The 288,358-nt window shown below is 44.0% G+C and overlaps 2 protein-coding genes across 2 annotated transcripts; both read left to right on the plus strand.

Moving 5' to 3' along the window:
- Positions 1 to 2,988: 2,988 nt before the first annotated feature.
- LOC126332375 (uncharacterized) lies at positions 2,989 to 215,466 on the plus strand. Its single transcript, XM_049996577.1, has 6 exons — positions 2,989 to 3,045; positions 5,856 to 5,971; positions 6,158 to 6,452; positions 155,268 to 155,376; positions 192,003 to 192,159; positions 215,000 to 215,466. Exons 1-6 carry the CDS (start codon positions 2,989 to 2,991, stop codon positions 215,010 to 215,012), a joined length of 747 nt encoding a protein of 248 aa, XP_049852534.1. The 3' UTR covers positions 215,013 to 215,466.
- Positions 215,467 to 226,303: 10,837 nt separating this feature from the next.
- On the plus strand, positions 226,304 to 227,967 carry LOC126332389 (proline-rich protein 36-like). Its single transcript, XM_049996583.1, has 2 exons — positions 226,304 to 226,838; positions 227,327 to 227,967. Exons 1-2 carry the CDS (start codon positions 226,304 to 226,306, stop codon positions 227,965 to 227,967), a joined length of 1,176 nt encoding a protein of 391 aa, XP_049852540.1.
- The last annotated feature ends 60,391 nt before the right edge of the window (positions 227,968 to 288,358 follow it).

The following is a 288,358-nucleotide window of genomic DNA, read 5'->3' on the forward strand; positions in this document are numbered from 1 at the left end:
TTAAACTTTCATACAGTGTACCTGGTGCGTCACACGAGGCAGCATCATTGGGTAGAGTCCGCGCTTATGTTTTAACAGGTTTCACAGGGATGTTTATGGCGTTACATCTCACATCGTCTAAGTAAATTTGTAGGAGACCTATTGACCATACTAACACAAAAATCTGGGCAAGGAGGCTATGCAAACTGACCGCTGCATCATCCTCTCCTGATAGCTTTAAGTATGTCAGCAGAGGTACGGAGACGGGACAGTACAACACTCCCTCAAACATTACTATCAGCTGTTCAAAAGTGCATGTGGTACTACTTCTTCGCGTAGCTCCTCAGTTGTCAGTTATTCACACTGGAATGAGTGGACAGTGTTCTGGATGATGATGATGATGTTTGGTTTGTGAGGCACACAACGGCACGGTTATCAGCGCCCGTACAAATTTCCAACCTTTGCTCAGTCCAAACTCGCCACTTTCGCGAATGATGATGAAATGATGCTGACAACACCAACACCCAGTCATCTCGAGGTAGGTGAAAATCCCTCACCCCACAGTTCTGAAAATGCCACCGAGGAAATAAACGCCCAGTCATCTCGAGGCAGGTGAAAATCCCTCATCCCACAGTTCTGGAAATGCCACCGAGGAAATAGGACTCAAACATATATCACTCTCAATGCTGTCATACTGACCACTTTTGTGGAGGCAAACGCAGGCCACATTCTGCACTCCTGCACTCTGCACTTCTGCTTCATTCTGCATTGTAAATGAGTATAGAATCTGCTGGTGACAGTAGTATCATCGGCGAGGAATGATTCCAAAATGGCAATCACTGATTGATACATAGCCACACATTGAATTGGCGCCATTTTTTGATGTACTATATTGTTTTTTACAGTAGTGGTTTGGAAGTCGTTGGTACTGCCATGCTGTAGTTAGCAAACTGTTTTCGTTAAGACAGGTACGTCACGCTAGCTAAAGTTTAATCTATATAGTTACGTTACATGTAAAAACCACGATTACCTGACAAATATGGTCACAGTAATTTAATTGTTCCTGTGCTGCCATAAGTAATCCTGTTCTTGTGACATAGTGATACGTGGCACTGCTGCACGTGTACTGCTCCTAGCGCTGCAATGCAGTGCTCTATCTAATGCAGGGACCATCTGCTGTAAGGGTTGCAGTAACTGAAGTGCACTTCTGCTGCCACTCGCAGCCCACATACTGTGCCAGATGGTACTTTAGTGCTGTGTGTGTGTCCTACTACTTCTGGTATCATAGGCTGCAGCGGCTCAGTTAACTACCTTAGGCCATACATAAGTCTACGACACTTCTGCTCTCACAAGTGTGAAATGTCAGTGGACGCTACAGGATAAAGGAACTACTAAACGGGGATGGAAAGGTGCAGGCCATTTATCACAAGTCGTTTGTTACTTCACAAGAGTCCAATAATATTTTATAGCATAGATAAATCTTATAATTCAGCTGCCTGGCAAAAAACACATTTCGTCTGAATTCTCTTATTACACCTTATCACCATAAACATTTTTCAAACATACATTAAAAATGGAAACTCTTCAATTCGTATTTACAGATAAACAACACACAAATAGGTTCAAAATAAATAAATAGAAAAATGAATTTTTTATACCAGTTGCCAAGATTGAAAACATATATCATCAACCAGAGATTTTTTCTGAATTCTCTTACTGCACCTTACCACTATAAATATAGATTCTTCAAGCATACATTAAAAATACGAACTCTTCAATTCAGATTTACATGTAAACAGCACACAAATAGGTTCAATATAAATAAATTTTTTGTATCAGTGGCCAAAGTGAATGACGTAATTCTGAAAACGCACTTGCTCAATCAGGGAAGGATCTTGGGAATACTCAAGACACTGACGTGAAAAATAATAAAATAACATTTAACAATTGAGCACTACATCACTATTAAAACTATTACGTACAAAAACCGCAGAAGGGGCAGGTACGACAGTCATGGTCTCAGTAAGGTTGTTTAGAATAACAACACTCAAAGAAATACTATGGTAATCACATTTGGAACAATAAATATTAATTTTCGTGGGAAGACAAAATCTCACCAGAGTTATAAGACACAATTTCCCAAAAGAGCCAATATTCACTGGCCACAAGCGTCTGATTACCACCGCCGTAAGAACCTTTATAATCGTTCCATCACTCAGGGAAGGAACAACTTCCAGTACAAATCAGTTTCGACCTCAGTGTCAGTAACACACGACACGGCCTGGAAGACGTGACAGTTAATTTCAGGCACAGCTGACAAATAAGCAGACATTGAAGAATTTGTATTTAAACTAAGTTATGAGACATACAAATGTGGCGCTCAGTTTCAAACAGAGGCACCAAACGATAAATTCAATTCTTCAGACAGAGTGATGGACAACGATAGGCAATCCAGCTTAGCGGGAGCATCTTGAACACGGCAGCACATGCGGCAATCAAGTAACGAGTACCTTACTCCTAAGGACAGAGCAGATGGTATAAAAAATGAACACCACTCCAACACCCATACCAGCGACTACACCTCCTTAATGCAGGGTAAGTTGGTTGCATCGACATTCGGCCCAAGTATTGCCGGCCAACACAACTCCAGCGACGCCCGGCCGCTTAAACAACCGTGCGCCCCATAAGCTCCGTTAACAGCCCACCATACGTCACACGTGGCTGCTATCTCTCTGACGCCCTGACTGCGACCGAATGACCACCCAAGAGGTCAATAAGTTGCCCAAGGAACTGTAACCAAGACTCAACTAACATGCCGCCGAAGCACCACCTGGCGACTGACTACACAGAGACGGATGGCTCCAGTAAGGCAAAGACGTAAAACAGCTTCACAGCTCCGGCATATATGCCATACAGGTCATAGGACAGTGCTGCTGAAATGATTCAGTGTACTGTGTGACTACCTCCAGTTTCAGTTACTACATAGAACTGTCGCGCTGCCTACTCAACATGTTGGACACCTGCCTCAGGCTGCTGCAACTGAATAACACCTGTGTTGCTCATGCCGTACTGCTCAGAGTACCATACACTGTGCTGACACTGCGCTGCATCACTCTGTTGCATATCGGATCATCCCGCTGTAACTAAAATCTCCTATACAGTGTGAATAGCTGGACTGCACTGCTGCACATGTCACACTCCACATACTAGCTCCATGTGCTGTGCAGCTGCTGTAATGCTGTCACAGGCGGAGTAGCACCAGGCATCATGTCACGTGCTGCAGAAATCGAAGTGTTAGGTCTACCACATGCTTTGTTGACACCATACTGCCTGATGTGCTACTCTGCTACTTGAGACTGATGTATCTGAACGTCACCCCTGTTACTGCAGTTGCGGCGAAGCGGGGTTTTGTCGTCGTCTCTCGTTCGTTCTGTCTCACCTTAATTGTCCACCTACCTCAGTACGGCTTCACTCTGCAGTAGTGGCAGTAGGCCGTGTAAAGCAGCGTTGATGAAACCACGACCTAACACCTACTACACAGTGGATGCGTAATTTAAGTTGCAGATCAGTTCCAATAAGTTCATTTTAACCAATTTCGGGTGGTGGGGAAAATGCAGTTTTCCTGTAGTAAGCCTTCGGAACTTCTAGTAAATTGGTTTTTATTCTTATAGAAGCTATCAAGTCCAAATCTACTTTTATAACTGCTCTTTCATTTCAAGTACGAAGCTTGGCGAGCGACTCTCTCTATGGTCGCAGGTTCGAATCCTGCCTCGGGCATGGATGTGTGTGATATCATTAGGCTAGTTAGGTTTAAGTAGTTCTAAGTTCTAGGGGACTGATGACCTCGGAAGTTGAGGCCCATAGTGCTCAGAGACATTTGAACCATTTTTGAATCTCTCTATGCCACCCCATTCTCTGCCTACCTAACTTTCTGCGCGCAGGAACAGCTTAGTTCTAATTGGCCAATAGTCTTAATGACCAATCAGAATGATCCTTTTAGAGCACTCTCGCGGCAAATCTTTCCTGAGCCAATCGCTAATCAGAAAAATCATTTACTTCATTCCAGTGCCTATTTCTAATATAATGTTTAATAAAATAGACCGAAATACAAAATGATCTTTAAATTAATTTTAAAACTTATTCCACTTCGGACTTCTATTCTGACTGCTTTCTTACAAAAGCAAGCACTCATCGACGTAAGTCATCACCTTCGTGGTTAAAACACCATTTTCCCACTGTTAAATATCATAAGCTTTTCGTAAAATAGTATTAAGTTTTTTTCGTATGTCCCACAGACCCTCTCTCATTCATTCCCATGTATTTACACAACAAAGTAATAAGCAGATAATAATTTTGAATGATTTTTACACTACGAAATTGCAGCATAATTAAAGTTTTGAAAAGATAAATTCCAGTTAAGTGATTTTGTAAATTGAGAACTCGGATTATGACTTTACATGATAATAAAAAACAAACTGCTGTTGTTCCTAACTGAGTTTTGAAACATAAGTGTCGGGTTTTTGCACATTTAAGTAATTTATTAAATCTCCAGAAATGTTGTTGTTGTGGTCTTCAGTGCTGAGACTGGTTTGATGCAGCTCTCCATACTACTCTATCCTGTACAAGCTTAGAGTATTCATCTCTTGGTCTCCTATGATTTTTACCCTCCACGCTGCCCTCCAGTTCTAAATTGGTGATCCCTAGATGCCTCAGAACATGTCCTACCAACCAATCGCTTCTTCTAGTCAAGTTGTGCCACAAACTCCTCTTCTCCCCAATTCTATCCAATACCTTCTCATTAGTTATGTGATTTTTCCCATCTAATCTTCAGCATTCTTCTGTAGCACCACATTTCGAAAGCTTCTATTCTCTTCTTATCCAAACTATTTATCGTCCACGTTTCAATTCCATACATGGCTATACTCCATACAAATACTTTCAGAAACGACTTCCTGCCACTTCAATCAATACTCGATGTTAACAAATCTCTGTTCTTCAGAAACGCTTTCCTTGCCATTGGCAGTCTACATTTTATATCCTCTCTAATTCGACCATCATCAGTCTTTTTGCTACCCAAACAGCAAAATTGATCTATTACTTTAAGTGTCTCATTTCGTAAAGCAATTCCCTCAGCATCACCCTATTTAATTCGACTACATTCCAATATACTCGTTTTTGTTTTTGATGATGTTCATCTTATATCCTCCTTTCAAGACACTGTCCATTGCGTTCAACTGCTCTTCGAAGTCCGTTGCTGCCTCTGACAGTACTATAAGAGATAAAAATCTGAAATTTTAACAGACTCTTTTACTTAATAACAAACGATGGTATACCAAGTTTGAGCAAAATCGGATGATAATTACTATAGTTTATTTATATTCGTAGAGGGTATGAATTTACGTTCCTATTGGATGTCACTGGAGACCGCTCTCATGGCCGACAGCGTCAGCTGCGGTGTCAGTCATAGCGGAAAGGAAATCCTTGCAGCCACTGTGATACACGGCTGCGTGCTATATTGTACTGAGCCGGCCATGGTGGCCGAGCGGTTCTAGGCGGTACAGTCTGGAACCGCGCGACCGCTACGGTCGCAAGTTCGAATCCTGCCTCGTGCATGGATGTGTGTGATGTCCTTAGGTTAGTTAGGTTTAAGTAGTTCTAAGTTCTAGGGGACTGATGACCTCAGATGTTAAGTCCCATAGTGCTCAGACCCATTTGAACCATTTATACCGTAGTGAGTGTTATCCCGTAATAACTTGCTATGTTACATATTGGAGCTAGCATCTTGCCAGTCTTCAGTGCTGTGTGTGCCCTATTATTCATGATAGCGCACGCTGAATAATTCTAAACTGGGTGAATGTACTACATTGCTGATTCAGATTGAAGTAATAAATAGCATCCCTGCTGCCAATGGTGAAGTAGCGGCCCAGGCACAGTGCCACATCCTGTTTGCACTGCTCCATGCTGTGATGAGGTTGCACTGGCTCAATGTGCAGTAAGACCTGTCCCAGACCACTGTAACTAAGCACAACACCTGCTGTGTTATGAGAGGTGGAGAAGTGGCCGACGTGCTGTGACATATGGCGCTGTTGCATATGCGGTACTGCTCACGCTACCACATGCTGTAACGATGCTGCCCTGTCTGTTCAGACTGAACACCGTTTCTTCTGTGTCGGCACAGGTGGGGCGGCGGCCACGCGGCGCTGGTGCGCATGTCTCACTGCTGGCGCTGCCGCGGGCTCCATAGGCGCGTCCGCCCCTGCGCCGGGCTCTGCCTGAACGTGCTGCGCGGCTGCCTGACGCAGCGCGCCGCCGAGCTGGACCTGCCGTGGAACGGCTACGTCGAGGCGGCCGAGAGGCTGCTCGCCGCCGTCCAGGGCCGCGCCGCCCTCGACGACGTGCTGTGCGCGCTCGACGCACGCATCGCTGAGGCGGCCGCGGCCGCCGTCGAGCGGAGCGCCACTCTGCAGCCACAGGTGCGCTGTCATTTGTCCTTTTCATATTGCTGTTGCATTAATCACGTACAAGCAGTGCCTAACACTTACAAGGATTGTATATTATGGTGTGCGTACTGTAAGAGCTGCGGTACACACACCATCAGAGTATCAGACTTGCGCTCTAACGAAGTAGGCGAGTGTCAGCAATATGTCTCGTGGTCTTACCGTGGCGTGTTTATCTTCTACCGTTAGGTCAGACGATAAAAATGCCACTTGGACGCTTAGAGTAGCACATTGACAGTGACCAACTTTAAACAGAACTTGATTAATTTTCACACATATTTATTAAAATAATAACAAACATAGACATTACATAACTTGATCCTGGATGCTGTTTACAATTCACAATCTGAAGTTCCTTTGGGCTTGGTAAGTTAATCTTATTCTCACATAAATCTGATACTTGACAAAGTGTCTATACATTTCTCTTCATGGCTATGTACAGGAATATGATAATCTTATTAGGCGCAGACTGAAACTTGACTACAGACTGGTACAGACTGATGTAGACTGGTGCAGACCAATGCAGACTGACTAATCGGAGGTCTGTACACTCGTTATAATACCTCGCGCGTTCAGATATCACGGCGCGAGTGTGATCCGCGAGCAGTAAAACTTCTACGTTATCAGCAATCTCATTGGCTGCTTTACGTATTAATACGCGGATCGGCGGAAGCAGAATTTGGTCCGTCTCTAAGTGCGTCCGTCTCTAGTGCGGAGACGGACGAGCGCTGCTCCTGCGCTGTTGTGTTTAATGGGGCGCGCTCTAGTGGGAAAGTTGTGTACGAGCTGACTACGCGGAACTATGTACACAACACATATGCAATATAATAAAGCAAGAAACTCTCAAGGATGATCAGAGTAGTTTCCTTTTTCAGAAGAACTGATGATACAACTTATGTGGCGCGCTGGGTAGCCGAGCGGTTGCAGGCGCTTTGCCACTGTTCGCGCAGCTCCGCGGCGCCCCCCCCCCCCCCCCACCCCCTACCGCCGGAGGTTCGAGTCCTCGAACGGGAATGTGTGTGTGTGTGTGTGTGTGTGTGTGTTGTCAGCGAAAGTTAGTTTTAAGTTGGATTAAGTATTGTGTAAGCCTAGGGATCGATGACCTCAGCAGTTTCGTCCCATAGGAACTTACCACAAATTTCCAAATTTTATCAGTTAGGTCGACAAAAGATCACGATTAATGTATTCTCTTTAGCCTATTTCCGCCAAGTCTTGTCTGCACGCTGTCAAATAAGATAACAGTCAACAGAAACCGGCGAGGATCAAGAGGTTAGTCGTGAAAATACTGTTCACAGAAATGGACTCGTCATATTGACAGGAATGTGAGGTGATGTCTCGCAGGAGACATTAAAAATGGCCCAAGCCCCGCGGATTTTCATACTATGTTTTCTTCTGGGAACTTCTGACAGTCAACTCAGTCTCAGAGTCTATTCAGGGAAGTTTACACAATGATTCGATGCTTGTAGTCCTTTCACCGAGCTTGATATAGGTATGTTATAAATGTAGTGTTGACACGCCCTGCTAAACCCACAGCACAGGACAAGTAGTAGGAATTGTGGAAGGGGGCCAGAATGAGCGGCTGTCAATTACACTCCACACATAACACTTTCTTTAGTTGTCCAAAGATTACAGGGCAACTTCTAAGCTTGACTATCGACAGAAAACGTCTTTAATTCACAAACGGCTGGAAGCCCATGAGTTAAATACAACTGCTATAAATATTTCTTTTGAGACAGAAGGCTCTATGCTTTAACCTTAAATAGTATTTAATGCCAAGGTATGTAAGGCTCTGAGCACTATGGGACTCAACTGCTGTGGTCATCACTCCCCTAGAACTTAGAACTACTTAAACCTAACTAACCTAAGGACATCACACACATCCATGCCCGAGGCAGGAGTCGAACCTGCGACCGTAGCGGTCGCGCGGTTCCAGACTGAAGCGCCCAGGTACGACTCCTGCTTCGGGCATAGATGTGTATGATGTTCTGAGGTTAGTTAGGTTGACGTATTTCTAAGTTCTAGGGGACTGATGACCTCAGATGTTAATTACCACGCTTTCCACGCCCGGGTTCCCGGGTTCGATTCCCGGCGGGGTGAGGGATTTTCTCTGCCTCGTGTTGACTGGGTGTTGTGTAATGTCCTTAGGTTAGTTAGGTTTAAGTAGTTCTACGTTCTAGGGGACTGATGACCATAGATGTTAAGTCCCATAGTGCTCAGAGCCATTTGACCCATTTGTTAATTCCCTTAGTGTTCAGAGCCATTTGAACCATTTTTTTAAATTTCATCTCTCAAAGCTACCCATTCTTCCTCTACTGTATTTCTTTCCCCCATTCTTGTCAATCGTTCCCTAATGGTCGCCCTGAAACTCTCTACAACCTCTGGTTCTGTCAGTTTATCCAGGTCCCATTTCCTCAAATTCCCACATTTTTGCAGTTTCCCCAGTTTTAATCTACGGTTCATAACTAATAGATTGTGGTCAGAGTCCACATCTGCCCCTGGAAATTTCTTAGACATTTAGGAACCAGCTTTTCAATTGTGTCTTGCCATTATGTAATCTATCTGAAATCTTCCAGTATCTCCAGGTTTCTTCCATGTATACAGCCTTCTTTCATGATTCTTTAACCAAGTGTTAGCTATAATTAAGTTATGCAAAATTCTACCAGACGGCTTCCTCTTTCATTACTTACCCCTATTCCATATTCACCTACTACGTTTCCTTCTATTGCTTTTCCTACGATCGAATTCCAGTCACCCATGACTATTAAATTTTCATCTCCATTCACTATGTGAATAATTTCTTTATGCCATCAGACATCTCTTCGTCATCTGCAGAGCTAGTTGTCATATAAACTTGTACTACTGTGGTGGGCGTGGGCTTTGTATCTATCTTGGTCACAATAATGCGTTCACTCTGCTGTTTGTAGTAGCTTACCCACATTCCTATTTTTTTATTCATCATTAAACCTACTCCTTTCATTACCCCTATTTGATTTTGTATTTATAACCCTGTGGTCACCTGGCCAGAAGTCTTGTTCCTCATGCCACAAAACATCACCTATTCCCATTATATCTAACTTTAATCTGTTTCCCTTTTTAAGTTTTCTAACCTACCTGCTCCGACACGTAGAACGCCAGTTTTCTACCTCCTGATAACAATGTCCTGCTGAGTTGTCGCCGCTCGAATGGGGGACTTTTTTACCTCCGGAATATTTTACCCAAGAGGACGCCATCTTCATTTAACCATACAGTAAAGCTGCATATCCTCGGGAAAAATTACGGCTGTAGTTTACCCTGGCTTTCGGCCGTTCGCAGTACCGCAACAGCAAAGCCGTTTGGTTGGTGTTACAGGGCCAGATCAGTCAATCATAGTGACTGTTGCCCCTGCAACTACTGAAAAGGCTGCTGCCCCTCTTCAGGAACCACACGTTTGTCTGGCCTCTCAACAGATACCCCACCGTTACACCTACGTTAGGGCTATCTGTATCGCTGAGGCACGCAAACCTCCCCACCAATGGCAAGGTTCATTGTTCATGGGGGGGGGGGGGGGGGGGGGGTAATACTTGATAACTAAGATCCTCAAAACTTAAGGTGGCTGAAGGCTGATGCTTTAAAACAATACAATAAATTTTCAACAAGGAGAAGGTCCAATTTAGAAAAACTTACGTTCAAAATGGCTGAAGTCCTTTGATTTTAAAAACACAATTACAAACATACAAATTCCAACCATGGGCTGTGAGTCATCACAAAAAAAAGTTAAACGCCAACTAGAAAGGCAGATAGGCAACAGCGCTCAGATGTTTCCAGGGGGCTCGGTCTACCCTTGAAATCTTAACGTTCGCTTAGGTGAGACAAGAAGTCGGCCCCAACTATACTCGATCCGCCGGCAACACAACCAAGAGACAGTCAGGGACCCACCACGGACAAGACGACTTCTTAACCACCGACCATTAAACGAGAATTCCAAATCCAAAACGTTACAGAGATAGCCCCCCACAACCGAAAATACATTAAGCTGTCAAAAACTACACACCATGTTGGACAGCGACAATACATAAGGAAAGAACACTTCCTGAATTTACGTCAGCGACCAGGGCAGGTAACCGGAGCACTAACGGCCACAAGGCGTAAAATTCCGCTGGTGCAGTTGAATTTCAAACCGACAAATGTAGTTAATTCCACCAGATGGAGGTTAAATTTTCACCGACTCGAACACATGCTGTTGCTCCTAGGAATACCGCCAACAGCAAACCACCAACCAAGGAAGGGTACAACGTGAACACACGTAGCTTCGGCAATTAAATCACCACTCAACTTTAATGTCCTGGGTCGGTGAGCCACGAACCGCGTAGAACTCGGAACAGCCCCCAACTGCTCCGACACTGCATAGACACAGCCAGCGGGCCCAGCCGACTGCGCTGCGCGGAGACTTGTTTGCTGACCCGCTCCAACAGACCAAATGGATGCAAACCGCCAAGCCTGAACTATAAACACCAGATTGAAGATGGTATACGGTGCAAATATCGATACACACCACTGCTGCCACACGTAGAAAGAGGAAGAACCGCAGCATAACCACAATAACCGCAGGAAACCAAACGCAGAGTAACATCCAAGTTTTAAAGCAAAGCATAAGCTGGGGCCAGCACGGCTCAAGTGTCTTTGTAGCCATGAAATAGAATTTAATCTTTAGAATGAGTGACTCAGATATGAGCTGGACAATCGGGTGTTCGGGAAAACGGGAAACACCGGGCCCACAAATCAACAGGTTATTATTTCATGCAAATAACAATTTAATTATAAGTTAAAATGTAACTTAATATCAAAGAAATAAATACTGCAATTTAAATCTTAAGGCCACTTTTTAAATGAAATGTAACGTACTTTAGTAATAATAAAAATAATAAAAGCTGAGATGAAATTTGCAATTTAAATCTTAAGGCCACAGTTTGGAGAAATATGACTACAAGGTCATTCTTTTCAGACTGCTGCAATCAAACGAAGCCACACTTAACTCTTTGCCATCCGCACGTCTCATACAAATTTATTCGCATGGCCCCGGCAGCGCTAATTTGGATTACTTGGCTTGTCGGCGGCCGCTTCTCACCTTTCCGTTGATGACAAGCTTGGAACACACTGACTTTTGCGCGCTTTAATTTTCCCGGAAATCCTCTATTTTGCCGTATAGTTCCACAAACACGAATTTTCTTTTCAAGTAACTTCTCTGCAACTTGAGGTGATGCCACATTTCATCAGAAGATGTCAATAGTTCCATCACTGTTTTTGCTAAACGCTGTCTAGCGCTGGAATATTTCTTAAATGATGAAATGTATCCCGTACTCGATTCAGACAGCATCCAAATGAGTATGCCGTATGTCGTAGTTTTCGATGGACTGTAGACTTTAAAATTTAACCGTCCACGCCACGGTATCATTCCTTCGTTGAATGAGATGTTTTACTTAGTTTCAACTTTTTCGAAAAATAATCAATTACGAATTGCACCTTGAAAACCGGTCGGCATTATCCGGTTTAGTGTTATTGGAAAAATGTAAAAAGCATAATATTTGTCTTAATCGGTTGCAGGACATAGTTTTGCGAAATATCGATGTGTCTGTGAACCGATTCGTTGACCAATAATAATCGATCATTGTTTTTTTTTTTTTTTACAATTCCCGTAAGGATAGCAAGTCCAAACCATTTTCTGTGTTCGGGTCCCGTAACGTCGACAAATTTGGCATTTTTTAATCCAATTTCCTTCCATTGCAATTTTGACTGTAGTACTTGTTGGTTTCGTTGCTGATATATTCAAATAGATCGTTGCCAAAATGTAATTCTACGATATGCTCGACGCTCTGTCTCTGGGAAACATGTTTGTACCCAGAGATCCTTCAAATTTATTATTAGTCCTCAGTAAATCAGTATGACCACACTGCACTGTCTTCTTCGTAGCGTTCGCCAAATTCTTCTTGCAAGTATTTCACCATCTTCCGATAATTCTGCTTTGCCTTTTTTTTTATCCAATGTCTTCTTCCTAATCGGCCAAAGTCGTCCGGAACATCAGACAAGACGTCCGCTCACACATCGTAAATCATCGTATCGTCTCTTTCGTCTGCCGTAATGAAAGGGCACAAGTACTTATACAAATAATACACTTGTTGATGTGTGTAACTTATTGTTACCTAAACAATACATCAACAGAATGCTAAAGATACTAAAGTGCTGTCGCCGGCCACTGCGCGATACTGCTCTCGCGACACCACTGTAGTGTTGCCGGCACTGACCAATAGTATGCAGTCGACACCGCTGTGTCTTCTTCGTAGCGTTCGCCAAATTCTTCTTGCAAGTATTTCACCATCTTCCGATGATTCTGCTTTGCCTTTTTTTTATATCCAATGTCTTCTTCCTAATCGGCCAAAGTCGCCCGGAACATCAGACAAGACGTCCGCTCACACATCGTAAATCATCGTATCGTCTCTTTCGTCTGTCATAATGAAAGGGCACAAGTACTTATACAAATAAAACACTTGTTGATGTGTGTAACTTATTGTTACCTAAACAATACATCAACAGAATGCTAAAGATACTAAAGTTCTGTCGCCGGCCACTGCGCGATACTGCTCTCGCGACACCACTGTAGTGTTGCCGGCACTGACCAATAGTATGCAGTCGACACCGCTGTGGCGTCGCAGGCTGTTTACCGCTATTTCGCGCACGACAGCACTGTGGTCTCGCAGTCTCGTGAAGGCGGAAAGCCTCGCTCGCGGGGTGGAATCTGAGCTAACTATTTGTAGTATCGTTCCCAGAACCGGTCGCAGTCCTCTGGTTTGGAGCCGAGTGAAAGGCTTAAACCAGAGGCTCAGACGATTCTGCGGAGATGTGGGTTCCAAATTTCTCGAACTCCGCTTCGGGTGGAGATATATAGGGTCCCCCTGAAGAGGGAAAGCGGCTACAACTGTAGCGGAATATGTGTGGAGTGCACAGTGCCTTTCTTAGGTTAGAGAATTCCCTTCCTAGGCCTGACAAGACGCCTCCTGAGACGCGACAAGGTAGCAGTAGGCAAAACGCAACACGGAATGACAATATTAATGTGGTAATAGTAAACTGCAGGAGCGTCTATAGAAAGGTCCCAGAACTGCTCTCATTAATAAACGGTCACAATGCCCACATAGTAATAAGGACGGAAAGTTGGCAGAAACCAGATGTAAACTGTAATGAAATTCTAAACTCAGATTGGAATGTATACCACAGAGGCAGGCTGGACAGTGAAGGGGGAGACGTGTTTATAGCGATAAGAAGTGCAATAGTATCGAAGGAAATTGACGGAGATCAGAAATGTGAAATAATTTGGATGAAGGTGACGGTTAAAGCAGGCTCAAGCACGGTTATTGGATGTCTCTATAGGTCCCCCGGCTCAGCAGCTGTTGTGGCTGAGCACCTGAAGGAAAAATTTGAAAATATTTCGAGTAGTTTTCCCGACCATATTATAGTTTTGGGTGGAGATATGAATTTACCAGATATAGACTGGCAGACTCGAACGTTTATAACGGGTGGCAGGAACAATGAATACAGTGAAATTTTTTAAGTGCATTTTCTGAAAACTACCTTGAGCAGTTAAACAGAGAAACGACTCGTGGCGATAAGATATTAGACCTTCCGGTGACAAACAGACACGAACTATTTGAAACAGTTATCGCAGCACAGGGAACCAGCGATCATAAAACGGTTACAGCATCGGTGATTTCAGCAGTAAATAGAAATATTAAAGAAAAGGTAGGAAGATTTTTCTGTTTAGCAGAAGTGACAAAAAGCAGATTTCAGAGTACTTGACGGCTCAACACAAAAGTTTTGTGTCAAGTACAGATAGTGCTGAGGATCATTGGACAAAGTTCAAAAGCATCGTACAATATGCATTAGATGAGTATGTGCCAATAGAGATTGTAAGGGATGGAAAAGAGCCACCGTGGCACAACAATCGAGTTAGAAAACTGCTACGGAAGCAAGGGGAAATTCACTGCAAACATAAACATAGCCAAAGCATTGCAGACAAGCAAAAATTACGCGAAGCGAAATGTAGTGTGAGGAGGGCTATGCGAGAGGCATTCAACGAATTCGAAAGTGAAGTTCTGTGTACTGACTTGGCAGAAAAGCCTAAGAAAATTTTGGTCTCATGTCAAAGCGATAGGTGGATCAAAACAAAATGTCCTGACACTCTGTGACCAAAATGGTACTGAAACAGAGGATAACAGACTAAAGACCGAAATACTAAAAGTCTTTTTCCGTCTGGAACCGAGCGACAGCTACGGTCGCAGGTTCGAATCCTACCTCGGGCATGGATGTGTGTGATGTCCTTAGGTTAGTTAGGTTTAATTACTTATACGTTCTAGGTGACTGATGACCTCAGAAGTTAAGTCGCTTAGTGATCAGAGCCATTTGAACCATTTTTTTCTCTTTTTCCAAAGCTGTTTCACAGACGAAGACTGCACTGTAGTTCCTTCTCTAGATTCTCCCACAGATGACAAAATCGCTCCAAAGACAAAAGGCCGCTGGACCTGATGGGATACCAGTTCGATTTTACACAGAGTACGGGAAGGAACGTGCCCCCTTCTTGCAGCGGTGTACCGTAGGAAATCTAGAAGAGCGTAGCGTTTCAAACGATTGGAAAAGGGTACAGAAGGTCATACCCGTTTTCAAGAAAGGACGACGAACAGATGTGCAGAAGTATAGACCTATATCTCTAACGTCGATCAGTTGTAGAATTTTGGAACACGTTTATGTTCGAGTATAATGACTTTTCTGGAGACTAGAAACCTACTCTGTAGGAAACAGCATGGGTTTCGGAAAAGGCGATCGTGTGAAACCCAGCTCGCGCTATTCGTCCACGAGACTCAAGGGGCCATAGACACGGGTACCCAGGTAGATGTAATGTTTCTTGACTTCCGCAAGGCCTTTGATACAGTTCCAAACAGTCGTTTAATGAACAAAGTAAGAGCATATGGACTATCAGACCAATTGTGTGATTGGATTGAAGAGTTCCTAGAAAACAGAAAGCAGCATGTCATTCTCAATGGAGAGAAGTCTTCCGAAGTAAGACTGATTTCAGGGGAGTGTCGTAGTGCTATTCACAACACATATAAATGACCTTATGGATAACACCGGAAGTTCAATGAGGCTTTTTGCGGATGATGCTGTAGTGTATCGAGAGGTTGTAACAATGGAAAATTGTACTGAAATGCAGGAGGATCTGCAATGAATTGACACATCGTGCAGGGAATGGCAATTGTATCTCAATGTAGAGAATTGTAATGTGCTGCGAATACATAGAAAGAAAGATCCTTTATCATTTAGCTAAAATATAGCAATTGGAAGCAGTTAATTCCATAAATTATCTGGGAGTACGCATTAGGAGTGATTTAAAATGGAATGATCATATAAAGTTGATCGTCGGTAAAGCAGTTGCCAGACTGAGATCATTGGAAGAATCCTAAGGAAATGCAGTCCGAAAACAAAGGAAGTGGGTTATAGTACACTTGTTAGCCCACTGCTTGAATACTGCTCATCGGTGTGGGATCCGTACCAGATAGGGTTGATAGAAGAGATAGAGAAGATCCAACGGAGAGAAGCGCGCTTCGTTACACGATTATTTAGTAATGGCGAAAGCGCTACGCAGATGATAAACTCCATTAGAAGACTTTTCAGGACGCTCAGTAGTTCGGTACGGGCTTTTGTTGAAGTTTCGAGAACATACCTTCACCGAGGAGTCAAGCAGTATATTGCTCCCTCCTACGTATATTTCGCGAAGAGACCATGAGGATAAAACCAGAGAGATTAGAGCCCACACAGAGGCGTACCGACAATCTTTCTCTCCACGAACAATACCAGACTGGAATAGAAGAGAGAACCGATAGTGGTACTCAAGGTATCCTCCGCCACTCACCGTCAGGTGCCTTGCGGAGTATTGATGTAGACGTAAAAGTAAGAAGGATATCAAAAGCAGACTAGCAATGTCAAAAGGGGAACTCCTGGCCAATTCAAGTCTACTAGCTTCAAACATAGGCCTTAATTTGAGGAAGAAATTTCTGAGAACATACACTCCTAGAAATTGAAATAAGAACACCGTGAATTCATTGTCCCAGGAAGGGGAAACTTTATTGACACATTCCTGGGGTCAGATACATCGCATGATCACACTGACAGAACCACAGGCACAAAGACACAGGCAACAGAGCATGCACAATGTCGGCACTAGTACAGCAATGCAAGCTGCTATTCTCCCATGGAGACGATCGTAGAGATGCTGGATGTAGTCCTGTGGAACGGCTTGCAATGCCATTTCCACCTGGCGCCTCAGTTGGACCAGCGTTCGTGCTGGACGTGCAGACAGCGTGAGACGACGCTTCATCCAGTCCCAAACATGCTCAATGGGGGACAGATCCGGAGATCTTGCTGGCCAGGGTAGTTGACTTACACATTCTAGAGCACGTTGGGTGGCACGGGATACATGCGGACGTGCATTATCCTGTTGGAACAGCAAGTCCCCTTGCCGGTCTAGGAATGGTAGAACGATGGGTTCGATGACGGTTTGGATGTACCGTGGACTATTCAGTGTCCCCTCGACGATCACCAGAGGTGTACGGCCAGTGTAGGAGATCGCTCCCCACACCATGATGCCGGGTGTTGGCCCTGTGTGCCTCGGTCATATGCAGTCCTGATTGTGGCGCTCACATGCACGGCGCCAAACACGCATACGACCATCATTGGCACCAAGGCAGAAGCGACTCTCATCGCTGAAGACGACACGTCTCCATTCGTCCCTCCATTCACGCCTGTCGCGACACCACTGGAGGCGGGCTGCACGATGTTGGGGCGTGAGCGGAAGACGGCCTAACGGTGTGCGGGACCGTAGCCCAGCTTCATGGAGACGGTTGCGAATGGTCCTCGCCGATTCCCCAGGAGCAACAGTGTCCCTAATTTGCTGGGAAGTGGCGGTGCGGTCCCCTACGGCACTGCGTAGGATCCTACGGTCTTGGCGTGCATCCGTGCGCCGCTGCGGTCCGGTCCCAGGTCGACGGGCACGTGCACCTTCCGCCGACCACTGGCGACAACATCGATGTACTGTGGAGACCTCACGCCCCACGTGTTGAGCGATTCGGTGGTAAGTCCACCCGGCCTCCCGCATGCCCACTATATGCCCTCGCTCAAAGTCCGTCAACTGCACATACGGTTCACGTCCACGCTGTCGCGGCATGCTACCAGTGTTAAAGACTGCGATGGAGCTCCGTATGCGACGGCAAACTGGCTGACACTGACGGCGGCGGTGCACAAATGCTGCGCAGCTAGCGCCATTCGACGGCCAACACCGCGGTTCCTGGTGTGTCCGCTGTGCCGTGCGTGTGATCATTGCTTGTACAGCCCTTTCGCAGTGTCCGGAGCAAGTATGGTGGGTCTGACGCACCGGTGTCAATGTGTTCTTTTTTCCATTTCCAGCAGTGTACGTATGGAGTACGACACTGTATGGTAGTGAAACATGGATTGTGGGTAAACCGGAATAGGAGAGAATCGAAGCATTTGAGATGTGGTGCTACAGCTGACTGTTGAAAACTAGGTGGAATGAGGAGGTTTTGCGCAGAATCGCAGAGGAAAGGAATACGTGGGAAACACTGACAATGAGAAGGCACAGGATGATACGACATCTGTTAAGATATAAGGGCATGACTTCCATGGTACCAGAGGGAGATGCAGATGGCAAAAACTGTTGAGGAAGACAGCGATTGGAATACATCCAGTGTGGTGTGCGCACTGTAAGACCTTCAGTACACACGCCATCAGATTATTTGACGTGTCGCTCTAACAAAGTAGGCGAGTGTCAGCAATATGTCCCGTGGTCTTATCGTACAGTGTTTATCTTCTGCCGTTACGTCAGACGATAGTAATGCCACTTGCACGATTAGAGTAGCAGATTGACGGTGACCAATTTTAAACAGAACTTGATTAATTTTCACACACATTTATTAAAGTAATAACAAGCATTAAAATTACTTAACTTGGTTCTGGATGCTATTCACAACTGACAGTCTGAAGTTCGTTTTGTCTTGGTACATTAATCTTATTCTCACATATATCTCTGATACCTGACAATAGTGTCTATCCATTATCTTCATGCCTATGTACAGGAATATGGTAATCTTAATAGGCGCAGACTGAAACTTGACTATAGACTGGTACAGACAAATGTAGAGCTCGTACAGACTAATGCAGACTGGTACAGACCGGTGCAGACAAATGTAGACTGACTAATCGGGGGTCTGTACACTCGTTATAATACCTCGTGCGTTCATGTATCACTGTGCGAGTGTGATCCGTGAAGAGAAAAGGTTCTATGTTAGCAGCAATCTCATTGGCTGCGTCACATACTAATACGCGGATCGGCGGAAGCAGAATTTGGTCTGTCTCTATGGCAGCGCCATCTCGTAGTGTAGAGACGGACGAGCGCTGCGCCCTCGCTGTTGTGCTTAGGGGGGCGCGCTCTAGTGGGAAAGTTGTGTACGCTCTGATTACGTGGAACTATGTACACAACACGCAGAAAATAATTGATGACGCAGGTTTCAAGTGCTTCTCTGATATGAAGAGGTTGGCACAGGAGAGGAATTTGAAGCATGCCACATCAAACCAGTCAGAACACCAATGACTCCCAAAAAACCAAAAAAGTCGAAATTATAAAAATATAAAACATAAAAGGATAAGCCCTAACTCGAACAATAAAGGAAAATAAAGAGTATGAGGAAACTGTAAATCCTAAATATAACTCATAATAAAGCTGATCTAGCAACTAAAATATAAAAAAGTACATAAACACTAGCGTGTAGTGGAGTCAGTACAAGAAGTTCCCTGGTAGCGTGGCGTTGACGGTTGCAAGTGAACAAGAATAGCCGTTTGTGTAACTTAACAACTCTGTGGCGTTGCCAACACAGGCGTTTACAAAATCGCGTTACGTGACTGGTTGAGGAACGTGCATGAAGCTGCGACACTCAGCCCGCTGCAACTATCAGGAACCAATTTAGGCTGACTCTGCTGCACCAGTTCCCTGTCGCTAACGTCACGGAAGCACCCCATGGGCTCCCTACCATTGGCCAGTTTTCATGCGACCATTCGTTGGTTTTAAGCCTGTCTTTTGGTTTGAGACACACTAACACATTTAGATTCAATTTTTCTTAATCTAGGACGAATTTTTATGTCTATTCCATTTAGATTTAAGCAACACACAATAAAATAAAGGTTTGCATTCTAACTTCACACTACAGTGTCTTCACAGGGGACACTTCCGCCATTTAGGTTCGTCCACGTGGCCTCGCCTGTAGCAGACATTTCCACGACCATATTGGGGAATGAAAACTTTGCCGAAATTTCGGGCGACTTGTGGCAGAGTATTACACAGTATTGCTCTTGTCTTCGACTATACTTTACCAGGCATACATACATTTGTAACAGTTTCACATTTTTATCGATGTTTCTTGTTTTTGTACATGTAAACTGGTTACCTATTCTTAACTTTCGTGTGTGTCTGTATGGCAACGTGAACCTGAACAACGCAAATCGTGTGCTTACGTCAACACTATTTAAAAGTGTTGCAAAATCCATTTAAAATGGTATAGATGTACTGCAATTAATTTACACTGAAAATAATTAGACTACGTGAAACTGTACTTAAATAGGCTATCCTGAGAAATTGTGTACTGTACAGTGCAGTGAACAGTGCTACAATGCGTGACGTCACAGTGCTTATGTTACAGTTCCAACACACAAAACTATCAGAATAAAGATTCTACATAAAATTACAAACCACACTCTGAAAGAATAACTATCCAAAATACTTCTGTGAAAATTTCGTGGAAATTTATGTTCCCGAAGTGACTAAATAAAATGGTACACACACGCATTTATGACACTGCACTGTAAGTAAAAGATTGTCTGAGAAAGTAAATGAGATCTGAAGTAAACTTTACTGAACTGAACCTGATAATAATTTTCAAAGGCAAATATTGAATGTGAACATATTTACTGCTTCCTGACTGGTATTAAACTGCACCTAATAAATTTTGATGACTTAGCTAGTGGTAACGACAACTCGGTACCACTCGACAGTGGTGAACATTAAAGCGGTTTGAGCCGCCATGTCATGGATTGTGCGGCCGCTCCCGCCGGAGGTTCGAGTCCTCCCTCGAGCATGAGTGCATGTGTGTGTTGTTCTTAGCATAAGTTAGTTTAAAGTAGTGTGTAAGGGACCGATGACCACAGCAGTTTGGTCCCTTAGGAATTCACACATATTTGAATTTTTTTTTCAATATTAAAATACAGCGCAGCGGCAAACCAACGAAAGAAAAAACTTCACAAGTGCAATGTATGGAGAAGCAACTATGCTATGCACATCGTGCTTTATGTTTTGAGCAACTGTATTCCTTTAAATGCAGTGCTTTTACAAACAACTACAACATTAAACTTTCGTCAGGAGACTGTGAAAGAAGCTCAACTTACTAAGAGAAAATAGCCTAGCATTCAAAATTGTGTTATGAATCTCATTCCTTAAGAATTACAACCATCTTAACAAAAATCACTTAAGACTCTGCCACAAAAAAGGGCCAATAAAATAGTAAACGAATGTAGAATTTATGACTCTGAGTCCAAGTTACGTGAGCAGATAATTTTGTTTAATCCTGTCTCGGTAATAAAACTAACAGACCAGAACCAATAAAAAACATGCAAAAAAATTTGCCTTTCTCCAACTCGCCTTAAATTACGCGCGAGCAAGCATTGCTGCGACAACCATACGTCAGTACCATCACACTTCTCAAATCAGTCTTCACAAAATCATGTTTCCAAAAAGCAACATCCTCCGCATTTTCATCTCTGTGTTTTGCTAGTTGTTTCCAGGCCGCTAAACTCTCTCACTTACTTCTCACTGAATGATATACTGGCAACGAAAAAAGCTACTGACACTCAAAGATCACATTGCTTGTACTCAGAACCTCTGTGCCGTAACATATCGACTACTGAAGACTTCTCGTTGAAAATATCCCGTGTACAAATATGAAGTATGACACATCGAATAAAAAGAGAGCTCAAGTCATTTTCATTTCCCGTACCAGTTAGTCACGTTAAATACTCCAGAAGAAATGGACAAACTGAGTGATAACCGCCAAGTACTTAAATCCAACTTGAAAGGTTCCCTCGTGGCACATTCCCATTGTGTACAGGAGTTCACAGAAATGGCTGAGAACGTCTCTCTGCAGTGAGTTTTTTCTTCGTATACTCTCTCTCGATCATCGGCATTTTATAAGCTGACTCGTCCATAACGAAGGAGCTGTGACTCCCACAGTCCCACGGAACCCGGCACATAAACAAATAAGATGAATGAATGTATAGTGATCGCTAAGCCATAGTTTTCCTCCCCCTATTCGCTTGCGCTATGTTTACAGTTCAGCAATTCACAGTCTATATTTACAATCCGCGTTCCACGGTACGGTGAGTGGTGGAGGGTGTCTCGTACCAGTACTTGTCGTTTCCCCTCCTGTTGACTCGCAAACAGAGCGAGGGAAAAACGACTGCCTGTACACCTCCCTGTCTTCGTGATCCTTACGCGCGATGTATGTTGACGACAGTAGAATCGTTCTGCAGTCACCTTCAAATGCCGGCTCTCTAAATTTTCTCAATAGCGCTTCTCGAAAATGAAACATCCCCTTAGAAAAATTAATGAATTACTGTGCTGATAAACCCCTTACGTTATTTGATTTTCAAACAGCTGAGCAAAACTGAACGTACTCAGACATTTCTCTCTTTAGTTATTCTGATCATCACTAAAGTGACACAAATATTTTTAGCGCAACGCAGTTTGACTTTCCATAATCCCTACAAAAGAAAGGCCCTGACTATCTCTAACCTATACCTTTCATTAACCGCTTACCTCACAAAAATCTTCGTTACTAGAACTACTGCAATACAGCTAGCGCCAATACTGCCAGCTAAATAAAGGATTCTAACTACTGAAGGCAATAACTACTGATAGGCACAGTTAGCAAATGAAAGATTTTTATAGAGAACTAACAATGTATTTACCTTAATAGTTTTCAAAAGTCATTATATATATATATCAATTCACGGCATCCAGTCTTACAAATTTCGTTTTTATGACGGAACGGACACATGTCCAGATCGTCCACTATCAGAACTCCGCCATCTCTCTCCCCACATCCACCACTGCTGGCGACTCACCTCAACAGGTTCACATCCAACTGCCCAACACAACAATAGCGAATATTCCAACAATGCCAACCAGCCACAGACTGCACACAGCACAGCCAGTGATTTTCATACAGAGCGCTACGTGGCGTTACCAACATAAAAACCTAAACAGCCAACTTACAAAAAGAACGTCGCCTTCCCTCCAGGGATTCCCACCTGAGTTCCCGAAGCATCTCCGCATCACTTAACGCGTTGCTCGAACCTACCGGTAACAAATCTAGTCGCCCGCCTCTCAATTGCTTCGATGTCCTCCTGCAATCCGACCTGGTACGCATCCCAAACACTGGAACAGTACTCAAGAGCAGGTTGCACAACCGTCCTATATGCGGTCTCCCTTACAAGTGAACCACTCTTTCCTAAAATTCTCCCAACGAACCGAAATGGACCATTTGCCTTCCTATCACAGTTTTCACGTACTCGTTCCACATCATATCTCTTTGCAACCTTATAGCCAGACGTTTCAACGACTTGAGTACGTCAAGCAGAACACTAGTAATAATATATCCGATAATTAAAGGTCTGTTCTGCCCGCTCATTTGCATTAACAAACATTTTTCCAGATTTAGAGCTAGCTGCCATTCATCAACCAACTGGAAATTTTGCCTAGATCGTCTTGTATCTTCCTACAGTCACTCAACTTCGAGAAATTACCGCACACCACGGCATCGTCAGCAAACAACCGCAGATTGCTGCTGCCCCCCCCCCCCCCCCCCCCTCCCCACCATCAGGCCGACAAATCATTTACGTATACAGAGAACAACAGCGGTCCTACCACACTTCCCTGGGACATTCCTAAGTCGTCGAACCACCCACATATCTGTGAACTTATTCAATAGGCTCATACCTCCCTCAACAGCCTTCAATGGGTCACCGTGTCAAATGATTTACGGAAATATAGAAATATGGAATCTGCCTCTTGCCCTTCATCTACCTCAGAGTATCATGTGAGAGGAGGGCAAGCTGAGTTTCGCACGAGCAATGCTTTCTAAAACCATGCTGATCCCTGGGCATAAGGTTCTTAGTCTCATGATTATCTTGTTACATTCGAACTGAGAATATGTTCAAGGATTCTGCAGCAAACAGAAATTAAGGGTATTGGTCTGTAACTTGGCGGGACCGTACTTATATCTTTCTTTTATACTGGGGTCATCTGCTCTTTTTTCCAATTATATCTATAAGTGTCCCACAATACTGTAATGAGTAGGAAGGAGCAAATACCATTCTTACTGAGAGAGAGAGAGAGAGAGAGAGAGAGCGAAACATGTATTGCTACAAAGAATCTGCATGTCGGGATACGGGTTCCTCTACAGGCTGTTACAATAGGCATGAAGTTTAGTAAACTTTTTTCGTGAAAGTGACAGAGAGACGGGATTCCGCAGTCACAGATCGTTGCTTCGCCTGGACGGCGGGACGCGGCTGTGATCTCTGCGGCTGCTCTATCTATCACGGCCGCCGCAGTTGGCCCGCTGCGCACTCGCGCGTGGAAAAGGACAAAAGAGGGCAGAATTAGGGAACAAACGAGCCATTGTTCCAGATTTAAAACAGCTCGTCCCTTCAAATAACATAAATTCAGTGTTCGGCATTGTGGGAGCGGCGCGGCACGGAGAGAGAGAGAGAGAGAGAGAGAGAGAGAGAGAGAGAGAGAGAGAGCTATGTGCGTGCGCGGGGTGGAGGGGCGGTAGTGGGGCAGGGGAATGCGACAGTGCACTAGGAATCTCGTCGTAAATAGGAATGGCCGGACACAAAAGAGTGGCGCCCTGGGTTCCGTGCGTCCTTCCCTCGCGTTGCCACGCCCTCTGCCGGCGACCGTCTTTTCTGTACGTTTCGCGGCTGACGTTAAGCAATCCTTCGTATTATGGATCTCAGCTTTGCTACATTTCGTAAATTAAAATCCACAAATCTTTATTCACTAAACTGTTATACCAGTGTTTATAAGTTTGTTCTGCAGTTTTCTTTATTATTGCTTTCGTTACAATTAATTAATTTGATCCACATAAATGCTTTGTTATTTCTCTATTCTTGATTCATTGGACTTGCAGTGCGATTTTCCCCTCTCAGCTTCGAAAATAAAGGTATTTATTTCTTCAAAATAAAATTGAGTCGTCGATTGCACAACGCGGTTACCTTATAGTACTTTATCGGTTTCGCAGATTAATCTGTCATCTTCGGAAGTCTACAAAATTTAAGAAAACACGAATCATCAGAACGCGGCCTTACGTGTATGTAAGGTACAAGAAACGTATTGAGTACACCGATAAGCAGACATCAAAATCAAGGAAGCATAATGATATTAAAATGTGTATGCCATTATTATAACTAAAGAATTAAGCTGGTGTGCATAAAAATGTAGGTAAGGCATATAATAAAGAAGTTATACAGTAGATAAAAAGGCTCAAGCGCTCATGAAGTGTCAGTACGGAGTTTACGTTAAGAGGTCCTACTCAAAGGCTGGTATAGAACCTTATTTATTAAAGGTTGATGGTATAGCGCCTGCCCACTCCACTTTCCACTACCCTGGAGACTTTTAGAAGCACCAGTTGAATCAACTGAACGCAAATTCGGTGTCAGCGAATGGAGAACGTAGAGGGTCACAATTATTGAACTATATGAAATAAAATCCTCATACCTCCTGAACAGTTTGCGTTAGGATATTCAACCTGCACTGTTGGCGGCGGGGCATCATAGGAATTAGTGTAGTTTGGTTTAAATAGTTCTAAGTTCTATGGGACTCATGACCACAGCTGTTGAGTCCCATAGTGCTCAGAGCCATTTGAACCATTTTTTGCAAAAACTTTCTGCTTTCGCTATTTAGTGGGAGATGTTATCGACAAAATGTTTCTAAAAGGCCTGAAATTGTTTCTGAAGTTTATTGGAAGCCGTTAAGTGCTCACGTTCCCAAATACCAGTTGATTATAATCTGAGTAACTTATTCTCCGCTGGACCCACAGTTTGTACAAAGCCATAATGTGACAATTTCTTTACAATTGCTTATTTCTTATTGATAACATACGTTCACCACAAGCTTGTTCCGTTATGTGTCATGATGTAATGACGTCCATAAATCACCTTGCAACGTAAGTTCTTTTATGTACCAATTATGATTTGCCTCTCTGCGCGCCGTTTGCTAGGCAGCTTTATGACATATACGAGGTTTGATTAAAAAAATTTTCTACGCTCATTTTTTACTTATTGTGCATGGTCTTCTTCGAAATACTCTTCTTCGCAATTGACACACCGCTCCCAAAGCGATTTGCACTTCCGGAAGCAGTCTTGGTACGCGTCTTGCTGGATCGAGCGAAGCCCAGCCTGAAAATTTCCTTTTATCTCGTCTCCCCTTTCAATGGGGTATTCAACTTTGGGAATACAATAAAGTCCACAGGAGCCAGGTCTGTAGAGAACGAATGGTGCGTCAACACAGTGGTTCCGTTTTTTGTACAACAGTCACGCACCAAGAAGTGTGAATGAATCCCTTGGCATGAATCCATGACGCTCTAATCCTTCAAAGTGAAAGAAAACTCTCAGCATTGCTTTGACTTAATCTGACGAACTCTTGGTTTCAACATCGTAACCATAGACGCACGTCTCATCACCAGTTATGGTTCTCTTAACGAAAATCTAATTCTAATTTGTGCGATCCAAAATCTTTTCACAGCTTCGAAGTGAAGGTCTTTCTGACCTTGACTTATGAGCCGTGGGACGAAGCTGTGTCAGGATTTCATGACATGATCCAGCTCAAATATTACATTCTTCTACAATCTCTCGGACAGCCAGCCTTCGATTGACATGCACAATTTCGTTGACATTCCTGGCATGAGCGTAGTCGGTAGACGTCAAAGAGGGTCCTGAACGAGGGTCCTTTAACTTCCATCCGGCCATTTTAACCAGTGTGAACCAGTCGTGACACTGAGTACTGCTTAAGCACTCATCATCGTAGGCTTCTCGCATCATTTAGTGTGTGTCTGTAAATGTTGCCCTGAGTTTCACGCAAAGTTTACAGCAGACGCGTTGCTCCACTAACTGTGCCATCTCGAAACCCGCAAACTGTGCGACAACGTTCTACTCAATACAGCACTGAACAATAACTAACAGACATGAAACAATGAAACTCCCAGCAGTTACATATTAAACACAGGCTGGTGCAAGAATGCCCCGCGCATTTCGCCAATGGGGAGAAATTATGAATGTTCCGGATATTTTTGAACAGACCTCGTACACTATTTCTCATTATAATATTTGATTTGTTGTGTTAAAGTCCGCCTCTATAGCTCAGTGGTATGCGGAGGATCTGGGTTCGATTTCTGGTACTGCCAGTGAAGTTTCCTCAATGGGAGAACTGGCGACGGGTGGACTCAGTCTCGTGATGCCAACTGAGGGGTGACCTGACCTGATAGTAGCTCCTCCAAGGTGAAGAAAACCGTCAAGACCGTAAGCATGTAATAGTAGTTGTGGGGAAGGCGGATAGTCGTCTTCGGTTCACTGGTAGAATTTTGGGAAGATGTGGTTCATTTGTAAAGGAGACCGCTTATAAAACACTAATACGACCTATTCTTGAGTAGTGTTCTAGCGTTTGGGATCCCTATCAGGTCGGATTGGAGGGCATAGAAGCAATTCAGAAGCGGGGTGCTAGATTTGTTACTGGTAGATTTCATCATCATGCGAGTGTTACGGATATGCTTCAGGAACTCGGGTGGGAGTCTCTAGAGGAAAGGAGGCATTCTTTTCGTGAATAGCTACTGAGGAAATTTAGAGAACCAGCATTTGAGGCTGACGGCAGTTCAGTTTTACTGCCGGCAACTTACATTTCGCGGAGAGACTACAAAGATAAGATAAGAGAGAGTAGGCCTTCTACAAAGGCATATAGGCAGTCATTTTTCCCTCGTTCTGTTTGGGAGTGGAACAGGGAGATAAGATGCTAGTTGTGGTACGAGGTACCCACCGCCACGCACCGTATGGTCGATTGCGGAGTATGTATGTAGATGTAGATGTAGAGAGCGGCGCGCTGGCCCCACGCTCCTCTGTACCGCATACAAATAAGGCCACTGACAGAATGTCATCGATTCGCCCTTGTAGGCCAGAAAGCAGAGCATAACGAGGAAAATTTACTCGCAGTGTCTTTGTCTCACACGTGTTGCCTTACGCTAGGGTGCGCTAGGGTGCTGATACAATGACTTGTGGACAAAAGCGTTCCTGAAAATGGCTCGCCTGCCCAGAGACCCCGCCTGAATCCAATGAAACATCTTCGTGTGGAGTCAGAACTTTGACTGTGCTCTAGATCCCAGCGTCCAACATCACTACCTCCACCGGTTTCGGCACTCGAGGGAGAACAGGCTGCCATGGGCAGACATTCAGACACCTCACTGAAAGTGTTCCCAGCAAAGTTTAAGCCGTCATAAAAGCGAAAGGTGGACGCACACCATATTAATGCTCTAACTGAAGGGAAGTCGTCGAGTAAGACAGAAGTGATTTCTGGCAATGCCCATGGTAGTGTTATAGGCCCACTGCTGTTCCTTGTCTGTATAAACTGTTGTGGTTGGCAGGAGTGCCAACACCGTGTTACTAGAGGGGGCCGATGGGCACGCGTTTTAGCTCACGCAGGCTGGCGTGTGGTCTGGAACAGGACAAGGAAATTAGAATTTAGAAACTACGGACGTAGCTGGTGGAATACTTAACTTTAATCCATTAATGACGAACGTCGCTCTTGATGGTACATGATCACAATATCAATAGTAACTGGTAATGGCGCCTTGCTAGGTCGTAGCAAATAACGTAGCTGAAGGCGATGCTAACTATCGTCTCGGCACATAAGAGCGTATATTATCAGTGAACCATCGGTAGCAAAGTCGGCTGTACAACTGGGGCGAGTGCTAGGAAGTCTCTCTAGACCTGCCGTGTGGCGGCGCTCGGTCTGCAATCACTGATAGTGGCGACACGCGGGTCCGACTTATACTACCGGACCGCGGTCGATTTAAAGGCTACCACCTAGCAAGTGTGGTGTCTGGCGGTGACACCACATTCCTCCCCCGTAAATCGGCGTACGGTTGTGGCATAAGGCTTCCGCCCGTCGTGGGGAGGGCCCCATGTTGACGTATGCGACGAGGTGTGGAGCCTAACAACAGGCGAGGCTGTGCCCCCCCCCCCCCCCACCCTGCTCATATGGTTCAAATGGCTCTGAACACTATAGGACTTAACATCTGTGGTCATCAGTCCCCTAGAACTTAGAACTACTTAAACCTAACTAACCTAAGGACATCACACACAACCATGCCCGAGGCAGGATTCGAACCTGCGACCATAGCGGCGGCGCGGCTCTGAACTGAGCGCCTAGAACCGTTAGACCACCGCGGCCGGCATGCACCCTGCCATTCGGACCGCGGAGAGCTAGGAAACACCTGAAAACCTGCTCTAGGGTGCAGGACAACATGCGGTGTATGCGCCCGTAGAGAGATTGGAGGGACCGAAGGGTCGACCTCCATCGGGCCGGGGCACCCGACGGGCGAAGACGACATATGGTCCGGAGCGGGCAAGAGTTCCATGTCGGAGGACAACTGGTCACGGGAAGCGATCTGCGGCGCGTGACCCAGGGAGGCGCCGGCGGTTGTACCGACGCGTCCACTGCGGGCGTCGCAAGCGGGAGAACTTGCGGCGGCGGCGCGTCGCCATGGGGCAAAATGGAAGGCAGCGTTGGTAACACCAGAGGCTGAGGCGAGCCAGTAGATGGGTCCCCGGGGCGCCGACCGGACGGCACCGTGGCAGATAGCAGACGGCGAGCGGCAGATCCCGTGCGACGACAGAGGCGCAGCTGGTTGAGATGCCGGCGCACCTCACCAGAGGCTCCCAAAATCAGATACATAGTGCGTCCGAGGCAGCGAAGAATGCGCCCTTCGAGCCAACGCCGTGAACCTCGGTAGTGGCGATAGCAGACAACGTCGCCTGGAGCAAAAGCAGGTGTCTGACGCTGCACAGGAACCTGATGCGGCGGATGTAGCAAAGACATCCAGGTTCGATGATGACGACCATGGAGCAACTCAGCCGGTGAGCGACCATCTCGGGGCTGAAAGCGATACGAGGACAAAAAGAGCAATAACACGTCCTCCCGAGAATGCGTCTCTTTCAACTTCTACATCTGTGACTTGAAAGTCCTGACCAATCTTTCAGCGGCACCGTTTGACTGTGGCGAGAACGGCGCGGACATCAAATGTTGAATACCATTGGCCTTGCAGAATGACTGAAATTCTGCGGACATGAATTGTGGGCCATTGTCGGAAACAATAGTCTGTGAAAGACCTTCAATGCAAAAGATAGCGGATAACGTTTGGATGGTGGCAGATGACGTCGTGGAAGACATCCGGACAACAAAAAGAAAATTACTGAATGAATCTACCACAACCAACCATTGAGCATTCCAGAATGGACAAGCAATATCGATGTGTAAGCGTTGCCAGGGGGAAGTGGCTCTTGGCCATGTAAAGAATTTCCGCGGTGGTGCTGATTGTTGCTCGGCACACACCATGCAAGAAGAGCACATATTCGCAATCGCGGCATCGATTCCGAACCAAGTACAGTGCTGACGAGCAACTTGTTTCGTTCTCACTATACCCCAATGTCCCTGGTGGAGAGGCTGTAAGACAGATGACTGTAACGAACGTGGTACCACGACCCTGGACTGATCATTATCAGAACGCAACAGCAAAACACCACGTCGTATAAAAAGTCTCTCCTTGTGAGCAAAAAATCGGCGAACAAACGGGTCCCCGATCTGTGACTTTGACAAGGGCCATTGCGTAGCAACAAAACGCAGAACGGGAGCAAGGACAAGGGACCGATACAAGATATCGTAGCGGTACATCGAGAGGAAAATAGACCAGCGAATGAATTTCTGCGCTGTAAGTGGAGGTACAGGCTTGGTCGGATGAAAAAGCGATGTCAACGGTTTGTGGTCTGTAATTAAGGTAAAGTGACGACCATACAAGAAATCATGAATCTTTCTAACACCAAATACGAGAGCCAATGCTTGTTTTTCGATCTGTGAATAATTTCTTTGCGCAGACGAGAGCAATTTGGACGCAAAGGCAATAGGGCGATCGTGCGATCCATCTTTGTGCGCAAGCACAGCACCGATCCCGAAATCCGATGCATCCACCATCAACAAAAGGGGCTTCTGGGTATCGAATGGCGTAAGGCAAGTATTGGAAAGCAACGCCGATTTCAACTGGCAAAAGGCGCATTCGCATTCCGTCGTCCAGACGAACGGAACACCCTTACGGCGTAAGCGATGAAGCGGAGCTGAAATCGAAGGGCATGCAGAACTTAGCGGTTATAATACGTAATTTTTCCCAGCACACTCTGTAGCTGCTTCAAATTCTGCGGCGAAGGCAAGTCTTGTATGGCATGGAGGTGCATTGGACTAGGATGTATGCCTTGGGCATTGAGTACATGTACTAAGTATGGCAAGTTACGAGCAAAAAACACACATTTGTCCTTCCGCAAGCGAAGACCATTTTGTCGCAAGACCTGAATTAATGTTCTGAGATTGGCCAAATGTTCTTCTTCCGTCTTTACGGAGATCACAATATCGTCCAGAAAATTTGCTGCAGTAGGGACCGACGCACAAAAAGTTTGTAGATATTACTGAAACAATGTAGGGGCGGATGCACACCCGAATGGCAGTCGTTTGAATCGATACAAACCAAGATACGTGTTAACCACCAAAACGCGCTGGGATTCTTCGTCCACCGGTATTTGCAAGTACGCATCTGCGAGGTCCAACTTCGAAAAATATTTACACGGGCACAGTTTGTCAAAAAGATGTTCCGGGCGGGGTCAAGGAAAAGTTGCAATCACTAGTTGTGGATTCGCTGTTGCCTTGAAGTCCACACAAAGTCTCAACTTTCCGGAATGTTTTGGCAAAATTACTAAGGCTTATGCCCAGAGAGAAGCCTGCACACGTTCAATTACACCCTGTGATTCCAAATCGTGCAATGTTTTTGCGACCTCATCACGCAATGCGTGGGGAACATTGCGCGCTCTGAAAAATTTCGGTTGCTCGTTTACTTTCAGTTCCAAATGCGCATTATAGTTCTTAGCGCAACCGAGGCCCGGTGCAAAAATGTCTGCAAATTCTTCACATAGACGAGAAACACTGTCGGAAGGCACCGTCTGGTTCACTGATAGGACCTGATTTACTATAGACAAGTTAAACAACTGAAATAAACCGAAACAAGTTAAGTGCAGAAGAAGAACGAAGGGCGTAAAATGACACAAGTTTTGTTTCTCCTTTGTATGTTGCAAGAAGGCTGCACTGTCCTAACACAGGGATATGTAGAACGGAATAGCTAGTTAACTTGCGGCACGCAACGGAGGTGTGCCCAGCAGTTTGTAAGTGTCTTGATTGATCAGTGAAACTGCAGCTCCTGTGTCGAACTGGAATGGTATCACTTTTCCGTTAATGACGACAAAGGCGACTGTCTCGTGCAATGTGAACTGACACTGGTTCATAATCACTTGCGACTTGACGGGAGTTCCGGCGATGTCGACGCACACTATTTTTGGGACGAACACAGTCACTGTTAGAGAGAGTGCCACTGGGCGGAGTGGAATGAACTACATGAATTTCCACGGGCGAAGTTTCGCGAGCCTGAGTATCCATGGTTCGATTCTAATTCCGGCGCGAAGCTTAGGGCCTGGAACGGTTTAGAGTTTCCGAGCTGAGTTTTTCTGGCAAACACTCTGAACATGTCCTTTTTTATTACTATAAAATCAAATAGCTTGGCGTGACGGGCAATTCTCACGCGAATGTTTAGTAGCACACCGCGGGCATGATCTGATCACTGCATTTGCTTGCCGGCGCGGGACACGTGGCTGAGAGCCTGGCGGCAGCGGCGCGGCCGGGCGCGAGGGCTGTTTACTGCTCCGTGCAGCTCGCCCGGCGGGCCGGTTAACCTGAGACACTGCTGGCGAAGTTTCAAATGATTCCTGAGCAAATTCAAGGGTGTCCTGCCGATCCAATATGTCCATCACTTGTTGAAGGGAGGCAGTTACTAGTTTCAAAATCTGTTCCCTTATACGAACATCAGAAACGTTCTGTGCAATTGCATCACGCACTATAGTATCTGAATATGGGAGTCCACATTGATACTCAAAAGCACAATCCATAGTAAGGCCTTGCAAGGTTGCAACCCACTCCCGATTAGTCTGACCTGCCGTACGTTTTGTACGATAGAAGGTATACCTTTTCGCAACTTCATTGACTGATTCTTTGAAATATGCATCTAATGCAGACAAAATTTCTTCGTAGGACAGAGTTGCTACGTCGCGTGGGGGAAATAATTTGACTACCACACGGTACGTTTATACCTCGACAGATGAAAGGAGAAAAGGCTGCCGCTCGTTACCTTGAATTCTGTAGGCGGCGAGATGGAATCCAAATTGGCGTGACCACTCCCTCCAGCATCAAAAGATCGAAAAGTGGGTGCGTTAGCGGTGAAGCGGCTGCTGCCGCATCGTTTTGCATCGCACGTTGACCCTGGACGATCTGTCCAAGGGCATCCAGTAAGGCCTGCGTTTGCTGATTCTGTAAGCGATAAAATTCGGACAGAACATCTGGAGATTGTGGCGAAGCCATTAAACAAGTAAATCAGGGCAGTATATATAAGAACTCGGTTTTTCCTCATCGCCAATGTTGTGGTTGGCAGGAGAGCCAACACCGTGTTACTAGAGGAGGCCGATAGGCACGCGTTTTAGCTCACGCAGGCTGGCGTGAGGTCTGGAACATGCAAGGGAATTAGAATTGAGAAACTACGGACGTAGCTGGTGGAATACTTAACTTTAATCCATTAATGACGAACGTCGCTCTTGATGGTACATGATCACAATATCAATAGTAACTGATAATGGCGCCTTGCTAGGTCGTAGCAAATAACGTAGCTGAAGGCTATGCTAACTATCGTCTCGGCACATGAGGGCGTATTTTGTCAGTGAACCATCGGTAGCATAGTCGGCTGTACAACTGGGGCGAGTGCTAGGAAGTCTCTCTAGACCTGCCGTGTGGCGGCGCTCGGTCTGCAATCACTGATAGTGGCGACACGCGGGTCCGACGTATACTACCGGACCGCGGTCGATTTAAAGGCTACCACCTAGCAAGTGTGGTGTCTGGCGGTGACACCACATTCCTCCCCCGTAAATCGGCGTACGGTTGTGGCATAAGGCTTCCGCCCGTCGTGGGGAGGGCCCCATGTTGACGTATGCGACGAGGTGTGGAGCCTAACAACAGGCGAGGCTGTGCCCCCCCCCCCCCCCCCCCCACCCTGCTCATATGGTTCAAATGGCTCTGAACACTATAGGACTTAACATCTGTGGTCATCAGTCCCCTAGAACTTAGAACTACTTAAACCTAACTAACCTAAGGACATCACACACAACCATGCCCGAGGCAGGATTCGAACCTGCGACCATAGCGGCGGCGCGGCTCTGAACTGAGCGCCTAGAACCGCTAGACCACCGCGGCCGGCATGCACCCTGCCATTCGGACCGCGGAGAGCTAGGAAACACCTGAAAACCTGCTCTAGGGTGCAGGACAACATGCGGTGTATGCGCCCGTAGAGAGATTGGAGGGACCGAAGGGTCGACCTCCATCGGGCCGGGGCACCCGACGGGCGAAGACGACATATGGTCCGGAGCGGGCAAGAGTTCCATGTCGGAGGACAACTGGTCACGGGAAGCGATCTGCGGCGCGTGACCCAGGGAGGCGCCGGCGGTTGTACCGACGCGTCCACTGCGGGCGTCGCAAGCGGGAGAACATGCGGCGGCGGCGCGTCGCCATGGGGCAAAATGGAAGGCAGCGTTGGTAACACCAGAGGCTGAGGCGAGCCAGTAGATGGGTCCCCGGGGCGCCGACCGGACGGCACCGTGGCAGATAGCAGACGGCGAGCGGCAGATCCCGTGCGACGACAGAGGCGCAGCTGGTTGAGATGCCGGCGCACCTCACCAGAGGCTCCCAAAATCAGATACATAGTGCGTCCGAGGCAGCGAAGAATGCGCCCTTCGAGCCAACGCCGTGAACCTCGGTAGTGGCGATAGCAGACAACGTCGCCTGGAGCAAAAGCAGGTGTCTGACGCTGCACAGGAACCTGATGCGGCGGATGTAGCAAAGACATCCAGGTTCGATGATGACGACCATGGAGCAACTCAGCCGGTGAGCGACCATCTCGGGGCTGAAAGCGATACGAGGACAAAAAGAGCAATAACACGTCCTCCCGAGAATGCGTCTCTTTCAACTTCTACATCTGTGACTTGAAAGTCCTGACCAATCTTTCAGCGGCACCGTTTGACTGTGGCGAGAACGGCGCGGACATCAAATGTTGAATACCATTGGCCTTGCAGAATGACTGAAATTCTGCGGACATGAATTGTGGGCCATTGTCGGAAACAATAGTCTGTGAAAGACCTTCAATGCAAAAGATAGCGGATAACGTTTGGATGGTGGCAGATGACGTCGTGGAAGACATCCGGACAACAAAAAGAAAATTACTGAATGAATCTACCACAACCAACCATTGAGCATTCCAGAATGGACAAGCAATATCGATGTGTAAGCGTTGCCAGGGGGAAGTGGCTCTTGGCCATGTAAAGAATTTCCGCGGTGGTGCTGATTGTTGCTCGGCACACACCATGCAAGAAGAGCACATATTCGCAATCGCGGCATCGATTCCGAACCAAGTACAGTGCTGACGAGCAACTTGTTTCGTTCTCACTATACCCCAATGTCCCTGGTGGAGAGGCTGTAAGACAGATGACTGTAACGAACGTGGTACCACGACCCTGGACTGATCATTATCAGAACGCAACAGCAAAACACCACGTCGTATAAAAAGTCTCTCCTTGTGAGCAAAAAATCGGCGAACAAACGGGTCCCCGATCTGTGACTTTGACAAGGGCCATTGCGTAGCAACAAAACGCAGAACGGGAGCAAGGACAAGGGACCGATACAAGATATCGTAGCGGTACATCGAGAGGAAAATAGACCAGCGAATGAATTTCTGCGCTGTAAGTGGAGGTACAGGCTTGGTCGGATGAAAAAGCGATGTCAACGGTTTGTGGTCTGTAATTAAGGTAAAGTGACGACCATACAAGAAATCATGAATCTTTCTAACACCAAATACGAGAGCCAATGCTTGTTTTTCGATCTGTGAATAATTTCTTTGCGCAGACGAGAGCAATTTGGACGCAAAGGCAATAGGGCGATCGTGCGATCCATCTTTGTGCGCAAGCACAGCACCGATCCCGAAATCCGATGCATCCACCATCAACAAAAGGGGCTTCTGGGTATCGAATGGCGTAAGGCAAGTATTGGAAAGCAACGCCGATTTCAACTGGCAAAAGGCGCATTCGCATTCCGTCGTCCAGACGAACGGAACACCCTTACGGCGTAAGCGATGAAGCGGAGCTGAAATCGAAGGGCATGCAGAACTTAGCGGTTATAATACGTAATTTTTCCCAGCACACTCTGTAGCTGCTTCAAATTCTGCGGCGAAGGCAAGTCTTGTATGGCATGGAGGTGCATTGGACTAGGATGTATGCCTTGGGCATTGAGTACATGTACTAAGTATGGCAAGTTACGAGCAAAAAACACACATTTGTCCTTCCGCAAGCGAAGACCATTTTGTCGCAAGACCTGAATTAATGTTCTGAGATTGGCCAAATGTTCTTCTTCCGTCTTTACGGAGATCACAATATCGTCCAGAAAATTTGCTGCAGTAGGGACCGACGCACAAAAAGTTTGTAGATATTACTGAAACAATGTAGGGGCGGATGCACACCCGAATGGCAGTCGTTTGAATCGATACAAACCAAGATACGTGTTAACCACCAAAACGCGCTGGGATTCTTCGTCCACCGGTATTTGCAAGTACGCATCTGCGAGGTCCAACTTCGAAAAATATTTACACGGGCACAGTTTGTCAAAAAGATGTTCCGGGCGGGGTCAAGGAAAAGTTGCAATCACTAGTTGTGGATTCGCTGTTGCCTTGAAGTCCACACAAAGTCTCAACTTTCCGGAATGTTTTGGCAAAATTACTAAGGCTTATGCCCAGAGAGAAGCCTGCACACGTTCAATTACACCCTGTGATTCCAAATCGTGCAATGTTTTTGCGACCTCATCACGCAATGCGTGGGGAACATTGCGCGCTCTGAAAAATTTCGGTTGCTCGTTTACTTTCAGTTCCAAATGCGCATTATAGTTCTTAGCGCAACCGAGGCCCGGTGCAAAAATGTCTGCAAATTCTTCACATAGACGAGAAACACTGTCGGAAGGCACCGTCTGGTTCACTGATAGGACCTGATTTACTATAGACAAGTTAAACAACTGAAATAAACCGAAACAAGTTAAGTGCAGAAGAAGAACGAAGGGCGTAAAATGACACAAGTTTTGTTTCTCCTTTGTATGTTGCAAGAAGGCTGCACTGTCCTAACACAGGGATATGTAGAACGGAATAGCTAGTTAACTTGCGGCACGCAACGGAGGTGTGCCCAGCAGTTTGTAAGTGTCTTGATTGATCAGTGAAACTGCAGCTCCTGTGTCGAACTGGAATGGTATCACTTTTCCGTTAATGACGACAAAGGCGACTGTCTCGTGCAATGTGAACTGACACTGGTTCATAATCACTTGCGACTTGACGGGAGTTCCGGCGATGTCGACGCACACTATTTTTGGGACGAACACAGTCACTGTTAGAGAGAGTGCCACTGGGCGGAGTGGAATGAACTACATGAATTTCCACGGGCGAAGTTTCGCGAGCCTGAGTATCCATGGTTCGATTCTAATTCCGGCGCGAAGCTTAGGGCCTGGAACGGTTTAGAGTTTCCGAGCTGAGTTTTTCTGGCAAACACTCTGAACATGTCCTTTTTTATTACTATAAAATCAAATAGCTTGGCGTGACGGGCAATTCTCACGCGAATGTTTAGTAGCACACCGCGGGCATGATCTGATCACTGCATTTGCTTGCCGGCGCGGGACACGTGGCTGAGAGCCTGGCGGCAGCGGCGCGGCCGGGCGCGAGGGCTGTTTACTGCTCCGTGCAGCTCGCCCGGCGGGCCGGTTAACCTGAGACACTGCTGGCGAAGTTTCAAATGATTCCTGAGCAAATTCAAGGGTGTCCTGCCGATCCAATATGTCCATCACTTGTTGAAGGGAGGCAGTTACTAGTTTCAAAATCTGTTCCCTTATACGAACATCAGAAACGTTCTGTGCAATTGCATCACGCACTATAGTATCTGAATATGGGAGTCCACATTGATACTCAAAAGCACAATCCATAGTAAGGCCTTGCAAGGTTGCAACCCACTCCCGATTAGTCTGACCTGCCGTACGTTTTGTACGATAGAAGGTATACCTTTTCGCAACTTCATTGACTGATTCTTTGAAATATGCATCTAATGCAGACAAAATTTCTTCGTAGGACAGAGTTGCTACGTCGCGTGGGGGAAATAATTTGACTACCACACGGTACGTTTATACCTCGACAGATGAAAGGAGAAAAGGCTGCCGCTCGTTACCTTGAATTCTGTAGGCGGCGAGATGGAATCCAAATTGGCGTGACCACTCCCTCCAGCATCAAAAGATCGAAAAGTGGGTGCGTTAGCGGTGAAGCGGCTGCTGCCGCATCGTTTTGCATCGCACGTTGACCCTGGACGATCTGTCCAAGGGCATCCAGTAAGGCCTGCGTTTGCTGATTCTGTAAGCGATAAAATTCGGACAGAACATCTGGAGATTGTGGCGAAGCCATTAAACAAGTAAATCAGGGCAGTATATATAAGAACTCGGTTTTTCCTCATCGCCAATGTTGTGGTTGGCAGGAGAGCCAACACCGTGTTACTAGAGGAGGCCGATAGGCACGCGTTTTAGCTCACGCAGGCTGGCGTGAGGTCTGGAACATGCAAGGGAATTAGAATTGAGAAACTACGGACGTAGCTGGTGGAATACTTAACTTTAATCCATTAATGACGAACGTCGCTCTTGATGGTACATGATCACAATATCAATAGTAACTGATAATGGCGCCTTGCTAGGTCGTAGCAAATAACGTAGCTGAAGGCTATGCTAACTATCGTCTCGGCACATGAGGGCGTATTTTGTCAGTGAACCATCGGTAGCATAGTCGGCTGTACAACTGGGGCGAGTGCTAGGAAGTCTCTCTAGACCTGCCGTGTGGCGGCGCTCGGTCTGCAATCACTGATAGTGGCGACACGCGGGTCCGACGTATACTACCGGACCGCGGTCGATTTAAAGGCTACCACCTAGCAAGTGTGGTGTCTGGCGGTGACACCACATAAACGATTTAGGAGACAATCTGAGAAGCCGTCTGAGGTTTTTTGCAGATGATTAAGTCGTTTATGGTTTGTTAAAATCGTCAGAACAAAACAGATTGCTAAACGTATTAGAAAAGGTATCTGTATGGTGCGAAAATTGGCAATTCACCCTAAGTAATGAAAAGTATTAGGTCCTACTTGTGATTGATAAAAGGAGTCTATTAAACTTCGGCTACACGATAACTCAATCGCATATAAAGGCCTTAATTTAACTAATACCTTGGAATTACGACTGCAAACAACTTAAATTGGAAAGAACAGATAGAAAATATCGTGGGAAAGGCAAACCAAAGACTGCCTTTCATTGGCAGGACACTTAGAAAATGTAACAGATCTATTAACGGGACTGCCAACACTACCCTTGGCCTTCCTCGTTTGGAGTACTGCTGAGCGGTGTGGGATCCTTACCATATAGGATTAGCGGAGTACATGGAGAATGTTCAAAGAAGAGCGGCACGTTTTGTGTTATCGAGAAATAGGGGAGAGAGTGTCAAGGATACAATACACGATTTGGGGTGGGCACCGTTAACACAAAGGCGTTTCTCATTGCGGCAGGCTCTTCTAACGAAATTTCATTCACCAGATCTCTCCTCCGAATGCGAAAACATTTTGTTAACGCCGACCTATATAGAGAGAAACGATCATCGCAATAAAATAAGGGGAATCAGAGCTCGCAACGAAAGATATGGATGTTCGTTTTTGCGGCGCGCTATTCGAGAGTGAAGTAACAGAGAATTATTGTGAAGGTGGTTCGATGAACTCTGTTCCAGGCACTTCAGTGTGGTTTGCGGAGCATGCATTTAGATATACATGTAGATATATAAGTGTCCAGAAAACTTTTCTTCGGATAATGTACAACCGCTATTCTCCGAGTCACTTCCCACATCGGAATGGTGGGGTGTTTCACTCCAATTCCCATCCTTCGTGTGTTTAACTGAACAGTGACAGGGTATCAGCAAAGGCAAGGAAAAAGAGGAAGGGAACGGAGCTCCTGATTTTAGAAACGATGGGAGTATCAAGTTGTATTTGATAACAGAGTTAAACATTTTCAGACATTCTGCACCAGCAGAATGTGCTTGTATGCAAAAGTGTTTTCTAAATTGAAACTGTATGTCAAACCTGACTCATTTATCCATAATTAATCCTCACAGCGTCAATTTCGCTAGTACCTACCTTCCTTCGTTCGGAGGACCATTTCTGTATCCTTCTGTTTGATTTTTGTTCGTGTGAGAATTAGCGTCGCTGAGAAATGCTTTAATCATAATCTAGGCTTTGTTTCTAGGACGAATGTTTCACTCTACAACGACGTGTACACTCTTTTCAAACTTTCTGACAGACAATCTGTGTGCTGACCGCGATGTGAACCCAGCAAACCTCTCACCAGCTGAGCAATCCAGGCCCAACTCACGAACCGCCCTCACAATTTTAATTCTGCCAACGTATTCCTCCTACTTCACAAGCTCCACAGAAAGTACAGACGTCGGACTTTTGTACACTAGTGGCCAGGGCACCAACTTTACACATTAATTCCCTTTGTTTTATATGCGCAGCGGGAGGACGTTTGTGGGTAAGAATTCTGTTTCCATGACCGCAGCTCGTGGTCGTGCGGTAGCGTTCTCGCTTCCCACGCCCGGGTTCCCGGGTTCGATTCCCGGCGGGGTCAGGGATTTTCTCTACCTCGTGATGACTGGGTGTTGTGTGCTGTCCTTAGGTTAGTTAGGTTTAAGTAGTTCTACGTTCTAGGGGACTGATGACCATAGTGCTCAGAGCCATTTGAACCATTTGTTCCCACCGCCATTCGCGGCAATACTCGGCTTGACAGTAAAATCTTCCGTGCTGTTAAGCTGCGTCGTCTTCTCCTTCAGACTTCCTCAGTGCTCGGAATTTCGATCCCTGGACTGCGATTTTCAGATCCCACAGACGCGACTGCCGTTTTGCGTCCGCCTGCAGTCGAATAGCGAACGCCTCGATTTCCTCTTTCCGTAAGTTCGCTGAACAATAACATCCGTGTTGATTCCGCTACCTTTCGGCTGGCGGCGCTTAGGTACCGCATTCCACCGTCGCGCAGACAGATCAGTCAGTTTTGCAAATAGTCAGTGCGCTGTGTGTGAGCGGTGGAGGTTGATGTAACGACAAGTGAAAAGGGCAAGTTACTGTTAGTGACATACTGTTCAAACTTTTGTTTCCATAAGCCGCTCGTCGATGGCGTTGATAGATACAAGTGTACGGTTTGCTGTTAAATCACAGTCGTGAAAAGGGATGACACGTGTGTATTAAACCGGCAGAGAGTCGATAATATCGTGAAGAGAAAGGCTGAAAACAATTTGTGCTAGCGCCCCTCTAAACTTAGATGCCTCGAGTTAGCTAATGATGATATTGACAAAAATATTAATGCCACTCGATTATAGACAGTTCCGAAGTTATCTAGCAAATTAGAGAATCCGTGAAGCACCCGTGAGAAATGTTTCCACAAATAAAGGAAAGAAAATATTTTATTTGTGAATAATCCTCAAAGAATATTATGGATTTCTCATGATAAAACAATTTGTATTTTCTGAAAGCGCGAAAGCTTTTTTTTTTACAAACTGGGCCTTTAAGAGTTGCCCTTAGCTTTTCCACCAAATGTGTACAAATCATGGGCTAAATGAAAACGATTATTTCGCATCGTTTTTTTTAATTCCAAACAGGAAAAAAATACATCTAAGGAAGATTTGTCCTTAGTTTCAAATAACACCAATACCCACTTTATGTATGTTGATTTTGAGATGATAATTCACCAGGCAATTACTACGTTTAGCCCCAAACCAATATAAGCGGCTGTAGATTTCATCTCGGGCATATAAGTTATTTTAAATCAAAATAATCTAAATCAGAATACTGTTGAAAACTTTTTTGGACTGTCTCTCCTGCCCCATGATCAAACTGAAGATTGCTTACTCCAAGACCTAATGTCCCGCAAACCTATCAATGAACATCTGGATGACTTTTTTTGAATATTGGCATCATACAGATATTCTTGCAGGTAGCGACTTTCCAGCCTTTATGTGGGTCGACTTTAGTAGTAGTTCTCAGTGGACTACTAACTGCTCTGAGGAATTCCACGCTGAAATGGATGCTCAATTTTACTCTTTCCAGGCCAATATACTCCATCGGTGAGACATTAAACAGTCGCTCAGACTCAGACTTACGTTAAAACGAGACGCGAGAAGAAAACTACTCCCAAAAACGTGTGGGACAAAAAACATCGTATCAATACCTTCAAACATGTTCTCTCCCACCTATTTAATTTTGTTACTTATGATTGATAACTGCAACTTTGCTTGTAGTGTACTTACATTACGATAATATCATAAAGCCAAACATTTTTAACTATACATACTGTATCTAGACAGTCTGAGACGTGGCGCAAATCGTCAGGTCGCCCCACGCCCACATCTTTGGAACGTGGGCCGGGAGGCTTGCGAAGCCACGAGATATAGACATGCCATGAGATGGGTGACGTCAGCTTTGTCAAGGAGTGGTGGTAGTGAGGCGTTTGCAAACAACAGTTCTGAATTGGGCGTGTGTGCTGCATCCTATAGTTTGTTGCCGATTTGTCTTCTGAGCACGCGGGGCGTGTTTCCAAAGAGGTTGTAGGGACCAAAGATCTGAAACTTCGGGCTGATGCTAGAACAGAAACATCTATCCTAACCATAGCGACAGACAGCAAATATTGAATAGTGATATGGTTGAGGAATCCGATTCTGAGATCTGTAAAGAAAACGCTTCAGCGTTTGTTGTTGATAATTCTTCCGGGTTATGTGGCCGTGGTCCATGAAATTCTTCTATTCCTAACGTTTCGTCCAATACTACGTTGGACATCTTCAGAGGTATGGCTGGTCCTGTCGACTCTGAAGATGTCCAACGTAGTATTGGACGCAACATTAGGAATAGAAGAATTCCATGGACCAAGCCCACATAACCCGGAAGAATTATCAACAACAGTACCATCTGGTCGTGAAAGCCTTCATTGTATGCTTCAGCGTTTGTATACGTCAGCCGCGTTAGGCAGAGATCAACAGAAGTCACACTTTGTAAAAGTAAATTATTTTACAGACAAAATTCATGAAAATATTGTTTGGCTACTCCATGGTGTACTGAAGAAGATTGTCCAGCCGAAATTGGTATTACCACAGCAAAATTTACGCGCGTTTCGACTGTAACAAACTGTATTATTTTTCATTTGTTTCAAAGTTCCTAACTGTCTCATACAGATTTTGAGTTAAAAACATGCCAGTGTACTGCCGCAACGAAATGGACAATTTTGATGTGCTTTTAGGTACTAACGAACTTGCCTCAGGCATGGATGTGTGTGATGTACTTAGGTTAGTTAGGTTTATTAGTTCTACGTTATGGGGGACTGATGACCTTAAAAGTTAAGTCCCATAGTGCTCAGAGCTATTTGAACAATTTTTTTTTTACTAACGAACTTTCTTCGATGTCCTAGACATCTCTATCAAAAGACAAATAGAGACAGTACTATTAATTTCGGAATAATAATTTTGAAATGAGACTTTTTCGAAATTAACATATTGTTATCTTACTCCATCCCTAAAATATTAATGTTGAGATAATAGCTGTTGTGAAAGATGAATGGATACTGTTCGTGTAGGAAACAACTGATAACGATTTGGAAGAGTATACGTACGGTATGCAAGAGAAAATCTTCGAAAGGTTTTTAACTGGAGTGATTTTGGACTGATACGTAGACAAAAGAGTTGTCAAACTGTGATTTCATTTCATTTAACTGCGCTGGACCGAAAACGTGCAGGTTTTTGCGGAATAACTGGCTAAAGAATACTAGACAAAGAGCAATACCACAATAGAGACGTGCTGTTCTTTGATCTTTACCTTCTTTGTCTGCCTCTTCAGGTGGATTGTGCTACGTTTCCATGAAAGCGGGTAGGAACTGGAACTCGCTAACTCAGCAGAAAAAGTTTCGTTGACGATTAAACGTCAGTTACTGAAAGTATTATTTATTTTCTTTTCCCGTTACTACTTGCATCAAAGGACAACGTAATTGACCGTTACCTGAAGTCCGTTCGTGTTTCGGACAGCTTTTTCGCGAAAAGTACTCGTACCAGGCGCTTGTGTAACAAGTCTTTAACTATGTAAGTGCATGTTCTCATCTCCAATCGTAATTGTATTTTATTTTGTTTGGCTTTCGGAGTGTAATGGCCGATTAGCTAGATAAAAGGTACTAAACACACATTGATTGATGACGTTGTATCAGAATATATATATATATATATATATATATATATATATATATATATATATATATATATAAGTTTAAAATTGTGTGTGTGTGTGTTTTTTTTAAATGGCTCTGAGCACTATGGGACTTAACTGCTGAGGTCATCAGTCCTACACACATCCAAGCCGGAGCCAGGATTCGAACCTGCGGCCGTAGCGGTCGCACGGTTCCACACTGTAGCGCCTAGAACCTCTCGGCCACCCCGCCCCTCTGTGTTTTTCAGTCTGTTGTTGATTGACGTATAATTAAAGTATCGAACAATAGTTTTGGTTAATTTAAAGGATAAGATAGAGGAACGATATAAGAATATTAACGACTGCTAATGGTGTTGTGGAAGAAATATCCACTGGGGTGACGAAAGTTGTGGGATAAAGATATGCACATATACAGATGGTTACAGTATCGCTTACAAAACCTATAAAAGGGCAGTGCATTGGCGGAGCTATCATTTGTACTCAGGAGATTCACATGAAAATGGTTCCGACGTGATTATGGCCGTACGACGGAACTTAACAGACTTTGAACGCGGAATGGTGTTTTCATAGGACATGCAGTTTCGAAAATAATCAGATTTCAATATTTTGCACATGGTAGGCGTTAGCTCTCACCACGGATAAAAACTGTGGCCGACGGCCTTCACCTAACGACCGAAAGCAGCGGCGTTTGCGTAGTGGTGTCAGTATTAACAGACAAGCAGCACTGCGTGAAGTAACCGACGCCGTACGTCTCCATTAGGACAATGCAGCGAAATTCAGCATTTATGGTCTATGGGAGTACATGACCGACGCGATTCCCTTTGCTAACAGCACGACATCGCCTGCAGCGCCTCTCCTGGGCTCGTGACCATATCGAATGGAGCCCAAACGATTGGAAAATCGTAGCCTAGTGAGATGAGTCCCGGTAAAAGCTGATGGTTGGGTTCTAGTTTGGGGCAGACCCCTCAAAGCCACGGACCCAAGTCGTCAAAAAGGCACTGCGCAAGCTGGTGGTGGCTCCATAACGGTGTGGGCCGTGCTTACGTGGAACTGACTGGGACCTGTGGTCAAATGGTTCATATGGACATCACATACATCTATGCCCGAGGCAGGATTCGAACCTGCGACCGTAGTGGGCTCGGCTCCAGACTGTAGCGCCCAGAACCGTACGGCCACTCCGGCCGGCACCTGTGCTCAAAATGTGCCGATAATTGACTTGAACGGTTATGTTAAGGTACTTGGACCCCATTAGCAGCCGTCCATGGACTTCATGTTCCCAAACAACGATTTAATTATTATGGATGGCACTGCTTCATGTCGCCGAGCCACAACTGTTCGCAATTGTGATGAGCATTCTGGAAAATTCGAGCGAATGATTAAGCCACCCGGATCGCCAGAAATGAGTCTTATCGAATATTTACGGGACATAATGGAGAGGTCAGTTCGCGCATAAAATCCTGCAGCGGCATCATTTTCGGAATTATGGACGGCTATTGAGGCAGCATGGCTCCAGATAGTTTCAGTTGACTGCTGACGACTCGTTCAGTCCACGCCACGTGGAGCTGCTGCACTACTCCAGGCAAAAGGAGGTCCGACACGATATCAGGTAGTGTCACGTGACTTTTGTCACCTCGGTGTGGGTGTACAAACACACGGCCGTAACAACTTGCAAAACGTCTTAAAAAGGCATTTCACCGCGAGTGATTCTGAACTGATATGTAACAAAAGAGAAGTGTTTTAGAGGGTAGAGAGGGTAGAGCGACTACGATAATTGTTCTAGCACAACACATCTGCGAAATAGAACGAAAAGGTGTAGGAACAATATCGATGTAAATGTTTGATGCTACAGTTGATCGTACATATAAAATACGTATTAGCATGGACCGACTTACGATTGTACGTACTTGATCAACTTGTTGGCACTGTGTCATTACGGCTGGACGCGACATTCATTTGGTCTACATGCCACAAGAATTCCTCGGACAGTTTGTGTGCAGGTTAGACATTTTGTCCACAAAAATCATACCGTGCCACCTACTTCATGTTTGGAATACATTTGTGGCTGCCGTGCCATTTCACTACTATATTGTGGTGCACATGTTTTCAGTACTGCAAGAGAGCTGACTCTGTAAGAAACCCACAACACCCACTCTCTTGTGGCCGCCACTCATGATGGACAATTAGAGTGGAATCTTATAGTGGAACGACAAGTGCGACTAACTTTTTGAAGTCTCGTCGTATCATTCATTGAGTGACTGAGATACGTTCCAGTCCTCTTGCCATTGTTGAAAAGCATTCATAGTGATCAGACGGTGCAATTCAGAGGGTGAAAGTAATGGTCGATATATGTTTAGAATTTTGTGGTTTCTTGGAAAAGAATATCTTCTTCTTCATCATGAGTGATACGACTTTGAGATCTTACCCACAGGAATTGAATCGTCTGATTTTTGAATTTCACGCTGGATGTGCTGTCAAATGATAGCTTGTTTTGCAAATTCCACTTCTTATGCCTTAGGGGTTATAAGACTGACTTCGAATCAGACAGAATGAGGACCTTGGAAATCTGAGGGAACTTACATATTTTAATACATATAGTAAGACAACAGTTTCCACAGAAAAATAATCTAAGTTTCTTTCTGCAACTGAAACATTTTGAAGACATGCATTGGTATAAAAAGAAAAGCACAGCCCATATTTTATCCCTCCGAGAATTCGAAGCCATTGGAATACATGTGTAAAAAAAAAATAAAATAAAAAAATAAACGATAATTCGTAGTTTGCTTGCTACAGTACATTGCGTCAGAAATGTGGATTTGATATTAGTTATGAGTTGTTTAAACGTACACGTACTCCTTGGGAGACTAATTATGCATATCTCCAAACGCAGTGCCGTAGGCGAGGGATGTTTCCTGTATTCTTCGCAGAACCACATCAGTACAGTAATGGAGTATTCTGAATCCATCGGGTAATTCTTAAGGTCTTGGAGAGTACCAGCCACAAGTGTGTGTGTGTGTGTGTGTGTGTGTGTGTGTGTGTGTGTTTGTGTGTAAGGTGAGGGGGGTGCCCTCGTCTACACCTTTAATGAGTCGAGTGAATATGTGAATACCGCGTTGCTAACTGTGTGTTGGTGAGTTGCAATGATACAAATGGTTCAAATGGCTCCGAGCACTATGGGACTTAACCTCTGAGGTTCAAATGGCTCTGATCACTATGCGACTTAGCTTTTGAGGTCATCAGTCCTCTAGAACTTAGAACTACTTAAACCTAACTAACCTAAGGACATCACACACATCCATGCCCGAGGCAGGATTCGAACCCGCCACGGTAGCGCGGTTCCAGACTGTAGCACCTAGAACCGCTCGGCCATCTCGGCCGGCTGCAATGATACCTTAGAACTTCAAGGCGCTGTAGGGGACGCCAAGGAGAACGGAGTGATCACAGAAACCCATACCTGGAAATCTCATCTGATGACACTACAGTGCATCTAAACCACTTCTCTCCTGCATTTTGGTACGGCACTGCTTGTGAAGGTTTCAAATCCCGATCCAATACAAAAGTCTTACTTTTCGTATACAATCATCACATTACACACTACGCTCATAGTAACAGAATTCATTCTAAGGAGAAACCGAATGAGTTTGTACTGTTTTAAAGAGAGTGACTGAAGGCTTTAAGTTCTATCCTGCCTTCCTGATTTAGGTTATCTGTTGTTTCCCCAAATAGTTCAGCCAAGCACCGTAATGGTTTCTACTGAAAGATCGCGGTTGATAACCAATTTCATTCTTGTCACAATGGACTCGTAAGTAGGTACGTGCCTTTATCTCTAAATTGGATTGTTTTCAGAATGAAATTTTCACTCTGCTGTGGAGTTAGCGCTGATTTTGAAACTTGAACTTGGGTTGAAAACTTCCTGGCAGATGAAAACTGTGTGCCCGAACGAGACTCGAACTCGGGACCTTTGCCTTTCGCGGGCAAGTGCTCTACCATCTGAGCTACCGAAGCAGGACTCACGCCCAGTACTCACAGCTGTACTTCTGCCAGTATCTCGTCTGGCACATGTGAAATATCCTTGTAAATGAGAAAACAACCGGGGAATTCGCTTTTCAAGTATTATCGTAGCAAGTGTTCGATCTCATTTTCAAGATTATGCCTGCCGTACGGCTACCAGCTCTCTTACAACATCAAAGGTAGACATGTCTGCATGTTCGCTACAGCTCACGGTAGGCTGAATGATGTTACGACGCGTGCACTCCATACGAATGCTGGCGGCAAGTACTTTGGAAAACATCATGTTACTGTTTTTTATTCGTAACAGGAAGTACTATAGTGGTAGTGGCTTTCTCTTTAATTTTGTTTTGTGGTACCTTGGGATTCCTTTCATTTTATTTTAATTTTCACGAGTGCTTATACTTTTTTCTTACTTGCGTATTTGAGATAAAATTCTGCAAGACCCAGTGGCGTAAAGGGCAGTAAATGCTATGTAGGCGGCGAAAGAACTTTCTCTCCCTCTAGCAGCAGATCGCTCGAAAAGCGAATAGTTCGAAACGAATGGAAAACGACGCAGGTAACAAAACCAAAGAAGTTACTTGCATCTCACGTATCACAAACAGTACACATTTCAGACCTAATTCAGACCGCAACGTACGTATTTTCAGATGTGTTTACTTCCACGACGTTATCATGCACAATGGCCAGCCTACGTTCCGCTGGCGCTAGATTGTTACTTACGTATCAGGTAGGAGTTGCTGCGCTGGCTGTTGTGTTTGCAGGCAAGCAGCCGAGGCGGGCCGACCCAGAAGAGGTAGCGCTGCAGCTTGTTGATCTGATAAAACGCTGCGTTCGCGTGCCGACCGAGCCGTTATCTGCGGAATATACTGCTAAACGGCTGGCGACATCCCTCCTCTGCCGTTGTCATTCGTGACACTGAGCTTAATTTTGACGTTGAAGTCATTAGTACCGGCCAACAGCCCTGATCCACTTTTTCTGAAATAAAAAAATACATAAAATTTAAGTAGTGAAGAAGCGATTCGTAAAGTAATTAAATAGTGTAGATGAAATGCATCAGGGACAAATACGGCTCAGAACTCTATCTAAAATTTCGCTTGCTGTAGCATTTCTAAATCGATTAACACGAACTGAAGGGTAAAAAACGGAGGAGCTGGGAGGGAAAGGGCTAGATCCGTGGTTGCTAAACTTAGAAGTTTTTAAATCCTCCCATGAGATACCAAAAAAAGTTGGACAGAAATAAGAACTTACTTTCTTTTTAAAAAAAATTGCGATTGTTTATGGCCTGTAAACTTATACGTCTAGTATATATGAAATGAAATTGAATTAAATATTATTTCCAAGACTATCACATAATGTTTCAATCTTCTAAAAGTGCAATTTTGATTAATTCACCACCTTCGTATGGTTTCTTATTCTGTGCAATAATTTTTGAAGCTTGGAATTACGCCTCAGTTGCTACATTATTCTTGTACAGTACTTTTAAAAAGTTGATTGTTGAGCCGCAAGTTTGGATTGTACCCTTGACGCAGAATACAGTGGGAAATCCTTTCCAATCAAATGGTTCAAATGGCTCTGAGCACTATGGGACTAAACATCTGTGGTCATCAGTCCCTAGAACTTAGAACTACTACCTAACGACATCACACACATCCATGCCCGAGGCAGGATTCGAACCTGCGACCGTAGCGGTCGCGTGGTTCCAGACTGAAGCGCCTAGAACCGCACGGCCACACAGGCCGGCTCCTTTTCAATCCCTGAGTGAAGGCGGGTTTGTAGAGACGTTCAATATTCCCTTTCTTCCCAACTGATACACTTGAATGACACACTAAACAAACACATCTGTCGTTCACCTGTGACAACTTTTTTGCTTTTTGCTTGAACACGCCATCATTAAAGAAAAAGGAAGCTTAGTATTAATGTTTAAATCAAACAATCCACGTTAGCAAATATCTTATATCCGCACGAAAAATATAACGTGCACGAGTGTGCAATGAGGTACGAGGCTGACACTGTAGTGTTCTTGATTGAAAATGGCAGTTGCGTGCGAGAAACAAGCAGTTGTTCCCATGAGCGCCGTCAAAGCTCAGTGGAACAATCAACATTGGCCAACCTGAGCGGTACCGGGGTCTACTGAAAAGGTCCCCGCGAGCTTCTAGGGGCTCGCGATCGACTGTTTGCCAGAGGAACAACCATACTTTTTATATCAAAAAAACTAGCACCGGAAAACTAAAACTTACACAAATTTATGGATGTAAAGGTTCATAATTGAGGCAATGAATGGTCACATGTCAAAATGACACCAGGAACTTAAAACAACGTGATTAAAGCAGGAAAAATACGTCAGGAGCCTGTCCCTGTCCTCTGGCAACAAGGCTGCACACTGCGTATCAGCTTGGGAATATGCCCCACTAAATGGTAACAGGAATACAGAAATACAAGTCGCTGGGGAATGAAATAAATAGGAAGTGCAGGGAAGCTAAGACGAAATGGCTGCAGGAAAAATGTGAAGACATCCAAAAAGATATGATTGTCGGAAGGACAGACTCAGCATACAGGAAAGTCAAAACAACCTTTGGTGACATTAAAAGCAACGGTGGTAACATTAAGAGTGCAACGGGAATTCCACTATTAAATGCAGAGGAGAGAGCAGATAGGTGGAAAGATTACATTGAAAGCCTCTATGAGGGTGAAGATTTGTCTGATGTGATAGAAGAAGAAACAGGAGTCGATTTAGAAGAGATAGGTGATCCAGTATTAGAATCGGAATTTAAAAGAGCTTTGGAGGACTTACGGTCAAATAAGGCAGAAGGGATAGATAACATTCCATCAGAATTTCTAAAATCATTAGGGGAAGTGGCAACAAAACGACTATTCACTTTGGTGTGTAGAATATATGAGTCTGGCGACATACCATCTGACTTTCGGAAAAGCATCATCCACACAATTCCGAACACGGCAAGAGCTGACAAGTGCGAGAATTATCGCACAATCAGCTTCACAGCTCATGCATCGAAGCTGCTTACAAGAATAATATACAGAAGAATGGAAAAGAAAATTGAGAATGCGCTAGGTGACGATCAGTTTGGCTTTAGGAAAAGTAAAGGCACTAGAGAGGCAATTGTGACGTTACGCCTAATAATGGAAGCAAGGATTTGTCGACCTGGAAAAAGCGTTCGACATTATAAAATGGTGCAAGCTGTTCGAGGTACTGAAAAAAGTAGGGGTATGCTATAGGGAGAGACGGGTCATATACAATATAGAACAGCGAGAAACATAACATCAGGATTGATGGTCACGAAGTCAATGAAGTTAAGGAATTCTGCTACCTAGGCAGTAAAATAACCAATGACGGACGGAGCAAGGAGGACATCAAAAGCAGACTGGCTTGACAAAAAAGGCATTTCTGGCCAAGAGAAGTCTACTAATATCAAATACCGGCCTTAATTTGAGGAAGAAATTTCTGAGGATGTACGTCTGGAGTACAGCATTGTATGGTAGTGAAACATGGACTGTGGGAAAACCGGAACAGAAGAGAATCGAATCATTTGAGATGTGGTGCTATAGCCGAATGTTGAAAATTAGGTGGACTGATAAGGTAAGGAATGAGGAGGTTCTACGCAGAATCGGAGAGGAAAGGAATATGTGGAAAACACTGATAAGGAGAAGGGACAGGATGATAGGACATCTGCTAAAACATGAGGGAATGACTTCCATGGTACTAGAGGGAGCTGTAGAGGGCAAAAACTGTAGAGGAAGACAGAGATTGGAATACATCCAGCAAATAATTGAGGACGTAGGTTGCAAGTGCTACTCTGAGATGAAGAGGTTAGCACAGGAAAGGAATTCATGGAGGGCCGCATCAAACCAGTCAGTAGACTGATGACTAAAAAAAAAAATGGTAACACTCGCAGACAATCTCATTCAACACTAGTAATAAACCAGTTACAGAATAAACGGCATGAAATCAAACAATTTCATAAACAAAGTTAATGGAGATTATATATAAACCGATAATCTATACTAATATAAATGCAGAAGTGTGTTTGTTCTAATGGTTCTAATGGCTCTGAGCACTATGGGACTTAACTTCGGAGGTCATCAGTCCCCTAGAACTTAGAACTACTTAAACCTAACTAACCTAAGGACATCACACACATCCATCCCCGAGGCAGGATTCGAACCTGCGAACTTAGCGGTCTCTTGGATCCAGACTGTAGCGCCTAGAACCGCTCGAGCACTCCGGCCGGCGAAGTGTGTTTGTCTCTTACCTTTCCACGGCTGAATCATTGACCCGATTTAATGAAATTTTGCTGTGTAGATAGTTTGAACACTGAGGAAGAACACTGTTGCTTTAGAAAGCTTGTAGTACAAGATTTGAAAGAATATTACGCGCATTAGAAAAAAAAATATTACTCCTTGAAAAAGCTGTTCACTATTTGCAACTTTATAATTCATGTCAAAATGCTTTTGTTGGTTTATATGTTCTACGTAATACGAATCAAAGTAATGAATACAATGGTTCACAGCCCGCAATCTGTTTAATCCATACTACTTACTGGTATTACAATAACGTCCAGAAAAAAAAAAAATAGAACACTTTTAACGGCTAGAGATAAGTCGTTCATATTCACAGTACATGTACATTAGTATCTTCTGCAGAAATGATTAGGATTTCAGTCACCTCGGTTCAGCGTGCGTCCTATTGCCTAGCAGACTCAAGTCTGCAACACTTTCGCCATCATGGATGGCGATAGAGGCAGCATGGCTCAGTACATCCGCAGGGGACTTCCAGCGATTTGACTTGACAGCACGTCGAGTTGTTGCACTACGTCAGGTGAAAGGAGGTTCGACACTAGGTTACGAGATATTCAGTGACTTCCGTTTCATCACTGTATAAAGCGAATAAATATGCACCTCCTGCGGAAAATCGCCATTCCAACAGACTTCCCGCACTCGGCAGTTTTTCTGGAAAGAAATGTCAAATACGTATAGTTAATTAGAGTTGTTCATACCACGATAATCAAGGGCAGAGGTTCAAAATTATCAGAGAGAATTAAATGGGTGATACGCAGTACTGGTCCACTCTCCAGGCAAGTACACTACTAGCCATTAGAATTGCTACACGAGGAAGATATCCAGATAACAAACGGGTATTGATTGGACAAATATATTATACTAGAACTGACATGTGATTACATTTACACGCAGTTTGGGTGCATAGATCCTGAGAAATCAATACCCAGAACAACCACCTCTGGCCTTGGGCAATGAGTCAGAGATTGGATGGCGTGTACAGGTACAGCTGCCCATGCAGCTTCAACAGGAAACCACAGTTCATCATGGATAGTGACTGGCATATTGCGACGAGCCAGTTGCTCGGCCACCATTGAGCAGACGTTTTCAGTTGGTGAGAGATCCGGAGAATGTGCTGGCCAGGGTAGCAGTCGAACATTATCTGTACCCAGAAAGGGCCGTACAGGGCCTGCAACGTGCAGTCGTGCATTATCCTGCTGAAATGTAGGGTTTCGCAGGGATCGAATGAAGGGTAGAGCCACGGGTCGTAACACATCTGAAATGTAACATCCACGGTTCAAAGTTCCGTCAATGTGAACAAGAGGTGACCGAGAGGTAACCAATGGCACCCCATACCATCACGCCGGGTGATACGCCAGTATGGCGATGGCGAATATATGCTTCCAATTTGCGTTCACCGCGATGTCGCCAAACACGGATGCGACCATCATGATGCTGTAAACAGAACCTGGATTCATCCGAAAAAATGACGTTTCCAATCGTGCACCCAGGTTCGTCGTTAAGTAGACCATCGCAGGCGCTCCTGTCTTGGATGCAGCGTCTAGGGTAACCGCAGCCAAGGTCTCCGAGATGATAGTCCATGCTGCTGCAAACGTCGTTGAACTGCTGGTGCAAATGGTTGTAGTCTTGCAAACGTCCCCATCTGTTGACTCAGGGATCGAGACGTGGCTGTACGATCCGTTACAGCCATGGGAATAAGATGCCTGTCATCTCGACTGCTAGTGATACGAGGCCGTTGGGATCCAGCATGGCGTTCTGTATTACCCTTGTGGACCCAGCGATTTCATATTCTGCTAACAGTCATTTGATCTAGACCAACGCGAGCAGCGATGTCACGATACGATAAATCGCAATCGCGATAGGCTACAATCCGACCTTTATGAAAGTGGGAAACGTGATGGTAAGCATTTCTCCTCCTTACAAGAGGCATAACAACAACGTTTCACCAGGCAAAGCCGGTCACCTGCTGTTTGTTATGAGAAATCGGTTGGAAAGTTCCCTCAGGTCAGCACGTTGTCGGTGTGAATGCTCTGAAAAGCTTTGCACATCACAGCATCTTCTTCCAGTCGGTTAAATTTCGTGTCTGTAGCACGTCGTCTTCTTGGTGTAGGAATTTTAATGGCCAGTAGTGTACTCCTGTGTCGCTGCAGACAGTCTAGTACTAATAAAGACTGCGTTGTAGGTTTTACTCTTACCAGTACACGACGCAAGCCTCGTATGGAACGCTGGAAGTGTGTAGAGTCCTCAGCACAGACGAAATATTTGTGCGACGCTCTGGCTGGTTGAGCTCTAACGGAGCGCGCTTCGAGGTTGTCACAGAGTGGCCTGGTCCCTGCGACCCTCTCGTTCCCGCCGCCTCCCTGCTGCTGCCCCTGCGTGCCTAATGCGATTACCGACCCCGGCTTACACGGCCTCAGCCGGGGCCGCTGCCGCATCTGGCGGCCGGCCACACGAGCGCACTCCGGACGAGTAGCCTCTCATCTGCTGCTGCTGCTGCTGCCGCTGCCGCTGTGCTCGGTATCTACAGACGCAAGTGGCGCAAAGGCACGCACTGAGAAACACTGTACCCGGGGCACCGCCAGCGACACAAAGTGGTACAGCTTTTCCCGCTGCCACTGTCCTGCTTAACACGACGTGAAATACTCTTCAGTTTTCTAAGCCTTTTTTCATCTCTTGGCACCAAGGACTGAATTAATTATTATAAGTATATTGTATTTAACTTTGTTAGGCAGCATTGACCATACGACCAGTAACAACTCCAACAGCACAGACCTAATATAACCAATCACTTTAAGTGAGGTGACGAAAGAAACGTATTATCATGAATAGTAAAACAGTGTCAGTACTTTGATTTTCTTCTTGTGATTGCATGCAACCGGTAACAAGAATCATCAGTGCTGATTCGGCAGGGAACGGAGGGCGTCTACATCACTTTCAACGTGAGGTGTTTGAGAAAGTGCACGTACGTTGTTGATACCTGAGAAGTCCGTCTTTTAGGTTTTCTGGAACTCTCACACTTGCACCCTGTTACCGACTTACCAACACCTGTCTCAGAAGTTACTCGTTGGTGTTTCCGCAGAAAACGTTGTAGATAAGGCAACGACAGCTATGACTAGTCATCTTGGGTATCAATAACAGCTTTAGCTGTATTTTAGTCCTTTATTACTGGATCATTATCAGTTTCGTGACACCTTCAGCTGAAGATGTGACAAAAACAGTAGAGAGCAAAAGTTCGGAACCTTTTTATCCAATATTCGTTTTCCTTCACAACAAGACTCCAGTAAAAAGCGATACTTCATAGAATAAAACAGTCGGATTCCATTATAGTGGATGGGTCATAAACAAATCGTACCATAGTGGTCCATTTGTAAGGGAAAAATAAATAAAAACTATCAATACCTAATTTTGGACCAGAATGAAAAACCAAGAAGTGATTGCCCCAAAATGTGGGTTTTAGTGCCACGAAACCGGTAATGATTCCATAATAAAGGACGAAATACAGCTGAAGCGGTTATTAATGCCCCAAATCATTGCTGTTTCGTTCGCAGTAACAGTGGCCACTTGCGCAGTTACCAATAGCAGTCACAAAATAACCGGAAGGGTCTCCTAGAACACTTTATACACTGTAGTTTCCGCAACATTGTCAGGTTACTGTTTGTGTCACATACATCATATGTTCAATATAAAGCCAGTGGATGGTTCAAAGATCCTTCTAAATATACACTCTGAGACAAAAAACGACTCACGACGAAGGAGTCATCGGAATGAGACGAAAATCGGTAGCTGAGATGCAGATGTACAGACAAAGTAAAGATTACAGTTTCAGAAAAACTCGATAATTTATTCAAGAAAAAGAGCTTTACAAATTCAGGAAGTCATCAACACGTTGGCCCACGTCCCGTCCTTACACAAACGGCTATTCGACTTGGAGTTGTTGGATGTCAAAAAAATGGCTCTGAGCACTATGGGACTCAACTGCTGTGGTTATTAGTCCCCTAGAACTTAGAACTACTTAAACCTAACTAACCTAAGGACATCACACACATCCATGCCCGAGGCAGGATTCGAACCTGCGACCGTAGCAATCGCACGGTTCCGGACTGCGCGCCTAGAACCGCGAGACCACCGCGGCCGGCAGTTGTTGGATGTCCTCCTGAAGGATGTAGTGCCGGATTTTGTCCAATTGGCGCATTAGATCGTGAAAATTCCAACCCGTGACGATCCTTATGTTCGCAGTTGGGAGAGATCAGGCGAACTTCCTGGTCAAAGTTGGGCAAGCGCGAAGACAAGTAATCGATATTCTCGCCGTGTTTGGTCAGGCATTACCTTGCTCAAATGTAAGCCAAGGATGGCTTGCCATGAAAGACAACAAAACGGGGCGTAGAATATCGCTGTGCTCTAAAGGAACCGTGGGTGACAACCAAAGGGTTCCTGCTATGAAAAGAACTGACACACCAGACCATCACTCCTGGTTATCGGGTTGTATGGCGGGCAATAGTTGAGTTGTGGACACGTCTTCGGCTTGAAGTGTCATATACTGGAGTGGAGTTGTCTTCAGTCGTGAATCCCGCTTCGAACTGAGCCTAGATTGCCAGTGAAGACATATCTGGAGACGAACGGACTGACTGGCGTCCGCCTTGCGCCCGGATGGCCAGGAGTGATGGTCTGAGGTACCATCTCTTTTCATAGCAGGATCACTTGGTAGCCATCGGCGATTCCGCAACAGCACGGCGATACATCGACGATATTCTGTGTCCTGTTTTGTTGTCTTTCATGGCAACCCATCCTAGGTTTACATGTCAGCAAGATACTGCCTGCCCGCACACGGCGGGTGCTCTCTGGTGCTTGTGTTCGTGCTTGCCAAACCCTGCCTCGGCCAGCAACGTCGTTGGATCTCTCCCCGACTGAGAACGTTTGTATCATTATGAGCAGGGCCCTCCAACAAGCTCGGGAGTTTACCATCTAAAGCACCAGACGGACGGAATTTCGCACGGTATCTCTCAGGAAGACATCCAACAACTCTGTCAGTCAATGCTTGCTCGAGGCTTAGATATGGACCAATGCATAATTGATTCCCACAATTTATCAAGCTCTTTTTCTTGAATTAACCATCCACTTTTTCTGAAATTGTAATAATTTGTTTGTACATGTGCGTCGTATCTATCTATTTTCGTCACAGTTGGATAACTTCTTCTTAGTGCGTCATTTTTCTCGAATGTTAAGTGTGGGAAATAAATTTAACATTATGGTGAATTAGCATCCATTACTATTTACTTAAGTCTAAACAGTAAGTGACAACTTGTAAGACGACTTCATTTAACTTCCCAATATTGCGGTACTGGTCCGCAGAAACTATCACAAAATCCATTTAATGTGTTATGACAGAAAGTTCTATCTTACAGGACATTCTAAAATGTCATGAAGGAAGATCGGCCACTACATTCTTAGTTAACAGAATATAAATTGCAAAGTCAATCTTTCGCCACATATACGAATAACATAGCGGATAACGTGATAAGGCTTTTAGCAGATGACGCTGTTGTGTGCAACAAAGTCGCAACGGTAGGAAACTGTAACGATGTGCAGGAAGGGAGGCGTGCGCATGATCGACGCCTGGCAGATACACAACAAACTGAAAGTGATGTGGTTGGCAGGAGAGCCATCACAGGGTTACTAAAGGAGGCCGAAATGCACGCGTTTTAGCTCACAAAGGCTGGCGTGAGGTCTGGAATATGACAAGGGAATTAGAGTTGATAAAAACGGACGTAGCTGGTGGAATACTTAACTTTAATCCATTAATGACGAACGTCGCTCTTGACATTACATGATTCACAGTATCAATAGAAACTGATAATGGCGCCTTGCTAGGTCGTAGCAAATAACGTAGCTGAAGGCTATGCTAACTATCGTCTCGGCAAATGAGAGCGTAGAAGTCAGTGAACCATCGGTAGCAAAGTCGGCTGTACAACTGGGGCGAGTGCTAGGAAGTCTCTCTAGACCTGCCGTGTGGCGGCGCTCGGTCTGCAATCACTGATAGTGGCGACACGCGGGTCCGACGTATAGTAATGGACCGCGGCCGATTTAAAGGCTACCACCTAGCAAGTGTGGTGTCTGGCGGTGACACCACAGAAAGTCTATAGGTTTGTATCGAATGCTTGTTCAATATTATGAAATAAATGAAAAAGTTGTAAAGTATATTATGGAACACTACAAATATTGTGCAGCGTGTGGCCATTACTGAGCAGTACTCTGCCACTTGCTTACAAGATTCATTTTCGTTCATAAAACTTTCAGAGGCCCCATATTTCGTTTTGGTATCTTTTATTATTATTACACTAGTTGGGAAATGTGCAAAAAATTAAGAAATTAAATAGGTTCCAATGACTCATGTAGGTGAACTGTCTCTTTGCTAGTATTTAAAATCAATTTTACCTTGTTTATATATATATATATATATATATATATATATATATATATATATATATATATATATATATATATGAAATTTTCTTCTTTTATTTACCAGTGTATAAGTAAGAGTGATTTTTTTTTCATTATTGGAGCATAAAGTGTTGGGTTGTATTCGGTTCTGCGAGGATAAAGACAAAGGGTTTACTGATATTCCTCAGCCTTTTAAAAATGTCATTAAGTTAATTCGCGAGGAACAACATATTCCTATTTGAACTGCATATTAATTTTATTCTTTTCTGGCAGTCACTAGTCAAAGAGTTCCTTTAACTTATTGGGTAATTTTTCCTTATTTAACTTATGTAAGCCCTTTTTCTTACAGTTTCTTATATACGTTTTACTACATTAGTTTTTTATATCGCGATGTGTGCTAGATGGTTACCAAATTTCACATTTTTCTTTACAATGTTCTTTGTATTCTGTTATTAAAATTCTTTCGTATGTAGTTAGTTTAGCTGCGATTTTATTGTCTTTGATTTTTATTGGTACATTAGAGATTCTTCACTTCATAAATTAACTCCCTCAGTGTCACTATTTATTTTTCTTCAGCTCTAGGTTTTTTTGCTTCTTATTTTGGAGAAAATTCTTTTCTATATTGCTGAGGTTGAATCTGTATATAAGACACAGAACAGCGAAAACTTTTACTAGGTTTAGGTAACATCAATGTGAATGAAAACGAAAGGACGAGAAAGCTAATGCGTGTTAATTACTGGTCAGTACATGCAAAGAAAGGTATCGAACATCTCTGAGGGAAGTTCTTATAAGGAAATTCTAATGCGACGGTTGTCCGTAAATTAAGGTCTCCAATGCTTTTTCACCTAGTAAACATCATTTTCTTGCAAAACCAATTACAGATTTTGAAAGACTGGACTGCTAGCTATTTTTCAACGTAGCCTCGTCACGATAGATGCACTTTTGGATACACTCCGAAAGCTTTTTCATACCCTCGTCGTACCAGTCTCACGCCGACTCGTGCAGGAAGAAATGGATGCCTTCTGCTCTTCGTTGCTTGAGAATATTATTTCCCGCCGTCAGTGGCAGCCAAATCAGGGCTGTGTGGAGGATGGTCAATGATTTTGCACCCAAATTTGCCAATGAGGTCTGTCGTTGGGTGGGTGACGTAAGGGCGGGCGTTGTCATGGTGCAAAGGAACTCCCTTTGTCAGCCGGCACTTGCTTTTGTTCTGTATAGCCCGCCGTAGCTTTGTTAGTGTCCCGCAGTCCCCTGCCACGTTAATTGCTGTACCTCTTCCCAGGTAGTCGGCCAGCAGAACGCATTTCCTCTTCCAGAGTATCGGATCCTTCACCTCACCCCTCGGCGGCGTTTGCTTGAATTTCCTCACATTTGGAGAACCGAAATTGTTCCTTAAGCTCTGGCGTGAAGTAGTGGACCAGAGTCTAATTCACGGTTGCAACTGAATCCACCCTCTTCCCCGTAACGGAGCAGAAAATTGCGTGCACTTTCCACAGAATCTTTTACGAAATTCCAGTCACCAACTTTCTCTTCCGAATGCGAAAATATTTTGCTGACGCCGACTTCTATAGGGAGGAACGATAACCAAGATAAAATCAGGGAAATCAGAGCTCATAGGCAAACGTATAGGTGTTCATTCTACCCGCGCGCTATACGAGATTGGAATAACAGACAACTGTGAAGGTGGTTCGATAAACCCTCTGTCAAGTTCTTAAATGTAATTTGCAGAGTATCCATGTAGATGTAGATGTAGATGTGCTTCTTTTTGTGTTCATCAGTGAGCATCCGGTGACACCCACCTGGCGCACGCCTTGTGGTACTTCAAACTGTCCGCGAAACCTTGTCGTAGGAAGTCTTAAAGACGTCCTCTGTCAGTTCGCCAATCTCTCGCACAGTCACACGCCGGTCCGGAATCAAAACTTCTTCAGCTTCCGTCACTGTCTCGTTCGAAACTGATGGACCCCTGTGGCCGGCCTTGTCGTGCTCATTTGCCCAGCCATCTGCCAACTCCCCACACCATTTACGCACTTGTTTCACGTCTGTATACTTTTCTCCATACACACTTGTTAACTCGCGATGGATTTCAGTTGGAGTCGACCCCTTAAACCGCAGAAACTTTATCACAGAACGCAATTCACACTTGGTGGAAGCGTTGATCTTTCCCTTCCATGGGAAGCCGCCATCCGGATGGTTTCCGGCACACGCAGCCGTTTACGGATCGCAGCAGTGCTGAGCCAGGGGTGCCTCCAAACGGCGCCCAGAGACATTGCTCAGACGCTGGCCGAGCATTTTGCTCAAACTACTGCCAATGCAAGCCAGGATTCCGGGTTTTGTCGCTACCGTGCAAGTGTAGAGAGGAAAAAGTTGTACATCAGGTCCAACGGTTCTGAGGCCTACAACTTCCCTTTCTTTGTGTGGGAGCTAGAATCGGCTCTGGCTGAGGCTGCTGACACTGCATCCGGTCACGACAACATCCGGTGTTGCATGCTTCGTCATTTTCCAGCAGCGTCCCTGGAAATCCTCCTCGACTGTTTTAATCTAATATGGCAGGCAGGTAACTTCTCCAACTCGTGGAGGGAGGCAATTCTGATCCCTTTGCTCAAACCAGGAAAGGACCGCGCGTGTCCAAGTAGTAATCGGAGTATAGCTCTAACGAGCTGTATAGCAAATACCCTGGAACAGATGGTTAACCGTCGTCTGGTCTGGCTTTTGGAGACCAGGCAACTTCTTAGCCGCTCTCAGTGTGGATTCCGTAAATATCGGTCCACGGTTGATAAGCTGGCCCTCCTAGAGGCGGTTATTCAGCAGGCTTTCCACCATCAGCATCACTGTATCGTCATATTCTTTGATAACAGTAAGGCATATGATACTACTTGGAGACTGTATTCTTGCACAACTGCATGAATGGTTCTTTCGTGGGCACCTCCCCATTTTCATTCGGTCTTTGCTGTCTCAGTGGATTTTTCGGACCCAAGTTGGTAACACACAGTCTGGTCGGTTTGAACTGGAGAATGGTGTCCCTCAGAGCAGTGTTTTAAGTGTTACCCTTTTTGCCATAGCCATCAACAGTATAACGTCTACAGTGAGGAGTCCAGAACAGTGCTTCTTATACGTGAGCGACTTTGCTGTTTTCTGTTCCTGTGAACCGTCAGTTGCAGCTAACAGTGCGGCGGTTAGAGGAGTGGGCTGCAAAGAGGGGTTTTCAGTTTTCTGCCGAAAAGTCTATTTGTGTTCATTTTAATCGTTCTCGTCGACCTTTTAACCATCCGGCGGCAGCTCCTACTGGTGCGCCAGGCTTGTAAGTTTCTCGCAGCTCCAACCCCGCCTGCTCACCATATAGTTCCTCATCCGCCTCCGGACCGTCTTTTCCCCCACCATCCCCAGACTACGTTGCCGTTTGGAATCCGTGTGCAATGTGTGCTACAGTCCCTCGGTGTGGAGTCTGTACACCCCAAATCCACGGTTTTAACCACCTGCCACCCTGTTTACTGGAGAGTCCCAGTGTGATTTTAGGTCTGGTGCGGTACAGGAGAGATAGCACTCCTGCTTCCGTTTTTCATGGGGTCTTTTCTGCCGTTTTATCTGATCACCACGACCATGTAGCTGTTTCTACGGATGGGTCTAAGCAGGGTGACTCTGTTGGTTGCTATGTAGTCTTCCTGGATCGTGTCCTCGTCAGACTGACTCCCGAATTTACCACCTTTGACGCAGAATTGTATGCCATCTTGCGGGCACTGGAGAAGATGAGACTTTGTCCCAGTGTTGGATTTCTCGTCTGTTCAGATTCTTTGAGCGCCCTTTACTATCCCCATCGTTTGTACCCAGAAGATAAGGGAACCCAGACTATCCACGGCGCCCTCCTTCAACTACATCGATTGGGGAAGGAGGTGTCATTTTGCTGGAAACCAGGGCATGCGGGAATTCTGAGGAATTGAAGGACTGATCAAGAAGCCAAGGAGGCGTGTCGTGACGGTCAGGTCTTTTAGTGTGCCATCCCACTGCATGCCCTCACCTCACTGTTGAGGTATAAAGTCCTGTGTCGTTGGGAACATGAGTGGCTAGAAGTGAACGACAACAAACCCCATGTGATCAAGCCCATAACTCGTTCCAGCCACGTCGACGGGACGAGGTCATTCTTACTCGTCTTCGCATCGGCTACAGCTATGAGGCATGGATTTTTACTCTGGCTAGACGACCCTCCGATGTGTTGTGCTTGTGTCGTGCAGATCACGGTACACCACGTTTTATTGGACTGCATTTTATTTGCTGACAAGCGGACTGCAGCGGATTTGCCGGCGGATCTGCAGTCTATTTTATGCAATGCTCAAACGAATGTAGTTCGGATTTTGAAGTTCTGAGAATTGTCCCACATTTTAACAAGATTTCGGGGAGATGTTTTTAACGTGTCAACGGGGTGGGTGGCTCATCCAAATTTTTTCGTAAGTGGTCAGCCAGTTTCATTTCCCTGTGCTGTTCTTGTATCTCTTTTATGGTTTTTTTCCCCTTTTTTACTTTCTTGATTGACCCTTGGTTTTAGTGCACTAGAGAATACCGGTGCGGTAGTCATTGTGCGGTCGTTTCGTGTGCATGCGTGTACGACAGTTTTCATTCTTATCCGCATTCGTTTGTTTTCATTGATGTCAGAGCGCTAGTAACCTCGCCGTTGGGCGCCCGTGAGATCCCAAACCACACACACACACACACACACACACACACACACACACACACACACACACACTCCATCATTAACGGCTGTCTCGCCAAGAATGAGCGCCTCAGAGAGAAGGGGACTGGCAACAGTAGTGGAGAGGTTTGGGAAGCAAAGAACACGGTGTTGTTGTCAGATTTAAGCTAGCTCGGTCCTGCCCGACCGGAGATCGTTGGAGACCTTACTTTACGGACAGCCCTCGTGTACGCGAATTTTTGACACTCTTTTGCTAATTTTCCTTCTATTGTTTTTTTCCGAGAGTAATGTAAAGAAACTATGAAACAGCATCAACCACTTGAGCGTCAAACCTTTCGAAACGCAGTAAATGATACTCCATTTTAGTGTAGTTCAGTAACAGTGTATAATACCGATCCTCTAGGGGCCACTTCAGCCGGTGAGCCCTGGCAGTGCAGCTACCGGCCCCTGTGGGCCAGACACTCTCTCTCTCTCCTGGCCGCCCTGCTGCGGTGGCACTCGTCGGCTGCGGCTGTGCCCCGGCGTGCTATAGACACAGGCCCGGTGGCTGCGGTGCCCCTCCAGAGGAGGGCGTGTTAAGCGCGACCTGCGCACAAAGGCGCCGGCCGCCCTGTCCGCCTCTAACGCGATCGTTTTGTCTGCGCCCACGTCCGGCGAACAATCTCTTTGGGTGCAGCGCGACTCGACACGGCTTCTATCCACAGCAGGGCCCGACAGACGTTCCCAGCGACCACTACAGCTCTCGGCGTGTCCGCTAAACGAGGCCGCACTGTACAGCGATCCTCCGTACACACACAAACTGACTCACTGACAGAGTTCGGCTTTCCGCAAACGTTCGTTGTCTGTACACACAAAGCGCGTTTCAAAAAGATTCACCCGTTTTCAACAAGATTATATTTTCAACATGAATGAAGATAGGAACTTTCCAAAGAATCCTGATACAAAGATATATCATTTAGATGACAATCAGTTTGGCTTTTCGTAAGGTAAACTATACCATTAATAAGGCACGTCTGCAAAATACTGACACGAATTCTTTACAGACGAGTGGAGAAACTGGTGGAAGCCGGCCTCGGGGAAGATCAGTTTGGATTCCGTAGAAAAGTCGGAAAACGTGAGGCAATACTGACCCTACGACTAATATTAGAAGCTAGGTTAAGTAAAGGTAAACCTACGTTTCTAGCATGTGTAGAATTAGAGAAAGCTTTTGACAATGTTGACTGGAATACTATCTTTCATACTCTAAAAGTAGCAGCTGTAAAATACAGGGAGCGAAAGGCTATTTACAATTTATACAGAAACCAGATGGCACTTGTAAGAGTTGAGGGGCATGAAAGGGAAGCAGTGGTCGAGAAATGAGTGAGACAGGGCTGTAGCCGATCCCAGATGTTATTCAATCTGTATATTGAGCAAGCAGTAAAGGAAAGAAAACAAAAGATTGGAGTAGGTATTAAAATCCATGGAGAACAAATAAAAACTCTGAGGTTCGCTGATGACATTGTAATTCTGTCAGAGACAGCAGAGGACTTGGAAGAGCAGTTGAACGGAATTGACAGTGTCTTGAAATGAGGATATAAGATGAACATCAACAAAAGCAAAAAGAGGATAATGGAATGTAGTCGAATTTAAGTCAGGTGATTCTGAGGATATTAGATTAGAAAATCGGACGCTTAAAGTAGTAAATGAGTTTTGCTATTTGAGCAGCAAAATAACTCACTATGGTCGAAATAGAGAGGATATAAAATGTAGACTGGCAATGGCAAGGAAAGCGTTTCTGAAGAAGAGAAATTTGTTAACATCGAGTATAGATTTAAGTCTCAGGAAGTCATTTCTGAAAGTATTTGTATGGACTGTAGCCATGGAAGAAAGTCAAACGTGGACGATAAATAGTTTAGACAAGAAGTGCTACAGGAGGATGCTGAAGATTAGATGGGTAGATCACATAACTAATCAGGAGGTATTGAACAGTATTGGGGAGAAGAGAAATTTGTGGCGCAACCTGAATAGAAAAGGGATCGGTTGGTAGGACATATTTTGAGGCATCAGGGGATCACCAATTTAGTATAGGAGGTCAGCGTGGAGGGTAAAAATGGTAGAGGGAGATCAAGACATGAATACACTAAACAGATTCAGAAGGATGTAGGTTGCAGTAGGTACTGGGAGATGAAGAAGCTTGCACAGCGTAGAGTACCATGGAGAGCTTCATCAAACCTGTCTCTGGGCTGAAGACCACGATAACAACAAGGTAAAGGCACCAGACAGGCAGTTTTGACCAAATGCTTGGTAATAGTAACAAGACTAAGGAAAATCTAGAGACGCTCATAGGATTTGTGGACAATGTAAAGTGGGCCAAGATCTTTCAAAAATTCTGAGAAAAAAAGTGTTACCTATGGGGGAAGACGTATGTACAATATGTACAAGAACAAAAAGGTATAAAATAAGAATCGAAGACCAAGAATGAAATCCACAGTTTAAAAAAGGGTGTAAGACAGTCTTCCTCCTCTATTGTTTAATCTGTACATCGACAGAGCAGTGACGAAAATACAAGAATGATTCAAGAACAGAATTAAAATTGATGGTGAAGGGATGTGAATGATAAGGTCCGCTGATGACTTTGCTATCATCAGTAAAAGTGTGGAACAACTGTTGAAAGGAATGTACAGTAATGGTACAGGATATGGACTGAGGGCAACCGCGCGGCCTCTCCCGGCGGAGGTTCGAGTTCTCCCTCGGACATGGGTGTGTGTGTTGTTCTTAGCATAGGTTAGTTTAAGTTAGTTTACGTAGTGTGTAAGTCTAGGGACCGATGACCTCTGCAGTTTGGTCCCTTAAGAACTCACGTACATTTGAAAATTTTTTAGGGTAACCAGAAGAATTACTAGGAGTAGCACAAATCAGGCTAACCATAAAGCTAAAATCCTAGGGTTTATTTTCAGCATTAAAGTTTCCACAAAAATAAACAGGAAGTGAACAATAAATGAATAATGTATTGTCAACTGTTGTTAACAACTGGCTGGTCGAAGTGGCCGTGCGGTTCTAGGCACTACAGTCTGCAGCGGTGTACCGTAGGTCTCTAGAAGAGCGAAGCGTTCCAAAGGATTGGAAAAGGGCACAGGTCATCCCCGTTCTCAAGAAGGGACGTCGAACAGATGTGCAGAACTATAGACCTATATCTCTAACGTCGATCAGTTGTAGAATTTTGGAACACGTATTATGTTCGAGTATAATGTCTTTTCTGGAGACTAGAAATCTACTCTGTAGGAATCAGCATGGGTTTCGAAAAAGACGATCGTGTGAAACCCAGCTCGCGCTATTCGTCCACGAGACTCAGAGGGCCTTAGACACGGGTTCACAGGTAGATGCCGTGTTTCTTGACTTCCGCAAGGCGTTTGACACAGTTCCCCATAGTCGTTTAATGAACAAAGTAAGAGCATACGGACTATCAGATCAATTGTGTGATTGGATTGAGGAGTTCCTAGATAACAGAACGCAGCACGTCATTCTCAATGGAGAGAAGTCTTCCGAAGTAAGAGTGATTTCAGGTGTGCCGCAGGGGAGTGTCATAGGACCGTTGCTATTCACAATATACATAAATGACCTGGTGGATGACATCGGAAGTTCACTGAGGCTTTTTGCAGATGATGCTGTGGTGTATCGAGAGGTTGCAACAATGGAAAATTGTACTGAAATGCAGGAGGATCTGCAGCGAATTGACGCATGGTGCACGGAATGGCAATTGAATCTCAATGTAGCGAAGTGTAATGTGATGCGAATACATAGAAAGATATGTCCCTTATCATTTAGCTACAAAATAGCAGGTCAGCAACTGGAAGCAGTTAATTCCATAAATTATCTGGGAGTACGCATTAGGAGTGATTTAAAATGGAATGATCATATAAAGTTGATCGTCGGTAAAGCAGATGCCAGACTGAGATTCATTGGAAGAATCCTAAGGAAATGCAATCCGACAACAAAGGAAGTAGGTTACAGTACGCTTGTTCGCCCAATGCTTGAATACTGCTCAGCAGTGTGGGATCCGCACCAGGTAGGGTTGATAGAAGAGATAGAGAAGATCCAACGGAGAGCAGCGCGCTTCGTTACAGGATCATTTAGTAATTGCGAAAGCGTTACGGAGATGATAGATAAACTCCAGTGGAAGACTCTGCAGGAGAGACGCTCAGTAGCTCGGTACGGGCTTTTGTTGAAGTTTCGAGAACATACCTTCACCGAAGAGTCAAGCAGTATATTGCTCCCTCCTACGTATATCTCGCGAAGAGACCATGAGGATAAAATCAGAGAGATTAGAGCCCACACAGAAGCATACCGACAATCCTTCTTTCCACGTACAATACGAGACTGGAATAGAAGGGAGAACCGATAGAGGTACTCAGGGTACCCTCCGCCACACACCGTCAGGTGGCTTGCGGAGTACGGATGTAGATGTAGATGTAGACCGCTACAGTCGCAGGTTCACATCCTGCCTCGGGCATGGATGTGTGTGATGTCCTTACGTTAGTTGGGTTTAATTAGTTCTAAGTTCTAGCCGACTGATGACCTCAGAAGTTAAGTCGCATAGTGCTCAGAGCCATTTGAACAATTTTTGAGGAGGAGGAGGAGTAAAGGGTAAAGGAGGACATGGAGTGAAGGAAGAGGAGATGGACATATAAACAAAAACTTTTTCCGTCGGTCAACAAGCTGTTCACCTTCTCGGCGGTAGAAGTCAAGTTTTCAAGTCCACGTTATTACTGAGCGAAACAGTAGGCAACGCATTCGAGAAAGATCAGAACAGATGGAAATCCGAAAGCGCCAAGTTGGAACAGTCTGGTGGATGTGTCAGCATGTCCGAGTCAAGCGTTTCAGTGGTTTCCTTGGGGATGTGAGGGTGTTGTCATATTGTAGAAGACGCCATGTCGCCGATCAGGTCGTTGTTCCTGGATAGTGTTATTGAGTCGATGCGTTTGTTGAATGTAAAGTTACGCATTCACGGTTTGGTTCCGTTCAAGCAATTCGTGCTCGATCATACACATCTTTGAAGTCGAAATTGCCGTCTTTTAATCGATTAACCAATTCTGAATCGTCCTAAGTGGCAATGCTTCTTCGTCATACGCTTCCCAAATCTCTTGGCACCTCGATTAAACGCAAAAAGCAGAAAGCATCGAAAAAGTGTCAACCTACACTCCATTTTAATGACCTGGAAAAGAACAGAAAGCATACCACCATCAGAAACAAAACACGCTGTTTTATACAGCACTTAATTCTGTACTGAATAACATAAAACGCAATGCCATAACATTTTATTCCTCACGCAATTTTTTCGCATAAAAAAGCAGAGAGACTTATGGGCCATCCCAATAGCTGAAGTTAGGGAACTCTGGTTCCTTGGAAGCAAAATACGTATGACGAACTAACCAAGGAGGACAAAAAAGTAAAATAGCAAAGTTGGAGAGGGTATTCGTGGCCAAAAGCAGTCTGTTAGTTTGAGCCATGGTCATTATTTAAGGAAGAACTTTCTGGGAATGTACCTGTGCTACACATCCTTGTGTGGAAGTGAATCATGGACTGTTGTGATACCGGAACCGAAGAGAATCTAAGCGTCTGTGTACTACAGAGGGCTCATGTGGGCTGATAAGGAATGAGGAGGTTCTCTGGAGTATAGGTGAGTAGTGGAATATGTGGAGAACACTGACTAGAAAAAGGGACAGGGTGATAGGACATACTTTAAAGCATCAGCTTCCGAACCGTAGAGAGTAAAAACTGCAGGGTAAGACAGAGAATCGAATATACCAAACAAATAATTGAGGACGTTGGGTGTAAATGCTACTTTCGCATCAAACCAGTCAGAGGACAGACGAAAAAAAAATTACATGAATACCCACATACACTTGTCGTACTTTCTGCAACTTCGCTTTGGACCAAAATTTTCCTTTACCGATCATAGATATTCAATGTTTTTTCCACCAGCTGTACAACAAATGGCCTTAGAGTGTCACACTACTTCTAGCATTCTGGAGTTGTTATATTTCATTGGTGGCCAGTGATGAAGTACTGATGTGCTACAGCACGCTGTAAATAACACTTTAAAATTATGCCAATGCGAACTGGAAAGAGCACTAAAATTACGCTATTTGATTTCAAATGCGAACGAAATGGACGAAAACATGTTTTGCAGTTCTCTCGATGCAGTAACTAGAAACCACAGTGTCGGGTACCGAAATGATTTCAGCTGTGCTATGATCCAGAGAAGAGAGACAGCTGTCTTTGTGCGACTGCACAAGCTCTGTGTGACGTCATACCTGCCGGTACTAACTGTGCTACAATCCTCACAGTGCCACTGAAATAACACAGGTCTAGCAATATCTCCACCACACCACCTGAGCTCTAACCAAGCGACTAATGAAAAGTCAGAACTGGGAGGCCAAACGATAAGCGCTGTGTTTCACCCATGTATAGATTTTTATAGTGAATGCCGTTTTTGGCGCATAGAAGTTTTATCACAAACACGTACGATTTCTTACAATTAAGTGTCAGTTAATGATGCTTCAGCAATGTAAGCCTTCAGGAGATATTAACATGCATAATAATGCTGTTAAGTATTGTTAAATATTGCGTGTCTTCAGCGTGGACGTGAGGTTAGGAGACGTAGGGTTACAGAACAGAAAGAAGTAGTTTTACATTGTGTTGTATGAAATTATCACTTTTTCTCATCCTTCACGTTCGTAACAGATTCTGGGAGCAGCAACGGCATTTCTATTCTTCCTTGTCACATATATTTGACCGTTTCATCTGAAAATGTTGAGAATCCAGAGTCTGTGGCTAGACAGAATAATTGAGAAGAATATGGTAGCCTACGTTGGCAGTTTGAGCTACAAAGTTATAGATACTCATAAATTCGGAGGCAGAAAACAACGATGTATGAGTTCTACTTTTTATTTAATACGTTTTTTGTGCACTTCTTTTCTGTTTATTTTTTTAGTAGTGTACCACACTGGCTAAATTTTGCATGCAGCGTCAGTGTTGTATTTATTGTTATTGCTATGAAGCGTCACAATTCGTCCCAAGTTGTTGGAAGGTGAGGCATACAGACAGCGTCCTTCACAACACAAAAATTACGACATACGGTGAGATCAGGCAACATTAGAGATAAATGGTGCAATGAGGATCTGTCCACCCCTTTATGCTGTGAGGCAGTGAAGAGTCGCATCTCAACGAAAATCACGCGAGCAGTGATTTCACGTCAGAGCAGCACTTGCAACGTACGTCCTCAGTTATTTGCTGGACGTATTCCGACCTCTGTCTTCCTATACTGTTTTTACAATGTACAGCTCGCTCTAGTACAATGGAAGCTATTCCCTGATAGTTTCGCAGATGTCCTATCACCGTGTCCCTTCTTCGTTTCAGTGTTTTGCACAGATTCTTCTCCTCTCCGATTCTGCGCACCACCTTCTCATTCCTTACTCTATCAGTGTACCTAATTTTCAACGTTCGTCAAATGCTTCGATTCTCTTCGGTTCCGGTTTTCTCACAGTTCACGTTTCACTAACATACTATACTGTCCTCCAGGCATACATTCTCAAAAAATTTATCCTCAATCAAATTAGGTGCTATGGTTGATACTAGTAGACTTCTCTTGGCCAGGGAGTCCCTTTCTGCCAGTCCGTCCGTCACTGGTTATTTTGCTGCCTAGGAAGTAATATTCCTTAACGTCACTTACGTCGGGAGCATCAATTCTGATGTTAAGTTTCCGCTGTTCTCGTTTCTGCTACTTCTCTTTATTTTCGTCTTTTTCGATTTACTCTCAATCTATATTCAGTGCTCATTAGACTATTCATTCGATTCAGCAGAACTAGTAATTGTTCATCACTTTCACTGAGGATAGATATATCATCAACAAATCGTATCTTTGATATCCTTTCAGTTTGAATTTTAACTCCACTCCTAAAGCTTCCTTTTATTTCTCTCATTGCTTCTTCGTCTTGTCGATGAATAGTAGGGCGAAAGACTGCATCCCTGAATGAAATTTTCAATGTACATCAGAGGGTGCGCTGATATGAAACTTCCTGGCAGATTAAAACTGTTTGCCGGACTGAGACTCGAACTCGGGACCTTTGCCTTTCGCGGGCAAGTACACTTGCACGCGGAAGGCTGAGTTCCCGACTTCGAGTCTCGGTCCCGCACACAGTTTTAATCTGCCAGGAAGTGACTACATCTCTTTCTTACGTCATTTTTAATCTGAGCACTTCGTTTTTGGTCTTCCATTTTTACTATTCGCTCTTGGCGCATGTACGTGTTGTGTATTTCCAGTCTATCCAAGTATTTTACCCCTAAGTGCCTCAGAACGTCTAACATCTTATATCATTTTGCACTGTCGAGCGCTTTTTGCAGGTCAACAAATCCAAAGAACGTGTCTTGATTTTTCTTCAGTCTTGCTTCCAATTTTATCCGCAACGTCACAACAACCTCTCTGGTGCCTTTATCTTTCCTTAAATACAAACTGACTGTCATCTAACACATCCTCAGTTTTCTTTTCTATTCTCTTGTATATTATTCTTGTCAACAACTTGGATTCGTGATTATGCAATAATTCTTACACTCGTAGGCTCTTTCAATCTTCGGAATTGTGTGAACGATGTTTTTCTGAAAGTCACGTGATATATCATCAGACTTGTACATTCTACACAACAACGTAAATAGTAATTTTGTTGCCAATTCCACCAATGCTTTTAGAAATTCTGATTGAATGTTATCTGTCCCTTCTGCCTTATTCGATCTCAAATCTTCAAAAGTTCCTTTAAATTGTGATTCTAATACTGGATAACCTGTCTCTTCTAAATCGACTCCTGATTCTTATTCTATCCCGTCATCTATCCCATAGAGAGACTTTCAATGTGCTATTTTAACATATCCGCTCACTCCTTTCCATTTATAAGTGGAATTCCCATTGCGCTCTTAATGTTACCATACTACCCTTGCTTTTAATTTCACCGAAGATAGGCCTTCCTGTATGGGGAGTCGGCCCTTCTATTAATTTATTTTTCGATTTCTTCACATTTTTCATGCATCCATTTCATCTTAGCTTCCCTACAAATCCTATTCATTTCATTTTTCAGCGATATGTATTTGTATTCCTGAATTTCCCCTGAACATTTTTGTACTTCCTTGTTTCTTCTTTGTACCTACGTTTCTTTTCCAACTTCTGTGATTGCCTTGATTGAGTTGTCCATTCCTCTTCAGCTGGACTGACTACTGAGCTATTCGTCACTGTAGTACCTATAGCCCCAGAGACCTTGAAGCGTATCTCTTCATTACTTAGTACTTCCGCATCCAATTTCTTTGCTTAATGATTCTTCCTGACTAATCTATTAACCTTCAGCCTACTCACCATCACTACTAAATTGTTTCATGATTCTATATCTGCTCCTGGGTACGCCTTACAATTCCGTATCTGATTTCCGAAGCTCTGTCTGACCATGATATAATGTACCTGAAATCTTCCCGTATCTCCCGGCCTTAACAAATATACTTCCTCCTCTAGGGATTCTTGAACAGAGTATTTGCTACAACTAGCTGAAATTTATAATAGAAGTCAAATTATTCACTATTATCATCCGAATGTTATTGCAGAACTAAATACTCTTTCACGTCTCACATTCCAAGTACCAAGCCCATATTCCCATGTAATCCTTTCTTCTGCTCCTTTCCCTACCACCACATTCCAATCCCCCATGACTATTAGATTTTCGTCTCCCTTCCCTACTGAATTACCCGTTCGATATCCTCACATACTTTCTGCACCTCTTCATACTCAGCATGCAACGTCGGAATGTATACCTCAACCATCGTTGTCGTTGTTGGTTTGCTGTCGATTCTGATGAGAAAAACAGTATCAGCGAACTGTTCTCAGTAACACACACTCTGCACCACCTTCCCATTCATAACGAATCCTACTCCTGTTATACCATTTTCTGCTGCTGTTACTATTACCCTATACTCATCTGACCGGTAATCCTCCTTTCCATTTCACTTAGCTGTACCTAGATTGAGCTTTAGCATTTATTGTTTCAGATTTTCTAGCTTTGCTACCATGTTGAAATTTCTGATATTCTATGCTTCGACTCGTGGGACCTTATTCTTTCGTTGGTTACTCGATATTTTTCTCATGGTCACCTTCCCCTTGGCAGACCCCTGCCGTAGTGCGGAATGGGGGACTATTTCGTAATCTTTTGCTAATGGAGAGATGATCACGACACTTTTCAATTACAGATCAAATGACCTGTGGATACAGTTTATGTGTCTTTGATGCAGTGTTTCCCACTGCCCTCTGCGTCCTCATACCGTTCAACATTGCTGATTCTTCCCCCTTTAGGGACAGTTTCCCAGCCCAGTGACGAGAGAGTGCCCTGGACCGCTGTCCACTCCTCCGCCCTCCATGACGAGGGGGTCCAAGTCCTCTCTCACAGCCATGAAGTGGTCTTTCTTTTTTTTTTTTTACCGTGCTTAAAATTGCTCGCATTAAAATGTGTCAGCCCTTAGCTGTAATGAATATGAGATTAAGTTTTGCCTGTTGAGCACTTACAACGGCTGCAGTGAGTAAGGAGACTGCACAGTTTGGCGGCAGTGAGAATTACTACGATGTCTATAAAGTTGCAATGCTATGTTGAGCTTCGACTCACTACTGGTTAGTACACTTCTTGGTGACTGTCTTTTCTGTTTTGGCTCTGCCAAGTAGAGTAAATTAAAAGCAGTAGCTTTATAGTGGCATGACGAACTTGTACTGTGTCTGTCAACCGAAAAATAAACAACGTAACGATTGTGTCTGAACATGAGCAACTCTGTGATACCCGTCACATAACCTTGTTACTGCAATGTGTAATTTATATCATAGCAGCATATTATCTGCTCTCATGCATGCATAAAGCAGCAACATTATGTGGCAGAGAGAGTCCCCTTCTTACGTTCCTCCTGAACATGGAAACAAAATTCTCTTTCTGCTTCCTTCACACCTCACTTTCCACTGAAGTTGAACCATAACTTAGCACCGACATCTTATATCGGCTTCTGTTAGTATCTACAGAGTGGGACGATGGAGCTTGAGATCACGAAAACGAAAAATCAAAAGAAAAAGAACATAGTTCAAACCTGATAGTGATTACCAAAAACTAGAACGCTTTTATGGCTTCAGAATTCAGAACGTCTCAGAGTTTAATCTGTAGTGATGTAACAGCAGTGTACACATAGGCATTGCGTGCTCTCAAATAAAATGGTGAAAGGATGTGAGGTGTTGGCCCTCAAGTACGCATCCACAGACTCAACATTGCAGTATTAAAAGTTTCGGCTGGTTTCGTTGTCTAGAGGCTGGGATGCGTAGTTTCTGCTTTACATGTCAAATACTGCTGAGTCTACCGTATACAATATGAATATACACATGAACCGAATGGTCGAAGAGTCCTATTACTCGGCAATCGCGAATGTAACGTAGAAATTTATAAATAAAAGAGTGCAATAAACAAAATCTGCAGGTACTATCTTAACGACTTTACATGATGAGTACAATAGTAGAAGTATATTTCTGCAAAACACTTATTGGTGTTGATCGTCCAGCAATTAAATAGAATGTCAGTTGAATATCAGGGAAACCATAGATTCCCACTGCACCTAATTAGTTATGAACTACTACATAGCTTGCGAGATATTCACTTCTAAACGCATACTATATCGTCACTGTAGAAACCGCGGAAATCTCACAAGTTAACAAGTCCGCATTCCGAAGTATTTATAGCTCTCGCGACCACGCGCAAACTGCTCCACACTCCAAGTCTCTCTCGCGACTGTACCTGTGACACGCCATTGTGTCCAGCACCTCTCGTGTCCTGTGCAGTGCTGCCCACAACTCCCCTCTCCTCACTACACTTCGGTAGTCGCCTGCTGTAGTAACGAGCGCTGTGTTTGGCTAGAGCACTCCCGCCATGTCTTCAAGCCAATGCACACTCACAAACAAAGAAACATATTCGAAATACTGGATTTAATTTAAATAACTTGATATTAAGTGAATATTTCTACGGCTAGACCATAAACACGCTCTAACATACATTTTTAAATACATAAACAAATTAAATAAACATATATCAAAGGAATAGAAGGTAGGCCTAATGTCTCTATGCTTTCTATAACACAGTAAATATTTAACCAATTTCTTCATGAATGGTATGTATCTGATATAAACAAAGACAGAGACGAATAAATATATTTATAAGCATGCTGCTACCGTATTTTCGTGTAACTGTGGGTTATTTATGGCCTGATGCTATCGATAGTAATCAGCCACTTTGACCTCCAATAATTCATGTACTAATCAAGTTATATGCCTATAATTTATACTAATTTAGGTTTACACTAATAGCTTTCTAAAGAGATGTCGCTCGATACAATCGGGTGAACCGTTTAGATTTTGGGAATTCGTTGCTGGATGTTACTTGTATACATTACTGGCTATTCAAATTGCTACACCAAGAGGAAATGCAGATGATAAACGGGCATTCAATGGAAAAATATATTATACTAGAACTGACATGTCATTACATTTTCAGACAATTTGGGTGCATAGATCCTGAGAAATCAGTATCCAGAACAACCACCTCTGGCCGTAAAAACGGCCTTGATACGCCTGGGCATAGAGTCAACCAGAGCTTGGATGGCGTATAAGGTACAGCTGCCCATGCAGCTTCAACACGATACCATAGTTCATCAATAGTAGTGACTGGTGTATTGTGACGAACCAGTTGCTCGGACACCATTGACCACACGTTTTCAGTTAGTGAGATATCTGGAGAATGTGCTGGTCAGGGCAGCAGTCGAACATTTTCTGTGTCCAGAAAGGCCGGTACAGGACCTGCAACATGCGGTCGTGCATTATCCTGCTGAAATGTAGGGTTTCGCAGGAATCGAATGAAGGGTAGAGTCACGGATCGTAACACATATGAAATGTATCGTCCACTGTTCAAAGTGCCGTCAATGCGAACAAGAGGTGACCGAGACGTGTAATTAATGGCACCTCATACCACAACGACGGGTGATACGCCAGTATGACGATGACGAATACACGCTTCCAATGTGCGTTCACCGCGATGTCGCCATACACGGATACGGCCATCATGATGCTGTAAACAGAACCTGGATTCATCTGAAAAAATGACGTTTTGCCATTCGTGCACCCAGGTTCCTCTTTAAGTACACCATCGCATGCGCTCCTATCAGTGATGCAGCGTCAAGGGTAACTGGAGCCATGGTCTCCGAGCTGATAGTCCATGCTGCTGCAAACGTCGTGGAACTGTTCTTGCAGATGGTTGTTGTCTTGCAAACGTCCCCATCTGTTCACTCTGGGATCGAGACGTGGCTGCACAATCCGTTACAGCCATGCGGTTAAGATGGCTGTCACCTCGACTGCAGGTGATACGAGGCCAATGGGATCCAGCACAGCGTTTCGTATTACCCTCCTGAACCCACCGATTCCATATTCTGCTAACAGTCCTTGGATCTCGATCAACACGAGCAGCAATGTCGCGATACGATAAACCACAATTGCGATAGGCTACAATCCGAGCTTTATCAAATTCCGAAAGTTGATGGTACACATTTCTCCTCCTTACACGAGACATCACAACAACGTTTCACCAGGCAACGCCGCTCAACTGCTGTGTGTGTATGAGAAATCGGTTGGATACTTTCCTCATGTCAGCACGTTGTATGAGTCGCCAACTGCCCCAACCTTGTGTGAATGCTCTGTGAAGCTAATCATTTGCATAACACAGCATCTTCTTCCAGTCAGTTGAATTTCGCGCCTGTAGCACGTCATCTCCGTGGTGTAGCAATTTTAAAGGCCAGTAGTGTAATTTATTGTCAGATACTAAACTTTAAGGTAATACAGATATTGAAAATCTGATTACACTGCCAGAATCTCCATGCATGGTAATTTTAGGTATAATGATTCCTCTGGCTACTATTAATTTCTATACAAACTGTGAAATGTCTGCCATTAAGGTTTCACAAAGTCCGCCGTCTTTGGCAGTGCCGGCATGTCTCCTTCATCGATACAGTGTCACCATTGAATTCCCAGCCACGCGGCTGGATCATACGCTCGGGCTACCCCTGAAGCTCGGATAATCTGCACCACGTGGTTGCTGCCGGACGGCGGCCCGCCTAGGGGCCCAGCACGGCCACGCCAATTCCGAACTTAAAAAATATTTTCAGGGCGCCACAACTCGCCCGTTACCTCACAGCATGCACAACAGGAAGCATTAGGGGGTCTTGCCTCCTGCTCCCTCCCCTCGAAACTGGGCTACAGAATTTTCATTCATATATTGTGGATAACAGCGAAGTCTCTGTGATATGTTTTCTGTGCCAGCTATTCAGTTTGTCTCTTATGGCATGATATGTCTCGAAACTGTACAGCTCATTTGTATAAAAAAACTGGAATCATAAAGCCCCCCCCCCAACCCACCGCCTCCTGCAAAAATTTCTGTGAGTGCTCATGAACATACCTGATACATAGGTTGAACCTATTTCCAATGGCATGGCAATATATGAAGGTGTCATTGGTCAAATACTGGGAGCGAAAGGCTATTTACAATTTGTACAGAAACCAGATGGCAGTTATGAAAGTCGAGGGACACGAAAGGGAAGCAGCGGTTGGGAAGGGAGTGAGACACGGTTGTAGCCTCTCCCTGATGTTATTCAATCTGTATATTGAGCAAGCAGTGAAGGAAAAAAAACAAAAATTTGGATTAGGTATTAAAATCCATGGAGAAGAAATAAAAACTTTAAGGTTAAGGCCGATGACAGTGTACTTCTGTCAGAGACTCCAAAGGACTTGGAAGATCAGTTGATCGGAATGGATAGTGTCTTGAAAGGAGGATATAATACGAACATCAACAAAAGCAAAACGAGGATAATCGAATGTAGTCGACTTAAATCGAGTGATCCTGCGGAATTAGATTAGGAAATGAGACACTTAAAGTAGTAATGGAATTTTGCTATTTGGGGAGCAAAATAACTGATGATGCTCGAAGTAGAGAGGATATAAAATATAGACTGGCAATGGCAACGAAAGCGTTTCTGAAGAAGAGAAATTTTTTAACATCGAGTATACATTTAAGTGTCAGGAAGTCGTTTCTGAAAGTATTTGTATGGAGTGTAGCCATGTATGGAAGTGAAACATGGACGATAAATAGTTTAGACAAAAATAGAATAGAATTCGAAATGTGGTGGTACAGAAGAATGCTGAAGATTAGGTGGGTAGATCACATAACTAATGATGAGGTATTGAATAGAATTGGGGAGAAGAGAACTTTGTGGCACAACTAGACTAGAAGAAGGGATCAGTTGGTAGGACATGTTTTGAGGCATCAAGGGATACCAATTTAGTATTTGAGGACAGCATGAAGGGTAAAAATGGTAGAGGGAGACCAAGAGATGAATACACTAAGTAGATTCAGAAGGATGTAGGTTGCAGTAGGTACTGGGAGATGAAGAAACTTGCACAGAATAGAGTAGCATGGAGAGCTGCATCAAACCAGTCTTAGGACTTACGACCACAACAACAACAACAGCAGCATATGGGGACTGTGTCCTCGGGTTACTGACCAATCACTGAGCGTATGTTTGTTTACTTGTAGGTTAAACAAAAATACGATTATAGTCTGTGGTAGTTTTAAAACATTTCGTCACAATGATAGCAAGAAGGAAGTTGCAGTACTTTGCGTGGCAATTCGTGTTGTTTGACAATAAATAAGGCTTTAGAATCATCCATTCAGTATTAAGGGTAGGGGTTAACACTTTTACGCCATAGTCTGCTTCTTTAAGACTGGAAATGTGACTGTACAAAACACAGAATGAATTTCGCAAACAAATGGAAAACGTTTCATTACTCAATTATGGAGATGTAATTATCATACCCACGAGACTTGCTGTATGGGGGAAGGGAGAAGGCACAGAGAAGTCATCCTGTAGTTTGGTATGTACCAAATACATAATGTTGCTTTTGATTCATATTTCGCTTCTGTAATACTTCTAAAGGATTGCCCATCCTTTCCTGATAGTCACACCTGCAAATTATGCCTTAAAATATACATCTTTGAGAGTAATGTCAAACTGTGTTCATCCAGAAAACAGCAAAAATTAATAACATGGCGAAGGAAACTGAAAACTACTTAAACCGGCGAAATAACGTAATTCAAGAATGCCGTCTGTATTGAAACGTCCCCTTTCAAAAATTATTACAAGACTGTGCTTAAACTGACACACAATAGTTTTTAGCGCAACGCAATCTGACTTCCAAAAATCCCTACGAAAGAATGGCCCTGACTAACATTAACCTATACGTTTCACAAATCACTTACCTCACAAAATTCTTCGTTACTCAAGCTACTGCAATACAGCGAGCGCCACTACTGCCAGCTAAATAAAAGATTCAAACTACAGAAGGCACTAACTACTGATAGGTATAGTTAGCAAATGAAAGATTTTAATAGAGAACAAACAATGTATTTACCTTAATAGTCATAATATATATATCAATTCGTGACACCAATTCTTACAAATTTCAAAACTCCGCCATCTCTCTCCCCACGTCCACCACTGCTGGCGGCTCACCACCAACTGCACAACACTACGCGCTGTTAACATCCAGCTGCCCAACACTACAATGGCAGACAACAATGTAGACCAGCCACAGACTGCACACGGCATAGCCAGTGATTTTTATACAGAGCGCTACGTGGCGGCGGCGTTACCAATAAAAAAACCTAAACAGCCTACTTACATAGCCCCCTTGCTCCCCACAAAAAAATTTACAAATTGTTTTGGGCAGTGGCCAATACAGATTTGAAATTTTTTTTTCATAATTACAATGACAAAGAAATGAAATGCACACACTTATCGATACAATGTTGGCCAAAAGCTAAAATTTTCTCACAGTCCATAAAGACAGTCCTGATCATTCATCAAAGTAAAATTGCAGTGTTTTTCTCAAAGTCTGAGTAGTAAAAGAAAATGCACACGGAAGTAGTGGATTTCCATGCAGTCTTGAAGAAGTAGTGTTGTCCTTTCAACGGAAAGACAGTGCTGACTCTTGACATGCAGACAGGTAATGGACCACAGCAGAGTCAGTCGACGTTGAAGACTATCGGTAGGTAGGTCGTCACAGAGCAGACCCACTGTAGTCCTGGTAGAAATTACTATTGGGGGGCCACCAGAGGTGCAGACCCACTGCAGTCCTTGTAGAAATAATGGTATTGGTGGGTCATCAAAGGTGTAGACCCACTGCAATCCTTGTAGAGATAGCCAGCAGCCATCTGTTTGACTGTGCAGGCGCACAATCACCATTGAAGAGTCTTGCGGATAATATAGCAAGTCCACTTGTGCACTCACAAAAATTGTTTTTGAAATGTCCTTACAACCAGCAACGCTGTTAACCAGTCCCTTACTGAATTATTAACACACGTGCAAACACTATCAGCCCCTTCTTCTCACGTATTGTCCATATACTATGACCAACAGAAATGTGTGTAGTGAAATGTAATTTACAAGTTACTTAATTTGATGAACTGGTGTCAATTACAATATTATAACATAAGAATACAATAACAAAGGTACAAAATACATCTTTAAAGAACATAACAATACATACAATATTTGCAGTAGTACAGGCTTTACAAAAGAATCGAAATAGCAAATACATCAGTGTTACAAAAATTACGACATAAGTACATACATAAAGGATCAGAATAACTTTTGAAACATCAACTTCACACATGATCATCAAAACAAAACAGAATAAATAATGTGTAAATATCTTTACAAAGTAAATAACATGTTATTAATGCAAGTTGTATTTGAGGATAACAGTATTCCTCATCATAGTGAATGTAGCTTATTATTAGAAAAATTCTGCAACATAAGTCTTATCAGGTAAACATATAAAGACAGGAAGAACATAAATACACAAGGGTACGCAAACATAGTGGGATAACACAAGGAAAGGGCATGGTTTGTTTTACTGCAGTATTTTGCAAACAAAACTTTCTTTACTTCTCGGAGATCTCCCTTTGTTCTGCATTATTTCCAAAAAGTCCTATCTATACCTGCTTCCTGTACTTTTCTCATATAACCTCTCGCTGCATTTCTTCAAATCCATCGCAACTCATTCTCTTATATAGGCTACCCCCTCTTAAGCTGACTTAAATCTACTGAGCTCAGATGCTTAACTAAGGGACGAGGCAATGCAGCGGCACAAAACAATTAATACAAACAACAATGACAAATAAATGCAAGTAAGCATAGCGAGCAGCAATAAATGTAATAATTTATATCTAAACATGACAAACCCACAAGCAGAAAAAATAGTACACTGAAGACAACAACGCAGATAAGGGAAATGTATATTCACATCTTAATGCCTGTGTAATTAAAATGGTGCACCACTACTTATTCAATGAAATAAATTACCAAGTACTTGAAAAGAAAATTTTGTATGCAGTTCCTGTGAACGGCAATGTCTTGTTGTGCTCCCTCATTTTTTTGGAAGTATATCACGAAGTTATTCTTTACTGGGTCTGTAGGCATAAAGTATTTATATTAGTACATCTATAAAATTTTACTTTAAGCAATGCTGCAGGGCAGCTAGAAACTAGATATTCAACAAAATAGGCAAAGCAAGCGTGAAACGTCATTCAGAATACTGGCAAGTGATCTTTCAAAGAACACAAATTCTGGTCATATGTAAAGGCTGTTAGTGGCACCACAATTAGTGTTCAGTCCATCATGAATGAGAAAGGAACTTAGACTGAAGGGATCAAAGCAAAAGCTGAAACGTCATTCGCTAGCCATAAGGCATTTCATAATGCAGTAAACAGTCCTCCAACTAGCAAGACAATAGACGTGAAATGTTTCTCATCATTTCATGTCAGTAAATATCATAAATTAAGAGCTCCACAGTGTAATCATATGTTTTCAAGTTTGGGCGTGTCGTATTTGCGATGCTTTCTACAAAGGAATGAATGTCAATAGCGAGGATAATGGCCTTTTTTTTACCTGTGTCTCTGAAAGGCACACACTAATGGCTTTCTTTTTGTCAGGTGGCTGTTGCGCAGCTGGATGCCCACGACGCATTATGTGCAGGTGGTCACTTAACTGTCTTGTCGAAATATTTACGACACCAGTTTCCGCTACAGTGGCAGTCTCATATAAAAAAAATTCACAGGTCAAGAATTTGCGTTACACATCAGTAGAAACAAAATCCTATTGATATAACAGTGTCCAAAAAATTTTCGTCGGCATTGTAATACATTCACGCATTTACATACATTTCATAACTCTTAAAGTACGATTCTTGGTTTCCAACAACCTTTTTCACAAACTAGGGTCCCTAACCTCTACTCATTATTTCTTACCTTATTCATCGACACTTCTTCAATACTCCATCACAACACATAAGTAGCATAATCAAATAACTCATATAGCATCAGCTTCTTGACCATAAACATACCACAATAGCAAAATACACATAGTCATCGTAATAATAACATCATAACAGATCAGTCAAATCTCAATCGTCGTAGCTTCCTCCAATAATTTCAAAACCTAAAAAAAATTCTCTCGTTATGTCAAGTGTCATCTGCCTCAAACGTACTTTAAAAATCATGATCTCATACCAAATATGTCATTCAAAGCTCCTATAGTATCACAATGGTTCTGAAAAAATATGAACAGTTCACAAAGTACAGACAAAATACAATTTCGTAAGTGTGAAGTTATCCAACTGTGTAATTCGTAAACATCTGTCACTGATGTAGTAAAATGAATGTTTGTCTCTCCCAGTTAAATGATCAGATAGCTGTGTAATTAATGTGTTAGAGAAATACCGGACCAATGTGTAAAGTTGTATAAGCAAATACCATATTACCTAGGGCTTCTTGTGCTTGCCACACACATGGTACACGATGTAGGCGTGTACCCCCCTGAGGATTAATGTAATTATATTCTCAGGTGTTACAGATTACAGCAATGGAATGAAATGTATCACGGAAAACCTTTGTATCATTGAACTTCAAATATCTTCAAAAATAAATGTTTTAAGTACAAAATTAGTCAGTCAAATACGCGTACTGTAGCACTAAACTGTGCGTTTTGTTGTAAGTTAATCTCTGTGGAAGTGTCGTAGTTATCGTCCTCCGAAAGCTAAGTTCTGCAGAAGTCAATGTACTGACCTCATGATAAACAAAAGTGAAATGCTTTGCATATAGATATCGTAGTTACTACGCTTATTGCTGTGATGAAGTAAGTACTGTACTGTAACCTATTGTTGTGCTACAGAGAAGGCTGTCTCATTGTAGCTGTACCACAGTTACTACTAAAACATGTTTTCCTTTCCAGAAGAATTCAGAAAAACTGTGCAGATATAAAACAGATACACCGCAAAAGCACAATGTAAATTATCACACATTAGTAGCGTCGTGATAAAATCGTGTAGCAGCCAAATAAACCAAATACTAAGCCATCTTTAATCGCACAGAAAGCACTTCAAATAAAGAATGTCTTTACAACTAAACTAAAATGTTGCATTGAAACCTCATTAACAGTATATATGTTCTAAGTATGCCAGCCTTATAGTTGTTACGTAATCGTGCAACTAACAAGTAAGAATGTACACGCACAATAACACTGTGATGTCTGTTCACTATAACAAAGCATTCGTAATTTCTGTTTAAATAAGTTATCTTGGTTCTTGACTGGATATTTAACTTCAAACATGGTTGCATGTTAACAGATTCTAAGTCTGACAAATTGTACTAGTAGTGTGAAGTGAAAAATTTTATGGCAAAGACAAAGTTAAAAGGCAGATTATATTTCAATAAACGGTTTTACATGTGAAATGAGGTGTAAACCTTTACTCTTCCTAGAACGCAGAGTTTCAACTTGAATGCAATTATCATGCGATATATGTCGGTAAAGAATACTAGAATTTCTCCCAAGGTTAGCGTCTATGTTATTTTTCTCTGAGCCAGCCGGCGCACGCGGTTGCCTGCGGTGCGAGTCATTGTCTGTCTCTTTGTTGGCGCGCGCCGTTATTGGGATTAGGAGACCTAACATCAACAAATTCACCTTGCCGAGAGGGCCCAGCTCTGTTTTAATCCCGCCAGTTCTGATGAAATTCCGGTCGGTCGTTATGATTATATCGTCTGTCGTCATGTCGGTAGTTTCTGTAGTTTCTTTCTTGTCGGTTAAGTGGTGGAGACTTTCTCCCTGAATAGTAACTGCGTGCTGGACCGTTGCGTCTTAAGTTATTTTGTCTCCCTTGATAATAATTATATTGGTTTCCATATTGTCTGTTTCTATGGTTGTCTCTGTTACATTCATTACTTTGGAAAAACGATCTTTCTCTGTTACTATTATTATTCCAACGGTTGTCATACGGGTGGTGTCTGTTTTGGTCACGATTTGTGTTGTGAGAATAGCCTTGTAGTGTCCAATTATTGTTTCTGTCTTCAAGGAATTGTGACGGATGTGAACTGTAGTGATTGTTTTCCTGTTTTCGCATCCCACGACTGTCTGTGTCAATTTCTAATTCTTGTAAGAGTCCCTGAAAAGCTTCAATGTCGTCTTTGCAACGCCCTGCCAAAATAATATTCCTTAAATGTTTGGGCAATTTCATTATGCAAATGCGGATGAGTTCTGAAGGGCTATATGGGTTTGAAAGATATTGATTCTTAAATTCAGATTGTTCAAAGTGTTACATCATGATGATGCTATGTTTTACTCGGTCTTGTGTAGCTTGAGACCAATATGCTGAGAGGAAGGCATGATAAAATTCTCCTTCACTGTGGCAATCGTGAATGACCGATCGCATTCTTACAGCTGGGTCATTCTCCAAGTAGCCACACATAAATTCTAATCTGTGCTCTAATGACCAGTTGGGAGGAAAAAAAATGAGAGAATTGATTGAGCCACGCTTGTGGATGAATGTCGTTGCCAGAATTCTTATATATTTTGAATATACGTGCAGTAATGAACAGCTTATAGTTAAAATCATCGTGTCGGCAAGTAGCACATCGGTCATTGTCACGTCGTGTCGGCGGTTCCATCTCAAAATTCGGTGCACCTTGCCAATTTCTTTCACAATTTCCGAAATGCCCTGTGTTATTATTTTGTGGTTTTTCCGTATTTCTAAGTCCCTCTTCCCTTGTTGGAGCGCGAGTGTCCTCTGAAATACGGAATTCTTGTATTACCTGTATCAGCTGATCTTGCACTTCCCGGATTTCTCTTTGGTGTTGTGTATTAATTTGATTCTGATCTTGTTTGAATTTCCTAATTTTTTCGCACTCTTCTGTATCATTCAGATCATCATCTACCTTTGTAGATAAGTTAGTGAACTGATCTGAAAGTTCGGCTACTTTCTCCGATTGTGAACACATTCCTCAGTGTGTTTTTCTGAACCAAGTTTCAGAGTGTCCATTTGTGTTGAAATCGAATCTACTGTGACCTTTAAGTTTTCCTGAGTTCTTGCAAGTTGCGTAACCGAATCGGTGGATGCAACTGAGACCATTTTAGCTTGCAAGGTGTCGTGATTTTCACGAACAATAGTTTGCAGTTCTTTTATGGGTGCTTCATGATTCTGTAATGCATTTTCATGCCGCGAAAAAATAGGTTGAAAATGCTCACAAATTTGTGTTTTTACGTCATTGCAGATTTTTTGGCATTTCGATTCAATGTTATGTAACTCAGTAGTTAAATCGTCACGTGTTTGTTCAAGTGTGCTCTCGAACTTCCGAAGATTTTGTTCCATTGTGTCTAACTGTTGCTGTGTTTGTCTCTGGTGTTGTTCCATTGTGTCCAACTTTTGAAGATTTTGTTCCATTCCGTCTAACTTCTGAAGCTTTTGTCCCATTTGTTGCATTAATTGTAATAACAGTGCACTGGTGTCTGAAACATATTCCTTAGTGCTATTCGGCAATGCATTTGAACCGGCAATATTCGCAGTTTCAAAAAACAGAAAATGTGTCTTGACTTATTTGAGAAAACGGTGAGGACGCAAAACCTGAATCTACAGTATTTGCAAGAATGTGTCCTCTCATTTCGGAATCCTGAGGCGAGCTGTTGCCGACTGATCGATCGATAATTGTTCCCTGTTCACTACTTGTTTCACTGTCTACACCATTGTTTGCAGCCCGCTCCATTTCCCTATGTACAATTACCAACTTACTACTTTGAACATTAGTTAATTCATTCCTCGGTGGCGCTAACACACTGCTTTCGTCTTCACTGTCATTTCTCAGTTTACTTTGGAGCCTAGTATTACGTTTTTCACACGCCATTATTGTCACAATATTTCACACGACAACACAGAAAAGCACAATTTGAAGAGCAAAAATAAGGGAACACATTAACGTAGCACTGAAAATAATACGTAGTCAATTGCAAGCGCAGCTGCGAAATACTTGGTGAACTCTACATGCATGCCACAACTGTTGTACTGAACAACAATGAAAGACTACAACTACAAAGGAGATTCTCTCTACAATTACGCGCTAGCAATAAACAAAAGCTACACTAACCACACAAACTACAAGAAAAAATCAGAAGATTCCAGTGAGGTATCCTTGGCTAAGGGTCGACATATGAAACGTCACCTTTGAAAAATTGTTACAAGACTGTGCTTAAACTGACACACAATCATTTTTAGCGCAACGCAATCTGACTTCCAAAAATCCCTACGAAAGAATGGCCATGACTAACATTAACCTATACGTTTCACAAATCACTTACCTCACAAAAATCTTCGTTACTCAAGCTACTGCAATATAGCGAGCGCCACTACTGCCAGCTAAATAAAAGATTCAAACTACGGAAGGCACTAACTACTGATAGGTATAGTTAGCAAATGAAAGATTTTAATAGAGAACAAACAATGTATTTACCTTAATAGTCATAATATATATATCAATTCGTGACACCAATTCTTACAAATTTCAAAACTCCACCATCTCTCTCCCCACGTCCACCACTGCTGGCGGCTCACCTCCAACTGCGCAATGCTACGCGCTGTTAACATTCAGCTGCCCAACACTACAATGGCAGACAACAATGCGAACCAGCCACAGACTGCACATGGCCCAGCCAGTGATTTTTATACAGAGCGCTACGTGGCGGCGGCGTTACCACTAAAAAAAACCTAAACAGCCTACTTACAGTATTTCTATTATAAGTCAAGAGTAGTAAAGCTAGTTCAGTGGAATGTTATGGAGGAAATCTCCCACAATGTTGTCATTTGCAGCTCGTGTTGTGATCTCACCACTTAGGGACCGAAATGATGGAAGGAAGTAGCAACTGCAAATTTGTGGAAAGGTCTTAAGGTACCAAACTGTTTAGACAATCGGTCCCTAAGCTGACACACTACTTACTCTAACTTAAACTAACCTACGCTATGGCCAACACACACACCCATGCAAGAGCGACGACTGAAACCTCTGGCGGGGGCAGCAGCGCGGACCGTCAGAAGACGCCCCAGACCGCGTGGCTACCCGGCTTGGTGTAAGTAAAAATGTTTCGTGAAAGCACGTTAACGCTTGGTTCATGTTCACATCTGGTACATCTGGTAGCTGTGAATACGAAATTAAATTAATGAAACAGCTCAAGGTCAACCAAATCACTGCGTAATGGCTAGCACAATGCCACTTACAATTAGTGTCACTTCGTGTAGATTGGCGAGCACGATGACAAGGGTCACGAAAGATACCGAATTCTGTCGATGACTTCTTGATTGTACTAGGGGGTATTGCCTCAAGAAACGTTGGTCGAGCTGTATGGTACGGTTACATTACGTGAATGCGGTTGGCAATGAAGTACAAGGTAAGAGGCAGCAAGGTTAGTTGACGTAAACATTACCGTATGATGCGGATCAGTTGCTTAGAGTGTGAAAGGAATGGGAAATGTACGGTATATGTACACTACTTTCCCTTAGCTAGGGACGCTTTCCGTTTTCAAATTTAAAAAGAAGAGGAAATTACGTGTGCACTGTGCCACGGCAATGACACTTTTCAATTTACAGTCAAAAAACTTCAAAATAGTAGTGTCAGTCATGGTAGTACCATAATTCGCCACAACCCAGTCACTCTCTTCAATTTGCCTGATGTGGCTAATGAAATAACCAATCCACTGAACTGCCATAATATTACCTTCAACGTTAATAGTTGTCTCGTAATAAATAAAACATTGCAGTGATGCCATTTTATGAGCGGGTCTCTTATGTTGTGGTACGCGTAGCACTGGTGGTATGCAATGGCATCTCCAATACTTCGGTTACAAGTAAACAAAGCACGTACTGTTATAAGTACAATCATTCGTTTACGTTACTTAATTTGACATGGGAAACCGACTGATGAAATGGATTTACCGCGGACAGTACGCAGAACACAGGACGGTCGGATTGTCCCCGCCCAAAACGTTCCTTCGTCATGCGCCGTCGCTTTGTCCGGGAATGAATGGTATCGTTTCGACGATAGCGATAGTTTGATCGAATCTTCTCTGTGGTTGTAAGAAAGTTCTCGTGCCGCTTTGCAACTGCTGCCAATTTGTGCAGCGCAGCATTAGTCATTCGCAGTGAACGGTTTATTGTTGTTGTTGTTACTTTGTTGGCCGTTACATTGAGTGGTATCGTGATATTGCGTCAAGAACCTGAGTTTGCTATTACAACGAGTTTGTTCTTAAATACTATAGTGTTGTCATGCAAAATCTAACTTGTGTGGCTTATAAGTCGCTGTGCTTGAAGTCAGGAAATTCCTTCAGCCTCCAAAGGTGCAGTTAAAAATCCTAAAACAACTCCAACTGCAAGAATGACGGCGTCTAGACTCTGTCCACCACCGTGGATTTCGTTCAGCGTCTGGAGCTTTTTTACAATAACCACGTGGTGAGCCTTTACGCTGATACTGCTGGACCTCCACTGTCCAATCGGCTAGATGTCCAGAGGCGTTACGCTAGTCATCTGCTCATCCGACCCATGCCCTTTTTTTCGACGCCTCCTTGGATTTAGGTCATGCAGATAGCCCTTCCTCTCTAGTACCACCGTCAATCCGCTTCCGTCAACTACACATTCACTTTCCTTCCAATTTCCTAGAACTTTCTTGACAAATGAGGGTACAACGGCACCTTGGCTTCGCCCCGGACCTGCCTTCTCTGTCAGCTTCCCAAGGATAGTACTCCCCCTATAGTTTATCGTCGGGCATTTGCTACTCTACACTCACAAATAGAGGATGCCACGTTTATTTACACCGGCAGCTACAAGACCACCTTTGGTGTCCTCAGTGCCTATATTCCTGACGACATCCTTATTAGATTTCGGCTTGCCGACCAGTGTTCGGTATTTACTGAGGAGCTTTACGCTGTTCTCCAGGCTTTCCAATACATCCGTCGCCATAAGCGGATACAGTATAGTGCACCACTGGCCATTAAAATTGCTACACCACGAAGATGACGTGCTGCAGGCGCGAAATTTAAGCGACAGGAAGAAGATGCTGTGATATGCAAATGATTAGCTTCTCAGAGCATTAACACAAGGCTGGCGACGGTGGCGACACCTACAACGTGCTGACATGAGGAAACTTCCCAACCGATTTCTCATACATATGCAGCAGTTGACCAGCGTTGCCTGCTGAAACATTGTTCTGATGCCTCGTGTAAGGAAGACAAATGCGTACCATCACGTTTCCGACTTTGATAAAGGTCGGATTGAAGTCTATCGCGATTGCGCTTTATCTTATCGCGATATTGCTTTGGTCGAGATCCAATGACTGTTAGCAGAATATGGAATCTGTAGGTTCAGGAGGGTAATACGGAACACCGTGCTGGATCCCAACGGCCTCGTATCACTAGCAGCCAAGATGAAAGGCATCTTATCCGCATGGCTGTAACGGATCGTGCAGCCACATCTCGATCCCTGTGTCAACAGATGTGGACGTTTGCAAGGCAACAACCATCTGCACGAACAGTTCGACGACGTTTGCAGCAGCATGTACTATCAGCTGAGACCATGGCCTGCGATTGTGTACTCGACGATCAACCTGGTTGGACGAATGGCAAAAAGTCATTTTTTCGGATGAATCAAGGTTCTGTTTACGGCATCATGATGGTCGCATCCGTGTTTGACGACATCGCGGTGAGCGCACATTGGAAGCGTGTATTCGTCATCGACATACTGGCGTGATGGTATGGGGTGCCATTGGTTACACGTCTCGGTCACCTCTAGTTCGCACTGACGGCACTTTGATCTGTGGATGTTACGTTTGAGATGTGTTACGACCCGTGACTCTACCCTTCGTTCAATCCCTGCGAAAGCCTACATTTCAGCGCGATAAAGCACGACCGCATGTTGCAGGTCCTGGACGGGCCTTTCTGGATACAGAAAATGTTCGACTGCTGCCCTGGCCAGCACATACTCCAAATGTCTCACCAATTGGAAACATGTGGCCAATGGTGGCCGAGCAACTGGCTCGTCACAGTACGCCAGTCACTACTCTTGATGAACTATGGTATTGCGTTGAAGCTGCATGGGCAGCTGTACCTTACACGCCATCCAAGCACTGGTTGACTCAATGCCCAGGCGTATCAAGGCCGTTATTATCGCCAGAGGTGGTTGTTCTGGGTACTGATTTCTCAGGATCTATGCACTCAAACTGCGTGAAAATGTAATCACATGTCAGTTCTAGTATAGTATATTTGTCCAATGAATACCCGTTTATCATCTGCATTTCCTCTTGGTGTAGCAATTTTAATAGCCAGTAGTGTATATGCTCAGTATCCCTCATCTCTCTTCTAAACCTCAAAGCGCTTTATCCCGTCCACCCTCTGGTCCACCGGATTCAGCACAGCCTCCACTTGCTCCACTTGGGAAGCATCTCTGTGACATTTCTCTGAATCCCAGAGAATGTTGATAAACGCGGAAACGAGGCAGCCGATTCAGCGGCAAAGGCTGCAGTGTCCCTCCCTCGGCCCGCTGTTCGCATCGTTTCCTTTCCCGATCTACAGAGGGTTTTATGTCGTCGTGTTGCTCTTTTATGGCACACTCATTGGTCTGCGCTTCAGGATAATAAATTACGGGACATAAAACCACTTCGCTGTCCTTGGTTCCTTTCCTCCCGCCCTCTGTCGTCAGGAGAAGGCAATTTTAAGTAGACTCCGGATGGGGCACTTTCTTTTTAACCAGCGACATCTCTTAAGTGGCGATCCTCCCCCGCTTTTTCCCCACTGGTCTCAGCCGTGGATGGTGAGACATCTTTTACTTCAGTGCCCCTGTTTCAATCCGCTACACGCCCGTTTACAGCTGTCACCTGGCATATCTTCCCTTTTAGCAGATGACACGCGCTTAAGTCCGCAGCTCCTGGTTGTGCAGTAGCGTTCTCGCTTCCCACGCCCGGGTTCCCAGGTTCGATTCCCGGCGGGGACAGCGATTTTCTCTGCCTCGTGATGACTCAGTGTTGTGTGATCTCCTTAGGTTAGTTAGGTTTAAGTAGTTCTAAGTTCTAGGGGACTGATGACCATAGATGTTAAGTCCCATAGTGCTCAGAGCCGTTTGAACACGCCCTCAGCCGACCGTGTCCTTGAGTTAATAAATGTCAGTGAGATGACATCGGTCGTTTGAAGCTCTTTTCGGGAAAAACAAGCCCTCTTGAACAGCACTTTTCTAAGACTTCCTTCCGTTTTTAGTTTACCTCCTTCTTGAGTTTCGTTCCCATCGCTGCTGATTAAAATTCCTGTTTTTATCATTCATTAAGCCACAGAATGACCATAGCTGTTTTGCGCCCTAAAACCATAGTGCATAATCGAAAAAAAGATAATGTACCAGCAAAATTAAAACAATTGCACCCTAGGTCGCGAAAACGAAGTCTTTTTGAGCTAGGTTTCTGTCACTTCTAAGAGTTTAAATGATTTATTTCTGGTGAAGACAAAGACATGTCACTTATAAAATAGCTACGAAGTGATACCGCTGTAGTCACGAAATATTAAAACATAACCCACTGAGGCCTGCACCAGATGCCGAGCTCCCGCAGCTCGACGTCAGCTAAACGTCAACCACATTGAAAATGTTTTCTGTTGTAGCATTTGACTTAAGCGGTTTAAAAATAAAAAACTTCTCTTATAGCTAGAGCATGGTCAAAAAGTACAAAAACGAGTAACTGCGCTATATTAGTGACCTCTTTACAGTACTATATTTGCAGAGCGAAATAAGTGCACTGTTGAGTTTGCAATAACAACGTTTCTTCGAAATTAGAAGACAAGCCTGTCGTTTACCTTATTGCTGGATAACGGTACTTGTTATTATTTTGCAATTCTAAAACTAGCCAGGTGTGATGTTTTTATCAACTTACTTGTTAGTATCAGTGTTTATGAAATTTGCGATTCATTTCGAGTATTTTTTATAATACTCCGATTTCCTTTAAAACCATTGAAAGATTTGCCAACTAATTCAGACTGCTTGGAACTTTGATAAAGTTTTAATAAAGAAGGCTTAGATTGAATTAAATAAATGGAAGACAATAGATTAGCATATTTACAGGGTGTTTCAAAAATGACCGGGATATTTGAAACGGCAACAAAAACTAAACGAGCACCGATAGAAATACACCATTTGTTGCAATATGCTTGGGACAACAGTACATTTTCAGGCGGACAAACTTTCGAAATTAAAGTAGTTACAATTTTCAACAACTGATGGCACTGCGGTCTGGGAAACATGGTTTATTCCTTAGAACAGAGGATTTTTCTGGTGTTGGAATTCCACCGCCTAGAACACAGTGTTGTTGCAACAAGACGAAGTTTTCAACCGAGGTTTAATGTAACCAAAGGACCGAAAAGCGATACAATAAAGGATCTCTTTGAAAAATTTCAACGGACTGGGAACGTGACGGTTGAACGTGCTGGAAAGGTAGGGCGACCACGTACGGCAACCACAGAGGGCAACGCGCAGCTAGTGCAGCAGGTGATCCAACAGCAGCCTCGGGTTTCCTTTCTCCGTGTTGCAGCTGCGGTCCAAATGACGCCAACGTCTACGTATCGTCTCATGCGCCAGAGTTTACACCTCTATCCATACAAAATTCAAACGCGGCAACCCCTCAGCGCCGCTACCACTGCTGCACGAGAGACATTCGCTAACAATATAGTGCACAGGATTGATGACGGCGATATGCCTGTGGGCAGCATTTGGTTTACTGACGAAGCTTATTTTTACCTGGACGGCTTCATCAATAAACAGAACTGGCATATATGGGGAACCGAAAGGCCCCATGTTGCAGTCCCATCGTCCCTGCATCCTCAAAAAGTACTGGTCTGGACATTCTTCGTGAATTTGTGGCGGTACAAACTGCCTTAGACGACACTGCGAACACCTCGTGGTTTATGCAAGATGGTGCCCGGCCACATCGCACGGCCGACGTCTTTAATTTCCTGAATGAATATTTCGATGATCGTGTGATTGCTTTGGGCTATCCGAAACATACAGGAGGCGGCGTGGATTGGCCTCCCTATTCGCCAGACATGAACCCCTGTCACTTCTTTCTGTGGGGACACTTGAAAGACCAGGTGTACCGCCAGAATCCAGAAACAATTGAACAGCTGAAGCAGTACATCTCATCTGCATGTGAAGCCATTCCGCCAGACACGTTGTCAAAGGTTTCGGGTAATTTCATTCAGAGACTACGCCATATTATTGCTACGCATGGTGGATATGTGGAAAATATCGTACTATAGAGTTTCCCAGACAGGAGCGCCAACTGTTGTTGACAATTGTAACTACTGTAATTTCGAAAGTTTGTCTGCCTGAAAATGTACTGTTGTCCCAAGCATATTGCAACAAGCCGTGTATTTCTATCGCTGCTCGTTTAGTTTTTATTGCCGTTTCAAATATACCGGTCATTTTTGAAACACCCTGTAGGAAGGCAACGGCGACTGACAAAATGCGTGATCATGTCACCCCAGGAAGCATAAATGGGCACACTTCAGGGCTATGATCAAGAGGATGCTAGACGGGGCGTAGAATATCTCTTATATTGGAGGCGGGTCGGTTACTGGTCTCAGTCCATTTCTCTTCAGCATGTGTCCTATCTTGCTAGCAGTTACTCCGAAGGAAGAAATGCATGTGGCTTGGCTTCTTCCACCTATGTCCTTAGTAGAGCATGAGGCGGGATTGGGACATAAGCGAAAGTAAGGGCGTAGGCTTGACGCTTGTAGGACGCGGGAGCCGTAGTTTCAAACGTGGTGCCATCCCCTCGCGCCATGTGACGTCACTCGGTCCCGCGCGAAGCCCAATGAGTAGACAGGTCGTTACACTACGGGTTACGAATGACAGTAGCCGTCTCCGGCGGGAAGCGAATAACTATTGCAGACGCATTTAATAATTCTTGATGGCGTATTTAACTGCGTTCGCGACAGAATTAAGATTTTAGTGGTTACCTTTCAATGAAATACTTATTTTCCATGGGTCCTGCACAGACCACAGCGTCCACGAAGCCAACTAGAGTGATGTCACAAGCTCGTTGCAGGGCCCGTATCTCTCTTTGGCCGCGGTTCCGCGGCGGTAAGGAGCTGTTGGGAGTTTGTCCTCCGCGCATACGTCACTGCGGCCCTCTCTGAAAGGTTCCAGACGCTGCCATTACATCTACTCGTATATAAGCAGAACACCGAGCTGGCACCGCCAGTCAGTGATTTTAGCTCCTGGTGACGGTGGCAGAGACAGCTATTGAAAGCCAGAGTGTCTTATTCGGAGTGACGCGGCTTGAACATACAGTCTACGGGGAGGACATAATACGCAATGTGCGAGTGTTAGAAAAACTGCGGAGGAAGAAATCACAACTGCTGGGTTCTTTAGGATTATTACAACTCTTCCTGAACAAGGAGGTAATTCCTTGTTTAGCTGTTGTCGAGCATTCTGATGCATTGGGTAGTATTATGAAGTATATTAATGACCGCCTTAGTGAAGCAGTGAATACGATAGACAAGGTATGGACTTGATGTTAATGCCAGAAACCTACTCGGTTGTCATCTACTTCAGGCATCAAACTGTCGTCACTCGATTACGACTGGGTAGACGTAGCAGTGTGTGAGTTTGTGCAAGACGACATCTAAGCAATGTTGGGTTCTAACGCTTAAGTAGCGGAGGTGCCGATCGAAAGTCCAGTAAGACTCACAGAACAGTCGTTAATCTTTTCAAACAAAACCTGGATGACGGCTCTACGGCAGCGCTGAGGTAATGCTATACTTCTCTCCAGCACCACGACGTCTGCTGAATATTGGATACTGTTTGTGGAATAGAGCAGTGCGTTAGTCATCTCTTGCATGACGCGGCTGATGACGTCAGACGAATAACTAGCCGTATCCTACCGAAAGCTAAGCCACCGAGAACCAATATTATGAGGGAGGAACGACATGGCAAGCTGCTAGGAAGAGAAAGAAGTTAATAAATGACTCCGGTGTGCTAGAAGAACTGACGACGAAATTAATACCACCTGCCGCCAGACCTCCGGCGCTTTATTGATTGCCGAAGATGCACAAGGATGTTACTCTGAGGCATGTAGTTAGTGCGATCAGTTCATCACCTACAGATTGGTAAAACATCTGACAGGGTTATTAGCACCCAAACTGAGACACTCGAATATCACGCTGTCAACTCGCAAACATTCGTTGGCACCCTTAGGAATATAGAGATAGGCCAGTATGTTATGTCACTTTTCACGAGAACGTCGTTACAAGACACGCTGGATTGGGTAGGATTGATTTGGTGGAGGAGTCCAAACAACGAGGTCATGGGTCACATTGAATTTGGGAAGCATGCGGTAGGAAGTCGGCCGCGCCCTTTCAAAGGAACCATCCCGGCGTTTGCCTGAAGCGATTTAGGGAAAACACGGAAAACGTAAATGAGGATGGCCGGATGCGGGATTGAACCGCCGTCCTCCGGAATGCGAGTCCAGTGTGCTAAACACTGCGCCACCTCGCTCGGTCACGCTGGATCTTTTGGCTCAACAGTTTCCATCTGAGATCATTAAGCTGTTCAGTGTTGCCTTAACTGTAACGTACTGTACGTAGATCAACGGATATTATGAGATAACAAATGGCACAGCCATAGGATCTCCACTGCATCCGGCCGCCTTACAATTCTTCATGGAACGCTTTAAGGAGCAACCTTTGTACTCTGCGATGTAGCGTACATCTTAATTCCTAGTGTACACTGACGACACCTTCTTGATGTGGCCTCCCCGCGGAAATACACTGCGTCACTGCATCGGCCACATGGACGGTGCCCATCCCAGCAATACAGGGAGGGAAAACTCCGTTACTGGATATTTCAGTTGAGCGCCCGGCAGGACGCAGGCTGATCATTCTGTGTATAGGAAATCTACGCGCACTGGCCGGTACTTGAAGGCCAGCAGTTTTCGTCACCCTGTACATAAGATAGCGAACCTGAACACGCTAGTACACAAGTCAAGGATTATCCTGACGACGACCATCTAGAGTCTTAATTTCAGTATTTTAAGTGCGTATTCAGAGCAAATGGCTACAGAAAGGGAGAAAATGTGGAACCTTTCAAGTGTCACCTGCGAAAGACGGCTCGCGAATGGGTGAAAGAGGCTAAGCCAGATGCATTTCTTCGACACCGCAGTGCAACTGCTAGCAAGATTGGATGAGTGCTAGAGAGACATGGGCTGAGACCAGAGTTCTGGGTCGCCTCCAAGATAGAAATATGCTACACTCTGTTAAAGACAACGTAGGTCTTAGAGTTCCTGTCGCGTATAGCGTTCCCTGTGAATGTGGTGGAATTTACAAAGGTCAAACTGTTCACACTGCTTCTGAGCGTTGTGCAGAGTATTGAACACTTATCAAAGAAAGGGAACTTGAGAATGCGGCCGTGGCTGAACATTGCCGAGAAAACTGGCACAAAATACAATTAGAAAAGACGAGAGTTTTCGCTGAAACACCATCGTACTGGGATTCTGTAGCGGCCGAAATTAGAACAAACAGCGACAATTTTAATACAGACCAGGGTACGCACTCAGTAGGGCATGGGGCGAGCTTTGGACCCTCAGCAAAGGCAAAGGCGTCGGCCTGACGCTTGTAGGGACGCGGGAGCCGCAGTTTCAAACGTGGCGCCATCCATTATCACGTCACTCGGTGCTGCAGCAGGACGGATTTGCTAGGAGCTGCCCAACTTGCGTTCGTATTATTCGAAGTGACAAGGCTTGTAAACTGATTTTTTATTGATGTCGGGATATGGACAGACGGAGACAATTTCATAGAATTCCGCACTCAAGTTTGCACGTAATTGCGACGTGTTTATTTTCATAATCGAGTAAAAGATCTCCCACACATAAGTTGATCGAAATGTTGCTCCACTTCCGCAAGCTCGTTATGGAGACGTGGAAACTCTAACTGAGGAAAGCAATGTAGACGTCCTGGGCAGTTTTAGAGTATTAGGATTTGTCATTAAAATGGGAATTGTCTTGTAGGTGGATACGTTACATCTGTACGTGCACAGAGAAGCATTCAGCTGAAACATCAAATGGTGTGAGACTGGCAGTGTCCTCAAAACATTTAGGAAACTATCCTCATAATTCTTTCAAAGCGACAATGAATTATTCAAATTCGCGTTTTCTTTAACGCCAATAAGCTTAGGGAACTGGATTGTGCTTACAAGACTTTGTTCCATCTACAATTAGATTTTCTTTTTAAGTGCATCCCCACCAAATCAGAAATAATTTGTTTCTCACCTTGGAATGTCTTACTGTAAACAGTCCACGTAAAATGTGAGGTCTGCAATCCAGTCCGGGTATTGTAATTTTCCTTCCTGTACAACTTTTTCCTTCTTAAATTCAACATTAGCGGGTTTTAAAACGAAACTCGTTCCATATATTCTCCTTAACTCAACCAGTTTGCTCTGTAATAATATATAAAATGTCCGTACTCTTTGTTCAATTCAATCCGTAAATATTGTAAATGGCAGTGGAATAGTTCGTACCACCAATTTCTTCACGTGCTCCGTGGCTGCAAATTTAGCGGATAAGTGTTTCTTAATGTACAGAACCATCAACCCTGACTGTCGATCGTTGTAATTTTTTGTTCCTTTATTATCTACTAAACCCTTAAATTCTTTGTGCATGATATTTTGAACAGCCCCTGGACCTGTAAACGTCCTTGATATCACCAACAAATACTGAGGGACAAACAGCGCTGACAGTGCGTCACAGCTGAATGAAGACACGAATGCCGACAGAAAAATGTGGCTCTGGCACTACCGAGGAGGACCGAGCAAAGCCGACGCAGGCCGAGACTCAGCCACACATCCGGCTGGCGAGCGTTTGGTCGGCCCTGTTTCAGATGATACAGATCGTCGCTAATGAACACTTCGCTGCTAGACAGGTCAACAAGATTTTAAGTGCCAGAGCGGTATTTGACCTCTACAGACTAAGCAGCTTCTAAGTGATAGCAGCTGTTCTCCCCTACATCAGGGGCACCAACGAGACTTCAAAGCAGAGAGTGTCATCTCGGTCGTGCGAAGTAACTGGGGAGACTGCCTCAAATCACTTACAGGCATTTGCGTCAACCTCTGTAGATGTTGGTGGTGACGTAGGATGGCCAGAGGACGCAAGATTGACAGCGCTATACATAATGGCTCTGAGCACTATCGGACTTAACATCTGAGGTCATCAGTCCCCTAGAACTTAGAACTACTTAAACCTAACTAACTTAAGGACATCACACACATCCATGCCTGAGGCAGGATTCGAACCTGCGACCGTAGCAGTCGCGCTGTTCCGAACTGAAGCGTCCAGAACCTCTCGGGCACCGCTGCAAGCGTTATCCATCATGTCGTGCACCGCCAAATGAGTGTGAAAGAAAAGAACATCCCAGATAAGGAAAAAAGGGTAAGCAGTGCAATAACAGCAATTTTACAGAATTTTTTTCACTTTCCGCTGGTTGGTGCACTATTTTGAAATTTCTTCCAGGATTACAGTTGTACAGCACACCGGAACTATAGTGCCCTTGACGCGTGTCATTTGCGGATAGTATTCTGCCCATTCTGTTAACTAGGTGAAACATTTATTATAACCGAAATCATTTTGAAATATTAACACTAGAGGCCTACATATGATACAAAACAATATTTTATTCAGACGAGATACATTTCTGAACTGTACATAACTAAGGACAGCAGCAGCACTATGTCATGCAACATGCTGCAGCTAGTTACCCTCAGCAACATGTTTCCACGTAAAAAAGTGTCCGATGATGTACAGCCACAGTCATGCAAAAATTTTTAATTAGTCAACCGCTATTTGTCTGTGTATCACTGTATTGATCTTCTGTACTATCTAGTTTCTGGCTTTTATGCCATTATCAAGTACAATGCAGAAAGTTGTTAGACCATTGTTATGTCATATTTCTTAAAGCACATGGACTTCCTTAACACATATGACATGATAATCGTCTAACAGTCTAAACAAGGCCCCGGCAGTATACAGCATTACATTACAACTACTGACGGCCTTGGGAGAGCCAGTCCTAACAAAACTCTACCATCTGGTGAGCAAGGTGTATGAGACAGGCGAAATACCCTCAGACTTCAAGAAGAATATAATAATTCCAATCCCAAAGAAAGCAGGTGTTGACAGATGTGAAAACTACTGAACAATCAGTTTAATAAATCACGGCTGCAAAATACTTACGCGAATTCTTTACAGACGAATAGAAAAACTGGTAGAAGCCCACCTCGGGGAGGATAAGTTTGAATTCCGTAGAAATATTGGAACACGTGAGGCAATACTGACCCTACGCCTTATCCTAGAATATAGATTAAGGAAAGGTAAAAATACGTCTCAAGGATTTGTAGACTTAGAGAAAGCTTTTGTCAATGTTGACTGGAATACCCTCTTTCAAATTCTGAAGGTGGCAGGGGTAAAATACAGGGAGCGAAAAGCTATTTACAATTTGTACAGAAATCAAATGACAGCTATAAGAGTCGAGGTACATGAAGGGGAATCAGTGGGTGGTAAGGGAGTGAGATAGCGTTGTAGCCTCTCCCCGAAGTTATTCAATCTGTATATTGAGCAAGCAGTAAAGGAAACAAAAGAAAAGTTCGGAGTAGGTATTAAAATCCATGGAGAAGAAATAAAAACTTTGAGGTTTGCCGATGACATTGCAATTCTGTCAGATGGCGCAAAGGACTTGGAAGAGCAGTTGAACTGAATGGACAGTGTCTTGAAAGGAGGATATAAGATGAATACCAACAAAAGCAAAACGAGGATAATGGAATGTAGTCGAAGTAAGTCAGTTGGTGCTGAGGGAATTAGATTAGGAATTGAGACACTTAAAGTAGTAAAGGAGTTTTGCTATTTGCGGAGCAAAATAACTGATGATGATCGAAGTAGAGAGGATACAAAATGTAGATTGGCAATGGCAAGGAACGCGTTTCTGAAGAAGGGAAATTTGTTAACATCGAGTATAGATTTAAGTGTCAGGAAGTCATTTCTGAAAGTATTTGTATGGAGTGTAGCCATGTATGGAAGTGAAACATGGACGATAAATAGTTTGGACAAAAAGGGAATAGAAGCTTTGGAAATGTGGTGCTACAGAAGATTAGATGGGTAGATCACATAACTAATGAGGAGGTATTGAATAGAATTGGGGGGTAGAGGAGTTTGTAGCACAACTTGACTAGAAGAAGGGATCAGTTGGTAGGACATGTTCTGGGGCATCAAGGGATCACCAGTTTTATATTGGAGGGCAGCGTGGAGGGTAAAAATCATAGAGAGAGACCAAGAGATGAATACACTAAGCAGATTCAGAAGGATGTCGGTTGCAGTAGGTGTTGGGAGATGAAGAAGTTTGCACAGGATAGAGTAGAATGGAGAGCTGCATCAAATCAGTCTCAGGATTGAAGACCACAACAATAACAACAACAACAATGGACTAACAAAAGAAATGGGTTCCCAGATCATCATTTTAGGTTGTCGGGTAGTATGGGTGGCGATAGTGAGTTTGGTAACCCACCACTGTCGTAGGCGTCCTCAGGTGCCTATAATCTGATTGACTGAGTAGAAGTATCTTCACTGATGAGTTTCTCTTCGAACTGGACCTTGATGACAAGCGAAGGCGTATCTGGACAGGTCTGGGATACGAACCTGTCTACCGCCCACCATATGGCCCGACAACCACTTTCTTAATTTACGAAAAGTATTTTGAATAGGGTATACGTGGTCGTCTCACATATGAATGGCCATTATTATGCAAAACACAAAATTACGAAAGACAATGCAACAGCAAATATTAGGTTCGTTTTTGTAAGAAACAACTTCGATGTAATAAATGCAAAAACGGGAAAACGGTATTTCAGTCAGCTTTAGGAGTTTAGTTAATATCTTCGACTGTTACTAGATGGCACAACTTGTTTCACGTCCACGTTGTGGCAACCTCGTCGTTTGAGCCTCTTAGTCTGGTGTCTCCTCCAGTGACTGTTTACCTCTTCCAGCCATTTGCGGCGTGTCCTGTGCTATAGTTTTACTGCAAGTTACCTGCTTATGACAGTTTCAATAACTCTCATTTAATGTGGTTTTAAAATTAACTTCTTAAGGAAATATTTTATGTGGCGCTTGGGTTGTTGCTCTTACATTTTTTCATCAGTTGTTACATGTGAGTACAATCTTCTTACAAATGTGTTCGGAAAAAAAACTATTTATTAGTTAGTTTTTCTCTATGTTAACATTTATTTATAATCCTTTTAAGTAACTGGAATTTCTGACGATGTCGCTGGGACAACATGTGAATACGTAGGGGTGGTTTGCTGCAGAGCTTCATGTCCAACGATGTAAGATGAACGGTGTGCTACGAAACACTTGCCCTTTCGGCAAAGACGGCACAGATCACCATCTGTCATACTTTATAGAGCAGGCAAACCTCTGAACGTTCTACGAAGAGTCGTCGACATCCAACCATTCAGCGCCTAGTGGTAGTTTCACTGTCTACCTCTTTCCGCAGATGCTCGCGACAGCAGCACGTGAACATCCAACCAACTTTGCAGTTTTCGAGATTCTTGTGCACGGGGTCACTGTAATAATAAGCTGTCCTTTGTCAAAGTCGCTTACCTCAATGGATTTTCCCATTTGCACCCTAGATCTTCGATAGGGTGATCCCTCGCCCGCTTGTGCTGCGCTTACATACTCGTACTTCTGGTACTGCGCAAGTGCTCGGAACGTCACCAGGCGTAAACCAGCGTCGCCGTATGCAGTGATCGTACTGTTTGGGCTTATCAGCGTATTAATCCTCTGTTACAAACCTGCACTAATACACTACGACAATATCATTTATTCCCGTGATAAAAAAAGAACGCTCCTGAAATTTGTGTCTTTTGTCTACATAATACACCATAACCACTGTGGGGGAAAGGATCAGAGAGCTAAGCAAGGGAACTGGACAAGATACGAGAGTTGTCCAGAAAGTAAGTTCCGATCGGTCGCGAAATGGAAACCACAGTGAAAACCAGAAATGTTTCATTACAACAGTTAGGTACACCTTCCACCTACTTCTCTGCATAGTTGCCGCTCCAACTTCGAGTTTTGCCCTAGTGTTGTATCAACTTTCCAATACCCTCGTCATAGAAAGCAGCCGCCTGGGCTCTCGGCTAGTTATCTGTACTGGTTTGCAGCTCATTGTCTGTGGAAAAATTTTGTCTTCATAGCCAGTTGCTCTTGTGAGCAGGTATGAGACTCACGGGGAGCCAATTACGGACTGTATTGTGGGTGATCAAACACTTCTCATCGGCAATGCTGCAGGAGCGTCTTCACTAACTCTGCAATGTGCGGCCGGGAATTGGCATGAAGAAAAAACTGCTCGGCAGTTGTGTTATGTAGGTGCATGACACAGGCGAAATCTCTAACCAGGCCTCATTTCGCGACCGATCTGAACTTACTTTCTGGACAACCCTAATATTTAGTGACTAAGCAAACAAACGTAAGAGGAAAATTATAAAGAGTACAGAAAATAGATTAACGACATGTTTAAAATTAAAACCAAGAAGAAACAGAAAAAGGCAAGAATTCTCTTATGTAATGAACTACATTAAGGGGTGTCGTCGAAGCAGAAAACATTTCAGAAATAAATCGGCACAGCCGAAGACAGCTTTCTTCTACGAAAAAGATGTATTATTGGAGAATAGAGGAGCAAACCCTTGAGAGCGAACGTGAGGAGGAAAGCCTTGACTCGCAGTCAAACTGACAGCACGGGAGCTCCAACGTTAGGCGGGTGATGGAGCCCCTTAGGGAAATAGCGGAAAGGTCGGGGAAGAAGGCCAGTGTTCACTCTGTCTGCTTGCCGGGGGGTCTCATCCGAGAAGTGGAGGAGGCCCTACCGGCGGCGATAGAGAGCACTGGGTGCACCCGACTGCAAATTGTTGCTCATGTTGGCACCAATGACTCCAGCCGTCTGGGTTCAAAGGTCATCCTCAGTTCGTACAGGCGGTTGGCGGAGTTGGTGAAGGCGGGGTGGAATCAGAGCTAACTATTTGTAGTATCGTTCCCAGAACCGATCGCGGTCCTCTGGTTTGGAGCCGAGTGGAAGGCTTAAACCAGAGGCTCAGACGATTCTGCGGAGAGCTGGGGTGCAAATTTCTTGACCTCCGTTATCGGGTGGAGAAATGTAGGGTCCCCCTGAATAGGTCAGGCGTGCACTACACGCCGGAAGCGGCTACGAGGGTAGCGGAGTACGTGTGGAGTGCACATGGGTTTTTTTTAGGTTAGAGAATTCCCTCCCTAGGCCCGACAAGACGCCTCCTAAGACGCGGCAAGGCAGGAGTAGGCAAAATGCAACAAGGAATAACAATATTAATGTGCTTATAGTAAACTGCAGGAGCGTCTATAGAAAGGTCCCAGAACTGCTCTCACTAATAAACGGTCACAACGCCCATATAGTACTAGGAACAGAAAGTTGGCTGAAACCAGACGTAAACAGTAATGAAATCCTAAACTCGGATTGGAATGTATACCGCAGAGATAGGCTCGACAGTGAAAGGGGAGGCGTGTTTATAGTGATAAGAAGTGCAATAGTATCGAAGGAAATTGACGGAGATTCGAATTGTGAAATGATTTGGGTGAAGGTCACGGTTAAAGAAGGCTCAGACATGGTAATTGGATGTCTCTATAGGCCCCCGGGCTCAGCAGCTGTTGTGGCTCAGCAGCTGAAGAATAATTTGGAAAATATTTCGAGTAGATTTCCCCACCATGTTATAGTTCTGGGTGGAGATTTTAATTTGCCGGATATAGACTTGGAGACTCAAACGTTCGTAACGGGTGGCAGGGACAAAGAATCCAGTGAAATATTTTTACGTGCTTTATCTGAAAACTACCTTGAGCAGTTAAACAGAAAACCGACTCGTGGCGATAACATATTAGACCTTCTGGTGACAAACAGACCCGAACTATTTGAATCAGTTAATGCAGAACTGGGAATCAGCGATCATAAAGCGGTTACTGCATCGATGATTTCAGCCGTAAATAGAAATATTAAAAAAGGTAGGAAGATTTTTCTGTTTAGCAAAAGTGACAAAAAGCAGATTTCAGAGTACTTGGCGGCTCAACACAAAAGTTTTGTCTCAAGTACAGACAGTGTTGACGATCAGTGGACCAAGTTCAAAACCATGGTACAATACGCGTTAGATGAGTATGTGCCAAGCAAGATCGTAAGAGATGGGAAAGAGCCACCGTGGTACAACAACCGAGTTAGAAAACTGCTGCGGAAGCAAAGGGAACTTCACAGCAAACATAAACATAGCCAAAGCCTTGCAGACAAACAAAAATTACGCGAAGCGGAATGCAGTGTGAGGAGGGCTATGCGAGAGGCTTTCAATGAATTCGAAAGTAACGTTCTATGTACTGACTTGGCAGAAAATCCTAAGAGATTTTGGTCCTATGTCAAAGCGGTAGGTGGATCAAAACAAAATGTCCAGACACTCTGTGACCAAAATGGTACTGAAACAGAGGATGACAGACTAAAGGCCGAATTACTAAATGTCTTCTTCCAAAGCTGTTTCACAGAGGAAGACTGCACTGTGCTTCCTTCTCTAGATTGTCGCACAGTTGACAAAATGGTAGATATCGAAGTAGACGATAGAGGGATAGAGAAACAATTAAAATCGCTCAAAAGAGGAAAGGCCGCTGGTCCTGATTTTACACAGAGTACGCAAAGGAACTTGCCCCCTTCTTGCAGCGGTGTACCGTAGGTCTCTAGAAAAGCGAAGCGTTCCAAAGGATTGGAAAAGGGCACAGGTCATCCCCGTTTTCAAGAAGGGACGTCGAACAGATGTGCAGAACTATAGACCTATATCTCTAACGTCGATCAGTTGTAGAATTTTGGAACACGTATTATGTTCGAGTGTAATGTCTTTTCTGGAGACTAGAAATCTACTGTGTAGGAATCAGCATGGGTTTCGAAAAAGACGGTCGTGTGAAACCCAGCTCGCGCTATTCGTCCACGGGACTCGGAGGGCCGTAGACACGGGTTCACAGGTGGACGCCGTGTTAAATGACTTCCGCAGGGCGTTCGATACAGTTCTCCACGGTCGTTTAGTATACAAAGTAAGAGCATATGAACTATCAGACCAATTGTATGATTGGATTGAGGAGTTCCTAGGTAACAGAACGCAGCATGTCATTCTCAATGGAGATAAGTCTTTCGATGTAAGAGTGATTTCATGTGTGCCGCAGGGGAGTGTCATAGGATCGTTGCTATTCACAATATACATAAATGACCTGGTGGATGACATCGGAAGTTCACTGAGGCTTTTTGCAGATGATGCTGTGGTGTATCGAGAGGTTGCAACAATGGAAAATTGTACTGAAATGCAGGAGGATCTGCAGCGAATTGACGCATGGTGTACGGAATGGCAATTGAATCTCAATGTAGACAAGTGTAATGTGATGCGAATACATAGAATTATAGGTCCCTTATCATTTAGCTACAAAATAGCAGGTCAGCAACTGGAAGCAGTTAATTCCATAAATTATCTGGGAGTACTCATTAGGAGTGATTTAAAATGGAATGATCATATAAAGTTGATCGTCGGTAAAGCAGATGCCAGACTGAGATTCATTGGAAGAATCCTAAGGAAATGCAATCCGACAACAAAGGAAGTAGGTTACAGTACGCTTGTTCGCCCAATGCTTGAATACTGCTCAGCAGTGTGGGATCCGCACCAGGTAGGGTTGATAGAAGAGATAGAGAAGATCCAACGGAGAGCAGCGCGCTTCGTTACAGGATCATTTAGTAATTGCGAAAGCGTTACGGAGATGATAGATAAACTCCAGTGGAAGACTCTGCAGGAGAGACGCTCAGTAGCTCGGTACGGGCTTTTGTTAAAGTTTCGAAAACATACCTTCACCGAAGAGTCAAGCAGTATATTGCTCCCTCCTACCTATATCTCGCGAAGAGACCATGAGGATAAAATCAGAGAGATTAGAGCCCACACAGAAGCATACCGACAATCCTTCTTTCCACGTACAATACGAGACTGGACTAGAAGGGAGAACCGATAGAGGTACTCAGGGTACCCTCCGCCACACACCGTCAGGTGGCCTGCGAAGTATGGATGTAGATGTAGATGTAGAACTGAATAAAAAGCAATATTTGAAATGTGTGGCATAAAAATGTTAAAAATTACTTTAATAGATATACTACGGCGAACTATTTGAAACAAATGGTGACGAAACTCATATATGAGACAACCGTTGCCACAAGAAGGGGCTGGTTAGCCGGTCATCTGCTAAAACAGCCAGACATAGTTAAATGTTCACTGTAAACAGCAACATACGGACATTGTGCAGCTCGTGGTTGTAGTTGTGAAGCACGGGCGGCAGCAACAGGGCCCATGGAAGGCCTGCAGCCGCGGCCTGCGAGGACCCCCGTGGCCGGCAGGGGGAGCAGGAGTTCAGCGGTCGATTCCCGGAGCGATCTATCAACACGAGGGAACGCACCTGCTGTGCTTACCGAATCAATACGTGCCGCTATCCACCCTGCTCTGTGCTAATCCTGCACGGAGCCTCGCACTATTTTCGGCACATGCAACTCATGCAACAACATTCGCCGAAAGAAGATAATCTGTTTTCTTTGTATTAGCTCTAATTTCTCGAGTTTTTTTTTGCCGTGGTCTTTTCGGGAGATGTATGTTGGAGGTGGTAATGTGTTGTCTGACTTTTCGCGAAAAGTGCTCTCTCGAAATTTGAATGATAAACATCTTTGTGATGCGTAATGCCTCTCTTGTAGCGTCTGCCACTGAAGGTGTTGAGCATCTCTGTAATGCTCCCGAGCCGACTAAGCGATCTCGTGCCGCTCTTAGTTGGTACTTCTCCATTTCTTCTATCAGTCCTGCCTGAGAAGACTCCCAGATTGATTAACAATACTGAAGAATCGGTCGAACAAGCGCATTATAAGCCACTTCCTTTGAGGATGAGTTATATTTATTTAAGATTTCTTCTATGAATCTGTCTGGCATCTCATTTTCCTACTATTTGTTTTTTGTTCTTATTCCACTTACGGTCGATCTGGATAGTTCCTCCTGTATATTTTACGGTAGACGCTGTTTCCAGGAATTTGTCATCAATAGTGTGGCTGTACAGCAGTGGATTTCTTTTGCTATGTATACACAATAAGTTAAGTGTTTTTGCGTTCAGGCTCAATTGCTAAAACCTGCACCATTCTCAGTCCGCTGGAGGTCGTTCTGCAAATCGATAGTGTGTAATGGCGTTGCTACTTTCTTATAGATAGCCACATCACCTGTGAACAGTCTTAAGTAGCTTATGAGGCTTGCTACTAAATCACTTATATACATTGTAATCAGTAATGAACCTATCACACTTCCATGGGGTACTCCGGAAATTTCCTCTTCATTTGTCGATTTTGTTTCGTTAAGAGCGACGAGTTGACTCCGTAATCTCGTTTCTTTCTTTTTTTTCTTTTCTGAAATCAAGGAACACGGCACCCACCTTGGCGGCGTTATCCACAGCGCAATGGATCTCATGGAGGAACAGACCGTGCTGAGTTGTTTTCCAAGATTCCTGTTTGTGGAGTGGATTTTTTTAACACGATGCAAGCTCGAGAAATTAGAGCTAATACAAAGGCTTAGCGACAATTATTCTTCCCACGCGTAATTCGGGAGTGCAACAGGGGAGGAGGAATCAGTCAGTGGTAACAGAAGTACCTCCGACACGTACTGCTGGGTGGCTTGCGGAGTATGATGCACGATGTAGATGTAGATATCGATGCATCAATGAATCAACATCTAACCATAAAGAATATATTGGTAACACTAAACCTCGTTTTCAACATACACACGCCGAATAAAAATTGATCGGCCCAGAATATGTGTCACGCTAATCCCGTATAACACCCCGTCTGTCCTTTGAAATGGGATCAACAGGCCGAAGAAGAGAGTCCACAAGATTCTTCAGGTATACCGCATGAGGCTGAAGCCACTAACTGGTGATTAGATCCTGTAAAATTATCAGATTCTGGAGATTTTTAATTGCCACATTCCATCAGCTGTTTTAAATAGCAAGAGAAAATTTTATGCGATTAAGATCGGGAAATTTAGCATACCTGACGAGGTTCGATTCGTGTTCCTTAGCGTTCGTCAATCCGGCCCAGTGAACACGGCTGATGCCCTCTTGGAACATGGAAGCGTCTATAGTACATTCATTATGAAGATGTAGAAGAAAAGACTGGACTTAATTACCAAGAATGTTCAAATAAATACTTTACTTCGGAACCTCCACTTTCGGTCTGACTATGTAGAACTGAATGAAACGAATTTTGTCACCACTTTATTAACTAAAAGACACCATCGGTGGCAAGGTTTGTAGTTCAAACTGTAGAAGTTTTCTCGTTCTGGTTCTGCAGTCGTTCTTCTGCTTTCTGTTGGTTGGTTTGCTTGCGGGAGGGGATCAAACAGCAAAGTCATCGGTCCAGTCGGGTTAGGGAAGGATGGGGAAGGAAGTTTGCCGTGCCCTTTCACAGGAACTATCCTTACATCTGCCTGAAGCGATTTAGGGAAATCACGGAAAACTTAAATCAGGACGGCCGGACGCGGGTTTGAAGCGCCGTCCTCCCGAATGCGCGTCCAGTGTGCTAACCACTGTGGCACCTCGCTCGGTCTGCTTTTCGAATAGCACAAAGAATGTAAATATGTGTAATGGGAACTGATCGAGATAGAAAGGTTTATTCGTACATCCACGACGACCGTACCCGACTGTTCGCCATGCCGCCACGATCCAAGAATCCTGCATCGAGAACATCGAAGCAGACAACAATAACTTACGTGCGCTGAAGAGGGGTGGTACGCAACCAGTATTTTCATACCAAGCGCTATGCACAATGGCGGTCACAAGAAAAAGAAGTTCGTAAAGTTAAATACTGCATATATGTATTGAATATTGAGGGGCTGCTGATATTAATGCCAGTTAATGTTCACTCAGGATACGTGTACCTTCCAATTTCTTTCAATTATTCTTTCAATATTTCCGTTTTAATTATTTAAGCAGCAATTTTTGATCAGTTTACATTATACAGGGTGTTACAAAAAGGTACGGCCAAACTTTCAGGAAACATTCCTCACACACAAAGAAAGAAAATATGTTATGTGGACATGTGTCCGAAAACGCTTACTTTCCATGTTAGAGCTCATTTTATTATCTATCTTCAAATCACATTAATCATGGAATGGAAACACACAGCAACAGAACGTACCAGCGTGACTGCAAACACTTTGTTACAGGAAATGTTCAAAATGTCCTCCGTTAGCGAGGATACATGCATCCACCCTCCGTCGCTTGGAATCCCTGATGCGCTGATGCAGCCCTGGAGAATGGCGTATTGTATCACAGCCGTCCAAAATACGAGCACGAAGTGTCTCTACATTTGCTACCGCGGCTTTCGAATGCCCCCATAAATGAAAGTCAAGAAGGTTGAGGTCAGGAGAGCGTGGAGGCCATCGAATTGGTCCGCCTCTAACAATCCATCGGTCACACTTCGACTGAAATGTGCAGGAGCTCCATCGTGCATGAACCACATGTTGTGTCTTACTTGTAAAGGCACATGTTCTAGCAGCACAGGTAGAGTATCCCGTATGAAATCATGATAACGTGCTCCATTGAGCGTAGGTGGAAGAAAATAGGGCCCAATCAAGACATACCTGCCCAAACGTTCACAGAAAATCTGTGTTGATGACGTGATTGCACAATTGCGTGCGGATTCTCGTCAGCCCACACATGTTGATTTTGAAAATTTACAATTTATCTCGTCCATTGCAGGTGTTCTAGGTCTTCCCCAGTCGCGAGTCATAGGCTGGAATGTTCCGTGCTCCCTAAGACGCCGATCAATTGCTTCGAACGTCTTCCTGTCGGGACACCTTCGTTCTGGAAATCTGTCTCGATACAAACGTACCGCGCCACGGCCATTGCCCCGTGCTAATCCATACGTCAAATTGGCATCTGCCAACTCTGCATTTGTAAACATCGCACTGACTACAAAACCACGTTTGTGATGAACACTAACCTGTTGATGCTACGAACTGATGTGCTTGATGCTAGTACTATAATGAGTCGCATGTTCAAAAATGGCTCAAATGGCTCTGAGCACTATGGGACTCAACTGCTGTGGTCATCAGTCCCCTAGAACTTAGAACTACTTAAACCTAACTAACCTAAGGCAATCACACACATCCATGCCCGAGGCAGAATTCGTACCTGCGACCGTAGCAGTCGCACGGTTCCTGACTGCGCGCCTAGAAGCGCGAGACCACCGCGGCCCGCGAGTCGCATGTCAACACAAACATAGAAGTCAACATTACCTTCCTTCAATTGCGCCAACTGGCGGTGAATCGAGGAAGTACAGCACATACATCTTTTCAAGATATTATAACGTCAATGGTACTAACACCTAAGTTTTTAAAAGCCCTGGGCGAGGCAGAGCAGAGAGCGTACCAGCGAATTAGTTGAGTACAGTATGTTTCCTTCTTTTGAACTATTGGTGACACTATCACTAAAAAATAGATCATGAGACGAAAGAACATTGTTTAGGTAGGAGTACTGGTGTGGTGGCCACAAGACTGGGTTTGCCCTTTATTGAACATTTAACAGCTCATTAACAGCTGCGAAATTAGCCACAGACAATTTCCTCCGCTAATAAAATTCGAGAGCTAATTTCACAGCTCAAGTGTCTGGAAATTAATCGGTGGAAATTTAGGAAGAATGCGGAAAATGTGCCAGGGAACGTTAACTTCGAGAGTCACACTCGATTGCTCGCTAATTAGTAACTGGATATCTTGTGACTAGAGAGATCCACTGTGAAACGCGTCATTATAAGGCACTCTGAGCTTGTTTTCTTCAGGTGATACACGGTACGAACGTACCGAATTTTACATTCATAAACTTCGCAAACAGGAAGAGCCAGGTGTTTCCTTCATATTTATTACCTATCACTAAATCGAAAGTACTTTTTATTGGCACAGATAAATATGCAGCACACTTGAGTTTAGTGTTCCGAGATAAGCGGAAGCCATAGGGAACAAAGAAAGATGAAACTTAATCAGTTGTTAAATCACTAAAGGCATGATGAAGCTTCAAGTAATATTATAAAGTTCAGTGCACCACATTTAGTTCTGTAGCCAGTCACCTTCAGTTGCGGTCAGTTTCGAACACACTGAAATATGCGTTAGCAAAAACACTTTAAAACTTTTGTGTAGAATGGTAGAGAATAACTTGGCCAGAATTTGTGTACATCATCTCTTTCACCCCTTTTATAAAGAAATCAATGGACAAGTTAGTGGCCTATATCTCACTATACGTAATTTGCTATCAGACTCGCAGTTTGAGGCACCAACAGAGGGAAATAATTGGTCGCGGACATTAGGCTTTGTTAGACCAAGCAATAAACTGTAGCTTAAGTTGGAACATTACGGTGTTAGGGAAAGAGCTCAGCAGTAGTTCACTTATATCTGGAAAATACGAAGCAGAAGGCTGTGCTGCAGTGTCAGTAAACAGGAAAGAGGTTGTCCCTAATGGTGCCACGTAAAGTGGGTGGGGGCGGGAGGGGGTTTTCCATAGGGTTCAATACTGGATCTGTTGCTTTTCGTGATATAATTCGATGCTCAGCCATTTTACTGTCCCACGACGATCAATCAGTCAGTGAAGTCGACTGTTTCAAACTCCTAGGACTGATGATAGAAGGAAGCTTTCTGCGAAGTACCATGTTCAAGATCTTGTGCGGAAACTGAAAGATACAATCTTCACTATGCAGATTCGAACATAGATGTAATTATTTATTTACAACTTATACAAAACAAATACATGTTTTAAAATTTTACTGTCCTTCAAAATAATCATCAGTATTGTACACAACCCTTTGCAAATGTTATGGAAGTCGTAGCATATCCTTAGCAGTGCCGGTTGTGTTGATAGTTTGGGTAGAGCAGACTAGTACCTGACAAATCTCTCTACGAGTTCTAAAGTGAATGCCACGAATTACTTACTTCAGTTTAGGAATCACGTTGAAATCTCTCTCTAAGCTAGTCGCAGGCTGCATTCCAAAAATGAACAGGTTAGAGAACGAAGTGACGACACTTTCTGCAAGACCCACCCATCATTTTGTAGGACAGTGATCGGCCGTGTATGGAGTAAATTGCAACATATTTCGCCGATCGATAGGACTGGGAAGTGCTGTACTATCCACCACCCTACTCGGAGACTTCAACTTATTTAATAAACTGAAAGAAGCACTTCATGGCATTCGCTTCACAACTGTTACAGAGATTCGTTGGGAAATAGATCGCTTCTCTCGAACTCTCAACACTACTGACGATGCTGACGATATCCTACGACTTCCACATCGCTGGCATCTGGTTATACACGCTTCTGGTGACTGCTATGAATGATGGCCAAAGCTTGAAACAGGTGCCTCTTTTTTATAAGTTGTAAATTAATAGTTGTCACTTTTAAAATTCCAACCCTCGTATGAGAATGATTTACGCTGGCTCTAAGACTGAAACGTGCACGCATGTTTACTTTGGTTCCTTTTACTCTGTTATCTCGTATGGACCTTTATTTAGGGGCAACTGTTCGCCATTTTCTGGACTAAGGGTATTCTTGGTGAGGACAATCAGTCTTATCTGCAATGTCAGTTCGCGAACTTAGCGTAGGTCGTTGGTCAGGTGTTTCGGAATTCTGCCTCTGCCATTCCTGTACATACACTTGATCGCGGGATTTGTTGACAATATTGACTCATTCTCAATAAAAAAAAAGCAACATTCATTCAATGAACACTAGCCGGAAAAACGATATACACTTAGATAACACTTCCTTAATCACTGTACAGAAAAGCGTACAGTTTTATTAAGAGGTTTCAGGCTTCCAGCATAACGAAAAAAATTGAGTGATAAGCCCGAAGTATTCAACTCAAGGAAAAAAGGTTCCTATTCTGTGCAACAGTTGCTCGCAGTAGCTGATAACTTTTTAATGTAATAGATTATTTATTTGAATACTCTCACTTTTTCGTGCTTCATTAATTCTTTCTAATCAGTGCTCTGGAAACAACGTACTGACTCGTCCAACTACACTCCTGGAAATTGAAATAAGAACACAGTGAATTCATTGTCCCAGGAAGGGGAAACTTTATTGACACATTCCTGGGTCAGATACATCACAAGATCACACTGACAGAACCACAGGCACATAGATACAGGCAACAGAGCATGCACAATGTCGGCATTAGTACAGTGTATATCCACCTTTCGCAGCAATGCAGGCTGCTATTCTCCCATGGAGACGATCGTAGAGATGCTGGATGTAGTCCTGTGGAACGGCTTGCCATGCCATTTCCCGCTGGCGCCTCAGTTGGACCAGCATTCGTGCTGGACGTGCAGACCGCGTGAGACGACGCTTCATCCAGTCCCAAACATGCTCAATGGGGGACAGATCCGGAGATCTTGCTGGCCAGGGTAGTTGACTTACACCTTCTAGAGCACTTTGGGTGGCACGTGATACATGCGGACGTGCATTGTCCTGTTGGAACAGCAAGTTCCCTTGCCGGTCTAGGAATGGTAGAACGATGGGTTCGATGACGGTTTGGATGTACCGTGCACAATTCCGTGTCCCCTCGACGATCACCAGAGGTGTACGGCCAGTGTAGGAGATCGCTCCCCACACCATGATGCCGGGTGTTGGCCCTGTGTGCCTCGGTCGTATGCAGTCCTGATTGTGGCGCTCACCTGCACGGCGCCAAACACGCATACGACCATCATTGGCACCAAGGCAGAAGCGACTCTCATCGCTGAAGACGACACGTCTCCATTCGTCCCTCCATTCACGCCTGTCGCGACACCACTGGAGGCGGGCTGCACGATGTTGGGGCGTGAGCGGAAGACGGCCTAACGGTGTGCGGGACCGTAGCCCAGCTTCATGGAGACGGTTGCGAATGGTCCTCGCCGATACCCCATGAGCAACAGTGTCCCTAATTTGCTGGGAAGTGGCGGTGCGGTCCCCTACGGCACTGCGCAGGATCCTACGGTCTTGGCGTGCATCCGTGCGTTGCTGCGGTCCGGTCCCAGGTCGACGGGCACGTGCACCTTCCGCCGACCACTGGCGACAACATCGATGTACTGTGGAGACCTCACGCCCCACGTGTTGAGCAATTCGGCGGTACGTCCACCCGGCCTCCCGCATGCCCACTATACGCCCTCGCTCAAAGTCCGTCAACTGCACATACGGTTCACGTCCACGCTGTCGCGGCTTGCTACCAGTGTTAAAGACTGCGATGGAGCTCCGTATCCCACATCAAACTGGCTGACACTGACGGCGGCGGTGCACAAATGCTGCGCAGCTAGCGCCATTCGACGGCCAACACCGCGGTTCCTGGTGTGTCCGCTGTGCCGTGCGTGTGATCATTGCTTGTACAGCCCTCTCGCAGTGTCCGGAGCAAGTATGGTGGGTCTGACACACCGGTTTCAATGTGTTCTTTTTTCCATTTCCAGGAGTGTATAAAGCAGCTTTGACTCGCACACTCGGAGGGAACCTGTTAAATGAAAATACATAAAAACTTGGTATTACGCACTCTGGTGGATCTAAAACTACTTCGAAAATTACTATAATGTAGAAAGCACTCCGTACATACAAGTCTGGGAAGTCCCCCACATTTCGTAACTACAAGAAGATTTTGGATTATTGCCTCACGGGATAAGCTGTTTTTCATGTAACTGAAATTTTAAATGAAATTGCCTGATGTAGTGATACATTAAATAATGGTACTGTATTACTAATAAATAAACTGCTTAAAATTATGTATCAGCGAAATTAAACACAGCAATATTAATGCAGCACAAGTTGGTTTAATACCAGTTTGTGAGATTTATTTATATAAAAAAGTGCAGAGCTGTAACAATTTCACGAAGTGTAATCATGGAAGTCAAGGAACAATGATACAGACGTTGAATGACGCTGTGAGTGTAGGGGATGCACTACGTCCCTAATTTCATTTTTCTCGTATGTGTCACAGTTAACAAATAGAACGTGAAATAACGAGTTGAAAATGTTTACGATTGCACCGAAAAAAACTACAGAGTTCATTGACAGGCAGCACTTTGCTACGAGGTACGATAATAACAGCTGTATGTAAGCTCATCACGATACCGTCTATTTTGGCTCCATTCATCACCTCCTTCTTACCTCTATAGTGCTGATAACCTTTCTACTCGTGTGGGACTAGACAACTGAGATCAATAGTATGTGAGTAGAGCACCCCAATTTCCATAGCACTGTAACAGTGAATATTACAAGTTCGCTGAAAATAATGTAACACTTTAATATCTTCCACATTTCGCGACCCTGTCAGCAACTGTATGTATATTAATTTTAATTTTAATAAACAACAGCCTCAGTTGCACCGTTTACCTAGAATTTACCTAGGTTTCAGTCGGGATAACCCAACCTTCTTCAGAATAACAGTAACTACCGTTTGTAGACAACAGAGGCTGTTGGTTATTAAAATTAAAATTAATGTAACACTTTGTCTAGCCGGCCGATGTGGCCGAGCGGTTCTAGGCGCTAAAGTCTGGAACTCATTAGCCTAATGGGCCTAATATCAATAGCGCAACGACTGGAATTCCTTTTCAGAGCCAATTTTTTAAACGTGACCTATATAAGTAATTACATCATTATTTACTTATTTAGGCTACTCCTAATCTGGCGTTTGCTGAAAACGTTCTCAGTCTGAAAGAGGTAATTTCAGTAACGCAGACTCCTTCCAGCTGCCCCATCGACAGTCGTCTCACATACTAGTTTCGTCTGTCCGCCTTCGTTCACCCTCTCCGTATGTCCGGGCCACCTCAAAGTGCCTTTCTCAATACTCGACAACACAACTTCTTTCTCTCCACAATACTTCGTAAAATTAAATTAATATACTTTATTTGAGGTTCTATGGCTCAGTTAAACTTTGGGTGCCTTGGACGGAACTTGATATCGTACGTAACAAGTATATTATTTACTGATAAAGCTGAACTAAATATTTTCATGCAGATAACTATCTGTATACGCTATAACTGTTTGTTGGATATTTTTTACACGGTTTTCACGTCTTCGGCAATACCATTTTGACTATGTCACGATGATTTGAAAATGGGTCTTGGCCCGAAACAAGTGAATAACAGTAAAAAAAAAAAACCTTAAAATTTTTCAACTTTGGACTGGTCTTTTGTTGTAATGAGGTTTGTATGTTGCTTTTAATTTTAGGCACGATTCCAGATTCTCATCAATATGAGGTCTTCTCAGTTCACTCTTGATAGAAGTCGCGCTTGAAAATGATTGGTCTCGTGAAAAAGTACACCCGAATACGGAAATAACTAATTTTTGCAGCTAATTGTAAGTCGGAAATATTACTCCAAGCGTTAAAAATAATACCTACGCTTCCGAGCAACCTCCAAAAGATAAAAACACACCATCTAAATAAGTAAAAAAAAAAAAAAAAAAAAGAGTTCCAGTCGAATCTAAGATACCTGTTATTGCACAAGCTTCTTGCTATCATCGTCTGTTTTATTTCCGACTCAGACTTGTTGTTAAATCCCTTCGAAATGATCCCTTGTTAGTTCATTAAAATGTAATTGCCTTCTTCTGATTATGCGGTCTTCGACACACTTCATGAAAAACTGTTCCACACCCTTCAGCCGAATAGATATTCCTTCAGTTGCTTCATTTTGCACCAACTTCAACACGTTAAGGATTTTCCCATGTACATTACTTTGAAGCATTGTCCACACCACAGTTTCGAAGCGAAGAGCAAAAACAATACGAGTTTTAGCGAGAGTACCGCACGTGGTTCAAATGGTTCAAATGGATCTGAGCACTATGGGACTCAACATCTGAGGTAATCAGTCCTCTAGACTTAGAACTAATTAAACCTAAGGACATCACATACATCCATGCCCGAGGCAGGATTCGAACCTGCGACCGTAGCAGCAGCGCGGTTCCGGACTGGAGCGCCTAGAACCGTACGTGGTCTGATTGACCTACACCTGCATCTAACGCCACTTCTTCCGAACAGAGGCGCGCATGGGCCATACAGTTTCATTCGCACTCCACACGAGTCGCAGCATGTGCATTTTCTGCAAGAGTCGAACTCAGGGAGCAAAAGAGGGGTACGTGGCTCGCGAACTGCGGTTTGCCGTCCACCGGTCTATATGACTGCTTATCCAAACACGACTATCGATCTCGTGTAAGAGACAACGTTATTCATCCGATCAGCCCTCACGTTTGCATTGATCCAATGTGAAATTTAGATGATCCGATGCCTACTGCAGTTTTAAATGAGGACATCGTTGGGTCAACATAGATAAACATGTGGGTCATCTGCTACGGGGCTCTTACGTTCGACACTGTGCGGTGAACGTTGTATTCTGAAGCGACTGCGCCTTCACCAGCATTGCAGCCTGTCGCCAAAGCTGCCGCACGTCGCCTGCTGCTCTGACTTACAGAGCGGGGAAGCCTCTGATCTCTGCATTCCTTGGGCATCCGACGCACTGAAGCCTCTTATGATTTCATCGCCCTTCAGCCAGTTCCCATAGACGCTCGTGACAATCATCGGTCTTCTGACTTGTTTGACGCGGCCGCCAGGTTTTCTTCTCTTGTGCCACCACGTATTCTTCTCTTGTGTGAACCTCTTCATTTTACAAGGAAAACTCCCCGTCGGAACCTTCTTAGATTTCGTGATAAGATGGCCGAGTGGACAGCCCGTCAGAAACAGTAAAAATAAATAAAGAAACAAAATTTGGGTGCACGAGAAAGAATTGAAAGCGGGTCTCCCATTCGCAATCCCACACCGTAACCACATAACCACGAAGCCGTGACTATAGAAGTTCGCTTGATGTCACATCTTGAGCTTGAACAGTTCACTGTTTCAATTTTGCTTCTATTTTATCGCAGTTCAGTACACCTTCTTCCTGTTTTCGTGATTGATATGTGTTCAAAGTTACAAAGTGTTCGTCCGCTTGTTGACGCCTCTGTTTGCTGTGTTCACATCTGAGTCTGTATCGTGGTGTAACGTCCGTTTGCAATAGAGACGTGTAAGGGAGGGACCTCCAGACATACGCACCTCCTGTTTGTTGTACACAAGTACCATATTTTATGGCTCTTGCGTTCCATTTTGCAAGTCTTGACTCTTGAATTTCTTTGTTGTAACGTGGTTCACACCCTTTCATTTGTTGTTTTCATTTCTGTGGGAGTTCTGTGTGGCATCTCGCCTGCTCTCACACTTCATAACATATACCTGAGACGGTAATGTATTCTTAACACAGAAGGAGAACAGGCACGTCAATAACAGGATGGAATGTTCATACTTTTGTGGAAAAAATGGGACACGTGGAAGATCTGAACTCGGATCTCCTGCTTTACAGTCCAACACCGTGATCACAAAGCTACGACTCCGTGGTTCCTGCATTTCGTTCGATGGTGAACATCTTGAGACCGTTCACTGTTCCTATTTTGCTTCCATTTCCACAGTTCAGTACACCTTCTTCCTGTTTCCGTGCTTGATCTGTGTCCAGTTTTTGACGTACGATCCACTGGACCACTTTACCGCTATATCTGAGGGGGGAGGGGGGGGGGGGGTTGCGATAGAGAGTTTGCCTTGTCAGAGTACCGCTTGCTGTCTTCGTCCTCAGCTGTTGTCAGATGTACTCTAATACTCATTTGTGTCATCGTCTACATCTCTCTCCAGTACCATGGACGTTCTTCCCTAATGTCCTTACATATGTCCTGTCATCTGCCTCTTCTTCCTGTCCGTGTTTTCCATATGTCCCTTTCTTTGGCGATTCAGCAGAGAACCTCTTTCCACTTAATTTTCAACATAATTCTCTAGCACAATATCTCAGACACTTCGATTCTCTTCTTTTATGGTTTCACAGCAGCGCATGATTCACTGTGTTACAAACACTCCTTTTCAGATTAACGTCTGTGTAGTTGTAGGCGTCTCTTGTCCAAGACTGCTCTCTTTGCCTTTGCTAGTGTGTTTTTTGTGTTATTCTTCTTTCTTTATTTTGCTTCCAAGATTTCACACTTCGTCTGCTTCGTGGTCAACACTTTGATGTTAAATTTGTCACTAACTGACGTAATCCACTGATAAAGTGGAGTGTTCATGTTAGTTGTCGGCACTGAACGGAAGCAACGCACCAACAAATGACACAGTGGTTACGCGTCATCAGATCACTCTGAATGACAACGATCGAAGTGGGAGACCATTTCTTAGTGGAGCGGCGAATTCGAGAGAAGTAGAGGCCCTGCAACTTTCAGTCCGGCATATCACAGTCGGGATAGCAATAAAAAAAGTGAAATCAGTCATCGGACAAGTTTTCAGCATTTTGCACAAAATTTCAAGACGAAAAAAGTCATCGCCCGCTGTGTTCTGTGACTGCTCACATCCATTCAAAAAGACGACCAAATCCACGAAGCAATGAAAATGTTGCAGCTGCGTCAGGTGATTCTATATGGTTTCTTTAGTAGCCTCATCGCCACGTACGAGGTTAGTGCGCGCAGAATGCCGTGCCCGCTAGATGTGCAGACGGCGGGGCACGCATGGGGTGAGCCGTATGGTGGGAGGGGGATTGGTTACGGTCACGCGCTGTAGGGAAGACGCCGAACGCTGGAGCGGATGTGCCTTTCTAAACTGCTAAAGCCTGCGTTCTTATTTTCTGCAGATATTAAGTGGGGACCCTCCACTCCCACACTTGCATGGTGGCCATTCAAAAAGGTCTACTCTCATGTCTTCAAAAAAGAATTTCACCAAAAAAGCTTGTTGACCATTTGTAACTTTCAGAGCAGCATCATGAGTGGCAAATTTCGAGTGAGACCTGCATATTTTCTGGCTGACGCGTTCAAATTTGCTTCTTTTGCCACAGCACAACGGAGTTTACAGTCTCACTTGACTAACATGTAATGCAGATGCAGTTGCAAAAGAATTCAGAAAAAGCGGTTTATTAAGTTTATTACATGAGGAACTGAGGAAAGGTAAGGTCAGTAGCTTATGAAAAAGAGCATTCTCGATACACAGTAAGCGTGTAAAGTCTTCACTTATGTTGTTGCAAAACCCTCTTCGGAAAAGTCTGTAGTCAGTGAAATAACATGGTAGATAATTGAGTTTTGCATAATAACCGTATTTACAAAATACTTTCCTTTTTGTGTGGTACTATTTGCCAAAATCTCATTTTGATATCTCAAACCGTCTATGAAATATTACGAATGTTGCGGATATTTCACTCTGGGTTTACTGCTCGCGTGGCGCTGCTACATCAGATCAATTTTTTCGAGATTGGTGACAGAGACCTCCAGCCAAGACTGAAGAAAAATTCCAAGTGTTACCTAAAATTCACACGCTGCAACCTATAATGTAGCACGCACCAAACGCAAAATCGTTGCGACCTCTTGTTGTCATTAAAAACTTTTTTTAGTTTCGCGCAGCGTCTTACAGGTAAATATCACACACAATAACTGTGACCATTAACGAAATCTACATCTACATCCACATCCATGCTCCGTAAGCCACCTGACTGTGTGTGGCGGAGGGTACCCTGAGTACCTCTATCGGTTCTCTCTTCTATTCCAGTCTCGTATTGTTCGTCGAAAGGAGGATTGTCAGTATGCTTCTGTGTGGGCTCTAATCTCTCTGGTTTTATCCTCATGGTCTCTTCGCGAGATATAGGTAGGAGGGAGCAATATACTGCTTGACTCTTCGGTGAAGGTATGTTTTCGAAACTTTAACAAAAGACCGTACCGAGCTACTGAGCGTCTCTCCTGCAGAGTCTTCCACTGGAGTTTATCTATCATCTCCGTAACGCTTTCGCGATTACTAAATGATCCTGTAACGAAGCGCGCTGTTCTCCGTTGGATCTCCTCTATCTCTTCTATCAACCCTATTAGGTACGGACCCCACACTGCTGAGCAGTATTCAAGCAGTGGGCGAACAAGCGTACTGTAACCTACTTCCTTTGTTTTCGGATTGTATTTCCTTAGGATTCTTTCAATGAATCTCAGTCTGGCATCTGCTTTACCGACGATCAACTTTATATGATCATTCCATTTTAAATCACTCCTAATGCGTACTCCCAGATAATTTATGGAATTAACTGCTTCCAGATGCTGACCTGCTATTTTGTAGCTAAATGACAAGGGATCTATCTTTCTATGTATTCGCAGCACATTACACTTGTCTACATTGAGATTCAATTGCCATTCTCTGCACCATGCGTCAATTCGCTGCAGATCCTCCTGCATTTCAGTAGAATTTTCCATTGTTACAGCCTCTCGATACACCACAGCATCATTTGCAAAAAGCCTCAGTGAACTTCCGATGTCATCCACCAGGTCATTTATGTATATTGTGAATAGCAACGATCCTATGACACTCCCCTGCGGCACACATGAAATCACTCTTACATCGAAAGACTTATCTCCATTGAGAATGACATGCTGCGTTCTGTTACCTAGGAACTCCTCAATCCAATCACACAATTGGTCTGATAGTTCATATGCTCTTACTTTGTATACTAAACGACCGTGGAGAACTGTATCGAACGCCCTGCGGAAGTCATTTAACACGGCGTCCACCTGTGAACCCGTGTCTACGGCCCTCCGAGTCCCGTGGACGAATAGCGCGAGCTGGTTTTCACACGACCGTCTTTTTCGAAACCCATGCTGATTCCTACAGAGTAGATTTCTAGTCTCCAGAAAAGTCATTATACTCTAACATAATACGTGTTCCAAAATTCTACAACTGATCGACGTTAGAGATATAGTTCTGCACATCTGTTCGACGTCCCTTCTTGAAAACGGGGATGACCTGTGCCCTTGCACATGGACATGGACATGGACATGCCATCATGAGTCTGACATATAAACCTATAAGTAAAGCAAAAATGATTTTTTTTTTTTTTTACCAAATGGTTTCCGTGAAATCGTACGAGAAAGATTGCAGAGCGTGCGCCTCGACTCTGTCGTCGGCGACAGGACGAAAGATTTCAGACACTGTCAGCCTCCCCTTCCGACAAGCGAACGAACTCGCCCACAACTTTGGACGATAATTGGTCGCTGAACACCGGCCACCGTGTCCTGCGTGGGCTATACTGGTGTGTCGCTGTTACCCCGAGGCAATGGAGCAATGCGAGCAGTGGAGAAGTGCAGACGCGTGAACTGACAACGGCTGACAAAGGAGGAGACCCAGTCATCGTTGGACAAACTGATGCTAAGCGTTTTTTGGGACAGTCATGGTGCGGTGCTAACAGATTATTCTCGTAAATGGCGAGGATATTCAAGACTCACAGGACAGTACTTAGTGCTAAATTGCGCAAGGGGGTGTTTTCTGCTGCACAACGTTGTCCCAGGCCTTTCCGCACAGGACACAGTCAAATAGGCTGCTCCTCTCGACTGTCGCGTTGTGCCTTTTCCTTTTGCTTCGGATGAAGAAACCATTGCCTGGTAGACATTTCCAGAGTGAGGACGACGCGATTTTCGAGACGTAACTTTCCCTACACAGCCAAAATGGAGACTTCTCACCCCTTTGCCAAGTCACTCATCGTTACGAAAAACGTGTCGTGTTGAAGGCTAAATAGGCAGAGAGTGACTAACGCCTCATGTCATGGTCGTAGCTTGATTTTCTGGAAGTGGCACTCAAAAGTTATGATTTTAAATGGTCTTGATCGTCATAAAATATAGCTACAGCTTTATGATTACCGGTTTCCGGTGAGCAGCGACCTCCTTCAGCTATGCTTACTGACTAGTCTGTACAACACCGGCCACATTAACAGCAGAAGACTAACTGATGTGCTTGTTGTGTGCGCCAACAGTCATGCTTTGACCACTTTTTTTAATGTTAAAAAGTTATACTTGGTACCGATACTGTTGGGGCAACATTGTACTTAGGTACCATCTCTATAGTAAGCATGATTTGAAGATGGTTGCTAGTCAACTGAAACCGGTGATCATCAAGTTATAATTATATTTTATTGTTATTAGCACTATTAAAATTTATAACAAGTAATGCAGATCGCTGTGTGTCCTTCCTCCGATTGTGTCAGATAGTACTGATTATTAAGACTTTATGACCATCCACCGTCTTGTGTCACACACTGTGGGGAACACGATATCCAAATATTCGTGTAACTTGTAACAAGAATGACTCGTAATGATACACATTGTCTGGGAGAACAAACCTGATTGATTTAACGACACAAAAGTTGTGGGAACTGTAAAGCTGCTGTTGCGCGTAAAGAGAGTTTTTTAAGCGAAATTATTTTTGTCGAATACAGACTTGCTGTAATATGAGATGTTTTTAACACAGATAGTGGCGGCAGACGCAGTGATATGTGGCGAGGTGGAGTCCCTTCAGTTGCTATAATATCATTCGGTAAATACAATTTTTTCCTTATATGTTTATCTACACGTAAAGTTAATACCGTGATTACACAGAATTGTTAAATTCTTATTCACTCCGTATTTTGCTAAAATATATTACTCAATGTATAGTTTTAATACCACTAGTGATAACAATTAATTAGTATATTTTTCGATAGTTTACTTAGAGCTATATCAAACACATGATCTTCAAAATACGACCCCAGTGATAATCATTTGATAATATGTATTGAATATTTCGTCGGTTGTTGGAGGAACATAGACGTAATAATAACTTTACTACAAAGTGTTAATGTTTCACAATAATATTTATTAGTTCGTTATGAACTGGCATTCGGCTTCTTAGGTCATCGTAGGATACCTTAATGCTAAACACGTAGTCCATACAATTTTAGCGAGAATTCAGAACTGTACAGAGTCAAGTACTGCTGTTAATTTTATGTCATTTGTTGTGATGTGAATTACAGGATATGCAGTATTGTTCTGTTTCACGTCATGATCCTCGAGTAATATGTCCCGAATGTCTTCCATTTTCACGTACTTGATATTCACGGCAGCTACGTCGTCTGCTTCATAAGTACGTTTTGTGGCTGCCTGCATTGCGAGTCATTGTCTATTATCTCATTGTTGTCGTGTGTCGTTGCTGTGACTTAGAGGTCTAATTTCTACAATTTCAGCTTGCCGAGAGGGCCCTGCCCAATTTGAATCACGCCAGTTCTGATTATATTCAGGTCTGTTGTCATGACTATAGCGTCCGTCGTCTAGTCGGTAATTTCTGTTACTTCTTTCTTGTCGATTAGGTGGTGGAGAATTTCTCCTGGAATCGTAATTACGAGGTGGACTGTTGCGTCTCAAGTCATTTTTTCTCCGTTGATAATAATTATTCTGGTTCCTATACTGTCTATTTATACGGTTGTCTCTGTAATATGATCTTTATCCGTTAAGTATTGTTATTCTGCCAATGGTTGTCATATGGGTGGTGTTTGTTTTGGTCACGATTTGCGTTATAACAGTAGCCTTGTCGTGCCCGGTTATTATTTCTGTCGTCACGAAATTGTGATGGATGTGACATGGAACTGTTGTTGTTTTCCTGTTTTCGCATCATGTGATTGTCTGTGTCGATTTCCAATTCTTGCAAAAGTCCCTGAAAAGCTCCGATATCATCTTTACAACGTCCATCAAGAATAATATGTTATTTAAGAAACTATTAGTCTCGATTGCGGTAACGAAACCAACCTTTACCTAGGTTTCAGCCCAAGTAATTGAGCCTTCTTCAGAAGATAAACCTGATTCTATAATATTACGAGGGCATGGTCTAGAAATAAAACTAAAACAGCCTGAACAGGCGTAGTCACATTTTATTCAGGCTGTTTTAGTTTCATTTCTGGACCATGCCCTCTTAGACATATTATAGAACCAGGTTGTCTTCTGAAGAAGGCTCGATTACTTGGGCTGAAACCTCGGTAAATGTTGGTCTCATTACCGAAATCGAGGCTGATAGTGTCTTATATAATAGATTATCATGATTTCTGACTGGGCTGCAACGTTGAAAGTACTAAAATAATACGTCTCAACTGTCCAGGCAATTTAGTTAAGCAAATGCGAATAAGTTCTGTGGGCTGTACGGGTTTGACAAAAACTGATTCTTGTGTAACATATCTTCCCAATATTTGAAAGGGCTGGAAAATTCAGACTGTTCGAAATGCTTCATCATTATAATGCTGTATTTTACTCGATCTTGAGTAGCTTGAGACCAATATGCAGAAAGGAAAGCATAATAAAAATCTCCTTCACTGTGATAGTCGTGAATAACCGAACTCATTCTTACAGCTGGTTCATTTTCTGAATAGACACATACAAATTATAATCTACGCCCTAATGACCAATTAGTAGGAAAACAATGAAAAAACTGATGGAGCCAAGCTCGTGGATGTATGTAATTACTAAAATTCTTGAATGTTTTAAATTTACTCGTTGTGATGAAGAGCTTAAACTCATCGTGTTGCCGAGTTGTAAATCGGTCGTTGTTACGTCGTGTCGGCCATTCCATTACAAGGCTCGTCACTTTTCGGTATTTCTAAATCCCTCTTCCTGTGTCACACCGCGAGTATCCTCCGAAATATGAAGTTCTTGCATCACATGTGCCAACTGAACTTGTACTTCCCACATTTCTCTTTAGTGTTTCTTATTGATTTGTTTCTGGCTTTGCTTGAATTTCCTAATTTCCTCGTACTCCTCTGTTAATAAAGTCTACCGGTCTTGTATCATTCAAATCATCATCTACCTTCATAGATAAATTTGTTAACTGATCCGAAAGTGCTGCTACTTTTTCCGATAATGTGCTGATTTCCTCCGTGTGTTTTTCTGAGCCTAGTTTTAGAATGTCCATTTGTGTCGTAATCGTATATACTGTGTCCTTTCACTTTTCCTGATTTTTTACAAGTTGTGCAACCAAATCGGTAGATGCAAAAGAGTCATTTTAGCCTGCAAGGTGGCATGATTTTCGTGTACGATGATCTGGAGTTATTTTATGGGTGCTTCATGATTTTGTAATGTGTTTTCATGCCGCGAAAAAATAGGCTGAAAATGCACACAAATTTGTGTTTTTAAATCTTCATAAATGTTTTAATATTTCGATTCGATTTTGAGTACCCCAGCGGTTAAATCTTCACGTGTTTGTTCAAGTGCCTGTTTACTTTTGTCAATTATGTCTAAGTTTTGGAGTTGTTGCTGCGTTTGTTTCTGATTTTGTTCCATTTGTTGCTGTATTTGTTCCTGATTTAGTTCCATTTGTTCCTGTATTCGTTTCTCATTGTGTTCCATTGTGTCTAACTTTTGTTCTGTTTGATTTTTGAATTAGTTGCAGTAACAATGTACCAGTGACTGAAACATGTTCCTTTGTGTTTTTCGTCAGTGCGTTTGCACCGGCAATATTCGTATTTTGAAAAGCAGAGAGTGTTTCTTGACGTAATTGAGAAAAGCGTAATGACGAAAAACCTGAAGCTACAGTATTGTAAGATTTTGTTCTGTTATTTCAAATTACTGTGCGAACTGTTACCGATCGATCGTTCGACAATAGTCCCCTGTTCACTGATTGTTTCAATTTGTACCCCCTTTATTTACTGTCTGGTCCATGTCCCTATACACTATTACCAAATTATTGTCTTGAACGTTTGTCAGTTTGTTACTAGGTGCTGTCATTTCTCAATTTGCTTTGCAGCCTAGTTTCCAGCTTTTCACTAGCCATGATTATCACACTGTTTTGCACAATTAAAAAAAAAAAGCTTTGACAAGTACAAATAGGAAGAAACACTAAAATAGCACTGAAAATATTCATTATCTAATTAGTCGCAAAAGCGTCTGGGAGATACTTCGTGCAAATTTACATGCATGACACAACTACTTCGCTCATGACAATACAGAACAACGATAAGAAACTACAACTACAAAGGATATTCCATATACACAATTATGCGCTAGCAGTAAACAGTAACTAATTTCTAATCATGTGCAAATTATTCAAACTACAAGAGGGATCAGAAGATTCCACTGAAGTATCCTCGGCTAAGGGTTGACAGGTGACACTTCTTAGTGTTTGCTTATTTTTATCATTTCAAAGACAGACCTACAGTATTTTCCCTGATAAAGACAACTCAGACTTAACATACTCATTTATTACCCACAATATACAAGCCCAATGCAATCTGACTGCTATACATTGACAACATGGCTTCAAATAATCAACACATAAGAATGGAGCTGAATTGGAAGGAATCCTAACAGTAACCTATACTTTTCATAAGTCACTTACCTCATAGAAAATCTTCATAACACGAACTACAGCAATTACAGCAAGCAGCAACTACAGCCAGCTACATAAAAGTACTCTAACTACTGTAGGCTCTAACTACTAGGAGGCATATGGTTAGCAAAAGAAAGATTTTGTCGAAGAGCAAACCATGTGTTTAGCAGATTTTACCTTATTCATGTGACATCCAGTTCCAAAAGTCATGCAGTTGTCAATAATTCCACTACTCAAACATTACCAACTAAATCCTTGCTAATTTTACAATGTATGTCCTACCAACACTGTCTTCACGAAGGACACATGTCCAAGCCATCCGTTCGCTGGCTGCTCACTGCTAGAATGAAATTATCGCCCTACAGCGGAGCGTGCGCGGGTATTAAACTTCCTGGCAGATTAAAACTGCGTGTCGGACCGGGACTCGAACTCGGAACCTTCGGCATTCGCGGTCAAGTGCTCTGCCTACTGATCTACCCAAGCACGACTCACGCCCCGTCCACACAGCTTTAATTCCGTAGGAGACGAGATACTGGCGGAATTAAAGCTGTGAGGACGGGGCGTGAGTCGTGCTTGGGTGGCTCAGTAGGTAGAGCACTTACCGGTGAAAGGCAAAGGTCCCGACATCGAGTCTGGGTCCGGCACACAGTTTTAATCTGCCAGTAAGCTTCATATCTGCTCACTGCTAGTCCATCCAGCCACAGACTCTCTAATCGAGGACGCAGAGCGCTGTCAGCGATATTAATACAGTCTATAGTGCTGCCAACATACAAAAATATAAACAGGCTACTTGCACATGGACTGTGGGAAAACCGGAAAGGAAGAGAATAGAATTATTCGAGATGTGATATTAGAGACAAATGTTGAAAAGATTGAAGAGGTTCTCCGGAGAATCGAAGAGGAGAGAATTATTTGGATAACACCGACAAGAAGAAAGCACTGGATGAGAGGACATTTGTTAAGACATTAGGAAATATATTTACATGGTACTAGAGGGAGCTGAAGAGAGTATAAACTATAGAGAAAGGCAGAGATTGAAATACATCCAGCAAATAATTGAGTATGTAAGTTGTAAGTGCTACTCTGTGATGAAGAGGATGGCGCAAGAGAGGAGTACGTAGCGGACCACATCAAACCACTCAGAAGACTGATGAGCCAAGAGAATGAAAAAAAAAGTGATTTCTGAAGTGCTACGAAGAGTTTAGCTGACACAAGTACGGAGCTACAACGAATGTGTCGAGTAGCTCCTCGCAAGCCATACATCTCTTAGTCAAGCCTAAGCGACGCTCGAGGTGGTGGAACGAGCGACTTAACTGCATAGTGGATGAGTGGAAAGGAGAGATTTGGAGTTTTTAATCGCTCTATATCTGTGTTATGTGCCATCTTATGTAGTGCCAACAGTGACATACGGGGAATGGGGTTATACGGTGTCGACTGTTTTCGTGGTTAAGGTGCGGTCGCCTTAGTTCAGTTAAGAAAACGGGAAGGTATGAACACTTTCTACGGCATTTTGTACTGCGTACAATAGAAGAACAGTTCGGAGACGATGACTGTTTGTCTCATACACGCTACTTCATGATGATACAAAGTTCTGTGGGCAATAACATTCCTGAGATGGAATGGCGTGCCCAGAACCCAATGGATGAGTTAGAACTTCGATTTCGTTCCAGACGCCAGCGGCACAAATTCCCTGTCTGCTCTAGTTTCGGGATTTGAGTAAGAGTGGGCTGCCATTCGTCAACAGATAATCATACAACACACTGAAAGAGTCCCGAGGAGATTTGAAGCCGTAATTAGGTGGTCATACCGCTTGTTAATGTCCACTAATGGAAGTCTGGATACTTTTGATCAGATAGTGTAGGTTAGCGAGCTGTAGTGTTAAATGTAGAGAATAACACAGACAAGTTTATCATGGTGAATGTTGTTAATGATAATAAAAGCGAATGAAATGAAAAGTAGACTTGCCAATGTTATGTCGAATTATTTAATAACCATCAGGGAGATGGCGGCAGGAGGATATCTGCGAGACTTACGAGAAGCGGGAACAGGTCGGCCTGTTTTTAGCCTTTGAAAATGCGGTCACGTTTAGCATCGGACTGACGTGTCTACTCTATTCACGACGGACTGCGCTGCCCCGGTGCTGTGTGTGCGCCCCAAACTGAGCAAACTGACGACAGAGGGCGCTGCTCACAGCATTGATCCCGGCGCGCGCTGAGTGACTTATCCGCGGACGGCGTGCCGGCGTTGTGTACACGCGCGTTGATATGCGCGGCGGGTCCGCGTGATTGAGTGCCGCCGCCGCCGCCGCCGCCGCCGCCGCCTTCCTGCCGTCACCTGTTGGCGCCCTGAGGGACGCGGGGCTGTAGCACAGTGCGGTCCGAGAACTCGTAGCGGCGTGCCCGTACCCGCTGGGGACTGGTACTCCTGCAAAAAAAAAAAATGATGCTCACATTGTTACACAGATAAGAGCAGCGCTTCAGTTATTAATTGCGCTCCTAAAATAATGGATGGTGTAATGTATCTTTGCAACAGTAACTTTGAATAAAATGTTATCGGGTTTCCAACTCGTGTAGTTTTAAGCAATTGACGCGGTTGGAAACCCGAGAACATTTTATTCAATGTTATCGCTGCGAGACTTTGCATTCATACTGTAAGTAGGCTGTTTAGGTTTTATATTGGTAACGCCGCGTAGCGTTCTGTATGAAAATCACTGGCTGTGCTGTGTGCAGTCTGTGGCTGGTTTGCATTTTGTTGGCTATTGTAGTGTTGGGCAGTTGGCTGTTAACAGCGCGTGGCGTTTCGCAGTTGGAGGTGAGCCGCCAGCAGTGGTGGACGTGGGGAGTGAGATGGCGGGGTTTTGAGAGCGGATGATCTGGATAGAGACAGTAAATTTGTAAGACTGGATCTCATGAACCGATATTATGACTTTTGAACACTATTAAGGTAAATACATTGTTTGTTGTCTATCAAAATCTTTCATTTGCTGACTATGCCTATCAGTAGTTAGTGCCTTCAGTAGTTTGAATCTTTTATTTAGCTGGCAGTTGTGGCACTCGCTGTATTGCAGTAGCTTGAGAAACGAAGATTTTTGTGAGGTAAGTGATTTGTGAAAGGTATAGGTTAATGTCAGTCAGGGCCATTCCTTTGTAGAGATTATTGAAAGTCAGATTCCGATGGACTAAAAATATTGTGTGTCAGTTTAAGCACAGTCATGTGTAATTTTTCTAAGGGGACGTTACAATACAACAGTAACTTTGATTAATCACAGTGTCGCGTCCCAAGCGTGGGTTTTGCGAGGGATTGAGCGACACGGTTCGTAAACGGGAATTAGCCGGTTGACCTAATTGAGAGGGAGACTTTTGATCTGGCTAAGATGTTAAATTCCCTGGTGTGAAGGTACAAGGCTAGGATGTTGGTAGAAGTAAACTCGTATGGACGTTATAAAAGTCCTAATTTATTCATAAAGAATACAGATCACCCTAACTGCGTAGTGATTGTACCTACAGAATAGCCAAGCCCATTACAGAGACGGTGACTGACTTCCACCGTTCTGGCTGCCTGATAGAACTTTCCAGCACTTTGCTGCCCACACTAGCACCCTAAGTCAGAGTCCCGCGGTCGCTGCCTAAACGCTCATCGGCGACTATCTCCAACTGTCTGCCTGCAGCCCGCCCTCAGCCCAAGTCGGCTGCTACTCACGCTGACTACCGTCGCTGCCTAAACCCGAGAGAGAGAGAGAGAGAGAGAGATCCCCGGAGCGGCGTGCCTCCGAGTTTTGTTAGCTCTTCCCCTTCGACCCCGCCAGCGCTTGGCATGACGTAGCGTCGAGTGCAACTTTTCCTTATTAGGGATTGTTTTAGTATTAACTTCAGTACTTTTCTTCAGAAGCTGGGTGGAGGGGTAGAGGGGCCTCTCCCTATATGGTCACGCACTGCGTCCTGAGCCCTTCATTGGCTCCTCATGACGTAGTGCGGTCCCCACCTAGAGCCCTCTTTCTTTCTCTCTCCGCTCCCAGACTTCTCCCTCTAGCCAAGAGTGTTGATACTGCAAGTTATTGTTTATTAAGGGACCTGCCCAGAGCACCCTGTTTATCTTAATATCTGAGTCTGCTTCCTTGCTTATCACGCGCAGCTGCCTGGCCGCTTGGACTGCCGCCTCGGCTATCTGGCTGCGTCGTTATCTTTTGTGACCCCTCTGACACGCCTGGCGTCCCCTGTTAACTCTATCTCTGCGTATGATTTCTGGTGCATCGTCTGAGAACAACTGCATTTAGACTTGGCTTTTCTGCGGTTACAACACCTCTCCCGCCAGGGAAATTGGCGTTACTCCTCAGAGTAGCGTCAATTGTGACTCTTTTATTTTTTTTTCCATTACATGCTTTACAGATTTGTTTATTACATTAGCATCTGATATGTTATATTTTTCATTTTCATTTAGTAAAGTCAAATTCATTAAACACACAATAATACAATTACATTATACATGCCTAACATTCAGTTATGTCAAAAGCATTTGCATTAAAATCAAAAGACACTTTCATTGATACATACATTCACATTTCAATTAGAATTACATTTCAAATACAGTTACATTTCAATTACACATTTCAAATACAGTTACATTTCAATTACATATTTCAAATACAGTTATTTAACGTCTGTTTCTGAAAGCGACCGTATCACCTTGGTCTTTTCCACATCTTTCATAAATTACTATCTCTTCAGTTTCTTTATTACTGTGTCTTCTAGCTGAACTAGTCTCTGGGTATTGGTTCACTATGGTATTTCTTATACATACTTTTCCACAACAATCACTGTCTTCAAAATATTTCCATATACTTTTAAAACAGTCTTTACAACATTTACAGTTTTTACAACAGCATGTTATTATGATTAGAATAACTATTGATATGGCTACATACGTAGTTATGGAGTAATGTGTGAAGTACCTGGAGTACTTCATTTCCTCCTCTTGTCTCTCTACCATCTTCTGGACATCATCCAGTCTTTTTCCTGCGACTTTCAAGTCGTCTAACTGTGTTATTACCTGGTCCAATGGCAAATCTAATGCTAACGTTGAGACATTCCTTTTTTCCTTGTTTACCACGCAACAATCGAATTCTAGATTGATCTGCGGAACTATGTCTTTCTTCGTCACATTACTCTGAATCACTCTATCTGTTTGTATGAACACTCTAGTGCCATACCCCTCACATTTACTGTAAAAACTAATTTTTCCTACCCCTTTTATTACTAGGTCCTTTGGTGGTTCCCTTCCACACAATACTGTTAAGCCTTCTTCCTTCGGTGCTACATATAGCCATTCGTTACTGTTTGGATGAGTCCAAAGGCTCTGATTCAGTGCGACTATTTTTCGCACACAATCTTCCGGAATTTCTCTTACCGGTTGCAACAATTTGGCTTCGCACTCTTCGTGGTCGAATGTTGACAGCAAGGCGAATGCTTGTTTGCACAGTCTCCTATTTTTACTTAGCTCCTTGCATTTTAGTTCCTCCGCAGAAAGTTTCGCGTACTGCCTTTTGGATTCATCTATTAGTAAGAATTCTTTCTCTGGCTGTATGTACACATATTTACCTTTCATGTTTGGAATTTCTTTTGGTAGTGGGAGTACTCTATACAAATTGAAATTGTTATTATTTATTAATGGAATATTAATTACATATCCTAGTATGCTACCCGAGATGAAAACATCTAAATCAATTATTCTTAACAATAGATAACCTGAGGACTCCGTAAGAGGAACAGGAAACTTTATATCTTTTAGTTCTTCCCGTATTAAACTTAGGTATTTTACAATGGCATTTATCATTTGTTCGTATTCCTCTTCGATCTGACCAAACACTGCCGATAGTTGTAATACTTGCTCTGTTACTGTGGCGAAGAACGCTACACGTTTAAACCCTATATCGGTTTCCTTCACGTATTCCTTCATGAATCGTTCTAGTCTTTGCATACCTGTCTTCAGAACGTGCTCATTTGACTCTAGTGTATATACCGTCCTGTTTACTCCCGCCAATGTGGCTCTTACCACTGCCACCTGTTCCTTTGTTAGCCTCAACAACCCTTCTGAGTTTTTCTCCATAGCGTCTATTCTTTCCTTATAGTATGCTGCATCTGCTTCGTCCAACGTCCCGAACAGTATTTTACTTACCTGCCCGACGAAGTTGAATACTCCTCTCTTCCTTCTGGTCTCGTGTTTCGTTAGCTGCTGTACTAAAAGTTGCAATCCTGTGATTTTTTCCACATGATGGGTTACTTGTTGGTCTAGTACCCTGCATTCTATTAATCCTACATTTAATTGTGTTAGTGTTTCTCGGCACCTTTGTACCGCTGCCCTACCATACCTCTCAGCATTCTGAAACCTTTCTGTTATTATATCTAGATTTACGTATGTGACTATTCTCCATGTGGTACTGTATATTTCTACCTGTCCTCTATTATCGTAATATAGTCCTGATGAACTCGGAAATGGCGTCACTTGGTACTCATTTGTTGCATGCTCTGATGCAGTGATGTAGTATGCTGTTATCACTATGACGAATTTCACGACCTGCCACTTGAGTGCCATACCTGAAATTTAAAAGAATTGTTTCAGCCTGTTGGCATGTACTTTTGTTTCCTTATTTCTTTTAACTTTTATTACTACGTTAGGACCTTCCACTTTTACTACTTCAAATGGACCTCTCCATTGTGAATCTAATTTCCGAGATCTACCCCGTCTCACCGACTCATCGTGCAGTAATACTTTATCTCCTACCTTGAAGTTTTTTGGATTTTGTTTCATGTCATACTGTTCCTTACTGATTTTCTTACTTCTTATAATCGAGTCTCTGGCCACTCTGTGGGCTTCCTGCATTCTCGCTCTTAGTTTATTTACATACATTTCATAATTGTAACTTACCTGCTGTGTTTCTTGCTGCAGTACTCCTGGTATGTTAACCTTTCTTCCGTATAGTAATTCAAATGGTGTGTATCATGTGCTGCTGTGTGGTGTAGTGTTGAACACAAAAATTGCATACGGTACCCATTTGTCCCAAGAACTTTGATCTCCTGTTACAAAGTGTCTGAGATACTCTACAATAGTTCTATGACTTCTTTCTAGTGCACCATTTGATTCAGGGTGGTACGCTGTAGTATTTATACGCTTTACCTTCAACAATTTACATACACTTTTAAATACATCACTCAGAAAGTTAGACCCTTGATCTGTTAATAATACTGATGGAATTCCATACCTTAATACTACGTTTTCCACAAATGCCTCAGCTACTGTTTCGGCATCTTGTTTGTCAATTGGGATTGCTAAGGTAAATTTACTCAGATCGTCTTGGAATGTTAACATGTACCTTTTTCCTGTATTAGATACATCTAGTGGACCCACTATATCCATCGCACACTTTCCGAATACTGTTTCTGCTGTGTCTGTAATTTCTAAGGGCATCCTAGTTTTCATTTGCGTGTTTTTATTCTTTTGACACGGTGGGCATTTCCTACTGTAATTTTCAATGTCACGCTTCATTCCGCGCCACTGCTTGTATGCTTTAATTCTTTCGAGTGTCCTGTGCATTCCTTGGTGACCTCCCAAGGGATTGTCATGCATTTCCTTTAGTATATTTTCTTTTTCTTCGGGACTAATTTCCTCACCACTATCCGTTTCCTGTTCTATTTCACTCGACACTTGTGCTTGCCGCACGTTTACGGAACTTTCTTCCCCATTTGCTTTTGCTGCCGAGATCTCTGTCTCCACCTCCTGCTTCGCATCTATCTCTTCCTTCCCTTCACGCCTTATTCTACTCAGCGCATCCGCATTACTATTTAACTTTCCTGGCTTGTATATTACTTCTTAATCATACTCCTCGAGTTTCAGTCTCCACTTCAGGAGTCTCGAACTCGGATCTTTGACACTAAATATCCACGTTAGTGGCTTATGGTCTGTCACTACAGTGAACTTTCTGCCATATACATATGGTCTGAACTGTTTTACTGCGTAAACTATAGCCAACAACTCTTTTTCCGTTGTGCTATAATTTAGTTCGGCTTTGTTCAATGCTCTGGATGCATATGCGATGGGCAAGTCTTCGCCAATCTTCTTACCTTGCGATAACACTGCACCCAAGGCTGCGTTACTCGCATCCGTTGTAATGATGAACGGTTTCGTAAAGTCAGGGTACTGAAGTAACGGAGGGTTTATTAATTTCTCTTTTAGTTCTTCGAACGCATTGTTCTGACGTTCGCTCCATCGGTACTCCACTCCCTTTTTTAAGAGCTCATGGAGAGGTTTCGCAATCTTGCTGAAGTTAGCAATGAAACGGCGGTAGTAACCTATCAATCCGAGAAACCCTTTTAGTTCCTTAGTTGTCTTTGGCTGTGGGAAGAACTTCACCTTCTCCACCTTCGCCATATCTGGTGATATTCCTTTGTCAGTGATGCAATGACCTAGGAAGATTACTTCCTTCCTCAGGAATTCACACTTGTCTGGTTGCAGCTTCAAATTATGCTCTCGCAACCTGTCAAATATTTCCCGGAGCTTTTCGTTATGCTCCTGCAGGTTTTTCCCATAGCATACTATGTCGTCTAGATATACAAAGCATTTCACTCCTTGTAAACCTGCCAAGACTGTATTCATCAGTCTCTGAAAACATCCTGGGGCTCCCTTCAGTCCCATCGGCATTCGTTTGTATTCGTAATGCTGATAGTTTGAGCTAAATGCCGTTTTCTCTCTGTCCTTCTCGTCCGTCAATATTTGATGGTACCCGCTTGCGAGGTCAAGCGTCGAGAAGTACTTAGCTTGCCGTAACTGATCCAGTATCTCGGAGATATTCGGTAGTGGAAATGCATCGCCTACAGTGATATCATTTAATCGTCTGTAGTCCACTACGATTCTCCATTTCTGTTTGCCACTAGCGTCTAGCTTCTTTGGAACTAACAGTAACGGTGCGTTCCAAGCGCTCTTACTCTCGACAATTATGTCATCTCTTAGCATCTGCTCTATTTGCTCCCTTAGCACTTCCTTTTGCGCTTCCGGGATCCTGTACGGTCTAGCGTTTACTACCTTTCCCGCGTGTTCCGGTGCAATCGGTATGCTGTGCTTCACTGCGGAAGTATAGGACAGGTTGTCCCCTGGTAGATGAAATACATCTCCGTATTCCGCGCAAACCTCTGCTAGAGCGCTTTTCTCTTCAGCGTTCAAATGATCCATTCTTAATGGCCTTCGCAACACACTAGTACGACTTTCTGTCTTTCCTATGACATTAGTACAACATTTTACTTCGCGTATTTTCCCTACTTTTTCTAATTCTTCCGTCATTAACCTGACGTTTCCTAACTGCACTCTGTCTTCTGACAAGTTTAATGCACTTACTATGCATTTCCCATTTCGCACTTTTACTAACGCTTCAGGTACATGTACCCCTTGTGCAATCTCCTGCCTAGGAATAATCATTTCCTTTTCGATTCCCCTTTTTACATTTCCTTCCACCTTTAATAACATTATTTTTTCCTCTCAGGGCCCTATTTCCCCGCCTACTTCTGAATCTTGTTCGTTCTTATGTCCCTTTGGCTCTTCCTCTACTTCTAAGGGTATATCTCGCCCTTTTAGTCTCACTATTTTACCTGCATAGTCTAACTTAACTCTATGCTCTGTCAAGAAATTTCTGCCTATCAGTCCGTCGTACGGAATATCTAATCCTCTCCCGTACACGTGAAATTTTTGCCCTACTTGCTCAGAACCGTCCACACTTAAGTGTACCTGTACCGTACCTATTGTGCTGACGGCCTCACTGGTTACACCTTTTAGCCGAAGCCTTTCCGCTTCATTAATTGCAAGTGTACTATTTATCGGAATACTCGTTCTCTTGAGCAGACACAACTGTGCTCCAGTGTCTATTAGCAACTTCAAATATCTTTTTAATTCTATGCAGTATAAAACCAAAACGTCATTTTCTGTTGCACAGTCGATTACCCTAACTGAGGGTTTACCTATCGCAACAAGGCCCGACTGTGCGGCCTTGCCGCCTCTTAGTTTCCCTGCACCACTTTACCGGTTTTGCTCGATACTGGCACCCTGCCTTTTCTCCATGCGTGCCAGGGCCCTGCGTGACAATCTTTCGCGTAATGTCCCGGCCGCTTACACTTGAATCAAGCAACGTCTTTTACCCTCGTACACGGAACTCCACAGTTCCCTGGTAGATTACATTGTGGGCACCTCCACTCTCGTAACCCTCCATCAGCTTCCCTATGATTTCCTCTAAAGTCTCTTGTATCTATCGGCTGAATTTTTCTTAATCTTACCCGGCATTCCGCGTCTGTATGTCCTGGCTTGTCGTACCCGTAACAAAAATTCGTAAACTCTTTGCCCGTCATTATCCGTACTCTTCCCTCTGGCCTATTCTTTCTACACTTGCTTGCCATGTGCCCTCTCAATCCACAATTGAAACATTTCAAATCTCTAATATCTCTGGTATTCTTCACCGTTTCCTTTCCCCGGTTGAAAGTTACTCTTGGGGCTAGTCCCCGCTCTTTCATTGACAGTATTGCACTTTCTTCTTGCAATGCTAGTTCCACGGCCGCTGCTAGCGTGATTTCATCGTCTCTACTTCTTACTATCGTCTGTATTCTATCATTGCTTAACCCTTGTATAAAGCATGCTCTTCCTAGTGAATCAACCAGTTCTATTGCGCCCTTTAAGTTCTCCCTAGCCGTAACTCTGCTTACTGCTCCCCTGAAATCCCTTTGCATTTCATCTATTCGGCTTGCCCATGTCGCAATTGGCTCTCCTTGTCCCTGTCTCGATTGAAATATCTTGCACGCGTAGTAGTCAATGGTACGCTTACTCGCATAATTTTCCTCTAGAACATGTTTTACTTCCTGCCATGTCCCTTACTTGCAGCCTCGATCTGGCCTCTCCGGTTATTTTGGCTTTAACAAACTTCAGTAACGTTTCGTGTTCCTCCGGTTTCACAAGTTCAAATGCAGCGTCTACATTTTCAATAAACTCCCTAAGATCTCTCCTATTTCCTTCGAACACTTTTGGAACTATACACAAGGCTTCTTTCACTGATATCTTACCGCTACTGGAGGATGACGGAACTTCGTTAGTTTGGGCCATCTTACCAACTTAACTATGTTAGCACTTTACAATACAAGATAAAAAATTCTTAATATAATTTTATATGTACCGCTTCCCTTGTGGTGCGCCGTCTGTTCCGCTGATCCGCGTTTTCCCGCGTTGTGCCGCGCTGCTCCGCGCTGTCTCTGTGCTCTCTATGCCCGCGCTGTTCCGCGCTGCCGCGATGCGTCGGCCGCCACTCTGCTGGGCTGTGCCGACCCCGTCGCTCGCCTCGGCTGCCGCTGCTACGGCTGCTGCCGCTGCTCGGCCCGGACCCCCGGTCTCAACGCTGGCTGCTTAGGCACCTCTGTGCCTCGTCGCTCCGCGTCGTGCTGCCGCTATCCTGCGTTGCCCTGCACCCGCGAGGACTACTTCTCTGGACTCTGTCGTAGTGGGGCTACTAATGCTGAAAGTTGCGAGTCGCCACAACTTCCTGCTAATTGCCACGGTCGCTGCAGCAAAATCTACTGGATCCTATCTCCTTTTTGCCTATATGCCTTTGTGGTACCCCACATCTGACACCAAAACTTTTATTTATGTCGCGTCCCAAGCGTGGGTTTTGCGAGGGATTGAGCGACACGGTTCGTAAACGGGAATTAGCCGGTTGACCTAATTGAGAGGGAGACTTTTGATCTGGCTAAGATGTTAAATTCCCTGGTGTGAAGGTATAAGGCTAGGATGTTGGTAGAAGTAAACTCGTATGGACGTTATAAAAGTTCTAATTTATTCATAAAGAATACAGATCACCCTAACTGCGTAGTGATTGTACCTACAGAATAGCCAAGCCCATTACAGAGACGGTGACTGACTTCCACCGTTCTGGCTGCCTGATAGAACTTTCCAGCACTTTGCTGCCCACACTAGCACCCTAAGTCAGAGTCCCGCGGTCGCTGCCTAAACGCTCATCGGCGACTATCTCCAACTGTCTGCCTGCAGCCCGCCCTCAGCCCAAGTCGGCTGCTACTCACGCTGACTACCGTCGCTGCCTAAACCCGAGAGAGAGAGAGAGAGAGAGATCCCCGGAGCGGCGTGCCTCCGAGTTTTGTTAGCTCTTCCCCTTCGACCCCGCCAGCGCTTGGCATGACGTAGCGTCGAGTGCAACTTTTCCTTATTAGGGATTGTTTTAGTATTAACTTCAGTACTTTTCTTCAGAAGCTGGGTGGAGGGGTAGAGGGGCCTCTCCCTATATGGTCACGCACTGCGTCCTGAGCCCTTCATTGGCTCCTCATGACGTAGTGCGGTCCCCACCTAGAGCCCTCTTTCTTTCTCTCTCCGCTCCCAGACTTCTCCCTCTAGCCAAGAGTGTTGATACTGCAAGTTATTGTTTATTAAGGGACCTGCCCAGAGCACCCTGTTTATCTTAATATCTGAGTCTGCTTCCTTGCTTATCACGCGCAGCTGCCTGGCCGCTTGGACTGCCGCCTCGGCTATCTGGCTGCGTCGTTATCTTTTGTGACCCCTCTGACACGCCTGGCGTCCCCTGTTAACTCTATCTCTGCGTATGATTTCTGGTGTATCGTCTGAGAACAACTGCATTTAGACTTGGCTTTTCTGCGGTTACAACAACAGCCATTCTTTACTTTGAAGCCGAAACTTAACGTCATTGCACAAAATATACTCAAGCAGAAAAAAATGTACAAATGATTACAATTTCAGAAAACTGGATGATTTATTTAAGAGAAAGAGCTTCTCATATCGAGCAAATCAGTAACACGTTGGTTGACCTCTGGCCGTAATTCAAGATGTTTTTCGGTTTCGATATCTTTCTGAGGGATATCGTGCCGCATTCTGTCCAAATGGCGAGTTAGACTGTCAGAATTCTGAGCTGGTTGGAGGACACTGCCCATAATGTTCCAATCGTTCAAAAGTGGAGAAAGATCCGGTCACCAAGGTAGTATTTGCCAAGCACGGAGGCGAGCAATAGAAACTCTCGCTATGTACGGGCGGGTATTATCTTGCTAAAACTGAAGCCCATGATTACTTGCCACGAAGGGCAGCGAAACCGGGCGTAGAATACCGGCTACGTATCGGTGTGTTGTAAGGGTGCCGCTGATGACAAAATGGCTCTGAGCACTATGGGACTTAACATCTATGGTCATCAGTTCCCTAGAACTTAGAACTACTTAAACCTAACTAACCTAAGGACAGCACACAACACCCAGCCATCACGAGGCAGAGAAAATCCCTGACCCCGCCGGGAATCGAACCCGGGAACCCGTGCGTGGGAAGCGAGAACGCTGCCGCACGGCCACGAACTGCGGGCGCCACTGATGGCCATCGGTCTTGAATCTTATCGATTAGAGTAGAATTGTTTTCAGCGATGAGTTCCATTTGGAAATGAGCCTTGATGACCAGCGAAGACGAGTCTAGAGACGGTCCGAACAGTGGTGGGGTACGGACCGAGCACTGCCAGCCGTGTGGTCGACAACTGGGAGTAATGATCTGTGGTGTGATTTCTTTTCATAGCCGGTCCCCTTGGATTGTAATCTGTGGCACCATTGCTTCACAGCGGTACGTCGACTACATTCCACGCCCCGCTTTGTTCCTCTTCATGGGAAGCCATCCTGGAACAACATTTTCAGAAAGATAATGGCCGCCCGCACACGGCGAGAGCTTCTACTGCTTGCCTCCGTGCTTGCCAGACGCTATCTCGGCCGGCAAGGTTGCCGGATTGGAGCGTTATGGGCGGAGCCCTCTAACCAGCTCGGGATTTTGAGGATCTAACGCATCAATTTGACATAATTTGGCACGATATCCATCAGAACATGCAACAACCAACCGTCAACGCGAAGGCCAATAAGCGCTTGCACTGAAGAGTTTCCTCATGGGTCACTCCTTCTATTCTGTCGAGGAGTTCCTTGAAAAATTAAGCTGATTCTTGTTGTATTGTTGATTGCGTTTACTTAAACCTATGACTTGACTTTTTTCGGGTTCATAAAAAATTATTTTTATCTGTTATTAGTTTTATGTTATAATATCATATACTGACACTTTCCATGACCTTGGAGATTTGCATCTCAATTTGGTCCTACGGAACTTCATGTGCAAGTAAATAAATAAGGTAGAGGTAGCATTATGGTCCTTTTCAATAATCTCACTTTGTAAATTAGGAGTTTCAAATAAATTACGTGGGACAGGAAATTCAGCGAGAACATACAGATTGTCTACATATTCCGCGCTAGCACTTACTTAACGTAACCATTTTAGTAAAACAAAAGCACTAAAGTTTGATAACTGTACAATTAATGACCACAAGTACAATGTTCTACAAGAACTTTCAATCTGATGGTGCGGTTAAGCTGAGAGTTACTGCTATAAGCAATATCGAATGAATCACAACTAACAAACACCGAAATCACCGAGAGTCTAAATATGGTCGGCAACCTACCTTTGATCTGCTAGAAGCGTTAGATTTGTCACTACTCCTATGTTACTAATCACCACCCAGTAGCATTACAGGTGCTTTCAATAAACTCAAATCAGACGGCTGCATTGAGAAAAGAGCGGCGGAATCAGTCTAGCATCTCCGCCATAAGCCAAACTTGATGTGTAAAGTTAAAACGGAGGAGGACCCACACAAAAACACCACACGTTGCCACAAAGAAAAATGTAATACACAACGCGTAAGACCTCGACAACTGGGTCTCGTTGTTATCAAACACTTTCTGCAGCTAACTGACGCCTTCGAGTTCTGACGCGAAACCACTGTATATCTAGCGTGCTCCAATATTGTGCTAGACCCTTACTCACAAAAACTGGAAAACAACTAAGCCGTTCACACACACGCTCTGAAAAAGCACTTGCTTCCTCTTTCACTGTAGTAGAAGTTCACTTATCACTGACCATAACTCCCTTTCAACGCTTAATACCTCAGCTCTGCCCCTCAGGGACCACCAATTCCCACATGCCCTCACGAGCGCTGTCGGCTGTTCGCCGTTTTGTGAGCTACTAAAATCACTCCACGAAATTCTTTTAACAGGTAGACTTTCGGCCAGTCAGATTCCAGAGTCGAATGTAGGCATTTCTGTTAGCCATTTCGTGCTGGCACGTATAGTAATTGCTGTTATGTGCTGCATTCTGCCAACACTGAGCAGCTTCGCTTAGCAAGGGTATTAGAAAACACTACCATTCTGTGGAAGTCACTCGCCTCTGAAAGTAGCCGGGTTGGGTCAGGGGGTCAGACTCGACCATTTATCTGGATTAAGGAAAGACCGGAGAACAGACCCCGTGCCCCGGAAACCGGTAAACCGACTGTGACTTTCACAATAGCCACCATAAGTTACAGAGCATGTCTACAACGAATGGTGTATCACTTACAGCGACGTAACACACCACAAAAACAGTGGTACTAAAGAGACTGTAACTGAAGGGGAAAACAGGCGAGTCAAACGTCTTACACTGAGAGTCGATTTCAAACCTAACAGGAACTGTTCGCGTCCTTGAACGCAGCACCAGTTTCCGAGGGAACAATGCGAGGGGAACTGCGTAAATAATTATTCAGGGATGGGTATATCGCAATATGCAATTGTTCACAGACGCACATTACGATGCACGTCTTCATTGCACCGAAGTGGAATGGCGCAGCTACCGGGGAGCTTGCAGCGGTAAGGTGCTGGGAAACAAAACTTGACGTTTGTACGAGAAAGGCGTTTATTTGAAAAAAGTTCTTAGAATTACTATAAAAATTCACTTAATCCAGTTTGCTTTTTTACGAAAAGCTTGCTTGCAGCAGCAGCAGGATGAATGACTATCGTACATCAAAGAATTTTTTTTAAAAGCTCTGAAAGACTGAAAACGCTAGTTAGTGAGTAATAATAATTTAGCAAAAAGACTTCTGTATTAAAACACTATTTAAGCAAATGGGCAACAGGTTAAATCGATTAAGATATCAATAACACAATTGCAGGAATTATGTATAGGTGAGATGAAATTAGTTGTAGCCTTCGTTGCTCCTGGTTGAAACTGTATCAGACATACAATACTAAAATCTAGAAAAAAATTTTTATTAGATATATCGATGAAAAGCAGCAGTCAAGTGGGATCAAGAATCAGCCCTGATCAACTAGTGAGCCGTCATAATGTATGATTATGGGAACGAGTGAGAGCAGAACAAATTATAAGAACGATTAAGAAAATGGGGCTCCGGCCACTGCACGAACAAATGAATCAAAATACTGAAATTCAAACAAATCCACAGTACACATTCAATAATATTTTTCAGTAACTGTAAACTTCGAGCAAATGCCCTCATTACACAGAAGCTTTAGAAATGGCAATTATTGGGCAAATAGAATTTACACTTTAAATTGGAAGATAATATTTAACACTATTTCAACAAATGCTTTACAAATGTGCCAATGACTTAGAGCCCTAAAGACTCAACTGGCTCATGATAAACGAGACGACTTCATCACACCCAGCAAACATAAATGTGGCCAATAGAAACGAGTCCAATGGGCTATGAAATGTGTCTTACACTTGTTAATCACGTACGCGTCAGAAGGGAAGCGCTGCAGTCGCACGTCGTCAAAACAACCCTGTAACGACACTACCGGTACACTTCCCTTGAAAATGGGTACGCTTAATTCACTGAGCGCAAGCACGCCACAGGAGCAAAAAGATGCGCAGCAAACAAATCTATCTGCGTCCGCTGCTTCGTTCTGTTCGTAGACCCACGGACCAAACAGCAGAGGTGAACCAAGGTCGTGTTCGAACTCTGCCGTCGTGTGAGCCTATCAGTTCAAAGGCCCGCTCACAAGTCAGCGCGACGGCAAGAAATGCTTGTCCGTTTACAGTCCCACGGAACGATCATTTCTGGTTGCTCAGGAACTTGGTTCCCCAGCCAGCGGCAAGACGGACCTGACCGAGAGTTAGAGCAGCTGAGTGTTGTCACGGCCGCTGCTCGCTCGCAAGCCCTCTCGCGAGACGCCAGAAAGAGGCTGCTCAGCGACCGCCGGGGAAGGTGTGGGCTCGCGCTGTCGATGAGGCGTAGGTAGTGTGAGTGGCTCACAAACGGTACAGAAACGGAACAGTAGCTGACTGGAGACGTAGGGTATAGCGTGGTCTGAAGAGTCGCGAATTTGGCTCCGTAAATGGTAAAGTCGACGTGTGCACCGACGACATAATGTCGTGTTTAACCCTTTGTGCGTTGACGATGTGGTTCATGTTGGACGTGGTTCTCTTACGTTTTTGTAGCGGCTTAAGTACCGCGATGTCCTCACTAGCAAAATAACATGTACGAAGTGACTCTCTGGTTAGGACAGTGCACTACCATTTGCTAGGAGAAGCCTTAAAGTGGCGTCCGCCGATCAAGAATGAGGTTCTCTACTTTTTCCCTTAATCCTTCTCGTGAGACTCCTTGGAAAAGGCAACCGTCGACTTCTTGCTAAATTGAAACTTCTTGGCAGATTAAAACTGATTGCCGGACCGATACTCGAACTCGGGACCTTTCACGGGCAAGTGATCTACCATCTGAGCTACCAAGCACGACTCACGCTCCGTCCTCACAGCTTTACTTCCGCCAGTACCTCGTCTCCTGCTTTCCAAACTTCCCGTTGCTACATTACTGTTCAGGTGGAAAGTGTGCTCAACCTCTGTGGAGCTCGTCCGGAAGTAAACCCTAATGTCCGCTCCTCTTCAAAATAAGAGTTGTCACTACAGCATTTGCACTTGTAGACGGGGGGCGTTCCGAAGGTAAGTTTCGTCACTGTTTTTCACACGGGAACTTTATCCCCAAAAACAAATGCAACATAGCATCATAAACTATACATCTTTCGCTAGTTTTCGACATAGTCTCCACCAACATTGAGAAATCTTTCGTAGGATGCAGTCAGTTTCAAAAAACTACAGTGCTAAAGCTCGATGCCCTGTGATTCCAGGAATTACCCCACTGTCAGCTGCATATCAGAATAGTTTTGGAAGTGACGTCCTGAGAGTGCAGCTTTCAATGCAGGTCACAAGTCAAAGACTGATGGCGTAAGATCGGGGCTTTAGGTCCGGTGATCCAATTACTCCCATCCGAAGCGCCGAGTCCGATCCTCTGTGAGCCTTCATCTGTACGGATTTGCATTGTCGTCCAACAGCACGAGGGTGAGGGTGCCCCAGTACATCTACATCTACATTTGTACTCCGCAAGACACCCAACGGTGTGTGGCGGAGGGCACTTTACGTGCCACTGTCATTACCTCCTTTTCCTGTTCCAGACGCCTATGGTCCGCGGGAAGAACGACTGGCGGAAAGCCTCAGTGCGAGCTCGAATCTCTCTCTAATTTTACATTCTTGATCTCCTCGGGAGCTATAAGCAGGGCGAAGCAATATATTCGATACCTCATCCAGATACGCACCCTCTCGAAACCTGGAGAGCAAGCTACACCATGATGCAGAGCGCCTCTCCTGCAGAGTCTGCCACTTGACTTTGCTAAACATGTCCATAGCGCTTTCACGCTTACCAAATAACCCTGTGACGAAACGCGCCGCTCTTTTTTGGTTCTTCTCTATCTCCTCTGTCAACCCGACCTGGTACAGCACTGATTAGCAATACTCAAGTACAGGTCGAACGAGTGTTTTGTAAGCCATCTCCTTTGTTGATCATTTTCTAAGGACTCTCCCAATGAATCTCAACCTGGTACCCGACTTACCAACAATTAATTTTTTATGATCATTCCACTTCAAATCGTTCCGCACGCATACTCCCAGATATTTTACAGAAGTAACTGCCACCAGTGTTTGTTCCGCTATCATATAATCATACAATAAAGGATCCTTCTATCTATGTATTCGCAATACATTACATTTGTCTACGTTAAGGGTCAGTTGCCACTCCCTGTACTAAGTGCCTATCCGCTGCAGATCTTCCTGAATTTCGCTGCAATTTTCTAATGCTGCAACTTCTCTGTATACTACAGCATCATCCGCGAAAATCCGCATGGAACTTCCGACACTATCTACTAGGTCATTTATTTATATTGTGAAAAGCAATGGTCCCATAACACTCCCCTGTGGCACGCCAGAGGTTACTTTAACGTCTGTAGACGTCTCTCCATTGAGAACAACATGCTGTGTTCCGTTTGCTAAAAACTCTTCAATACAGCCACAAAGCTGATCTGATATTCCGTAGACTCTTACTTTATCAGGCGACAGTGCGGAACTGTATCGAACGCCTTCCGGAAATCAAGGAAAATGGCATCTACCTGGGAGCCTGTATCTAATATTTTCTGGGTCTCATGAGCAAATAAAAAGAGTGGGTTTCACACGATCGCTGTTACCGGAATCCATGTTGGTTCCTACAGAGTAGATTCTGGGTTTCTAGAAATGACATGATACGCGAGCAAAATTTCTATAATTGTACAACAGATCGATGTCAGAGATATAGGCATATAGTTTTGCGCATCTGCTCGGCGACCCTTCTTAAAAACTGGAACTACCTGTGCTCTTTTCCATTGATTTGGAACCTGAAGTTCCTCTAGACATTTGCCGTACACGGCTGATAGAAGGGGGCAAGTTCTTTCGCGTACTCGGTGTAGAATCGAAATTGGTATTCCGTCAGGTCCAGTGGACTTTCCTCTGTTGAGTGATTTCAGTTGCTTTTCTATTCCTTGGACGCTTATTTCGATGTCAGCCATTTCTCCGTTCGTGTGAGGATTTATAGAAGGAACTGCAGTGCTGTCTTCCTCTGTGAAACTGCTATGGAAAAAGGTGTTTATTGTTTCAGCTTTAGGTGTGTCATCCTCTGTTTCAATGCCATTATCAGCCCAAAGTGTCGGGATATGCTGTTTCGAACCACTTACTGATTTAACGTAAGACCAGAACTTCCTAGGATTCTCTGTCAAGGCGTGCCGCGTTGATGCTCCCTTTCCAAAAATGCAACTGGAGCGTAATACATAGAAACTCGTCCACGCAACCTGTAAATACAGTTCAAAATATTACTACTTAATAGGGAATACCAACCACCTATAGGTACAGTGACCAAAATGTAAATTAAATAGCAAACATATGTACATATTCCAGGCAACTGAAGATGTATTGCACAAAATAATGGCGAAACGCGTGTGACACTAAAATTGTGTTTTATTCAGTTGTTCTCGGATGGTCCATAAAATAAAAATTATCACTATGCCGTAATATTACAGTCAACTGAGGAAGACAGGACTACAAAAGTTGAAGTTGTCCTCGTGAGGTTCAAGTTGTAATGCAGCTCTTTGCTTGAGTGAGCGCTTCAAAACATACTACACTCAGACAAGTTGTGAGTAAAAATTCTGGCTACTAGTTTTTTTCGGAATAAAAATAATATTCACTAAAACATTTTATATCTCTGTTAATTTCAGTACTTCGTAATAAGGTTCTTAAGAACAGATAAACCACGTAAAATCTTTTCAAATGAAACATTACACACATAGATGTCACATCCACGATGAATGAGGCCAGTCCTGAAGGTGTTAAATATTCACTTCTTTTATAGCGGTAATCAGTACCCTGTAGCACTCCAACTAATTTAAATTGTCCCTGAGATACGACCACTGGATTGGAAAACGAGAACCGTAAATAGTCAGTAATACAGGATAACATACTGAATTAGAAAGGACAAAGGCACATCCAAAACCACCAGAATTTTCCAATGGAAAAAATTGATTTTATGTCATTTGTAACACCCGTGGTAAAGGGGTGGCGTTTTCGATTAGTAAATAAAACGTCCTCGGGCCCAGGTTCGAACTCCATCGTAGTCTAAATTTTGCTTCAAAATCATCAAAAATGGCCGCCGAAGACCACCGGGACAAGAAGTCACCCTCATTCTGACAACTGCCTTTACAAAGTGAGCGAAGGAGCGGCCAGAGGTTAAGAAGAGCACTCTCATCTCCGTGCGGTGGAAAACTACCCTTAAAGACAGAAGAATCAGTCATGATCAACAGCATGAGGATGCAGAAGGCAATGGAAGCCACTGTTGTATCCACCTTACGAGTTGATTGTAATTCAAAAAGTTCATGATGGTCTCTCAATTGGCAAATTCGGATCACCAGAGGGGACTTTCAAGTGGGTTGTGACAATGAGAAAAAGACAGGATAATCAACGGAAGAATAACGTTCTACCAGTAGGGTCGTGGAATGCCCTAAGTTTGAACATGGTAGGGAAGCCTGAAAATCTGGAAAGGTAAATACTAAGGTCCAGGCTAGATGTAGTGGCGGTTGGTGAAGTCAAACAGGACAAGAATTTCTGGTCAAATGATAATAGGGTAATACCAACAACAGCAGAAAATTGTATAACGGGAGCAAGGTTCGTTATGAATAGGAAGATATGGAAGAGAGTCAGTTACTGTGAATAGTTCAGTGATAGGGTTGTTCTCATCAGAATCGACAGCAAACCAACACCGACAACGGTACTTCAGGTATACACCCCGACGTCGCAAGCCAACAGAGGAAGTAATGAGAATATTGAACGCGTAATTTAGTAAGTAAAGGGGAGATGAATATCTAATAGTTTTGGGGGACTAGAAAGAATTACGGGAGAATATGGGCTTTGTAGTAGGAATGAGAGAAGAGAAAGACTAATTGAACCCTGCAATTAATTTTAGTTAGTAATAGCGAATACTCTTTTCAGGAATCACAAGAGGAAGAGGTATACTTGGGGTAGCTCGGGAGATACTGAAAGATTTCAATTAGATTACAACACGTTCAGGCAGAAAATCCGAAGTCTGATACTTGGTTGTAAGGCGTATCCAGGAGCAGATATAGACTCAGATCACAATTTAGTAGCGATGAAGAGTAGGCTGAACTTTGAGGGATTAGTTAGGAAAAACTAATGCACAAAGAAGAGGAATAAGGAAGCATTAAGGAATCAGGGGATACACTTGAAGTTCTCAGAGGCTACAGCTACTGCGATAAGGAATAGCTGTGTAGGCATTACAGTTAAAGAGGAATAGACATCTCTAAAAAGAGCAATCACAAAAGTTTGAAAGGAAACCACAGGTACCGAGAAGGAAACTGGGAAGAATCCATGGCTAACATAAGAAATAATTAAGTTATCGATGAAAGAAGGAAGTACAAAAATGTTCAGAGAAATTCAGCAATACAGAAATACAAGTCAATTAGGAATGAAATAAATAAGAAGCGTAGGGAAGCTGAGGCGAAACAGTTACAGAAAAAATATGAAGAAATTAAAAAAGAAATGATCTTCTGAAGGACTGACTCAGCACATAGAAAAATCAAAACAGCCTTCGATTAAATTAAAAGCAAGAGTGGTAGCATTAAAAATACAAGGAGAATTCCAATGTTAAATGCAGAGGAGAGATAAAATAGCTGGAAAAGTACACTGAAGATGTCTATAGGTTTCTGCGAGGGGGTAAGTCTTGTCTGGTGGCGTGATAGGCGAAGAACCAGGAGTGGACACAGAAGGGATAGAGGATCCAGTATTAGAATCAGAAAATTTAGAAAAAAACTTTGGGAGACTTAAGATCGAATAAAGCAGGAGGAGTAGACAACATTCCATTAGAATTTCTAAAATCACTGGGGGAAATGACAAGAAAACGACAACGTTCATTCCGTAGATTGCAAGAGCCAACAAGTTCCAGAATTATCGCACAGTCAGCTTAATAGCTCATGCATCCAAGTAGCTGACAAGAATAGTATACAGAAGAATGGAAAAGAAAATTGAGGATGCGTTAGATGACGACCAGTTTGGGTTTAGGAAAGGTAAAGGCATCAGGGAGGCGATTATTTAATGGAAGCAAGACTGAAGAAAAAACAAGACACGTTCATAGCATCTGTCGACGTCGAAAAAGCGTCGACAATGAAAAATCGTGCAAGTTGTTCGAAATTCTGAAAAAATAGGAGTAACTGTAGGGGAAGACAGGTAATATACAATGTGTATAAGAACCAAGAGGGAACAACAAGAGTGGGAGGCGAAGAAAAAAGTGCTCGGATTAAAAAGGGTGTAACACAGGGATGTGGATTTTTGTCCATACCGTTCAAACTATAAACCGAAGAAGTAATTAAGGAAATAAAAGGAAGTTTAAAGAGTGGAATTAAAATTCGAGGTAAAAAGATATCAATGATAAGGTTCGCTGATGAAATTGCTGTCCTCAGTGGGCCCGTAGCTCGTGGTCTTGCGGTAGCGTTCTCGCTTCCCGCGCACGGGGTCCCGTGTTCGATTCCTGGCAGGGTCAGAAATTTTTCCTGCATCGAGATGACTGGGTGTTGTTGTGTCGTCGTCGTCATCATCATTCATTCTCATTACGGTTGGAGGAAGGCAATGGCAAACTACCTCCACTAGGACCTTGCCTAGTACAGGATCTGCTGAACTGAATGAACAGCCTAACGAGTACGGAATATAACTCAGAGTAAATGAAAGAAAGACGAAAGTAATGAGAAGTAGCAGAAATGAGAACAGCGAGAAACTTAACATCAGGATTGGTGATCACGAAGTAGATGAAGTTAAGGAATTCTGCTACCTAGGCTGCAAAATAACGTATAATGAACGGAGCAAGAAGGACATAAAAAGCAGACTATCACTGGCCAAAGTGAATTCCTGGTCGAGTCTACTACTATCAAAAAAGGTCTTAATTTGAGCAACAAATTTGTGAGAATGTGCGTTTGGAGCACAGCATTGAATAGTAGCGAAACATGATTTGTGGGAAAAACAGACAAGAAGAGAATAGAAGCATTTGAGATGTGGTGTTTCCGAAGAATGTTGAAAATAATGTGGACAGCGAATCTGCGAGGAAAGGAATATGTAGAAAACTGTCAAGAAGAAGGGACAGGGTGGTAGGAAACCTGTTAAGACATGACAGAATAACTAAAGGAAACTGTGGAGGATGACAGATACTGGAAAATAATTGAGGACGTAGGTTGTACGTACTACTCTGACATGAACAGTTTGGCACATTACAGGAATTCTCAGCGGGCCGCATCAAACCAATCAGAAGGCTTACGACTAAAAACAGTGATCATCAAGTCCTCATTGTTATCAAATACTAAGACTGGCGAGCTGATATCTTCATATTCTGTGACTTCTGTCCATCTAGCAACTGCACGCTCATATAGTCGCATCTTTCCTCGCAGAAATCGAGAAGCAGCTGAGCCCTTCAGGCATGTGAGCGGGCAGCGTGCCTGTTGCCTCTTCCACTTTTCCATTGCAGAACAACTACTTCACATATACGAGATACTCTTGAAACCTGTACTCTACCCAAAAGGGCCCACGACTTCCGTCCTGCCTCCCACCTGACTTCACGAGATACAATCCCCTATATGCAGGCCTTTCGGTCAGTGAGCCTCCAGGGCAGAATGTGGACAGACACTTCAATCGTCCATAGTACTCGCTGTCAGGTATTGCATTCTACCGCACTCTCAGAAGTTTGTATCCCAAAGGGTGAAAACTCTCGTTTTTGGAAACAGTACGGTCGACACTGACCTGCAGCCACTTAGTGGGATTGAGGGAAGACCGACCTGTTATCTCCAGGTTGGAAATCACTTCCCGTCCCCTGGAAATTACAAAACTGACGCTGACATTCACAACCGTGACCAGCACTAGCCGAGGTTACAAACGTTGTATCTGATATCATGTCACACTTTAATTGTTAATATCATTCTGAATTATCACATTTCCCTTGCGTTCAATTTCTTGTGCAGAGGTTTTCCCTCTGTCCCCAGTTTCCTGGGACTCAGCGTCGTATTCTCCAAGTACTGGACGAAGGACTTCTTCCTCAGTTTCAAGTTCGCTATTGGTACCAATACACATCTTTATTTGGAGAAACTTTTCTGCCCCTCCGTGAGTCTGTTTCTCACAGCTTACTTACGGCGATTTATGCCATATTTCTTGTTGCATAGCAGAATCCTTCCACTTCTTAAATAATTTGATAGGTCACCACAACCTACTCTTTGGCTTTACTTTGTTCATGCTTAACCCTAGTCATGTGCTAAGTAGATTGGCAGTTGAATTCAGCAGTTCATCTACGACCGTAAACGTCTTCGGAAGGAGCGGGGTTCGGAAGGAGCGGCGATCGAATTCCCTTCAGTTCTTGATTTTCTCTGGTTATTTCATCTGCTGTTCCGTTTTATTGCTTTGTTTTCTAAGCTTTTTTTTCAATTATGAGTTAATATAATGCCATAAGACATTAGTGAATAGGAAAAGTAAGTTAAGTTTGACATTTTCATCTCCTACATTTGATTTTACCAGTAACACAATAGAGTTCAGTCGTTTGAATGATCTGCAACACGTGGCGATTTCAGGTTCTCACACATACAAATTTATCATAGTATCATATTTATTTATTCGCTCTAATGTATTATTTATAGTGGTGTGATCAGTTTCTTTGTAGTAGAGAACTGAATGTATTCTGCTTTTCTATGTTCACCGACAGTCCATCTGCAGAGCATCAGTTAGTAGTTTTCGATAAAATTTTATTTACACCTTCAAATGAACTTTTGACATTAGGCTTTATTTACTTATTTATTTATTTACTCTCTCCTCACAGCCACTTTCTGTTATCTCTAAAGGTAAATTAGGTCACACTACTGATATTATATTCACTTTTTATTGTACACTAAAATAAGTTCAAATGGCTCTGAGCACTATGCGACTTAACTTCTGAGGTCATCAGTCGCCTAGAACTTAGAACTAATTAAGCCTAACTGACCTAAGGACATCACACACATCCATGCCCGAGGCAGACTGTACCGCCTAGAACCGCACGGCCACTACGGTCGTCTGAATATAATAAGTACCAGACACTTTGTCAGTGAACCACAAAACTGTTTCCCGCTACATAACTATGAATATCCATCTTTACACATGTTACAGAATTTCCCTTCTTTCGTCTTTCCATTCCTAACCCATGGCTTTAAATTCTGTCGGCCTTCAGGGCTCAATCATTTTCCAGCTCCAAATAACACTTGCGTGTAAACCACGTCATCTTTCCATTTTCTCCAAAGCAATACCTACAAGAGAACTTTATTTCCATCCTTACTCCCAGCTCCATTATATGCAAAACTTCTTATCCTAAGATAAAATCAAAATACTTCGACAACACTACAAATTCTACAGAGGGAAAACCCTAACTATACAACAAATAAACACAAGAAAAAATTTCTACCACTGCAAAATTACTATTAAACCCTTAACCAATTACCCAGCAACTGATACTGCAGTCGGCACTACCATTTCTATGATTAAAATCGGTATATTTTTCTTTTTGTTCATTGATCAGAGCACACAATCTTGTAGAGCTTTATGAGACTTGATTACAATACTTTCATCTTCAGCAAAGCTAATTGTTTCTGAATCATTTATATATGATCAAAGATCATTTTTACACAGTAAGAACAAAAGCGACCCCAATATTATTCTCCAGTCTGAAGATGGTTCTTCATTGTCGCACCTGCAGATTGTGCTTCTGATAATTAAAGCAGTTTCCAATCAAGTTTTTAATCATTCTTATTTCTTGTACCCTAAGTATGTCTATTAGCTGTACCTTAACTACATACAAATTCCTTTCTCAGGTGAAGAGAGTGTGCGGACCACACATGTGGGACTATGGTGTTACGGACGAGAACACTGCACACGATGGCGTGCGGTCCAACGGCACTGCGTTCCAGCAGAGCTTGCCTGGTGAGTACGTGGCTCCATCCAGTTGTCTCAACTTTTCTCCTGCCTCAAAAATCTCAACACTCACGTTATCCCTCTAATACATGCAATACAATAGGGTGTCTCTATCAAGAGGTATTTCGCGGTGAGCGAGCGCCGTTACGATCAGTGTATAAACTTTACTGCTGTGACCCACAGCGCTTCTTAACAACGGTGTCATTTCTTTCCGAAACCTAATTGCGGTTTAACTGAGTCGTTCCGACTGCACAGATTTCTGATGTCGACGAAAAGGCAACACTTGCAGCAACATCGCAAATACAAGTAAAACGATGAGTTCAAAATTATTATTACCGCTATTATTTATTATTTCTGTTAATCGATCAATAACGCCAACATATGTCGATATTATTGTCGTCACCGCACCAGATCATAAACTTAAATTAACTTTAACTACAAAGTTACTGCACAAGCTATCCAGTTCACCCACTTTCAGTTACCAAATCAGGAAGTTTATTTATACCAGTGGCTCAACTTACAAAAATTACTGTATCCTACTACAGATAAAAATAAACAAGGACAGTTACGAAGCCACAATAATAACAGCTGTAATGAACAAATAGAGTGATAATTAAAGGATTTCAGTTTTCACTAGTGCTTCCATAAACATGGTATAGTACAACAAAAGATGTTTTTCAGAATCAGACGCCACTGTTGCTGATGTTGCCGATCAGTAAGGCAATGTTGAACGACAGCGACGATAATGACTTTGCCGGGCTCACCGATTCGCTTCTGTCTGCAGTGTACTGTTTCTTGCGAATACAGGCTGATTTACAAGTTTCCCGCCCGCTTGCGACGTCTACTCACTGTTTTTACTCGTTTACACAATTTACTGGAGAACGCTAGAGTAGGCTGCGCGTTGAGTTCTGTTACACTTCCAAAACAGTTCGTAAGACAATCTGCTCCCAATGTTACAACGCATTCCATAGCCGTGACATGACTTACATGTCTTCATAGTAATATGTTACAACTGATTGTCGCAAACACTGATACAACGAAGTGCGACTTATAGGTACTGTTTGTAAACACTCCATGTGCAACATTTTTGTATCTTCTGTACATAGTGAAGTATTACTTTTTTGTCGCGCAAATTGCGTTACATTAACTGTGAAATGAAACGTGCAGCTTTTCATCTGGAGATACATCTAACAACTGATGAAAAATAAACATTGTTAAACCAGGTTTTAGTTGCCAGTGCTGCATTAAAATTGTCAGAGAGGAAAAAGGAAAATGCGTATTGGCATTTAATACTTAGATGCCATTCTTCGTCATATGTCTGCGCTTTCCTGTAGGATCATTTACCCTCTTTTCTTATCAGAATTTAAAACTTCGCATTCTAGATCAATGAGTGGTTTTGTGTTAAAAGGTGATCTGCAAAAGTTGTATGCTCCTTTCTTAATCTCCAATTTCTTTCATGGAAGGCTATATTTTTCATAACCTGTTAATTCTATCTCCACATAAACTATATTTTTCCTGTTGTAGTTTATGTAACTGTTTCCGTGTGATAAATGAAGATAGATAGGAAACTATTAATTTTTTATGTGCCTTTTGTGTCTTCTGTTGAAATGACGTCTGCTTAAAGTCGCACGCTATTTTACTTGCCTTTGCTACACTCACTTGTGACCTGAAGATGGCCGAAGACACTGAAAGCCAGTTCGTTACCAAATAAATATAATTTTCTAGAATATCAAAAAATGTTTCCTGATTAACATTCTAAACATTACACCATAAATGGTTTTTTATGTTTCAAAAGAGAGGAAAAAATTAAATATGTAATCACCCGTCAAACGTCGTGATTCAGCACGCTCTAGTACTGTGGAAGTTAATCTGTGATGTCTTAACAGAGGTCCTGTCATGCGATCCTTTCTTCTTGTCAGTGTTTTCCATAAACTCCTTTCCTCGCCCTGTCCCCGGAGGACCTACTCATTCCTCACCCTATCAGTCCACCTAATTTTCAACATTCGTCTGTAGCACCACATCTCAAATGCTTCTATTCTCTTCTGTTCCGGTTTTCGCCCAGTATATGCTACAGTGCCATAAAATGCTGTGCTCCATACTACATTCTCAGAAATTTCTTCGTCAAATTAAGGTTCAGATGGTTCTAATGGCTCTGAGCACTACGGGACTTAACATCTGAGGTCATCAGTCCCATAGAACTTTGTGATGTCCTTAGGTTAGTTAGGTTTAAGTATTTCATACATCCATGCCCGAGGCACGATTCGAACCTGCGACCGTAGCGGTGGCGCGGTTCCTGACTGAAGCGCCTAGAACCGCTCGGCCACACCGACCGGCGTCAAATTAAGGCCTATGTTCGATACTAGTAGACTTATCTTGGCCAGGAATGCACTGTTTCCCATTGCTAGTCTCTTGATGTCGTCCTTGCTTCGTCCGTCACAGGACCGAGCGAGGTGGCGCAGTGGTTAGCACACTGGACTCGCATTCGGGAGGACGACGGTTCAATCCCGTATCCAGCCATTCTGATTTAGATTTTCCGTGATTTCCCTAAATCGCTTCAGGCAAATACCGGGATGGTTCCTCTAAAAGGGCGCGGACTATTTCCTTCCCCTTCCTTCCCTTACCCGAGCTTGAGCTCCGTCTCTAATGACCCCGTTGTCGACGGGGCGTTAAACACTAATCTCCTCCTCCTCCTCGTCCGTCACGGGTTATTTTGCTGCCTTGGTAGCAGATTTCCATGACTTCATTTTCTTCGTGATCACAAATACTGATGTTAAGTTTCTCGTTCTTGTCATTTCTGCTCCTTCGCAGTGCTTTCGTCTTTCTTCGATTTGGTCTCAATCAGTATTCTGCACTCATTAGACTGTTCATTCCATTCAGCATGTCCTGTAATTCTTGAACCTTCCTTTTCTTTCTTTTATTTGCTTAATCGATATATAAATTGAACTGGAGGGGGTAAAAGACTACATCCCTTACACCCCTTTTAAACCGAGAACTTCGTTCTTCTTGTCCCATTCTTATTGTTCTGTCTTGTATCTTGCACATACTACACATCACTCGTCTTTCCCTACAGCTTGCCCACATTTTTCTCAGAATGCGGGATGTCTTCCCTATTTTACATTGTCGAATGCTTTTTCCGTGGTGGCTAATCGTATGAACGTGATTTCATTTTTCTGGAGTCTTGCTTTCATTATCATCCGCAATGATATAACTGCCTCTCTTATGCATTTACCGTTTCCAAAGCGAAACTGATCGTCATCCATGAGATCCTGTTTTCGTTTCCAAGCTTCAGCATATTATTCTTATTAACAAAATGGATGCACGAGCTCTTAAGCTGTATGTGAGATAATGTCGCACTTGTAGGGTTTTGCAGTCTTCGGAATTGTTTGGAGGACGTTTTTCAATGTGTCTTATGGTACATCGCAAGTCTGACATTCTACACACCAACGATACTGGATCCTTTATTCCTTCCCCGTCGAGTTTTGTTTTTTCTTTCATCACGTCATCAAACAAGTCTTCCCTTCTAAGGGGTCTTCAATGTAGTCTTTCCATCTATCCGCTATCTCCTCTGTGGTTAACAGTGAAATTCCCATTGCACTGTAAATGTTACCGCCCTTGCTTTCAATTTCGCTGAAGATTGTTTTGACTTTTCTATATTGTACGTCAGTCCTTCCTACAATCATTATTTTTTTTCTTCACAATTTTCATGCAACCATTTCCTCCTATTTTCCGTACACTTCGTATTTATTTCATAACTCACTGACGTATTTCTATATTCCTGAATTTCTCCGAATATTTTTGCACCTGCTTCTTTCGTAGAACAGCAGAACTGTTTGCTCTTGGTTTTCTCGCAGTTGCCTTCCTTGTACCTATGTTTTTACTTCCACCTTCAGCTGTTGCCTTTTTAGAGATGTTCATTTCTCTTCAGCTGAATTTCCTACTGAGCTATGCATTATCGCAGTACCTGTAGTCTCTGAGAACTTACGGTGTATCTATTTACAGTGTAGTGCTTTCATATTCCATTTCTTTGCATGTTGGTTCTTCCTGAGTAGTCTCTTAAACATCAGCCTACTCTTCATCATAACTAAATTGCGTATATTAAGTAGCAGACAGTAAGGAGGCCTTAAGAAGGCTACTTGCAAGAGTGAACGGCGTCAGTTCTCCCAGTTAAATGGCTCGACAGAAGACGTGTGAACAACGGTTTTTATTTAGCAGTCTTGCACCGCCATTTTTTCCTCATATGGCCGGTTTTCGTTTTACAAATAATCCATACTGAGATCTATCCTCGAACTAATTAGCTCCACACATCTAACCAACTGACGAGTTACTTTGTGAAAAGCACACATTTGACAATGAGTTGTTTGTAAATGCGGAACCGGTCATACGCGAAAAAATGTAGGCGACTCCAGACTTGTAAAGCGGAGATGCTATTGATGAGTGCTCACGTAAAGTACCTAGCCTTGGCATCTTACCTTACTCTATATAAGGTGTATGTCCTCATTAGATTATTTCATATGGTGTTTCATAAAGCACACGTGGTGTGGAAGGTCAGTAGAATCCAGGCAGCAACTGTTTCATAGGTTCTGGTTGCCTGTCTCATTTTACTGCACACAAAGAGGTTAGTTTATGGCGCGCGTTGAAATGTAATGCGCCGGTGTGATTAATGGTCGTCTCTTTGAACAATCGCTATGAGATTAATGTGCTGCTATAAACTGTAATTTGTTTATGTCGATCAAAATCTAAACATTCATTTCTGCCCATTATGTCCTAATCTTGATGTTATCAAAGTATAACCCTCTTCCACTTATATAATTTTGGCCCTAAATATTTTGGACCTTCATATACTATATGTGTATACAAATGTAAAACTTTTGTCATTTTGAGAGCTCAAAAGCCGTAACTTACGACAAAAGAGAAAGATTTATAAAATTCACTTCAAGACAAAAAAAAAAAAAAAAAGAAAATGCACAACGAAAGAATTATTCTCATGGGGTGAAAATCGAGAAATGTGTTGTACGGGTAAAGAGAAACAAATCGTTGCATTTTCAGAAAAATTGGATGATTTATCCAGTAGAAAGAGCTGCGCAAACTGAGCAAATCAATTATGCATTGGTCCACCTCTGTCCCTTATGAAAGCAGCTATTCGGCTTGGGACCGGCTGATAGAATTTGGTGCCATATTCCTCAGGAGGGCATCCAAGAAATCTGTCTCATTGGCGAGTTAGATCGTCAAAAACCCTGAGCTAGGTGGAGGGCACCAAGCCACCACTTGCCTGGACACAACCTTGTTGGCAAGTGGGAGCTGGATGCAAGCCGGGACTCGTGACACGCCGCCGCTGATCTGGGGTCCAGTGTGGTTGTTCACAGGCCCATGCCAGTAGCTGAGCTCAGTGTAGAAGTGTCAGAATTTGTGTTCGTGGAGTCCTAGTTGAAAGAGGTTTCTCAAGTCAGGAGAGCCTCAGCCGCCATGTATGAAGAGAAGTAACGCCCGTTCGTCAAAAATTTGACGAATTCCTGTGTGGCGGTTTACGCGTGGGAATACACTGTGTCCCTGATAGTGAACATCAGCTGACCTACGCATCACGATCCGTAATGTCTGATATTCTATGACGGATTCATGCTTCGGTTGTCATGCCACATTCACAGCCGGTTAACTCGCAACGTACTGTCACGCTCAGTACACAACTGTCTGTAACAGACTGCGTAGATATCATGTCTACACTCTAACCACACCCAGCATCTAGCTGCGACGTTCGGATGTCAACAAGGCATATCACACCCTCCCTGTGACTTCAGACAATCCAACTAATATCCCCAAAGTTCACGAGTGACGTGCTTTATATTAATCAAGCAGTAAATACAATTTAGAATGGAGTTCTACTAAGTCCGAGTACCTAAAGATAAATGCGCTTTGGTTTGTTGACAGCACCAGACAGTGATCAGCTATCGTCGGAGCTGCAGCCCTTCATGGCGAGCCTAAGAAAGAGCCGCGGCTTCTACGCCAACCTAGCCGAGTCACTGTGTTCCGACGAGAGCTTCGCTGAGACCAGAGACACGGCAGACTGCTGGAACGGCCAGCGCGTCGGAGAGTAAGTACCCTCCAGAAAACTGCACGCAACCGTGTCCCACGGCAGGCTGTCGCTGGCTCTGAGAACATGGTGCCTTGTAGGCTCTCCTCCAATAGTGTGTGTGTGTGTGTGTGTGTGTGTGTGTGAGAGAGAGAGAGAGAGAGAGAGAGAGAGAGAGAGAGAGAGAGAGGGGGGGGGGGGAGGGAGAGATAGAGGGGAGGGAGAGATAGAGAGAGGGGGTGCGGGTGAGAGAGCTAGAGACGAGACAGAGACAGACAGACAGACATATAGAGCACCAACTGGAACACAAAGAAAGCTGCGGAACGTTCAATTTGGGTGTGAGAGATGCCTTCTATTGACAGAACCAGTCAGTTACTGGCAGTAATCACACTTGATAATGAGAATAAATTCTCGAAATGTGTCGTGCTCAGCATGAAGAAATTGTAACTGGTGCGACGTTTTAGTATTTAAATCGCATAGTTTTTATCATTTGCAATATCTATTACGCACACATCCGTCCATTGTCTTATACATATTTTTCTTTTAGTCACTAAGTGCACGAACTGTCGGTCCATTGCACTGTTCCGCATACTGTCTCACCACAGCAGTACCATAAACTACGATGAGACAGTATGAGGAACAGTTCAATTGACTATCGATCTGTCCACCTAGTGACCAATGGAATAATTGGTAATGGACGCATGAGTGACAGATGCTCTAACTCAGGGGTTCCCAACAAAGTTTTCTCGAGGACCCCCTCATCAAGCATGGTTGGTACCTTGTCATATCACAGTATCAAGTACCTAAAAAAGCCAGATTAAGAGTCTTTTTATACGTTTTCTATTTTTGGTACTTAGAAAAAACATTGGCATATTCATTATTGAAAATATATCAAGCTTAAAACTGCTCATGCAGGAAGCGGCCAAAACCAAAAATCTAATGTCATATGAAATATATTTAATATATCTTTTATTCTAATAGCATCTCGCGGACCCCTCTGGCATAGCTCGCGGACCTCTGGGGGTCCGCGGACCATCTGTTGGGAACCACTGCTCTAACTGATAATCATTACTTCCTTTAGACTATAAAAGCTCCCTTAACCTGAAGTAATGGTATCCGAGACTTGAAGGAAGAAGGAAGATCAGAATCGGAAGTTCCGTCGACGACGCGGGTGTTAGAGACGGAACGCAAGCTCGGATTACGAAAGGATGGGTAAGGACATCGGTCTTGTCAAAGGAACCATCTGGGAATTCGTCTTGAGCGCCTTAGGAAAATCACGGAAGCCCAAAATGTGTATGATTGGGCGGCGATTTGAACCGTCATCCCCCCTAACCAGTGTCTAGTGTGCTAACCACGGCGACACCTCCGTGACTCGAATCTGATGGCTCGTTCGAAACTTTTTGTCGATAAATAAACATACATTACTGCGGCTTTTGCTTATTTCGTGACACTGTTATTTGAAACTAAACTAAACTCCGCCCGAACAGGCCTTGGAAGGCCCAACGGTACCGATCGGCCGCCGCGTCATCCTCAGCTCACAGGCGTCACTGGATGCGGACATGGAGGGGCGTGTGGTCAGGACACCGCTCTCCCGGCCGTATGTCAGTTTACGAGGCCAGAGCCGCTACTTCCCAATCAAGTAGCTCCTCAGTTTGCTTCGCAAGGGCTGAGTCGCTTGCCAACAACGCTCGAGGGACCGGATGGTCACCCATCCAAGAAGCTAGCCCAGCCCGACAGCGCTTAACTTCGGTGATCTAACGGGAACAGCTGTTACCACTGTGGCAAGCCGTTGGCTACACTGTTGTTTGAATAATGTGAAATGTTGCTGACCTCCAGCTGCAGTATTAACAGGGCATCCAATCTAGCGTATGGATCTCGTGAAACTAACACGAGACACAGCACATATTACTGTTCCACTTCTCACATAGTCAATCAACTAAGATGAAAGTAATAACAAAATATGTTTCACAGTTTATAATTGTTTAAAGAAATTAGCTCTTCACCAAGACATGAAGGTCCAAGGGATACCTACCTCCGGCACGTCATGTGGATACGGCACGGAAGATCATGTGGTCAGTACACCACTCTCCCAGTTGTGTTGCAGACTTTCTAGACCCTGCAGCCGCTACTACTCGGTACAGTAGCTACACAGTTGGCATAATGAGCCTCAGTGCACCCTGTACTACCCCTTCCGAAGGAAAAATCCATGGCAGTACCAGGAATCGAACTCGTGTCCTCTGCATGGCAGCAATTAACACTGATCAGACAGAACATTATAACCACTTACCTAATACCCGGTATATCCACCTGAGCCGTGTTGGACCCCACTTATGCGTTGGTTTAAACCTTGACTGTTACTCTGCATTTGGTTTCCCGCGGTTCTTCCTCTTTCTACGTATGGCAGCAGCGGCGTGTATCGATATTCGCACCTTGTAATATCTTTGGTCTGGTGCACATAGTTTCCGGCTGGCCGGTGTGCGGCAGTCGGTCGGTTAGTGTGAATCAGGCAGGAAATGTCCGCGCGACACAATGGACCGGGCCCGCTGCCGGTCCCTACGGTGTGTCGGAGTGTGTGCGAGCTGTTCCGATTGCTATGAGGTTCGTGGCTCAGCGACCCAGGACATCAAAGTTGAGTCGTGATTTCATTACCGAAGCCACTCTGTTCACATTGTGCCGTTGGTTTTCATGGTTGGCTGTTGGGGTATTCCCATGAGCAACAGCGAGTGTTCGAGTTGGCAAAAGTTTGGCCACCATCCGGTGGAGTTTAACCGTATTTTGGTTATTTGAAGTCCAAGTACCCCAGCGGAATTTTCTGCCTTGTGGCCGTTAGCGTTACGGTTACCTGCCCTGGCCGCTGACGTAAAATTCAGGCAGTGTTCTTTCCTCGCCGTGTTATCGCTGTCCAACACGTGTGTGTAGTTTTGACAGCTTATATATACTTGGTTGTGGGCGGCTATCCCTTTTATGTTTTGGCACTAGAGTTCCTTTTGTACTGGCCGGGTGGAAAGCAAGTCATCTTGTGTGGAAAGCAAGTCGTCGGTGGGTCCGTTGACTGTCTCTTGGTTGGGTTGCCGGCGGATCGGGTATGGTTGGGCCGACTATCTGTCTCCCCTTAGCGAACGTTAATATTTCAAGTGCAGACCGACCCACGGAAACTTCTGAGCGCCGCTGGCTGTGCTGCCTTTTCTTATTGGTGTTTAATTGTGCATTTTAACGGCTCATAGCCGATGGTTTGAATTTGAATGCTTTTAGTTGGGTTTTAAATAATGGGCCTTCAGCCGTTTTAAAATTAAAACTTCCTTACTTGTCAAGTCTTATATTGTTTGGGCCTTAGCGTCATTTGAAATATTATTTAAGGATAAAACCTTGCACCACCTGCCTTTTGAAAATTTATTGTAGTTGTGTTTTAAATTATGGGCCTTCAGTCGTTTTAAAAGTGAAAGAGGCTGTGCTCTTAAGCCATAAGGTTGTGTGACATACTCAGTCGATAGTTCAGCTCGGAAATTTCTCTGTAATGTTTGGGTAAGTAAATAAAGTTATGTGTGTTCTAGTGCAACTGACAGCCGCTCATTTTGGCCCTCTTCCACAATTCCAACTACTTATTCTGTACTGTGGATTTAACCAGGCGGTTTCACCGCCTTTGGCACGGATAACAGCCGCGAGGCATCGTGACACGGAAGCAACGTGGCCTTGGAAGGTCGTTGGAGGAGGAGGGTACACAAGTTGTCTAATTCCCGTAAAATCCGGGCTGGGGGCTGTGGAGGTCTGACGCCAGGTTCAGTCACATTCCACAGGTGTACAATCGGGTTCAAATTTGGCGAGCTGAGTCGCCAGCACATCAGCTGGTTCTCGCCGCTGTCTTCCTCGAACCACTATCACACTCGCGGTCTTGTGACATGGCGCATTATCTTGTTGAAAAATGCCACTGCCGTCGCATAAAATTACCGTCATGTAGGGGTGTACGTGGCCATCAACCAGTCTACGATACTCCTTGGCCGTCACAGTGCCTTGCACGAGCTCCACTGGACCCGTGGATCCCCACGTGAATGGCCTGTGGAGAATAACGCAGCCGCTCTCTCACACGATGAAGATGGTGTCGGGATTAATGAGACCATGGAACTGCGCTCTTCCACTGTGCCAAAATTCAGTGCCAACGGTCACGCGCGCATTTCAGTCGTAGTTGCCGATTCCGTGGTGCTAACGTTGGCACATGCATGAGTCATCAGTTGCCGAAGCATAGCGTTTGGAGTCCACTATTTGTTGAGACACACTTATACCCTCCCCATCTTTAAAGTCTCACGTTAGTTCCGCCACAGTTCGGCGGGTGGCCTGTTACCAGTCTGCCCAGCATAACGTCCGACTTCTGTATTGAAGGGTCGCCACCCAATCCCAAGACATCTGAACGTGGTTTCGCCTTGGTTTCGCCACGTGTTGAACAGCATTCCTAGAACGCCCGACTAGTCGTTCTGCTCCCGAAATGCTCGTGCGCAGCCTCCGAGCCATCACAATCTGCCCTCGGTCAAAGTCACAAGGGAATGGTCCAATATGACTTCGCGAATCACTCACGCAGCGCCGCGTATCGGAATTATCCATAGTTCACAGACACCAATTTTAACCAACTAAAACCTGCTTTACAATGGAGCGAATGGAAGCGAACACATGCGAAAGAGCATTTGCAGAAAATTCACTATCATTCACTTGAATATAGATAGAAATGTTTGGGCTAGAGGGATCGGAAGAGAACACGAGGTAGCGAACATTGCCTATGAACGCTGTCTTCTTAATTTTTAGCTTTTGGAGCTAACATGCGGCATACTCCCCCACCCCTTGAACCATGGACCTTGTCGTTGGTGGAGAGCCTTGCGTGCCACAGCGATACAGATAGCCGTACCGTAGGTACAACCACAACGAAGGGGTATCTGTTGAGGGACGGCAGCCTTTTCAGTAGTTGCAAGGGCAACAGTCTGGATGATTGACTGATCTGGCCTTGTAACACTAACCAAAAGGGCCTTGCTGTGCTGGTAATGCAAACGGCTGAAAGCAAGGGGAAACTACAGCCGTAATTTTCCCGTGGTATGGTTATCACAACTAGCACTGCTGAAAGAAAGGATATAGTGGAGACATGGCTTAGCCACAGCCTGGGGGAAGTTTCCAGAATGAGATTTTCACTCTGCTGAGGAGTGTGCGCTGATATGAAACTTCCTGGCAGTTTCATATCAGCGCACACTCCGCTGCAGAGTGAAAATCTCATTCTGGAAACATCCCCCAGGATGTGGCTCAGCCGTGTCTCCGCAGTATCCTTTCTTTCAGGAGTGCTAGTTCTGCAAGGTTCGCAGGAGAGCTTCTGCAAAGTTTGGAAGGTAGGAGACGAGATACTGGCAGAAGTAAAGCTGTGAGTACCGGGCGTGAGTCGTGCTTCGGTAGCTCAGATGGTAGAGCACTTGGGCGCGAAAGACAAAGGTCCCGAGTTCGTGTCTCGGTCGGGCACACAGTTTTAATCTGCAAGGAAGTTTCAAGAATTTAAGTGTCTCAATTTGTATGGAAGAGTGACTTTCGTGGAGATCGTGCACTTTACACTGAATTGCATCCTATCTCTCCTTAGCACTGGTCCAAAACGTTTCTACTATGTCGGCTGCCATTTTTCCCTGGTTTCTCATTAACATTGAGGGGAGATTTATAAACAGAACACTAATTACCGTCGTCGAGCGTCATCTCAAGAGGTGACACAACTAGCGTTTCTACCACGCATGTAAGGTCTAATAGTGATGTGCTATTTTTTTTCCTAAAGCAAAAATGGTCTAGTCGAAAAGCGCGGGACCAAATCCCGTTCAGACCACAAATTTTTCACTATGATTTTAACCATTCACTTTTCACAGATGTAGGAGTGGCCACTAAAGGCATTTGGTTCGGATTCCATGTTAAACTACAGATCTCCATTTTCCGATTAGCAACTAGGGAAGGTTAGGGACACATAAGTAGGGGCAGCGACGTCGTGTTGAATAACATGCAAGAGGAAACCGGGTACACCACACAGAGTTCTCTTTTGCTCGCGCTTGTTAGCTTGTTTGCTCCGGAGGAAGCCTGGCTTAAACTATACAAACGCTTTTAGAATTACTTCATATCGACAGTTCAATTCTTGCACATGTAATTCTGATAAAAGTGGCTACCAGAGAAAATAAATTCATGGCAGTGTTTGATGTCACAGACGACTTCCATCAATGAGGACTTGTAATTTGTTGAAATGAAATGTGTCTTGCAGTACCACATTTCATAAAAATTCCTTTAGGCCATTCCTTATAATAATGTTTGAATGTTGTACATTTGCCTATCAGTGAAACAGTTCTTTGTTTGTTTTCCATGTAGTCGTCACAAAAATGCGAAGTGTCTATTGAATGACAAAAACAAACATTTTTCTTGCACCAGGCACACCGGGAAAAGGAAAAACTTATGCAGTCAGACACTTCGCAGTAACCACTAGCTTTATTTAGACAGAACTGGGATGGATTCAGAAATGGTCCCGGTCGTTATTCTGCATATTGCGCTAGATAGCCAGGCACACTTCATCAAATTCATAACGCGTTGCGAAGCGAAGAAAACTGGTAATGCACAAATAACTGGAGTTTAAGAACAGTGTTCCGCTGATAAACCCGAAATAAATGAGAGGTATAGGAAATTGTGTTGTCTGATAATTTCCTGGCGAATGCTTTCCACTGTCGAAAAAATCCTTTATCGAGTGGTTGAATCGCACTAGTAGTTCCAGGTGTAATCCACATTACATCTGAAGATTTTTCGTTGCCCTTCATAAACACAGAGGCGTCGTTATCTCCAGAGCCCAACAGAAGCAATGAATTAGTTTTGCAGCTGGTAGGCATACGTTTCGACCGAAACGTCTAAAATTTTTCTTTCACATTTTTCTAGATTCTGATACGTCGATTACAAGATGTTTGCTACTAAATAGACCCTTTTTTATTTTTGACCCTAATCGGCCTTGCGGTTCTTGAAGACAGTATACAGCTGCGGCAACAGTAAATTGTTCATGCTTATCACTAGCATTATTGTATATGAATGTGTCATTGCATTCATTGTTTGGACAACCGACTGCGTCTTTTTTTTCATCCCCAAATGATACAGCGCCGTAGGAATGCCGTTCTTTCACGAAACCTGACTTACCAGCGCTATAAACAGCCGTTGCGGGGACAACAGCAAGTTTTGTCTTTACCTCAGCTATGAGTTTCTCTGTAGCATAGTTTATCACTGGCAGCTGCTCTTCACTTTTCCGTGACGTAAACTTGGTAATTATGCGAATTTCTATTCTGTACGATTTCTTGAACCTGCATAGCCCTGTCGACGAACCCTGGAAATTAGCAATGTTCATGTCAGATGCAATTCGAAGAGCTCAGTCTCGTCGATCTTCATCTGTGAGGGTGCATAGCCTCTCAAGAGCAGTTCTAAATCTTTCGAACAGTTTTTCATTCAGATGGTTTTTGGTTTCCGTTTGGTGCAAATTTCTTACTTCATATAATTCATTCTTCCATTTGTACAGTTCACGCTCCGATTTTACGAAACAAAAACGCCACTGCGTAACTGCAAGCATATTCTCCCACCTACATTTAACCAATATTACACTGCCTTTTCCTTGTCGCTGAATGCTGTTGCAGTACGTGTAACTTTTTTAGGCTTGGAAGGTATTCTTCTTCTCCTGAACTGTTACTTGCGCAACTGACGTCCTCAGAACCACAATTCATGGAATCGTCAAACGAAATGTCGATACCAATCGAATGAATGTCAAGGAAATCAACTAACAAATGACACATATATACTCCCTCATGAGAAGCGAGTGATTTCGGCTGGGAACCACGTTCTTCATATTTCATCATTCCTAAATTGACAACGTTAAATGGATTCCATATTACTGTGAAACAGGAAGGAAAAAAAGTACTATTAGCAGGCATTCCCTTCGAAAGGACAATAAGTACTAATTCAACTTTATCTGTATTGTCAATGCTTACCAGTATTGCAAAAAGCAACTTATAATTTGTAGTAGATGTTACTTGAGTGGCTAATCCAAGAGAGTAATAACTATATACTGTAGCGTCAGAGAAACTATCAACGAATGGCAACGCGAAACGCCCTTTACAAATTATGATCGGGTTGTGTCGTGTTTCCTGTGTAGAAATGTACCGCCGACTTCGGCTGTGTGTGTGTGTGTGTGTGTGTGTGTTCTACAGCCGCCTGGCGAGCTACGAATTTGGCTATTTTTAGCTATATTTTTTTAATACTTGCAGTGTCTCTCAGCAGCTATAGTTTTCACAGTGAATTTCTTTCGTTTTACTCTTCATGTGTAAAAAATTTCAGAGTATGTTTCGACATGTTAAAATATTGAACCATTCCCTTGTCAGATTGCGCTCCTTCCCCAGTCTACACACGACAGCACGCTCACTGATACTGTATGCACCGCGCATGTGTCTTGACTAGAGGTTACTCCTCAGGAGATGACGCTGCTATCGCCTGGACGGGACTATATCGATAGGGTGTTGATGGTCTTTATGTTCTGGCTTATCACTGTATGCTGACCACTCGGCTACGGAAGCTAACTATAAATATTTAATTACGCTCGACGCCCTTAGGAGAGAAACAGGGTAACACTTAAAAAGGTAAATACGTCTGTTGCTGTTGCGTAGGCTGAGCCCTTTTACTTATTCACGAGTAGGCATTCGGTTTCATGGATCGGACCGTCCTTTGTATGAAATCTGCACGTAACGTCAACTTTACATTTGTAAATACCGCAACTTTTCAGCACCGTCATCAACAGGCGTTCGTCATTCACCTAACCTCCCACTGGTTCCTGCAGCCATTAGGCCTTCAGATATACCTGCCTGGCACCAGGTCGTCTTCTCGGCCTTTCCGTGTCTCTGACACACTAAAGAGCTTTATTGATCTATCTACCATCTATTCGCTTAGCTACATGTCTCCTCACCTTTAGTTCACTTTATCTGTCAGTAACTGTTTGTTCCTACCCAGTCTATTCCCTGATCTCCAAGTGATTCCCGAAATGCATCTTTCCATTATCCACCGCAACCCTGAGTTTTTGAATGGTTTTCACATTAAAAGTCGTGTCTCACTGTCGAAAGCCAAAACTGGAAGTACAAACTCATTACAAAATTTTCTGTTCGGGCGCATCGGAAACTTAGCATTGAAAATGATATTTAGTTTACGAAAAGCGCTGTAGACCAGTTTCACTCTTCTATTTATTTTTTGAGGTAAGGTATTTTTGGCATAACTTGACAGAAAGAAGGTTTCCTGCCAACCTATCCCTTCCGAGGAAACAAGAATTTTCGTAACGAAAAGCTGTGTGCCAAATAACTGTAAATGAATATCACGGTTTGAGTACAATATGTCAAGTGTGTGCAATGGCAGTACTCACCCAGAAGATTTGAATGGATGTGAGTTGCAGTAGTTATCTGGAGATGGAGAGGCTTCCACAGGACAGAGTATCGTGGACAGCTGTGGCAAACGAGTCTTCAGACTAAAAACCACGAGGACATTTCTTTTCCTGTCCGTCCTGTTGTTCTCTTAATCAGTGTTAAATACACAAAAGTCTTCACCCGTTTTTTTGGCATATTTGTTAATTTGTATGCTGATGTTTTCTTTTACGTGCGCTGATTATACGAAGGGCTTCCAATAAGGAATGCAACACACTTTTTGCCGACCAATTTCGGTTGCAAAAATGCGAGACATGTGGGACATCGTGAAATGTTCCGGCTTCAGCGCCCGTAGTTTCATGAAGTTCCGCTAGGTGGTGGCGCTGTACGTTGCCTTCAAAATGGAGTCTGTAACGGATGTGCCACCTAATAGAGAGATGTCATTGATTTTCTTTTTTGGTGGAAAACCAGAGCACTGCAGATATTCATGCCGTTTGCAGAACGTCTACGCAGACCTAGCACTGAACAAAAGCACGGTGAGTGGTTGGACGAGGCGTACGTCATCATAGCAAACAAGGTCATGCAAACTCGTCCGACCTCCCACGCGCTGGCCGGCCGCACACAGCTGTGGCTCCTGCAGTGCTGGAACGTGCGGACACTCTCATTCGAGGCGATCGACAGATCACAATCAAACGCCTAGCTGCGCAACTGGACGTCCCTGTTGGGACTGCTGACACACTCGTCCACCAGTTGGGGCACTAAAAGGTTTGTCATTCCTCGTCTACACTACAGCCTGGCTCTCGCACCTTCCTCCGACTTTCATCTGTTTCGTCCAATGAAGGATGCATTCCGCGGGAAACAGTACGCAGATGACGAGGTGGTCATTGATCTAGCAAGACGTTGGTTCCCACGTCGACCAGTAGGGTGGTATCGTGCGGGCGTTCTGGGAGCCAGTAAGGCGGCGTAAGGTCTTCGCACTGAACGAAGATTATGTTGATCAATAGGATTTTGTGATCACAAGCGTGGAGAATAATATGGTGCACTGGAAACCTAACCAACTGCTTTCAGAAGAGAAATGTCTCACATTACTTACTGAACAACCCTCGTACATTAACGGGGGCTCTTCATAGAAATTCTAAACTACCTTTATTATCATACTTCCTGGCAAATTAAAACTGTGCTGGACCAAAACTTGAAACGGAGATCTTTGTCTTTCGCGAGCAAGTTCTCTACCGAATGATCCATCCAGCGCGGTCGTGACACGTTCTCGAATAGTTCACTTGATATATTGCTCGTCCGCGAACAGCAAAGTTCCCAATATCGAGTCCCGGTCCGGCACATACTTTTAATCCGTCACTAAGTTTCATATTAGCAGAGTAAAAATTCATCCTTGCTCTATTACGTTCTTCAACTGGTGTATAAAGTCTATCTCCAAGAGGTGTAAACTGTACAATATTATGGGAAAAACCTATGTTCCATTAGCACGTGTTCCTTATTCTTTTTCTCATTCAAGCGATCTGATTGCTTGTATAAGGCTCCAGAAATTGGTTTTTGTGATACAGAACTTCTTTGCCTGACAGCTCTTTCAACTCAGAATTTTCCATTATTTGTGGAAGTTTAATGGAAGCTGTAGCATTTATGTTGATATTCTTTAGTACATTAACGTAGACTGAATCATCGCCTGAGCAGGTTAGTAGAATTTTCGTTGAAATTTAGTCCATTATTTGGTTTTGCTGTCACTCCAGTGGCTCTTTTATCTGCTGTTGAGAAAGTCAGTTGTCACGAGATGACGGCCTAAGAATCCTGTAAGTAGTTAGTGGTTAACTAAAAGCAGTCGCTGGGCAACGAGGCAAATGTAAATATTTAAACTTATTTTTAGGATCTGATGAAAGACGCTTTTATGAAAAACGCCAAAAGGTGATGAAAACTTTATTATACTGTAATTGGTTTCGACAGTTTGTGATATCTTGCAGTCCGCAGCTAAGGTCGTGCGATAGCGTTCTCACTTCCCGCGCCCGGGTTCCGGGGTTCGATTCCCGGCGGGGATTTTCTCCGCCTCTTGATGACTGGGTGTTGTGTGACGTCCTTAGGTTAGTTAGGTTTAAGTAGTTCTAAGTTCTAGGGGACTGATGACCATAGATGTTAAGTCTCATATACCCCCGCCGCCAAAACATTGCACTTGGCAGTTCGCTTTTTGTCTAGTTAGGTTGGCTATACTATAATAGCGATGTTGCAACAGCAGCCTCTATATACACAGCAGACGATACAGTTTTCCGTCCCGTCTCGTAAATGCAAGCGATTGAGCAATTACAATGTATATAAGAACTCGTTTTTAGTTGTACTACAATGACAGGAAGTAAACAACCGTATAATAATGCATGTTAAAGCATAACAATGCGCACCCTTTCGATAACGGAGCAAAGAAATACAAAAAACAAGCATCTGACGACTGGTACTTTAAAATCAATAATGTACAAAATAAATAATAACCGAGATTGCAATAAATAACCAATATCAGAATTTTTTCACTCACCAATTTACAGCGATAATGGCGCAATTCCATCCAGCTCGCCATCGTCACTGTTGTCCGATTCATCGCTAAAACCGTCTTCAACGTCGTCATCGGCAAGACAAATCATTAATTGTTCATGGCCACTGATAATACCTTCTATTGTCTGTGCTGCTCGTATAAGCTTCTCGACGTGCTCTACTTTTTTTCTCCATGAGGCTGCATCCACAGTCACAAGAGCTTCACGTAACAGCTTTTCCACCTCTGTTATTGTAAAGGACTTGTTGTTCCTTACATACATTTTTACGTCACACCATACTAACTCAATAGGGTTGAAATGGCAGTGATATGGTGGCAGCCTTATTACAGTATGACCCTGCTCCATGGCAATTTCGTCTACTACGTATGTAGGTGTCGTAGGCTTATTTTCTTTAACAAGAGAATATAACAGAACCTTTGTCATACCCATATCCGCTGCAATATTTCGAGCCTGTAACCACTGCACCATAACTTCTTTCCGATCATTTGTAGTTGGGGCTTTGTTCTGTATCACCGAATGATATGGAGCATTGTCCATTACAATTGTTGTAGGGACAGGAAATTGTTTTAAAAGGTTCCTGAACCACTCGTGAGTAACAGCAGTGCTCACTGCGCTGTGATTGGCTGGCGCCCCACGCTGAACGCCTAGCGCCTATCGTTCTTCACTTGTGACTCTGTTACGCTGCCAACTTCATACGCAAACGTCAAGTGCAATGTTTCAGTGGCCCGGGTATAGTGCTCAGAGCCATTTGATATCTTGCAGACTTCACACCTGAAAATGGTGTATTCAATATGCCCTGTACTCTCAAATACACTGTATGATGAAAAAAATGACGCACCGTGGTGGAGTAATACGAATTGGTCACAAATTGATAGTCATACAGATATCGATGGAAAATGCAAAACTGTAATATTTGGCGGCTGATAGATGAATAAAGGACATAGACTCTTTGCGAATTTTATTCTGTGTACTCACTTGGACAGTAATTGTACCTCTTAGACAGGTGCGTGAAGAATATTCTCAAAAGTCGTCATTTAAGAGAGTACGAGAAGTTGGGCTCAAAGAAGCCCGTTGGAGTAATCGGCGAATCGCACCACATTTGATTAGGAGCAATGCCACTATTCGACGCTGTTGGTAGGAATGGGTAAACCATGTCCAAACACAGCGTCAAGAAGGAAGCAGTCGTGGTAGAGAGATCCGGCCCTCAGCTGGAGAGATCCGGCGTGCAGCCGGTGCTCCAGAGACAGCAGGGACCACTAACAGGCGGCTCACAGGAACAGCGCTGAGCTCACGGCGCCCCTTACGCCGACTGCCACTGACCTCTCTACACGAACAAGCACGCTTGCCGTGGCGTCGGGCGCTGTCAGCCTAGAAGCTCATTGACTGGAGCAGAATTGTCTTTAGTAATGAGTCCCGCTTCGAATTGAGCCCCTATGATCATGTATGACGTGTCTAGAAATGCGCCGCTCAGCGGCGGAGACGACTGTCGTCCGCCTTTGGACCGACGGCCAGGAGTAGGGTGCCATTTATTTCCATAGCAGGACCCCCTTTGGTTGTCAACCGCGGTATCCTTGCAGTACAGCGGTACATCGACGCTATTCGACGGCCCGTTTTGTTGTCCTTCATGGCAAGCCATTACGGGCTTATATTTCAGCAAGATAACGGCCGCCCGCACACGAAGAGAGTATCTACTGCCTGTCTCCTTGCTTGCCAAACCCTACCTTGAGCGGAAAGATTTTCGGATCTCTCCCCATTTGAGAAAGTTCTGAGACTATGGGCGTGATCCAACCAGCTCGGAATTTTGACGATCTAAAGAGCCAACTGGACAGAATTTGGCACGAAATCCATCAAGAGGGCGTCCAACATCTCTTCGAGTTCGAGTCGCGGTCCGGCACACAGTTTTAATCTGCCAGGAATTTTCATATCAGTGCCCACTCCGCTGCAGAGTGAAAATCTCATTCTGGATCTCTTAATTAATGCACAAACGAATAACTGATGGCATAAGGGCCAGAGGTGGGCCGACGTTTTACTCATTTGCTCAGTTTGCAATATCAGAAAAACTGTGTGATTTATTCAAGAGAGAGAGCTTCACAATCATTTGTTTGTGTACATCACATCTACCTATTTCCGTGCAATTCTGGTAATTCCGTCGTGTTCCGGCATTTTTCTCAGAGTGTATGTTACGTAACAAATTTCGCAATAATACGCCATTGATGTACACCACTTTAAGTCCACTAGCTCACTCCAGTAGTAGCAACGGTAGTCGTGTGTTGTAATTTAAATAAGAAAATTGCCAGTTCAGCAGAAACCGGTAATAATAGTGTAGTAAAAACGTGATGTAGATAGTTTTGTTCATAAAATGGAATGATCGTATGGATGTATTGGTCGAAAGACCACATCTTGGCAGTTAGGCCTCCTAGTGCAAGTTTTTCTGTTTGATGCTACTTCGGCAAATTGCATGTCGATGATGAGATGAAAATGACGAACAGAAACAACTAGTCCACAAGAGCAGAAAATTTCTGACCCGGTCGGACATCGAACCCGGGACCCGAGAACCTAGCGGCAGCAACGATTAACATTAGACCACAGCATTCTGTGACAGGATATAATAATGATTTTGTTTTATTACTTTATGGTGCGCAGACTGTCTTACTGTTTCATTCCAGTACTTCGGTGTAACGACTCAGAGGTGCAGCTGCCTCTATTCCCTGTACCCCGCCCCTTGTCGGACTCCGATGTATGTGTCTGCTTGCAGGTACACAAAGACGGTTGTGGCATCTAGTCTGATCGCCCAGAAGTACAATCCAGAGCTGGAGTGGGTTCCAGTCACGCCCGACTCGCGCTTTGCGGAGCTCAGCGACCAGCTGTGACACTTAAAGCAGGTAATGTAAGGCATTGCGCACCGCAATAGTTAATGTGCAGATTCCGCCACAGAAAACTCTAAAAGAAGAAACAGACCTGACAGCCTCAATAAAATTCTTCTGAGTTTGAGACTGCACTGCCAACTACAAAATTCAAACGCTTCGGCGACTATTGCAAGACGCCTTCCTCAGGTTGTATTGCTAACTGCGACGTATACGTACAGCAGACTTGACACTATCCACAGTACGATGGACATCAAAATGGCATTTCATTACAGTTGCTGAAGTTGTGGACATTGGAGGACGTAAAATTCTATTTCCTTTCCTTTTTTGCACATTAAAATGCCTTGCAACAAAACATATCCATAAATGGTGTACGGGCATTTTTTTTGTAAAACTGAAGCATGATGACTTAGTATGAAATCTACGAGTTGGTGAAAGGTATAATGCGGAAACGCTGTATCAAATATACACTGAAGCGCCAAAGAAGCTGCTACAGGCATGCGGATCGAATACAGAGATATGTAAACAGGCAGAATACTGCGCTGTGGTCGGCAATGCCTGTATAAGACAAGTGTCTGGCGCAGTTGTTAGATCGGTTACTGCTGCAATAGTGGCAGGTTATCAAAATTTAACTGAGTTTGAACGTGGTGTCATAGTCGGTGCCAGAGCGATGGGAGACAGCATCTCTGAGGCAGCGATGAAGTGGGGAATTTCAACTCCGACAATTTAAAGGGTTTACCGTGAATATCAGGAATCCGGTAAACTATCAGATCTCCGACATTGCTGCAGCCGGAAAAAAATCCTGCAAGAACGGGACCAACGACGACTGAACAGAATCATACAACGTAACAGAAATGCAACCCTTCCACAAATAGCTGCACATTTAAGTGCTGGGTCATCAACAGTTATCAGAGAGCGTACCATACAACGAAATATTTTCGATATGGGCTTTCCGAACCGAAGGCACAGTCGTGTCCCTTCGTGACTGCACGATCTGAATGATCCCTGGACGTCGGCCCTGGTTGTACTGTGCCACTTCCCTTTTATGGGTGCTATGAATGTTTGCCCTGACCCTACGACAGCTATCCTTGATTATTTAAGGACTAATATCATTGGGCAATAAATCATGTATGGACCAGATATTTGATAAAAGGGGAATTAATGGGGTAGGCAAACATGAGAGAAACATAGGTAACTCTATGCGCCTCATGTGTGGCGGTATTAAAGGCTATATTCAGCCATGGTAATGGAAGATTCCATTTAGTTTGAGTCCGAGAATGGAAAACAATCAGAGAAGACTTCAGTTTACGAGTAACCAGCCTCAAGAATGAATGATGGGTAAGAAAGTGTCGTGGTGATGTGTTTAACCCGTGATCGGAAACAGAAGTTCCGAAACTCCCTTGCGCATCGTCGCTATCCTTCAGAAGACCGAAGCAAGAGGAAATCTTAGTCAAAGCCTAATACTTTGCCTTGCAGTAATACCGCTATTCGGAAGCAACCAGCTGAACTGAATAAACCCATCAGCCACCACAAATATACAGGATGAAAAGTATTTAAACCGACAAACTCTCGAAGGTTGTAGGGGACATCAAAACAAATATTTTTCCCTAATGTCATTTTTTCCTATGAGGAATATTTAAACCGGCAGAGGCGGCAAATTAACTAAACCAACAAACTTTTTTTTTGTGATCCAGAGACAACACATTAACACAACTCAATTTCAGTTACAGTAGATTTTCAAAAATGCCTCCATTGATACGTAAACAAAGTTTACACCGTCGGATCAAGTTCTGTCTGACACGGGCAAAAACCCCAGGAATATCCTGAATTGTTCCTACTGGTGCTACTATCCGGGCAACCAAGTCCTCTTCTGATGCAACACGAGTTGCGTAAACAAGGTTGCGCATCTCTCCCCACACAAAAAAGTCCAGAGGGGACATACCTGGGGATCGAGCAGGTCATAGTACAGGACCACCTCTGCCAATCCACGTTCCTGGGAACCGTCGGTCCAGGAATCGACGCACACGACTTCTGAAGTGTCCGTCATGTTGGAACAACTTGCGTTGTATTGTAGGGAGCGGAACGTCTTCCAGCAATTCTGGCAATGCTCTGGAGAGAAAATTGTAATAGTGCCTTCCATTTAATGGCCTAGGTAGCAGATATGGCCAATTAAACGGTCCCCAACAACACCGACCCATACATTTACGAATAACCGCACATGATGAGCGCTAGTAACTGTGGCATGCGGGTTATCCTCACTCCATACATGCGAATTGTGCATCTTGAAGACTGCATCGCGCCCGAGCGTTTCTTCATCGGTAAACAACACAGAGGATGGAAATGTAGGATGCATTTCACACTGTTCCAGGTGCCACTGCGAAAACTGTGCTCTGGGTGGATAATCAACTGGTTCCAGGTTGTGGGTACGCTGTAAGTGAAATTGACGTAACAATTGCTCTCGAAAGAGTGTTCTTAAATTCGTGTGATTCGCCCCCATGTTACGTGCAATTGCACTCTTGCTGATTGAAGGATCCCTCTCCACATGCTGGAAGACGGCTTCCTCAAATTGTTGCGTTCTTACAGTGCAACGGCGTCCCTGTCCAGGTAATCTGCTAAATGACCCGGTCTCACGCAGACGTTGGTACACAGCTGCAAAGGTCGTATGATGCGAGATACAGCGATTAGGATACTGTTGTTGATAAACCCGCTGTGCAGCCCGTCCGTTGTGGTGCGCTACGTAGAACGCACCAACCGTATCAGTGTACTCATTCCAGGTCTACCGCTCCATTAATAAACAAAAACAGTGCACTGCTACACTGGTGGACAACAGTTGCTTACAACTGAAGAGCGTAATACGCCCTCTAACAACTGAAGATCGTAATACGGTGTCTAAAAACTGAAGAGCGTAATACGGCCTCTACCAGTTTAAATAATCCTCATAGGAAAAAATGATATTAGGGAAAAATATTTATTTTGATGTCTCCTACAGCCTCCCAGACTTTTTCGGTTTAAATACTTTTCACCCTGCTGCCCATCTGGGATCTGCGGGACAGACATAATCAATAAAACGACGCTGCTTGGGAACCTCTGAGTGGACTGAAGCAACTCCATATGCCCATCGGAACTCGGCTTAGCCACCTTGCATTCCCGACACTAACCCTTTGTCGAATATCACGATACAGAGTCGGCAAAGTTAGGGACTCACAGATCTTGTGGCTGGTTTTATATACCCCAGATGGCACCCCACAACAAAATTTTGATAATATTTGAAAACATCCGGAACGAAAGCCGCAGGCAGACATTTTAAGATCATAATCCCAGGGACCGCGACGGCAGAGAATGTCCTTCTGTAGTTCATACTCAGGTACTTGATGACCCACTCTCAATTGCTCCCTACTTGGGATCCTGTTCTTGTTGCGCAGAGTCAGCAAACAATACTGGAATCGTGGAAAGCACTGAATTAAGAAGACCTACCACCTCCTACACTTCGCACATTCTGCACAAGGTATCCACTACAACGTTATCGCACCTCCTAAAGTGGCACACGTTGAAATGGAAGCCAACCTCGCATTACGCCCAGTTTTACGCAGACGAGCCAGAACCCTACTAAGGGCCTTGTGAATTCCCGGTGCCGGCTGGTGTGGCCGAGTGGTTCTAGGCGTTTCAATCTGGAACCGCGCAACCGCTACGGTCGCAGGTTCGAATCCTGCCTCGGGCATTGATGTGTGTGATGTCTTTAGGTTAGTTAGGTTTAAGTAGCTCTAAGTTCCTTGGACTGAAGACCTCAGATGTTAAGTTCCATAGTGCTCAGAGCCATTTGAACCATTTTTTTTTAATTCCCGGTGTTCAAGGTAGTACGCGAAGAGGACAGTCAGAGCTTCCAACTGATAAGCAGAGTATTTCTTCTCAGCTGGAGACGGGCACATACAGATACAGGCTTGGAGCTCTGCTCTCCACGTTGCTCCTGATGGAACACAGCGTCAAACCCTGAGTTAGAAGCGTCGGTCTGGAGCACGAAGGGTTGGCTGAAGTCAGGAACCGCGAGACCATGGTAATTACTCAAAACGATCTTGAGAAAATAAAACACAGCCTGCTCTCCGTTCTTTCGAGACAGATTTAACAAAGAAAACTTCAGAAGGAATTTTCGGAAGAAGTCAGACATTTCAATGACACGGGCTACCGCTTTCTTAGTCTTAAGAGGGCAGAAACTAAATGCTCTGGTCCTAGACTGAACAATCCTGACCCCCTCAGCCGGGACTAAATGCCCGAGAAAAGATACCTCACTACGAGCTAAGGTAACATTAGACGGTTTAACAGGGCCACTTGCCTCAGACGCTCCAAATCACGTCGCAAGTGCTCCAAATGCTCGGAGAAGGTGGCACTGTAAATGACAACATCCTTCTTGAAGTTATACACACGCTTGAACTTCAGATCTCCGATCATAGAATCGAGTAACATTAGAAAGAACTGCCGCTCGGTAGAAAGGCCGAAGGGCACTTGCTTAAATTCATGTCAGTTCCAGCTAGTGCAAAAGGCAGTGGCCGACTTGAATTATTCGGCAAAGGGGAGCTGGTAATGTGCTTGGTTAAAATCGAAAACGGAAAAATAGTGGTCCATGGAAAACCATGGGAAACAACCGTCTAGACCTGAGAGTGGGACAGACGCCAAGATTAGTTTACTATTAATGATGCGATAGTCCAAAATGGGTCAGCCCCCCCCCCCCCCCAATTATTATTAGGCACCAAAAATTGTCGATGATGCATACCGCGAGGTGGACGGCCTTATAACCCCCTCAAAAAGCATTTTATATACCAACTCAGAAATACCTGCATCCTACACTATGTGATCATAAGTATCCGAACACACCCAAAAACATACGTTTTACATATTAGGTACATTGTACTGCCACCTACTGCCCGGTACTTCATATCAGCGACCTCAGTAGTCATTAGACATTGTGAGAGAGCCGAATAGGGCTCTCCGCGGAACTCAGGGATTTCGAACGTGGTCAGGTGATTGGGTGTCACTTGTGTCATACGTTTGTACGAGACATTTACACACTCCTCAACATTCCTAGGTCCACTTTTTCCGATGTGATAGTGAAGTGGAAACGTGAAGGGACACACACGGCACCAAAGCTTACAGGCCGACTTCGTCTGTTGACTGACAGAGACCACCGACAATTGAAGAGGGTCGTAATGTGTAATAGGTAGACATCTGCCAAGCTAATCACGCAGGAATTTCGAACTGCTTTAGGATCCACTGCAAGTACTACGTATAACAGTTAGGCGGGAGGTAAAACTAGGAGATCATGGTCGAGCGGCTACTCGTAAGCCACACATCATTCCGGTATATGGCGCTTGCTGTAAAGAGCGTAAACACTAAGCGTTTGAACAGGGGAAAAACGTTGTGTGAAGTGACGAATCGCGGTACATAATGTGGCGATTCGATGGTAGGGTGTGGGTATGGCGAATGCTCGGTGAGCATCATCTGCCAGCGTGTGTAGTGCCAACAGTAAAATTCGGAGGCGGTGGTGTTATGGTGTGGTCGTGTTATTATGGAGAGGGCTTGCCCCCTTGTTGTTTTGCGTGGCACTACCACAGCACAGGCCTACACTGATGTTTTAAACACCTTCTTGCTTCCCATTGTTGAAGAGCAATTCGGGAATGGCGATTGCATCTTTCAACACGGTAAAGCACCTTTTCATAATGCACGGCCTGTGGCGGAGTGGTTACACGACAATAACATCCCTGTAATGGACTGGCCTGACCTGAATCCTATAGAACACCTTTGGGATGTTTCGGAACTCCGACTTCATGCCATGCCTCACCGACCGACAACGATACCTCTTCTCAGTGCAACACTCCGTGAAGAATGGGCTACCATTCCCCAAGAAATCTTCCAGCACCTGATTGAAAGTATGCCAGCGAGAGTATCAGTAAGGCTAAGGGTGGGCCCACACAATACTGAATTCCAGCATTACCGATGGAGGGCGCCACGAACTTGTAAGTCATTTTCGGCCAGGTGTTCGGATACTTTTGATCACATAGTGTAAGGTGGAGACAGTTGTGAAGGTGACTGCCTGACTGGAAGACGGTCGGAATGCAAAACCCCATATTCAGTACGACGTCACGCCCGGTTCATCCTACGGTCACAGGATCGAATCCTGCCTCGGGCATGGATGTGTGTGATGTCCTTAGGTTAGTTAGGTTTAAGTAGGACCGATGACCTGAGATGTTAAGTCCCATAGTGCTCAGAGCCATTTGACCCATTTTGAACCCGGTTCATCTGTCAATACTTCCGGGATCCATCAACATTTGAATGAGAACCTGTCTGATCACGAGGTAAGTGTGCAACTTCGAACGCTGCGGCAGTAACGCTGGTATTACAAAGACCTGCCCTCCTAGAATGGAGTCAAGTGAAATTTCACCTCAAGATGAAATCCAAAATAAAATTTCCCATGGGTATAATAGAAAACCAATCTCACTTTGTTTACGAAATCATACCTGAAGTGGTCGGTGCTTAAACCCTCCGCCACCGACACCTTTATGGACCAAGAAAATTCACGGAAGTGACAAGAAATGCACATGGATCCTACCAAAGGAACAGCTTGACCATTAACAGTTCTACAAGTTCTAGCTAAAGGCTTTACATTGAGGAAAATAGAAATGATCCATTATCGGGAGTACCACCGACTCATTAAGGGAAGACTGCTGCCGGAATCCAGTAGCGCACAGGGCAGCTCATGACTGATGTACACGCACACAAACGGGAGAGGATTGTGGGACACCGTTTTTATGACTTCAGCTGGCGAAACGCCTTTTCCTTTGAACTCACACTGACGAGCAAACGTTCTCCCAAGGTAGATGTTACTGCTGTGGTTGGCGAGAGCAATCTTGCTAGCGGAAACGGCATCCGAGGTGTGATTGGCCTAAGACTGAGATAAAGCCTCCTCACAGCCTCTCCTTTGATCAGCTTGTTTAACCCCTTCGCAAGAGTGATTAAACTATCCAAGTCACGATATGTAGTCAGTCTCTCCACAAACAAGACCTTGGAACGGTATTCTGGTTTAGTCCCTTGCAAAATGACGGCAGCAATATCATGCTCAGCTAGCTACATATCACAGGCCAAGTTAATTTGTTCTCATAAGGTAACGGTAAACCACGGAAATTTAACCAATTCCTGTTGGGTATGGACAGCAAGGTAGTCTATCCCTTGCAACACATTCCAGAGTGGATTAGGTAATTTAGCAAAACTGGACTGCGGGTTCTCTATATCAGTTCTTCTGGGCTCCGGAGAAATTTTTCATTTTCGGTAACCACCAGATTTTCCAATTCACCAAGCCGCTGATCACTCTTCCACTCTTAGCCATTCAGAATATCGTGCAAATTTAGGCCCTATCCCTATTAGGTAGCTGGTCAACCTTAGCTTTGAACTGCGAATGGGTGATTACCGAAGCGAGGTGTTCAACTCTAAGCAACCTGTGCATAATTTGCGCCTGCATGCAGTGGAACTGAACGCCTAATGGGGCACTAAATCGAAAACTATAATGTCTGCTCTATCTCTAACAGGAAAGTGACGCGGTGCTGCATTGCCACGCTCTCCTGACAAACACGCTGTGTCATCAGCTGCACCGAAGTCCCTACAGCTGAGCGAAGACGCGCCGGGTGCTCTGCGAGATATCCATCGTCTGCCAATCCTTGGATTTTATTCTCGTATCTCAACTGGTCATTGCGAAGACAGTTCACTCTTACCCTGACTCGATGTTCCATAACAGATGAATACACCTGAATCCCAAAGCGAAAAACCAACAGATTGTGATATGATCAGTATAATTCAATCCAACTTGCAGAAACAACCACGCTGCGCTGTGCTACCAGAATGGTACACTGGTACACATAGCTGATGCAAGGTTGCCTGATGGTGAAAGGACTGGGCAAATTAAGGATTCGTGTCACTCCTCGGGGAAAATAGTGTGTCAAGGTCCTGTTGACCTAATTGGTAACACTGACACAAAACTATCGAATTGGTAAAAAAAATTGAAGATTAATTACTGATAATCGATCAACAGTGTCATCAAATACTTCAGAGAGATGAAATAACAACAACAAAAAATGTTGCGTTAATTCAAATACTTGCTCTCAACTCTCCAAAAGTCATACATAGGAATATGAAGTGAGAAAGTTTAAATTGACAACAAATGTTATTATCCAAAGATATACAAATTTTGTGCGCCAAAGGTTACAGCAAATTTCATTAAGAGAAGCATGATAATATTTCACTAATGGAAGTTACGTAACAATTTCTTCAAAGGTTCTAAGGAAGTTTTCAAAGCGGGCAGGCCACAAACATGTTTAGAATGCGTGTAATTAAAATACATAAAATAATTCAGGTTTCCCTAAAAAGAAGTTCATTAAAACGAAAACAAAGCTGTTCTATATGAAACCACCACACTCGGGCATTGTGGTCCAGCCAGACGGACCAAAGTTACAAAGGGCAGGCCCGATATGCTGCTCACCACACTCTTTTTTCCAGCCAGCCAGTGGGAAGACGCCCCAATGCACAGAAATACAATGATATCCTGATGAACAGAGAAGTAGTTTTTTAATGAAAGCCACGCAGAGTGGCCGCGCGGTTTGAGGCGCCATGTCACAGATTTCGTGGCCCCTTCGGCCGGAGGTTCGGTCCTCCCTCGGGCTTGGGTGTGAGTGTTATTATTAGTACGAGTTAGTTTAAGTTCGTTTCAGTAGTATGTAAGACTAAGGCCTATGACCTCAGCAGATTGGTCCCTTAGGACTTCGCACGTTTGAATATTTTAAGTAAAAACTGATTACACACTGGCAGCGTAGGCAAAATAATTGTGAAAAGTCGACAAAAGGTAAGGTAACTGGCAACGCGCTCCTCAGATCGCCTGACTAGACGCAGCAACAAGAAACAACAACAACAACTACTACAAGAGGTTGAACCTAGTCTCATATAGAAGCAGCAGAACTCAAACACGCGCAGGAAGCAAACCAGTCACAATTATCACACTCACAGCAGGAAACAAAATCAGTTTTTACGTATGCTGCGTGGTCCCGGCACCGAAGCAACGGACTAGAAGTAACCCACCCAGCATACAATGTGGAAAAACTTGGAGACGCCCGAACATGTGTGGATCACAACGATGCACCGCTCGTCTCCAGAACTGCTCGGCCAAAGGAATATTGTGTCCACTCCCGTTTCCGGTGCACTTCCCTGAGTCCGGAAGATGCTCAGCCAGACTAACTTGGAACTCATAGGGCGGGGCGGCAGAACACACAGCCACGTTGCCTCGCCGACCCGTGCTGTGTTCCTGACCCCCGCTTCCGAAATCCGCCTCGACGGCATTCGCGGCAAACGCTCCGCCACCCCTTCACACCAAAGAGTTTGTTTCAGAAGGCTTGGCGTGAGTTAACTATCGCGCAATTGTTTACTCTTCTTTTACACTCCTAACTCTGCCAAGGACATAGACGCATTTTTGTGCTATGGTAGGAACATTTTTCATTCTGTTAATACTGTTTCTTGTAGTTCCAAGAACTTAATCACGAATATGTGATTACATGTTTTCCCAGATATGTTTATCCGTTGTCATGACATTAAAACTTACAAATTTAATTTTTGAAATACTGTGAAATGTCTTGGAGGTCAACTGAAAATGGCTTTTTAGTCATGTTGTACAACAAGAAATATGTTTGTGCAGGCACACTGAGGGCATGCATAGTTTAAACGATCTTATGTGCTCAGTTTTATGAAGTGGCGTCAAATCAAGTATCATACAGAGAAAATAAAACTTCTGGAAGTTAATTGTACACAGAAAATTTGAGTGTTTGAATCTTTCGAACATAATTTTCGATTGACAGCTAACTAAACACTATGACATTCTTACTAGAGGGCTTAATTCCCAGCAAAATTGTTCTTAGAGTACGTACCTGAGAAATGTGAAGCTTTGGATCCTGCAGTTTTAATATGCCATAAAGTTGTTCGACAAGCATTCAGATAAAACCGTCATGAAGCACTGAATTAGTTGTGGCCATTTTCTGCACCCATTGCGTATGTAATACACATTTTACAAATTCAAACTTTTTTTTTGTCCATGCAATATAATATTTTCCAGATGAGTTTCCCCTATTAAACTAGATCCAACTTCACTGAATTTTTTTATTTGCTTGTCGGTTCTGTCAAAATCTGCATTCTTCTCACTGGATCATAGTTTAGAGAACGCTTCTCCACTTCACTTAAGAAAATTCAGGATGTATTCCAGTAGAGTTAATTCTCTCTTCTTGATTCCAAACTTTCTTTTTCTTTAACCAAATTTTGTGGAAGAATTTCAAATTTATAGTGCAAAAACTGTGACCATCGTCGGAGGTTTACTCTGTGAAAAGCAGAATTCCTAGGGTACTGCTGCGGTGCAACCGAGTATAATGCCTGTTTCAAAGTTACAGTCCACAGGCATTGTACAAAACGGGAGTCGGAAATATGGGGTCCGTGTATTCACACGGACCTCATATTTCCGACTCCCGTTTTCGACTTGCCGATGCCATCAATTACAAATAAAATGGTGACAGAACCTTGTGGTTAGATCTTCAAACAATGAAAATTTGTTGCTAGTCGCACAAATCACAATTCATGTCACACAAAGTCGCAGTCGTCTTATGGTTCTGTTGTACACGTGAACCCCTTGGCGCACACAGACGGGTAGACAAAAAAATTGCCACAAAACCATTCGCTTTGGTAGACCTGCGATCGGTACTTGTTACAGAATGCAGCGTGAAGGCTGTAGCCTGTACTGTCCACTTGCCCCGTTTCGTGGCTGATGTCTTCCCCCGTACATCAACTGTCCATGGTACAAGGCCAGAACAAATCGCAGTATCTTCAGAAATATAGTGGTAAATTCCAGTTGATGTGACGGTGCACGCATATCCTGCATGTCAACTCTACTTAATACATCTGGTATATCATCTAGTGCCACAAAAGAGTTCATAACATTCTACATAGTCTGCAGGTCATGGTTCATTTGGGGGTGATCGGCTGAAAGCCTCCACTTCTAACCATTTCTTGACGGATTGCGTGGCGAACTGCCACTGTTCTCCAAAATGCGTATCATAATGTTTTTATGTAGGTAATCATAATGTTCTGACCGGTAAGTGCAGTCGATAACCTCGAAAATAAATATATGTGAGTGATAAATGATGTGAACTGGGAGAGCGGGCAGGGGTCACACGTTACGTTTTTGGGGGGGATCCCATGCAACTACGTGCCCAGACTTTGTGGTTGTGGATTTTTGTGATCTCTCCAATTTGCTTACGGTGAATGATGGGGTGGTTACTTTCATGACACAATGGCTATTTCCCGTCATTGGTTAATGAATGAAGCTAAGGAAATTTATTAAATGTATAGTAAAAGCCATACGATAATGAAGATACTCTGCTTGACAATTGCTAAAAAGTGACTGACACTTGCCGAGAAACAATTTCCAGTTGCTACGGAACAACCAACAATTCCTACAGAATATCCCACTAACAGAACTAAAAGGAAATGTAGAGGTCGGGACGCGTTAATTGAAGCGAAGCCTGTATACGAACGCTCTCTGTGCACTCGACGCTTCGTGCAGTACGGCGTTTGATGAAAGTGGTTGTGGTACCGATTAGTGCGACATTGCATTTGGTACAGCAACAGGAACAAATCTGCAAGACATCATGTGAGTGCTTACGATCGTGGACGAGCAGGCGGACGCTTCGAAGCCGGTCCAAGTGTCACTGGTATAATGCTCAGTTGAGGATGTTCGTCCTACAGAGTTGTTTGTGACGCATTACTGTGGCCACAGCAGAGGTTGACAATACCGCCACAGTTTTAAGGTTCTTTTATTATTCTAAATATTCATTTGCTGCCAGTTACTATGATATATATCTTCGATATGCTGGTGTACTATGCGCGTGTTAGGCGGCTGTGGTGTTATGCCCATCTTCAGGTGTGTCCACTCGGAGTCACAGAAACAAGTTACGACACCTGAAGATGGGCGTATAAGAGCCCGAAACCGGTCGTACCCTAAATAAAAGAACCTTACAACTTTAGCGATATTTTCAATCTCTGGAATAATACGTTTTTTTCAAAAGTGCCACCTCGACATTTAAAAAGGTCAGTGACGGTGGAAACGCTATGCGAAAGTATACCGACCGTTGTGGACGGATGCACTGCAAGAAGGCCGATACGTAGCCCTAGTGACGAAAAGGGACAAACATTTAGGCAGATGGCTGCAGACCTTGGAAGCGCTACTAGGACTGATGTCTGTGCCACATCGATTTAGTGATTCGTTGCGATTAAATCAGGCTGGTTTGTATGCTAGATGCCTGTTAAGTGCATCCGACTTCAATCACGCCATCGTCGAGAAGGAACTATTTGGGAGAGAGAGAGCACGTTAATTGGGGTCATCAACGGTGGTTCAGAGTGATGTTCTCCGACGAAATTGTGGCAAGTGATTGTGGCCACCAGTCAGTGTGGAGAGAGAGGGGGACAGGTTGCACATCGCAGAATGCCTTTGCGACAGGTACCGTTACACAATAGTGGTACTGACAGGAGATTATTCTGGATCATCTCTATCCATTTAGGGGTGCGATAGGTCCCGACTTTCTGTTTATGGACAATAATGCTAGTCCACGTAGGACCGCAGAGATGTCGGACACATGGAAAGTGAAGATATTGAGCGTATAGAATGGCCTGGGTACTCCATGGACCTAAATCCTATAGAGGATGTTGAGAAATACCTCTGGCAAGAGCATCCCAGTCAAACACCCCTCCTCGAACTGCTCAAGAACTGAGAACCGCTTTGAGAGAAGAGCGGGACAATATCGCCCAAGGGCTCCTCAACAGTTCGGTAGCCAGCGTGAGTAACAGGTTCAAAATGTGCCTTAATGCCCGAGTAGACTCCGATATCAAACTTTATGTTGGGAGTCTGACCTGTGTCAAACATGAAAGTTATTTTTGTCTGTTATCCTCTTTCCCATGTGGTAAAATCTCTACCATTTTTCGTTTTAAATATGCAACTCGTCCTCTATTTCTTACGTAGCGTGTTTCATGTATTGATTATTCTGTCCAACAATGTCTCCTTTCCGTAGGAACTGTCAAGAAGTGTACTTTGTAGGTATGATGAGCTGTTATAGGTGAATCGGACGGTGTGGGTGCTGTAGTTGTCAACGCTGTGGTACGGATCACTGTACTGCGTGCACTTGGATATGAATCAGTGTTGGGTGTGTATTGTAGTATGGATGAAAATGAGTGAAACAGTATTGTGCTACATTTACCAAGCCTTTTCACGTTGAGCAGCATCGATACTGACGTCCACATTAGGTGTACATATCACCGCCAACAGCTGTCAAAAGTCTTACCTAACACCACCATCACCACCCTCCACTCATCCCCAACTTTTCTGTTCACAAGACAATACCTATAATCTCTACTCGACTTCGGTATCATCCCTGAAAGATTTCTGCGCTTAGAGTTTTGTAGTCCTAACTAAAAGTTTGTTCCAAATACAACGAAACGTTTAAGTTCCATGATCACATTTTAGGCACTAGAAGTTGGAATTAATCAGTCAGAACATATATGAAGGCACTGCTTTCACTCAGTACTGTTTTTTAAACTAAATACTGCCAGACGATATTTTGCAGCTACTGCAATTTCTCTCTTTTTCGTTCTGTTTGCAGGGTTCTTCACCATCAGAAACAGATCATCACGAAACTACTGGGCGTTAGTTTTAACCTCAGATAGCTCAATATCTCGTGAACGACGCATCATACAAGCAATATGTTCTAGGTGAAAAGGGTATGTGTGTCTCTACCACTACTGGCTACTTCCCAAGCACCTCTCCTGCGTGGGGGGAGGGGGGCAGATCAGTTTCTATTTTCCAACGGGAACTCCCATCTTTACTGCATATTCGGATTCTACGCCAAAAAGTACGTACTGTTTACTCAAACCATTGTTTTCCATTCGGGATAGATTGCGCTGTAATTGATAAATACAAAGTGTGACTGTCGTTTCAATTAAGAACTGACGCATCAGATTCCACATTTCATTTACTACCTAAATGTAAACATTTGTGTTTACAATATCTGGATAGCTTTTCACTATAGCTTCATGGACATATTATCTTATTACAATGGTCGTGGTTTGTATTTCACCTTTCTTCTTCTTCTGTAGTGGTCAATCCAAGGATTGGTTTGCAACAGCTACAATGGCAGCTTGTCTCCATTCTGTGCGTCTATCAGCTTTTATCTTCGTCTCTTCATAGGTGTTACATCCCACATCTTTCACGATTTGATCCACGTACCTGAGTCGTGGTCGTCCTCTTGGTCTTTTTCCCTCCAAATATCCCTCTATGATTGTGTTCAGGAGCCCTTTATGTCTTAATAGATGGCCTGCAGATTGCACTCCTCTTTTTACAATGAAACTCCAGAGGCTTCTCTTCTCACCTTCTCTTTCCAGAACCACTTGTCGATACACGTTATTTTGAGCATGCGTCTATAGCACCACATTTCAAAAGAATTTAGCTTCTCGTCTTCCTCTGTCCCGAGAGTCCATGTTTCACACCCATAGCATGCCACACTCCACAGATATGATTTCAAAAATCTTTTCCTGATTTCAAGGCTGATGCTCTTGGATGTTAATTTGTTTTTTTTTTCTGGTTAAAAGCAGCCCTTGCTTGGGCTATTCTACTTCTCACTTCTGCCTTGCTCCTTCCATCCCTGGTAATATTACTGCCCAGATAAGTAAATTTATCAACTTGTTCAAGCAGTTCATTGCCTACATGAACTTGGACTTTCACTTGATCGTCTTTGTCGCATGCCATTACTTTTGTTTTTGCTTTATTAATTCTCATATTGTATTCTTCACCCATAACTTTATCCATTCTATTCAGTAGGATTACAAGATCTTCTTCACTTTCAGCCAGATTCGTTGGCCATGATTACTACACCTGTCTGTGAATTTTCCCTTACTTTTTTCAGCACCTCTTGAATGTATTTCACCTGCCGGCGCGAAATTAACGGTGGTTGGGTGGAAAGACATATCGAAGTCAGCCACTGCGGTAACGTTGTTCGACAATGGCCACCGAAATAAAGCATTCCGATTCTTTGCGGACTCACCACAGTCAATCCTTTAGAGAACAAAAAGCTACGTTACCGGTCAATTAGTTTATTTGTCAGAAATCTCGATGTCTATATCTGGTATTTTACTGTACAATCACATTTGCAACTCTGTGTTCTAACTGTTGATACTAATGTTCAAACGTTACTTGAAAGGTTTACATTTACCTTGTAAATGGTATGTAGAATCAAATGCTTCAGACTGTAATTGCAAAAAGAGGCCCACTTGATATTTGTCGATTACAGCGCCATCTACCGCGAATGGAAAACAATAGTTTTTAGTAAACCTGAAATATTTTTTTCGGCTTAGACCAACTGAAAATATAGAACTGACCCCGCCATCGCAGGACGGTGGTTCAGAGGTGGCGAGTTATTGTACAGAGAGACGTCCCGTTTCGCAATATTAACTTTCTACCTAGAACATTTTTCTCGTACGATGCGTCGTTCACGAGATACATAACTGCCAGAGTTTACTTATAGAACATACAGGATGCTTGTTGTAAAGTGGTTGCTATTTAATGTTATCAAGTTGTGACCGTCAGCAGCTGTAGTGAGGAGGCAACTTATGACGTGCGCAGGTGGTGTTCAGCCAGTTGACGGAGGCCCCCACGGCGCTGTCCCTCGTCCGCTACGTGGAGGGCAGCGGCGGCGACACAGGCCCGCCTGGCAGCTGGGACAGCGAGCCGGAGGACGCCTGGAGGGCAGAGGGCTCCGGCTCTGGGGAGAAGCGGGTCGGTAAGTGTGCCACGTCAGCTGGCTGCGCGCATTCCACCACACGGTGCGCGGACACTTGCCACGACTTTACCTGCTCCGAAGGGTAGGGTCCCTTGTCTCCCCCTCCTCCTCATCGCTTACTGAGCCTTTCCGCTGGTTTACTTAACACAGAACAAGAATCTCTTTGGATTTTCCACCAGATTTCTACAGAGAGTTTCGTAGTGGAAACTATTAAATGCATCTTGCATTGAAATCCGCACCAAATTTCGAGTCTCAGTAAAACTTCACCAATCTTGGAGATTTTCCGTTCGTCTAAACTATACTTTCTTTGAACTTAAGCCACATATGGTCTTCACTTACATAGCTTGGAAGGATTGCAGACTGTCTCCTAGAAAGACGTCAACCGAATTTTGTAGCTGCTTTTATAAATAGATATATTTCGCGTTTAGTTTTAGTGAATTTCTTCGTTACGGAATTGAGGCTGACGACGACTGTGTTCACAGATCCCTGTATCCGCCGTGATGCTCAGAATTATTTGTGGCTAAGAGGTCAAGTGTGTTTTCGTTACCATTTAAAATTTGAATGGCCTCTTCAACTAATTTTTCGAAATAATTTTAAAAGCAGCATTTAGAGCCATTATGGAAGTTGTTTTCTATCTAAGTAGAGTCTGAAAATGTATTTTTGTCAACATACGTAAGGTAGATTGAAGTCACTGCCAACTACAGCTGTATGAGTAGGGTACCTATATGTAGTGAGACTCAAGTATTCTTTGAACTGTTCAGCAACAGTTTCACCTGACACCGGGGTCGGTAAAAGCAGCCAGTTATTAATTTATTCCGGTTGTCGAGTAAAACCTCTGCCCCTACTAAGTCACAGGAACTATCTGCTACAATGTCGCTTGTGAGCTGGAACACATTACATTATTTTTCCTTAAGTTGTGCTTCTTGTTTCTGTTGTAGTGCAGATCATTACAATTACTGCTTATCCCTCCAAAACCTTTTTCTGTGACCCTGTAAATACCAGAGCTAAACAATGTAGAACAACAACGTACGTTACAAGCATACCATTCTTTATTACATCATTTCTTTATTTCTAATATTTTAAAAGTGTACGTTGACTTTAGATGACATGTCAATCATAGATGTTCTTATCTCTATTTAGTGAAAGTATTTTCAGTCGTGTTTTGAATATTGTCCCGATACACTTTATTGACTAATGTTTCGCCGCAAGGAATATCGCAGTTTAGAGAGTAAATTAATATGGAGTATATCGTTCTTCTTTTCAAACATTCATATACCCTTTTCTTCGTTCCTTATTGTCTTTTGGGCATGAAGTTATAGTAATTAAAATAGGCACAAATGCAATGATCAAAAGGAAATGATTAGCGTACATTTGCATTCTCTTTACATCGTTCCTTTCTTTTTGCTCCCCTGCCGATGGACTGTTTCTATGGCAATCTGTAAGCGTGAAAGGAAGCTACCGTACAGACAGACGGATCTATATTTATACTTGGCAGAACTAATTACTGACATAATCGTCGGTATTGCTTTCGTTTCCCAAAAGTTATAAATATTTCGATTTCGGAAAAGAAGCTCTCTATTTGGCCAAGATGTCGAAGAAGAAGGTCCCTTACGTACTGGTTCTATCGAGTAAGAGGTGGAGACGACGGTTTGAAAATGGACAGAAGTAGTATAAGGAAGGCCGTCCCTTACCTGAGGGATCGCTACCTGCGAAAGGGCAAGTGTGGCAAATGTCCGGCGTGGCAAATGTCCGGCATTCCACGACACATCCCACACACTATCACGTCGTAACAGTTCTTCTACTTTCAGAGAAAACGAAACGTATACAGTGTGTCCGTAAAGTCCTGCTGTAATTTCAAAAAGTTTTAACTTTGAAACTGTAAGAAACAGAGCACCGTGGCTCGTTGTAAAACGTTTAGCAGCCATCAAACTTATTTTCCGTTCTGACGGAATTTCAATAAATGTTCCACTCGTCGCTTGCAGAACGTCAAGCCGATACTCGAGTTCTGCCCATGTACATGTCAGCACTGCAGCGTCAGCTGTTCTGACTGCTCGATTCGTGCACGAAGAGCAGCAATGTCATTGATTGGTGACACGTGGACGCGATCCTTTTTGTAACTCTACAAAAAGGAATTGTAATGACGTGACGTCGGGTCGCATCCATCTCTTGGCAAATGTGTCGTTAAGCACATTCTTCAAGTTCAGATACGTATATGGAGGCGCATCACCTTGCTGGAGCCGCGCGGGGTTGCCCCGTTGTCTCAGGCGCCTTGCCACGGTTCGCGCGGCTCCCCCCGTCGGAGATTCGAATCCTCCCACGGAAATAGGTATGTGTGTTTTTCTTAGCGTAAGTTAGTTTAAGTTAGATTAAGTACACTACTAGCCATTAAAATTGCTACACCACGAAGATGACGTGCTACAGACGCGAAATTTAACCGACAGGAAGAAGATGCTGTAATATGGAAATGATAAGCTTTTCAGATCATTCACACAACGTTGGCGCCAGTGTCGACACCTACAAAGTGCAGACATGAGGAAAGTTTCTCACCGATTTCTCATTCACAAACAGCAGTTGCCTGTTGAAACGTTGTTGTGATGCTTCGTGAAAGGAGAAATGCGTACCATCACGTTTCCGACTATAATAAAGGTGGGACTGTAGCCTATCGCGATTGCGGTATATAGTATCGCGACAATGCTGCTCGCGTTGGTCGAGATCCAATGACTGTTAGCAGAATACGGAATCGGTGGGTTCAGGAGGCTAATACGGAACGCCGTGCTGGATCCCAACGGCCTCGTATCACTAGCAGTCGAGATGACAGGCATCTTATCCGCGTGGGTGTAACGGATCGTGCAGCCACGTCTCGATCCCTGAGTTAAATGTTGGGGACTTTTGCAAGAAAACACCCATCTGCACGGAAAGTTCGACGACGTTTGCAGCAGCTTGGACTATCAGCTCGGAGACCGTGCCTGCGGTTACCCTTGACGCTGCATCGCAGACAGGAGTGCCTGCGATGGTGTAGTCAATTACGAACCTGGGTGCACGAATGGCAAAACTTCATTTTTTCGGATGAATCCACGTTCTGTTTACAGCATCATTATGGTCGCATCCGAGTTTGATGACGTCACAGAGAACGCACATTGGAAGTGTGTATTCGTCACCCTGCGTGATGGTATGGGGTGCCACTGGTTACAAGTCTCGGTCACCTCTTGTTTGCATTGACGGCACTTTTAACAGTGGACGTTACATTTCAGATGTGCTACGACCCGTGGCTCTACCATTCATTCGACCCCTGCGAAACCCTACTTTTCAGCAGTATAATGCGCGACCGCATGTTGTAGGTCCTGTACGGGTCTTTCTGGATACAGAAAATGTTTGACTGCTGCCCAGACCAGCACATTCTCCAAATCTCTCACCAATTGAAAACGTCTGGTCACAGGTGGCCGAGCAACTGGCTCGTCACAATACGCCAGTCACTACTCTTGATGAACAGTGGTATCGTGTTGAAGCTGCATGGGCAGCAGTAGCTGTACACGCCATCCAAGCGCTGTTTGACTCAATGTCCAGGAGTATCAAGGCCGTTATTAAGGCGAGAGGTGGTTGTTCTGGGTACTGATTTCTCAGCATCTACGCACCCAAATTGCGTGAAAATGTAATCACATGTCAGTTCTAGTATAATATATTTGTCCAATGAATACCCGTTTATCATCTGCATTTCTTCTTGATGCAGCAATTTTAATGGCCAGTAGTGTAGTATGTAAGCCTAGGGACAGATGACCTAAGCCGTTTGGTCCCATAGTAATTTACCAAAAATGTTTACCTTGCTGGAATATGATGGATGGCTGCGGTTCTTCGGTCTGCAGTAACAGAAAATGTGTCGTCACTTCCAGGTACTCATTTCCCGTTATGGTTTTCTGTGTGAGGAAAAACGTTCTAGTCACCCTAACGTGCATTAGGCTACAACAAAAATTAAGCTTGTCCCTGCCACGACGGTGTAAACTAGCTCGCGTCCGTAGTCGAATACTACATGTGCACCCTGGGTAATGCTAAATGAGCTACAATGAATAGGCCGCCAGACTAGATATTGAATTTCCTGGCTACAGACATGCAGATAAATCGAAATCAAAAAGCTTTAAAAATGGACCTTTTGAGGACCAACTGATTAAAAGACTTGCACCTGAAATACGAATATGCCACTTAAACATAGAAAGTTTTACCCGAGCTATAAACCATTACCTATCTAAACTCCTTGCAGATAATGATACTGACGTTGTTCTAATCCGGAAAACACATTCTCCAACTATGGAAGATGTGAGTAGAAATGGTAGGATCCATGGCTACGACCTTATGGCTGCTACATATCACAGTGTTTATGGTGTTGCCAACTATGTAAGACGCAATATCGAGCATGCTCCTCTCATTTCGACGAAAACGGAAAATGGTATCCATTATGTCTCTATGCAAGTGGAGGAGACAATTATAAACCATATTTATAAGCCTCCAAATGTCCCACGGCCACTGGATGCCCTGCCAGTTACTGCCCATCCATCGATTTATGCTGGAGATTTTAATAGTCAATACCGTCACTGGAACTATGCATGTGACAGTGAGTGTGGTGTTGCGCTCAACGACTGGGCAGGAAATGAAAATCTAAACCTGGTTTATGATGCCAAGGATTTGCGAACTTTCACATCGGTCGCTTGGCGGAGAGATTACAACCCGGAGCTCTGCTTTGTGTCACGGGACTGCAGAGAGCGCCCAGTGCCGAAATCCAGAGATGTCATACCTAATCTCGCACACAGCCAGCACAGGCCAGTAATCCTCGATATGGGGCTCTCTGTCCCAATAGCGAGATCTGTACCACGACCCACATGGAATTTCCGCAGGGCTCATTGGCGGAGTTTTATTCCACTAGAACCTAAAAACTACCCTCTATTCGTCGTGGCTGTTCTTACTGTTGCTAAGAAGTTTATCCCTCGTTGGTACAGAAAGGAATATCACCAGGCTGGAATGAACATTGTGAACAACTTAATGAACAGTATAGCGAAACTGGCGACAGCGAAATTGCTGACGACCTCCTGCAATGTCTTGACGCTGCTAGAAGAGTGCGATGGTGTGGGATGGTGGAAAATGTAAACTTCAGACATTCAAGTAGAAAGGCATGGAGCCTTCTGCGTAAGCCTTCCATAAACCCGGGCAGAAACCTAGTATTCAAAGTAACCAAACCGCTAATCATATAGTTGAAACATCTAGATCATCCCGTGACAAAGGGCATACTTCTAAAATAAAACAAGAACTCACCTCTCTAAAAGCACAGTGCTCAAACGAATCCAGTTCCTCTTTACCATTTACACTGGCTGATTTGGATGAAGCCTTGAAACAAACTAAACATGCTAAAGCATCGGGTGTGGATAATATACTCTCGGAATTTCAGATAAGCATGGGGAATGGTAGCAAAAAATGGCTGATCCGCTTCTTCTCCAACATCCTAGATAGTGGAACATTGCCTGTCGAGCTAAAGAAAACAAAAATAGTGGCAGGTTAGAATCCAGGTAAACCAGGTGACCACCCGCAAAGCTTCGGACCAATTTCCCTCTTGAGCTGTACTTATAAACTCTTGGAGAGCCTCTTCTATAACAGAATTAGCGGCTTCATTCTGGAACGTATTCCAGCTGAGAAAGCGGGGTTCCAGACCACAGAGAAGTTGCTTCGGCCAAGTAATGGTCCTAACAACTTTCATAGAGGCTGGTTTCCAAGAAAACGTGAAGACACCTGTCGCGTTTGTATATCTAACTGCGGCATATGACACGGTCTGGAGAGAAGGTATGGTGTACAAATTACCAAAACCAATCCGATGCCGGAAAACAGTAACTCTCGTCAATACCATGATAAACAAGGGAGGATATGCTGTTGATAACGCAATCTTTAAATCGATTCCTTACATTTCATTTTGTGTAACCAGTCATTATTGTAGCTCTGGCTGAAATTCGCTTATTTTTTCTCCATCAAACACGGTAGATATATCCGTGTTTACTTGGGAGAAAATGTGAGCAAGGAGAGGAAATTGAGTAATGGTCAACGACAGGACTCTGTCTTAGCGCACCTATTACTGGACATATATAGCTCCGATCTCGCCAGTACCAGACCAACAAAATTCTGCTACGCAGACGATATCGCTCTTGCTTGTAAAACCAAGAATCTAGGATGAGCGGAGACAGTTCTCACAGGAGATCTAGCCGTCATGAGCGCCTATTTTAGCAAGTGGCGACTTAAACCCAGTACAAGTAAAACTGAAGTATGTACATTCCATCGGACAGACAAACTACGAAATGCGGAGCTCAGGGTGAAACCTAACGGAAACCCTCTTTGCCGTAACATGTACCCCAAGTACTTTGGTGGCACCTTTGACAGCGTCCTTTCATATATAAAACATCTTGAAAATACTGCTGCCAAGATAAAAACTCGTAACAGTATTATTCAAAAATTGTGTGGAATGACTTGGGGAGCTTCAGCAGACACCTTGCGCTCATCACCCATTGCGCTGGTGTTCTCAGCAGCCGAGTATTGTGCCCCAGTGTGGCTAAACAGCTGCCACACCAACTTGAACGACGTCCAGTTGAGCCACACTATGCGGTTAATAAGAGGGGCAATCCGTCCAATATCGATTGACGGGCTTCCTCTGATGAGTAACATCTATCCACCCGCAATCTGCAGAAACGAGGCCTTGCTTAGAGAATACCGCAAGATGAAGGAGAACTTGGAATTACCCATATAGGAAGACATACCAAGTTTACGACGAAATAGACTCCGTTCACGAAACCCTCCACTGCGGCAAGCAGAAGAGCTAGATGCCAGTATCACTGGTGTGAGAAACCTGTGGGACCAAAGCTGCCAGCGTACTGAAAATCCTGAAGAGCCTAAGTGATTCCGAAAGTGTAATTGTAGTACTGCTGGCACTGGGCATAGCCGATGCGCAGACTCTCATTGCAGATGGTGTGCTACAGAGTCTCCGGGTTGTGACTGCGGGGCTCCGAAACAGACAATCGAGCACATTAGGGAAGTTGGAGCGACCTCATAAAAGCTAAGGATACGGCTCTTATATGGATTGGGAACCTAGATATTGACACTGAGCTAGTTTTATATGTAGTTTGTGTATTCTCATCTTCCTGTTACACATAGTATTACTAATGTTATATACCCGTATTTTCAAACTGCATGCGATGCATACGAATACATAAATATATAAAATCCCTATCAGGGATGTGTTCACGTGCGTTGTGTGGATTTTTGGAGCCCCAAATCCTAATGTGACGACTCACATGACGAGAATTGTAGAATGTTACTTCATCTGGAAACGGGCACTTTATCAAATAGCGACCTTGGAGGCCAGAACAGAACACGCGAATCCATAGCACAAACGGCGATAGTTTCCTTGTAATACTTCGACCATTTGTACTTAGTATGCTAAAGGCATAATCGCTTATCTAATACTTTTCGCTTCCTGTAATTCGCGCGATGCACGACGATTGACTTGCGGGGCCTTCATCGAAGTGCTGCTTGCACTCTGACAATACGTGCCTAAGACACAGGAGGACGTCCACTTCGACCGAAATCTTTATCACTCCCCGTCTCTGTGGGTTTCCTAACCACTTCATATGTTTGGTTTTGCAGTGGCGCCCTCCCTCACTGGTGTCGAATATTCCGCAGGTTTACGTTCTGCATACTACACTACACATTGCTCATTCTTCTGACCTGTCGTTATTTTAATGAACCCCCAAGACAAATCCACAACAAAGGGCAAAGGAAAAAAACTATAAGAGACTAAACGTCTTACAGAAACCCCGATTCTGTATTTCTAATAGTTTGCAAGATGCGATTTTTTTAAATCACAGTGGAACTTTACAGACACTCGCTGCCTATTGAATGAAACGAGTGTACACTGGAATTCATGGCTGTGCTTAAGCAGCTCCAAGTGTAGTAGTTTAGAAACTGGTTCTCATGTACAGCATTCACGCGAAGCTTTCAGCGGGGGGTGAGCTTTTCCTGAAAGCAGTTTGGTTTTATTCAGGATTCTAAAACACCGTATTATTCCATGAAATTTTTTTTCCTACAAAACCCTGTTTATCAACATAATCTCCGTTCAATACCATAGCCTTACTGGGTGGTTCTGTATGCCCACCTGAAATGAATCCATCGTCGACGCCAGAGGCAACGTCTTCATGCGTCAGTAACCTCGTTACACATCCACGTACTGTTTCCCACGGTGTGCATCCTTCATTGGGCCAAACAGATAGAAGTCGCAAATCCGGGCTGTAGCGCGGATAACAGTCCAGTGAAGCTTTGTGAGCTCCTCTCGGGTGTTCAGACTTGTGTTGTGGAGAAGGAGACGTTCGTCTGCACCTATGCAGAGACGAACGCGCTGAAGTCGTTTGTCCAATTTCCTGAGGGTAGCCTCTCCGGTGGTCCGAGTAAGAGTGTCCTCACGTTCCAGCATTGCAAGAGTGATAACTGTATCCGGCCGGACAGCACGCGATGTGATGGATGGATCACAGACAGCTCGCTGGTCAACTGGAGGTCTCTGTTGGCAGTGTCGACACGGCAATCCACCAGTTGGGATACTCAAAGGTGAGTGCACGCCAGGTTCCTCGCCACCTAACAGTAGACCATAAAGAGCAATGAAGGACCACCTGTGCGGAATTGCGCGACCGTATCGAGGCTGATCGTGACAATTTTCTGTCGAACATCTTCACATGTGACGGAACATGGGTTCATCATTTCGAACCGAAAACAATATGGCTGTGTAAGGAGTCACGCCGCATCACCTATCCTCCGAAGAAGAAGTTGGGCGCCACACCACTCAGCCTGTAAACCCGTGCGTGGTAACGGTCTGTTTGAAATATTCCCTCACGCCGCAACGATCAACTCTGAAGTGTAATGTGCTACCCTCACGAAACTGGTGAAACAACTTCTGCTTGCTCGTCGCCACAAAAATGCAAACGAACTTCTAATGACAACGCAAGGCCTCACGCAAGTTTTTGCGCCCGAGAGGAACTCACAAAACTTCACTGGACTGTTCTTCTTCATCCACCTTAGAGCCTGGATCTCGCACCTTCCGACTTCCGACTGTCCGGACCAATGAAGGATGCACTCCGCGGGAAGCAGCGTGTGGATGATATGGATGCAGCAAGACGCTGGCTTCGACGTCATCGACTACACTGGTGCCATAGGGGCACACAGGCCCTGCCAGTAAGGTGGCGTAAGGCCGTCGCATTGAACAGCGATCACGTTGAGAAGCAGGCTTTTGCAGTCATAAGAATGCAGGATAACGTGGTGTTTTAGAGTTCTGAAAGAAACAAACCTGTTTTCAGAAAAAAATTTTGCATTACTCACTGCGGAAGTAAAAGAAAAGCTACAAGATATTCATAAATTTCCCCTATCGTTTCCGAAAATCATAACTGCGAAAGTATTCGAGACAGAGCATCGTACTTTTAAAAAAATATAAATATGTCCTCCCTGTACGGGAATATACGTAACGTGCGAGTGCAGCTAGTGACACAAGGTCGACGACTTATCGAAGTTTGGGTCTGGCCATGATTCGTGCACGGGTAGCCGAAGCCGTTAAGCCGACCGCTGGCGTAAACCGGGCCAACCGGGTCAGAGTCCACGTCCGACACAAATTTTCACTGTCGTCATGCACGCGTGTCACAACGACTATTCCATCGTACTTCTTAGTAACTCAGGCACTGCTGTTTGGTATCACGGATGTGTTCATGTGTGTGCTGTTGGTGTCAGGAGCCACAAATCCCAACGTTGTGGCGGCTCACATATCCAGAATTGTGAAACGCTATTTCATCTGGAAACAGGCATATTTTCAAGAAGTCATTCTAAGCGACTATGGAGGCCAGTATAGATCACGTGGATGGATACCACAGCGGACGATCGTTTGGCTGTATTCCCTTTAACACTTGCATTTTGTGGTACTTAAAATTACGCGACGGCTTATATAACACGTTACGAGCAGTCGTTCTTCTTTCCTGCAATTCGCGCGATCCACGACGAGTTGACTTACTGGGGCTGAATTAAAATTCAGTCATCAAGTCCGTTAACACGTGCTTGAGAACTAGTCGTACTTCGACTTCGACGAAAATCTTTGACACTGCTTGTCTCTTTAAAGCTTTTGAACCAACTCATTGTGCTTGTTTTTTCCGGTGTTGACCTCCCATACTGGCAGCGATAATTCTGCAGTACCATTGTAACAGATTTAGGTTCTCCATACCAGATAATACGTGGAACGTTCTTCTGGCCTGTTGCTATTTTGATGCCCCCTAAGTCAAATAGGAAACACAGGACAAAAGGGAAAAAAAGCGTTATGAGAGCTGCTAAACTTTTTACAACAAACCACGATTCTCTATATCTAAAACTTTGAAACCATAGCGCGACTCTGTGGACTTGCCGTACTTATTGCGTTAAATGAAGCTATCGCTATTGCTGAGCAGCTCCTAGTACACCAATTTAGAAAGTGCTCGTCGTGTACCACATTCACATGAAGCTTTCTCGGTACTTGCTGGACGCATTACTTCTGTCTTACTTGCCCCTACAATTTTTTGTAGTAATTTTCAGGTAATGCTCATTTCAACAAGTAGAATTTTGTGACAAGTCTGTTTTAGTGTTATTACGCATGTCATTGTTCCCAACTTCAACACCCTGGCAAGTAATCTTGCAAGCGATTTAGTCTCACTTGATGAATTTTCATTGGGCCTAATAACCTAGCTGTGAGGTGCATTAATTACATAATGCCGGCCGGAGTGGCGAGCGGTTCTAGGCGCTGCAGTCTGCAACCGCGCGACCGCTACGGTCGCAGGTTTCAATCCTGTCTCGGGCATGGATGTGTGTAATGTCCTTAGGTTAGTTAGATTTAAGTGCTTCTAAGTTCAAGGGGACTGATGACCTCAGAAGTTAAGTCCCATAGTATTCAGAGCCATTTGAACCAATTACATAATGAAGTAACCATCCATTTTGGTAACAATGGGACTTGATAGTTGTATAGCTTAGTATTCTCCATCTACATTTATACTCCGCAAGCCACCCAACGGTGTGTGGCGGAGGGCACTTTACGTGTCATTACCTCCCTTTTATGTTCCAATCGCGTATGGTTCGCGGGAAGAACGACAGCCGGACACCCTCCGTGCGCGCTCGAATCTCTCTAATTTTACATTCATGATCTCCTCGGGAGGTATAAGTATGGGGAAGCAATATATTCGATACATCCAGAAACGCACCCTCTCGAAACCTGGCGAGCAAGCTACAACGCGATGCAGAGCGCCTCTCTTGCAGAGTCTGCCACTTGAGTTTGCTAAACATCTCCGTAACGCTATCATGGTTACCAAATAACCCTGTGACGAAACGCGCCGCTCTTCTTTGGATCTTCTCCATCTCCTCCGTCAACCCGATCTGGTAAGGATCCCACACTGATGAGCAATACTCAAGTATAGGTCGAACGAGTGTTTTGTAAGCCACCTCCTTTGTTGATGGACTACATTTTTTAAGGAATCTCCCAATGACTCACAACCTGGTACCCGCCTTACCAACAACTAATTTTATATGATCATTCCACTTCAAATCGTTCCGCACGCATACTCCCAGATATTTTACAGAAGTAACTTCTACCAGTGTTTGTTCCGCTATCATATAATCATCCTTCTTTCTATGTATTCGCAGCCACACAGCTGGTCTGATATTCCGTAGGCTCTTACTTTATCAGGCGACAGTGCGGAACTGTATCGAACGCCTTCCGGAAGTCAAGAAAAATAGCATCTACCTGGGAGCCTGCATCTAATATTATCTGAGTCTCATGGACAAATAAAGCGAGTTGGGTCTCACACGATCGCTGTTTCCGGAATCCATGTTGATTCCTAAAGAATATATTCTGAGTTTCCAAAAACGACATGATACTCGAGCAAAAAACATGTTCTAAAATTCTACAACAGATCGACGTCAGAGATATAGGTCTATAGTTTTGCGCATCTGCTCGACGACCCTTCTTGAAGACTGGGACTAACTGTGCTCTTTTCCAATCATTTGGAACCTTCCGTTCCTCTAGAGACTTGCGGTACACGGCTGTTAGAAGGGGGGCAAGTTCTTTCGCGTACTCTGTGTAGAATCGAATTGGTATCCCGTCAGGTTCAGTGGACTTTCCTCTATTGAGTGATTGCTGTTGCTTTTAATGTACTACAAGTTGGCTGGTCAACCTCACTTTTGTTAGCGGTAAGACACATATCTGTAATACAGTTTCGTGTCATTTTTCATTTTATAAAGGGAAAACGGGAAGACGGTTTCATCTTATAATCTGTCATTATAAAACCAAACTTCTCCAGCTATTAGCTGTCCACCTACGAAACGGAAGGCCCTGTAATGACGTCGAGGTCTGACATTAAGAGGACAGACAATGTTGGTGTTGGCGTTTGAGACGGCCAGCTCTCACTACAGGTTTAGCTTGGAACAGCTGCCTTCTTCACCCTCTTACGCGTTGATATTTCCAAGAGCACACAGGATTTTTTTCATATTTAAAAATTGCTTCATTTGGTAACTACAGTCCTTTGTATTTGTGTTGGCCTAACGTGATCTTGTTATTCGACTTATGGGGTGTACGAGGGTCGCTGTTGATATATGACATACTCTCTTTCCTAACACCTCCCGGGCATTCAGCGTCCGCTGTTTCCAAGATTGCGTAATTTTATTTTTGAACGTAAAGTCTTCTATTTGGTTAGGCAGGATCATTTTCCTCTTCAGTTTTTTCTTGCATAATCGACTTTTCGACCCCTCAGTTGGGATCCTCTTCAGTTTCTCCTCGGGTTCCCAGATAGCTGAACACTGTCTAAGACCAGTGTCGCGTTCACATATCAGAGGCAGTTTGCCTACACTTATTCTGAAGAAGTGCTGTTATTGAGCGAATCTTTTCAGTCTATTATTGCTGGTAACCCGACGAGTATAATCGTTCGAAAATTGATAGATCTGTGATCAGACTCCAGAACGAATGGCTCAGTTAGCAAGAATCTAACCGCCTTCCCCCCAGTAGCTGTCGGAATATGTGGTCTTGCGAACGTACGAAAAGAATTCTGCTGCAACCTAATAAAATATTAAAATTAACTCTTGACCGTACTTTTTAGCAAGTCATTTACCGAGGAAACTGAGACGTCTAGTTGTAGGGATAAATACTTAAGTGAACTACTAGAAAGATTTGTTAGAAATATTGAGCACGGTGTAAATATACATGAGCGGCATTCTTGTAAGTTTGGATGTGAAATGAGTATCCCAGTAGCAGGTACTATGGAGATCAGAGGGAAGGAAGTTGTTCCGTATGTGCGTGACCTGATCGAATTATGTCTGTAACCGAGCTGCTGTAAGTGGAACGTAAAATTTTATGAGAATTCGTATTGCCATTGGTTAACCTTTATAGCCAGTCGCAGCTGACATTTTTATGCAACAATTTGAACAATATGCATTAATCAGTGCGCCAATAAAGCCTTCCACTTATCTGTACTATGTGAATGACACACAATAAGAGCTTGATACATTCCACAGGTTGTCAGAATAGATTCATCACGCAATAAACTTCACCAGGGAGGTAGGGAATGATGTCGATCTCTTGTTCCTGCAAGTGATGATCTGACAATAGTCTAGACAGAATGTATAGAAAGCCTACAAACTCAAATAAGTATCTAGATGCCACTTCGTATCAGCACTCAGTCGAGAAACAAGCATTGTTAAGCACTCTGTCTTCATGTGCCTTCCGTATCAACGGTAATAACAGCTTGAAATCGCAGCTGAATCTCTTAAGGAAGACACTCAAGGCCAACGACTGTGATGGTTTATCCATAGAAAGAGTTTTCAAACGACATATCGTTAATTATGCTAATATGTAAGATGACGAACCGCCTTCTTTCTCTGTTACGCTGCCGTTCGTTTCTAGAATTACAACCCGAATATGTGTAATTCTCCAGAAAATTGTATAAAGACTTATGTTTGCGCCATAACAAAATAAAAATCTTCTTGTGTGGGTGTGGCAAAGTGCATAGAGAAGAAACGGGAAGGACTGGAAAAGAATGTTGTAACTGCCTGTGGCGGTCGTGCTGTTTAATACAAAGTGTGATATGTGCGGGAAAGGAACACTGGAGAAAGGTGGCTAAAATATAGATTTCAACGAGTGCTAGTCGAGGAGATTTATAAGAACGAATATTAACTCGAATAGAGAAGGCGGCTATAGGCTTCCAGTTTCGTGGCCTCCCACCGTCGAGGAAGTAAATACACGGCGACGGTGCGCGAGGAATACAAACAAGGACCAGAATACCAGCTTTGAGGCTTGATAATAATATCTTCATAAACATTTCCCGTCTCTTGCTCTTTTAGTTTCGCTATCCGTCCAATGACGGCGGCGCACCCACAGTGGCCGCAAAAATTTCAACAAATAACTTCACTTATTCAGAATGAACACGGGAAAACTCGGTTTTAAAATTTGTAAGGTACCCCTTATGTCCAAGCAACATTTCATTTCCTTATTTTCCTGTTTTACAATTTCGTATCACTTCTTTAGATACGATCAGTGAGTAAAGCGGTGCTGTAGCAACAATAAGGTCGGGAGTGAGTAAGATTCCGGTTCCCACGCCGGCCGAAGGAGCCTGTGGGCCATATGGCGCAGCCGGCTGAAGGCGGTGCAGGGCGCTGCGGCTGGACGGGAGAACGCCCGTCACGTCAACACACTGTTCACACAGACATCCATGACAGAGGCAGGATTCGAACCTGCCACCGTAGCGGTCGCGCGATTCCAGAATGAAGCGCCTAGAACCGCTCGGCCACTCCGGCCGACAAAACAGATGTGTACTTCCATAAAACACCATATAATAATGAGAGCTCAGTACTCACAGCTTTTTAAAAAATCATGGTGCGGTAAAGCGTTTGATTACAGGCAAATACCATCGTTCATCGTCTAGATAAAAACGATAGCACGCTAGAAGCAGTTGTTTATAACTGAACTGGATGGCGCGACAGCTGTAAAGGCCTCCGTAAACGAAGATTTTGTCAAACATAACTAAGCTTGCGAAATGTTTGACCGATTCATGGTTGGTTGAGTGATGGGAGAGAACCAAACAGCGAGGTCATCGGTGCCCTCGGATTATGGAAGAATGGGGGAGGAAGACGGCCGTGCTCTTTAAAAGGAACCATTCCGGCAATTGCCTGAAGCGATTTAGTGAAATCATGTAAAACATAAATCAGGATGGCCGGACGCGGGTTTGAACCGTCGTCCTCCCTAATACGCGTCCAGTGTGGTAACCGATGCGCCACTTCGCCAGGTATGTTTGTCCGTTTACGGTGTAGTTTGACGTGTTTGTGAATCATAGGCCGTGTTTGTCGAGTTTGCGAAAAATTTTGATTGGCGGATAGTTTGACAACATGGCGAACGTTTTTATGTCGACGTTTCGCTACATATATTCATTGAGAAATTTGTCTCACTCTATCGCGACCTTCCACCACTATGAAAACTACGATCAAATATAGAAACAAAGTAGCACTGACAATTAACAAAATGGTAGAGGTACCACTTCTTTCCCAGCCATCTATTACACATGAAGAGGTTATGAACAAAACAATAATTTACGCATACAGTGACATACAAACGGAGTGGAATGCAATAAAAGAATTCAAAGTTCTTCCATGGACGATGTGGGCCATATGTTCCGTCGATGCGGTATTTTAATGACATTCTCTCCTACTTGGTCCTCTAATGACATAAGTTTTCAGGCACTTGTATCTTCTTTTTCAATGTGAAGGTGAAATGACGATAATCAAGTTATGAGACGTTTCGCTGTCCACCTCCAGGAAGTTGATGTAATCATCAGATTCTGACTGAAACAATTTCATTAACAGGTTTCCAGTTGCATATTTCTCATTTTAAAACATTCCCTGGACCAGCGTCTTATTTTCTTCTTCTTTAACCGCAGTGCTAGAGGCAACGTCAGAATGCTGTCTTTGCTCTTCTGGCCATTCCCATTGGTGCCAAAATACAGCATACACGAAAAGCGTTTGCTTCATAAGTAAGGGCAAACTGACAAGCTTTCTTAGTACGTGTACGGACTTGTTTAACACATTCTTGACCACATAAAAACGAACTGGAAAGGAAAATTTGCTATTTTAGAAGGGACTTAATAAGTTTCATAAAGTGTCATTGCCCGTTTGAAGAAAGTTGATGTAATCATAGGGGTTCTGAGAGTAATTTTCCTTTATCATATTTTCATGGGTAAATCTCTCATTTAAACCATGTTTTCTTCTTCTTCTTCTTTAAACACAGAGACAGAGTCAGTATCAGGTTTGCTTTGTCTGCATTTCTGGCCTGTCTCACTACTCTCAAGTCTCAAAATACACACGAGCAGGTATAGCGCTTGCTTCAAATCGAGGTTAAGTTGACAAACATTGTTTGAACGTGTACATGCTTGCTTGGCAAATCCGTGGCTAGATAAGAGTGATTTTGTCATAGACGTTTGACCGTTTACTGAGGCATTAAGTGATAGGAAGCCGGATAAACCTTTTTAAGTTTCTTACGCCCATGTACAAGGGTCGTTCAATAAGTAATGCCCGACATCTCCTTTCTCAGAACATATTTATTCTTAAGAGCCAGAATTTGGTGACGATATACATCAACATGTCTTGTCCATGTCCTGTTTTTCTACGTAGTCTCCATCACGTTTTATAGCCGTACGCCAACTTGTGGAAGAGCATTTATTCCCTGCTGGTAAAAGCTCTTGCCTTTAGGCGTGCCCATGTTTTCACAGCATGACTGACACCTTCAGCGTCTTCAGATTTTGTTCCCCGTACAGAATCTTTAAGCGGCCCAAAGAGATGGAGGTCCGAGGGTGCCAGGTCTAGACTGTAGGATGGATGAGACAGTGATGTCCACCCAATTTGGCAACGCGTTCCCAGGTTCTCAGACTTGTGTGTGGGCGTGCACTATCGTGTTGGCCACAGTATTGATGGTTGACCCTCTTCGTATCACGTCCACGAGAATGACGCCATCACAAAGCCACATCCACTTTTCCGGCAGAGCAGGTTCTCTTCAGTTTCTTCTTTTCTGGTGAATGAGGATGATTCCCCTCCATGGACCGCCTTTTTGTTTCGGCGCAAAGAGGTGTACCCAGCTTTCGTCTCCAGTAACGATCCGTGACACAAAGGCCTCTCTGTCGGTCTCCAAACGCTCAGATGAAATGGCCTTTCTTTGAATCTTGTGGTCCATTGTGAGCATTCGTGAGCACTTCTTTGAATATCGAAGAGTCTCGGTCATAGAAGAACTACCAATGCTGACCGACAGCTGTAGAGGCGGTTGTCATTATTCGTGCCGACCGGCGATTCACAACTTGTCATCCGAACGATTCAGCATGTCCGGAGCAGTGGCTGTGACAGGACATCCCGAGCATGGCTGATTATGGAGCTCTGTTTCTGCATTTCCTGAGGCTGTAATTTTCCTTACCCATCGCCCGACTGTACTCCTATGAGCTGCAGCATCGCTATACACTACACACAAACATTTGTGTATGTTCACCACGGTTTCTTGTTCTCCACACAAGAATTCAGTAACAGCACACTGCCTGTAGCTATGTAGATGCCATTTTGTCGCGGTACTATGGCTCTGCTATCTGCCACAGCGGTTCGAAACTTCACCGGATCACAGAACAAACATCGAATGTGAAGCACCAGCAAGGACGTTTTTCTATGTATATTAATGGCCTTTTTTTTAAAAAAAATGTGGAGCATTACTTATTGAACGACCCTCGTACTTACTGGATTAACTAAAAACTCCACATTAACACGTGTTAAGTGCGACAGATAGGTATAAAAAGGGCTTGAATGTCTTGCGTGGACGGCACAGAAGTGTGCATTACGCCAGCATAAATAGTACTGATGGTTCGGCGTCAACGAGCCATGCGTGTGAGGTGGCTTTAGCGGAAGTCTCGGTCCGAAATGGTGCCACCTGTGACTAGATAGGGGGAGGGGGGGGGGTGTTGGCTTAGCAGCGCGTGAAACTTACATACTACTATGTGTTACATGGTCATTCGGATTTCTTCTTTAAAACAGTTAAAACCGGTTAATTATAATGCAAATTAATGCAACTCTGGAAAAGTTAGCTAGAAACATGCATATTTTTTTGAATGCTACAGTGCACTACTACAGAGAACCAGCAGACGTTTAGAGTATCTATAGTATTGCAGGGCACATGAAGAATTTTTTTTTTTAAAAAGGTATCCAGCTACGAAAATTAAATATAAAATTTAAAATCTGGTTTTACAAAGAAGAACAGCAACAGGACAACGCTCGTCCTCATATGGAATGTCTCTCTACAGACTGCTTTCGTGTAGTTTACTCCCTTGTTCGCAACAAACTTTGCTCACCGGCGTCATTGCCGGGTATTAGTGTGTGCACCAAGGGTGTTTCATTCAATCTGAAACAAGTTTCACATTGCAAATGGTCAAATTGCTCTAGGAACTGCTACTAGTTTCTCCCTGTTCTCTAGAACTGTTGACAGTTTGAAATATACTTTAAGGTCCAAAGTACCTGGACGCCTGTTAGTGTACAATAACACGAGGCGTGGCTACCCTTCGCCTTTCTGACGGCGTGAACTGTGCTGGGGACGCTTTCAGTGAGGTGTCTGAATGTCTGTGGAGGAATGGTAGCCCACTATTTCTCGAAGCCCGAAACCAGAGAAGGTGACACTGGGGTCTGGATCGAAGTCGACTTTCTAATTCACCCCCAAACGTGTTTTATTGCATGGAAGTCGGGACTCCGCACAAGTCAGCCCATTCCAGAAATGTTCTCCTCTTAGGGCGCATTGTTATGATACTACAAAAAGTCACTATCTCTGAACTTTTTCTCTACTGTAGCAGAAAAGAATGCTGTAAAATGTTGTTCTGCAGTAAGCATTTTCTTAAGCACAATGGGGGGACTACATCCTACCAAAAAGGACTACATCCTACCAAAAACTATGACGAAAAATGCCACCCTACCGTAACAACACGTCCCGTACTTCAATGTTGGCACTACACATGGTGGCAGGTTACATTATCCAGGCATTCATCAAACCAAACCCATTCCACCAGATTGCAACAGATTACAGCGTAATTCATTACTCCAAATCACTCGGTTCCCCTCACTTATCCGCTGCCCAGTAGGGTCGCTGTTCGTACCACCTCAAGCGTCCTTCAGCACTGTGTGTAGGTGAGTGTGACTTGTAAGGATCTCCCCATTCCTTTTAACTCGCTACGCATAGTCACTGCGCTAGGTGGACTGATGAAGCTACTTTAAAAAAATCGAGTGACTCCTTCCGTTGATTTCATGTGAATTTTTTATCACAGCCCTCCAAAATACTCGACGTTGCCGGCTCGTACCTGAGATGTGCCCGGTCTCGCCTTAGCTGTGTTTGTTCCTTCGCATTTCCATTTCACAGTCGCTTCACCAACTGTCGTCTTGGGCAGCTGTAGAATGATGACTAGCCCAGTTTCGATGACGGTGAGTTCTTCTGACCGATCCATTTTGCTGTTACTCATTCTCTGCTGACAACACAACACTCCGCGCCTCCATTTATACCGCGTCCGACTGCCGTCATATCCAGTGGTCAATTACGATGTACACAGTGGTGTCCAAATACCTCTGATGACATAGTGTTTATCGGACACAAGCAATGTAGGTAAATGACAATGTCATGGAAAGAAAGAAGATTGTGCGAAAGACTGTATTTGACAATAAAATTCGTAAATCTGTGATTTGTCACCGCTACAACCCACTTTGATCAATATATAACACGTCAACTTTTATCAAAGACGTATACAGTCTGACCACTAATACTCGTAGCAGTGTTGAAAGAAAGCATCCCTCGGTCACTATTTTTAACGAATTGACCGGGTTTCAATTGTAGAAGTATATCAGTTGCGTCTTCCTGAGAATTTAAATCAAAGAACGGTCTATAACATGGTCACTGAATTATGGCTAAAAACGTATGATACAAAGCACAGAATCATCGTGAGAGACTGGCAGTACTTATAAGTCATTTATAAAATAATAATCCGCAGCTCGTGGTCGCGGTAGCGTTCTCGCTTCCCGCGCCCGGGTTCGATTCCCGGCGGGGTCAGGGATTTTCCCTGCCTCGTGATGACTGGGTGTTGTGTGATGTCCTTAGGTTAGTTAGGTTGCAGTAGTTCTAAGTTCTAGGGGACTGATGACCATAGATGTTACGTCCGATAGTGCTCAGAGCCATTTGAGTATAATTAAGAAGACACTCAGCAACGAAAACGATGTGGCGAGCTGGGCGGACGCAGCAAGTACACCGACGCTGCCATAGACGCCGAGCCCTGCGTCTCCGCGACTACCGACGCGCGACTGCAGGCGCGGACCGCGGAGGGAAGGCCCGTGGGGGGAGGGGATATAAGGCGGCCGCCCGCCCTGAGCAGCTCATTTCGTCAGCGCCCTGACGGTGGCGACGTGATTGATCGCCGTAATATTGTGCCCATGGACCAGCAGTACACCCATGGACTCTTCGATCAAACAAAATCGCCGGGTGAAACTGAAGAATCACATTATTTATTATTATTATATGATTATTCGAGGGTTGGAACTTAAATCGTGGCTACTATTTATTCACAATCAATACGAAAGAGTTACTTGTTTGCAGCTGTTACTGTCCTTCAAAGTAGTCACCAGCGTTGTGTAAAACCCATTGCCAGCCGTGTGGAAGGCGTAGTACACCGTTAGCAGAGCCTGTTCTGTTGGTGCGAATGGAGTGGTCTGCTGCCTGTCGAATCCCTGAAACAGTTCTGAATCTAATGCTACGAAGTGGTTTCTTCATCTTGGGAATCAAATGCACAGTATGACTGTTCGTTTTTGGGGCATAACCAGCGACCAGCTTTGCGAAAGGAGCGGCGACACTTTCTGCGCAGCCCATCTATCACTTCATACGACAATGCGCGACCGCATACGGCGCAAGCTGTGGCTGCTCTGTTTGGTGGATGGTACAGGTACTCACCGACCATACTCCCCGACTTGATGAAGGAACAACTTGGTGGCATTCGCTTCAGAACTGTTCCAGAGAGTCGACTGGCAGTAGACTGCTCCGTTCTCACCATCAACAGAACAGGCTCGGCTAACGGATACTACGCCTTCCACGTTGCTAGCAATGGATTTTACACAACACTGGTGACTGCAACCGCTACTGCCCTTCAAAGTAAACATGTAACTATTTTGTATCGGTTGTGAATGAATAGTTGCGACTGTTGAAGTTCTAACCCTCATGCTATTGGCAGCGACGGAAGTACACTGCTCATGTAGTACAAATCATCGACTTTGTTTTTGATGTAATTGTGCGGCTGTATGTCCCAGATAAGAAAATTAAAAGCGTAGTGTATGTATACATACGAACAAACACACTTTTACAGTTTCCATCCTTCGGTTTCCGACCATTGGTAGCGACACGCTGTAGGGCAAATACCACAACTGGAAATCCCCCTCCCATGTGTTTCCAGTTGGTATTCTCTCTGCCTCACTTCAAGCACACCTGGTATTTCGTTGAAAAGTTTCTGACTTTAAATGGGTCTCCTCTCGAAGAGGCAGCTTCTGCCCAGAAAAATAAAAAAAAGAATACAAGGTCTCTCTTATCTACGCTCACACGACTTCTCTCCAGTACACACTTAAGTGCCTGACGCAGGATTCATCAAATACCTTTGAGACTATTTCTCTGCCGTTCCACTCTCGAATTGCACGAACACTTAAATCTCTCTGTGTCAGGTCTCATTTCTTTTATTTTATAACGATGGCGATTGTCCCCCTGTCTAGGTGACGGCGAAAAACATATTTTCGCGTTCGGAGGAGAAAATTGGTCATTGTAATTTGATGAGAAGATCCCGCCGCAACGACAAAAGGCCTCAGTTTTAATGATTGTCACTTCATTTCTCGTATCGCTCCCGTGGCACCCTGCCCGCTACTCCATGGTAATACAAGACGAGCTGTCGTCCTTTAAGGAGAGTGTCCCATACCGCACAGCAATACTCCTGGAGAGAACGCACAAGCGTAATGTACGTAGTCTTTTCAGTAGATCTGTTGCATCTTCTACCAATAAAACGAGGTCCTTGGTTCGCTTTCCCCCAGCATTTTCTATATAATTCCAGCTTAAATTGTTTGTAACTGTTATCCTTAGGCAAAAAGTTGAATCGACAGTATTTAAATTTGTTTGATTTATCGTGTAAAAGAAACTTAACGGATTTCTTTTAGTACTCATGTGAAGGACCACACACTTTTTATACTTTAGAGTCAATTTCCGCTTTTCACACCACACAAATATCTTGTCTGCATCATTTCGCAATTAATTTTGAGCTTCTGATGACTTTATTAGACGGTAACCGATTGCATCATCTGCAGGTAATATGAAGGGGCTGTCCAGATTGTTTCCTAAATTGCTTATGTAGATAAGAAAAGCTGAGGGCTGGTAACACTTCTTGAGCTGTACCAGATATCACTTCTGTTTCACCCAAGCATTATTGAAATATATTCACTAATCGTAATAAACGTGCAAAAATATAATTAATCTTATAAACGTAGGCTTTCCGGGCCTTTGTCACACTCAATGAAAATTTTCTTGGTTCGTGACCACATTATCAATATGTAAAACCACCGACGTTTCGGTCACTGTTACAAGTGACTTTCTTCAGGGCGTTTTTGTTTCCGATCACAAACACAGAAAAATTTTAGTGATTGCATGAAATAGTAAATTGAAGAAGAATTACACTCATTTTTATGTTTGTTTTTCCTGTTTTAGTTGTTGGAGGTGAGACGATGTCAACAGACAATACTGTTTATCCCTCTTCGGATGAAGAAAGTGACAAACAAGGAACGAGCACCTCCAGTGACAGACTTCCAGCTGACACAGTGCTCACTGTCTGCTGCGTTATACTTATAAGTCGTATCCTGTACGTAGTCAGTATGTGGTAATCAGCACAAAGCCTTCCTTAAGCCGTGTGCTTCAAATCTCTCTCCGATTCTAGATGTTAAAGAGAGGTCAGAAACGACACTATGATTCGCTCTATGTACTGGATTTTCATAGGCACTCTGTGATAACGTAATTAAAAAGTTATACATTGCCCTCAAGAGGCAACTGTACCAATTTTTTGTTGAAGAATTTAATCAGTTTTGGAAATGCTGTTTCCTTTGGATGAGAAAATGTCTAGTAACATCAAGATACTTCAAAAGACTTTATGACTCTTTGAGTAGTAGACCGAAGTACAAAAGCCCTTGATCTAGGCTCCCATGTGTAAAGGTGGTGGTGTGCATATCGTTAATAAAAATTTCGTAAGCTTTGTACGTTTCAGAACTCACCATTTAGTACTGAGTGTTTATTTAAATTATATACTCTGTGGTCTGAAAAGAAGACAAAAAGTGAAGAATGTGACACATTAAAGAAAACATGAAATATCGTTTTTATTTGTGTCTCGCAATGTAATCAATACAAGCTGAAAAATTTAACAATGTTTAACAATAAACTCTTACAGAAGTTACAAACTTGTACAAAATCAGTCAAACATTTTTGTACAAACTTAGTCATCCATTATCAACATCATGTTAAGAATGTAACTTACTTCTGTATCAATAGATCGACTGTTTGTGTACAGCAAATATAATGCCAAAAAAAAAAAAATGAAGTGAACAGCTTGTTATCTTTAAGTGAATCTCTTTCGGTATTAAGTCAGTTCACTCTGATTGTTTTTATTGCAGGTAAAATGAAACAATTTTCGTCCCAAGGAAAAGGATTAAACATACAGAAATTCAGAACGATTTTCCGTTCACTTGTTATCAAAAATGTATTGTTTAAGATTACAATTAATTTACATTAAAGAGGCGCTGTCATTTCGCAGCAGGAACATAACTTTTCTCACCTTATCTACAGATATGTCTCACTCCACACCGAATAGAAAGAATAAGCATCAATTATAAAACGAAAGGTACTGATGTACTTACGTTCTAAATTATCAGTTAAGTTAGTAAGACAGAATAGGATTAAATGTTCCATCCTATCAGGAGCAGTAGATTCACTGGTACGGTGCACAATTATAGAAGAATTTTCCACATTCAAAAATGCATTGCATTCAAATACGAACTCTTCATGAAGTTGTTGGTTGTGTATCACAGTCAGGCTGAAATGCTAGCATTCTGTACTTTTATGTCTGCCTGGAGTGGCAAAAATAAGTTGGAATTGGCAGCAGGACGTGACCGGGTTGTAACGCAAGATCTGACGGCCGGGAAAAGATTAGACTCACAGTGAGTTGCCAGCGATCAGGAAGATTACTTATCTTTACTCTCCCACTGAAGCAGGCAGCGTCTATTGCTCTCATAGCAAGTAGATACGTAATTAAGTTCACAATACAATTTACAAATCCATAGTGCAATCCAAATCTTAACCAAGTTCTAAGACCAAGGTTGTATATAATATCCATACAATAACACTTCGATATTAACACAGCTAGCGAGAGAGAGCGCGTGGCCGTTTTTTCTTCTTTTTTCTTTTCTTTATATATATATATATATATATATATATATATATATATATATATATATATATATATATATATATAGTGTGTAGTGTGGACTGAAGAGATCATCCTTGATGACTTATTCTTCTAGGATGGGACGTAAGGATAAAAGAAAAACACTTTATTTAATACACATTCAGTTAGGTTTGGGCACGCAATGGGCCCTTTAGCCTGGTGTCTTTAGTGATGTCTATCTCCTATGGAGGGTGAAATGTGTCTAGGCTATTATGTGTGACTGATTCCTCGTGTTATGACCGATTGTCATTAGAATCGATCTACAGTCCAGCTCTAATGCCGGTTCTCTAAGTTTCCTCAACAGCGCTTCACTAAAAGAGCGTCGTGTTCCCTCTAGGAGTTCACGAAGTATCTCTGCAATACTTGCGAATTGATAAAACCTATTGGTAGCATACAAAGGAAATGACACAATTTCAGAGTCTTTGTTGATCCCATATAGACATGATTTTATGTATATAGACTGAAACGGCAAGAGAAAATTTGTACAAGGGCCGCTATCGAACCCGGCTCCCCTGCTTACGAGGCAGATGTGTTAACCACTTTTTTTTTCTCTTTTTTACTATTTTATATTTTCGGTCTCCTTGCCATTTTATATTTTCTTTTCTTTTCTTTTCCTGGAGGGCAAGTGCTCTACCATTTTTTGAGAGAAGGTAGGAGATAAAGAAACCTTTATTATTCACAAAACCATAGTACGTCATTATATATTAAAACTGTTCTGGAAGGAACCTCGCTGCTGTCCTACCATGCAGCATAAAATAACAACAAACTCAAAGTGGCGCAACCTCCAGCACCCTTAAGAAAAGTATTTATGGATATTAAAACAAAATTCGAAGTAACAATCCATTGCTAACTGTGCAACTGTTAGTTCTTTCTAGGTCGCATATTCGCATAGTTGTCCTTAGCTGATCACTTATACTTCGGGTGCGCCGGGTGCGCAAATATGAGCGGCAGTGCTCATCTTTGTGAAACCCAACAAGTAATGGCGGGTCCGCAGAAATCGTTCCTACGTAACTGGCATACCAGGTCTTGTACATCCGTAGCCGTAACAGTTTTCTGTAGCCATCTTGCAAGTGTTGCCAGTAATTCAGTACGTTCAAACGTCTGTGTCTGGCCATTAAAACTGCTACACCACGACGATGACGTGCTACAGACGCGAAATTTAACCGACAGGAAGAAGATACTGTGATATGCAAATGATTAGCTTTTCAGAGCATTCACACAAAGTTGGCGCCGATGGCGACACCTACAACGTGCTGACATGGGGAAAGTTTCCAACCGATTTCTCATAAACAGCAGTTGACCGGCGTTGACTGGTGAAACGTTGTTGTGACGCCTCGTGTAAGGAGGAGAAATGTGTACCATCACGTTTTCGACTCTGATAAAGGCCTATCGCGGTTGCGGTTTATCGCATCGCTACATTGCTGCTCGCGTTGGTCGAGATCCAATGACTGTTGGGAGAATACGGAATCGGTGGGTTCAGGAGGGTAATACGGAACGCTGTGCTGGGTACCAACGGCCTTGAATCACTAGCAGTCGAGATGACAGGCATCTTATCCACATGGCTGTAACGGATCGTGCAGCCACGTCAGGGTCCCTGAGTCAACGCATTGGGACGTTTGCAAGACAACAACCATCTGCACGAACAGTTCGACGACGTTTGCAGCAACATGGACTATCACCTAGGAGACCGTGGCTGCGCTTACCCTTGACGCTGAATCACAGACAGGAGGGCCTGCGATGGTGTACTCGACGATGAACCTGGGTGCACGAATGGCAAAAAGTGATTTTTTCGGATGAATCAAGATTCTGTTTACAGCAGCATGATGGTCGCATCCGTGTTTGACAAACATCGCGGTGAGCTCACATTGGAAGCGTGGATTCGTCATCGCCGTACTGGCGTATCACCCGGCGTGATGTCAATGCGAACAAGAGGTGAACGAGACGTGTAACCAATGGCACCCCATACCGTCTCTTTGAACAGTGGACGTTAAATTTCAGATGTGTTACGACCCGTGGCTCTACCCTTCATTCGATCCCTGCGAAACCCTACACTGCAGCAGGATAATGCACGACCGTATGTTGCAGGTCCTGAACGGGCCTTCCTGGATACAGAAAATGTTCGAGTGCTGCACTGGCCAGCACATTCCTTAGATCTCTCACCAATTCAAAACGTCTGGCCAATGATGGCCGAGGAACTGGCTCGTCACAATACGACAGTCACTACTCTTGATGAACTGTGGTACCGTGTTGAAGCTGCGTGGGCAGCTATACCTGTACATGCCATCCAAGGTCTGACTCAATGCCCAGGCGTATCAAGGCAGTTATTACGGCCAGAGTTGGTTGTTTTGGGTACTGATTTCTCAGGATCTATGCACCCAAAATTGCGTGAATATGTAATCACATCTCAGTTCTAGTATATTTGTCCAACGAATACGCGTTTATCATCTGCATTTCTTCCTGGTGTAGCAACTTTAATGGCGAGTAATGTATATGTAATGGATCGTCATCCCTGTGATGCACGCCACTGCGTCCTGCTTATGATGCAGAAAATACGTTTCCTCTGGAAAAAATACTTCGTTGGAAGATGTTGCTGTATATATAGTGCGCCGCATGAATGCTAGTATCTCCCTTGCTAGGGTCCAGACAGCCAACGCGTCGCCGCAGACCAGCCGGTGGTCTTCCGTATCCAGCACGTCGCATTGTTGACACATGGGCGAATCCGCCAAATGTATTGCGTACTTTTTTGTCATTCGTTGGTTATTTCCGGTTCACTACAATGTACCACGTGGACCTGACGTATGTAGGTGGGGGTGGTGTACGGTGCGCCACACCACGTGCTAATTAACGGCTGGATGTTTCCGGTCGACCTTGTTCCGGGTGATCTGTCGAACAAGCAGGTGGTACACGTCCATCGATGTAGACAGTTACGTTCGACAGCTTTTACCGACGTCCCGACAGTGTTCAACGATGAACGTGCGCACATACGTTAAGGTTGGCGATGTATGGCCGACACTGACCGGAGGAAAATGCGATGTTGGTACTAGTGCTTTGATGGTCGTCCCCGTAAGCGAGTCATTCCTGTTGCGCCACCGTTTTAGCATAGTATTAATATACATGGCACGCGCCTTCTCGTGCTCGTTCACAATCGAACGCCCCCTTCTTGCGCTGGGAGGGTAAGTGTGTTGAACTGTACCTTAAAGAGCTGTCCCCAGGCTTACATAGTGCCCAAAATCCGCTTGAATCCCCATAGCCATCGTGCGCGTCATGAGGAGAAGGTGTTTCAGGTGGCACATCATGGGCGCGAGACAAAGGTTGACGAGTAACACTCGCTGCAGCATATCCATCGACCTAGTGCGTACAGCCACACTGACGTGCGGACTCTGAATAACAGCCGTCGGTAGTCGTCCGCAGGCGTTTCCGCCGTCTCTTTATCAAAGGTGATAACCAAACGGCGAAGGGTTTGCACCACAAGTAAGGATCCTTTCGTTCCTAGTTCCAGTCCACGCCCCACATGCATGAATTGTGATTTTGGGAAGTTGACCTCGCTGCCAGCTGCCATCCCGTACGTCTGTAGCCTATCCAGTGTTGATTTAGTCTCCCCTCATTCTGGAGACGAGGAATTAATGTCATACGCTCTGCATTTGAATGACTGCGGCGAAGGTTGAGTGGCACGGTTCTAAGGAGATCGCATATAGGAGGATCAACAAGGGCAACCCTGCCTGAGTGACCTTGAGATCTTAAAATACTCAGCTGATCACAGTCAATGAGGTGGCGCCGTGCAACAGCCGCATCACTGGAGTGGTCAAAACTGGCGAGACACCCATCCTATCAATCAATCACCACCGCCAGGTACACCACATGGCCCACTCTACCCAAGGCATGATCGAAATCTACAGCAACTAGTCGCCCCGCCCCCCCCCCCCCCCCCCCCCCCGGAGGCGGCTTGCAGGCGCGAGGGCGACGAAGTCACGATAGTCTCACAAGGCTGCATGGACATTACTGATGCCACCAAGAAAGGTCTGATCGGCATGTTTTCGATCCACCAGTGACGTTTTGGTACGGCTGCCAGTATGCGCACAAAGATCTTGCAGTCACTATTAAGGAGGGTTAACGACCACGGGGCTACGGTATAATGAGTCCTTCCGTGAATTTAATGGGAACCGGTACTTCTTGCTGCACAAGCTCATTAAACATGCATAACCACATCGGTATCATAATGGCCACAAAGGCACGGTAAAATTCCCACGCGAATCCGTCTGGACCTGGGGACCTGTTGCAGGCACCTCGTGTAATCGCTTCCTCCAGTTGCTCACACGTAATTTCAGATAACACGCCCGCTTCCCTGTTCACATGCGTCTCGACTGGGATCTCTTCAAGGACTTTCTCCAGCTCCCTCTGGTCCTGCCCGTTGCTCGCATAGAATCTGCTAAAATGATCCGTGAACGCCTGTGCTATGCCCCTTTGTGTTGAAAAGCGACGGCCATCGCCGAGATCGAACACATGAATTAACGTCCTTCGTCTTCTTCTTCTTTTCTTTATCACATAATGCCTCGAGGGAAACTCTCTGGGCAGTCACCCTGCGACCTCGCGCGTTTCTTCATACCCGCCATCCTTAGCGTCGCAAGTTTTACCAGCTTCGCCTTGACACGGTGGACGACCGTCTGGAGTATGTGGTTGACCTAACAGTTCCCGGAGAGCCGTAGAGTAAAAGTCAGTGATCGTGCGCTGCCATTGAGAAACCTCCTTCCCGTAACCTACTAACGTCCTCCGTGAAGCTGGCTTCGCACACTCGATCCACCACTGCTGGACAGAACCATAACGGTTTCGTCGACGAAGGCAGCCATGCTACGCTTCCTCCACCATGCGCCGGCATTCTGCATCACGCAGGTGGGAGAAGTTCATTTTCCTATTATCCCTCCGTCTCCATACCTGCTGTCTATCAAGGTTAACCGTACAAATATATGCCTCGTGGTCTGTAAACGCTGTCGGCCATATTTCTGCGCGCACCTTCGACATCGGTAACGCCCTGGAAGCGTAGATCCGATCCAAACGGCTCGCCTAGTGGCTCGTAAATAATGTATATTCTGCTTGGTTGCGATACGTCAGGTCCCACGTATCGACTAATTCCATATCATGGGCCAGCTCCCGAAGTTCTTGGCTAGGAGTGTAGTTAGGATGTTGGTCCTTTCTGTCGAGCACACAATTAAAATCTCCTCCGACTATGCAAGCATCGAATCGTCCCTGAAACAACGGTGTAACCTCATGGGGGTAAAAATATGCTCTTTCCCTTCTCTTATCAGAGCCTGACAGTGCGAATATACTGATCAAAGGTATTCCACCTGTGGTCACGGCCGTACCACGGGCAGAAGGCAAATACTCCACTTTGTCTGCACGTGTCCCTTACTTTAACAGTACCTCTGTGCCAACGCCTCTCTCGTCCTAGCCGCTAAAGCCCGAGGGAGGAAGCACCCGAACTTCCTGTAATAGCGCTATGACTAAATCTGAAGCCTTTATCAGGTCACTGAGCATCATGATTTTCACCGACGTCCCAGTGCTATTGATATTAACTGAGCGACCGAAAGGTGCCTTATCTGCGTTGACAGCCATGCAGCAAGCTTCTCGGATAGGGTCTTTCTTCCGTACACAGGCTGCTTTCTTACTGACCTCCCCGCCATCTCCTCACATGGTCTGCCATTATTCCGAGTGTGTGGGAGCAGTTCCTCCGGCATTATCTGGCTCTTCTGACCAGTCCCTATAATTGTCGTGCGTCGTAGGCGCCGCAGCCTCCTCGATAGCATGTTGCCGTCGATCGAACTCCTCCGCCGTTTGCAGAAACAGACAATGTCTGATAGGATAGCCGCAATCAGTGATTTTACAATGTAACTTTTAATCCGTCTTGATTGCAAAATGTTTATTCATATGACCAGTTTAGATTCCTTTAGAACCATCTTCTGATCTGATATTTCGGTTACAGGAGTAACCCGTCCAAATACAGCAACTTTCCCATGCTGGTGTGACGCAGCATGTGAAAGTTGCTATATTTGGACGGGTTACTCCTGTAACCGAAATATCAGATCTGAAGATGGTGCTAAAGGAACCAAAACCGGTCATATGAATAAACATTTTGCAATCAAGACGAATTAAAAGTTACATTGTCTTCCGCTGTTTCTGGAGCATCGTCATCGGAAGGTCGTGTCGCCGTCCCGCTGGCCACCCTTGCACCCACGATAAACGGTTTTTCTATTTCCATGGTTGTCTGCTCTGTACCCGAGAACGCCTCAGAATTGCCTGCTGGATCAGATTGGTCGTTTTGCACCGCGAGGCGGCGCTTCTTCCGGCGTTTTGGTCATCGCTGTGTTCCTTGCCGGCCAGAAAACGGGCCTCTGAATCAGAGGTCAGCACGGTTTCTAGTTGTTCGTGGGGGGGCGTCGGAATTGAGTGACGTCGCAATATCGACGTCTGTAAGTGCCTTATCTGAAGGGGCCGCAAGCGGCACCGAAGAGGGAGCGCCCTGCGACTGGTGCACGCGGTCCAGAGCAACGTCGTCCTTCCGTGGCTCGCCTCGACCTGCCTCTGTGTGTGTGTTTCGGTGCGTTTCTGTCTCACAGCCTACGTCATCGCGTAATGCGGCGACATAGGTCATGGGGAGCACAGTCGGACGCGGTGTGAGAGGGGGATTCATCCCGTGGCAGCTGCAACAACCTTCGTTGAGCAGCTGCAACAACCTTCGTTGAGCACACTCAGAACGGACGTGTCCGTCCTTCACACACCCAGAGCACGTCCTTGGTAGTCCGTCATAGATGACAATCTCCCTGAACCAGTGACGTACAGGTATGGCGGAACGTGTTTTCGGAGTTCTATCGCTATCTGTCCGACGCCATTGAGGGCAGGATAAGTTTTGAAACTCGCCCATTTTTCAGACACAGGGGATTGGACCGTTCCGTAAGGACGTACGGCGTCTGTCACCAATTATTCTGGCTGTTCGAATGGAAGCTCTAAGACGCGGATCGTTCGTTGTCCCATGCCGGAGTGTTCAACTGCAACCGCTCCAACATTTCCGTCCGAATGACGGAAACGGAGTCCTTGTAGGAGTCGGAGTAGTAGTTCGTCACATGCCGCTTCACTGATTAACATGACATAGACCACGCTGCTGACTGTTCATAAGTGTATTCCAACTAGAACGTCAGATTCGGTTTTTAACTCGTCCCCTAAATAACGTTCGATCTCGTAAGCCTTCGGCCGAGCATATTCGTTAACAAAAAAAATAAATATATGTGTCGATTTGCGGAACGACAAGGCCACGACTCGTTCTATGCATTACCGCGGCACACCGCTACACAACGTAAACACCTCTCGCTCAGACGTGCGGCAGGGAAGTGAACACCGTCCGAACCGCTGCGTCGCTGAAGGCTGAATCAAGCTTACGCTGACGGCATTACAGTCGATCTACAGTCCAGTTCTAATGCCGGTCCTCTAAGTTTCCTCAACAGCGCTTCTCGAAAAGGGCTTCGTGTTCCCTCCAGGAGTACGAGAGGTATCTCCACAATACTTGCATAATGATCAAACCTACTGGGAGCATACAAAGGAAATGACACAATTCCAGAATCTTTGTTCATCCCACATAAGTATGATTTTATATATATAGACGGAAACGGCGAGTGGAAATTTGTACGAGGGCCGGGAATCGAATCCGGGTCTCTTTCTTACGAGGCAGATGCGTTAACCACTAAGCCACCCATTTCTTTTTATTTTGTTATTTTTTTTATTTTTTATTTTTTGGACCGGGACTCAAAAGTGGATTTCCAGCTTATCGCGAAAAGTCGCCTTACCTTTTTTCCTTTCTTTTTAGACGCTACCCTTCTTTTTTTATTTTACAAAAATGGATAAAGGAATGCCGTTCCTTTTCGGCGACGTAACCAGAATAATAAAAGTCGTCCCTTTACGACATAAGGATGCTCCATGCTATAGCCCACTGCGGATTTTCCGATGACTACCGTATCGCCACTGTGTTGTATCCGTTATTTATTCTATCTCATTAACAAAAAGGAACTGGAAAGAGGTTCGAAGGTTAACAAGTCATGGATAATCCAGCTGCGAGGCGGGCTATGGAATGCGCTCCAAAGAAAATTAGAAAAAATGTCTGTATTTAGAGTTGTTAACGATCGCACAGTGTCTTTCGTTTAGGTAGTACCAAAAATCGGGTACAGTATTTTCGCCTTTGCCGGATAGGTAGTGAACAGCGTGGCCGCTAATCCACGCAAAAGAGTTCGTTTTTGCTCTTGGGAAATACAACCCATCTGGGAAACGAAGTCATCGTGTAATTACCCCGTTGGGAGTCGTGCGTGTGAGAAAAGTCAACATCTGGCGCACCAAATACCGAAAGTCCTTTGCCGAGCCGCATTCGAAACGATGTTCATCCGTGTGAAGCACTTGACATGTGGCACACAATAGTGAGTCGGCGAGGTGGATGTGATGTAGGCGGGACTGGCACAACTGTTTCCCTTTAACAGTTATACACCATGAAGATTGCATGTCAGTATCAATGGTGGTGGCATTCACTAACTGCCACACAGCACGCCACTTTGTAGTGGGGTGTTTGCTTTCAGTCACATTCAGCGTCCAGTTGCATGGCAGTATATATCGCCCTCGTCGTCATCAAGCATGTTGGTAGTAGTGAGGTGTGGATGTAGCTTGATTCAAGGAAGAATTGGCTAATGGAGAAGAAGGGTGCTGGTGTGTCCGATATCGTCACAGGGGGTGTGAGTGAGGCGGGTCGTAAGGTTCTCCAGTAAGAGACTTGTGAAGCACGTCGGGCTTCGTCTCCACAGGTGCAGGTGACAGCTGACGGACGGGGCCTTCGCTCTGTTCTGAACATGACAAAGGCCTAAACCCCTCTGCTCCTCGGGAGGGTTAGGGACTTGTAACGAATCTTAAATAACATGCCCTTACTAACAAAGGATCCCAAAACCGCCAACATGCGGTGGGACAGAGTATACATTGGCACGGCGGTTTACACAAGTGCACGGATCACCATGGCAGGCTCCGCACCTCGATTCAAGTTCTCACTGCCTCGCCAGTCTACTTTAAATACTATCTTGGAGTCTTGGCAATTGGATTCACATGCATGTTCTGGACTAACAAGTCAGCATCGAACGTAAGTGGGGGATACAGACTGAAACTTATGGCCAGGGATTAACACGAGGGATTGCAAACCACTGAAACAGTAACCAAATATGATTCTTGAGTTTCTCCCGGCGTATTTGATAATCAAAATATCCACGGGTGTACTGCCGGTCTATAGTGTCCAACGGGCACAATATTTCGGCGATCAAACATGTCGCGTCTGAGATGACGTCGGTGTGATGGCTCTGTCCTCCGTGTGACGACGCCGTCGCAATCTGTTCCACCGCGCTACCGTGGCACGGGGCGCGGACGGCGGAGGGAGCGCGCCGCGGGCGGAGGGTATTTAAACCGGCCGCCGCCGCGACCGAACCCACCGCACGCACGCACGAGTCGCTGAGATGTGCAGCCGCGAGAAGGACGTACCTGCGCTTGCTAGCGACGCGAAGGGTGTGGCAGATCGCCGTCCGGCCGCGCTTGCGCCGTCGGCGGCCCCATCTGGCCCCCCACTTATGACGACCAGTGCTATGGCTATGGATTTGGTGGACACAGCTCCGGAAACTTTGAAGACAGCGCTGTCTGTTCCGCTCCCCGATTCTGAAGATGAGAGCTCCACCGCCCCTCAGCCACGCGGACGAAGTGGGAAACAGAAGAGGAGGGCAACAGCCGCGACGTCCGCTGTTCGCAGCTCGCCGATCGAGAAGAGGGCCAAGCAAGATTTCGCCCCTGACGCTGATGGTTTTGTCCCGGCCCGGCGCACTGCAAGACGCATGCAGTCATCGACGACGCTTCCAACTGCCGTCGCCAATTCATTCGACGCGCTCGCTGACGCGCCGGACCAACTGCCGCGCGATCCTGCGCCAAAGAAAGACTCCCATCTCCCGCCGGTGGTCCTCCATTTTCGGCCTCCCTATGGGGAACTGCAGAAGTTGTTGCGCAACTGGCAACGGCCGTGTATACTGTGAAGCCTGCCGGACGAGACCTGTACAGTGTCACACTCCGAACTGCTGACGACTATCGCCGGGTCACTCAGGAGGCGTCTGAGCGTGGTATCCCGTTCTATACCCACGCTTCCGCACCTGACAAAGTCTTGAAGATTGTCATCCGGGACCTCCCATTCAACATGGAAGCCGATCACCTGCATCGCGAACTCGCTGACCTGGGCTTCTACATACGGGCAGTCGTGAAGATGAAGTCTCCTAAATCGTGCGATGATATGCCGCTCTTCCTGGTCGTCTGCTCCGAAACCGTGGAGAACCGCATACTATACCAATTTACCCGGGTCGCCGACGTTCCGGTTCAGACCGAAGATCTTCGCTCCAGGAGAGGCCCTGTGCAGTGCTTTCGCTGCCAGGGGATCAATCACGTCGCGCGCCACTGCTCTATGCCGGACAGATGTGTTAAATGCGCCGGCGCCCACGCAGGAAGTGCGTGCCCCCGTCCGCCCACTGAGAAGCCAACTTGTGCACTCTGTGGCGGTGCTCACGTGCCCAGCTATCGTGGGTGTGAGGTGTGGAAGCGTGCCATCGCTCGCCAACGTGGCCAAACACCAGCGCCACATCCGAAGAAGCCAGCAACGAGACGGCCCGGCGTCTCTTTCGCGGCGGCGTCAGGGGGCGCCCTCACCGTCCCGGCTGCGTCGGCTGCTCCTGCTCCTGCCGCGTCGGATGGCGTGCCGATACCTGAGGCTCCTGCGCCTCCACCACAGCTGCTAGTGGCGGACGCGGGTACTGTCTCTCCCGGGCCGTCGGCCAGACCACGCCCCGCCAATCGCCTGCGCGGGGGTCAGCGCCCCGTGGGTACCCAGCGCTCAGCACCGTCAGTCGAGCAGCCCCAGGTGGACTCTCCAAGCGAGTCAGCCACGCCTCCCCCTTCCAGCGACGGGGCCACGCCGGCTGCCTCCACCGCTGACCTGGCCAACCTCGTCGCGCAGCTCACTGCCTTAGTGACCAGTGCTACGAAATTGATTGAAGCCCTGTCGCAGCAACTCACCGCTGCAGTGCCGCTGGCCTCTCCGGCCCCGACCGCTGTCAACACTCACCAGCTGCACCATGGGCAGCGTTAGAAGGCTCACGGTCGTCGCGTGGAATGCCAACGGCGTCCGCACTCAAGCTGGTGAACTTCGCCAATTTCTTCGAGATGAAGCCGTCGACGTCTGCCTTATCAACGAAACCTGAAGCCTGGGGTCGACGTCAGGGCGGCCAACTACTCCAGCTATCGCACCGATCGACTGACGGCGGGCGGTGGGACAGCCGTTTACGTCCTCAATGGCATTCGTCATCACGTGATACAACTTCCACCACTGGCAACCCTGGAGGCCACTGGTGTCGTCGTTCACACCTCGGCGGGCGCCATCACGTTCGTCGCTGCCTATCGGCCGCCGTCTCGTCCACTGGACCCTGCTGACATCGATGCTCTGCTCTCCTTGAGGGGGCAGGTGTTCGTCGCCGGGGACTTCAATAGTAAACCTGGAACTCCAGGATCACCAATGCCGCTGGCCGCTGCCTGCTCCGGGTAGCAGAACGCCACAATGCGCTTGTGGTGGGGCCGTACGATCCGACAATCTTCCCTGCCCGTGGCCTCCCGGATATCATCGACATCGCAGTCGTCAAGGGCATCCCTCATCAGATCACCGCCACGACGAGGACGGTTCTGTCTTCTAATCATGTCCCAGTGGTTTTCGATATCGACTTAGACGCCCTGCAACAGCCCAGGCGAGGCATCTCACTTGCTGGCATCGACTGGGGCAGGTTTCAAACGGCAGCGTCGATCGTGGTTGCCGCAAAGTGCAGAAGTGCTGCGTCCGCACCAGCTGCTGCAGGGGGCGGCGAGGCGGCGAGTGAGTCCGTCACGGCTAACATAGCAACGCCGTCCCGACCTCGAACTCCTCAGTGATGGCCGCAAGGATGTCCGGCGGCAGCTGGCGGGAGTAGTCAGGCGAAGAACCGGGTCTACCGGGAGTGGCAGCGGACAAGAAATGCCGACACCAAGCGCCTCCTCAACAGGATGCGGCGGGATATCCGGGTCGCCATTGACAACCATCGCAATCGCGACTGGAATAACAAGGTCGCCACCCTCTGTCTTAACGATGGCACGGTCTGACAGGCGACGAAGCGTTTCCTACGCTGCACGCAACGTATCCCTCCACTGCAGGTCAATGGTCAGGCTGTCTGCGAACCAGCTGCGAAGGCTGATGCCCTCGCAGACGTCTTTGAGGCTGCGTTTACGCCGACCGAAGACCCGACCGACGCTGTCCACGACGACCTGGTTGCTGACCGGCTCCCACGCTACTTGGAGGCACGCGACGACGATGACGTCATTGAAGAGACGACGGCGGAGGAGGTGTCGTCCATCCTGCGTGCCCTGAACCCCAGGAAAGCTGCGGGCCCAGACGAGGTTTCCAACGCCCTCCTCCAGAAGTTGCCGCCGGTGGCTGTCACTCATCTCGCTGCCGTCTTTAATGTAATCCTCCGGTCCTGCAGTTTTCCGCAGTCCTGGAAGCATGCAGAGATCGTGGCGCTTCCGAAGATGGGGAAGGATCTGCGTCAGCCCGCGAACTACAGACCTATTAGTCTCCAAGGTCTTTGAAAGGGTGTACATCAGGCGGCTGCAGCGCCACGTTGACGAGGAAGGCCTCCTGCCCGAAGAGCAGTTCGGCTTTCGCAGGGGCCACTCGGCGGTTCACCAACTCCTACGCCTAGTGGAAGATGGGTTTGTCGCCCTCGAGCAGCGCGAGTTCTTCGGCGCGGTGTTTCTGGACGTGTCGCATGCTTTCGACAGTGTGTGTCACCGCGGCCTCTTGTTCAAACTTTTTGAACTTGGGGTCCCGACGTCGCACGTCCGTCTCATCCATTCCTATCTTGCCGATAGGACCTTCCATGTGCGGGCCGCGCATGGCTTGTCCTCCGTCCGCCGCATCAACGCCGGTGTGCCACAGGGCTCGGTCTTGGGACCACTCCTGTATTCGCTGTACACTTCTGATGCGCCGAAGATCGACCGTGTGCGGCTCGCCCTGTACGCGGATGACACGGCTCTATATACGAGGAGCCTCAATGCCGCCGTCATGCGCCGCCGTCTGCAGCTCGCCGTTGACACCCTGGCAGCCTGGGCAGTCAAGTGGCGTCTAAAATTCAATAGGGCCAAGACACAGTTCCTGATCGTCACCAGGCGACTCGTTCCTGCGGGTCTGCAACCGCTCACCGTTGGTGGCAGCCCTGTCCCAAAAGTGGCCAAAGTGAGGAACCGGCTTCGCGTCCTGTACCCGGTGCTGAACCCCGGCTCCCGACTACCATCGCGTCTGGGCATCACTCTCTACAGGGCGCTGCTCCGCCCTGTAATCCAATACGCCGCCGTCGTCTGGGGGAACGCCGCCGACACGAACCTGAAGAAGCTGGAGACACTGCAGAATCGCATCCTTCGGATGGCCTTGCACCTGCCTTACGATTTCCCCGCCGGTCATCTCCACGACATCGCGGAAGTACCTCTGCTCCGTGACCTCTTCCAGGCGGCCGCCCGCACCTTTTATGAACGTGCTGGCCGGTCACACAACACCCAAATCAGGACGCTGGGCCGCAAACTGCCGCGCAGCGTCAACACCCGCTGGCCACACCTGCTCGCTGCATAGCTAGCACTGCAGAACTGTGCTGAGGAGACACCCAAGAAGACATTCTACATGTGACGACCCATTACATCGGCATGCATGGGAGGCAAAGCACTAACTGCTGCGAACTCCATCACACATCGGAGGAAAAGTTATCTCCGTGCAGATCCACGCGAGACCGAACCCAGTTCCCCCTGAGCAGCCATAGCGTACGGATCTCCGTGCCGGCACGTTCACAGGAGCTCAGTCCGTCAGTTCACCTGATGATGGCGACATGTTTGATCGCCGAAATATTGTGCCCGTTGGACACTACAGACCGGCAGTACACCCGTGGATGTTTTGATTAGTAAACAAATACATTCCGTTACTAGCAATAGCTCAAAAATATACACCTTACTTAACAGCTTCAATGTCGTCGCATCCAGACCACCACCACAAGCTACTGCCGATGCCAATAAAATTTTCCACCAGCTTCATATAAACAGCAGTCCACAGAACAACACGGACAAACGGAAACTATGAATAATTAGAACAAAAAAGAAACGGAAGTCCTGAGAATTCATTTCCTGTAAAATACCTAGATTAGGATGTACACTAGTGCAAGACTGGAAAAGCGACAAAATGCTGAGATTCGGACCGAACAGATCAAACAGTTTGGCTCTAAGGCCGATACTAGTTAATGTTGCAACATATGTCGGAACACATACCAGATACCCATCCTGTGGAGAAACGGGTATGTGGCATGTGGCAGTTGTAATGATGACTCACGGCAGATATAGCCCCATGACTTTTCAGATCGTCTTCAGGTTCACATGATTTCAGTGCAAGATTTCTGAAGTCTTGATTCTTAATTGGTTCTTGATTACAGGAGCAGAGCTTTATTCCAGAATTCGAGGGCTCATGCTCTAGCAAAATATTTCGTCTCCCACACTGGTACATTAACGATGGGTTCGAAAAGAAGCAAATCACAGGAGCTGAGTTTCTAAATCTAACAGCCACTTATGACACAATAAATCAAGTAGAGCATTTGGAGAAACTATACCATCTCACAAAGAATTCCGCGCCTACATGAATTGCAGATTACATCCTAAATGATCATTCATCTTTTTAATTTGTTATATTCAATACCAACGCAGACCTTTGGGACACCAGGAAGTGAGATATGTCGAGGCTGCATGCTGGCTCCATTCTCTTCAATGTGTGTGCAAATGACACTCCTCAGTCAGAGGTCACAGGAAGTTTTGCCTACACCAGACATCCGGCAAGGATCTAGTTCTAAGTTTCTTCACTTGGTTAAGCCTAGGACCAAATGTGAGAATGTCATCTGAAAAATCAAATCGAAGGCACAATGCTATGTCTTTCAGGTCGTTAGATTTGAGCTAAGAAATATGTAAGTATCAAGAACACTGTTACACATTTTGAGAGAACTGCCCTGTAGGGACATGCTATCATGACATTTCGTCACAGAGTCTTCTGGCCATCTTCAAGCGAGTATGCAAGAGAAGGACATTACACATAAAATCGAACGTCACAAACTGGATCCGCTTATGGTAGTGCCTCTCTGTCAGTTTTGTTGTAACCACAACCAACAGCGGGAACGCCTTGGGCTGCGGATCGGAGCCGCCAGGCGGGGAAGCCGCCGGCGGTGGAGCGCGCACCACCGGGTAAATACAGGAGGAGTCCGACGACAGACCAACGACACCTGACAACAACGGACCACAACCGACTATGAGCGACACAACGAGGAAGAGATAAACAACGGAGGCTTGAGGAAACCACAACAAACAAGAAACGTAAATCCACTCGGAACCAGAGCCAGGCAAATGTTAACAACGAGCAACGATCAAGTCGCAGTACCGCCGAGATAGAAACGAAATCCAGAGCGAGTACCAGACTGGCTGGGCTAGGGCAGAGCGGGTCCCTCTATACGAAACCGGAGGGAGCGGCTATTGGCCGCTGTCTGCACGTGGCTTAACGGTGGCGCCCTCGCTGCGCGGAAAAGCCGCCGCAGAGGCGGAGCCCTATATGCCGGGCTGACCACGTCCATTTGTTCTGCCGCGTGTTCGACTTCCGCGGCGGAAGGTACTAGAAGTTTTGTCCTGAGATTAATTAACTGGCCTTGATTGACTGGGTGCTTCGGTCGACTGAGCCTTTATGACTAGCTGAAACTATTGAATAAAATACAATCGCCAGACTAGTGGCACTCAACTGTACTTCTGAAAGAGCAACCGCTTACATCAATGGAAACAGTGTTCACAGAAATGCATCAGATCAAAGAACATGACTCAATGACACTCGCGTGTTGTGACAGCTCATCGATACCAGAGGTGCAAGACGGTTCGCAGTAGCGACACCCAGTCTATTACTTGGGCTGATCATACAAAAGACTTAATAAACACAGGGACCTGAATGTACAGATTGTTTGAAAATTTCACAAACACTCGGATCTACATGTACAGGTTGTCTGTGAAGTACTCGAGCGTTTTGTTTGTGTCTATAACAGTCAGTTATACAAGGAAGTATTCCTAATAAAGTTAGGTCCAGAAACTAGTGGTTTCTGCCATACGACGTATTCACCAGTGCAACCATGCCAATGTTACAACACTGTCAGTGTCTAAGGCTACGTTCATTTGCAAATGAAAAGCTGCCATAATTTGATTTTATTTTCATTCCGTATACCTCAATTACTGGCCAACAGCGTTTCAAGAACAAGTACTCCTAACTTGGTCCGGTAGTACCATGGCCTCCCGCGTCCTCCGACTTGAAGCTGCTGGATTTTTATTTGTGTTGGGACATTCCAGTCCCGTTGATAGTAACAATGAACTCACTAACGCTTATTGGATGGTTGTCAGTGCATTCTGAACACGTTTGGAATTTTTCAGCGTGTATTGGCATCCATGAGTAGACATGCTGAAGTCTGCCGTGACATGGATGGCGGACATGTGGAACACATGTCAAGTGTTTGTCCTCAAGTACATGTTTGTAGTTTGCATCCTAGGGGTTACTGTTATAAGCTATTCACGTACCCAATCGTAAAAGGGCGCATCGCAGAAACCATTCGTTTCGGGACCTTTATTTATTCGGATCACTAGCTTGACGCCAGCTACTTCGCGTGGCCTGCAGAGATTTTTGTATTTTTCTTTAAACGAATTTTCGTGGCGTTCACAAAATGTAACACTTTCTAAACTTTTCAATCCAGTTAAGGTCATATATGCGTTGTCTTTTCCGAATGTACTTCTGACCGTAAAGCGATTCTGTTAGCTGGAGTCCAAACGATTTGTTAATCATGCGTTTTTCATCTTTGTGGAGATTCTTCCACAGCAACTTTCATCCCCTAACAAATATTTTTTTTTTGCATCTAACCGAGAAGTAAAATGCCAAGTTTCATAAATTTAGCTTTAATTTTTTTAATGTAATGAAATATTTTCTTAAAAGTTTTCATCCCTCATTGCACTCCCACAGGGGTTGAGTTTCCAAAAGAAGTGGCTTCTCGGTCAGAGATGAAAAATATGTATTTCAAACACTAATTTTAAAAAATTTAGCTTTAAAAATACTTTCGCAATGAAATATTTTCATAAAATGTTTTACCCTCTATTTCACTTCCCTATGGGTAGAATTTCCAAAAACAGTGATATGTGCATACTTTTATTTCTCATAGAGAACCAAATAAAAATTTTCATAGATTTAGCTTCAAAAATGTTCACACAGTGAAATATTTCCACAAAAACTTTCATTGCCCGTTTCACCCCCGTAGGGGTTGAATTTCCTAAAACAGTGGAAGACATATTTTTTATTTCTAACTTAGGAGCCAAATTTAAATTTTCATAGATCTAGGTTTAAAATTGCTTTCATCATAAAGTCAGCTGCTCGTGGTCTCGCAGTAGCGTTTTCTCTTCTCGAGCAGGCGTTCCCGAGTTCGATTCCCGGCGGGGTCAGGGATTTTTCACCTGCCCCGAGATTACTGTTGCTGTGTCGGCTTCATCGTTCACCCTCTTTATGGTCGGCGGAAGGCACTTACAAACCACTTCCATTAGGACCTTGCCCAGTACTGCGGTGCGCGTCTCTAGCATCGTTCCCCTACGTTTGTCAAGCAGCATGGGACTTCATTTCCAGTCATAATAAAATGTTTTCATAAAAATGTTATCCTCTATTTCACCCCCTTAGGGGTTCAGCTTCTAAAAACACTGAAACACGTTTTATTTTGTGTGTTTATTTATTTTTTTTCTAGCCAACAAGTTAATTACCACTGTTCGTAGATGTAGCTTTAAAAATCCTTACTAGTTCTTTAATAATGACGTATTTTCAAAAAAAGCTTCCACCCATTATTTCACCCCCATATCGTTAAATTTCCAAGAATGCTGAAATACGGATTTCTTTATTTCTGACCGAGAAGCCAAATGACAATTTCTGTAGGTCTATCTTCAAAATTTCCTCAATAGCGACATTTTTCAAAAAATCCTTCATCCTGTAGTTCACCCCCTTAGGGTTGGAATTTCGAAAAATCGTTTGGAGAAGATGTGGATTTTGTACTGAAGGTATCGTTTAACAGATTTCAAGTTCCTGTCCTCATCACGGCACGGCCCTCAACGCTGAGTCAATCAGGACATTGCCTTTTATATAGAGAGATATGCTTGTTTCATTGTAATGCACTCGTCCCTTTCCCTTGTTCCTATTGTGATCAAATTAACTCTTAATTACTTTCAACGCACAACCTATGACGAGAAGAACTTAATGACTTAGGCTGAACGAGGGAGGAATCAGAGGAACAATTGCACTATGTTTTTGCTGCTCGTGGAGACTTCACCTGCATAATGAAAATTGGTTTATGGCGGCGATAATGACCTCTTTGGCGCACGGATCCGGGATCGGAAGTAGAGGCTCGTCCTTTGTGGTGACGGCCGCCCGACACACTTCTGCTCCAACACTGTTTGTCTAGGAGTGAGTTCTTATTCTACCACGACAACCATTATACTTTGTTCAGCGGTTGTCTTGAAGGAATCTCCTGCACTTCTTCCTCACACGTTGCCGACGCAACTAGTCTTGTAGGCACGTTCCTGCCACAGCTACGACAGAAGAATATTCCTCTGTTAAGTATCGCGCTTAGGTCGATTTTACGCGAGGCTGTGGCTGACAGTGTCTCTGTCTTCTCTACAGAACTTTAACGGCCTCGCTCCCCACCCTGTCGCAAGAAGCAGCCATTGTACAAAATTCCCCAGACATGCGACCAAGAGCCACGTGTCTCCAACAGTGCGCCACACTGTTCATACAATACGTCTCACCCATCATCATCATCGATTACTAAAAAATAAAAAATAAATACCTATCTGTAAAGACACCGTATTGCTTCATTAGTATTGATTTAGCTAAATGGGGATGGATCATCGTTTTGTATCACTACACACTGCGATGCAACAATTTATCTCGGGGTTGACCGCCGCACGCAACACCACACATAGATTTTTTACGGTACTTTTCCTTTTCGATAATTTAATATATTTTCCTTGGGGTACTGACTACACACACATTAGAAACATCTGCACCCGCCTTTCACCGTTCTTCAGAGATACAAGTGTATCCGTGCATGATAGGTGCTTATCACCCTGAACAAGACATCTACGCTGATCAAAAGGAGGCTAAAACATCCGATCAAATGGTACGCTTACTCACCTGCACCCCCTCTCCGAGATAGCGGCTATAAATTTCTGCACAGAAAACAGTACACTCAGTAGAAATGAGAATTTGAAGATAGGTTAAGCGATGTGCAAGACGGGACGGGTTAAGGAATTATTATATACTCCAGGAGCTATACATCTTTGCTCTAAGGAGGAGATAACAGATTACAAGAAGAAACGAGAAAATCATATGGATAGAATGGAGGAAAATCGACTACGCAGACTGCCAGGATCCTACTAAAAAGGGGAAGAAGAGACGTCATTTGACCAAGGAGAAGAGGGAAGGAGGTCCGAACGAGACAAAAGTCTAGTCCTTGAATGGTGGAAGAAAAAGAAGGCTTGGACCACGATCGAAACGGCCCACAGCTTACTCCGGTCAGTCTGAAGTGAAGGAAAATTTTTCCTGAGAAAATGTGCTTATCCGGACGCTGGGCTCTCACACTCCGCATCAGAGCCGTGGAAGATTAATGGTAAGACACCAGAAGTGCGGGCGCTATGTGGTAATTCTTATTATCCAGACACACGCATTACGTAAGTCAACGAATAATCTGCTCTCATTTGTTGGGAGAGCTCAGGGCAATCTGAGAATACTGCGCCTTAAGTACAGACTGTGGAAAAGAAGAAACCACGTCCCACCAGCTTCAGTGCACACAGAGCACCACGATTTGTACTCGACGTGAATTTACGATCGTAAGTGAAATCGTCGTAGCTGCAACCTTTCGTTGGGTGAACAATAGTTAGCAACACGCCCGGACATTCAAATTGCACCAGGAGGAAGGCGTCATTCAACAAACATCGAATTGCCATGAAATGCAGCCCATGGTTGTATATGCAAATGATGAGCGATTTCGAGGAACCGTACAGAATATGTAGGAGTAATGCCAACCAAAATATGTGTATATATTACGCAGCTTTCTTCTCACGTAGAAATCGAATTTCAGCGTTGTTTGTATATGATGAAATAGTGTTATGCGTCGTATAAAAATCATAAACGTCTACCAGTGTGTGTTGGAATACGACAAAAACAGAATCGTGGCCTGTCGAAGGAAGAAAGGAAGATTAATGTCCCGTAGACAGCGCGGTCATTAGACACGGAGTAACAGTTCGGATTACGAATAGGACAGGTAAGGAAATCGGCCGTGCTCATTTCAAAGAAATCATCCACGCATTCACTTGCAGCGATTTATGGAAATCACAGAAAACCTAGATCTGGATAGCCTGATCGGGATTTGAACCGTTGTCCACATACTTGTAACGAACTTCGTGGAAAATAAATACTACCGGGCATGTCTGCGCGCTGCATCACTAGTGATTCATAAGGCTCACCGCAGAGAGGGTTGGTATAGTTTTGTGAAAGACCATGTAGTTGCTTCTTCTATCGTAGTTAGTGAGATAAACAGTGTGTGGAGTCATCTGTACGCTCTTCTTTTTGGAGGCCCATGATTGAGGTAGCTGCATGACAATACTACGGCTACCTATCTCCCCTCGCGCTTGTAATCCCCCCCCCCCACCCCTTCATTCTGTCACACCGAAAAACCACAATATGTCTTTAATACGGTACACGCATTTAATATTTGTCCTAAATCCACTTCATTTAAAAGTAAACATTAATTCTGCACCTATAAAACACTATTTTCCATCTAATTTTATCCAAAGGTTGCAGTGTTTCATCCGTTCTGTATTACTTTCGTAATAATAAAGAACAACGAACTTCAGCCATAAATCGTAGTTTGATTAAAATGCACGATAAATTTCTAGCCCTGGGGGCTCATCTTTAAGAGCTTTGACAGTCTACATCAACTTTACTTTTCTTTTAATTCTAGGCCTGTTATATTACAAAACGCCACATTAGGAAACATAAGATTATAAAACTATGATAATTCGAAAATTAACTTGCTGTTCCTTGCAGTAGGTGAATACTTGTGGGGAGAATGTTTACGTAAAAATACACACGTTCTATTAAAAAGGACATTTTCAGAAACATTTTGATACAGAATCTTAAGGGTCGAAATTATTTGACTTGTTTTGAATAGAGTTTGAAAAGGTACTCTGTTTAAATGTTTCTGCAAATGTGCTTTTTAATAGAAAGTGTGTATTTGCACATAACTGTTTCTTGTAGTAGGTGAGTGGTTCTGGAGAATGTTTAAGTTACTTTCCGAATTATCATAGTTACATAATCTTATATTTCATAATTTGTTATATTAACAAAATACCAATGTGATCTTGCCTAGAATTAAAAGAAATGTAAAATTGATGTATTTTGATTGACATCAGACTCCACTGCTCGAAATACATCGTTCATTTTAATAAAATGAAGATTTGTGACTGAAGGCAGTTGTTCTTTATTTTTACTATTCTTCATAATTTGCGATTTTTCCATCCTCTATAACGTGGAAGCTATTATTCCCAGAAAAAAAAAAACATTAATAGGACCTTTTTCGTAGGAAACTGAATGCAGTTTTGTTTTGTACTGGGAAACATTTTCCCTATAAGCGGCGGTTATTCGAGAAAAACACCAAAAAGAGTCCTTTAAACGCCGTCCCAGCTCCGCTCACACTGCACCGGTGGGGATTTTTAGTATGTTGTTCGTGATACTCCCTCCTACCACAGTACAAAAATCTGCTACTACATGAACTTATTTCCCTAATTTTCCTTCCTTAACTGGAGTAACTACATAGGCGCTCTGTTGACGCTACAGGAGTTGCTTCGGACTCGAGCCGTCCCTCTCAGAACTTGTAGCCCATTATTAAAATTCTCTCTCACGTCCGCAAGCCGAGGGACGCCAATGCCGACCCACCGCAAGACAAGCGGAGCGGATTACTCTGGGTCCGAGCGCGCCGCGCCTCGCCGAGCAGCCCCTGGGCCCGCCTACAGCCACACCACTGATGACGTCGACGGCGCCCCAGCAGAACTCTACGGCGAAGCCGAAGTAACAGCGTGGGGCAGCGCCGTGTTACGCCCGTGAGTTCGTAGTCAGCAGTCTTTCAATGCTTCTTGTGTTGGACACGCTACAGTGTTGACATCTTAATATCTAAGCATTCATACTTTCTATCAGATTAATAAAGTCTGCCAACTTATTACTTCTTCTGATACGAGTTTTGCAAATATCTTTTCGTGGTGCACATTGACATCTGTCAATCTCGCAATTTACGATGGTGAAGCGAAACATTGTGCCTACTGCCCACGGCTATGCTGAATGCCGCCCGGTTGCTCTAAGGGCACGTGGCACGGCGAAACAAAGTCAACAGTATAAGCGGAGCAGAGACGAATAGGAAATCAGTTATTTTTGAGAACATTTCTCTCAAAGAACAGCCGTTCTTTTTGTTACTTAAAATTGACATGAACAGTCACAAGCACAAGAAACTCCTTTTTGTTTTGAGGTTACCGGCTTCGGTCTGTTTTAGACCATTTTCAGACCTACCACTAGACTCCACGAACGCCAGTAGTTAGCTTTCGTTGAGTCGGAACACCTGCTGCGTTCACTACCGGGGTCTACCATCACGGTGGTAGTTCTGAAAATGGTCTAAAACAGACCGAAACCGGTAAACTCACAACAAAAAGGAGTTTCTTGCGGTTGTGCCTGTTCATGTTCATTTTAGAGAATAGGAAATGATTCGAGCTAGGAAATTGGCTGCAAACTGAAAAATCCACTGACATAAGGGCAGATTATTATGGGTGTCCACGTGCTACCGTGATGATCCACAGAAAGTTGTTGAAGACGGCGAAATCGCGAATAGGCCGCAAGTTGACGAAAGTTTACTCAGAAAGCGGAGATCGGAGACTTGTTCGTTTTGTAAAGCGGAATAGGCGGCGATATGACAAACATCTGACGTCAGAGCACACTACTGGTGCAGACACATCGTCAAAGATGAGGTTCCGCAGAAGACGACCCCAAACACGTTCCCACGTTGATGCAAGGGCGTCACGAGTTACGGCTGCAGTGGTCGTGGGATTGTAGTGGCTGGTCCAAGGAGCAATGGAAAAATGTTGCATGGCGGGTAAATCACATTTCTCTTGCTACGCCAGGTCGAAGGTCGTGTCCAGATTGGCTGTAATACGGACGAACGGAAGCTCGAAATGTGCACAGCACGATAGACAATGGCCGGTGGTACGGTATCATGCTGTGGAGAACAATCTGGGTTTCCGTGGGACCTGTGGTAATAATTGACTGTGACGACCGTTGACTTGGTGAGCAGTATACAGCCGGCTGTTCCAAGGCTGTTGTTGAAACAGATGGGTTGCCTCGTTGTCCAGTATGCCATAAGATGCTCACTATAATGAAAAAGTCCAGTCGGTATGTATCCCTCGTCGCCGCACAGTTTGAAGAGGCTGACAGCGACGCGGTGAAGTACAGTAGCAACGACCTTTCAGGCAGAAAGAAGTTATACCATATTCTGCGCCTTCCTCACATGCTTCAAATTCAATTTACAAGCGTTTCATGCAATTAATTTTAGATAACTGACAGGGAGGAGCATTCGACTTATGCAGCATTACGAGCAAGCTAGAAAGATGCAAACATAATTGCATGAAATGGATCGCAGATTTCAGTAGGGCCAGTGTTAAGTTCCCGTTCGCTGGCTGTCGCAGAGTGTGTAACGCCATGAGAGGTAAGGAAATTTTACCAAGTTTGCCTTTCCAAGCAAACAGTTTCTCGTCGGATCCGAGACATGCGTGCGGATCTTGAGAACCAACTCAAGGAGAAAGCTCAAACTTTCGTTGCTTATTTATTAGCACTTGATGGAATCACTAATGCAACAGACTGTGCACAGCATACAATGTTTGTACACGGTACTACAGATTTTCGAGGGAACTGTAAGCGGTTGCAACTGTGGCTTCCAAAACTACAGGTCGCGTTGTCTTTGAGATGGAATGTGAACCCGCTGGAAACATGTGTTTACCATGGGACGGGATCTGTTTTGTGGCGACAGATGGAGCTCCGCAGATGGTCAGAAGTTAGTGCATACCTGGTAAGTGCTTCCCAAATTAAGTCTTGATTTTCTCTTTCATACGAGACATTGCTTGCTATTTTAGCCACCAGGGGCCTTTTGGGCAGAAAGTGTGTAATGTGGCCACGTCATGTGCGATTTCACTCAGTGACGACAAACTGGTCGCAGACTTGGTCTTTTTCACCGAGATCGCGAGACATTTAAATCAAATTTGTCACTTCAAGGAATGGATATGCTTACTCCAGCAGCTACGATGAAATAAATGCATTCACGGACGGACTATGTCTGCTGTGAAATGTGCGTGTGTCTAAGGCCTGCCTTCGGGTAGACGGGTCGCCTGGTGCTCGTCTCTTTAGCTGCTGACGACAAAGGACAGCACCATCCATCACGCAAGGATAACCGACACCACAGTATTGCTTCGCGAGAAGGCTTTCCCAACACAAAGTCTCTGAAAGCACTTCAAACAACTTCCAATATAACATTATTTTTCAATTACTTTCAATGAATAGGATTCCGTAGTAACTAAACTCAAAAGTCAGTGTTTCCTTGTCTGCTGTACTATTTCTCCATCGCTACAGTTTGAAAGCTCCAGTTAGAGTCAATCTTAAGTAATTTTTATTCAAAGCAAACCATTTTGCACAAAGTTTCATTTTACATCTACAGTGATACGTTTGGTATTGTTCAACTTTTGCTTCGATGTTTCTCATCAAATATACGTTTGAATTATTAAATATACATAAAATTGGAAACTTTAGATGTCGTTTATGTGTCTTTTGGGACATGTGCTCCGGCACATGCGTATTCAGTGATATTGTTAGGGAATATTAAGTGTTTATATGTTGTATTTTGTTAAATGAACGTGAGCTGTGGTATTCGTCATTACGTTAACGATTCCGACCAGTCGGAATAAAGTAGGTTGTTTTTCATTGGCTCAAGATGTAAATAAAGAGGTGGTTTCAAATCTGTCCGCTGTACGATGACAGAAGCTAACATTTACATTCTGGAGCTCGTCATATTTCAACATTTCCGAAGTCATGCGTGAGGTTACCCACTTTTGCAGTTATTTTCGGGAAACATTACGATTTGTTTGGTATATTTTACAGAAGTGTTCATAACATTTTCGTAATTTATATGTTCTGTGTTTGTTTACTAATAATGAACATCACTTTTATAGTAACTTGGTTACAGACTCGGGTTTTTCCAGCTGTCAAGGGATTAAGTATTAATTTACATATCATTCTGAAATATCAGCTGCGCCAAGATCGCTTGTAAATCTTTTTATTGATTACCGGTTTCGACAGATCTGTGCTGTCCTGTCACCATCGGATCTTGTAACACATTAAAGGAATTTCATGATCCTTACAAAGCTGCATGTCACATAGTGACTAACCACTGATATGTCGAAACCGGTAACAAATAAGAAGATATATGAGCGATCTTGGCGCCGCTGATGTTTCACAATGACATAAAAATTCAGAGCGCCCCCAGCAGTTTATACAATGTCGAACGCATATAAATGTTAATTTATTTAGGCACGTTGACGATCAAAATTCCATAATTTACTTAGTATGCAGTTTTGTAGCCACAGAATCCAAATTTTAGTATTGTTTGTCACGGAAACTAAAAAAAAACCGCTTTTCGTTACTTAAGGCTCTCGAGTAATTAACTTTGATCTCATCACAGACAATGTCGTTAAAAGATGCCCACAAACCACCGGCCCGTAATTTACGACAATTATGTGACCTGCGTTTAGACACCCAGAGCCACATATCTCCCGAAACCTACTGCGGACTTAGCATTGATTCTGCATTTCATAGATTGGATGTGCTTCACTCCAAAAACGGACAAGTGTCCGATTATGAAGGCTGTCATAGTGTTTTGGCTCCTCACAGTCTTTCACCTTTAGTACTTAACAACGTCCTTCAGTGCTAGACGTCACACATTGTGCTTCTTTCTTTCCTACGTGTACCGCTTCCAAACACTCCAGTGCTCAAAGCAATCAGATGCAGAAACTTTTCTGTTTGTTTCTCAGAAAGAAAGTTACAATGGTTCCAAAAACAACTGAAAAGTATTTTCTTTAAGAATAATTCGTTTCTGTTATCGAGCTACAGATATGAATATAAACAACTCGACATACTGTGTAACCCATATTTACTGCATGGAGTAGCACAAAAGTGAATTGGTAAGCTGCACCTTTAGAAAAGCATACTGATCGCATTGTAGCGCTGAAAATGATGTAGAACTGATAACAGGTGCTCATGTTACCCTCCACCAAGTCATAGCAGTGGAATGGTGCGTACATACCAGTCACTTCTGTGGAATCGGCACAATAAGATGTTTTAGCATGAAAGGATAGCACAGTGGCTTAAAGGAGCTGTTGTGTTTGGACGTTCTTTTTCCAAAAACTTTAATTATCCAGCATGCCTACTCAAATACTAAATGAAGTCACGTCACTACCGATGCATGTAAACTGCAAGCAATAATGTTGTTGTTGTTGTTGTTGTTGTCTTCAGTCCTAAGACTGGCTTGATGCAGCTCTCCATGCTACTCTATCCTGTGCAAGCTTCTTCATGTCCCAATACGTACTGCAGCTTACATCCTTCTGAATCTGCTTAGTGTAATCATCTCTTGGTCTCCCTCTACGATTTTTACCCTCCACGCTGCCCTCCAGTACTAAATTGGTGATCCCTTTATGCCTCAGAATATGTCCTACCAACCGCTCCCTTCTTCTTGACAAGTTGTGCCACAAACGTCTCCCCTATTCTATTCAATACTTCCTCATTAGTTACGTGATCTATCCATCTAATCGTCAGCATTCTTCTGTAGCACCACATTTCAAAGGCTTCTATTGTCTTCTTGCCCAAACTCTTTATCGTCCATGTTTCACTTCCATACATGGCTACACTCCATACAAATACTTTCAGAAACGACTTCCTAACATTTAAATGTATACTCGATGTTAACAAATGTTTCTTCTTCTGAAACCCTTTCCTTGCCATTGCCAGTCTACATTTTATATCCTCTCTACTTCAACCATCATCAGTTACTTTGCTCCCTAAATAGCAAAACTCATTTACTATTTTAAGTGTCTCATTTGCTAATCTAATTCCCTCAGCACCGCCCGACTTAATTCGACTACATTCCATTATCCTCGTTTTTCTTTTGTTGATGTTCATCTTATACCCTCCCCTCAAGACACTGTCCATTCCGTTCAACTGCTCTTCCAAGTCCTTTGCTGTCTCTGACAGAATTACAATGTCATCGGCGAACCTTAAAGTTTTTATTTCTTCTCCATGGATTTTAATACCTACTTCGAACTTTTCTTTCGTTTCCTTTACTGCTTTCTCAATATACAGATTGAATAACATCGGGGAGAGGCTGCAACCCTGTCTCACTCCCTTCCCAACCACTGCTTCCCTTTCATGTCCCTCGACTCTTATAATTGAAATCTGGTTTCTGTACAAATTGTAAATAGCCTTTCGCTACCTGTATTTTACCCCTGCTACCTTCAGAATTTGAGAAAGCTTTTGACAATGTTGACTGTAATAATTTCTATCAAAGTCTAAAAATGCTAGAAACGTAGGTCTGCCTTTTCTTAATCTAGCTTCTAAGATAAATCGTAGGGTCAGCATTGCCTCACGTGTTCCAATATTTCTACGGAATCCAAACTGATCTTCCCCGAGGTCGGCTTCTACCAGTTTTTCCATTCGTCTGTACAGAATTCGCGTTACTATTTTGCAGCCGTGGCTTATTAAACTGACAATAACTATCAGTTTGGTAATTTTCGCAACTGTCAATGCTTGCTGTCTTTTGGATTGGAATTATTATATTCTTCTTGAAGTCTGAGGGTATTTCGCCTGTCCCATTATTGCTTATTATCTGGTGAGCAACATGTATAACACCTGCTAATGACTGGAGCTTCCTTTTGTTGATACATTGAAGGGTTCTTGTAATTACGGTTTTTAGCTGGTTGGTGAACTGCAAGAGCCATAAATATGTTTCTGCCAAATGCCAGAATTCCAGTTAAGTAAGTACAGGGGTAAGCCTTCTGCCGACTGAGTGTAGCAGGATCAAGCAACGGGCACAGTCAGTCCATCCTAAAACTTTATCATGCTTCTAGTGGAAAGAATCCCTTTTAGCAAGATCTGAAGGGCAGGAGAGAACATGACGCCAAAAGTATGGAACAAGCTGTTAGGTCTAGCGGAGCATAGCTGGAATGTTTGTTCTAAACTGTCTAAGAAGATCTTTGATTGGAGCTTAGTAATTATTTTGATTCCACATTACGGTCGGAGGGAGGTAATGGCAAACCAACTCCGCTAGCACGTTGCGTAGTCTCCGGCATCGTCCCCTACGCTCCTCGGAGTATGGGACCTCGTCATCATCACCATCATCAATTCTTTTGATAGCTGGGGAGAGCTCCTGGACGTGTGTACTTGGACGCCTTATCACTTATGACAAATAGACGAGATTTTCTGCCTTCTCCCCTATGCCAAGGAAGAAATATGGTGCACTGATTAACACGGTAACATCTGTAAGAGTCGAGAATTTGTCAGCATGTTTATTTAATAATCACTGGTCGGAACCTTCAAGGTCTGTTGCAAGTGGCTGGCGACATCCCGAAAATGACACAATTAGCTAAGTTTTGTAGAGGAGTGTAAGAACACGCTTCTTCTTTGGGCGCTGTAAAGAATACTTGCTCCAGGGACGTCGAAGGACACACTTCTCCTCAGGGCATGACAAAAGACATATCTCTGTAGGTGAATGCAGTGAGCTGCAGAGTGAGATGTCTCAAATTTACAGCAGAACTCACCTGCCACAGCTGAACGTAAAATTCTCATCCATTGCTGTAGCTATCTTCTGCTCCTGTTCATCATTATGGTGGTAAGCATGGAGCATTCACTGAAACGAGGTGAGTATGATGTTCCATTTCCCTGATCTAATTTTCGGAGCCAGCTAGCTACTTACAGGGTGACAACTGTTGACTATATTTTTAAAAAAACGTAAATTAGTTACAAACTACGGCGTGCACACACTTCATTCAACATATAAACATCACTACAGATATTCAGATTTAGGCGATGATGTGGCGCAGAGGAATAGCGAAATTCTGCATGACCCGCTGAAGTGTCGGAACATCGATGCTCTCGATGACCTCCTGACCGGCTATTTTCAGCTCAGCAATGGTTTTGCTGTTATTACTCCACACATTGTCTTTAATACAGCCTCACGAAAAGGAGAATATGGCGGCCATTCCAGGCCCATGCCAGCGGCCCCTGGGTACCTCAGAGCCAGAATGCCGTGCCCAAAGTGCTCCTCCAGGAAATCAAACTCTCTCCTGCGTTGATGGGATCGAGGTCCGTCTGGCATAAACCACATATAGTCATTTTACAGAACAAGGTTCTTATTATAGGAAACAGCGATCTATAATTACTATAAATAAACTGAAAGCAGTCTTGATCGCATAAATTTTTTAACGTGGTGATCGGTTTCGATCTTATAATAAGATCATCTTCAGACCTACAATGGACAAGAATCATTCTAAACCTATACAGGACGACATTGTATATTGATAAAACTGTAAACAACGCTGATATACCATAGATGTCCGCCGGAGGTAGTGGCACATGGCAACTGAGTGTGTTAATGACAAGCTTTCCACGAATAAAGCCATCGTTATAAAAGCAGACGAAGGGAATACTCTGAGAGTTGTAAATAAAGAAACTTACATCTTTAAAACTTTGAAATTTAGTAGACGGATATTTTGTTACTTCTACTATGTTATTTTCGTTGAAAAAATTTAGACAGATATTAAAAGATTAATTGAAAATAACAATTGGTTGTTCACGCTAAAGACAAAAGTGTTCTTAATTTTGATATTTGTGGCTTCATTATCTTAAGATCACAAATAAACTTCACAAAATAAATTTACCGATTCGTCCGATGGTTAATACCAATAGTTGTCCATCATATAATTTAAATAAGAAGGTGAACACCATGCTGAAATCCTTTTATGTTTTCAAAAAGAATTTGGTATAACACATTTCAACTAGCAGAACAAATTTATGTCATTAATGTTCCCGATGGTGCAAGATTCGCTTCTTTGGATATTACAAATATTTATACAAATATTCCAATAGTCGAAACGATCGAAATTATAAAAAATAACCTTATGAAACACAAAATTATGAATAGTGAAGAAACAGTAGAATTCATTACATTACTTGAGGGTACTTTAGCCTTTAACTATTTCATGTGTAATGGGAAGATTTATTTTCAGAAAGATGGTCTCACCATGGGAAATTCGCTATCAGGTACAATCACTGATAATTTTGTTAGTCATAGAGAAATTATTTCGGGGTTTGTCTCAAAAAATATAAACACTAAAATTGCATATTACAAAAGATATGTGAATTACACGTTATTACATTTTAATGGCTCCAAAGAAGAGATTGGCGATTTGACGAGCAACCTCAATAGCAGCCATCCAAACTGAAGTTTACTGTCGAACGTGAAAGTGATCAGACGATAAATTTTCTCGACATTACTATTACTAATCATGAAGGGAGGCACCAATTTTTAGTTTAGAGGAAGCCAACTACTACAGATGTAACAATTAACTCCACATTATGTCATCCACATAGATACAAAAAAGCCTTTTTCCAGTCCATGGTGCATATGATCGTTAAACTACCATTAAAAAATGAGGCTGTGCGAAACGAGTTGACTAAAACAATTTTCTAAAGCCAACAACTATGAAACTGAGTTTATTGATACCCTTTATGACCAAATTAGCAACTCTGTTCAAAATCCACCCAAAGCAGAGCGTAGAATAAATACATGCTCACCAAAATGACCTATTATGGCAATTTTTAAGGTAAAATCAATAAAATGTTTATGGATATAAAGCTTACAGTCGCCTTTACTACTGAAAATTTACTTCAACATAGATTAGATATTTATAACTCTTATTTTTCATAGTTATCTCAAATTCCAATAATTGTGATAGTCATTATGTCGGCCAAAATGGTAGAAATTTTAAGATAAGGTATCATGAACATACTACTGGTACATCACGTAGTAATTCTATCTTAGGGCAACACACTAACCAACATAAACATTCTGAAGGGACTGTTAATAACAATATGAGTATCTTGCATACCGTCCCTAAAGGCTTTTTACTTAATACCCTTAAAGAACTGGAAATTTATATACATCGGGAAAAAGATCAAGAAACTCTACTTGACGAATAACTGCATTTCAGAGAAAAATATTTTTTTGATCTGTTTGAGGAACTATTCTAAAATACTTCACGCTTCACGATGTTCCATTAGTCTGTATGAGTATAGATGTCACGATAACCATATCTCCGCTGTAACGATTCATTTAGTGTTCGTTAATACACAATTATTGTCGATTGTGTGTGTGTTACGCTACTGCTTACCACACTTGTTTACAACTGTTGTTGTTGTCTTCAGTCCTGAGACTGGTCTGATGCAGGTCTCCATGCTACTCTATCCTGTGCAAGCTTCTCTCCCAGTACCTACTGCAACCTACATCCTTCTGAATCTGCTTAGTGTATTCATCTCTTGGTCTCCCTTTACGATTTTTACCCTCCACGCTGCCATCCAATGCTAAATTTGTGATCCCTTGATGCCTCAAAACATGTTCTACCAACCGATCCCTTCTTCTAGTCAAGTTGTGCCACAAACTTCTCTTCTCCCCAATCCTATTCAATACCTCCTCATTAGTTACGTGATCTACCCATCTAATCTTCAGCGTTCTTCCGTAGCACCACATTTAGAAAGCTTCAATTCTCTTCTTGTCCAAACTAGTTATCGTCCATGTTTCACTTCCATACATGGCTACACTCCAAACAAATACTTTCAGAAACAACTTCCTGATACATAAATCTATATTCGATGTTAACAAATTTCTCTTCTTCAGAAACGCTTTCCTGGCCATTGCCAGTCTACATTTTATATCCTCTCCAGTTCGACCATCATCAGTTATTTTACTTCCTAAATAGCAAAACTCATTTACTACTTTAAGCGTCTCATTTCCTAATCTAATTACCTGAGCATCACCCGATTTAATTTGACTACATTCCATTATCCTCGTTTTGCTGTTGTTGATGTTCACCTCATATCCTCCTTTCAAGACACTATCCACTGCTCTTCCAAAGTCCTTTGCCGTCTCTGAGGTTCGCCGATGACATATCAATTCTGTCAAAGTTTTTATTTCTTCTCCATGGATTTTAATACCTACTTCGAACTTTTCTTTTGTTTCCTTTACTGCTTGCTCAATATACAGATTGAATAACATCGGGGAGAGGCTACAACCCTGTCTCACTCCTTTCCCAACCACTGCTTCCCTTTCATGCCACTCGGCTCTAATAACTGCCATCTGGTTTCTCTACAAATTGTAAATAGCCTTTCGCTCCCTGTATCTTACCCCTGCCACTTTCAGAATTTGAAAGAGAGTATTCCAGTCAACATTGTCAAAAGCTTTCTCTAAGTCTACAAATGCTAGAAACGTAGGTTTGCCTTTTCTTAATCTTTCTTCTAAGATAAGTCGTAAGGTCAATATTGCCTCACGTGTTCCAACATTTCTACGGAATCCAAACTGATCTTCCCCGAGGTCCGCATCTACCAATTTTTTTCATTCGTCTGAAAAGAATTCGCGTTAGTATTTTGCAGCTGTGACTTATTAAACTGATAGTTCGGTAATTTTCACATCTGTCAGCACCTCCTTTCTTTGGTATTGGAATTATTATATTCTTCTTGAAGTCTGAGGTTATTTCGCCTGTCTCATACATCTTGCTTACCAGGTGATAGAATTTTGTCATGACTGGCTCTCACGAGGCCATCAGTAGTTCTAATGGAATATTGTCTACTCCGGGCGTCTTGATTCTACTCAGGTCTTTCAGTGCTCTGTCAACCTCTACCGGCAGTATAGTATCTCCCATTTCGTCTTCATCTACATCCTCTTCCATTTCCATAATATTGTCCTCAAGTACATCGCCCTTGTATAAACCTTCTATATACTCCTTCCACCTTTCTGCCTTCCCTTCTTTGCTTAGAACTGGGTTGCCATCTGAGCTCTTGATATTCATACACGTGGTTCTCTTCTCTCCTAAGGTCTCTTTAATTTTCCTGTAGGTAGTGTCTATCTTACCCCTAGTGAGATAAGCCTCTACATCCTTACATTTATCCTCTAGCCATCCCTGCTTAGCCATTTTGCACTTCCTGTCGATCTCATTTTTCAGACGTTTGTATTCCTTTTTGCCTGCTTCATTTACTGCATTTTTATATTTCTTCCTTTCATAAATTAAATTAAATACTTCTGTTACCCATGGATTTCTAGCAAACCTCGTCTTTTTACCTACTTTATCCTCTGCTGCCTTCAGTACTTCATCCCTCAGAGCTACCCATTCTTCTTCTACTATGTTTCTTTCACCCATTCCTGCCAATTGTTCACTTATTCTCAGCTTGAAACTCTGTACAACCTCTGGTTCTTTCAGCTTATCCAGACCCCATGTCCTTAAATTCCCACCTTTTCGCAGTTTCTTCAGTTTTAACCTACAGGCTATAACCAATAGATCGTGGTCAGAGTCCACATCTGCCCCTGGAAATGTCCTACAATTTAAAACCTGATTCCTAAATCTCTGTCTTACCATTATATAATCTATTTGATACCTTTTAGTATCTCCAGGATTCTTCCATGTATACAACCTTCTTTTATGATTCTTGAACCAAGTGTTAGCTATGATTAAGTTATGCTCTGTGCAAAATTCTACCAGACGGCTTCCTCTTTCATTTCTTAGCCCCAATCCATAATCACCTACTATGTTTCCTTCTCTCCCTTTTCCTACTGACGAATTCCAGTCACCCATGACTATTAAATTTTCGTCTCCCTTCACTACCTGAATAATTTCTTTTATCTCATCATACATTTCATCAATTTCTTCATCATCTGCAGAGCTAGTTGGCATATAAACTTAGACACGAAGCCCATGCCTACTAGAGTAGTACATCTTGGCGACAATAATGCGTTCACTATGCTGTTGGTAGTAGCTCACCCACACTCCTATTGTTTTATTCATTATTAAACCTGCTCCTGTATTACCCGTATTTGATTTTGTATTTATAACCCTCTATTCACCTGAGCAAAAGTCTTGTTCCTCCTGCCACTGAACTTCACTAATTCCCACTATATCTAACTTTAACCTATCCATTTCCCTTTTTAAATTTTCTAACCTACCTGCCCGATTAAGGGATCTGACATTCCACGCTCCGATCCGTAGAACGCCAGTTTTCTTTTTCCTGTTAACGACGTCCTCCTGAGTAGTCCCCGCCCGGAGATTCGAATGGGGGACTATTTTACCTCCGGAATATTTTACCCAAGAGGACGCCATCATCATTTAATCATACAGTAAAGCTGCATGTCCTCGGGAGAAATTACGGCTGTGGTTTCCCCTTGCTTTCAGCCGTTCGCAGTACCAGCACAGCAAGGCCGTTTTGGTTAATGTTGCAAGGCCAGATCAGTCAATCATCCAGACTGTTGCCCCTGCAACTACTGAAAAGGCTGCTGCCCCTCTTCAGGAACCACATGTTGGTCTGGCCTCTCAACAGATACCCTTCCGTTGTGGTTGAAACTACGGTACGGTCATCTGTATCGCTGAGGCACGCAAGCCTCCCCACCAACGGCAAGGTCCATGGTTCATGGGGGGGTGTTTACAACTATTGTATTTTATTATTTCATATGGACAGACATTACGTCAGAAGAAAGTCCCCATACTCATATATGTTTAGTATCACAATATAGTACGCAAAATATAAAGCATAATAATAACTTCTGGCTGATTGGTGCACACACGCAGATAATCCAGCTTAATATGTGGCAAAACAACAATTTTCTTGCCTTATGTATACGCTATGTGTCAGTTATCTGTGTTTTACTATAAGACCAGAGATTTTTTTTCACCCTGCTACGCCAGCGGTTATTCGTACATTCATTAGCACTATATTTCAATATAACATTACGGTTACCGCAAACATTATGCCACTAAAAAACACATAAAACCACTCTGGGCGGTCACGTCATGGGCGGACAAAATAATGTCATCAACTTTACGCTCATGATGGCCATCACGTTGCATTCCATGCAGACGAGCGACCGTAACGGTAATATAATTCTCACTTTATCAATTTCTGTAACATTCCCTACTGATATCTAGAATACGATATCAGTAGAGAATGTTACAGAAATTGATAAAGTAAGAATTATATTACCGTTACGGTCGCTCTAAGGTTGCCATGGTGACCCAACAGAAGTTCGATCACTACATGATATGAGTAGGTGGTATGCGCATAAGTACCTGTTACCATTGAAATTTTAATTAAAAAACGTCTCGTCAAAATCATGTTTACTAGAGTGGCGTCTTTGTAGTCATCTTTGCTTTGGTCGATAATAGAACGTGATAGCGGGCCACACTATTTACGTCGCAGTAATTACCTTTTTACACAATATTTTATAAGCTATAAGATTTTAATTTGTTTTATGAGTTCTATAGATAGTAATAATGAGTTAATACGATTTCGTCCTTTATAGGTTTATAAGGATTCTTGTTCATTTTAGGTTTGAAGATAATCTTATAGTAAGATCAAAACCCATCACCACATTAAAAAAATTTATTCGATCAAGACTGCTTCCAGTTTACTTAAAATCAGGGTCACTTTAGATAATGGAGATGAAATCATCTTCCAAAACCTTCATTTACAGTTCGGTAGTCACCGTGCTATCAATGAACATCGCACTGATTGTTCCGTGACTGAACATTATACACCACACAGTCACCCATTGAGAGTGAAGAACTTCTCGATTTGCGAAATGTGGATTCTCAGTCAGCCAAATACGTCAATTTTGCGTATTACGAACCCATGCAAATGAAAGAGGAATTAGTATGTGAATGTTGTTTGGTTCAGCGATGAATCCCAATCATCCCCTGCGGCCAACCGTGCAGTTTTAACGCTCTAATGCAAACCGTTCAGAAGTTATGACGATTTTATTTCATATAGTTCAAAAATTGACACCCTGTATGTGAGAGTATTTGTGCCTTTTCATGCTTTAACGAGACCTTGCTTTAACTCATTAACTTTTCATGCTGTCATTGGTCTCTCTCGCAACATAGTTTTGTGTCGTTTGTGTACCCACTCACCTGTGGGAAAGCTGTAGCATGTATTTTCAGTCCCCTGTTCGTTTAGTAACTGATTGATTTATAAACAAAAGAGATAAAACTTTTTTTCCTTCAAACGATGCGAGGCGTTGCGTCGCGTCGAATCCAACGACAACCTGCATCGTCTGAAGATTGTAGTTTATGTCAGAGATGCTTCTCTGACGTTTTGGATTCACTCATACACGTTATTAAGAACATGAACGACATGAACGAGAATGTTTATTTAGATATTCTCGGTGACCATACTGAAACGCCTTAGCTAGCAGGACAGAGCGGATTAGGTTGTGGAAAGTGGCCAAAATGAGGTTGCTGTCAGTTGCACTCAACATACAAACTTTATTATCAACACACAATATTACAACAAGAATGCAAAACACTAAAAACTTTAATCGACCTTCTTGATTAACCTTAGCTCTGCTGAAGGCCACATTTAAAATGGAAGACATAATGCCTAAGTAAGAAAATGACATAGAAGGTTCTACTGGAGGTTTTACCCAAAAATATTTTCTAAATCTTCAATCTAAGCAGGCTGAAGGCCTTAGTACTTCAATTTTAATGGAACTCAACCAAATAACTAAAACTCAGTCAGGGAAGTTACTATGTAACAGACACGGAACGGCGCTCAGGAGTTCCAAGGGTCGGCTTGGAATTGTAACACTAACACCCGTTTAGGCTCGACAGGCAGCCTGACCAACAATCTCTTTGCCGGTTGGGTTGCCTTCCGATTGACAGCCGACCGACCAATCAACCAGATCAGTTCCGCTCTACGCAACCAGTAAAACGACCACAAGGTTTCAATACGACACACCGAATATTGGAGCGTACAACGACCAAAAACACTTCAGCCGTCTAACTACACGCCGCACTGGACAGCAACAACACGACGACGAAAACACACCGCCGAAAATTACGTCAACGACCAGGGCAGGTAACCGGAACGTCAACGGCCACAAGGCAGAAGATCCCGCTGGCGAACTTCAATAACAGGTAATAAACTAAGTTAAATTCCACAGGAAGACGGCTGGAATCTTAGCCGACTTAAATACACACACGTTGTTGCTCGTGAGAATGTCCCAAAAGCAACAACCAGGATCAAACGAAGAAATGTAACCAGTTGAGGCTCGATAGTACGTTGAGGACTCAACTTTTATGTCCAAGATCGGTGGGCGACGAACTTCGTAGCACTCGCAAGCAGCACCTCACACTCCAAATGCGCGTGTACGCCGCCAGCGGCTCCAGCCCAACTCCACGCGAAAGGGGGCTTGCTTGCTGCTCCACGCCAACCGACCGACTGGACTGCTGGTTCGTCCACAACTGCTGCTCCGTCGCGATTGCACTGCTGGTGCATCTTCAGCTGACTTTCTTCCTTCAGACGGGCGACCTCCCAGAGACATTGGCTCTGACCCCACCATGGAGAGGTAACACAAACGACGTCTCAGCACAGGAAGTAACCGACCCAAATACACGTCGTTGATGAGACGACCGACCAGACGACCAGCCAACGGTCGACCCCGCTGTTAATGCCTGTGCCGACCTCACTGGGGCTCTGTCCCCGACTGCACTGCTGGTCCGTCTCGAACTGCCTACCAGACACACGACGACCCAGAAATACTATCGGTCGCTTCAGGGATGGTATGACAGGGCAGTTATCGATACGCGCTGCTGCTGCCACTCATGGGCAAGTAAGGAAGGAAGTTCGTGACGCCAGTAAATGGAATAAGAAAACGAGGCGGCAGTACCGTAATAGAAGATGACAAACAATAAATGGCATGAACACGAGCCGTGCACGGCTGACATACGTTTCCCTTCTTTTATATCTTCACGATTAGCATGCTGTGGACACTTCCGCCTTCCAGAACGATAATGCACAGGACTGCATGCATACATTCCTGGTTTCAGGAACACTGAGGCATCCTACTGCATCATGGCTGGTCTTCTAAATAACCCGATTGTGACCCCATTGGCAATAACGAGTCAAAGATAAGAATCAACATTCTCTCTGTTTGGTAGCTCTACAAGATCTAATCATAAACGCGTTGAAACTTGTCGGCTTTGTTCCTTGCCAAAGTGAGACTTATCAGGGCGAGAGACGATGTTACACTGTATTACTGTGATGTCTCCTGGGGATGACATATTTTTAATTTTGCTTTAGCCTGTGTAAGAAATACAGAAGACAAAAAATTAAAGAAACACTGCCCGTTCTCGAAGTTACGGACAAGGTAACTGTATCACAGAAGTACCCACACCATGTAAGTTGGCGGGGTGGTTAGCCCAATGCACTCGCATTCAGGAGGACGACGGGGCAAATCCACATCCGTCCATCTTCATTTAGCTTTTCCGTGATTTCCCTACAACGCTTCAGGCAAATGCCGGTATGGTTCCTTTGACAAAGGGCACGGCCGATTTCCTTCCCCATACTTCCCTAATCCGAACCTGTGATCCGTCTCTTAATACCCTCGTTGTCTTTGAACACTAATCTCCTTCCCCCTTCCTCCAGAAGTACGCACCTCCATAGCCGAGATCACTGACACAGACTGAACATTGTTGAGTGTGATATCCTACAGGGTGAATTTAATGTTCAAATGTGTGTGAATTCTTAAGGGGCCAAACTGCTTAGGTCATCGGTCCCTATACTTACACACTACTGAAACTAACCTATGCTACGAACAACACACACACACCCATGCCAGAGGGAGGACTCGAACCTCTGGCAGGAGAGGCTGCGTAGTCCGTGACATAAACCCTCAAACCGCTTGGCCACTCTGCGCGGGAATCAACAATGTCATACGACATTCATTTATAAGTAGGTGGAAAACCCGACGTTTCCTGGGTATTCAAATTGCCAATTTTCTATTAAAACGAAAACAAAAAATACTGTATTCGTAGTGTAAACTTTGTGTGGTACCATGATATTTTCTAGCTGCCTTTGGTGTCTTATGTGGACATTGTCAGCGAAATTTATTGCGAACGAAATTAGTAGCGCAGACTTAATAAATTTAAACGTCATGCATAACGCGGCAGTTTTTCGCGCACCTCGGTCTTTATACCATGATATCTCCTGGACTTTGTTATTGTCAGGCAACAATCGCTGTAGGGCTAAGGACCACTTCTCAGATACGTCAACCACGTTTGGTTGAAATCGGTCCAGTAGTTTTAAGAGATGTGGAACATACACACATACATACATACTTTTGCAACATATGAGGATTTCGTCACAGAAGTATCACTGCTGTTTCCATAGCTTCTAATGCAATAACAGAATAAACAAAAATTAAAACTCATTTTATCCCTTGATTCCGCTATCTGCCCTCCAACAAACTACAGGGTGGTTATAATTAACCTTTCGCAAGTTGACAGGCCCCCGTGGAAAACGAGTGATCGTACGACCGTGGAACTTCGTTAAACATTTGTAAGGGTATGCGGGAGAGAAAGAAGAATAAACCATAGAAAGAAACACATCTTAATTTCCACATGAGAGGTAAATATTTGTTAATTGCGTACCATGCTTCACGCTCTAGGTACAAACTTTGTTCAGTGTGAGGACCATCTGCCTGAATTCGGAACCGCAATAGAGATTGCTCTACTGCTACCCGAGACGCGTAAGGTGGGATGACGGCTACCACCCTCGCTATGCTAAAACTGCAACATGTGTTGCAGTACCCATACGGTAAACAGTTTTCCGTCCACACTGGCCAAAGTAGCGACAGTTTATGATAAAATCAGGTATAGACAAGATAGTTACAGTTAAAGCCTAAGTTACAGTTCCTACGCATATTTCATATTATACGTGCCTTATTGACTTTTCCTTTCCTACATGCAATTTGATAAATCCTTGATGCTTCACTTATGTCAAAGCAGACGTTAGGAACTGTGTGAGATACAACAGCTGTCCATCTTGAAACAAAAATTACTAACGTAATTGTCCCCATTTGTTAAGAACTAGATTATGGACACCCTGTATTACGTACAAAAAGGCTATCGTTTACAAAGTCCCTTTACAGCTTCAAAATTTTATTACAACGGTAGTTGTTGAAATATTTTGACATTTCTTTTATTGTAATCAGTGTTTATAAAAGTTTTTTGACAGTGTTTAATAGACCTTCTAGTACGATAAAAAATTAGGTTAGATTTAAATTGAAAGAATTTAAATATATTTGTGTTTCATACTAGAATGTCGTGTTTCCAGTTTGGCACAGCTTTGCCATAGGAGACACGAAAGCGGTCGAAGACGTCCGTCTTCTGGTCGGCTCCTGACCGTTGTCAGACGTCTTTGCGCAATCAAAAACTAGCCTCCTATTATTTGGAAAAGAACGTCCCGCATTTCTTTACGTAATCAGCATGAATTTTATAATTTTCTAAGGGACCTTTAGCAATGAACAGTAAAAAAAATTATTGCATTTGCAAATGAAATCATTAATAAATGGGGCAGCTATGAGTTGTATAGAAGACAAGGAGCGGCCTTCTGTACACGACCAGGATGCCGCAGTATTCTCTGCTGTAGTAAAGGCTGTTTGACATGAATAAAAATAATATGGCATGGAGTTTAAAAAGTATAAAGGAGAAGAATAGAGTAAGAAATCTGGTAAACACTAAATATATTCAAACAATTCTCACAAGCAATTAGAGCTTATTTATAGACAATGTAACATAAGTAAGTACTTTTCTAACTGTATGCTGCGATCAGGTTTCAGCCTGCCCTGTGCTGTCTCCTTGGTTCACGTTTTTGTCACAAATTACAGTCATTACTACTCTCCTTCGTGAAAGACAATTCTTGCACTGTTCAACACCTTCATAACAATAACTTGCCGATTTACAGTTTCTAACATAAATTACTTGAATTTTATTAATTAATAATGTTGTCTGCACGCTGGAAAGACCGCTCACTTTTCTATCTGAAAGTCGACCTTCTTTACGTTTCCACATTACAAGCAGAAGTACATTAAGAAATCTGAAGATCTACAAAAGATTTTTTACTGTCGTCTTTGATTTACATCGAAGCGGAACGTCAGTTCAGCTTCTGTTAAAATGTTGCTTTGACTGCGCAATCGATGTATTAGCGTCCGCTCTAAATGCGCATCTTTACAATTACGTAAAATATATAAAACAAATGTCTTTCAAAGAATAGGTCTCATCTCATAAAGTGATCATTTAATATGCAGATAGGTGAATGCCTTTCCAAGGGTACTCGCAGCTTTCATACTACGGAAATCCCAATAATATTACAACCTGTATATGATCACCTTAGTTGCACGAAGCACATCAAGACGATACTCGAGTTCTTGCCATTTTCACTTCAGCATAGTGTCATCAATGGTGGCAATGGCATTACGAACCCTTTGCTTCAAGTCAGCAATGTCCTGTATCTGTGTTTGATACACGATATCTTCTACATACCCATAAAAATGTCTAACGGAGTGATATCTGGTGAACTCGGGGGCCAAGGAATTGGCCCATTCCTCTCATTCCATCTGCCTGGAAATGTTTCATTAAAGAACAGACGAACATGCAGTCGCAAAAGTGGTGTTACAACCAACTATCATTTTCCAGCAAGATGGTGCAAGTCAATCAATTGTGGAGCTACATATTCTGTCAGAAGATCGAGGTCAACATCTGCAGTAATTGTTGACTCGTTGAAGAAAAATAGACCAATTATTCGGTTCCATATGATTCCACACCGCACATTCACTTTTGGACTATCCCGGTGAAGCTCCCTAGCCACATGGGGGCGTTCAGACTCCCAGATGGTCACATTGTGTCCGTTTAATGTTCCAGAAACATGAAACAAACTCGCTTGAGGAATGCTTCATCCTCCGAAAGGCGTTCTTGCATGTTGAGTGCAAACTCTGTGATGTGGCGTTGTCGGGAAACACTCAGTTTCTCCATCAGTAGATGGCAGACGACGATCACCATGGAGGCCATCATCTTCATTACATCTCCGGCTGGTACATAGACTGTGCTGGAGCATGTAGGAGACAGCACTCGATTCCACGATTACCATGCTGTAGTGAATCTATCACTGTGAATGCCATCACTTCCAGTCATCAACTCAAGACGTTAGCTGGAGGGCTGGAGTACCTAGCTCGAGTCTGTGACAGGAGGCCCGGTTCGTAATGACCGAGCGCGTCCTCGTCATTGTGCGACACTGAGCAGTCAACAGCCTGTTAAGTCAGTCTATCCTTCGCTGTGTGCCCTCATCAGAGAAACAGAGTCTCATGAGCTAACGAATATTCTTGTCTCTCTTCATTTTGTTTTCTGTCTCAGTCTACAGCGTAAGGATTCGCAATCAACAGCAAGTAGACAGTGTCCCAAGTGGGCCAGGTCGACAACAAATTACGACATACTGGCTCGATTCCTGTTTCCCCTCTGTGTCTGGTATGACTTGAATTCGTTTGACGCAATGTGTACGAGTTTTAATAATTGATTTTATTTTCTTCCCCTTGCTAATCTGTGCCGTAACAGAAGTAAGAAACTAACAGTTTGTAACCAAATACAAGACGAGATAGGGTTAAAGGTCCTGCAGTAATCATTCTAATATTTCCTTATTTTTTTTTCAAGTATCTTTCTGTGGGCGGCCACTATGTGGATCAGAATGGAACCAATAGAGAATAAATCTTAACAACGAAGAAACACTGAGTAGTAGTGACGAGAAGCACATAAAGGAGTTGCTGTTAACTAAGTGATGTAAAGATCTAAGCAAGGGAGTATAGGAACAGGAGAACTCGAGATAATGACGCACTAGTACGTAAATGAAGGGGCTTAGATCAGGAAAATCGTCTAGTATTGACTGTTGTACATCAAGTGATGTCGTATGTTAATGAAATGTGTTCTTTTCCTCTTCTTGTGAGTTGCAGGTTCAGTAATTGCTAAGTTCTCTACACCCCGATTTGCTTGGCGCCATGCCATGAACGGAGTTGAGAGGAAAGTTGGAACAGGGATGGAAGAGAACAAGGAGGTGGACAAGAGAACTAATGCCATTTTAATTAAATGTAGCAATGGTATGAATATACACTCCTGGAAATGGAAAAAAGAACACATTGACACCGGTGTGTCAGACCCACCATACTTGCTCCGGACACTGCGACAGGGCTGTACAAGCAATGATCACACGCACGGCACAGCGGACACACCAGGAACCGCGGTGTTGGCCGTCGAATGGCGCTAGCTGCGCAGCATTTGTGCACCGCCGCCGTCAGTGTCAGCCAGTTTGATGTGGCATACGGAGCTCCATCGCAGTCTTTAACACTGGTAGCATGCCGCGACAGCGTGGACGTGAACCGTATGTGCAGTTGACGGACTTTGAGCGAGGGCGTATAGTGGGCATGCGGGAGGCCGGGTGGACGTACCGCCGAATTGCCCAACACGTGGGGCGTGAGGTCTCCACAGTACATCGATGTTGTCGCCAGTGGTCGGCGGAAGGTGCACGTGTCCGTCGACCTGGGACCGGACCGCAGCAACGCACGGATGCACGCCAAGACCGTAGGATCCTGCGCAGTGCCGTAGGGGACCGCACCGCCACTTCCCAGCAAATTAGGGACACTGTTGCTCCTGGGGTATCGGCGAGGACCATTCGCAACCGTCTCCATGAAGCTGGGCCACGGTCCCGCACACCATTAGGCCGTCTTCCGCTCACGCCCCAACATCGTGCAGCCCGCCTCCAGTGGTGTCGCTACAGGCGTGAATGGAGGGACGAATGGAGACGTGTCGTCTTCAGCGATGAGAGTCGCTTCTGCCTTGGTGCCAATGATGGTCGTATGCGTGTTTGGCGCCGTGCAGGTGAGCGCCACAATCAGGACTGCATACGACCGAGGCACACAGGGCCAACACCCGGCATCATGGTGTGGGGAGCGATCTCCTAGACTGGCCGTACACCTCTGGTGATCGTAGAGGGGACACTGAATAGTGCACGGTACATCCTAACCGTCATCGAACCCATCGTTCTACCATTCCTAGACCGGCAAGGGAACTTGCTGTTCCAACAGGACAATGCACGTCCGCATGTATCCCGTGCCACCCAACGTGCTCTAGAAGGTGTAAGTCAACTACCCTGGCCAGCAAGATCTCCGGATCTGTCCCCTATTGAGCATGTTTGGGACTGGATGAAGCGTCGTCTCACGCGGTCTGCACGTCCAGCACGAACGCTGGTCCAACTGAGGCGCCAGGTGGAAATGGCATGGCAAGCCGTTCCACAGGACTACATCCAGCATTTCTACGATCGTCTCCATGGGAGAATAGCAGCCTGCATTGCTGCGAAAGGTGGATATACACTGTACTAGTGCCGACATTGTGCATGCTCTGTTTGCCTGTGTCTATGTGCCTGTGGTTCTGTGTGATCATGTGATGTATCTGACCCCAGGAATGTGTCAATAAAGTTTCCCCTTCCTGGGACAATTAATTCACGGTGTTCTTATTTCAATTTCCAGGAGTGCAGTTTCTCTTTTTGTCTTGGGTTTGTTTCGGTAGCTTGAGCATCGCATTGCTTAGGTTAGTATATGAAAAAAGAAGCGGAAAAAAGTGGTTACAAAGCGTGAATCGAAGGAATAGTAATGTGTTTGTAATGAGCTCAAATACTGACCTGTCGGTTAGTAGGACATTAGTTTGTGAATGATTTTCAGAAACGATTTTTGTGATCACAGCCACTCAAACGGTACGATAATTTGCAAAAAAGGCTTAATGTCTGCAGGGATACCGCAATCACTTTTTGTATAATGCTAATAATAATTGGTCTTGATTGCAAAATGTTTATTCACATGACTGGTTTCGGTACCTCTAGAACCATCTTCAGATCTGCAATTTCGGTTACAGGAGTAACCCGTCCACACTCAGTGCACTCAATGTGACGCAGCATGTGAAGGTTGCTAATTTTTCCCTTTGGCTGATGTGATGAAATGTGTCTGTCCATTGGGTGTTCCAAAAAAAAAAATCTGTAAATGGAGATTCAGGAAGCTGTTTTCCAGAAATTCGGGATGTGGGAAAACAGCCCTGGTGAATCTTGCGCATCGTGTCGTCACGTGTACTAAACGATTTGAAATTAAAGGCCTACCTTATGAATTGTGGTACAAGAGCTGAATTATGAGGTTCAGGAAAAACGGTTAAGAGGACCTCTTGTTTTACTTGCTGTCGGAAGAGGACTGGTAGCGTTTGCGAGCTTATGTAAACTCCCAGAACTGCAGATACTGGTTGCAAGACAACCTACATATTCTGCACGAAAAACTTCTCAACTCGGGGAAGATTGGTCAATAATGCGCATGCCAGAAAACGCACACCAAACACCTAACATTTTTCAATTATACCTTAAAGAGCGTCAGACATCTAGAGGTCTTTGACTCTTCCTATGCACAGGAGCTGTATGCAATATTATATTAAGATGGAGCAACCACTTACACATTCAACCAAACTACGACGCACATCATCAACGTGTTCCCTGAAGACAGTTTAAAAAGCAGAGTACTCTTGAGGACCAGAGGCCTCTGTCGATAAATGTGTCCCATAAATAAGTCACACGATGGTGAGTCGAAGTGTATGCTGACAATCCTCGCACAATAGACGATCTTAAACGGAACATGAAGCCTGCAGAATTACAGCATGTTACTGGGAACGTGATGACACGTAAAAAGCAATCCCATGGCCACCAAATCCTTGTTTTTAACGTTACTATTATCTATTCTTCTTTAGTTAGATCTTGAATCTAGGGCGCGAGGCGTACCGGTTTTATGGGGGACACACTGTAGTATTCAGGCGGGCGTCATCTAGCCTCCCCCTAGTTCACGCCCAGCTCATGTACACCAGCAGTTAAGTAATTTTTTACTAGTTTTCACTTTTAGAGTGCCTTCTCTCACTATCAGTTTTATATCATGAATATTTTTTTCATACTTGCAATTTAAGAGTTACCAGCTGCATACTATTATGCGTATAACGACACTAAATTCCAAGAACCAGGGTGCAGATGTGCATAAATGGAGAACTCCTCTCCGGACCTGCTGAGTTCAAGACTTAATATGCAGGTTGTGAACAGATGTTACTTCGAATTATAATCTAGCTTTCTAGTGTCATATTACCCACTTTCCCCCTTTTTTTAAACAGTTTACCTGATCATAGTTCGATAATAAATGGAAAGCCGTAACAATTCTTTTGTTTAATCTGGGGCTTTAATATACAGTAAATAATCAGCTCTCTTTAGGGCAGTTGCACATAGAAGGAACCAGAAGCGGCGTAAGGCATGGGCGATGTGGGCCACCTCCCACGGCCTTACAGTCCGAGGGTAGTTGCGCCTTCAAGGTTTATGCAGCTTGCTTTAATCCACGAAATATATTCAGCTAGGTCAATTAAAAGTCGCGACCAAGAATAGAGATTTTACTCATCATAAGGATATAAATCGCTTTTTAGCAATCCAGTCTACAGTACGGTTATGAAAAGAAGTAGTCTTCATGGCTCCATAGTCTTCTTAAGGTAAACTAGGAACTTTTCGTGCCGAATGTCCTTTGTTTGCAATTGCTGTCAACTTCTGCATTCTAGCACTAGTGGCGTATAAGTAGTGGTGCTAAGTCTTTGTAAATTGTCGATCACACAACAAAGAATAGAATAAATAATGTATGACAAACCAACTGTTAGCCCACTGATATCTTCCCCTACTACATCCAGAAATGTTAGAAGCTATAGAGGAAGTGTTTGTTTCTGAGGGCGAACGGCGTTGTCAGTAGCTCACGGGAGCATAATTTACAGTAAAATCTGTGTGGCAGAGAAATGTATAGTGTTTAAATTCGTTTGGGTCAGAATTAGACTGCATGCTTACAAGAAGCAAGGCACATTTGCTACAGAGTAGCGGAAGTAATTGTGTTTTGTTGACCATGGATCCACGTCAGATTACTAGTGGTGAGAAGGCAGATGTTACACAGGATTCTCAGGTAAAGGCAGGTGCAGACCATGTAGAAATGTCAAATGTAGAACGTGCAGAATATGACGACAGGTCTCAGTCAGGTGACGAAGATAACGGGAGACAGCAGCTGACGAAATGTAGGCGCTGCCGGTACGAGACGCAGCATCAGTGAGACTGGCAGATCAGAGTCACGAACGAATCGTCATAGTATGTTGGAATCTTGTTCATCTACTCCTGGAGGTGTTAGCGGTGGCTCTCAGATTGAGGCTCTCATGCAATTCATGCAAGTGGCAGAAAGGGAGAGAGAAGAGGCAGAGAAAAAGAGACGGGAGGAAGAGGAGGAAACACGCAAATTAGTCTTAAGAACGGTTACAGAGGGTATAAAAATGAGCGAGGCTACGATGCGAATAGAACAGGTAGAAATCAAACAGGCCGAAATCTCTCAAGTTAACGATCAGCAGACCCGAGTCGCTGCGGAACAAAACGAATTGGCAAAGGACGATCGGCAGGCACATGAGCGGGTCGTGCAACTGCAAACACAATCTCCTCCGGTAGAGCGCCATCGAGAGCATCACAGAAGTGGAGAAAATATTTTGCTACTCTCCGAAACGCTATATGAGGACACACGCTCTGCACATGGGCGAATGCACCAGGAATATGCTCCTGACGCGGCGAAACGCGTAAAAGAACACGCTCCATCGGTGACACGCAGCATGTCAGAGACCGAGCCGGAAAACCACTGTACAAGTCTACGGAGGTCAGAAACATTATTATGTGAATCGCACTACACGATGGGATACCATAAAAGTGCACGAGGATCGTCTGGGCACGGGTACATGGAATCACGCGCTGCCGCCGAGAGGGGAAATTCGTACGGCGGATACGTCGAAGCTTTCTTGACCATCCACAATTTTCAAGTGTGCAAGGAGGCAAACAACGCATTACATCAAAAGACCTGGATGGCAAAGTACGATTACTTGCTACGAGAACTTGGCCACTGAATTACAAGCTCCAGTTCATCTGTGGTTTCTTAGAAGGGTCGATTGCAGAACATATGTGCGGAGTTGCGGAGAGTTGTCGCTCCTACGAATAATTTAAGGACACATTCCATAGCACATACTGGTCGTAAGACACACAGGAAAGGATAAAAAAGGAGATAATGTTTCTTGAATCAACCGTACAGTCCCAAGGAAATCATAAGGCACTGCCATATTAAATTACTATTACGTTACCAGCAACTGCTCATTCGTAGGTGTAGCGATTCAATCGAAGCTTTCAAGAGTGCGCTGTGCGAACTCGATTACGTTAATAAAATTCACAACTCGCGGTAAAGATGTAGAAATAATGACCGTAACTGGACAGATGCGCCAGAGAGGAATGACGATGGACGAAATGGGGTAAAACATTGTTCGAATCGAAACCAAAATTCAAACTTCAATGGGATAATCAGCCGTTATGAGAAAATAGAAGATGAGGAAATTATAATCAGAACAACAACCACCACCAACGTAACTGATACTGGAGAGAGCAACAGAACTCGAATCAGGGCCAACAGGATTCTAGGGACCAACAGTAAAGCAATAGCACGACCTACAACGGTCAAGGTCAAGGTCAATGGAATAACCAAAGTAGCGAATATGTGGAATTGAGACCACGAAACCCATCGCAGGGGTTACGCAGAGAATATTCAAACAGGAATTTATATACAGCCGCTGCAGACTCAGCTCAAAAAAATGCCGCAGAAACTATCGAAACGAGCGATATTACCCTGTTAAAGTACGAATATACAAGAGAACTGCTACAGGAAAAGGAGATAGTGACCCAACCGTATTTACATATCGCAGCCTGCTAGGTCAGTCTAACCGGGATTGTGGACAACGAAAGCCAAGTGACGGCGATATCAGATTAGGCATACAAGAGATGCGCTGCAAATCATTCTTCGACGGCACTCACGCTGAAGGGAACCAAAATCACCGGCGCTTTGATAGGGAAGCATACAGAAGCGCAGTTACAAACGAGGTTGACGTTCAGTTGCCAAGGGCATACCTTAGAGGCGAAATTTCTGGTCCTCCCTTCTTTGACGAGTGATATAATATTAATGCCTCAATCTAAACTATACAGAAAACGGAGGGGAAGAAAAAAATCAGTCGTAGCAGTGTGAGTGTAGCCGCAACACTCAAGACGTTGAGCAAGTGCGACAAGAGGTGCGAGGTGCTATAGACCACAAGTTTGGGAATTTAGTAAACATACCGACACAAGAAAAAGAAGAGCTAGGAGGAATATTAAAGGAAAACGCGGACGTCTTTCTACCGAAAATCGGAGCAAAATTTCATGTGTGCATTTCAGTTGTGGAAACACACGAAATTCTTCGTTCTTGCCTACCAAGTCCCACACGCCTACAGACAGAAGGTTTTTCTCGAGATCAAGAGGATGCTTGACGAAGGCATCATAGTGGGTTGTTGTACGTGGTGCTCGTCGACTCAGACTGTGGTAGAGAAGGCTGACGGCTCATGAGTTTCGTGCTGGATTCGCGCTAAATCAGTACAACCGTTAAGACAGAGACGGATCGTCCGGAAAAGCTGGAGGAACTCCTGCAAAATTTCCATGGTGTTATGGTTTTTTCATCTCTTCATTTACGGTCCAGTTTCTGGCAAATTATGCTCCACCCAGACTGCAGGCAGCACACAGCGTTCCTTGCATTCGGGAAATGCTATCGTTTTAAACGTCTGCCATTCGGGCTATGTGTGTCTTCATTTGCCTTCATCAGAGGACTCGATATCATCTTAAGGAATTCCATTAAGTAAACGATCACCACCTACGTGGACGACCTCTTGATAGCGGAACCGACGTGGAGAGGGCACTATGCGATCCGCTAAGAAATCCTACAGCCCTTCAAAGAATGCGACGTAACCGTCAACATTACGAAGTCATGCATAGAAATCTCACGACTAAAATTCCTCGGACATATCATTACCGCGGAAGGAATCACACCTGACCCGGACAAAATATAGCCAATTACGACATTTTTCACGCCAACAACCAAGAAACAACTACGTGGCTTCCTTAGAATTGCAAATATTGTATAAACGATTTGTCCATGAGAAGAAATTAGTGACACCGCGCCTATGCCAGCTCACAGTAAGAAAGACGCCGTGCGATGTGACGACGTGGCGGAAGATGAATTTCAGGGCCTCAGAACCGCGGTGATTAATGCACCCCAGCCTGAAGGAGGACTTTAGTATGGCGTCACACAGCTACTACTCTAGGACTGGGGTAGTGGTTTTCCAATGATATCAGCAAGAGGGAAACATGGTGCACAAAACCTTAGCCAAAGATTCTAACTCAGGAATTTCTTTCACACTTGTTGAGGACTCTGTTTCCAAAGGCAGTGGTTTTCGGCTTCGTGAAATTTCGTTTTTTCTTGTATGGGAGAAAAACAAGAGTATACACAGACCACAATGCCTTGGAATTTCTACCCACTGCGAAACTCCGAAACAAACGTCTAACGAGATGGGCAATCTTGCTCCAGGAGAATGACGTTTCGATTACATACATACCTGGGAAGGAGAACATCACTGCGTATACGCTGTCACGTTCATCTGCATGGCTAGAAACAAGTGTGGCTAACCCACTGGAAGACGAAACTACAGCTTGTTCTTTATGAAGAAGGTTGCATTTGAGAATTATGTAACCTCGAGCCTCAAGGACATCAGCAAGGTGTGCATTCCGATGCAGAGGCGAACGGGAAGAGTAGGGCTGTCCCATGTCCCGCTAATGCTTAATGGATTTCTATGCCAGGGGTCAGTTGAAGCGTCAAACGCAATGCTGTCATGCCAGTCCCTGACGGCTGATTGCGGCCTGACCAGGATGAGGCTAAGGTACAGAAGCTGCCAATGACACTGCTAAGACACCAGATGCTGCCAGAGGCGAGAGGGAATGCCAGAGACATCTGCCGCCACTTCTGTCACGTCATGTACTGAATGAGAGGCCATTCCACTCTGGTGCAAATTGCTGTTCTCGAGTCCTACCAGTCACGGTTCTTGAATGTGCATAAGTGCCATGTTTTCAATTCGTGTGACATTTTCAATTGTAAAATTTGTCTCCCCAGGGTCCCTTGTGGAGGGAGCGATAGGATACCTTTCTGTAATATCTATGTGTGTTTTTGTATGTATCAACTGAACTGTTTTGATTGTGAGGAATACGTTTTTTCTGCATAATTATTAACGCTCTCAAAAATAATTGTGTTCCTGCACTTGTTTTCATGTCATAGAAAATAATACACAAATTTACACAACTTAGGTAGTAAGGCAAACAGATTACACATGTTATTTCACTGTTCATTGAGTATTTGAGAATGTGTATGTTTGAAGATTGAGAACAAATGAGTGATAGGGCAGGGTTAAATCAATTAGCAAAGAACAGTTCATACTCCAGGAGATTGTAGATTATTAGGGACTTCAGGCATCTCTGACCTCAGGATATGGTGTGAATGGGTACATTTCTTTGCTGCAAGGCCTTTTAACCACATACAAAATGTTTTACGGAAGTCTGATGTAGCAGTGACCCCTGGGTCTACATCTACATCTACATTTATACTCCGCAAGCCACCCAACGGTGTGTGGAGGAGGGAACTTTACGTGCCACTGTCATTACCTCCCTTTTCTGTTCCAGTCGCGTATGGTTCGCGGGAAGAACGAGGGCCCACGGAGGGTTTCCGGCAGTCGAATCTCTCTAATTTTACATTCGTGATCTCCTCGGGAGGTATAACTAGGGGGAAGAAATATATTTGATACCTCATCCAGAAACGCACTCTCTCGAAACCTGGCGAGCAAGCTACAACGCGATGCAGAGCGCCTCTCTTGCAGAGTCTGCCACTTGAGTTTGCTAAACATCTCCGTAACGCTATCATGGTTACCAAATAACCATGTGACGAAACGCGCCGCTCTTCTTTGGATCTTCTCTATCTCCTCCGTCAACCCGATCTGGTACGGATCCCACACTGATGAGCAATACTCAAGTATACGTCGAACGAGTGTTTTGTAAGCCACCTCCCTTCTTGATGGAATACATTTCCTAAGGACTCTCCCAATTAATCTCAACCTGGTACCCGCCTTACCAACAACAAATTTTATATGATCATTCCACTTCAAATCGTCCCGCACGCATACTCCCAGATATTTTACAGAAGTAACTGCTACCAGTGTTTGTTCCATCATGTAATCATTCAATGTATTCTATGTATTCGCAGCACATTACATTAGTCTATGTTAAGAGTCAGTTGCCACTCCCCGCACCAAGTGCCGATCCGCTGCAGATCTTCCTGCATTTCGCTACAATTTTCTAATGCAGCAACTTCTCTGTGTACTACACCATCATCCGCGAAAATCCGCATGGAATTTCCGACACTATCTACTAGGTCATATATTGTGAAAGGCAAAGGTCCCATAACACTCCCCTGTGGCACGCCAGAGGTTACTTTAACGTCTGAAGACGTATCTCCATTGATAACAACATGCTGCGTTCTGTTTCCTAAAAAGTCTTCAATTATTCCGTAGGCTCTTACTTTGTTTATCAGGCGACAGTGCGGAACTGTATCGAATGCCTTCCCGAAGTCAAGAAAAATAGCATCTACCTGGGAGCCTGTATCTGGGTCTCATGAACAAATAAAGCGAGTTGGATTCCGGAAACAGCGATCGTGTGGGACCCATGTTGATTCCTACAGAGTAGATTCTGGGTTTCCCAAAACGACATGATACTCGAGCAAAAAACATGTTCTAAAATTCTACAACAGATCGACGTCAGAGATATAGGTCTATAGTTTTGCGCATCTGCTCGACGACCCTTCCTGAAGACTGGGACTACCTGTGCTCTTTTCCAATCATTTGGAACCTTCCGTTCCTCTAGAGACTTGAGGTATACGGCTGTTAGAAGGGGGGCAAGTTATTTCGCGTACTCTCTGTAGAATCGAATTGGTATTCCGTCAGGTCCAGTGGACTTTCCTCTGTTGAGTGATTCCAGTTTCTTTTCTGTTCCTTGGACACTTATTTCGATGTCAGCCATTTTTTCGTTTGTGCGAGGATTTAGAGAAGGAACTGCAGTGCGGTCTTCCTCAGTGAAACAGCTTTTGAAAAAGGAGTTTAGTATTTCAGCTTTATGCGTGTCATCCTCTGTTTCAATGCCATCATCCCGGAGTGTCTGGATATGCTATTTCGAGCCACTTACTGATTTAACGTAAGACCAGAACATCCTAGGATTTTCTGTCAAGTCGGTACATAGAATTTTACTTTCGAATTCACTGAACACTTCACGCATAGCCCTCCTTACTCAAACAGAAGCTAAACGACGTCATAGTTAGTCTGAGAGGTTTTTTCTGCGTTTACTGCGAATGCAAAGAGAGAGTCACTCCAAGTTTAGTTTCCTAACTTTGTTGTTGAACCACGGTGGGTTTTTCCCGTCCCTCACAGTTTTACTCGGCACGTACCTGTCTAAAACGCATTTTACAATTGCCTTAAACTTTTTCCATAAACACTCAACATTGTCAGTGTCGGAACAGAAATTTTCGTTTTGATCTGTTAGGTAGTCTGAAATCTGCCTTCTATTACTCTTGCTAAACAGATAAACCTTCCTCCTTTTTTTATATTCCTATTAACTTCCATATTGAGGGATGCTGCAATGGCCTTATGATCACTGATTCCCTGTTCTGCACATACAGACTCGAAAAGTTCGGGTCTGTTTGTTATCAGTAGGTCCAAGATGTTATCTCCATGAGTCGGTTCTCTGTTTATTTGCTCGAGGTCATTTTCGGATAGTGTACTCAGTATAATGTCACTCGATGCCCTGTCCCTACCACCCATCCTAAACATTTGAGTGTGCCAATCTATATCTGGTAAATTGAAATCTCCACCTAAGACTATAATACGCTGAGAAAATTTGAGAGAAAATTTGGAATACATTGCACATAGTTTTTTCTGCCACTAATGCTGCTGAGTCGGGAGATCGGTAAAAGGAGCAAATTATTAACCTAGTTTGGTTGTTGAGTGTAACCTCCACCCATAATATTTCACTTCAACTTCACTACAGGATAAACTACTACTAACAGCGACAAACACGCCACCACCAGTTGCATGCAATCTATCCTTTCTAAACACCGTCTGTGCCTTTGTAAAAATTTCGGCTGAATTTATCTCTGGCTTCAGCCAGCTTTCCGTACCTATAACGATTTCAGCTTCGGTGCTTTCTATCAGCGCTTGAAGTTCCGGTACTTTACCAACTCAGCTTCGACAGTTTACAATTACAATACCGATTGCTGCTTGGTCCCCGCTTTTCCTGACTTTGCCCCGCACCCGTTGAGGCTGTTGCCCTTTCTGTACTTGCCCAAGGCCATCTAACCTAAAAAACCGCCCAGCCCACGCCACACAATCCCTGCTACCCACGTAGCCGCTTGCTGCGTGTAGTGGACTCCTGACCTATCCATCGGAACCCGAAACCCGACCACCCTATGGCGCAAGTCGAGGAATCTGCTGCCCACATGGTCGCAGAACCGTCTCAGCCTCTGATGCAGAGCCGAGTGGAGGGTCTGAATTAAAGGTCCGCAGTCAGTCCTGTCGACGATGCTGCAGATGGTGAGCTCTGCTTTCATCCTGCTAGCGAGACTGGCAGTCTTCACCAAATCAGATAGCCGCTGGAAGCCAGAGAGGATTTCCTCCGATCCATAGCGACACACATCATTGGTGCCGACATGAGAGACCACTTGCAGATGGGTGTCATCCTGTACCCTTCATGGCAACTGGAAGGACCCTTTCCACATCTGGAATTAATGCCCCCAGTATGCACACGGAGTGCACATTGGTTTTCTTCCCCTCTCTTGCTGCCATATCCCTAAGGGGCCCCATTACGCACCTGACATTGGAGCTCCCAACTACCAGCAAGCCCACCCTCTGCGACTGCCCGGATCCTGCAGACTGAGGGCAACCTCTGGAACAGGACAAGTAGCCATCTCTGGCCAAACATCAGTATCAGCCGGAGACAGAGCCTGAAACCGGTTCGTCAGACAAACTGGAGAGGCCTTCCATTCAGCCCTCCGGAATGTCTTTCGCCCCCTGCCACACCTCGAGACGACCTCCCACTACACCACAGGTGAGGGATCAGCCTCAATGTGGGCAGTATCCCGGGCAGCCACAGTCTTAGTCCGATCGGGGGATGCGTGGGACGAGCTGGCCGTCCCCAACAAAACCCCATCCGGACCCCCACAGTGATGCCCATTGGCAACAGCCTCAAGCTGTGTGACCGAAGCCAACAGTGCCTGAAGCTGGAAGCGAAGTGATGCCAACTCAGCCTGCATCCGAACACAGCAGTTTCAGTCGCTATCCATGCTAAAAACTGTCGTGCAAAAGAGTCTGAATTAATCTATAGAGAGCACAAACAAATCGACACAAAATTTTAACTGTTATTAAAATACAAGATTGCTTGGCGGTGGGTCTACGTGGTTCATACTTCTCAAGCAGTGTGTCAGCAGTGCGCAGGTAGCAGCATTACTGCATTTATTAGGCAATGTTTACATGTATTTTTGCTGGCCTGCAGCTTCATGTGAGTGAATGACACCTGGAATGAGTGAAAAGTCTAGCTAGGATGTATTTTAGCGATGGGCAATCCTGATTGGCAAAGTTACTTTTTTCCCCACATATATCGGTTATCACGATGAGGTTCTCCTACTATTTTTAATGATTTTCTCTGGTTTGTGTCACTCTAAACAATATCGATGTGAGACACTACCCGTGCAGAAATCAATGGCAGAGAGGGGTCAGTGAGGGAAGTCAAGTTACTCTCTCACATATTTTTCATGCATTGGAAAATTATTAGAAATTTTATTACAACCTGACGTACCTTGAGCAAGATTCCAGAAAGTTAATGGCCTGAACAGATGCTGATGAAGCCTGGTGGGGTATGGTTCTTAGCTCATAGAGACGGTTTTATGGGAGTTTTACTGAGGGATGGGAACGCCACCAACTACTTTAGTCTGCCCTCTATGGCTGTGGGCCTGTCCTGCAAGACAGAGCAGGCCCTCATCGAGACAGGGCTCAAGCAGAACAACGCTGTGATACCTGCTGCGGCGCCAGCAGAAGCTTGACCAGAGGCAACAGTCTCAAGGAAAGTGTCTACCCAGTGGAGTCGTAAACTGGGAATTGTGTGCTGAACCATGTGTAGGAAAAATTCACATGTTTTTGTGTTCGCAAATAGTGGAAGTAGGCCAGTGAACCACTACCCTCGGCCGCCTCTATTGTATAAGAAAACTCCAAGATCTGAGAAATACTTAGAGACAGAACTTTAATTGCCTGTGCCTTGAAGCTTGTTAGTCCTAGCTATGAGATGTAATAAAATATCTATGAGGTGTGTCTGTCTGCTTGTTGCTGCGGGAAGCAACACGACTTTGGGGAAAATCATCTCTTTAGAGATGCAAGTTTCTTAACTCTTGCCCTAGTTGGACATAAGTTTGTGCTCTCGTGTGGGAGGGGAAATTTAGCGCTTCTAGAGCCCTGTAATTGGCTCAAGACAGGGTGGAGGCAGTGTCGTTCCTGAATTTTTTTCTGGAGAGTCGTGAAGCACTGGCGTGCTGGACTTAGACCAGAAATCCAGGCCAAAGCTGTGGCATGTAAACAGGGTAACGCACTGCCGCTCCAGCGTTGTCAGGGCGTAGAGATCTCAATCGCCACTTGTTCTCAGCTGCAGCTATGTAGTGAAACTTCAATAGATTTGTTCAGTCAATGTCTGCTCAGCGTCACATCAATTCAGCATGCGTTATCCACACTTTTAGAGGCAGAGTACGTGGCTCACTTATCACCAAGTAAAACTATCTTTGCCAACCAGGATCCACCCACCGGAGTATCTAATCATCTGGTAGTTGTTCAGGAAACTCAGTCCATAACTTGTTTTAGTATAAATTATATCTTGTTTGGGAAAATAAATGTTGTTAGCACACAAAATTTTGCCAACATATCCAATCCATTAAATAGTCCAAGCAAGTTATCTTTCAACTTAATTTTGCAATATATTGTTTTTATATCTTACTTTTTCGATGCTTTCGATTTACCATGCTGGATTCTATCTTTTCGTTCTCATGTTTGTTTATTACACGTGTATACCGAAAGACGAGTGATGACATGTGAGCGCAGGACATAGGTAAGTAAGGCCCCCCCAAAAGTGGACGTTTGCCATCATCTAACACTCTCAGTTTCGTGAGGTTCCTTTTTCATTTTGCTGGGGACATGGAGACGACAGAACCTTTTACTAATATTTTGCGGAGTAAAAGGAGTGAAAGAAGGCAATTGAGGTTAGGGGTCAGAGGGGATGGTTTGTCGGCCAGAGTTGGTAACCCACTGATGGGCCCACCTCCTACCAATCTGCACCTACGGTATCAATGATGTACGGTGGTACCAAGGAATCCCAGTAAGCAGTCCAACGTTATTATGGCCGTACTGCCGAATAATTTTTTATAATTGTGCAGCTATGACTCATGTACCTGGCTGCACGCTGCACAGTTCGCTCCATCAGACGCAATAACTCATTTAGTTATCTCTTCAGCGCACCATCCATTCACGTTCTGAATTATTTTCTGCTTATCAATCTGCATGACCCCCTACGAGGCATCAGAATTTATAGACGTATCTTAATTCACGATCTGTGTCAGTCACGGTATGTTACAACACATTAGTAACAATGCAGCACCCTCTCAGCAGATCGTGTGGGTTGGCATGTGTTCCGAAAACGACGACGTTCGACTGTTACCGACAAATTCCCAGCATCCTCCGTGCCAAGAGGCCAAGGAGCCAAGATATATTTACATGATTTGTGCCGTAATTCACACTCTTTACTCCACAACATAATCGTGTTAGGTTTTATGGTATCCTTGCCACCAATAAATTGAATAAACCCACGCAAATATTGTGTTTTTAGCCAGATTTAGTGAGTGTAGGACGCTTTTCAGTGTGTCTCCTTACCATCCAAAACAATGTTCACAACCGCCACCGCCTCCTGAAACTCCTGTCCAGCCGGACGTGGGGTCTGCATCCTTCCACCATCCTTCACACCTACAAATCCTTGATCCACCCCATCCTCTGTTATGCCAGCGTAGCTTGGGTATCTGCCCCTCCCCGGTTCTATAAAGCCCTCTAAATCCCCGAACGCCATGCGCTCCGCCTCGCCTTCTGCATCCGCCTTCAGTCCCCCACGCGCATCCTCTACGACCTCATCCCCTTCCCCCACGTTCTCCTCTTCCCTGAACACATCCGCACACCATATATTGTCCGCCGCCGCCTTGATCCCCCTCACCCCCTGGTGTCTTCCTTCCTCTCCACCCCCAACCAGTTGCCGTGCCTTTACCGTTGACTCCCACCCTCACTCCATCTCCACACCCTTCATCTCCTTTCCCAATGCAACTTCCACCATCTACCCCTCCCGCATGATGAGCTTCGCCCTGACATCTACCCTTCCTTCCAACTCTAACCCCATCTTCCTGCCTTTTCCTAAGGGCTCCCTCTCCTTCCCCTCTCTCCTTCTGAGCGGCTTCCCCCTCCATCTCTTGTGCCTCCTTTCAGTGTGTCTGCACTACCTCCTGCCCTGTCTTCCCTCTTCGTGTCCTGCCCCACGCGTCTCCTGCCTCTTCGTGTACCCACTGATGCCCCTCCTCTCTTCATCCCGCTGCTTCCTCTGCTGCCCCTTGCTCTCCCCTCCTTTTCCATCCTCTCTGCCCTTTCCCTCGGCAGGTCCCTCCTGGCAGTTTTATTCTTCGTCGTTTGGAACAACACACTTAAAATACACAGTTGGCGATTCTTAAAACCCACTTGGAGCACAAAGTGTTTTTACTACTGTGGCCGACTTTTAACGTGTGCATATCCATTCAGTGTGTTGTCTGAGTTTTTAACTTTCTGCTATCTTTTTAACTGTCCTCCATGAACGTCTCCGTGTTAGAATAATGAGAGAAAATGGAGGTGGAAAATATAGACTGTTTTAAGTTCCCGTTTATCGCCTTCTGTATGTACCATTTTATTTTTATTTTAAGTTCATGTCACTCGGCTGAAGAGCGGCGGATTGTGCCCCTGACAGCCCTCCCCTGCCCATATGGGGCAGGGGAATGAAATCACAATAAAGAAAAAATAAATAAATAAAAACTTTGCAGTGTGTCACCCAACACAAATACTTTTACTGTAACTGAAACCCGACTGTTATTCATCCATTACATTACTCGACTCCATTTTAATCTTATTAATTCATTGCACACTTTATAAAAACTACTACACATCACTTATGTCCGCAGTCTGCCAGCGTAGCTGTATCGCTTTGCTCCCGATGTGTGCTCGACATAATTATACCGCTACAGTCGGTAGTCTTCGTGATTCTAACGCCATGTTTTCCATTGCTGCCAGAAGTTGCATAAAAACAATTGAAATGTGGTATGTAGCTGCTCGGCGTATGCGTGCCCAGTAGCAGTAGTAAAGCATCGGGGTAAAATTATTTACTACAAATTAATATCACGTTTGAACATCAAACTCCGTCATAGTCAATTTCACGAAATGTTATTTCCGTGTGCCACTTCTACCATAACAGCTGATGGATACGTGATGGCCGAGTTGGTAGCTATGGGTAGCCATGTAGGATTAAGAGAAACACCCACAGCCGCTCACTCTCCATCACCATCCAGCGATTAACTTTCATTTCCTCTTAACCACAACCTCATGCGACACAGCTACGTCGACAGACCGTAAATACTTATACAAAGGAATAAAAATTTTATTCTTTACAGGTCACAGATACTTCATATGACCTTCGTATCTTTAACATGTCAGGAGGCTCCAAAAGAGACAGAGATGTCGCGAGAAAATGGGAATCTGGTTCTGCAAAAAGAAAAAGAGAAGTTGATAGAGCTCTGTCGACTCACGTTTTAAGTGCAGGTACAATGAAGTTTCCCAAAAAGTCTGAATCTATTGCTGTGATTTCCAAAAAGGAAATAGTCACGTTCGATACTTTGTTGAATTTGGGAAGTACTCCAGGTGAACAGAGTAAGGAACCACAAAAATGAGAAATACACGTAGAATCAAACTCTAGCTTATCAGAATCTGACAGTGGAACTCATGAAGAACAACTGTGTTTTCTGCCAGTTAACAGGGATGTCAATGGAATTAAAGAACCATTTGTTATTTCGGACCCAGGAATATGTACGTTTACCGTACTGGATTCTCGGCGTCCTAATATTATTCAAAATGGCCCTATACAGTATTTAAATAACAGTGATGAAGATGTTCCCAAAGACGATGATCGTAGGCACTTTTCTATTGCCATTTTACAAGAAAATTAAAAAACTGTGAAACTCAACATCGTCACTGGTTGAATTACAGTGAAATCCAGACCATTTGCTGCTTACAGACGTTGATAAATATCAACAGGGACAGTTGAAAATGTGTGCCCAGACCGGCACTCGAACCCGTGATCTTTTGCTAACATGGCAGACGCTCTGTCCGACTGAGCCATCGAGGACACAGGGGACAGTGCGACTGCAGGGACTTATCTCTAGCACGCTCCCCGTGAGACCCACATTTCCAGCTTACTGTCCACACACTAAATGCCGCGTGTACTGAGTATAGTGGATAGGGGCACTACAAATGTAATCTACCGATTCCCGTAAGAGCTCGAGCAATGTCAGTGCATCCTCACTGAAGATCATTGGCCGGTAAGCTTTATCTGTATGAAGATGGTATCTGTTCTTTCGGTGCCGATGCAATCGCGTGCTCAAACATTTGCGGGAATCGGTAGGTTGATTGCCGTGAGTAATGAGTATAGTGGGCAGGGGCACTACAAATGTAGTGTGTGGGCAGTAAGCTGAAAATGTGGAGTTGACGGAGAGCTTGCCAGAGATAAGTCCCTGCAGTCGCAGAATCCTCTGTGTCCCCGATGGCTCGGTCCTATAAAGTGTGTGCCATGTAAGGTTAAGATCCCCGGTTCGAGTCCCAGTCGGGGCACGGATTTTCAACTTTCCCCATTGATATTTATCAACCCTTGTAAGCAGCTAATGGTCTGAATTTTGTTCTTCGAGAGCTGCAAGATCACCAATGGTATCTGATACCATCTTCAGATACTGATACCACGTTCATATCGTCACTTGTTGGTTTATTCAGATTCTCAAAATAAAGTTTTCCATTTTGCATGCAGACTATTCCGCAATTCACAAATTCAAATGGTACAAAGAGGGTGCTGAGACTGAACACCTAAGTAGCCTTGTATTGTACAAAGGCATGAGAATACTCATACTGTATTCCATTCCTTAATGTCATCCTTTGGAAAGTGAATGCCGTATGTTCTTTGGTAAACACTAGACCAAGAAAACGAAAGGCTAATTCCTGAATCCCACAAACCTTGGAACGGGTTATTTCAGGGATTAATTGATATCATTAGTTTCTTAGCCTCCTCTCATAATATGGCATTTAGACGTCACAGAGAATCTTTCAATATGGGCGGCGACAGTGAGAATTCTGCTAATTTCTTAAACTTGTTAAAATTGATACCTAATTATGATCCTACATTACGAGAACTCATGAAACACAATGACATGCACCTTACATACCATTACCGAAGCCACGATACTCAGAAATAATTGCTCCTATCGATGTCAAAAACAGTTACTGATTAAGTGATTCATACGGTAATAGAGGCAAAATATTATTCTATTTTGTTCGACTGCACTAGAGACAGTAGTCGAGGTGAACATATGTCAATTATCTTAAGATTTTGTAATATATCAACCGGCCCAATAGAATATATCTTTACCGAATTGCATCAATCCCTGAGATGTCTGGAGAATATCTTACGAATATAATGCTGGAAGAGCTGAAAAAAAAAATGGAGTAGATTGTCAGAACTGTCGGGCCCAAGGGTACAACAGTGGAGCTAATATGGCGGATATAAATCTTCGAGTTAAAACACGAATATTAAATATAAATCCCAGGGCATTTTTTACACCATGCTGGTGTTGTAGTTGGAATCTGTTGGTGCGGCTTATTCTGAATAAAACTAAAAAATATTTTTCCTGCGGCTTAAGAATATGTATTTGCTGTTTTCGAATCAAGCAAATTAAAGCTTGCTATCAGACCTTTAGCAGACGCAGGGTGGGAAAGCAGAATCGAACCAGTGAAGCCCATACTACTGCAGTCTGATGATGTCGTTGAATGCATTAAAAGCTTAAAAAATTACACGGAAGAAACGCTCATTGACTGTGATTCACTTTTGAACGAACTACTTACCTTAGAATTCATTACATCGTTGGACCTATGGTGTGAGATATTACCGCATGTTAATGTTATAAGCAAATTACGGCAATCTGTGCAAAGTCTATGTCAGTATTTATCTTGAACATTTGCTTACTTTTTGCGATTGTATCGAAGAATATCGACAAACTGCGTTCGAGCAATGCTTGAATGACGTCAGTTTATTGAGAAAAGCAGGTATGCTCCGCCAAAAAATTTTAACAACAAAACGTTAGCCAAAAAGATAAGGATATTCGAATATGAAAGCAGTGATGAATCTAAACAGCCTCCAAAAAGCCGATACAAAATAGATTTTTTTGCACCATGATTGGTTCCATACTGAGCAATGTAGATTCAAGATTTATATCTTTAGAACAACATTGAGAATTTTAGTTTTCTTCGTGATCCAAGTAAGTTAGAAGTTATTTCAAACGATCGTATATAAAAAAGCGTCAAGATTTACACAGAGTCCTGCGAGTGGGTGAAAGCTTTGATTTCCAAATTTACGAAATATATGAAGCATTGCAAATAACGATCCCAAATGTAACTAACTTCATTAACCATGTGAAACAGCTCCTGCAATATATAACAGATCAGAGACTTTTCATCTTCTCAGTTTTATCGACTGAAGCAGATATAGCACGTAAACTGAATTACAAAACAGTTGATAAGGAATCCAGTAAGGCTAAAAGTAGCAAATTTTTAATTTTTTCTTTGTCCATATAAAGCTCTTTTCAGTAAATATATTATACACAAGATACTGTACAGAAAGCATTTGTAGCTGTTGGTTTTAAACATTTAAATCTTTATAATGAACTGGATGCATACAGTGAATAATTACAAATGTGACTGTAGAAATAAGTTGTAAATATACCGTATTTAATCAAAAGTTTGAATTGCAGTTTTTTCATACATGAGATACTATGAGATTGAATAGTAGCAATTACGTAGTAGGTAGCCTGTCACAGACTTGTTAATGTTTTGTAATTCTGGAAGAGATTTTGTATGTCTTGGTAATCTGTAGTTACGTTTTGTTTCTGCATGCTACACATATTTTCGGCGTAATGTCGCGTTGCAATGACTAACATGTACGTCACTATCTCATCTAGTATTGTAATTATGAACAATTTTGTATGGAAGAAAAAGGTTTTCTTTTATTAATATACTTTTTTTGACATGGATAACCGCTTCAAGTATACAAATGCAGGGAAGCTTTAAGATTTTTAGGTCCTTACAGAAAGGTTTGCATGGTTTTCCGCTGCTTTCATTATTCTTCCAATTGCCCTTTGCTTCTTGAGAACTATTTTTCTCTTTTCGTTGCATTCAGTATTGAAGAATGCCATCATTTTGCACCAAAGTACACACATCAAAGAAAATTTTACATCACCTCAGTTCCAAGAGTTCCGAAACCTGTACAGAAAATTAGAATAGAGATCAATATAAACATCATTTCTGCCCTTTTTATTGCTCATGAAGACCACACATTTAATGTTGTACGACCATACAGCGAGATGTTCACAGATGGTGGTCCAGATTGCTGAGCACACTGGTACCTCTAATACCCACTAGCACGTCCTCTTGCATTGATGCATGCCTGTATTCTTCGAGGCACACTATCCCCAAGTTCATCAAGGCACTGTTCTTCCAGATTGTCCCACTCCTCAACGGCGATTCGGCGTACATCCCTCAGAGTGGTTGGTGGGTCACGTTCATAAACCGCCTTTTTCAGTCTATTCCAGGCATGTCCGATAGGTTTCATGTGCTGGCCACTCTAGTCGAGCGATATCGTTATCCTGAAGGAAATCATTCACAAGATGTGAACGATGCGGGCGCGAAATGTCGTCCACGAAGACAAATGCCTCGCCAATAGGCTGTCGATATGATTGCACTATAGGTCGGACGTTGGTATTCATGTATCGTGCAGCCGTTATGGCGCCTTCCGTGACCACCAGCGGCGTACGTAGGTCTCACATAATGACACCCCAAAACAGCAGGGAATCTCCACCTTGCTGCACTCGCTGAACAGTGAAGGCAACCCAACCAGGCTGAACGCCTTATACACAAACACTTCTCCGACGATTGAGTGGTTGAAGGCATCACGTTCTCTTCACTTAAGAGTGTCTCGTATGCCAATTCTGAGCTGTCCATTTTGCATGTTGTTGGACCCATCTCTACTGCGCTGCATGGTGTCGTGGTTGCAAAGATGGACCTCGCCTTGGACATCTGGAGTGAAGTTGCGCATCATGCAGCCTACTGCGCACAGTGAGTCGTAACACGACGTTTTGTGGCTGCACCAAAAGCATTATTCAACATGGTGGCGTTGCTGTCAGGGATCCTCCGAGCCATAATCCGTAGGTAGCGGTCATCCACTGCAGTAGTAGACCTTGGGCGGCCTGAGCGAGGCATGTTATCAACAGTTCCTGTCCTGTTCCTCCTCCACGTCCGAACAACATCGCTTTGGTTCACTCCGAGATGCCTGGACGCTTTCCTTGTTGAGAGCCCTTCCTAGCACAAACTAACAATGTGAAAGCGATCGAACCGCGGTATTGACCGTCTAGGCATGGTTAACTACAGAAAACACGAGCTGTGTACATCCTTCCTGATGCACTGATCGTGTATTGGAGCCCCTTTGTCCAATAGGCGCTGCTCCTCCATGGTTGTCTACATCTTTGGGCGGGTTTAGTGACATCCGTGAGCAATCGAAGGGACTGTTGTACAATATCCACCCTCAGCGTGTATCTTCAGGAGTTCTGGGAACTGGAGTGACGTAAAACTTTTTTCTGAAGTGGCATAACTGCAAATTATTCTTGCTATATAGCTCGTTTTTCCTAGTTTAGAATTTAGGGATGATAAAATGTCTTGGGATTCAGGTACAGGAAAATCTAAAATTGAGTTCTTTTGTTTCAATAACAGAACTAATGTTTTGGTTATGCGTACATATCACCAGTTGTGCTGCATTTTTAAGATATTACTGAAATTACTCAGTAATATTACATAGAAATAAAATGTTTTCATTTTTCTGAATGAAAACAAATTTTGCGAGGCCCCTTTTGCGAGGCCCCCAGTATGAATTCTATGTAGAGAAAACTTTATCTTACGCACACCAAATGTTTGTCTTACACCAACTCAGATGGAGCAAACCGAAAATTTTGTTTCAGGCTATGTCTTACTTTACTCTTATTTTTTTTAATACTTCAGCAACAGTAATGATAGTTATGAAACACAAGAAGTTAGGGGAAGCAGTGGAGATTTCCAACCGTTAACATTTAGTGCTTGACAACCCGTTGGGGCATTTGCTATATTTCCTTCGATCTGAAGCTGCTCTACTGTTCACGGCATCTCACATCGCTGCCGCCATCTCCTGACAAAAGCGTATATGGGTGAAATATTGTAGGGCAAAATTTGACGCACTGTGGACCCCGAGCGGTGGGCATGTTAAATACGCCGTCCGTTCTCATTCAAACTGCACAGAAAGCTCAACATAAAGGCTCGTTAAAGTCTAACAAAAGGTTTATGGATGGTGTTCTAAACATGACCGTACTTCATTTCAGAGGGGATATTTTCTTTGTGCTGACGTTTATGATGCCGGGATATATGGTATATATTTTTCAGTTTTTGTAATGACAGTATTGACCTTTCGCAGTACACTTGATTTATATCATCTGAAAACTATTCTCATCTCAGCTCATTCTTCGAAACATAATATTTCGATTTGTTTTTAACTTTTACAGTGTTCTGAAATAACCATTGCGTTTAAAATGATACTTCCTTGATATTTCAACGCTCATTATAGTGACGTCGGAAGTATCCTATAAAGACGATTTGAGAGGTGCTAAACATTTACGTACCTGGACCTGTTAACGTTCACCTGTCATCGCAAATGTCGCGTCTAGAAGTCACTATCACACTGTTGAACCGCGGAAAAGAAGGGGTACATCAAATCGTCAAGAAATTATCAGGAAATCATCACCGATTATCTTTTAAGAGTGGTTTATGCAAACGACTGAAGTATCGCACCAGACAGATGAAGTCACTGCCCGACAGTAAGTTTTGTCATGAATTGCCATATGCTGAAACAAAAGCTTATACTTTTCAGCCTGCCACGACATTTCAGGTCGCCTCATTGACAAGACTACTGCCGAACTTACCTCGTGGTAGATGGTGCTCGCCTCAGAACAGCAATTATCACCGTCACTGTAATATAGCATCTGTGTACTATTTCCAAATTTTTTTCTTGATTGCTTTGTTCCCTACTTACGAATCTGTAAATGTAGGAGGAGTTCTGGACACTATAAATATTACTATGTGCCTCAGGACATAGAAATGGACCAGAAACACAGTACAAAACTGCCTCAATTATTCACGACAATCATCAGCAAGCGTTGAAATTTGAATCTCATTCCTTTCGTATTTCCACCTATTCTCATGAGTCCCTTTCACTTTCATCAAGGAATATGGACTACTATGAGCTGTACGTAAATAACTAAGTTAAGAACGCTCGAGTTGTCGTACCGGGTAATTTATCACATAATCACATAATTTATCACTGTTACAACCTACACATACGAAAGCAAATTACAACAGTAGCAAACGATATCTAGGGCCAACAAAAAAATTTGAAGTAAGGCGCAATAAAATGCAGCATAATGGTAACATAATTTAACACGGGTCTTTACATACAAAGGTTAGTATGGTAAATAGTTACTGTTGTTGTGGTAGTTCGTCCGATGACAGTATGTAAGCAGAGATGTTGAGACTTGCACAGTTACACACATCCATTTCAACATGTTTTCTGTATTGAATTTGGGTCTCTCGTCAGTCGGCAAGACTCAGCGCAACCAGTAGTACCTCCCAAAATGTCCAAAGCAGCCTTGGACGAAACGGCAGGGATAGAAGAGTTCCATGTACCACAGCCATACAACCCGGAAGAAATCTCAGCAGCTGAAATATCCGGTCGTGAAAGCCTTCATTGTATGATTAGACGACTCTATGGGGAGAGTTTCAAAATCAGTCAGATGTCTGTTCCTATGACTGGTTGTCAAATGTTTATTTTACGTTTAATGAGTTTATGTTCTACGAGATGTAGCTTGTAATATTATACATGCAAAAATTGAGGAATGCCTCGGCTGTTGTAGAGGTAACAAGTCCAAAAAGGCCGAGAAAAAGCTGTAGGTAAGGAAGTGACTAGTACAAAGGAAGAAATTTACCTACGCTCGCTTAGTTACGAAACTGAGATCCGATGGTTTTCGAAATTATTCAAGAATGAATGAAACACGCTTTACTGAGACTGTGAACGTCAACAAACCATATTTGACAAAATGTAATGCAATCGTGAAATTACCTGTAAGCTGCGAGGGGAGGATATTGTGATGAAAGGCCTCCAAGATGCCGTAAAATTAAGATTTATTAAAAAACAAAAAATGAAACACCGAGCGACCAGAGAGTTGGCCAGGACTTTAATTATGAATGCGCGATAAGGCGCAGACAAATGAACGAAAAACCGTTCAATTTCTGCACACTTATTTATTTTTACTCTTACACTCTCTCGTATCTAGAAGGACGATGAAGATGTGCGATTTTAGATACGAAGTATTGTGAGCTCTATGTATAACATGTGTGACTGAATAATATTATATTGAACAACACTATCATGCATTTTTTTATTGAAGTCAAAAGCAAAACGTATAAGGAGGATTTTCTTGATTACGATAAGCGCCAGTGTTTGCTGATATGAAAACCAGTTTTGAAGCAAACATGGCACAGCTTAGAAACAAGAGTGATAACATTGAAGCTCACATGGGTAATCTTGACACTCGAATGGGACAGTTAACAAACCAAAGTGACAATATTGAAACGCAAATCAGTCAGCAAAAAGTGACAGTAGGGTCAACGGTTTAGAATCAAGGATAGAGGACACTCAAGTGCGAATTAACAATTTAAATTCAGTTATTACCGACATCCAAGCACAAGTCAAAAATTCGAATGACACCATGGAGGAAAAAATTTAAAGCCATTACCAATGCTTACGCAAGAGAGCTAAACGCAAGCGAACACGCAAAAATTGATAGTGTTCTTTCGATGGTGGAATCCGTCGAGACCAATATTGGTAGCAAGTTCACAGATATGCAGGCCCAAATAGATGTTTGTAAATCAACTGCGAGTGACTCTTTGAAACATCACTGTAATGTTTCAAAGAGACTAAGCCAATTGACAGAAGGTGTCAACCACGTTGGCGAGCGAGTTGACCTTGCTCAGCAAATATCCGATGTCAATATTGACAAAAAGATCGCAGATGTCAACACCGGTATAAGCAATACACTTAATAGGGGATTTGAAGAGTGGATGCAATCCAAAGAACAGTACATTGTCAGCAAGGTACACGGTGAACTATAGGGTACGGTTAAATCTGCTGCAGCAGAAATCTTAACCGCTCTCGGTACTTCTGGTGACACTTTTAACCAGTGAATTAGGTGAAATCAGACGAGCATTTAGCCATGATCTTCCGGAATGGAAACGTCAGTTAAGCAATGATATAGATCAACTGAAACGACAAGTTACGGAATTGCAACGTGACAAAGTGAGAACACGATAATCCTCAATATCCCGAGTGTCAGGCACAAATCTCACCAACAGTAAATAATACGCATGACGAAACTTCCACGTCACGTAGTCATACCGATCAACTAACACTCGTTGAACTAATGCGAGACGAGAGTGTGCTAAAACACAGAGTTTTTCAGCCTTTTATACCTGGAAAACTAAATATACATCCCACGGCATTTCTCAAATCATTCACAGGTGCTTTTCCAGAATCATGGAACGACAGGCAGCGGTTACAGTTCATCTTAGGCTATGTACACGGTGAAGGATCAATTTGGGGAACCCGAAATAAAGGACAAATGTCACACCTATGCAGATTTTGAAAAGCATTTTTTGAATAAATTCGGGAGTTGAGGTATACAGACACCGAAAGGAGGTTTACAACGCCGAACCTTTAAACACCAAAGGATGAGGTTTGAGACGTTATTTTGAGAAATATCTACGTAAAATTCAGTATTGGGACACGCGCAGTTCAACCAAAGATGTAATCATGATCTTAAAGTCAAAACTTCCTGTGTCAATAAGAGAAAAACTAGTTAATGTGAGTAAAGAAGACCTAGAAGCCTACCAGTCTGGATATGATCTATGAGGATGCGCGTGCGAGCGTGCGGAGTAATTATAATAATGAACCGCCCGCTCCGCAGCAGCACATAACAAATTGCGTCAATGGAATGTCGTACCATCATAAGACGGGGCAACCAAACGCTCAGCCTTACGGAAATCATAACACTTTCAACCACCGTAATGGAAATCAACATAACAAATATCCACACCACAATAGATACAATCCGATTTATCAAAACACACAGCAACAACACGGTAATTCGCTGATAAATCACAATGGTAATTACCAGTACCAGAACAACACGACGAATAATGGAAATCGTCACACTGGCAAGAAATGGAACAATTATAACAGACCACAACAGTACAGTCAGCCGAGTCACTTGACTCCCTCTCACCAAATGAATTTTCCACAGCCGAAAAATGCGACATTTTCTAACCAACCCAACCAACAGTTCAGGAACAATAGTCAGGACAATTCGTCGCATGCTTTTCCTGACATCGCCGATCATAAAAGCCAAGGGAATCCGACCATTTTCTACACACAGGCGAACCAAGCACCAAACGCGATGTCCAATAACACGCAATCAAGAGATGCAAAAGTCGTATGGTATACGAACGCAATTTTTGACGTGGTATGTCGCAAAATACTAGTCAAGTAAAATTAACTGACATTTAAGCTCCACCCCAGTCGGAAAACCATTAGCAGATTCGTTAGGCCTCCACGGGGAAGCTGCGGAACCAATGCGGGGCAACTTCATTAAAAGACATATCAACGTAGATACGAATACGACAAAGACTTACTGGTCGAACTATTAGACGATAAGAACACCTACGAAAACAACGATCTTTGGGAAAACCAAGTACAAGCGTCAACTCTGATTCACATTTGTGACATACTAATCATAGCATTAATATTTGCACATGCGTCGATGATGGCAATGTCTATGTGTATATATAAAAAGGTGCGCTCTGTAACAAAAATTCCTTCACTTCCTGTACAAGGATGTACTGTATCCGGAGCAGTAGGCTCCCTAGTACAGAAGGTTAGCTTGCAAGTACAAGCATCAATACAATTTAAATCCGACTGTATACAGCGCACATTTTTAGTAGTAAAGAATGTGTGAGTGCCATGCTTGTTAGGAATGGCACTATTTCTTCGTAGAAAGTCCATCATTGACTTAGCTGAAGGTAAGTGGTTCTCATTAGACGTATGACCGGTGTCCTAGCATCTAGTCTTAACGTGCAAAGTCAGGATAACCAACCTGGAACGTAAAGTGAAAATACGTAGACTTTCTGACAGGCAACATTATCACAGTGCGTATGACGAGTTCAGTGACGTCAACAATGACCCTGACTTATTTCCAACTGCCGACGAGTTACGCCTAAAAATTGTGGAAGTAAGAACTACATGACCTATTATCAACATTTGTGAACATTTTTTCCAGAAAACCAGGTATCATAGCAGACTATGAATTTAACATGAGAGTTAAACCCCATGATAATTTTTGCAAAACAACCTATTCAGTTCCGCAGTCCCGTAAAGAAGCCGTCAAACAAGAAATACGTAAAATACTTAAGTGGAAAATCATAGAAACGTCCGGCTCTCCCTACAGTAGCCTGTTACCTGTTTTCAAACACGATGGAAGCGTCAGACTTGTCTTGGACGCAAGGAA

The sequence above is a fragment of the Schistocerca gregaria genome, chromosome 2 (genome assembly GCF_023897955.1).
Source record: "Schistocerca gregaria isolate iqSchGreg1 chromosome 2, iqSchGreg1.2, whole genome shotgun sequence".
Lineage (NCBI taxonomy): Eukaryota > Metazoa > Arthropoda > Insecta > Orthoptera > Acrididae > Schistocerca > Schistocerca gregaria.

Coding starts and splice junctions, on each gene's coding strand:
- LOC126332375 (XM_049996577.1), top strand. CDS start 2,989: ATGTTGGACACCTGCCTCAGGCTGCTGCAACTGAATAACACCTGTGTT. Junction 3,046..5,855: donor ACACCTGTGTTGCTCATGCC/GTACTGCTCAGA, acceptor TTGCTGATTCAG/ATTGAAGTAATAAATAGCAT. Junction 5,972..6,157: donor TTGCACTGGCTCAATGTGCA/GTAAGACCTGTC, acceptor GTGTCGGCACAG/GTGGGGCGGCGGCCACGCGG.
- LOC126332389 (XM_049996583.1), top strand. CDS start 226,304: ATGTGCAGCCGCGAGAAGGACGTACCTGCGCTTGCTAGCGACGCGAAG. Junction 226,839..227,326: donor GGAACTGCAGAAGTTGTTGC/GCAACTGGCAAC, acceptor GCGCCCACGCAG/GAAGTGCGTGCCCCCGTCCG.